At 39.5% G+C, this 238,880-nt stretch overlaps 3 protein-coding genes across 4 annotated transcripts; 1 reads left to right on the top strand and 2 right to left on the bottom strand.

Annotated features, from left to right (window-relative positions):
- The first annotated feature begins 3,382 nt into the window (after nucleotides 1-3,382).
- On the top strand, nucleotides 3,383-21,288 carry NPHS2 (NPHS2 stomatin family member, podocin). The gene is made up of 8 exons (XM_061161257.1): nucleotides 3,383-3,656; nucleotides 7,486-7,589; nucleotides 11,104-11,176; nucleotides 12,043-12,125; nucleotides 14,848-15,051; nucleotides 18,048-18,103; nucleotides 19,575-19,653; nucleotides 21,010-21,288. The coding sequence occupies exons 1-8, from the start codon at nucleotides 3,383-3,385 to the stop codon at nucleotides 21,286-21,288; spliced, it is 1,152 nt and encodes a 383-aa protein (XP_061017240.1).
- A 7,799-nt stretch (nucleotides 21,289-29,087) lies between these two features.
- AXDND1 (axonemal dynein light chain domain containing 1) lies at nucleotides 29,088-101,661 on the bottom strand. The gene is made up of 26 exons (XM_061160829.1): nucleotides 101,610-101,661; nucleotides 101,055-101,247; nucleotides 98,430-98,602; nucleotides 97,538-97,641; nucleotides 95,003-95,123; nucleotides 94,277-94,362; nucleotides 91,872-91,928; nucleotides 90,375-90,477; nucleotides 89,025-89,146; nucleotides 84,857-84,997; nucleotides 84,064-84,168; nucleotides 76,649-76,769; nucleotides 72,487-72,588; nucleotides 71,475-71,638; nucleotides 70,112-70,187; nucleotides 67,771-68,005; nucleotides 66,697-66,898; nucleotides 65,815-65,908; nucleotides 59,770-59,966; nucleotides 58,684-58,780; nucleotides 50,521-50,631; nucleotides 41,915-42,028; nucleotides 40,077-40,181; nucleotides 32,888-32,970; nucleotides 31,798-32,033; nucleotides 29,088-29,249 (listed from the first exon to the last, which is right to left on the bottom strand). Exons 2-26 carry the CDS (start codon nucleotides 101,131-101,133, stop codon nucleotides 29,185-29,187), a joined length of 3,093 nt encoding a protein of 1,030 aa, XP_061016812.1. The 5' UTR covers nucleotides 101,134-101,247; nucleotides 101,610-101,661; the 3' UTR covers nucleotides 29,088-29,184.
- An 8,281-nt stretch (nucleotides 101,662-109,942) lies between these two features.
- On the bottom strand, nucleotides 109,943-180,371 carry SOAT1 (sterol O-acyltransferase 1). 2 transcript variants are annotated; one of them, XM_061160826.1, is made up of 16 exons: nucleotides 180,212-180,371; nucleotides 168,669-168,797; nucleotides 153,579-153,637; nucleotides 127,882-128,030; nucleotides 126,464-126,523; nucleotides 125,352-125,459; nucleotides 124,247-124,529; nucleotides 122,544-122,622; nucleotides 120,062-120,143; nucleotides 119,735-119,780; nucleotides 118,559-118,688; nucleotides 117,189-117,286; nucleotides 115,819-115,917; nucleotides 115,061-115,196; nucleotides 114,305-114,450; nucleotides 109,943-112,168 (listed from the first exon to the last, which is right to left on the bottom strand). In XM_061160826.1, exons 2-16 carry the CDS (start codon nucleotides 168,769-168,771, stop codon nucleotides 112,112-112,114), a joined length of 1,635 nt encoding a protein of 544 aa, XP_061016809.1. In that variant the 5' UTR covers nucleotides 168,772-168,797; nucleotides 180,212-180,371; the 3' UTR covers nucleotides 109,943-112,111. The 2 variants fall into 2 exon arrangements, with proteins under 2 accessions (XP_061016809.1, XP_061016811.1); XM_061160828.1 differs by having other exon boundaries at nucleotides 168,669-168,793; nucleotides 180,212-180,351.
- Between the last annotated feature and the right edge of the window lie 58,509 nt (nucleotides 180,372-238,880).

The following is a 238,880-nucleotide window of genomic DNA, read 5'->3' as shown; positions in this document are numbered from 1 at the left end:
AAGCTTATCAAAAACCCTTGATTAGGAATTTCATGTAGTCGTTTGATCTGCTGAAAGGCCCAGTTCTTGAAGCCCTCTGAGAATCACCTGCCCACCTCTTAATATGGTTTAAACTAGGTTTTCTCTGACTTCACTCAGGATTACTTGTCCCCTCCTTTGGGTCCTCATGGTAACATATAGATATCTGTGGTTCTCAACCAGGAGCAATTTTGTCCCCATGGGACACTTGACAATGTCTGGGGGTTGGTACTACTGGCATCTCGTGGTGGGTAGAGGCCAGAGATGCTGCTAAACATCTTACACAGGAAAGTCCCCTGCAACAGAGAATTATCTAGTCCAAAAGGTCAACAGTGCTGAGGCAGAGAAAACCTGCTGTAGATCCTTCTGTCATAACATACACTATCACACCTATATGTTTACACATCTGTTTCTCCCTGTTAGACTCTCTTAAGTTCCTCAAGGACATGTCTTACCTTTACATTCTCAGAGGTGAGCAGTGCTAAACATACAGTAAGTGCTCACTATGTATCTGTGAAGTGAATTCATGAGAGAAAAGTCAAGGCAGTCTTACCTACACCCAACAAGTAGACAACTGCCTCTCCAGGCAAAGAAGGCCAGAACTTGAAACACTTGAGAGCAGTATAATTAGGGGAAGTAGGTCTGACAGAGATGCCTGCAGTTACTTACCAACTGCTCAACCTATAAAGGTCAAAATCTCTCAAGTCTTCTATCCCCTCACCCCCACCACCCCCTTCCTAACTCCATGCAATCACCAAATTCTGCTATTTCTCTACCTCAGAAATAAATTCCCTGAATCTAAGCCATCCCCACGGTCAAAGCCAGCTCTCATCAGCATCGCTTTCCTAGACCACTGCTGTGCCCTCCTGGTTGGTTTCTCTGCCACCTACAATTGAGAAAGTCAAATTTAAGTCCCTGTAGTTTCTTTCAGATTTAAAATAATAATTGCAATTTTATCTGGTGATAATGAATTCCAACTTTTCCATTAAATAAGATGTATAAATATTCACTCTTCATTGTAGATATAAAATTTCAAGCTGCTAAATGAGAATAAGTATATTAATTTAGAAAGCCTCGAAATCTTTCATGACCTTTGTCTTAGAAACAAACTCAAAGCCAGTGACTTTAATTGGTCCTCTCCCTCTCCTAGTAACTCCGTTCCCACAGAGGTCAGCCTCATAACAAACCCAAACAAGGGCTAATGTATTAAGAGTTTAAAGCTGTGCACATATAATATTTTCAGCAAAGGGATGACCAACACACTTTCAATTAAAAAGGAATCTAAAAGAAAACAGCATCATTATTTTAAGAAGAGATGAGGCCAGCCAGCTAGAGACTTGTGCTGCTACCTCAGCACTCACCATGTTGACTTTTTTTTAAACAGAGAATGTTACCCCCTTTCTCAGATATTGTCATTGTCATTCATAATCCAAAGAGCCTTGTGATACAAGCAGATGCTTGTGTTAGTTATAAATGAATATAGAAAATGAAGTAGTGATTATATAACAGCAGAGGAGACTGAGAACAAGTACCCAACATGGGCTGCAACAATCAAGTATGGCTTTTTCTCATCAATTTCTCTCCTACAAGAAATCTTATTGGTGGAAAAGGTACAGCTTTGAGAATGTAATTTGGCCAGATATCCTGCCAATTCTTGGTTCAAAAATTGAGGTACAATTTTAGTTTAAGAGTCTACAGCTAGGACTCTAGGTCAAATTAATCCATAACAGAATCAAAAGATAAGAAAAAATTAATAAATGCTACAGTTTCATGCTTTTCCAAACAGGAAAATTTTTAAAGATGATAAACTAGCTATGTTTAATAGCAACTATTAATTTTGAGTGAATACTAAATAATCATATTTTTCCCCCTTTGGGCCAAATGCAACTTCAAAAATTTTTCAGTATACTGTTACGGGGAAAAAATACTGAGTCAGGCACTTGAAAAGAAACATTTACCCTCCCTATGTAGTCCACACAATAATTAGGTTTAGACAGTAAAAAACAAATCTACTTAAATGACTTTATTACTAATCTTTTAATTATTATATTCCCAGTGACCTAACTCAGAATATATGGAAGAAAATAGTGGAATGGTTTTTCCATAGTCAATTTAAGCTACTTCAGAAACTGCAGTCCCTGCTTTGGAAACATGGAGTCTTACCCACTTACCAGGAAAGTCTCCCAGTCCTCATTCTTTAATAAAGTTTTTGAGAAAGAAAAAAATCTATCACTATGTGAACTCAATAAATATTGGAAAATTAAAACTAAGTGATCGTTATCTCTACCATACTGTAATGAGCTATTTGAGTAGGATCATAAATCTTGAGTTTGGTTATAAAGACCAACCTCCTATTTGGTGAGAAATTATTAATAGAGAATAAAAAAGAAATAGATCCATTCAATGTTTCAAATTCCTCAGATGCAGGTGGGGCAGCTACCCCAGTGTACTGCCGAGTGGAGATGGCCAGTAAGGCTTAAAAAAGCAAAACTCTTGCCTTCATGAAAGAAGCATGGGAACAGGGTTTAGCCAAGAACAAAAGTAGTCCTTTCCTAAGAAAAGTTAAATCAGACCCCTTCTCTTCTGATTCTTCAAGAAGCAACATCAGCAGGCTTAAGCATTAGTAAAATAATAATGAATTAGTAAAAAAAAAAAAAAGAAAGAAATATAAATAAGAGAGCATGTGTGTGTAAGTAGAGGTCTGGGAGAATTCCGCCCCCCCCCACACACACACACCCCCGCTTCGCCTCTTTTAAAATGTGAATCTTCCCAGGAGTAGTCAGCCAACACCTTTACCTGCGAAATCTTCGGCGGAAAGAGTAGGGCCAGGACATAAAGTAAATTAGGAGAGAGAGGAAAGGTAACCTTGAGAAGATCTTAAGGGAGAAGGCGGGGGGAGAGGTGGTGCTTGGAGAGAAGTTTCTCATTTTACCTTAAAGTTACCCTAACTGGACAACCTTTTCTGCCCCTTCATCTCTCTAGCCTTACGCGGGGACCACATATTCTAATTCATACAATATTAACAAATCGTAAAGCAAAGTGCCATCACACCTTCAGCAGTTTGCGGGCCTGCGTGGTATTTCAGCTCAAATGTTCGTCTCTAGAAACACATTTTAAAACGTTGTAACCTGGCACACGGGCTCTCACACCAACACTGCAGAAGGTGGCGCCGTCTCAAGGGCGCGCGCCCTGACCCCGGCTCCTCTGAGAAACAGCGGTCGGGTTTCACCTTGAGCAGAGCCCCGCCCGCACACCTCTGGGGTCCCGCCCCCGGCCACAGTCATTATATTCTCCCCCGGGGGCGCCTGCATCCCTGCCAAGCCACGCCGCAGGAACCGCACTCCCGGGCCGCGTCACTCTGAGGATGGAAAAGAGGGCTAGGAGCTCCTCCAGAGACGCCCACAGGAGAGGCAGCGGCTCCTCTCACAAGGAGAGCAAGAGGGCGAAGACAGACAGGGCCGGCCGGGGCCGCGGGCGCCGGAATGCCGAGCGGGAGCAGCCGGCCCTCGGGCGGGCAGGGAGCCCGGGCGAGCCCCGAGCGCCGGCAGCCACTGTGGTGGACGTGGATGAAGTCCGGGGCTCTGGCGAAGAGGGCACCGAAGTGGTGGCGCTGCTGGAGAGCGAGCGGCCCGAGGAAGGTACAGTGGGCAGGCTGAGGCCCCAGGAGGGGGTACGATCTTTCCAGGTGGTACCCAAGAAATGTCAGTTGGGATGCAACGAGTCACCGCCCTGAGAGCTACAGAGGTCAGAGCAGCCGGCTGGACCTGCTCAGATTCCCAGGAAATGAAAGACAGCGAGTTAGGACCCGCTGACCCACCAGCGGTGGAGATCAAAATGCATCAGAAGAAATACAAATAACATCCACTAAATACCATTGTTCCTAGGGGTCAGCCACGGTTGGGAGGTGGGAGGGAGTGTGGTCCAGGTTGGGGACCAATATGCCAAAGGAACCTTGCAGCTGCTTCTGTGGTTGGAAGAGTATGTGGGCCCTTAGTTTAAGAAATGCACGAGCTGATGATTCAGGGTAGTTTGTAGCTTATTCTCGGCTTTTCATCAGACTTAACCTAAAAGCATTTTACACTTTCCTTGCACTGATCATTCTCTCTAAAAAGTACAGACATAGAGCCAAGTAAAGAAAAGTCACGTCTCAGCTACCCATTTGATCATAGGCAGAGCCTTACTCATCTATCAAATGGGAACACCAACAGTACCCACCACAGAGGGTAATTGTGAGGCTAAAATGAGCTAACATAAACATTAAATTGAGCTCACATAAAATGAGCTAAGATAAACACTCAAAGTGCTTATCTTACACAAAACCTGGAAAGTATACATATAATATAAATGTTCAGAGCAAGAATCTTTGCAAGCTAAAAGAGGCAAATTAGACCAAAGGGAGGGAATCACAGGGAAAAGGATCTCTGGCTTCTGCAGGTGAAACAACTCTTAGGAACAACTTTATCTGCTTCCAGTCCTTTTTTTTTTGGGGGGGGGGGGGGCACATCTTGTGGCATGTGGAACCTTAGTTCCCTGACCAGGGACTGACCTCATGCCTCCTGAAGTGGAAGGTGGAATCTTAACTACTGGACCACCAGGGAAGTCCCTGATTCCAATCCATCTTATAATGAATGAAGAAAAACTCATTACCTTAATTACAGGATGAAGGAGGTTTAACTTTAAAGGAAGGTAAATAAGGAATAGTGTTACACTACTTTCTGCTGACTGCTAAATTTTAACATTTCCCAGCTAACAGCACCGCCCTATATGCTGTAGCATTGAAAGCTTTGACTTGAGAAAGATTCCAGCAGTTGGGCTGTGGTTTATGTTGACTATGTAAATGCTGTTTTGCCTACCTGATGCCTTTTCATGGATCAGAAATTTCTGATTATTAAAGCGTTATTGGATTCACTGCTACATTAATGCTGAGATTAGAGGTCTGGTAAATATTGTGCTTCAGATCATATGGGTGGGGTAGGAAAGGAAGGGAGCCCCATTTTTGGACCCCTCCTTTGTGCCAGGCGCAAGCTAGGTGCTTTACTGAGTAGTATCATTCCCATGGCACAGATAAGAAAAAATGCTGAGAAATTAAGTAACTTGCCCAATACCTACAGGTGGAAACTAGAGAAGCCAGAATCCCAGAATAAGTCTTACTGAAAAGCCCATCCTTGCCGGGTGCTGTGCCTGATTTCTGGTCATGGTTCCAGCACTGCCACCATCGAGCGGTGGCCTTGGGCTAGTAGCTTCACCCTGTGGGCCTCATTCAGTCTCTTCAGCTATAAAGTGACTACAGCTAGCAGCCCCCCAAGTAGTGGATGAGTCATCTTAAGGATGAGACCGGCTTGCTGAGTCCTTGACTGAGAGCTTTCTGTGGTTCCCAGAGGAAAGGGGAGCAGACACAGCAATACCCCCTCTCCTCCTCATGTAGCACCACATTTCTACCATTTCTACCAGGCTACCTAAGATTGGGAGAAACAAAAAGAAGCTTCACTTCATTGAAATGTTGGGGATTCTCGCACTATGGCATATCTAAAGGCTCTTCTGGCTTTAACTTGTAATGTTTCATTATTCATTTAAACCTAACAAACTGGATGTTCAAGGAACTCATTCTAAGAGAAAAATGTTAGTAAAACTTATAAGTTATATTTGGGTACAGATATTAGTTTTCTGTTCATATCCCTAACTATGATATGAAGGAATTTTGAGGACTTTCTTCACTTACAAAATGTAAATTTTGTCTGTATGTGCATTTATTTATTTTTACTTACCATGGTTATCACTGGCAAGTGAAATATTATTATAAACATGTTTAAACATGGCAAGAACACTACTATTGCTCTCAGGAAAGAATATTGTAAAAACCAGTGTGATGCTGATAGAGTCATCTCTCCCCAGACAGGTTGCATGAGAAATAAATTCCATGCAACATGAATTTGTTTGGAGAAAACATCACCTAGTCAAATTTTGGGAAATACTAGGTTAAAGTTTAGAAGGCTTCTTTGCTGAAGGGATTCTCCTAGCTTCAATATGCCCATGACTGTTGGGAGCTGCAGGAAGGGAACACCATAAACAGTATTTTTCTAAGCTCATTTATTCCGGGAACTCTTGATCTGTGGAGCACCCTGTGGGACTAGTGTTCTGTGGGACACCATTTGGGAACCACCACAGATTGGCATTTAGCACTGAGGTTAGTTTTGTGCTGGTGCATCTTGTTTATTTGCTCTCTTCAATTAATCTGCACATCAGTTTGGTGATGACCTTTCCAGTTATTTTCCCAGCATGGAAATAAAATTTTCAGGCCCGCTAATTAGTTATCCATTTCCATCCCTTCTCTTAAAAATAGACTTCTTATCATTTGTAATCTTTAGTCACATTCTAGTTCTCTATGAGACTTTTTAAAACTGACAAATAGTGTCCCTTTGGCCAATATTCTAGTACCTAAAGATTAAAATTCTTCAGATTTCTGTAACTATTGCATTTAAATCACTTTCAAGAATTATTTACTGAGTGTATGTTTCAGGCATTATTCTAGTCCTGAGACAAGGCCCTAAGAAGCTTGTGTTCTTGAGATGAACTTTCCCTGATATAAATACCATTTCATTTATCACTCAAGCAACCTGGATGGTCTGTAATCCAGTTCCTTATCACCTTTTGATAGGCACAGATGGGCTAATATTACCCCACAAAGGTGATTTTCAGAGATTGTCTAAAGATCCGCACCTTTACCCGAAGAAGGGGCTCCCAGGAATTCTCTGGTAGTCTAGTGGTTATGAGTTGGAACTTTCCCTGTGGGGGCCCTGGTTCTGTCCCTGGTCAAGGGGATCTAAGATCCCACACGCTGTGGGGGTGCAGCCAAAAAAACAAAAACAAAAAACAACTTAAAAAGAAAACAAGAAGGAGCTCTCATGGAGAAATTTCAGTTATTGGAGCAAGTGATAGATGGGGTTGTAATTTCAGGGAAGATAAGCCGCTGGACACATGTGTTTTGAATCACTTCAAATAACAATACCACACACACACAAAAGAAAACAGTTTAGTGCTTTTATGTGTATACATTATTTCATCCTTATGCCAGATATGAAATATCCCATGAGACAGTTATTATGAAATAGTCATACGATGAATAGCATTTCCTTGAATAGATGAGGAAACTGAGAGGTAGTATGCCTTGCTTAAGGCCATTTGAACAGAAAATAGTGGCACCAGAACTGGAGCCCAGACCACATGTCCAGATACTGTGCTTGTTCCGGGGTACCCACCGCTGCCTTTCCGGGAGCCTGGTCCACCTTCCATTGGCCCCCAAAGCCCATCACACTGACAGGCTCTGGGAAACAACCACACTGACGTCCAGCTCATTCTACTGTTTCCAGCAAAGTCTACAAACTGATCCGACCCTAATATCAAGGACTGAGCTACAGGTGCTAGTCAATAAATGTGTTCCAATATAATCATTCTTTTTCTTTTTCCAAGGTACCAAGTCTTCCAGTTTAGGGGCCTGTGAGTGGCTTCTTGTCCTCACATCCCTGCTCTTCATCATCGTGACCTTCCCTTTTTCTATCTGGTTCTGCATAAAGGTGAGATTCCATGAGGACCTAACAAGTAATTTTCTGGCGCCTCTCACTGGCTGCCCTATGTCCACTCTCATTTGTGTGTTTTGGTACTTCCTGTCTGCTCTGCATGGAATGCACTCATTTCCACTCATCTTGCAGAAGAGCTCTTACTCTTTTATACCTGCTCAAAGATAATGGAGAAACTTTCCTTGATACCTCCAGACTGTCATTCCCTTCCTTGTGCTCGCATCTCCCCTAACTTTCACATCCATTCTAGCAATTACCACAAGTATAATATTTGTGGATACCCAGTCCTCGCACCAGTATTCTTGGACTTCCCTGGTGGCTCAGCTGTTTAAGAATCCCCCTGCAATGAGGGAGACCTGGGTTTGATCTCTGAGTTGGGAAGAGCCCTTGGAGAAGGGAACAGCTACCCACTCCAGTATTCTGGCCTGGAGAATTCTGTGGACTATATAGGCCATGGAGTCCCAAAGAGTCAGGCATCACTGAGTGACTTTCACTCACTTAAATCTCTGCCATTAGACTGAGAGCCCCTTCAAACAGGACCTATATCCAGTTGATCTACACTCTATACTAACACAAAGACCGGCCCAGAATAGGACATGATGCCTGTTATTAACACATCCAGGAAACCTCAGGCAGCTTTAAGAGGTCACCAATGACAAACATCTTGGGCCCATAGGTGGTGCTAGTGGTAAAGACCCCTCCTGCCTGCCAATACAGGAGGCAAAAGAGGTGAAGGTTTGATCCCTGGGGCCAGAAGATCCCCTGGAGGAGGGCATGGCCACCCACTCCAGTATCATTGCCTGTAGAATCCCATGGACAGTGGAGCCTGGCAGGCAACAGTCATAGGATCACAATGAGACACAACTGAAGTGACTTGGCACGCACGCACATGTGGTTACGTGTGTCTGAAACTGCCCCTGAAGTAAATGAAGACTTGGGTCTGTTCGGGAAGAACATACCAAGATGAAATTAGAAGTGCAAGGGATGAAAGATTGAGAAGTAGGGAAGGGAAAGCCTTCAGAGAATGATGCAGATCTAACACCTGTGATCTGAGAAGGGGAAGGAAGGATTGGACAGAAGGAGCCTCAGACTGTGGGGCGCCTTCAGGAAAGTCTTGGCCCTACTGAAAGGGATCTCCTGAGCAAAGTTTGCCTCATAGATGAGTCTCACAATGGACAGAAATGGCCAGGCCCTGGTATCCCTGCCATTCTTAGTCACTGGCCGGAGCAGCCGGGAAGAGCATGTCTTTGGCGGGAATGCTGCAGATGCTGCTGAGGCTGTAGCCAATTTTATGCAAGCTTTCCTTCCTCCTCTTCTTCTCCTTCATCTTCATAAGACGGTGTCGGATTTTGTCAAATGCCTTTTCTTCACCCATTGAGACGATGACATATTTGCTCTTTATTCTCCTAGTGTGGTATATTATATTCATTGAATTTTGGGTGTTAAATCAACTATATATTCCTAGAATAAGTCCCGTTTGGCTAGGGTGTATAAACCTTTTAATATGTTATTGGTGTCAGATTGTTTGTTGTCTTGTTGAGGAGTTTTGCATTTATATTCATGAGAGATATTGGTCTATACTTTTCCTTTCATGTGATGTCTCTGTCTTTTTTTTGGTATCAGGGTAATCCTGGCCTCAGAGAATGAGGTGGGAAGATTTCCCTCCTCTTCAATTATTTGGGAGAATTTGTGAACTGCTGATAATTCCTTTTTCAATGTTTGGCAGAATTTACCAGTGAGGTCATCTGGCCCTGGACTTTTCTTTGTTGGAAATTTTTAAACTACTAATTCAATCTTTTAATTCTGGGCCTTTTTCACTTTTATTTTTCCTTCTTGAATCAGTTTTGGTAGTTTATGACTCTGTAGGAATTTGTTTATTTTTACTTGTTATCTAATTTGTTGGTGTATAGTTTTTCATAGTATTTTCATCTATAATCTTTTTTATTTCTATAAGGATAGTAGTGATGTCTCTGTCATTCCTCTTTGGCTCCTGATTTCAGCATTTAAATCTTCTTTTTTCTTGGTCAGTCCAGCCAAATATTTGTCAATTTTGTTGAACTTTTCAAAGAACCAGTTATGGTTCTTTGGGTTCAACTATGGGTTCAATTAATTTTCTCTAATGTTTTTCTATTTTCCATTGCATTTATTTCCACTATAATCTTTTTTCTTTCTGCTTACCTTGGGTTTAGTTTGTGCTTCTGTTTCTAACATCAAAAAATTATTGTATTATTTTCAGATATTTCTTCTCATTTATTATAGATATTTACAGCTATAAATTTTCCTCTAAGCATTGCTTTAGTTGCATCCCATTCATTTTGGTATCATGAGGTTTTGTTTTCATTCATCTCAAAGTGTTTTTCAATTTCTTTTGTGATAAATTCTTTGGCCTGTCAGTTAGAGTGTGTGATTTAATTTCCCAAATATCCTTTTGTTATTGATTTCTAATCTCATTTCATTGTTATAGGAGAATATACTTTGTGTGGTTTCAATCCTTTTAAATTTATTGAGGTTTTTTTAAATGGCCTAGCATATGGTTTATCCTGGAGATGTTCATGTTTTCACGAAAAGAATATGTACTCTTCTATTGTTGAGTGGAATTATGCATAGATATCTGTTAGATCTAGTTTACTTTTTTTTTTCTGTTAGCTCTAGTTTACTTATGGTGTTGTTGAAATCTTTTCTTTCTTAGTTAACCTTCTGTCTAGTTCTTTTACCCACAATTGAAAGTGGGATAGTAAAGTATCTAACTATTATTGTTGAACTGTCTATTTTTATCTTCTTTTGGTTTTTGACTTATATCTGCTGGAGCTCCATTTTTAGGTACATACATGTTTACTGTTGTTATACTTCCCTAATGCATTGACACTTTTACCATTTCACAATGTCACTTTTACCATTTCACAATGTCCCTCTTTATCACTAGTAACATTTTGGTGTGTTGGTTTTAAACTCCATTTTGTATATCAGTGTAGTCAGTCCTGCTATTTTTTGGTTACTCTGTGTGGTATAGTTTTTTCTATCCTTTTACTTTCAAGCTATTTGTACTTTTGACTAGAAAGTGTATCACCTACAGACAACATATAGTTGGCTGCAGGCTCTTCTTGAAGGGTGATCTGAGCATCTGCATGGCTGCCATAAGGTTTGTATGTAGCTAATAAGGGATTCATGTAAAAGCTATTAATGCATCAGTCACAGCAAAAATACAAGATTAAATATGCTGTGATTTCTTTGATTTGGTGGAAGCGATTATTTTTTAGACAATCATGAGTCCTTAATCAAAATTCTGTCCATAGCCTCAAAAATTAACATGGCCAATATACTTTTTCATTGGTTCCTGAAATTCTACATTTACAAAGTATGTATTTTGAAAATGTAAGTTTTAAGAGAAATTTTTTCTTGGTTCTCAAAACAAGAGATTTCTGATACTTATAATCATTGTCATACCAAGGTCTTTTGAAGACTTCATTTTTCTCTCTTAGAGTAATTCAAAAGTAATTACATTTCCCTTTAGGTTGTACAGGAGTATGAGAGAGTAATTATATTCCGACTGGGACATCTGCTTCCTGGAAGAGCCAAAGGCCCTGGTGAGAACAATCTTCTTTACACCCCACCTCCCGCAAGAGACTTGCCAATTTCATCAATTCATGTATATTTGTAATATGGCCCTCAGACTACATGAAGTAACTTGACTCATGATATCTTCATTTTTCAGTCTGTTATTTGTAACACCGGTTATTAAGAAATTCTTCAGAGAGCATTACTACCAGGTCACTAGCGACCAAAAGAGAGCCATAGGCCAGGGCCAGACTGGCAGAAGTAGGAAGTAGGTTAGGACCTATGGTCAGACACCCTATACATTATACTGGGTGGGTGAGGACTAACTAGCCAACCAGAGGCTGGTATCATGGTGCTGCTGTTCTGTTACCTCTGTGGCTCCCAGTATAAGAAAGACCACACAGAGGCTGCTGGCTCTAAAGTTTGTCACCTTGGTACACACATGGATTCAAAAACTAGTTTTTTATAGAGCACCTAAAAGGCACTAGTTAGGCACTAATGCTAACAATAATGCATAAGACACTCTTGTTAAGAGAGTTTAAATCTGGTGAAGGAGACAGATGTGTAACCTAAACTCTGGACAGGTCAGCACCATGACCAAGCTGACCATACAGCCCATTTTACTGGGTATAATCCCTGATTATGCCTGTTGTCTGGTGTAGTCCTTTTCTTTCACCCTTAAACATTTCCCATATGGAACAACAAATTATTTGGTAACCTTAGCAACAACAAACACAACACAGGGTGGAGGTGTGATGGCCCAATGGTCTATGCATAGACCATGGAGGCTAAGAAAAGTGATGGAGCATTCAACTTGACACCAAAAAAGTGAACCCCAAATAGCCTCCATGCCAGCTATTCACCTGTCACTTCCCTTGCCCCCACTCCCCTCTAGGCCTTTTCTTCTTTTTGCCCTGCCTGGATACCTACCACAAGGTTGACCTTCGTCTCCAAACCTTGGAGATACCCTTTCATGAGGTAAGCCAAGTGGGGGATTTTGCTTTCTGTCTACATTTTTCCTGGCTAAGCACTCTACCAATTCTGGCATAGAAGAAAATGACTATTCTTGCTCAAAAGCAGAAAAAAAGAGAGAGAGAGAGAGAGATTACCTCAAAATTTAAAACTCCTATACATCAAAGGACATAATCAGCAGAATGAAAAGGCAACTTATAGAATGGGGAAAAATTGCAAATATTCTCTCTTGTAAGAGGTTAATATCCAAAATATATTAAACCTTATAACTCAACAAGTCAGCAAACAATCCAAGTAAAATGGACAAAGGCCATAGTGATAGTTAATTTTATGTGTCAACCTGACTAAGGCATGGTACCCAATAATTTGGTCAAATACATCTGGATGTTGCTGTTATGGTATTCTTTAGATAAAATTAGTATTTAAATTGAATGACTGAGTAAAGAAGATTGCCCTCCACATATGATATATTGTATATACCTTGACTTGAATGGACATATTTCTCCAAAGAAGATATTCAAATAGCCAATGAACATGTGAAAAGATGCTCTGCGTCACTAAAATCATTAGAGAAATGCAAATAAAAAACACAATGAGATACCACCTCACATCTATTAGGATGGCAATTATTAAAAAAAAAACAAAATAATTTGTTGGCAAAGATGTAGAGAAATTGGAACCCTTGTATACTGTTGGTGGGAATGTAAAATGGTGCAGTTACTGTAGAAAACAGTTACTCAAAAATTAAAAATAGAATTACTGTATAATCTACCAATTCTACTTTTGGGTATATAGACTCCAAAGAATTGAAAGCAGGCTAATTGAAGAGCTGCTTGTATACCTGTGTGCATAACATCAGTTTTTCACAATGGCCACAAAGGTGGAAGCAATCCACGTGCCCATCAATGGCTGAATAAACAAAATGTAGCATATACTGACAATGGAATAATAATCAGCCTTAAAAATAGGAATGAAATTCTGGCACATACTACAACATGGATGAACCTTGGGTAAATTATGCTAAGTAAAATAAGCCAATCACAAAAAGACAAATACTGTCTGATTCCTTCTCTATGAGGAACCTGAAGTAGTGAAATTCAGAGCAACAGAAAGTGAAGGATGGTTGTAGGGACTGGGGGAGGAGAGAACTGAGAGGTGTTCAGCGGGTTTCAGTTTTGCAAGATGAAAAGAATCCTGGATGCTTGTTGTTCAACAGCGTGAATGTACTTAATTATACTGAATTGTGCATGTAAAAATGGTTAACATGGTGAATTTGATGTTCTGTTCATTTTACCACAATTAAAAGTTAAATGTTGAGTTAACATCTAGACTTTCCTGTTACTGATTCAGATTTATAAGCCTTTCCTAAATGGTCTCCTACTTTCAGTTTGAGGTTCTTTCTCATTCTTTCTTTTGGCAAACAGAAATGTGAATAAAAATGATATATGTTTAAAAGGCTTATTTTAGATAATAAAATGTAAAAAAGGAATAAAACATACACCTAATCCTGTTACCCATAGAGTTGTTATTTTGGAATGTATCCTTCAAACTTTTCTATATATGTGGTTATACTTTCAGACAAGTATATATATATATATATATATATATATATATATATATATATATATATCATATATACATCATATATATCAATTATACCATACATACTATTTGGTCACCTGTCCTTTTTCACTCAAAAATATACTGTTACCATCTTTTTATGTATTAGCTATGTTTCTACCTCTGTTTTAAATAGAAACACAGCATTTCATTGTGTGGATTTTACTCAATTAATTTACTTAACTAATTGAGTTTAGTACCTGGAATTTACTCAACTAATTCCCTATTGTTGATATTATTTCTAAACTTTTTTGGCTGCTGCACTGCATGGCATGGGCTTCCCTGATGGCTCAGCGGGTAAAGAATCCACCTGCAATGCAGGAGACACAGATGTGGGTTCGATCCCTGGGTCAGAAAGATCCCCTGGAGAAGGAAATGGCAACCTGCTCCAGTATTCTTGCCTGGAAAACCCCGTGGACACAGGAGCCTGGTGGGCTACAGTCCAAAGGGCTGCAAAGAGTCAGACATGACTGAGCACACAGGCACTCATGGGATATGGGATCGCAGTTCTCAGACCAGGAATTGAATCCAGACCTCCAGCAGTGAAAGCTCCAAGTCCTAACCACTGGACTGCCAGGGAATTCTCTAATTCTTTTGTACAATAAGCAATACTGTGAATCACATCTTTACAGTCAAATCCTTAAAATATATCCTTTTGTCTAAAAAAGGAAATGTTGTACACATACATCTCTTAGGGCTTTTGATATGTATCACAAACTGCCCTCTAAATATACACTCAATACACGTGAGTACTGGTTTCCCAGAATGTGTTGCTCTTTTAGCAGATTTTTTTGATGTCAGTTTAAAAAGACCTGATATACAATCAACTGGATGTTTTCATATAAGAAAATTATTCCTGATTTTTTTACAAAAGGATTTATAACAGGATTCCTTTAAATTGAGTTGTTTAGTATATTTAATACAAACTCCATAATTTTTTTCAATATCTATTTTGATTAAAGACTGAGCCAACTACTCTTCTTTTTTTTTCTTACTATTATCCTTCTCTGAGAAAATATCCTTTGAACATATTTAACCCCTCTATCCTTATGTAGGAAAGAAGCCCAAGAATCAGGCCTGTCATCCAAAAAATTTTTTTTCTGCCTAGATTGTAACCAAAGACATGTTTGTGATGGAGATAGATGCCATCTGCTACTACCGCATGGAAAATGCCTCTCTTCTCCTAAGCAGTCTTGCTCATGTGTCCAAAGCTATCCAATTCCTTGTGCAAACCACCATGAAGCGTCTCCTAGCACATCGATCCCTCACGGAAATTCTTCTTGAGAGGAAGAACATTGCTCAAGATGTAAAGGTACTTAGATGAATTTAATACCAAGTATGTTGAAATATCCCTTTACCTTTTATTCCTTTCTTCATTGACCATTGACTGAATCTTCCATGTGCCATGCATTCACTGTTAAAGGTACAGTCCCGAAAGGAGCTGACAGTTAAGAGGCTGCCAATCAGACCCTGAACCGGTCCTAGGGACCCATCTGTGTGATTAGTCAGTCATTGCCTCACTTTTTCTTCTCACCCTCTCCCAGTGGCTGGAAGGAGGGGTTGGTGGGATAAAAAGATGATAAGGAATGAATCTGGGGACCTTACAGTCTAGTTGGGGAAACAAGCAAAGTTAAATAATGATAAAGACTGAAAAACTTTATCAGGTTAAAAGAGGCAAAATATCACAGACCTTTAAGTGGTTGATTACCCAATCAATGATCCAGATTTGATTGAGTTGGGGTGAAAAGAGAGAAAAACAAGAACTGCCTCACAAGCAGCAGCATCTAGCCCTGCAGAGAGCAAGCTCAGCAGCTTCGCTCACAACCAGGGTGGGTGTCTGCGATTCTTACCAAGACAAGTTGGCAGAGGTGTTCAGAAGAGAGATGAGAACAGAGCAGCATTCTAGGTAGCCGGCCAGTCAAGTGGCAATTACCATCAGTGATGGAGGCTGTCATTGAGGCCAAGAGGCGGCCAGGCCCTGAACTGAGTTAGGAGGCTACGATCAAGTCTAGCTAAAGGAAGACCTCCAACAGAAGCAACAAAGGATCGAAGGCACTGATAATGATTATTCTTGATGAGGCCTAGGCAGACACAGCTGAGACAATGAGATGTCCGAATGTTTGTGGCTTGTCCAATTCATCACTGATAAAACTGCGATTAGCGTCCTAGTGAAAATGGAAGAATTCAGGAAATAAGAGAAGCTGAAAAGAGAGAGTTTGAACAAGAAGACACAGGGAAGTTGCTGCTCTGGAATTTAAAAACCACTCTTGTGTACTCCCCTCTATCCTCCCTTCAACCCTCTCTTTCTGTTCATCCCTCCTCAAGGGATAATGGATAAGGTCCAGACGCTTGACATTCAAGCTTGCCCTTGTTATGCTGAATTATAATTTACGTATTTACACATTTGTTTTCCCAGATCTTGGACTCCATTCTGTCAGGGGTCATATTTTATTCTTCTTTTTGTCCTTAATACTTTGTTCTGGGCTCTTACACAGAAGCCAGATACTGGGTTTATGGATGAGTGAATAAATGACCCAACTGTTGTAGCCTCACCTTTGCCATCTTGCCTCTGGTGTGTCTGATACTCTAGGCGAGTGTTTCTCCAGCGTTCAGTGTATCTGTGCTTCCATGCCTCCTCTCGGGCTGTTCCTCGCTGAGTCGGATGTGGCTGAGCGTCTATGCACAGCATAGCTGTGCAAATACTTCCCTTTTCCCCACAGGCAAGAGTGTATTGTTCTTTAAGATGCCACCTCCTCTGTGAAGTCTTTTTCAACATTTCTTCCTCTCAACCCCTAAAATTAGTCTTCTCAGGGTTCCCAGTGTACTAACTATCTAGTCCCCAAGAAATCATCAGAAAGAAGTTAAAAAGGAAAAAGAGTATGGCCCACCTGTTGCTCCATGCCTGCCCCTCCTTTCCAGAACCCACAGTTCATTTTCTTCCTACTCTTGGGATGGGGAGGTAGGGGAGACGGGTGCCACCAACAGGAAGTGAAAGCTCCTGTAAATGAATATTATATGGAAGAGAATTTCCTATGAGAGAGAGACTAAAAATACTGGTTCCCTAACAAATGCATTTTAGAACAAATTTAACAAACGTGCTGTGTGCTCAGTCGCTCAGTCGTGTCCAACTCTTTGCGACTCTATGGACTGTAGCCCGCCAGGCTCCTCTGTCCATGGGATTCTCCAGGCAAAAATACTAGAGTGGGTTGCCATTCCCTTCTCCAGGGGATCTTCCTGATGCAGGGATCGAACCTACATCTCTTACATCTCTGCATTGGCTGGCGAGTTCTTTACCACTAGCGCCACCTGGGAAGCCCCAATAATAAATGTATTTTAGAGCAAATTTAACAAATATACCATCTCTATTATTTCTTATAGCTTTTGTAACAAATTGCCACAAATCACCACCAAATTTATCTTATGGTTTCAAGGCCAGAAGTCCAAAACACATCTCACTGGGCCAGAGTCAAGGTGTTAGCAGGGCTGGTTCCTTCTGGAGGTTTGGAGAGGAGAATCCATTTCCTTGCCCTTTTCAGCTTTGGGTGGCCGCCTGCATTCTTTAGATCATGGCCCCTTCCTCTGTCTTCAAATCACAGCACTCCAACCTCTGCTTGCATCATCACATCACCTTCTCCTCTTCTGTAGCCAGATGTCCCCCACCCCAACCACACTTCTCTCTTATAAGGACCCTTGCAGTTGCTTTTTGGGCCCACTGGGAAGATCCAGGATAAGCCCTTCATTTTAAGAGCCTTGAACTTAAATTGCATCTGCAGAGTTTCTTTTAGGGTAACATTCACAGGTTCCAGGGATGTCTTTAGGAGCCATTAGTCAGCCTACCATACCATCTTTAATTCCACAAGTATTCGTTGAGTGGCACTGTGCAAACTAAACAGTTTTTTTGCAAGGCCTTATAATGTTAAGGACTGATGCTGAAGCTGGAACTCCAGTACTTTGGCCACCTCATGTGAAGAGTTGACTCATTGGAAAAGATCCTGATGCTGGGAGGGATTGGGGGCAGGAGGAGAAGGGGACGACAGAGGATGAGATGGCTGGATGGCATCACCGACTCAGTGGGCATGAGTTTGAGTAAACCCTGGGAGTTGGTGATGGACAGGGAGGCCTGGTGTGCTGCGATTCACAAGGTCGCAAAGAGTTGGACACGACTGAGCGACTGAACTAACTAACTGTAATGTTAAAATGAAAAAGGGAGGGACATAATGTACTTTCAGAAGAAATGTGCTTTCTCAGTGCCGTGGCCATCGGTGCACCCAGAGGTTCTCACTGATGTCTCAACTCTTCCCCCCACAGGTTGCCTTGGATGCAGTGACCTGTATTTGGGGAATCAAAGTGGAGAGAACAGAAATGTGGGTAGGAAATTAACCAGGAGGAACTATATGATAAAGGGAACTATTTTGATTTTATTTATTTTTTTTAATAAATATCAAGTATTTTTTTATTTTTTTATTTTTTTTAATTTGATTTTATTTTATTTAAAAACTTCTACTTGAAAAATTATTTTCATTGAATGAGTACTGTAGCCATATTAGCATAAATTTGGAAGAAAGGAAAATTTATGTATTGTCTCATAACTATAACACAACCACTATAAACATCTGGGTAAATAACTGTCATATTTTCTATGAATTTAAACATTTTTTAAGGTAAAATTCACATAACATAAAACTCATCATTTTTAACCATTTAAAATTGAAACTCAGTGGTTTTTAGTGTATTCACAGAGTGACACAACCACCACTCCCATTTAATTCCAGAATATTTTTATCATCTCCCAAAGGAAACCTGTATCCATTAAGCAGGAACTCTTCATTTCTGCCTCAACCCCCAGCCCCTGACAACCACTGACTCCTGTCTCTCTAGATTTGGCTATTCTAGGAATTTAATATAAACATAACCACACAATCTGTGGCCTTTTGTGTCTGGCTTCTTTCACTCACCATAATGCTTTCAGTGTCCCTCCGTGGTGTAGCATGAGTCAGCACTTCATTTCTTTTTACAGTTGAATAATATTCCATCATGTGACTGGCTACTCCACACTTTGTCGATCTGCTCTCAGTTGATGGACATTTCAGTTGTTTCCACTTTGGGGGCATTTATGAATCAGGCTGCAGTGAACATTCATGTGCAAGTTTATATGTGAACACGTTTTCACTTCTCTTGGGTATGTACGTAGGTGTGAAATTACTGGATCATCTGGTAACTCCATATTTAACTTTCTGAGGAACTGCCAAGTTGTTTTCTATGTACTTTTTATAGTTACAGTCAGGGGGAAAAAATCCAGTTTTGTATCTTTTATTCAGTACATTAAGTACTTGATCAGTTCTACCCTTTTCAATTCAGTTCTCTTTTGTCAACTTAGATGACTTCCCTCATTATTAACAGTATGGCTCTTCAAGGCTGTTGTTCATTATTCAAATTTAATAGCCGGAGTTCAGATTAAACTTTAAGTGGGAAAATTATCATAGTGTTATGTGGGCCAAAAAGTTCATTCACATTTTCTGTAAGATGCTATGGAAAAACCCAAACAAACTTCTGGGCCAATCCCAATACATCAACACAAAATCTTCTTTACTTGTAAAGAGAAAACCACAGCTCTACTACAGCATCAGTGATAATAAAAATCCACATTGGAGGCACTGATACTTAAGCCCCTCTTCTCTGCCCACTGTCTGTGCAGAGGTCTAGAGTGGTGCAGTCTGCTAAATCAGAATCCACTGTGTATCATGAACCGAGCGTAGAGAAGGTGGCAGGTCTGTCTGAAAGCTCCGGCTGCTAAAGCTGTGCTGAACACACCTGCCCACCTGCTTTCTCTTTCAGTAAGGACGTGCGCCTGCCGGCCGGGCTGCAACACTCATTGGCGGTGGAAGCTGAAGCCCAGAGGCAAGCCAAAGTGCGGGTGAGCCAGCCCTGAGCAGGCCGTCATCCCGCACAGCGGAGGACCATCAGAGGAGCTCCAGAGAACCCAAAAGAAAGCCTCCTCATGGAGAACATTGCCCCTTCACTCCTCACCTATCCATCCAGGCGCTGGGGGGATTCTGGCTTGTGCACACACCATGCTATTAAGATTATTCTCCTTGAGCATGCTCACAGCCTCCTAACTGACCAGTGCAACATCTCTTTCCCTGTTACACCCTCTCTCTGACGCTATTGCTAACAGTGACCTCCTCCTCCCTGAGTCTTGCCTTCACTCCCTCTCCCTCGATGCGTCTCCCCGAATTCCATCCCTCTTCTCTAGCACTGACATCTCTCCCTGGGTGATATCCGTCACCTGTCCCCTCTAGGTTAATGACAGCCAGGCCTATATCCTTAGCTCTGTGCAAGCTCTGGAGGAACAACCATGTCAGAGCACACTTCCCTCATCTCTAGAGCCCAGGGGAGGCTGTGCTACGCATGGCCTCTGCTCAGGCGTGCCAGTGAGAAGATGTGGCTACCAGAGGATTGGATGTGGGTGGGAAGGGGGTCAGGAAGAGGCAAATGAGGGCTGGAGGGGAGGCAGATTTCCCATTAAAGAACAGAAAGTAGCTAAGGAAAAACCCATAACTACCTAAGAGGAAGGATAACTTTGGAGCATTGGTGGACGAGGATGGGGAGGAAGGCAGTCCTCTGGGCAGAGCTGCTTCTAGATCTCTGAGTCTACTGCCCTTTGCCCACTTTAAGGGGACATTCGGGTGGTGACCTTTTTCATGCTTTTTCTTCTGAAATGCTAACCTGAGTTAGGAGTCATTCTTTCAGAATTGCATGTCTTTGCCTAAAATGCTGGCCAACCTTTCCTCTAAAATGGCAAAACCCTACTACTCTTCCAAGGTCCATCGGACATAGTAACTCCCCTAACACTTCATCTCTACTCGTCATGGCTCTTAACAAATTCTGCACCAAGTTACAATGGACTCTTTGTGACTCCATAGATGGTAGTCCACCAGGCTCCTCTGTCCATGGAAGTTTTCAGGCAAAAATAACTGGAGTAGGTTACCATTTCCTCCTCCAGGGGATTTGAACCTGAGCCTTATCTCCTGCACTTCCAGGGGGATCCTTTACCAAGCGCGATCTGGGAAGCCCATTACAATTAATAGTATATCTCTCTCCCTAGATCAAGATCTTAAGAAAAAAGGCAGTCTGCCCCCCTGTGCTTAGCAGCACCTGTCCCATAGTAGATACTAATGCCTGTTTGTTGAGTCACCCTAAGTAGGATTAAAACCTTCATGGAGCGAAGAAGAAAAATCACACATTGTTTTTCCTCGCATCCCTTGTCTAGATGATCGCTGCAGAAGGGGAGAAGGCCGCCTCCGAGTCCCTGAGGATGGCGGCCGAGATTCTATCAGGCACGCCAGCTGCTGCTCAGCTTCGGTACCTGCACACCCTTCAATCCTTGTCCACAGAGAAACCTTCCACAGTGGTTTTACCTTTGCCATTTGACTTGCTAAATTTCCTGTCTTCTCCAAGCAATAGAACTCAAGGAGGCATCCCCTTACCAAATCCTTCCAAACCTGTTGAGCCGCTGAATCCTAAAAAGAAAGACTCTCCCATGTTGTAGGAGGAAACAAGGATCATGTGACTGCAAAGAGGGCTCCATATAACAGCGACATCCCCGAGCAAGGCCCTCGGTCCTCAGTTCCCGCTCTTTCTTTTGTTGCCATGTGAAATGCCCTTGGAATGCATGAAGCCCCAGTGCGGCGACACACACAGGAAGACAGTGAAATCATGTAATGACAGAAGCCATGTATCATGTTTAGGTGGATCATCTGATCAGAGGAATTGTGGGGAAGAGCTTTAGCCAGCATTGTACTTTGGAAAGAATTTTGAGTCTACATCTGGCTGAATTTTGACTTCTGAAGATGTAGTTCAAATGTCCTTTTCCCTAGATGCCCTCTAGCCCCTTTGGGGAGGGTTCTGTTGCTCCCACAGCCCTTTCTACATGCCCCTATCATTATGCTTATCACACTCTGCTGTAATCTCATACTTATGATTCAGGCTTCTCTCCTACTATGAACTCCTCAAAGGCACGTCTTAATAATTCCCTGTCATTCCACACTTGAGCTTGTATGCTCCACCCAAGGTGTTTTGCACCTGACTCTGATAGCTGCACCACAGTGACACGTCTGTATTTCTGAGTGAAAGAGAGAGAGATACTTATGAGCACATATGCCAGTACTTGAGCTGGATATAAAATGTATACCTAATTAAAGAATTTCAAATGAATTACTTTTATAGAGACTCTTTTTTTTTTAAATAGAGAAATAAAAGGATAAAAACACATACCTGGTACATGTTGCTTATAATCTAAGGAAGCATTGTGATAAATACAGGGCTGATGTACTTTCAGTATAGAATTTACCAGTTGTTGGCTTGGCCAAAAAATTTGTTTTGGTTTTTCTGTAACATCTTATGGAAAAACCCAAATGAACTAGTTTGCCAACCCCATATTTATTCTTTAAATACTAGTAACATTATGTGATCTACCCATGCCCTAATTTAAGTCTTACTTTCCATTAACTTGTCCTATATAAGTAGAAGTATATAGCTACAGAAAAAAATTAGCCAAGTAAATAAGCATAGTGAGGTATATAGGAAATTCTCCAAAAACTTAAAAAAAGTAATAACATATAGAACATTACTAAATTTGCAAAACTATAGCAAATCATGTTAGTAAAATGCTACATATAATGGCAATTTCCATGCTGTTTGTACAGAGGGAAATGGTGGTAGCTATCATCAGTGGGTCACTATTTGGTGATTTTTTTGTCCTTCAATCTGCCTCTTTATTCCCCATGTTATTTGATGTCATTATTTTGTAATGAGTAATGATCAGCTACATGGTGACAGATGGAAACTAAACTTTTGATGGTGAATATGCTATAATACATAAAGAAGTCAAACATAATGTTGTACACACAAAACTTACATAATGTTATATACTAATGCTGCCTCAATTTTAAAAACTTCCTAATAGCACATTATAATAAAGCTGGACAAAATGATGCCAACCTTAGGGTCATCACTGTCATACATCTCTAGGCTGCCTCCTCATCTCCATTCACAGCTGGGAAAACTACACATTCTCACCCAATCTTACTAACTTAGGATTTCAGCCAAGCAATCCATCTTCCCAAGGTTACACTGGACGTATTAGATGACTTCAAAACCCATGTATTCCTACACCATGCCAAATTAATTGATATAACAATCTGCTTATACTAATTATTGAGACTATAACTTTCAATTTTGTTTCAAAAGACTCTTTCATCCAATTCTGAAAAATGCTTCCATATCTTATTAAAAGTCTTTCCAGTCCTTCCTCCCAAAGATCATACTAGTTAGCGGAGAAGTGGCAGTGCTGAAAGTCATGGATTGAGTCACCTCTGCTGGAGGAAATGCAGGATTCTAAAGCCAAAGGAGCAAGAAAAGTTCTAAACCATGCAGAACTGCCAAAATACAAAATGTGGAATCCAAATGGCTGTCAAATCCAAGTAAGTCAAAGGCAGCTGACAAAAATTGCCAGAACCAAGAATATGATGCTAGAGAGGAAACCAATCACTGATGAGGCAGTGATAGGATGAGAGTTGGGGTGGGGTTGGGGGGAAAAACTCCTGGGTGATTTCCTAGAATAGCTAATATATTAGGCTTGCAGCTTGCTTTTGTGGACCAGCTAGGGCACGGTCATAGATGGTCCACCCCATTTAAAGGACCAGTGGCAATTAGAGCCTCCTTGAAGCGGGAGGTATTTCTCATGACCACTGCCCATACCCATCCAAGTGTACTGGTTACTGGAGTTAAGGTGGCATCAAGGATAGCTGGTCACTTTTTGCCCCATACAGATGGTTCCTAATTTCAGGGTGGCAAATGCTGGCATGAGCAATGAAGGAAGTGGTAAGATCATGCTGGTTCAGGCATAACCAGAGACAGGAATAGAACAATAAGTGAATGCCAGGGTAATAATACAATGATGGCTTTTAGGACTCTTAATAATTCATTAGAGCATGGTTCTTTTTGTCAATGGCAGATTTGTCTATGTATCTGGGGAATGCCTATGGGTGATATCTGGGGTATCACCCATTGGTTGGTCTCCTCTGATGTCTGTCTCGAGTCAACATTTAAATTGTTCACTGCCTTGCAGAGGGTACCTTCCAGGTGTTCTTGAGTGATCTATGGCATCTTTAGGTATTAACCAACTTTTAGTTAGGGTAGGAGGGCTTGATGGGAAGGAATAATGGGGATAAGCTGCTATGTAACTGTTCTGGGTGAAAGGGCATAGTGAGTAGTCAAAGGCAAATTCTTCAGAGACTACTTAGTGAGCTGATAGTGTTGTCTACAAGGTCTCAGCAGGAGAAGTCTTATTTCTTGGAACAGTAACATTCCAACTGTTACTGATCTTGAAATGATAGTAGAGGACAAGCTGGACACTATAATCCAAAACTAGGATACATACTAGGGAACAGTTTTTCTCTGGAAATTTACTTTAATGTTAACAGAGTAGCAGTATCTTAGTTCAGGCTGTTACAACAGAATACCATATACTGGTGGCTTATAAACCACAGGAGTTTATTTCTTACAGTTCTGGAGTCTGGGAAGTACAAGATGGAGATAACAGCTTATACAAGTCAATATCAAAAACAGAGGACATCCTAAGGGGGCTTAGCAGGCCTTCCTTGGAACTTCAAGGGCAACCCCCACATCACCATTATCAGGGTAAGCCTGGAACTCTGCAGTTTGGACTCCCCTGTATCTGGGAGCCTGGTAGGTCATTCCGCCTATGTTTCTGCATTCCACATCCTTGGGGACCATTTCTGGGTGATAGAGTAAATATGTTCCTCCTCATCAGGTTGCTCCTGGTTGCTGCAATGCTCTTTGGCAGCGTCTATCAGGACTGGGAAGCTTCTGATGCCCTCTAGAATTTTGTGTGTCAGTGCATTTACTCTATTTGAGCTGAACAGTACGTGGAGAATGTAGAAATCAAATCCTTTTGAAGAGGGTTCATCAACAGCACTTCTAGTTTTTTCTGAGCTTGGAGGGAAAGTAGCACTGTTAACTGACAGCTTGGACTCTGCTGTCAGCTACACCAGATTTGATCCAGACTCTATAACTTACTAGATGTTTAACCTTGGACATGCAACTTATCCTGACATGAATGGGGATAACAGTGAAACCACCTCATGGAGTTGTTGTGACTAAATGCAGTAATTTGTGTGCAATGCTTAGCCCAGCACTTATAAACTAGGGAAGTGCTCAATAAATCATGACTATTATTATTTCCCTGATTTTAGCCCAGTAGATCTCAATGACAGTAGTTGGGTCCATCCAAACAGGAGCCTGGCCCCTAATACAGGTTGTCCCCATGCTTCAAAGTTAGCCCCCAACGGCCAGGAACTCATGTCCCCACAGTGGTTTTTCTTGGATAGAACCAGCTTAAGAATCTGTGCATGAGGTCTCCTGTATTAGAATCCCCCCACCCTGCAATATTTCAAGCATTTGTTTCAAAGGTGTAGAGCTCTTCTTTATGAAAATAACGCAAAAGCTAGACAGAAGAGAGGAGGTTCTCCTCTTGATCAGCAATAGTTCCAGCCATAAATCAGACATGCTCCTCTTTCTTACTTTGATTATTTGGGGGACCAGAGTAGAAAATGGGAGATGGATTACTAGCTGTATCTTATAAACTCTAGGATCTGCTGGACATCTGAGATGGAAATATATTGTCTTCCCAAAATCACTTTGCCCTGGTGAGACAGATGATGGGAACTGTTACTCTTACCTTTAGACTTTCAGAAGTTTTCTCACAGCCGGCCTAGAGGTAGCCTAAAGTATGCCTCTGTCAGATCAGGGGCTCATGGGATCCAACTCTGCAAGTACAGGAGGATGCTCTCCATACAGAAGCCACTGCAATCCAGAAAGATGTGTAGGAGCCCTTTCATCAGCCATTCCAGAACCACAGGAACACTGCCCAGGCCAATGGCACCGCTGGGTACTGGGATTATTTAGGAACCTCTGGAAGGCTGCCTTCATTGGTCTTGCTCTTAGATGCCCCATCTTGGACAAGTTGCACCATCCAGGAAGTCCTGCTTCTTGAAAACCTGTACACGGCAGAGCTCACTTTTGAGGCCGGGGGATTAGTGGGCTTGCTCAACAGTCCTGAACAGGAGACTGTCTTGAGGCTGTGGCAGACTTGGCTGGAATGAACTATCTGTGATCCAGAGTAGAAGTTCTGATGAACTCCAGACATTCAGCCTCAGGCTCAGAGAGCAAGCACCCCCGGTTTTGGAGGTAAGCAGGCCCTAGGCCACAAGACTACAACAGTTATGCTCCTAATTTCAGAGCAGCTCCTCTGCTTCCTGTGGGAAAATGCTTGCTCATAGGTGGCAGGCTTATTTGGAATTCCAGAAAGTGGGTACAAGGTGCTCTAGATTTGGGGCCCTCAAGCAGAATTCTCAGCAGTCTTTGAAAGTGAAGTGCAAAATGTAGGTTACCCAGGCAACATCTGAGTCATTGATCTCCGGCTGGGAAAGGCCAAAAACAAGAGGAAAGACTAGCCAATGTGTGCCAGAAAGTACCGACAAGTGACTTGACCACGGTCAAGTGGGTAGAACCTTAGTGTAGAACCAGAACTCTTAGGAGAGAGTTGCACGGTGCCCACATGTGTGGGGTAGGTCTGGGTGTGTGGTGAAGAGCCAGGCCTGGCAGATTTGGGACTTGCTCACCAAACTTCCTGAGGTCCCTAAGACACTACCACCTCGGCTCCCTAGGGATGTGGAACACGTCACCACTGAGATTGGGACACTGAGGAGTGTGATGAGGCCCATCCGGTCAGCACAGCTTTGTCTGAAGAGCTGAGCACAGAGTGGCTGGTCTCCTTTGGCACAAGCACAAGAGCCTCACTGCCAGAGAAATAGTAAGAGTTCCTCCCTCCATTCTGCTCAGGAGACCCCCTCAGGGTCATCTTGAGAAGGTACGGCAGTGTCTCAAGGACTACCTAAAATTTCTCACAAGTCAGCTACTTGGGAGAGTGAAGATGCCCAGGACAACTTTCGGAAAGTCGTACTGCAGAGGCCGTCTCTGTAGAATACTTTTTTTTCAAACCACCAAATGTTCATTACACCTTCCTACCACCAGCCTGATTTTATCTGGGTATTTCCTTTCCCTGTACTGTGTTCCGTCTCAATGAAACAGAAGAGCCAGCTGTCCTTCCTTCCCTTTTAAGAAGCTAGAGAGATCCCTGACGTCTTCTCACCATCCCTGGTACATCCATGGGTGGTTTGCGACTACAAGGTGGCCTTCCTCCCTCGTGGGACTTTAAGAATAACATAAGGATGGAAGAAATGACTGGAGTTCAATTGGTGATGGCAGCTGGGTGAGATGGTGAAGCAATCTGTGCTTCTGATCTAAACTACTTGATCCTATCTTATTCTTAGCCTGGTTCTTTAAGACTTTCCTTCAGTCCTTCAATTTGAGCTCCCCAACATGCTTTCAATAAATTATTCTTTCATTTGGGGTTTGCAAGAATGGGTTTTTGTGACTCACAACCAAGCCACCCCAACTAGGTACCCAACATCTCATTCTAATTGTAGCGGCATCCGTCATCACTCTGACCTTTAAGACAGACTTCCACCTAATGCAGTTGACACATTCTGAGGGGCCAGACTCTTGTGTTCAGGCACGGGGGCTGCTGATTTCTAGGAAAACGACCACTCATTCCTACAGAGCAGGGAATTAATTTTTTTCAAGTGTGCTGAAATTTCACCAAAAAGCCCCCAATTTGCTAGAATCGTTCAAGAATCTCTCTAGGAAAGTGAAAAGGTGGGGCTGGCTCTGCCCTACCAAGTGGTACCTGGAAGTGTGAGCCAGTAGCCTGATCTGTGGCTTTCAGGTAGACCATGAGCCTAGTCAATTGTCTGAAGAATTTCATGTTTTCTTTCCCCAGAATTAAGGAGTCATCCAGATTGACCCCAAGCAATTTTGAAACCCACCCCACAAACACTTTGGTATGTGTGGGTCAAGGCAGACATGACCAGGGGTTGGGCTTAAACAGGGCTGAGGACTCTGCAGTCAGAGGGTTTCTGAGGCGTAAGGAACAGACAAACCCCTACAATTCCAGGAGATAAATTCAAAGGAACAGCAAAAATGTAAAACCAAAGCAGGTCAAGAAATCTCATAGGTATCTGGAGCCAGGGAGAGATAAAACAAATGCAAGAGAGCCGGGAGCAGTGAGGTAGGAGGGACCCCTGGTTGAGTGACCACCCAGATGTCCATTTGTCATTTGCAACATACTTTTGCAGCTTGGTCCATTCTCTAATGCCAAGATGCATCCAGGGTCATGAACAGAGCAGACAAATGAGGGAATAAAAGTGAAAAATGGAGATTCTGGGTGAATCTTCAATAACTCTGACCCCTGTGAAGGAAGCCATCTGAGCAAAGGCCTGGTGGCCCATCACCATCATCGGACAATCCACATAGAGCCAGCAAGCTGGGGTCTCTGACAGCAATTAGCTCTGAGGCCTTGAGGAGTTTTTGCCCATTTGGGGCCTCAATTTCATCTTCTGAGAAATGGGGGTAAACAGTCTCTCTTCCACCTACTTTGCAGGGTTATTGTGAAGACCAGATAAATCTTAAGAATGCCTGGAGTAAGGGTCTTCCCTCCTGGCTCAGTGAAGAATCCACCTGCCAATGCAGGAGAGACGGATTTGATCCCTAGTCTGGGAAGATCCCACATGCTGAGGAGCAACTAAGCCTGTGTACCACAACTACTTGAGCCTGTGCTCAGGAGTCCGGGAACCGCCAACCACTGAGCCCACACGCTGCAGCTACTGAAGCCCCCGCACCCTACCCCTTGCTTCACAAGAGATGCCACAACAGTGAGAAACCCATGCAGCTCAAGAGTAGCTCCCACTCACCTCAAGTAGAGAATAGCCCACACAGCAACAAAGACCCAGCACAACCAAAAATAAATAAATAAAATTATTTAAAAGAAGAAAGAGAAGAAAATTATTCAAAAAGAAGAAAAAAATAATTTAAAAATTATTTTAAAAGAATTCTTTCTTATTTTCTGAAATAAGAAATCCGAAAATGCTATAGAAACCTGATACTGTTATCAGGATCCCCTCCTTTAAATTGAAAAAAAATAATGCTTTTTATTTGCTACTCTCCTCTGCAGAGTTCAGAGTCCTAAGAAAGCATAATTTTCTTGACAGAAGCTGACACTTCTCATAGACTTCCGCTGGGAAATCAACTGAAGAGGCTAGAAAACCTTTACACAAACCATTTTTAATTTTGGAAATAAGCTAACTGACTGATTGCCTAGAGCCATCACTGTGACTTTTAAAGAGAAGATGTTCCTGAGTAGTCTGCTGCAAAGAGAGTCCCTCAGTTGAGCCACATTGTCAGTTCCAAAGTGCAGAGATATCTGGGATGGGTGTGTTGTGTGTAGCCCAGCATCCTATGGTTGCTATTTAGGTTTCGTCTTGTATTTAGTCCGGAGTTTGGATTTAGAACCGTCCTTGCGCTGTATCTCTGAAAAGACCAAAACAATTATTGTAGTAATAATACCTTATATTTATTAAGGACTTTTGATTTTACAAAGCATTTTTAAAATTCTGTCTGCATGCATTAGTAAGCCCCAAGCTACAAACCATGTGCCCAAAATTCGACTCCACATTGGTTACGGGGATTGAGAATATATGTTCTCAAAGTTTATAGGTAATGAGGAGAGAAGAGAAAGAAGAACATTTCTTCCTTCCTTCCTTCCAGTACATACCCCAAACTCAGTAGGGAAAAAGTTTCAAATAGAGCTGGTATCCAGAACCCTCCATATCCATGGCTGTACCCCTGTTGTGTCTCTTGGTCTCTGTTCCCTCCAGTCTCCATGCACAGATCCCCCACAAGCCTGCTGTCTCTGATTGCTCCATGAAACGAAGCTTCTCAATTGTTTGGAATCCTTCTGACTGGCTGCGGCCATCTTCCTCCCACATTCAACGGTCCCCTTGTTCACACCCTATATTGTCCCCATTCCTCATCACAAGCCTCACTTTGATCAGAGACTAAGCCACATTCATCTTTGTAAACACCAAGCTCCATTCCTTTCTTCATCAATAACTCACAACACAGTGATTCACTAACTGTTAAAAATAATGACATAAAAATAAATATCTGCTGACTCCATCCAAATCTTCTCCTTACTCAGCATTCACAAGGCTCCTTCCTTCACTGTATGATTTTCCATTCCTTCACTGAACAACGATTAGGAGAGAAGAGATCTCCCTGCACTAACTCATAAAATATGACCCAGTATGTTTCATATGCATGTCAGATTGCTCCAAGGTATCTGCATGGTTTTTTTGGTTTTTTTTTTAAGGAGCTGCCTGCTAGAGAGAAGAGATCTCCCTGCACTAACTCATAAAATATGACCCAGTATGTTTCATATGCATGTCAGATTGCTCCAAGGTATCTGCATGGTTTTTTTGGTTTTTTTTTTAAGGAGCTGCCTGCTAACTCTAAGGAATGTCTAACTTGTGGATTTTTTGGAGAAATGTTTAGGTCACTTGCATGGTATAGGGATTGCCTTGCTTAGCAGCCTGTTCCCCTAAGCTTTGCAAGGCTTCTCATCCTCTACTTTTGAGTCCCTAGCAGTGACTCTGATTGGGGGGGGGAGGGTGTGGAAAGGAGGGAGAAGAGGGCTTGTATCCTTGTTGAAAGGATACAAGGATCCTTGTTGTATAGGTTATTGTTTGCAGGCTGGGACCTAACTGAATAGTCATCCTCCACCTAAAATTATTAAAATGTTTTATTTTTGTATTTAAACTAATCCTCAAAACTTTTATGGAAATGGATGAAACTAAAGTCACTCATCCATGTTGAGGTAACCTCTCCAGTTTAACATGAAGAACTTTTCTGTGATTTGCATATAGTAATTTACACCATGGACGGAGGAACCTGATGGGCTACAGTCCATGGGGTCGCAAAGAGTCGGACACAACTTAGCGACGACAATCTAGGGAAAGTCTAGTTTCTAGATTATTGGGATAAAATCACACCACAAGAAAAGATAAAATTTTTTTTTAATTTATGAGAACTACCTCACATACATTCAGACCTAGGCTAAAGGATCGTCACACCTGGAAGGATTAACATTTTACCAGTTCAGAGTTAACAGGAGGAGAGAAAATGGACTCAGATTCCTCCTACTCTAGTACTGACAGGATACACCACAGCTAGGCCAGAGACTGTGAGTGACTGGCCAACTTACTGCTTTTGCTGAAGGCAGAGGTAGAGTCAGGGGTGACAGAGAAAAATAGATAATAGATATCTGCCCAGTACAACCCCTGGCACCAGGACCTGTCCTGGGAATAGACTGCAGGTTGAAGATGAAAGCAAAAATCAAAAAATAGCCTCCAATATTGGCGATATTAAAAACTCTTTGAGGGAAGGTTACAGATTAATTAGAGATAAGAAAATGAATAGTAAAATTCCTTTTCTTGTTGAATAAAGATTATTTTCATCATAGACAATCCAGTAAGTACTAAAAACTAAAAACAAAATTCCCCATAAACCTTTAGCAACCAGAGACAATGTGTATCAATGTTTAGGCACATTTGTTCTGGTCTTTTTTCTAGCTTTAAAAAAATTGTGATTATTTCCTTTGACTAGATTCTCAAGAGTGAAATTATTAAGTCAAAATACATGTATATTTTTGAGGCCTACCCATACACACTCTCAAACTTCTTTCTGAAAGAGTTATACCTGTCTGCCCACCCACAAGTATTATTTGTAAAACTAACTACTTTGCCCACTCTGTCCAGCACTGTATTCTTTGTTTTTAAAAAGCTTTGCCAGTTTTAGAAGTTAAAATTATCTCTCATATTAGTTTATTAGTCACCATTGTTAGTCATTTGGATGTGTGTGTGTGTGTGTGTGTGTGTGTGTCTGCATTCCTAGGAGAAGTATGAACTAGTAGATCACCACTAAAAATATTAATGCTCTTCTGAAATATTTATGATCCAATCAAGTTTTCACTCATAAGTACTGCCCAAATTAAGCAAAAATGAGAAAGCAATTGGCTCACCTTTCTTTGGAGATTTTGAGGCTCTGTCTAATGGTCTGATTTCTTCTTCTTCTTTTTCTTCTTCTCTTTCTCCTTCATTTTCTTCTTCTTCTCCTTCAGACTCCTTCATTTTATACTTCATCAGTACTTCCTCTAATTCCTTCTCCAGTTCTTTGTTCCTTATAAGGGTGTAATGAAGCTTCTCATTCACATCGTCAAACCTCTCCTCAGCTTGCCTGGCTCTGCTTTCGACCTCTCTGACATTGACAAAGTCCAGAGAAACACAATAAAATGGAAAGATCTGAGAAAGTATCTTTCAGATCTAGAAACTCATTGTCTAAAAAAGGTAGTGGGATAAGAAGACTATATATGAACAGCACAAATAAGGAAAGCAGCAGCATCAATGTTTAGCCAAGAATTGAGGGTCTAGGAGCTACTCTGGAAGGTAATGTCAGAGTTGCAGTCACGGTGCGATTGAAGAATATGTTTATAATTTCTTAATGAAAACTGACTTTTGGATATTTGGAATTCTCCACCAATAGCCAAGGAACCCTTTTCAGTGGTTAAGCTTGGCTTCTCTATATTGATATTATCCAACAAGCAAATAAAATAGTGTCCCTTATTTTCCAGCACCTTTAAAACCAGATCTTACAATCACAAAAACCAGTTTGAAGTGTGCTTCTTAATAACTAGAACATGTATGTCTATATATCATCTTCTCATAGTTTCTTGGCCATCTTAACTCTATTGTCCTTCCTACCACTTGGGTTATGTAACCTTCTTTCTTGCACACAATAGCTTCTTCTAGTTCCATTTATTTCTCTAGTTCATCTCTTAAAACATACGGAGCTGGATCACTCCTCACACTCTGCTCCCACCCTATATATACACATACACACTGGACTTCCTCCATCTCCAATGTAGCTGAGGACAGCTGTCCCTATTGCAGCAGTTTAATTCATTGCCTCCAGATGATTTGATGGTACCCATCCTACTCGTAAGGAAAAAGGAAACAGGAGAACCAAAAATAAGCCAAGAAGTGTGCATTTCACAGCTAGATCTCCTGGACAACAATCTTTGTCTTCTTACCATTGTGGTGTCTCATACTTACATTAACTTCTCCTGTGTGTGATCAAGTATAGCCATTGCTTCAAGATACTTTGGGGCCAATGTACCTTCATTAGCTGATTCTCTCTGACAAGAAAAGTATGTACTATGAATGAACTGAGAGTCCCAACAGTAAATAGCCTCCTTCTTCAGGATGTTCTGAACCAAGCTATCTTTTTCTACCATTCATATTTATATAGTAGACGATTAAACACACTCTTAATATGAAAGAAGAACAGGGATTTACTGTGGCCAAATACCATACCAGATTGCCAATTATTCATACTCAGGTGGATATAAACTTTATTAAAGTTGTAAAGAAGAAGCAGGGAAGACAATATCAACAAAAAGAAGCAGGGAAAGAAGAGAAAGTTTTAAAAAATGAAGAGAAGGGCAAACATGTTTCTCTAATCAAGTTAAATATCAAGGAAATCAACTATACTTCTCTCATTAATAATTTACTTCACTAAACACATAACATTGCATAATCCAATCAGATCTCTCAGTTTCTTAGGAAACTTCATAAATATCAAAGTAGTGAAAATATATTTTTTAAAAAACCTCTTACTTATTTTGACTCTAAATATACTCCAGAAAATAAAATAAGAGGGAAACAAAAGAGAAAATTTAGAAGACAAAAACTATATGTTAAAATGAATATTATGAGGCATTTTTCCAGACCCGTGTACTTTAAAAAATCTCTTTTATCCACATTTCCCCAACAGAGACAAGTAAAAGGTAAACCCCACCTTCTAGATGGAAAGAGGGATCTAAGAGGATAGGCAGCCTGCCATAATCACAGAATGATCTAGTGGTTAAAGCAAAACCTTCATCTTGGCCTCTCCATCCTCAGCCACACATGGCACTGTACTATGCTCACTTTTTCTAAAAGCAAACCAGCAAAAATAAACTATCAAACAAGTTCACTTTTCCTCTAGCTCTTTTATTCTTTTGCTATTGATTCAGTAACATATTTTTCTTCTTTCTGTCTCGCCTCCCCTTTAGATAATAAATCTGTCCTTGTTCAGGCTGGACCAGCAATGTGTCACGTGGCCTTGCTTATACAGCACATGCTACTCATTTATTTGTTCTCTGAATCCAAAAGGAAGGTTTTTCACAGCAGAAGCTTTTGGAACTGGAATTCCACACATGATTTGTACAGCTACATGAAGCAGTTTTAACTACAGGTGGAAACCAAAGTAGATCAGGACTATACTCTGTGAACCATACCTTTCAGCCTTCTGACTGTCGCCTCATTCATTCAAAAGACAGATATTTAGCTACAACGTGCGAGGGAAACATTCCTCTGTTTTGAAACCACCAAGTACAGATTAATGTTTTGTGGCCCTTTTCAAATCCTTCAATAGGAAATTCCCATGGTCCAAAATGCTGGACGGTTAGGTTTCTAGAATTAGGGCCTCCTCTATGTATGCCAAGGGGCAAACTTCCCTGCATCAGCCATATATATGGACACAGACTGTTGCTGCTGTTTAGTTGCCAGGTCATGTCCAACTCTTCTGCAACCCCATGGATTATGGCCCGCCAGGCTCCTCTGTCCATGGGATTTCCCAGGCAAGAATACTGGAGTGGGTTCCCATTTCCTTCTCCCGGGGTCTTCCCAAACCAGAGATTGAATTCATACCTCATGCTTGGCAGGTGAACTGGGTTCTTTACCAATGAGCTTCCTGGATATAGATGCCTCAAGGGAAATCACAGAGACTCTGCCTTGAGCCCCTTTTTCATATTTTGAAGCTTCCTCTGGCTTTTATGCTCTTTCACCCACTGTATAATAGAGACAAACAAGGGCCACACGGCTCTTGGAAGCAACTGCATTGGACCATCCTTGTTTGTGCCAACCTGCTGTAGCTGTCAGCTAGTCTCTCTGTCAGACTTCAGTTATGCCTTTGGCCTTTTTGGCTTGGTTTTCCTGAGGTCTGACTCTACTAGTGGGCTTAATTTAAAAAACAATTTTTTTTAAATTTATTTTTGGCCGTGCTGGGTCTCGGTTGCTGTGCAGGCTTTCTCTTGTTGCGGCGAGCAGGGGCTACTCTCTAGTTACGGTGCATGGGCTTCTCATCGCGATGGCTTCATAGTTGTGGCTCCCGGGCTCTAGGGCACAGGCTCAATAGTTGTGGTGCACAGGCCTAGCTGCTTCGCAGCATGTGGGACCTTCCCTTACCAGGGATCAAACTTGCGTCTTCTGTATTGGCAGGAGGATTCTTTAACACTGAGTCACCAGGGAAACCTACTAAGGGGCTTTGGATTGGACTAACATCTTTAGCTTGAGACTATTTCAGGGAAGATCTGGCTTCAGACCCAGTTCCTTGGAATCCAGTGCTCAGTACTGAATGCCTAGCCAGCCACAGTGACCCTGTCAGCTTTGGACATATTTTCTGGACCCACTAATTCCAAGGACCCTTCCCTGCTGCCATTAAAAGATGGATAATTTGGTCACTGTCCTTAATACCTACGCCGGGGGTACATGATATTGTGGAAGGAAAACACAGGTTTCTAAGCGCTTCCTTTAGCTCAGCGAAAAAAATATGGCTGATGCTCCAAGTCTGGCCCCTACTCTTTCTTTCAAAGGAGTTTAGAGGTAATCAGCAAAAATATCCTATCTCCCTCATATTTACAACTCTTTACAAACAGCCAGAACCTGTGGTTTGAAGGCAGGCCTAAAAGAGATTGTTCCTAACATCGTGCTCTTTAGGGTAGCTGAGCCCAAGGCAACCCAGCTCTTGCAGCCAGGCGAAAGTGCCCGGGGTCAGCTGAACGCTGCAGGAGAGTTTGCTGAATTTAGTCTTCCCATACCTCCACCCTCAGCGAATTGTTACAGAGTTCAGGCTGCTTCTCCTCCAGGGACAACTTTGAAATGATTCCCATTCAGAGAGGGCCACAAGGGGTGCCCTGCAGCAAGTTCTCAGACATGATTAAATCAGGCGGCACCCCAGGACGTGCAGAGGCAGAGTGGGCCGCTTACTGGGGTCACCTGATTCACCAGTGAAATCAGGAAGTGCCAGACCGGATGGTGCCTGAAACAGGCACAGCAGGCCGAGTTTCGTGCTTAGTTCCTGCTTTGAGTACAGTCTTCAGGAAGTCCCACAACGTCCTAATTTCCAGCTAACTGAAGAGAGTTTTGAATAATTGATAGTCCATCCCTCTCCCTCTCCTAGTTACGGTGGATACTAGGGCATCAGGTAACAATATGAATAAGGCTCTGGTTGAAGGCCAAGCAATTAGCCTGTCCAAGCTGGTGGTGACTCACCACCACTACTCCTGTTGAGATATCAGTCATATCTCAGCCCCCAGAAAACCCTGTCCTGGAGTCATTTGAAGGAGGAGCTACGAGAAGTAACCAGAATTCTCCATGTTCAGGATCCTAGCCTCTCAGGAGTCTGGAACTGCTTCTCACTGGAAACCCAGGATGCAGTTATCTCTTTGTCCTCTCCTGCTCTATAACTCAGCTCCTAGGGACATGACAAGTTATACCTGCAAACCACAAGGTTTTTGCTTCTCTATCCCTCCCTTCCTTTTCTCTTTCCTTCCCCAGTGTCAATCAAACTGCCTCCTGGGAGCTGCGTTTGCAGACCAGAAAGAGAGAGAGCCACTGCCCAAAAGAACTAGTGCCTTGGATCTGTAGCCCTGCTAAATGGTTGCTACGTTCTTAGGGCCAGAGGTTAAGTCTTTGTCAAAAAGAAAAAAAGAAAGACAGAGGGAAAAAAACGGATAAAGGAAAAACAAGCAAACAAAGCAAAAGAAAATTTTGAAAGCTGTGGTACATATACACAATGGAATATTACTCAGCCATTAAAAAGAATACATTTGAATCAGTTCTGATGAGATGGATGAAACTGGAGCCCATTATACAGAGTGAAGTAAGCCAGAAAGATAAAGACCAATACAGTATACTAACACATATATATGGAATTTAGAAATACGGTAATGATAACCCTATATGCAAGACAGCAAAAGAGAGACAGATGTATAGAACAGACTTTTGGACTCTATGAGAGAAGGCAAGGGTGGGATGATCTGAGAGAACAGCATCAAAACATGTATATTATCAAGTGTGAAACAGATCACCAGTCCAGGTTGGATGCATGAGACATCCAGACCTCGGGGCTGGTGCACTGGGATGACCCAGAGGGATGGGATGGGGAGGGAGGTGGGAGGGGGGTTCAGGATGGGGAACACAAGTAAATCCATGGCTGATTCATGTCAATGTATGGCAAAAACCAAAAAAAAGAAATTTTTACAGTGAAAGTTTTTAAAATCTTAAACTGCCCTCAGGGAGCCCTGATGTCTTTATGAATGGAAAGAGCACAGAGCCAAGGCCCCTCCTGCCCCACCGAGTCCACAGCGCAGTCCACATCAAGACCGCACCCTTCCCCCAGGCTCCACCTCCCACCCCGAATCTCTGACCTCCTCCAGGTCAGGGATCTTCATTCTCTGGGTACCGACATCCCCAAAGATCTACTTTGCCTTCACTTGCCCAGCACACTTAGGGCCCCTCTGAGCACCTGGTGATCCCTTTCTACCCCCTAGGATGAATGTGATTCTTCTTTACTTCAAGGAACTTGCAAGTACATCTGGATGGCATTTTAGTCCATTTTAGGCCTCATGGTCAATGAGAACCTGGACAGTTGGGTTTTCAGGGATCTACAGTAGAACATTAGCAACTTTTCTGAGCCGAGAGAGAGACTTTCTGGACCACATCATCCTCAGGTGGGCTCGCCACACAGCCCCACACTGTATCAGATGGAACTGTGGCATCCTGGAGCAGGGGCCCCACGCTATCAAAGACAAGCACCACACCCTCCATTTTGCCCCAGGCTACAGGCTTCTATTTTCCTGACTGCTTCTCCCCACACTTTAGGCCAGAACCTGATGCCTTGCCAGGCTTCCCAGGTGGCACTAATGATAAAGAACCCGACTGCCAGTGCAGGAGACACAAGAGACGAGGGTTCGATCCCTGGGCCAGGAAGATCCCCGAGGGAAGGACACAGTAACCCACTCCAGTGTTCTTGCCTGAAGAATCCCATGGACAGAAGAGCCTGGCAGGCTACAGTCCATGGGGCTGAAAAGGGTCGGACATGACTGAAGAGACTTAGCACGCACTCTGATGTCTTGCCAGGATAGCAGAGCAGGGCTTTTACCTCAGGGGAGAAAATCTGGGGTAGGAAGGTTTTGGGTGGGACTGGTGGGGGGTTCTTATTATAGTGCTACCCTTTGTTTGCCTTTTTAGAAAATATGTCTTATGACATTGCATTTGCATTGCTTACCCTGACATCTTTGCCTCACAGTCTTATCACCTGACATGTGTCCATGCTCAGTTCAGTCGCATCAGACTCTTTGTGACCCCCATGGACTACAGCCCACCAGGCTCTTCTGTTCCTGGGATTTCTCCAGTGGGTTTCTCCTCCAGGGGATCTCCCTGACCAAGGGATCGAACCTGTGTCTCCTGCATTGGTAAGCAGATTCCTTACCACTGAGCCACCGAGGAAGCCTATCAACTGACATATTAACATATGATTTTAAAAAATTGTTAAAAAGGCATTACTTTGGGAGAGTGTGATTGCAACCCCCCAACCCCCATGCACCACTCTTTCTCCAATTTTGGCTGTTCCTGCCTAACTCTCCACATGGTTTCACCCAGTTCTTCCTCCCAGAGTTGGAGCCTATTTCCTACAATCTCCCTTCACATACATCCCTGCAATCTGCCTCTACTCTGGACCATGCAGCCACTTTACTGATCTAGCTGCCATCCACCAGTACCCTCACCATAGCTCCCCACGCCTGTACACACCAGTTCCTACTCAGACGGGTCAGACTCCTAGCAATGAAATGGTTCTTAACTTTGAGGTTGAAAAATTTGATGATGTCTATGGATTTCCAGCACATCCCCTTACTCCCCAAGAAAATGCACAGTATGACTATGCAGACAGAATGTTGCATACCATTTCAGGGGGTCAGTGGGATGAAGCCCACCCAGAGATTCCTAAAGTCATGGCATCCTGTACAGAGAGATACAAATCTAGAGCTAACTTAAGTTTAAATGATCCTAGAACTTTTTGTGAAGGAGTTTTAACTTTGTTTTCCTGCTGAGTTTCCATAGCTACTGTCTAAAGGTTTCTAGTTCCCCAGTAATTCTTGTGGTTGGTGGTATGTTCTTTTTTTCTTCATTTATTTTTATTCAGTTCAGTTCAGTTCAGTCGCTCAGTCGTGTCCGACTCTTTGTGACCCCATGAATCGCAGCACACCAGGCCTCCCTGTCCATCACAAACTCCCGGAGTTTACTCAAACTCATGCCCCTCGAGTCGGTGATGCCATCCAGCCATCTCATCCTCTGTCGTCCCCTTCTCCTCCTGCCCCCAATCCCTCCCAGCATCAGGGTCTTTTCCAACGAGTGAACTCTTCGCATGAGGTAGCCAAAGTATTGGAGTTTCAGCTTCAGCATCAGTCCTTCCAATGAACACCCAAGACTGATCTCCTTCAGGATGGACTGGTTGGATATCTTTGCAGTTCAAGGGACTCTCAAGAGTCTTCTCCAACACCATAGTTCAAAAGCATCAATTTTTCGGCGCTCAGCTTTCTTCACAGTCCAACTCTCACGTCCATACATGACCACTGGAAAAACCATAGCCTTGACCAGACAGATCTTTGTTGGCAAAGTAATGTCTCTGCTTTTTAATATGCTATCTAGGTTGTCATAACTTTCCTTCCAAGGAGTAAGCATCTTTTAATTTCATGGCTGCAGTCACCATTAGTTGGAGGCTAATTACTTTACAATATTGTAGTGGTTTTTGCCATACATTGACATGAATCAGCCATGGATTTACATGTGTTCCCCATCCCGATCCCCCCTCCTGGTGGTATGTTCTTATCACAGTTATCAACAGAGTCTGCTAAACAAATATATTTTTAAAATTGATCAAATATTGACCATAATATTGTTAAGTTAAGGAAAGAGATGAAATGCTGATTTTAAAATGAGTTTTAAGGAAGAGAATGAAAAGTTTTTGTGAACAAACAAGAGTTTTTCCAAGGATGATGCTGAGAGAAACATAAATCTGGAAAATATATTACTTAGGCGTCCTCTTAGGAATGCTAAAAGTTATGTTAGATCCATATAATTTTTACATACTGTTAAATTTTCTAGTTTTGAATTTCCTAGCTGAGTTGCAGATACACACCCAAGAAGACAATGCATCTGTTGCATAGAGAGGTTGGGAGTGAATATTTTCGTCTTCTCCAATGACTCGAATGATTTTTTCCTTCTCTGTAGATGTCGAAGGTTCCTAGGGCATAGAAATACCACAGACCTGTTAGTGAGCTGGTGTGTGTGACCCAGTGGCAGGGCAAGTTGCCTGGTATCATGTCTGAAGCTTTGGTTTTCCATTTGTTTTCATCATTTGGGAAGCATTTAAAAGACTTACAGGAAACACTGTGGGAAAAATGAGCGGGGACGGGGAAGTGGGGACAAAGGGAAGTAACTGTGAAACAAACAAAGAGGATTTCTTTCAGACCTCAGGACCTCATAGAACAGTAGGAGAGATAATCAATAAAATAATTATGGTCTGCATGATTACTGTGATCATAAAGGTGAGTTCCAAGAGCTATGTGTACCCAGAAAAGGGCCCTGCATTTTGTCTAGACACCCCAGGTTTTTGTTGTTGTTGTTGTTGTTTACAGTGAAATGATACTTGAAAGCTGAATAGGAGTTTGTAAAATAGGGAGGGAAGGGCCAGAACTCAGGCCTCAGAAGAAGGGAAGGAGGAGATTTAATAGGTATGACAGATTTAATGGCCAAAAAATAATGTATTCCATATATTTTGCCTTTTATATGCCAAGTACTATACCAGAAGAAAAGTAGAAAATGCTGATCAAAAGAGGCACGGGTGTTATACAATATTTTTATTCTTTTGTACAGCACGTAAAGTGAGTAAAGGATGTATGTTATGGTCTGGGGTCATACCAACATCTAAACTATTCAGAGCAAAGAAACACCCCAGGGAAGTAAATTAAGACAAAATGGAGAGTGATCATGAATTCTGAAAGCCAAAGAAAATAGTAGTCCACCCAGGAATTACAAGGGCTCTTATGCCAGACTAAACTAGGTTTGAATGTTGGTTCTGCCACTTAATAGCATATGGTTTTCAGTAAGTCAGTTAACCTTTTTGAGCTTCAGTTTTCTTATCTGTAAAATGGGGACAATAATATTTACCTTGAGGTTGTATTGTGTAAGTAAGAGATAACATGTGCAGGCCATGGTAGGCACTCAATTATTGGTAGTTATCATTGTATTTTCATTATTATTATTATCATCACAAATGCTCCAATAAGGGTTATTTTTATTATTAATGCCACAGCAGGGGTGGAGACAGGATAAGGAGAAGAGAAGTGTGGATGGCCTCAGGGAAGTGAGAAAAGGCAGTTCAGAGTGGGAGCTGAAGAGTGGAGACAGGAGTCTAAACAACTATTTGAAAAACATGGCAATGAAAGGATAAAGAAACAGCATCAGAGTAATAGGTAGATTGTGTAGTTATCAGTAGTATAGGTGAATGAGGCCAGTGGGAAATGGCTGAACTTAGAAAGGAAGAGGGACACCCTATCCTTGGAAAATAAAGACATAAATGTGTGTGCAAGTATGGTTAAATCTAAATGAGGAAAGGAAGGAAGTTGAAGCGTTCACTCCAGATGATCTATTTCTACTTTCAATTGTATATATACATATGTATATACACACACTGCATTTGTTGTTGTTTAGTCATGAAGTCGAGTCTGACTCCCATGGACTATATAGCCTGCCATTTCTTTCTCCAGGAGATCTTCCTGACTCAGGGATTGAACTCAGGGATTGAACTCATGTCTCTGGCACTGGCAGGTGGATTCTTTACCACTAGCCGTCTTGGAGGCTCAAATATATATATATTTTTTTTTTCATTATATATTCATTCTTTAAATATATATATTCATTATATATTTTCTTTAAAAATATAAAGGAAAAGGAACTAATACTAAATAATCTTACCTCGTCTGCATTCTCTTCTTTCTTTTCCTTCTCAAGTTTCTTGTCCTCCATGTCTTCTTCAATTTCTTTATGAATCTTTCCTGCTTCAAGCCCACTTAATTTTTTTAGAATATCCTATTAGACACAACAATATTATATTGTAGCTTAGTGGACATATATATTTTTGCAGAAGATTAGCAATATTTCCATTCAAAAATATTTAATGAGCATTAATTTTGTAATTGGGCACTATGCTAGTGATAAGGATACAAGGTTAATAAGAACAGTCCCTGCCTTAAGCAGCTTACAATTTAGTGGACAAGAAAATACTATGGTTACATATAGTCAAAGAGTAGGAGCACCTAAACCAGCTCTGGTATTGGGTAGGGGAGAAAGAGAGGGTTCATCAAGAAGGTTTCTTGGAGGACATAATGTCTGTGTTTCCTCTGGAAGGATGGGTCAGGAGAAAAAAGATGGCACAAGTGAGTTCCAGACAGATAATGTTATTTGCACATGACTGGCACTAAGAACAAAAGGAGGTCAATAGAACAAAAACTCAGAAGCAGATGGACAGGAGCACAGTCACAGAGGAAGGACTAGAATATTATGCCAGGGAGACTGGATTTTATCCTGAAGTACCAATAATTTCATTGACCTGTTTTGCATTTCAAAACAATCACTCTAGCAACATGCTGCTGTTGTTCAGTCACTCACTCATGTCTGACTCTTTGTGACCCCCATGGACTGCAGCACACCAGGCTTCCCTGTCCTTGACTATTTTTTGGAGTTTGCTCAAACCCATGTCTATCAAGTTGATGATGCCATCCAACCATCTCACCCTCTGCCACCCCCTTCTGCTTTTGAATTCTGTATTTCCCAGCATCAGGGTCTTTTCCAATGAGTTGGCTCTTCACATCAGATGCCCAAAGCATTGAAGTTTCAGCTTCAGCATCAGTCTTTCCAGTGAATATTCAGGATTGATTTCCTTTAGGAATGACTGGTTGATCTCCTTGCTGTCCAAAGGACTTTTAAGAGTCTTCTCCAGCACCACAAAACAAAAGCATCAGTCCTTCAGCGCTCAGCTTTCTTTATGGTCCAACTCACATCCTTACATAACTACTGGAAAAACTATGGCTTTGACTGTACAGCAAAGTGATGTCTCTGTGTCTGTTAATTTTGCGGCTGCAGTCACTGTTGGCAGTGATTTTGGAGCCCAAGAGAATATAATCTGTCACTGCTTCCACTTTATCCCCTTCTATTTGCCATGAAGTGATGGAATCATGATCTTAGTTTTTTGAACGCTGAATTTTAAGCCAGTTTTTTCACTCTTGTCTTTAACCCTCATCAAAAGGCTATTTAGTTCCTTTTCACTTTCGGCCATAAGAGTGTTACCATTTGCATATCTGAGGTTGTTGATATTTCTCCTGGCAATCTTGATTTCAGCTTGTCATTCATCTACCCTGGCATTTCGCATGATGTACTCTGCACAGAAGTTAAATAAGCAGGGTGACAATATACAGCCTTGTCATACTCCTTTCCCAACTTGGAAACAGTCAGTTGTTCCATGTCCAATTTTAACTGTTGCTTCTTGACCTTCATAACAGATTTCTCAAGAGACAGTTAGGTGGTCTGGTACGCCCATCTCTTAAAGAATTTTCCACACATTTGTTGTGATCCACACAGGCAAAGGCTTTAGCATAGTCAATGAAGCAGAAGTTTTTCTGGAACTTCCTTGCTTTCTCCATGATGCAACAGATGTTGGCAATTTGATCTCTGGTTCCTCTCTCTGCCTCTTTGAAACCCAGCATGTATATCTGGAAGTTCCCAGTTCATATACTGCTGAAACCTAGCTTAAAGGATTTTCAGCATAACCTTGCTAGCATGTGAAATGAATGCAATTGTATGATAGTTTGAACATTCTTTGGCGTTGTTCTTCTTTGGGATTGGAATGAAAACTGACTTTTCCAGTCCTGTGGCCACTGTTCAGGTTTTCAAATTTCCTGACATATTGAGTGCAGAACTTTCACAGCATTATCTTTTAGGATTTTAAACAGCTCAGCTGAAGTTCTGTCACCTCCAATAGCTTCATTCAGAGTAATGCTTCCTACTGCCCACTTGACTTTACACTCCAGGATGTCCAGCTCTAGTTGAGTGACCACATCATTGTAGCTATCTGGGTCATTATGACTGCTCTTACATAGTTCTGTGTATTCTTACCATCTCTTCTTAATCTCTTCTGCTTCTATTAGGTCCTTACTGTTTCTGTCCTCTATCATGCCCATCCTTGCATGAAACGTTCCCTTGATATCTCCAGTTTTCTTGACAAGATCTCTAGTATTTCTCATTCTAATATTTTCCTCTATTTCTTTGCATTGTTCATTTAAGAAGGCCTTTTTATCGCTCCTTGTTATTCTTTGGAACTCTGCATTCAGCTGGATACATCTTTCCCTTTCTCACTTGCTTTTCGCTTCTCTTCTTTCCTCAGCTATCTGTAAGTCTCCTCAGAGACTTACACGTCTCCTCAGACAACTACTTTGTCTTATTGCATTTCTTTTTCTTTGGGATGGTTTTGGTCACTGCCTCCTGTACAATTTTACAAACCTCCGTCCATACTTCTTTAAGCACTCTATCAAATCTAATCCTGTGAGTCTATTCATCATCTCCTCTGTATAATCATAAAGGATTTGATTTAGTTCATACCTGAATTACCTAGTGGTTTTCCCTACTTTCTTCAATTTAAGCCTGAATTTTGCTATAAGGAGTTCATGATCTGAGCCACAGTCAGCTCTCTAGGACTTGTTTTTGCTGACTGTATAGAGTTTCTCCATCTTTGGCTGCAACGAACATAATCAATCTGATTTCTGTATTGGCCATCTGGTGATGTCCATGTGTAGAATTGCCTCTTGGGTTGTTGGAAAAGGGTGTTTGCCATGACCAGTGCATCCTCTTGACAAAACTCTGTTACCCTTTGCCATGCTTCATTTTGTACTCCAAGGCCAAACTTGCCTATTATTCCTGGTGTCTCGTGACTTCCTAGTTTTGCATTTCAATCCTCTATGATGAAAAGGACATCTCTTTTTTGGTGTTAGCCCTAGATGGTGTTGTAGGTCTTCATAGAACTGGTCAACTTCAGCTTCTCCAGCATCAGCGGTTGGGACATAGACTTGGATTACTGTCATGTTGAATGGTTTGCCTTGGAAACAAACTGAGATCATTCTGTCGTTTACAAGGTTGCACCCAAGTACTGTATTTCAGACTCTTTTGTTGACTATTAGAGCTATTCCATTTCTTCTAAGGGATTCTTGCCCACAGTATTAGCTATAATGGTCATCTGAATTAAATTTGCCCCTTCCTGTCCATTTTCATTCACTGATTCCTAAGAGGTCAATGTTCACTCTTGCCATCTCCTGCTTGACCACATCCAGTTTACCTTGATTCACAGACCTAACATTCCAGTTCCTATGCAATATTGTTCTTTATAGCATCAGACTTTACTTTCACCAGCAGTCACATCCAGAACTGAGTGTCATTTCCGCTTTGGCCCAGCTGCTTCATTCTTTCTGGAGCTATTAGTAATTGCCCTTTGCTCTTCCCCCATAGAGCAATGAACACCTTCAGACCCAGGGGGTTCATCTTCCAGTGTCATATTTTTTTGCCTCTTCATACTGTTCATGGGGTTCTCAAGGCAAAAATGCTGAAGTGGTTTGAAGTGGTTTCCCTTCTCCAGTGGATCACACTTTGTCAGCACTCTCCACCATGACCTGTCCATCTTGGGTGGCCCTACAAAGCGTGGATCACAGCTTCACTGAGCTACACAAGGCTGTGACCCATAAGGGGCAAAATAAGTAAGTAGCTGAATTTGTGGATTTGGAGTTTAGATTGGAAGGCTATTGGTTGGTTACAGATAAATATTTAACAGTTATCTGCATTTATTTAAAGCCAAGAAAGTAAATTATATTGCCAAAGGAGAACTTGTGAAATGACCAGGGGACAAGGCCTTATTTGGACAGGAACCTAGTCACAAAAAGGGTCAGGGAAGAAAGAGGAGACTGGAAAGGAGGCTAAAAGTTGCCTCAGAAGTATGAAAGGGTCACAAGGAAAGCCAAAAGCGAAGAGAGAAGGAGTCAACAGTGTTGAATACCTCAGTGGACTCTGCACAAATATTGACTAAAGACTGTCCTTCAGAAGTTTATTGCAGCAATATTTATAAAACAAATTTATACTTAAGTTCAATGCCCACAATAGGAAAATGCAATTAAAAAGCATAATATAAACCATACAAGATATTTTATAGCAATTTTAAATTATGCTGTAGCATTATGCACATGGCATAGAAAAATAGTCACAGTATATTAGGATATTTTTCCAAAATGAAAATACTTTTCCTGATAACACACTATTGCTATAAAATATTTGAGCATTACAGAGAAATTAATCATCTCAACCCTCAGAAGTAACAACTTGAATCACTTTGTTGAATATGCTAGTCTGCTTTATCCACATATAAACACATTCATACAAATGAAATAATAAATGTATGTTCCTACATCTGCTTTTCTCAATAACATATCATGGGTGATTCTTATTTCACTATATAATCATCTATTTTATCTGTATGGAATTCTACTACTTGAACATACCATAATTTATGAAAGTAATTCTCTGTTGCTCAGTATTTATATTGTCTCTTATATTTTGTTATAAATAATACTGTAATTAAAATTCTTATATAGATATATGCTCAAATTATCAGATAGGCTACATAGTTATATTTAAACTTTAAAAGAAATAAGGGATTGAAACTATGAAAGATTACAAAAATAATCAGATTTGAAAAAGAACCGAATAGAACTTGAACAATTAAATTTCAAACAACAGAAAGCTTTAAGAGCAGATTAAACTCTGCTAAAGAGAAAATTAGTGAACTGGAAATTAAGTCAGAAGAAATCATCTAGGATTCAATGCAGGAAGGCAAAGAGATAGAAAATATGAAGAATTAAAAGACACTGGGGACAGATTCCAATATATATCCATTCAGAGTTACAGAAGGAAAGGAAAGAGAAAATACAGTAGAGACAACAATTGAAGAGATGATGACTGAGAATTTTCCAAATCCAGTGAAAGATACCCAGCCAAAGATTCAGAAAACCAAGAGAATCCCAAGTAGAATTTGAAAAGAAAAATTTCATCCACATTTATCAGAGTGAAACTGCAAAATGCCAAAGTAAAAAAGAATATCTTAAATGCAGCCAGAGAGAAGAGATTAACTTCAAAAGAATGGACAGCTGGATTTTTATTTATGCCTGTGCTGGGTCTTCCTTGCTACATAGGCTTTTCTCTAGTTGCAACGACTGGGGGCTACTCGTCGTTGCAGTGCACAGACTTATTGCTGTGGCTTCTCTTGTTGCAGAGCACGGGCTCTAGGGTGCGCAGAGCACAGGCTCAGCAGCTGTGGCACAAGGGCTGAGTTGCTCCGCAGCACGTGGGATCTTCCCATACCAGGGATCAAACCCATGTCTCCTGCATTGGCAGATGTATTATTTACCACTGAGCCACAAAGGAAGTCTGACAGCTGGATTTTCAATTGTCAGTTTGGTAACAATAAAACCTGGAAAACAGTGGAAACAGTATCTTCTATGTGCAGAGAGAAAATCATCCTAGAATTGTATACACAACAACAACAAAAAATTAAGAATGAGGGTGAAAAAAAGTCATTTTCAGACAACCAAAAATTAAGTTTGCCTTCAGTAGGTCCTCACTAATGAAAATTCTAAAGATTAAGGCAGAAGGAAAGAGAAGAATAATTCAATGCAATTAGACAAGAAAAAGCAATTAAAGGTATAATAATTGGGGGGGGGGGGAAGAGGTAACTATTTCTATGCATAGGTGGTTTAATTGAATATCTGGAGAACCCAAAAGAATTTATTGAAAAACTATTTAAATAATAAGATAATTTAGTAGAGTCACCATACAAAACATTAAAATACAGAAATCAGTATATATACACAGTTACCAATTAGAAGGTATAATGGAAAAGAAGTTTCCATTTAAAATATCAAAAAATAAAATATTCAAGCCTACCTTACAAGAAAAGTGCAAAATGAGAAAACGATAAAACATTATTAAAAGGCATACAGGTGGACATCCTATCAGCCATATTCTTCACAGGACTACTCAACAGCATAAATGTGTGTTCTAAGTTAGTATATAAATTTAATATCACTTGAGTTTTAAAGAATCATATATTTTCTAGAGGGAGATTATATAGAAGAATAAATAAACAAGAATAGCCATCAAACACCCCAAAAAGATTAGTGAAGAAGTGCTGGCCCTACCAAATATAAAAATGTATCATAAGGCCTCAATAATTAAAAGACTGTGGTGATGACTAAATGAATAGACAAATTAATATAAAATAATAGAAAACCTAGACACAGACTTAGGTTGAATATAGCTAGTTTCAAATGTTAGAAATACCATAATATTGAATAGTGGGAAATACTACAATGTGGAGGACATATCAGCCTTTTCATATAAACTCAAAGACTGAACTAGGACCAGAAGGTAGGGAAAAAGCTACAAGGAAATGTCTTATCATTTTGTTCAATAAAAGAATAATGTTCTAATAGTCACTGCTCACCAAAAACAAATGGACTAACTCTGAAAGTTCTCTATCACTTCAGGTACTCAAACATAGGCCTAATGATCAGCTGTGTAGGTGTTACACTAAGATTCATGCATTTGAAGGTTGGTTGAATTCAACGACCTTTAAAATCCTTTCTGTTCTTAAGTCTTTGTGATTCTGTTTAGGTCTTGAATTTTTTCCTAGATCAGAAGTGCAGCCAAGATCATATCTATGGTACTTCATTAAGTTTTTAAAACTGTATTTTAATTTAAGATGTATAATGTTAATGAAATCATTCAGTGGTTAATTCAAAATAATTCTGGCCAAGATCTGGGCAGCAAAGAAAAAATGAGAATTTGTTAAGGGTGTACAACTTAAAAAGGTAGTGTTTTTTTCAGTGTTTAAATGTAAAATAAGGAGTTCCCTGGTAGTCTAGTGGTTATGATTCAGAACTTTCATTGTTGTGGCCCAGGTTCAACCCCTGGTTGGGGAACTCCCACAAGCCACATAGTAGAGCCAAATTTTAAAAAAAAGAAAAAAAAAATTTAAATAAATGTAAAACAGAAGTCCTGCAAGTGTATAGACAGAAACTTCCTTCTTAGATCCAAGAGCATTGACACATACGCCATCAGATCACACCTGTATAGTTTATGGCTCCAATAGCAACAGGAGCTTCTTCAGGCTTTGCTGGAGACGAACTCCATCAAACGGACTGAAGTAAAAATAAACATTTGTGACTGCCATTGTGTGCTTAGTCACTCAGTTGTGTCTGACTCTTTGCAACCCGACAGATGGAGCCCGCCAGGCTCCTCTGTCCATGGGGATTCTCCAGACAAGAATACTGGAGTGGGTTGCCATGCCCTCCTCCAGAGGCTCTTCCCAACCCAGGGACTGAACCCAGGTCTTGTGCATTGCAGGATTCATTGCAGGATTCTTTCATTGCAGGATTCTTTACCATCTGAGCCACGAGGGAAGCCATTAGGTACATGATATTCATTGACTTGGGATCCTCAGTTAACAGGTGGTTAAAACTATAGGATTAACATAGCAATGTGGAGAGTGTTGAATGAGAGGGAAAATAAGCCAAGGAAAGAATATCAACATTTAAGAGGCAGGCAGAGGTGGAAGACTACAGGAAGGAGTATGAAAAGAAAGAAATAGGAGAAAGATGGAATTTTTGTCTTGCAAAGAGAGATGACCAAAAAAGTGAATGGTTAACAGGATCAAATACTACAGAGAAGTCAGGTTAAATATGGGCTTGGAGACACCTGGATCTGACAATAAGATCACTGGGGGACTTTACATAGTTTTAAGAAAAGTGATTGTAAAAAAAAAAAAGAAAAGAAAAGAAAAGTGATTGTGCTAGGAAGAAGGGAAATAAGTAGTAAAGGAGGAGAAAAAAAATCAAGGGACATATTTTTTCAGATGGGAGGGAGACCGTGATTATAGATTGCTAACACATTGATAAAATGGAATCATTAGAGAGGAAGGCATTAAAGATACTACAGAAAGAAGACAATGCACATGAGATTAAGTACCCAAAGGAAGACATAACCTTGGCTGGGAAGACAGAGACTCAGTGGAGAAGGAGGGGTGTGGGCAGAAGTAGAGAAGTCTGAGGATAGGCCGCAGGAAGTGGCGGGGCAGCTCCCCGCTGTAATACATTGTGCTGTGGTCAGTCGTGTCCCACTCTTCGTGACCCTATGGACTATAGTCTATCAGGCTCCTCAGTCCATGGGATTTTCCAGGCAACAATACTGGACTGGGTTGCCACATCCTAGGAGGCAAAATCACCCTCCAAGAAAGTGAAGAGAGATGTTTGGGTGAGGACTCTCTTCTTTAGAAGAGAGAAGAGCAGCCAGTGCTCTTGGTTAGAACCCAAATTCTCATAGAGTAAATGAATGAGGATTCAAAACATTGGTTGGAAAAAGTCAAGGCACTCTTATCTACTGAAATACAGGAAGAGTGTGAATGATGACCAGTGCTAATGCATGGCAAATACCTCTTCTCCAAGTAGCTGCCGTTTTTCTTCATGTGTCAGTAATTTTATTTTTCTGCCTTTGAGGCCAGAAAGGAGGTGAGAGGACGTGGTGATCCAATCATAACATTCTTTCTGAGAAGAGACAAAAGATAATCACTAAACAGAAAAAATCAGATTATACCAACTCATTTATTCACGTACTCCTACTGAGGAACTGCTAAGAGTAATTCCTTTAACATATAACTTTAAATTCCTTTAAATATAACTCCATTCAATTAACTTTGTATCAGCTCAGTTCAAAGATTTGTGCAGAAGTGATTTTCTATTAATATAGACCTAAATCATATCATCTCTTATCAACAGGGTTTGGGATCTGGGTTGAAATGGGACAAGTAGTAAAGTGTTATAAAACTAGAGGCAGAAAGGTTGTTGGATTTACTAAGGTCTAATGACTTGTCCCAATAAATGTTATGCAACTGACCAGGGTCAATTACAATTATATGACAATAACAGCAGCAAACACTTATGTAGCACTCTGCTCTACGCATTGTACATTACTAACTCATTTGATCCTCATTATGAGACTATTACTATCCTCATTTTTTAAGATGAGGAAACTGAGGAACAGAGCAGTTAAATATCTCGTTCAAGGTCACATATACATTTATGTACTGTGTTTAGATTCTAATCCAGGTGGCCAGGCTCTTAACCATTACAAAAATATTACTTTTCCTGCCCCCAATAAAGTGAGTGAATAGACTTGAAGCACTTTTTTAGAAAAGGAGCTCATCTCTTATCAAGATAACACGATTGGTCCCCAACAGGTCTTATTCCCTCAAAGGGAACAGAAAAACTACCTTTACTAAGATCACCTACCACTAAGCTTTGGACTCAGTGTTTAAAAGATGCATTATTCCTTATTAGTGAGAAAAAGCAGAGGGAACTAAGAAGCATTATTTTCTCTGGGGAAGGGGATTTGGTCATTCACACCATCAAAAAAAAAAAAACAAATATAGTACCATGTGGGGAAATAATCACCCACTTTAGGTCCTCGAAGCAAACCATAAAAAGCAGTAATATGTCTCATATTTTTCTCATGATTAAACTTTTATTGTGGAATTATTGTGAAAAATCAGAGCCAAAAAATTTTTAAAAATCTAGTCCAAACCCTGTGTTATAAATAAGGAATAGAAGCCTCTTCAGGTAAATAAGTTTACCACAGCTCTGTTACCATCACTGTTTAAATTTTGCATTCAAAGAGTTAGCTCAATGTCTTACTGCATATCAGAAAAGAGGATCAAACAAGGGAGATCAAAGTATTGGGTTCTAATCCTTAGTTCTTCTAATTGGTTGTGGCTTCTCAAGTAAACTCTTAACAGTCTTCATCTATTAAAAACAGATGAAGCTGTTGGTTTACTCTAGATGCCCCCTATGTACTGGGGAGCTGGTAAAACATTTATTGGTGGAGGGGGGGATGCCTAATTTGTAGCATTCATTGAATTCCAAAATATATACTCTCATAGGGCAATTTCAATGGTAGTCATCAATTTAGTATGTTATCACTGAATGTGGAGTTGGGAAGAAGTCTGCACAGTCAGCTCTTGTGAGCCAGCCTGAGCCTCCATCATACCACTGCCCCTAAAGATCCTTCCAGCCACAAAATTTGATGCATATTTTAACTTTATCATACCTAGAACAAAAACATTTGTCAACTTTGAAAACAGTAATGACATTTTAAAAGTTTTAGTTCTTCAGAGTTAGTTCACCATCCATGAGAAATAAACTATTTTCAGCTGAATTGCATTCTATAAAGCAGATCCTAGTCATTTTCTTACAAACTTCTGAGACATTGAAAATACTGCCATAGAACATCTGGTGGGAAAAATATCACTACGAGTCTTTAAAACAATTATTTACTTATTTGGCTGCACAGGGACTTAGTTGTGGCATGTGGGGTCTTTCAATTGTAGCATGTGGAATCTAGTTCCCTGACCAGTGATCAAACCCAGGCCCCAGCATTGGGAGTGTGGAGTCTTAGTCACTGGACCATCAGCGAAGTCCCAATAAGAATTTCTGATAAAAGCTTCATGGCTATCTATAGAATCAAGGAAGTTTTCCTAAAAAACCTTTAACATCACCTTTGATGAGCTAGACGGAGATAGCTCGGTTGCCAATCAATACACGTGAATCTCCTTCCATCAATACTCTGATTCTGATAACATCTGATTCAGGGCTGTTAATTAATGCTTCTGATGTGAAAAGACTAAAATTCTTGTCTGGGGAGAAGGAGAAGGTCCTAAATGTTAAGCCTATTGTAGAGGATCAAAAACAAGAGAACAAAAGGCTACAGGAGATAGTCTAATAAGTGGTGGGTCTACAGTAGTAATGTAGTTATTAAGAATCCATCATCTCCAGGTCCCCCCAAAAGGGTAGCAAAGCTGAGATCTCTGAGTTTACCTTCTGGAACACTGCAAGAGGCAGCTCTCCAGCACCACTCTTCAAAGTCATACTCTTTTCAGAGGCCCAAATCCTGAAACTGGCAGTAGTATCTTGGGCAACATAAAGGTTACTGTAACCCAAGGAGGATAGCAGGGTCTTGATAGATTACACAGGGCAAGACAAGAAAGAATGGCATCAATTTCAGCCAGAAGTCAGTTTGAAGGGCACCAGCCAGAAGTCTTCTCATTTCTATCATGGTAGGTATTTCTTTGGCATTGAAAGGATTGTTCCTTCCCACATGTTCTCAGAACTATCAGGTGCTGGTCAGTGTGTGTCTTTCACCAGTCTTGGCCTGCTGAAGTTTATCTCAGAAATCTTTTCAGGTAATCTGCTGATTGCTCAAATAATGAACAAACGCCAAGGCATCAGTGACTCTAACACATTATAGATGATCAACCTAACACACTTGAAAAAAGACATCTGGCTTATTCTAGGTTTTCAGCAGCTGCTTCAGCTGTAGTGGACCCAGTGTTGTACTCTGACTGGATGCCAGGACTCTTTGACATAGTGCTTCTAAACAGCGAATGAAAACATAAGCAAGTCTCATTTCCAAGTGAAGCAGCTGATATGCACTGAGATCATCTTTTTTTCAGAAATAGGCATAGGGGTAAGAATCCCAAGAACTGAGTCCTCTTGAAAGACGGCAACCCAGCTGGGTGAGGTCCAAATGAATACATCAGGATCACATTGGAGGTAAATAGGGTCATTAGTTACTACACTGCCTTGATGGTCTTGGGGAACTAGATCATCCCCAAGACTTTATGAAGACTTCTCTAGGGGATTATTATGGTAGAGTGAAGTATGAACCATCAGTAAGGGTGATCAAACTCCAGAAGATGCTGACTTAAGGGGCCTCCTGCTCCAGAAACCAGTCCAGCATCATGCAACTCTCACATTTATCAGGAAGGAGCCCAAGAAATATCAGATTGTGGGAAACCATCATTAAGGTCAAATATCAGTCCTTTGGGTTGCAAGATGTTCTTCTTCAGGTACTAGAATGTAGCTGGAGTGTGCTACAAGCCACACAGCATCATAGTATGCCCATACTAGAGAAAGCTTCTCTGGAGAACCATCTTCTACTCTTCACCTTGTAGGATATGCATAAGGCCATATAAGTTCCAGAGTCTGATGTCATAAAGATTCACATACCACACAGGTTGTCCAGGAGACAAGGGGAAGACAGTTGTAGTCAGGATGGGAATGAATTTGAAATGAAGATAACCCTAATGAGAGGGGTTTGTTGCTGTTACTAAGTCGCTTCAGTTGTGTCCAACTCTGCAACCCTGTAGATGGCAGCCCACCAGACTCCCCCACCTCTGGGATTCTGCAGGCAAGAACACTCGAGTGGGTTGCCATTTCCTTCTCCAATGCATGAAAGTGAAAAGTGAAAGTGAAGTCGCTCAGTTGTGTCTGACTTTTAGTGACCCCATGGACTGCAGCCTACCAGGCTCCTCTGTCCCTGGGATTTTCCAGGCAAGAGTACTGGAGTGGGTAGCCATTTCCTTCTCCAGAAATAATATATAATTCTATACAAATTGCTCTATAAAATAGAGGAGTAAAAAATACTTCCCAACTCATTTTAAGAGGCTAACATTACCCCTAATATCAAAACCAAAAATATTAGAAAACAAAGTAAACTATTAATATATAATCAGTATCTTCAAGAACATCAATGCAAAAATTCTACACAAAACTTCAACCAATTGAATTTAGTAATATATAAAAAGATAGTATACCATGATGAAGTGGGGTTTATCCCAGGAACATTAAGGTTCATTTAATACTCAATTCAAAAATCAATCAGGGACTTCTCTGGTGGCCCAGTGGTTAAGAATCTGCCTTCCAATGCAGGGAACATGAGTTTGATCTCTGGCCAGAGAACTAAGATCCCACATGCCCATGGGGCAACTAAACCCATGCACCACAACTAGAGAACCCAAGCACTGCAACTACTGACCCTGTATGTCCTAAAGCCTGTGCTTCACGAAAAAAGCCTGTGCCCTGCAACTAGAGAAAGTCTATGCATCACAATGAAGATCCAGCACAGTCATAAATAAATAAATAAATAAATGTTAGTTGTCATGTTAAAAGACTAAAAAAGACAACTCATCGACCGTCTCAGCAGAGGCAGAAAAGGGATTTGATAAAATCCAACATTCATTCCTGACTCTAAAAAGGTTTTTAACAAACAAGGAATAAAAATAAAGCTTCCTCAATATGATCAAGGACATATAGGAAAAGCCTACACCTTCCATTATACTTAAAGATGACAGAATAAATACTTTCCCCCTAAACTATAACAAGGATGTCTATTCTCACCACTTTTACTCAGTCTGGTACTGGAGACTCTAGTTAGTGCAAGAAGTCGAGAAAAAGAAATTAAAGGCATGAAGATTAGAAAAAAGAAATAAAACTGTCCTTATCTGCAGATGACATAATTATGTACATAGAAAATTCTAAGGAATCTGAAAAAAAAAAAACTTCTTAGCAGGGATAAGTGAGTTCAGTAAGGTCACAAGATATGAAATAAATATATTTAAGAAATCATGATACAATGCTCATTGTAGCACTGTGTTCAATAGCGTAGACATGGAAGCAACCTAAATGTCCATCAACAGAGGAATAAAGATGTGATACGTATATATATACATATAACGGAATAGTACTCAATCATAAAAAGAATGAATTACTGACATTTGCAACAACATGGATGGACACAGAGATTATCATACTAAGTGAAGTCAGACAGAGAATGATAAATGTCATATCACTCATATGTGGAATCTAATTTTAAAAAATTTTTAAATCATTTTTTTAAAATGATACAAATGAACTTTTACAAAACAGAAAGTCTTACAGATATCAAAAACAAGGTTATTAAAAAAAAAAAAAAACAAGCTTATGATTACCAAAGGGGAAAACATGGGGGGAAGGGATAAATCAAGAGCTTGGGATGAACATACCCAAACTATTATATACAAGATAGATAATGAACAAGGACATCCTATAGAGCACAGGGAACTCTACTCAATGTTCTGTGATCACCTATAAGAAAAAAGAATCTAAAAAGGAATGAATAGAGACTTCCTGGTGGTCCAGTGGATAAGAATCTGCCTGCTAATGCAGGGGACACGGGTTCAGTCCCTGATCTGGGAAGATCTCATGTGTCACGGAGCAACTAAGTCCATGGCGCCACAGCTACTGAATCCTGCGTGCCTCGTATCTGAGCTCTGCAACAAGAGAAGCCACCACAATGAGAAGCCTGTGCGCTACAAGAAAGAGTAGCTCTTGCTCTCCACGACTAGAGGAAGCTTGTTTGTGCAGCAACAAAGACCAAGCGCAGCCAAAAATAAATAAATACCTAAAAAGAATGAATACATGTATATGTATAACTGAATCATTGTGCGTACACCTGAAACTAACACAACACCGTAAATCAACTATATGTCAATAAAATTAAAATTATTAAAAACCAGTGATAATCCTGTTACCAAAGAATAATAACACATTGAAATTACAGAACAATATAATTTGCAACAGCACCAAAATATAAAATACATAGGAATAAACCTTACAAAGACCTATATATTGAAAACTACAAAACTTTGCTGAAAGAAATAAAGAACTTAAATGAAGAGATATACACTCTTCACAGGCCCAAAAAGACTCAATACTGTTAGGATATCATTTTTCCACAAATTAATCAATAGATAAAACGTAATCATAAGAAAAATCCCAACAGGTTTCTTTGGAAACATTGATAAGCTAATTCTAAAAACTTCACATATGGAAAGCAAAGGACCTAGAATAGCCTGGGCAATCTTGAAAAAGAACAAATTTGGAGGATTTACATTACTAATCTTAGAACATTATAAAACTATAGTAATCAAAACAGTTTGATAATGGTGACAATGTTGACACACAGATCAATAGAACATAGTAGAATATCCAGAATAATATCCACATATACGATCAATGTGCTGTGGTTAGTCTCTCAGTCGTGTCTGACTCTTTGGGACCCCATGGACTGTAGCCTGCCAGGCTCCTCTGTCCATGGGGATTCTCCAGGCAAGAATACTAGAGTGGGCTGCTGTGCCCTCCAGATTTTTAAAAAAGATGAAAAGGCTTCTGAATAGAGAGAGGGTAGTTTTTTCAACACATGGTGCTAAACAACTGGATATCCAAGTGCCAAAATGTGAACTTCAACCCATATCTGGCACCAGAAAAGAAAAAAATGGGTCACTCAAAATGGGTCACAGATCTGGAACCACAAAGCTTAAAACTATAAATCTTCAGATGTTACTATACAAAATTTTTCTTAGATAACAATACCAAAAGAAGACCCATAAAAGAAAAAAAAATGATAGATTGAACTTCATCAGTTAAGAAATTCCCCTTTTTGAAAGACATTGTTAAGAGAAGAAAAGGAAGTCACAGACTGAGAGCAAATACTTCTAAATCACACATCCGATAAAGGACTTTTATCTAGAATATACAAAGTACTTTCAAATTCAATGATAACAAAACAAACCAATAATAAAAGGCCAAAGATTTGAGCAGATATTTTGCCTTTTTTCCATGAACAGTTTTATTAATTTTATTTCACTTGTAATGACTTAAACATATCAAGTAACCAGTAACAATATTATAAAACAATTGTATTTCTTTTTTTAGCATTTTTCCAGTTTTACTGATATATAATTGATGTATAACACTGCATATGTTTCATATGTACAACATAATGATTTGATATATGTATGTATTGCAAAATGATTACCACAACAAATTCAGTTAATATCCATTACCTCACATAGTTACATTTTTTTTTTCTTGTGATAACTTTTAGGATCTACCCTCTTAGCAACTTTGTACCTTTCACCAAAGGAGATGTAATGCCAAATAATCCCATGAAAAGATGTTCAACGTCACTGATCATGAAGGAAATGCAAATTAAAACTACAATGGCATACCACAAGCCACTTACTGGAATGTCTAAAATTGAAATCACTGACCGAATCAAATTTTGGTGAGGGTGTGAAACAACTGGAACATTCATATACTGCTGGCAGGAACGTAGAAGACAGTTTCTCAAAAAGCTAAAAACACAAGCCATATGACCTAACCATCCCATTTCTAGATATTTATTTAAGACAAATGAAAGCAATACATATGTACATGCATATCCATTAAAGCTTTATTTGTAATAATAAAAAAATGGAAATAATTCAAACATTCATCAACAAAGAATGGTTGATAAATGGTGTATTTCCATTCAATGAGATACTGCTCAGCACTAAAAAGCAATTTTGATAAAAGCAACAGTATGTGTGAATCTAAAAATAATTCTGCTTCGTCAAAGAAGTCAGACAAAGAAATGTATATATTCTGTATGATTCAACTTATATAAATTCTAAAACTTGAAAACTAATCTTTGGTGTTAGAAGATGATCAGACGTTGCCTGGGACAGGACAAGGCTGTAAGGAGAGATTGATTATAAAGGGGTACAAGGAAACTTTGAGTTTGTTGGATATGCTCCTTTTTCAATCATAGTGATTATTTTACAAGTGTTATGTACATTTTAGAAACTATCAAATTGCACATTTAAATATGTGCAGTTTGTTGTAAAGCAATTATGCCTAAAAAGTCTACTTAAAACAAAAGTAAGTGGAATATAGAGTTATTACCTTCATCTTCTCCAGTTCATTAAGTTCCTTATCAGGATTTTTTTCTAAGTGACTTGCTTTATTCACAGCCATAGCTACTACCAGCTCTTTGCAACAACTGCAAAAAAAAAAACAAAAAACCACACACACACACATACAGAGCATCACCTTTTTATTACTGGTTTCTCCTATAAGTCCAATACAGTGGACGTTTACCATAATAATTAAGCTACTGATTGACCACATAATAATTTGTTTCTTGCTCAGTTTCTCAGTCCTATCCTCCCCCTCCCCTCCATTCAAGTCATGTTCAACCATTGGTAACACTGAATGGAAATGAAGGTGAAACTGACTAAATTGTTAAAGCAACTTCCCAAATCTGAAGTAATCATAGTGACAGTATGCTTCCTAGTTAATAAAGTACAGTTTTATAGACATCTTATTTGATGGGAATCTTCTAGTTTTTTAGATATAAGGCTTTTTTCCTCTTTTTAAAAAAATTTGTCTGCACTGGGTCTTAGTTGTGGCATGTGGGATTTAGTTTCCTGACAAGGGATCAAACCCAAGCCTCTGGCAATGAGAGCTCAGAGTCTTAGCCACTGGACCATCAGGAAAGTTCCTCACTTTTTGCTTTTTTAAAATATGTTTTGGTTGGTGTTTAGTGAAATATATAAAAGTATACATTCAATTTTCCATGGAATTACATATGCAAATTATACTTACTCCCCCCACAGTAGGTGCAAAACTGCAATTTATTTATGCAATTGGTTTGTTTTTTTTTGTTGTTGTTTTACTTCTCACTCCCTCATACATATACACTTCCTATCCTGCTTATGCTAACACTGTTTTCAAAGGAATTCTAAAGTAATTAAGAGAACACCAAAATTTCACATTCCAACAGGACAGTGTTGAAGATAGTTTAAAAACTGAACTAGTATTTCTTTCAGGGTTTTAAAACAATCCCTTATTGCTACCACTAACTGCCCTTCTCTCCTCTGCTTTTTTTTTAAATTTTTAATGGAGTAGAGTTGATTTACAATGTTTTTCCTCTGCTTTATGTCACGTTTAATTTTCAACAGAAATAATAAAATAACCAGATAGTTTCACCTGCTCAAATAGCTGGAATATTGGGACAACTTTTTTGCCAGGGCAATTGCATCTAGCTCTAACTTGGCAATTCCTAGGTCATGTTTTTCAACACTATTCTCCAAATTTATGAGAGTATCTGGATCAGGAAAGTCAGGTATCATTAAAATCAGCAAATTTACCATCCACCGGATCATGGGTATATGCAATTCATCCATCTGTTTAAAAAAAAAAAAAGATTATAATATAAATGACCCATTTAAAATAAATCAAACAGCAAAAACCATATAAAGTTTAAAATAGAACTGTTTTGTAACAAATCAATTATCACATCAATCCAGTCCAATCAATCCAATCCAATCAATTAAATCCTTAGTGAGATCAGGGTCAGGTCTTTGTGAGGAAGTGTCAGGCCTTAGTGAGGACCATAGGCTTTAGTGAGGAGCTGATATAAATTAAATCAGTCAAACCAAACTAATCAAACTAATCAATCTAATTTACTCAATCATTCCTTCAATCAAATCAAGCCCAGCAGGGATTTAGTGAGGACCAGAGTTAGGGGTGTTGTAGGTATTCGTAGAACTGTTCAACTTCAGCTTCTTAAGTGTTATGGTTGGGGCATAGGCTTGGATTACCGTGATATTGAATGGTTTGCCTTGGAAGTGAACAGAGATCAATCTGTTGTTTTTGAGATTACATCCAAGTACTGCATTTCGGACTCTTTTGATGACCATGATGGCTACTCCATTTCTTCTAAGGAGTATGGAATGAAGCAGGGCAAAGGCTAATAGAGTTTTGTCAAGAGAACGCACTGGTCATAGCAAACACACTCTTCCAACAACACAAGAGAAGACTCTACACATGGACATCACCAGATGGTCAACACCAAAATCAGATTGATTATATTCTTTGCAGCCAAAGATGGAGAAGCTCTATACAGTCAGCAAAAACAAGACTGGGAGCTGACTGTGGCTCAGATCATGAACTCCTTATTGCCAAATTCAGACTTAAACTGAAGAAAGTAGGGAAAACCACTAGACCATTCACGTATGACCTAAATCAAATCCCTTATGACTATGCTGTGAAAGTGAGAAATAGATATAAGGGACTAGATCTGATAGACAGAGAGCCTGATGAACTATGGACGGAGTTCATGACATTGTACAGGAGACAGGGATCAAGACCATCCCCATGGAAAAGAAATGCAAAAAGCCAAAATGGTTGCCTGAGGAGGCCTTACAAATAGCTGTGAAAAGAAGAGAAGCGAAAAGCAAAGGTGAAAAGGAAAGATATTCCCATTTGAATGCAGAGCTCCAAAGAATAGCCAGGAGAGATAGGAAAGCCTTCCTCGGTGATCAATGCAAAGAAATAGGGGAAAACAATAGAATGGGAAAGACCAGAGATGCCTTCAAGAAAATTAGAGATACCAAGGGAACATTTCATGCAAAGATGGGTTCGATAAAGGACAGAAATGGTATGGACTTAACAGAAGTAGAAGATATTAAGAAGAGGTGGCAAGAATACACAGAAGAACTGTACAAAAAAGATCTTCACGACCCAGATAATCACAATGGTGTGATCACTCACCTAGAGCCAGACATTCTGGAATGTGAAGTCAGGTGGGCCTTAGAAAGCATCACTATGAACAAAGCTAGTGGAGGTGATGGAATTCCAGTTGAGCTATTTCAAATCCTGAAAGATGATGCTGTGAAAGTGCTGTACTCAATATGCCAGCAAATTCAGAAAACTCGGCAGTGGCCACAGGACTAGAAAAGGTCAGTTTCCATTCCAATCCCAAAGAAAGGAAATGCCAAAGAATGCTCAAACTACTGCACAATTGCACTCATCTCACACGCTAGTAAAGTAATGCTCAAAATTCTCCAAGTCAGGCTTCAGCAAAACGTGAACCGTGAACTTCAAGATGTTCAAGTTGGTTTTAGAAAAGGCAGAGGAACCAGAGATCAAATTGCCAACATCCACTGGATCATCGAGAAAGCAAGAGAGTTCCAGAAAAACATCTATTTCTGCTTTATTGACTACGCCAAAGCCTTTGACTGTGTGGATCACAATAAACTGTGGAAAATTCTGAAAGACATGGAAATACCAGACCACCTGACCTGCCTCCTGAGAAACCTGTATGCAGGTCAGGAAGCAACAGTTATAACTGGACATGGAACAACAGACTGGTTCCAAATAGGAAAAGGAGTATGTCAAGGCTGTATATTGTCACCCTGCTTATTTAACTTATATGTAGAGTACATCATGAGAAACGCTGGGCTGGAAGAAGCAGAAGCTGGAATCAAGATTTCCGGGAGAAATATCAATAACCTCAGATATGCAGATGACACCACCCTTATGGCAGAGAGTGAAGAGGCCTCTTGATGAAAGTGAAAGAGGAGAGTGAAAAAGTTGGCTTAAAGCTGAACATTCAGAAAACTAAGATCATGGCATCTGGCCCCATCACTTCATGGGAAATAGATGGGGAGACAGTGGAAACAGTGTCAGACTTTATTTTGGGGGGCTCCAAAATCCATGCAGATGGTGATTGCAGCCATGAAATTAAAAGACGCTTACTCCTTGGAAAGAAAGTTATGACCAACCTAGATGGCATATTAAAAAGCAGAGACATTACTTTGCCAACAAAGGTACGTCTAGTCAAGGCTATGGTTTTTCCAGCGGTCATGTATGGATGTGAGAGTTGGACTGAAGAAAGCTGAGTGCTGAAGAATTGATGCTTTTGAACTGTGGTGTTGGAGAAGACTCTTGAGAGTCCCTTGGACTGCAAAGAGATCCAACCAGTCCATCCTAAAGGAGATCAGCCCTGGGTGTTCATTGGAAGGACTGATGCTGAAGCTGAAACTCCAATACTTTGGCCACCTCATGTGAAGAGTTAACTCATTGGAAAAGACCCTGATGCTGGGAGGGATTGGGGGCAGGAGGCGAAGGGGACGACAGAGGATGAGATGGCTGGATGGCATCACCGACTCAATGGGTATGAGTTTGAGTAAACTCCGAGAGTTGGTGATGGACAGGGGGGCCTAGCACGCGGCGATTCATGGGGTCGCAAAGAGTCGGACACGACTGAGCGAATGAACTGAACTGAACTGAACTGAGTTAGGGGAAGGGCAACTCTTCCTGAGAAAGAGTTAAAATGACTACTACCTTTCACAAGTCAAAGATATTTTCCCCACTAACTAAGACCCTGTTGCTTCTCTATTACACTAATTCTTCTTAGAGAATTAATTCTCTAAACTGTTCTTTCATACATCAATGGCCTGGATGATACTGTCATTGAAAGAACTCATTTTTGTTTACATAAAATATTAATAAATCCTTAGACCATGCTTATGAAATAAAGTCATATTTATTATCTTTGTTTCAAACCTATATTAAAGAGATTAAATGACAAAAACAAGGTCATGCAATACTTCACAGATGAATTTAAAATTAGAATCAAATTAAACACAGAAGAATATCTTTTACTTTCACAAAGATACGGAATCATTCTCTTTAATTAGATAAAGAGTGAAAATGATTTTTATAATAAATCAAAGATTTACTGTGATTCAGATACCAAATTCTTAGGAGAAATTTTAAGATGAAGTGTTTTGTAAAAAGGCAGGTTTGTTTCAAATTTATTGATCTTTTCAGGGATGACAAGTGGCAAAACAGCCGTCTCCTAGCTGATATTAAAAAAAAAAAATCACAATTCAAGCCTTCAAAATATAATTGATTTTGGGATTTCCCTGGTCCAGTGGCTGAGACTCTATTCTTCCAAAGCAAGGGGAACAGGTTTGATCCCTAGTTGGGGAACTAAAATTCCCCATGCTTGATGGCATGGTCAAAAAATTTTTTTTAATATATAATAATGATGTTAACAATGAGTGAAAGAAATTTGGGCTTCCCAGATGGCGCTAGTGGTAAAGAACCTGCCTGCCAATGTAGGAGGTGAGGGTTCAATCAATAGGTCAGGAAGATCCCCTGGAGGAGGGTATGGTAACCCACTCCAGTATTCTTGCCTAGAGAACCCCATGGACAAAGGAGCCTGGTGGGCTATAATCCATAGCATCACAAAGAATAGGACACAACTGAAGTGATTTAGCATGCAACCACACAAAAGAAATTTATGCTATAGAGCAGTCATTTTGGAAATGGACAGTTGGAAGGATTTCCTTCTTGGTTTGATTTTGCTGCTGAAAATGAAATATGGATCACTTTTAAAAACTCTCAAATTCATATACTTGAAAATCTGGAAATAAGTTTCTAATTGTTTTAAAATCTTACAAATAAAGTGTTTCAATTGATTGCCAATCTTTTGTTTAAAAAAAGAAATGCTGCATTGCCTAATGATTATAAAAACAACTGACTGACATTATGGCAAATGGAAAATTTTACTATAATGAATTTCTTCAATTTGGATTGCTTCTTTGCAAGCTCTTATTTTAGCAATGACAGTCCTTAAAAAAAAAGTAACAAAGTAAACTGAACTTAGCAGACCTTCAGATGGCTTTGTCACTAAGTATTAACCTGTGCTTATAAAAAAATTATGAAGCCTGTTCGATCAAATCAATTTTTTTAAAAATCATTACTAAAAATAATTTTAAAATATTATTCATCTCATCCCTTTTGACTAGTCATATATATTTTACAATGTAGAAAAAAAGTCAATAGATTAAGTCTCACATGTAAGTTAGAAATGAATTGTTCAATGATTTTTTGCTGGTAGAGATACACAATAAAGAGTCTTTGAAGATTGGTTTTACTGCCAAGCAGCACAAATTAGATGAAGGTATAAAGAAAAAAACAAAAAGATATCTGGAAGAAAGTGGATCAGAAAGAAAAATGAAAGGTGAGTGAAATGAGGATAAAATTTTCCATTTTAAAATACTTATACCAGTTAATATAGATTAATATGGATATATACAGTTCCTTGAGAAATATATAATCTTGCAAGCTTTATATTCAGTTTAACTACATTATAATCTTATAGCATCAAAATGGAGATGTATAGAGAAGTATATAAAGGTACTTTCTAAATAATCCTATATCATAAAAACTGAATTCCATAATATTAAAAATTGAGACTATAATTCCCCAGAGATAATCCCCAATAGTAAACTGAGTATCTTATCAAAGAAGGTGTTAATGTAGCAAGACCATAAAACATCAGCAATGCTGGAATATCCTTTCTTACTTCAAAGAAATATTTATTGAGTCTCACTATGTGACAGGCACTCTCCCACCCTTTTTCTTCTTACTTCTGGTTGTGTTCTAAATCAGAAATTTCTCATAGGTCTGGTGATCCCCTGTATCCATATTTCCAGTCTTAACATATTTGCTCCTCAACTCTTTGTGTTTCTATATTTACAACATGCTCACAGACTGATATAATGCTTCATAAGTAACATTCCCATATAACACACTGATCTCTGCCTTTCAAATTCCTAATTTAAGCAATATTAAAATTAGCTAAATTCTTTTTATCAATTTTGTAACATCGAATATTTGCATATTATATTTACTTATAATAAGAGACTCCTGTGTAAATTTAGATTATAATTAAGACTAGGAAGTGGGAGTAAATATAATAAACTAAGACATCCACTGGAAATTATTACTTCATGTTGTGATAGTTAAGAAGTCCACAGGTTCAGTTCCTCAGAATGGCAGGGCAATTCCCTATTCTAATAAATATAAACCAATTGTATTGTAGCATTTTGTCTTTCTTCCTAGAAACACGTTTCAGTCATCCCTTCAGCCAGTCAAGGGCACCAACATAAATCCTTAAAATGATTAACACTATTGAGGGAAAATTTTTTTCAGTATACTGAGTAAAGATAGTAACTGGATCTCAAAAACTTTTGATCATTGCTGAAACTTCATTCCAAATGCAGTAACATACCTCATTTAAAAATCCACTGAAAATCATTTGAGTAATTATGTCAGATCCCATTTTGCCCTCCCAATCACCTACTTCAGTTGGATAGCCATGACATGGTTTTTTTCCTTGAAGAAAACTCACAGCCAAGGCAAAAAACAATCTAATAAATTCCTGCAAGTACATACTTGGCGCTGAAGTTCCATGTTACCATTGTTAATCTCACTGCCTATCTTCAAAAGCCATTGTTGAATCATGTTAAATATATGTGTTTGTAGTTCCCTGAAGGGAAAAACAAGTAAAATAAAGGTAAGTGCCTTACTTAAGAGTATAAAAGTAAATATTAGATAAAAGAAAGGGTTTCATTTGACTGGGCCTAGTAAACTTTGGTGTGGACAATTGTTTGAGAACTCAGAGAAAGGTGAATCAAAGCCTTGAGATATTTGGTAGAATGGCTGCTCACTGACAACCTTCCTAACCTCACCTCACATAGGTAGCCAGTTGTGAATAATGTAGACCTTACCTTCAGTGTTAGCTCTCTACTGTAAAAACTCACACTCACACCCTTTACATTCACTTCTATACCTGTGAGAACACAGGTATAGAATTCACAGGTGTGAATTTTAAAATCCTCTCAAGAGATCAACTTTCAACATGACAGTGTGAAGAGAAAAGGTGACCCACTCTCTGGTGAAATTAGTAAAATTACTAAAACAAAACAAAACATTGAAAGCCTCTGGAAATGGTTTTAAGGACAGACAACAACTGAAGAAATACACATTCAAGACAATTTATGAAGAGTCAGTTGGAAAGGCAGGAGTCCAGGGTATTTGAACCAAAACTGCTCCTGTTCTTCCCCTTCTCAGCTCAGTGAGGCATGAACTGCGCTGTAGATCACTGTCGTTAAGAACCCAGGACTCACTCACCCTCCAGCCCCCAGTCAGATGGCTTTCTTCCTGAGAGGAACAGGATGTCAAGATTTCTCATTTGATCCCAAATACCCATTATTGAGGCTAAGTACTGAGAAGTGGGGACTCCTTTCTACCCAGCAGATAGCTATGAGAACCTACAGGCCGGAATCCAAATCTATGTACTGCGGAATAGTGCCAATAATGTATAATGATGAATCCAACTGAGACTTCATCTCATTAATTTTTTCATTAAGTCCCTCCCATTCTTCAAGAAGCAGGTCAGGAAACTCCAGGAGGCTTTCCAACTTGAAAGAACAGAATTCAAAAGAACTAATCAAACTTGGAAGAATTTTAGAGGTACCTGGAAAAATGAGAAAATCATTAACTTTTGGAAGTAGTTATAAGTCTACTATTTCAACAATAAATTATGAGATACTAATGGGTAGGGGCATATCTTCTTTTAGTTTCATATTACTCTACAGCTTGCCTAGCAGAGAATCTTGCAAAGAGTAGTTCCTAAACAAATATTTAGTGAATAAAAACTATCTAATCAGTGCTTTTCTAACTGATGGACTATTTTCATTGATGATAGTTTTTACTTTGTCTTATCTTCTTGGTGGACAATGAAATGCATTAAACACAGAAACCACAAACTACAGTTTCTGTTAAAGGCATTCACTGAGTTATCCTGTTAAGAAGACAATGATGAAAAACAGCTTCTTCATGATTACAGAATAGTTAAAACAGAAACAAGAACAGATAATAGTTCTTGAGTCATTTTTTAGGTCATTGTTCAGGTTTACATATAGTTTTGGTCTGCTGCTGCTGCTAAGTCGCTTCAGTCATGTCCAACTCTGTGCAACCCCACAGACGGCAGCCCACCAGGCTCCACCATCCCTGGGATTCTCCAGGCCAGAATACTGGAGTGGGTTGCCATTTCCTTCTCCAGGGGATCTTCCTGACCCAGGGAGCAAACCCGGGTCTCCTGCATTGCAGGTAGGTGCTTTACCGTCTGAGCCACATTAAACTCATCAAATGGTATATTTGAATAGATGCATTGTAACGAATTATATCTCAATAAAGTGATACTCAATGCTTTATTTTGCTTGATTTTTAAAACTAAATGTATTATTTTGATTTTCAATATTAATTGTATTGAAACTAATAATTAGTATTAAAATGCCTCATACTGTCAAACCATCTAATTATCTTGACCATTGTTTTTTTCCTTACCATTATCCCCATTTATTCTTATTTCAAATTCTTTGTAGAGTCTTGCTATATTTTTCAAAATTTCCTCCATGAGCTTCTGCTCTGGTGGTATATTTCCCTCCATACTTTTATGGCGACCAAATATCCCAAGCCCAATATCTGTCCAGTTTTCCTGTAACCGTTTAATAATCTTGAGAGAATCGTATTTTGACACTAGAAGATCCCCAGAAAATTTGTCTCTGTCTTCAGTCAACATCTGGAGAGTGAAAGGGGGATGAGGAAATTAGTACATTATTCACTAATGATTTCATCAAAGTCTACTCAGGTGACTCCCAAATATTTTGGAGTTATATATCTTATTTGTCATATCATTTCCTCATGTGACATACATTCTATTTTCAAAGTTAAAATGAATGTAAATTAATTTTGATACTCTATAAGATAACCCATAGTTTAACAGGATGAAATAATTATATTCAATTCTATGTAGGTAAAAATATTAGTGAGAAGCAATTAAGCCTCAGAGAGCTGAACATGTTTAATCATTATTTGCTTTGATAAGGATATAATATTTCTGTTTATATGATCCCCACTACACTGGGAAAGTTCCTAGAATGTATAAGTTTTCATTTGTTTGTTTAACCTGAAGTACAAGTGATATACCTGACATATCAATAAGTGTGGAAAAAATAAGTTACAATTTATATATAAAGCTTGCTATTATTTCAAGATTCAGATAATGTAAACAAATCACTCACACTTATTAGCAACCAGTATTGGAAAGCATTGTAGCAGAGCAATTAAGAGACAGACCCGGCCATTTACCATTTATAGGTAATTAAGGCAAGTTACTGAACATTTCTAATCTTCAATTTCCACATCTGGAAGATGGGGGATTACAGAACCTGCATCAGGTGGATACTATGAAGAAAAAGTATAATAACATATGGAAAGCACCTTCAGCCTGACAAGTTAATGAATGAAAATTACTACTATTCCTACTAAAAAAAAAAGCACGATTTTTTTCACTTTTATCTATGCAATGTCCAAGAGATAAACATTAAAAAAAAATAAGTCACTAAACTAACTAAATTGTATGTATGACAACAAACATTTTCAATTCTGCTCAAATCATTCCAAAATAAAAGAAAATGGTTTCTTGGGATTGGATGAGATTTCATTAGGTCATGAGTTTGATGTTAACATTTGGAGGAATTCTTTGGCCACCTGATGCGAAGAACTGACTCATTTGAAAAGACCTTGATGCTGGGAAAGATTGAGGGCAGGAGGAGAAGGGGACGACAGAGGATAAGATGGTTGGATGGCATCACTGACTCAATGGACATGGGTTTGGGTGGACTTCGGGAGTTGGTGATGGACAGGGAGGCCTGGCGTGCTGCGGTTCATGGGGTCACAAAGAGTTAGACACGACTGAGCGACTGAACTGAACTGAATATTGTATTTTCTCTTGCCAGACTACTGTAACAGGATAGCAATTTGACTAGCAAAATGAAACCTATTTTCAAAGTTTGAACCCTTTAAAAAGACGTTATTAATAAACAAAGTGTGTTCTATACATACAATGGAATATTATTCAACCTTAAGAAGGCAGCAAATTCTGATAAATGTTGCAATGTGGATAAACCTTGTGGGTATTAAGCTGGAGGGAATAAGTCAGTTACAGAAGGATTAATTCTGCATAATTTCATTTATATGAGGTGCCTGAGTAGTCAATTTATAAAGACAAAGTAGAATGGCAGTTGCCAGGGGCTGGAGGGAGGAGGAAATGGGAAGTTACTGTTTAATAGGAAGAATTTCAGTTCAGGTAGATGAGAAAGTTCTGGACATGGATGGCTGTGATGGTTGCACAATAATGGGAATGTACTTAAGGCTGCTGACCTGTACATAAAAATGATGTAAATGGTAACGTTATGTTATGTATATTTTACCACAATTTTTAAAAAGATATTTTTAAAAGATTTTAAAAGATATTTAAAAGATATTTTTAAAGTCCAATGTGTCCTTAAGACAAAAGCCAGGTACATGAGAGGCACAGATGTTGTTTATGTCTGACAGTTAGATGCGAAAATCAGAACTATCTTAATTGCCACCCAAGTGTGTTTTCCTAATCTTTTCACTGACAACCTAACTTTATTTGACCCAAAAATCTAAAAAATAGAACTGAGAACAGAATATTTAAGAGTGTTTTTAAAAGCCTCAGTAGTTTTAATGTTTTCCTTGCCATTCATAAAACCTAGTATAGCATTTTTAAAGGATGAGATATGATTCAGTTGTAGGTAAGGAGTGACAAGTTTGCAAATAGCATTTTGATTACCAAGTTGTTTGCTAGATAAAGTCTTACCATTAGCCACTGCTTGAAGTCTGGAACGAGTGATTCAAGTGTCTTTCGTCTATGGGGGAATAAAATGTCTCTTTCACTGAAAGAAGGAAAAAGAGCAAGAGTGTGGTCTCAGGACAAGATATAAACAAAGAAAATCATGAATCCACACATAATATAACAATTAATAATATACTTCTCTCTAATGGTTTTCCCAAATGCCTTCCAGGTTCAGCCTCTCCCTCACAGGCATTCATTTTTAAGTTTACAAATACAATAAAAATTCAGATCATAATCAGACCTGAGGAAGCAGGTTATAGGGTCAGAGGCCATGACAGTATTAAAAGGGTAGCCTCTGGGTCCTCAACATCCAAAATTAGGTCATCATAGGAATAATTCCTGCTGAACACAGTGGCCAAAGCAATATATAAAGAGAAAGGAAGCCTAAAGAATAATTAAGACTCAACATTTAGGTCAGGAGCCCCAACTTCTGGTAATAAAAAAAAAGGTGGGGGGGTTTCCTTTAGTATCTTTTGAAGCCTCACAAGAAGAGAGCTCTTGATAAAGTCGTCCCTGAGGAGAAAGGAGAAGAAAGCCGTTGCCACCTGTGCTCCTCTCCCAGCTGAGAGTCAACAAGTTATTAGAAGTTGCGCAAAGGCAGCAGCAACCAGCTTGAATATATGCCAGCTTCGGGGACCACTTCCCAGTCTACTAACCGGAACACCTCTTAGGGGATATGAAAAACTGAAACAACTCTTCTCAGTTTGACATGGAAATAGTACCTAAATGTGTTTCCTCAACAGACAAAGCATCTTAAAGTTAAAAAAAAAAAAAACAAAAAAAAACCAACTTTAGAAAACATTGAGTCCAGCCTGCATTTAAAGTATAGATTCCCACTAACCTCGGCTATGATTTAGTCAACCAGCCTCCACTTAACTACTTTAATAGGCAGCTTCTTCCATTGCCAAATTTCTGTTACAAAGTATGACAGCCAATCAAAACCAACCTCCTAATAACTGCCAGTCACTGATTCCACTTCTCTCCACAGGCACTATGCTACAGAATTTGCAGATGGATCCACATATGAAGTGCGCCAATAGACATTAAGTTGACTTGATTTTAAAAAGTGAGTAAAGAAAAGAAAGAGTTGGATCTCAATGGAAGCAGCAGCAGTTTGGTACAGGGATCAGTATGATCAATATGATGTAAGACCATTCAAGCTCCTAGCAGGATTGTGCCCTTGTAAGGGCAGCTGGTTACCTCACCAAAATCAATGTCAGAGTAGTTACAAGGTAAAAGAAATGAGATATAAAGAGAGAAAGATCTGGACTGAGTTATCAAACATGATGTCATATAATCAGGAAAAACAAGATTCTTGAAGACCCACGTATTATTTCTGAAGAACTGTTGCCATCTGACAAGGCCATCCTTAATACTTTGCAATCTCTCCCTTGTAGCCTCTTCATTTCGCTCCACTTCCTGTTGAAATTTATTCACTAAATTTCTCCATTTCTGTGTCAACTTCTGCAATAGTGCAAGGTCTGAAGTGTCCTAGATAAAATGCATGGAATTGAACCACTTATTCATTTATCCATGTAACAAATACTTACTAGCATGCACCAGGCCATTATTAATACTGTTAATACTAGAGACATTCATAGAAAACGGATCCAAAAATTGAACAGATAGTCCCCTTTCAAAATATCAGTGACACTATTATATAGTCCCTTTGGTGGTGAATTTTTCCACAGTAAAAAAAAAAAAGAAATTAGAATCAAGATTTTTTTCCTTTACAACATGAGCCCAGTTTCCTCACAGGACTTGGCAGGTTGGGCAGCACATTCGAAAGAACAGGAATTTCAAAGTTAAACAGAACCAAATGTAAATCCTATTCATTTATTGGCTTGGGGGATATTATTTAATTTCAGATTAATTTTTCTTTTCCAAAAAATAAAGACCCAAATATATATCTCACAGGATTGTTATAAGAATTAAACAAAATGACTAGTGTAAATGATTTGACTCTAGAAACATACTAAATGCCACTTCCTTTCTTTGCAACCTAATGCGCTCACTGAATTTGCCCATCAAATTGCATAGAATATATCGATAATCCAATTATTTCAATGAACATAGTTAAATTTTTGTTAAGCACTATAACTCTGTAAGTAACATCTGCAGTGTTGACATAAATAAATTGCTCAAATTGCTTGAATCAGAAGACAAATTAAAAGAAGAGCCTTTATTCACTTTTCCTTAGGTTTTTCATTCTGCCCCCAATAAAGCACAAATATAAACTATATTTCAAATTTAGTCTATAAACTAACAAAGGCTTATTGCAGTTTCACCCTCAATAGGTGAAGTCTCTTTTTCCATGACTCAAGTGAATTGAACTTTACCTTAGATGATAGCAGTACGATGAAATGCTTAGTATAATTATTCCAGCTTTTTTCATTGAGGTAAAGTCTTTTAGCCAAGAGGACTTTATTTCTTTCAATTACCTATTTTTAGAAATTACTAAAATTAGGAACCTAAAACATTAGCAAACCATTATAATTTATTAAACCCAAATCAGTTTCACATATCAATTTTTCATTGAATCATTAATTTGATCACAATTTTTTTTTTTAAATCATGAACTAATTTGAATCACAAATCCATGTTTTCTAAAACTATTGAACTGGAACCAAATTGAACATGGTATACAGCAGAGGTTTTCAAACAATTTTATCTCAAAACTCCTTTACACTTATAAAAATTATTGAGAACACCAAAGAACTTTTATTTACATGGATTATATATATTGCTATTTATTGCTTTGGAAATTAACTAAAATTATCTAAAATATACATTTGTTAATTCACATAAACATTAATAAACCCACTGTATTTTTAAGTTTTTTCTGAAAAATAACTATGTTTTCTAAAATAAAACTTGAAAAGAACATACAGTTTCACATTTTACAAATCTCTTTAATGTTTGCTTAATAGAATAGGGCTGTATTTTCATTTGTTTTTGAATTCAATCTGTTGTAATATCCCATACCATGTAGCTTCAAGAAAAATCCAATGTACATTCATATGAGAACGAGTAAAAAAGGCAAATATCAACAGTGTTACAATGAAACTCGTTTTGACCTCGTGAAGGGTCTTATGGACCCCCAAGGGGCTCTGTGGACCATACTTTGAGAACCACTGATATACTAAATCACTTATATAGTCATTCAGTGAATAACTGACTATTCAAGACACTGTGTGAACAAAAGAGACATAGTCCTTATTTTCAGGGAGTTGACATTATAGCTGTTATTTCCTATTGTTCTTGTTCAGTTGCTTAAGTTGTGTCCGACTTTGCAACCCCATGAACTGCAGCACACCAGGCTTCTCTGTCCATCACTATCTCCCTGAGTTTGCTCAAACTCATGCCCATTGAGTCAGTGATGCCATCCAACCATCTCATCCTGTGTCGCCCCCTGCTCTCCTTTTGCCCTCAGTTTTTCCCAGCATCAGGGTCTTTTCCAAAGAGTCAGTTTTTCACATCAGGTGGCCAAAGTATTGGAGCTTCAGTTTCAGCATCAGTCCTTCAGTGAACATTCAGGGTTGATTTCCTTTAGGATTCACTCTTTGGTTTGATCTCTTTGGTCTCTGCTGTTCAAGGAACTCTCAAGAGTCTTCTCCAGTAAGCACAGTTCAAAAGCATCAATTCTTCGGCCCTCAGGCTTCTTTATGGTCCAACTCTCACATCCACACATGACTACTGGAAAAACCATTGCTTTGACTAGACGGACCTTTGTTGGCAAAGAGATGTCTCTGTTTTTTAATACACTGTCTAGGTTTGTCATACCTATTCTTCCAAGGAGCAAGCATGATGATCTAACACAAAGCCCCACTAGTTCAAGGTATTCCTCTATAGAAATCTCTTACCAGTGGTCAGTTAGTTCTCTACTATTTAAATACTTCTAGATGAGGTAACTCCCTTGTTTTTTTTTTTTTCTCCTGCTGAACATACTAGTTCCCAGATTTGTTTAATTTTTCTTTTAAATTAAGGTATAATTGAGACCCTGATGCTGGGAAAGATTGAAGGCCGGAGGAGAAGGGGACGACAGGATGAGATGGTTGGATGGCGTCACCGACTCAATGGACACGAGTTTGAGTAAACTCCGGGAGTTGGTGATGGATAGGGAGGCCTGGCGTGCTGCAGTCCATGGGGTCACAAAGAGTCGGACACAGTTGAGCAACTGAACTGAACTGATGTATAATATTACATGTTTCAGGTGTACAACATAGTGACTGACAATTTTTAAAGGTTATATTCCATTTGTAGTTATTATAAAATATTGACAATATTCTTTGTGCTGTATAATATATCCTTATGGCTTATTTTTTTACACATAGTAGTTCATACTTCAATTCCCTTCCCCTACCTTGCCCCTCCCCCTTTCCCTCTCCTGACTGGTAACCACTAGTTTATTCTATCTGTGAGTCTGTTTCTTTTACAGGTTTGTTTCTTATATATTTACTGTCACAATTGTTTCTCTGGACATATCAATGTCTCTTTTAAAGTTCTGAATCAGAATAGAACTTTCATGTCATAGATGAGATCTGACTATTCTAGAGGAAAGTGGGACAGCATTTTGAATGTGTTTAGGGTCATAATTTTCTGTTAATATTGTAATTTCCAGATGTGACATTAGGCAATCAACCAGGAAACACTGAATACTGTATTGTGGGACATTGCTATAATACTTGCCTAAAGCATCTTGTCATTGTCTATAGGCTGCCATATTTCAATTCAGTTGTCATCTTGGGTACCAAAGTATTAAATAATAGAACCAAAGTGACTTATCCAGTGATTGTAATACAGTTACATCATTAAAAAAAAAAAAAAAAAAAGAACCACTTTCCCTAGTTTATTAATGTCTAATTAAAGTTGAAAGTTTTAACACATTCACAAACAACAGAAATAGAATACCTGCTCATACTCATAGGTTCTGGTGAAAAAAAGAGCCCTTGATTGGGCAACAGGCAGGTACCCAATAGAGGAGAAACAAGAGAAAAAAATATAACTTCTTCTTTTCAAGGCTTATAATAGAATAGTTGCATTATTCATCAATTAAACATATATCTTCATTTCTAAAGATTTTGTCTACATGAAAACAACCTAAATGTCCAATGACAGATGAATGGATAAAGAAGATGTGGTACAGACACACACACACAAACACACATACGTCCACTGGGATATTACTCAGCCATTAAAAAGAATGAAATGCCATTTGTAGCAACATGAATGGACCTAGAAATTGTCATACCAAGTGAAGCAAGTCAAACAAAGACAAGTATCTTATGACATTGTTCATATGTGGAATCTAAAAAAAAAATAATTGTACAAAAGAACCAATCTACAAATAGAAATAGAGTCACAGATATAGAAAATAAATATGGTTACCAAGGGGGAAAGAGGGGATGGGAGGGATAAATTGGGACATTGAGACTGGCATATACACACTAATATATATAAGACAGATAACTTGTAATGACCTGTATTGGAATAGGATTTTAAAAAGAGTGGATACATGTATACATATAGCTGATTCACTTTGCTGTACAGCAGAACTAACACAACATTCCAAATTAACTATATTCCAATACAAACTAATTTTTTAAAAATAAATAAAAATTTACAAAAATTTTTCTGAAGATGTGATGTGTATATATATACATAATGAAATATTACTTAGTCATTAAAAAGAATGAAATAATGCCATTTACAGCAACATGGATGGACCTAGAGATTATGAAAGGCTTCTCTGGTAGCTCAGCTGGTAAAGAATCCGCCTGCAATGCAGAGACCCCAGTTTGATTCCTGGGTTGGGAAGATTCCCTGGAGAAGGGACAGGCTACACACTCCAGTATTCTTGGGTTTCCCCTGTGGCTCAGCTGGTAAAGAATCAGCCTGCAATGCAGGAGACCTGGGTTGGATCCCTGGGTTGGGAAGATCCCCTGGAGAAGGGAATAGCTACCCACTCCAGTATTCTGGCCTGGAGAATTACAACTGAGCGACTTTCACTTTCCCTTTCAGAGATTATAGTACTAAGTGAGTCAGAAGCAAAGACAAGTAACATGATATCACTTACATGTGGAATTAAAATAAACACAAATAAACATATCTACAAAACAAAAATATACTCAGAGATATAGAAAAAAGATCTGTGGTTGCCAAGGAAGAGAGTCAGGCAGGGAAGGACTGGGAGTTTGGAATTAGCAAACATAAACTATTATATGTAGGATGGATAAACAATAATGTCCTATAGTGTATAGCATAGGGAGCTCTACTCAATATCCTGTGATAAACCATAATGGACAAGAAGATGAAAAAAGAATGTCTATATATGTATAGCTGAGTCACTTTGCTGTATAACAGAAATTAAATACAACATTGTAAATCAAGTACACTTCAATAAAAATTTTAAAATAAAACAAAATTTTTGTCTAGATTATTGAAAATTATAAAATGAAACCTTATCTAGCCAAAAAAGAAGTTGATTTCAGAGGAAACAACCTTTACAGATAATTCATATGTAGCTGAGCTCCAGATATCTCTTTCCACCATTAACTGTTTAATATCACTCTCCATCCTTTCTCTTTGTAATGTATATAGGTCATGATATTCTTCTACAATTCTAAAAGAAAAATTAAGAACAGATACATAAATACATATCTCAAAAAAATAACTGTTCTAAAGTAGGCAAATTGTTCCTTTAAAACTCATCATAAGGTAATTATGGCATAATTGCTGGATATATTAGTAACATTAATATACAGGGAAATAGAAGAAAAAATATTCAAATTTCATGTATAAATCTTACAGAGGTCTTAAGGAAAAATTTAATATATTGTTCTCTGCTCTAAACACTTTTCATCATATTCTTCTTTATTCTCTAGAATTTTCACACTGTGGTATTCCAGTGGTATAACAACATGACATTTAATGAAAAATTCTAAATACATGTAGTAGTAATACAGCTGCTTTTAGCTTTTTTTTCTCATTGAATTTAGCATTCTTTACTAAGAAGATACAAAGGCACAAAGCCCAATAATTGTGAGCTATATTTTAAAATTATATATAATTAGCATAAGATTTAAAGAAATTCTCTACCAATCAAAAGCTTAAGTTTAATTAAGTACCTTTATCTTAAATCTTTTTTCTTCATGTTTACGAAAATATATCTTTTCCTTCTAACTGAATTATAAGCCCTTCCAAGACTAAAAAGAAACACAGGAATTATAAAGTGATTGGTAGCTTTTCACAAACCTTTCGAAACACTTCCTCGTAAAGAATATTAGGACTTCCCTGGTGGCTCAGTGGTGAAGAATCTGCCTGCCAATGTAGGCGATGCAGATTCTATCCCTAGGTGGGGAAGATCCCCTAGAGAAGAAAATGGCAACCCACTCCAGGATTCTTGCCTGGAAAATTCCATGGATAGAGAAGCCTGGCGGGTTACAGTTCATGGGGCCTCAAAAGAGTTGGACACGACTTAGCGACTAAACAACAACAACAAAGACATTAACTTTTCTGAAAGAATAAAAAGCCACTGACATAAAATTCTTCTGATTTCATTGAAAGCCATTAACCACCACCATCAGTTCCTAAAGCCTCCTTCTATTTGGAGGCTTTGACTTGTTCAAACTGCAAAAAAATAAATCACCACAGATGTGATGCAGATGAATATACACAAAAAAATTCAACAAGCTATATAACCTTAACAGCTACACACTAAAATTAATGCACTAGCTATGCACTAAAATTAATGACCCTTGTTTATAACAACCAAAGAAAAAAATGCAGAAATAACCTTAATGTCCAACAAGGGACTGGCCAAATAAAATACATAATGTAGCTCTCTGATGAAAATACTCTGTTGCTAATTAAAGATCATGTTCTTAATACTGTACTACATAGGAAAAATTTTTGTGTAAAACATAAAACAAGAAAACCCAAATGATAATGGTCTATATTCAGCTTTATATGATTTTTAAAAAAATACATAGAAAAAAGAAAACCATATTGCAACAGTAAATAGTAGTTAACTCTAAAAGAATTGTGAATGTTCTTTATTTTCTTATTTATGTGTGTCTGTATCTTCCAAATTTCCAACAAAATAATCATTATAAAAATATTACCCATAATTTCTAATCACATGCAAAACATGAACCATCCTACTTCAGAACTATCAATGTTTAAAGAAGGTGAGCCCTTTTCCCTCTCTTTTCTTCCCCTTCTCTTTGATTTTAGATGTTTTGTTTTTATAATGGACATCAGCACAAAAGAAGGTCTAGCTTATTTTTTTAATTCATTCAACAAGTATCTGTTTAGTGCCTGCTATATCCCAAGTAATATTCAAAACTAAACAAAAACTAAAAATAAACTTTGCCCTTATAAAGTTTATTTAGAAGAGCTAATGAGTAAATTAAAGTAAAACATACTATATTAAGTAGTGATAGTGCTGTGGATAAAAATAAGTCAGATAAAGGGGATTAAGAATACGAAGTGTATTACAATTTTACATAGAGGGGTCAGGAAAGACCGTATTGATAAGACATTTGAGCAAAGGTCCAAAAGAAGGAGGGAGGAAACCATACCAGCTGTCTGGGGGAGAAGGAATCCAGGACCTAAAACAGGCCACCCTAGTGTGTTTAAAGAACAGCACAAAGACAAGCAGATTTAGAATAAAGTAGAAGTCAGAGAAATTCTGGTAGGATGAGTCCTGTGATTTTTTTAAAATGGTCTTTTACTGTAAGATAGAGGTACTGAAGAATTTCGAATGGAGAAATGACATCATGTGAGTCAAGTGTTAAGAGATCACACTGGCTGGTGTATGGAGAAGAGACTCACAAAGTGTAGAGGTAGAAGTAAAAGGCCATTTAGAAGTTTACTGTAATACCCTAGGCAAGAGATGAAGATGGTAGTAGTTAAAGTAGTGATAATTCTGTATATATAATGAAAGGAGAGCTGACAGAGTTTGCTAATGGAGACATGGAGATGTGAGAGAAAAAAGGGATCAAGGATAATGCCAGGACTCTTTGCTGGAGAAACTAGAAGGAGGGAGTTGCCATTAACTCAAAGGGGAAGAGCATGTGGGAAGAGCAGATTTGAGGGGGAAGAACAGGAATTCAGTTTGGGAATGTTAAGCATCTAAGCAAAAATGTTAAGGCTGTTGAATACATGTCTGGGATTCAAAGAGAAGACTGAAGCTAGAGATACAAATTTGTGGACATGGTTGAAGCTGGAGATAGAAATTTGTGAATTGAGCGTATATTGATGATGGCATTTAAAGCCAGGAAACTGAATAGATTCACTTAGGAAATAAGTATAGAAAGAAAAAGATCCAAGAATGAATACGACAACACTTAGAAAGGGTGAGATGCAGACAAAGAAAACAAACTTATGGTTAACCAAAGGGAAAAGGGAATGGAGTAAGGATAAACTGGGACTTTGGGATTAGCAGATACAAACTCCTATATATAAAACAGATAAACAAGATCCTACTGTATTATATAGGGAACTATGTTTAATATCCTATAATAAACCATAATGGAAAGGAATATGAAAAAGTACATATATATATATATTCTATCTCCAGCTTATATATATATATATATATATAAACACAAAGCTAGTGGAAGCGATAGAGTCCCAGTTGAGCTATTTCAAATCCTAAAAGATGATGCTGTGAAAGTGCTGCACTCAACATGTCAGCAAATTCGGAAAACTCAGCAGTGGCCACAGGACTAGAAAAGGTCAGTTTCCATTCCAATCCCAAAGAAAGGAAATGCCAAAGAATGCTCAAACTACCACACAATTGCACTCATCTCACACGCTAGTAAAGTAATGCTCAAAATTCTCCAAGCCAGGCTTCAGCAATACATGAACTGTGAACTTCCAGATGTTCAAGTTGGTTTTAGAAAAGGTAGAGCAACCAGAGATCAAATTGCCAACATCTGTTAGATCATCGAAAAAGCAAGAGAGTTCCAGAAAAACATCTATTTCTGCTTTAATGACTACGCCAAAGCCTTTGACTGTGTGGATCACAATGAACTGTGGAAAATTCTGAAAGAGATGGGAATACCAGACCAGCTGACCTGCCTCTTGAGAAACCTGTATGCAGGTCAGGAAGCAACAGTTAGAACTGGACACGGAACAACAGACTGCTTCCAAATAGGAAAAGGAGTATGTCAAGGCTGTATATTGTCACCCTGCTTATTTAACTTATATGTAGAGTGCATCATGAGAAACGCTGGGCTGGAAGAAGCACAAGCTGGAATCAAGATTTCTGGGAGAAATATCAATAACCTCAGATATGCAGATGACACCACCCTTATGGCAGAAAGTGAAGAGGAACTAAAGAGCCTCTTGATGAAAATAAAAGAGGAGAGTGAAAAAGTTGGCTTAAAGCTCAACATTCAGAAAACTAAGATCATGGCATCTGGTCCCATCACTTCATGGCAAATAGATGGAGAAACAGTGGAAACAGTGGCTGACTTTATTTTTTTGGGCTCCAAATACCTGCAGATGGTGATTGCAGCCATGAAATTAAAAGACACTTACTCCTTGGAAGGAAAGTTATGATCAACCTAGACAGCATATTAAAAAGCAGAGACATTACTTTGCCAACAAAGGTACGTCTAGTCAAGGCTATGGTTTTTCCAGTAGTCATGTATGGATGTGAGAGTTGGACTATAAAGAAAACTGAGTGCTGAAGAATTGATGCTTTTGAATTTTGGTGTTGGAGAAGACTCTTGAGAGTCCCCTGGACTGCAAGGAGATCCAACCAGTCCATCCTAAAGGAGATCAGTCCTGGGTGTTCACTGGAAGGACTGATGTTGAAGCTGAAACTCCAATACTTTGGCCACCTGATGCGAAGAGCTGACTCATTTGAAAAGACCTTGATGCTGGTAAAGATTAAGGGCAGGAGGAGAAGGGGACGACAGAGGATGGATGGTTGGATGGCATCACTGACTCGATGGACATGGGTTTGGGGAGACTCTGGGAGTTGGTGATGGACAGGGAGGCCTGGCATGCTGAGGTTCATGAGGTCACAAAGAGTCAGACACAACTGAGCAACTGAGCTTAACTGAACTGATACACACACACACACACACACACACACACACAAAACCGAATCACTTTGCTCTGCACCAGAAACTAACACAATACTGTAAATCAAGTATACTTCAATTCAGTTCAGTTCAGTCGCTCAGTCGTGTCCGACTCTTTGCGACCCCATGAACTGCAGCACACCAGGCCTCCCTGTCCATCACCAACTCCCAGAGCTTGCTCAAACTCATGTCCATCGAGTCAGTGATGCCATCCAACCATCTCATCCTCTGTCGTCCCCTTCTCCTCCTGCCCTTAATCTTTACCAGCATCAGGGTCTTTTCAAATGAGTCAGCTCTTTGTATCAGGTGGCCACTTCAATTAAATAAATAAATAAATAGAAATTGGCGAGATGAAAGGAACCTGTAAGGGATATCAATAAGAAGGAGCCAAGAGTAAAGTAGTAGGAAAACTAGGACAGCATAATATACTAAAAGACATTGTTTTAAGTAAAAGCAACTGGTCAGTTATGACAAATGCTGCTGGTGAGTCAAGCTAAATGAGAATTGAGAATGGGCTTTTGGATATAATAATATGGAAGTCACTGGTGACTCTAACAAGTACAATTGTCAGGTGGAATGGTACGGTTGAAAGCCTGATTGGTGTGGGTTCAAGTGATAATGGGAAGACAGAAAGTGGAGAAAAGAAGTATGACAACCTTTTGAGGAAGTCTGTTGTAAGGGGAACAGAGAAATGGAGCCACAGCTAGAAGGGGATTTGTCGTCTTTTGGGACTTGGAAGTTTTTAGGTATGGTTTTTGGGTCTGAGGAAGAGGGTTTTTCTTTTGTTATTATTGTTTTTAAGATAAGAGCAATTGCAGCATATTTGTATACTGGTGTGACTGATCAAGTAGAGGGAAATACTAATGATACAGGAGAAAGAGGGAATATTTGCTGAAAATATCAAGAGTAGGTAAGAGCGGATGTAACAGGACATAAATGGAGAGACTGACCTTAGAAAGGAGACAGTTTATCCACAGTGAGAGAAGGAATTATGAGCACAGATGTAGGGGGGTGGGGAGATGTAGAGAGAACTGAGTTCTCTCTTCAATTTGCTTCTATTTTTTAGAAAGCAAGGTCATCATCTCAGAAAGAGGATGGAGAGGTAATATCAGAGATAAGAGGATAAAAGACAGAGTATAAGGTAGTTATTTACTAAGATAACAAGGATGACTCAGCTACAGAAAACAGTAGTACATTCAGTGGACAAAAAATGATCAAGATACCCCTCTCATTCTAGCAAGTGATAAAACAGAATACAAGTCAGAAAGCTATTTTTAAATTTATATTTTGTATAAATTTGTGTTTTTCTTGACATTTAGAAAATATGGTCACTCTTTAACATGTTAAAAAAAAAGCAAAAGATAATGCTGGATTAAAAGGCACATAGAATAAGATACAATGGATGGTACTAGATTGGGTACTGGTTTGGACAACTCAATGTAAAATTCATTTTGGGAATAATTAGGAACATTCAAATAAGAATTGGGTTGGGACTTTTCTGGTGGTCCAGAGGTTAAGATTCATGCTTTAAATGCAGGAGTCCCAAGTTCAATCCCTACTCAGGGAACTAAGATCCCACATGCCACACAGTGCAGCCGAATAAATAAAGTTAAAAAAAAAAGAATTGGGCAATTTATGAGGTAAAAATTTGCTGAAACAGGCATGGATTATTGACTGAAAAAACAGGCTAACAGTATGTACAAAACAATTTTGGTTTAAAAAATGCACGTACACACATGTACATAGAAAAAAGATCCATAAGAATATACATTAAGGTATTTACGGTAATAATCTATAGGGAGTGAAATTGTGATTTTTTTAAAATTTATTTTTGATTGTATTTATTAATTTTCTTAAAAGGCACATGTACTGTTTCTATGATAATACAATAATATTTTAAATCAACTAAATAAAAAATTAAAATGCAATCAGATGTATCTTTTGATACATACCCAAGAGCTTCCTAGTAATCAGAACTCAAACAGAAAATGAAATAGAAGTTAGAAAACCACAGCCTGTGGGTCAAACCTGGCCCATTGCTGTTTTAGTATAGCCCATGAGTTAAGAACTTAACTTTTACATTTTTTTATGTATTTGATTTACTTTTTAATAGTTTTCAGTGGTTAAAAAACAATTGGAGAATAATATTCTGTAGTAAATGGAAATGTTATAAATTCAGATTTCAGTGTCAGTAAACAAAATTTTACTGGAACACTGTGATGTTCTGGTATTGTCCTTGGCTGCTTTTGCACTACAGTGGCACACATTCACAAAGCCAGAGTTGTATTAGAAACCGTATCTCCCCATCTGGCCCTTTATAGAAAAAGTCGGCTAAGTCCCTGAAATAGAGTAACATTAGGACCTCAGTAGAGTCACTAACATCTAAAAGAGAACTAGACTCACGTTTACTAACTACTAACTTGGAAAATGCAAACAAAAACCAGATACATTTTCATATTTGTAAGACTATAAAAGATATGGGCAAAAGGGAAATCTCATACACTGATTAGAGGATACATCGTTACAACTACTTTGGGGAGTATTTGGTAACATCTAGCAAGACAAGGCTAGAATATGCCATGACCCAGTAATTCCACTTCTAGGTTTTACACCCTTGGAAAACTTTCATACAAGGAGACACAAGATGTGTATTACAACAGTGTGTGGAAGAGTTAATATGTACAAAGAGCTTTATGTATATTAACTCCTTCAGGAACTGCTATAATTTACAAAAACTTCAAATTCTTCTAAAAATTTTATTTCTTGAAAGAAGATGTGAAGCAAATATGACATAATGGCTAACATTTGGTAACTCACCTGGAATTCTTTTCAGCATCTAAAACAGCTTGTGCCAAATCTCTATGGGCCTTCTCTGCTTCCTTTGTTAATTTTGTATCATGTGCCCGAACCAGACACAGTTCCCTGAAATAGAGCAAGCCAATTTTATAGTCATAGCTGAAGATTTTGAAAAAGTTTCTGCCTTGGAAATCAGATTTATACTCAGGAATCTTCTCAGTTATCATGCATATATCTCTGCCCAGTTTTTCTACCCTATAAACCCAGGCAAGAAATCTAGTGTTCATTCAGGTGAACTCTAACCAGGTTTAGCAATGGAATCAGACTGGCTAGAACAGGCAGAAAGAAGATGTGGAGAGCTCTCTAGAATGGAGTGAAGGCAGATGCTGGCAGCCAAGGCCTTAAGGCTGCTCTATCCTACCCTCTGGCATGTCTATTCTATTGTCTTCATTCCTGCCACTAACATCTTGCCACAAGGTTAGCCAATCACAAAATGTGATAGTTATTATACACACTGCTTATTCTCTTCGGGATTTGTACCTTAAATCCATAATCATGGCACTGCTCTGTAAACCAGATTAAGAAAAGCACCTCTATTTTGGAAGGAAGAACAAGAGTCTTTTCCCTATTAAATATACACAGAGCCCTAGTTTTGTGTTAACCTATGTAACTCATGTCTCTACATCTCTATCTAGGCCTTTCTGTTCTCTTGCAAAAAATGAAATGAGAATAAGAGAGTCCTTTAATCATTCTACTTTCCCTAAGTATCTTTTACTCTCTTTAGAGACAGGGCTTTGATAAGCACAGTTTTCACCTGGTCAGTTCCTCAATAACATTCTTAAAATTGTACAATTCTTCTAAAATGTGCTGGTCCATCACTCGCTGAGTTACCATGTCTTTGTAAAAGTCAATCATCTGCCGGGCAATTTGGTCAAGCATTTGTACATACCGCTCTCTATGAGAAAAAGGAAAACAAGACATCAGGCAGAAAGGAAAAGGAGCCAGAAAATACGTGAGAGAGAAAAGTAATTCTAAGGAAAGAAATAGTGAACAGACACTCATAAAAGCTATGCGCGAAGAACAAGCTAGAAAAAGACCTAGGCTGCGAATTCTTGCCATGCTCATGAATGAATTTTGAATGCCAGTGAATGAACTGTGGAGAATTTTAACCAGAGTCATAATTATTTGGAACGTAATGGCTAAGATGTAAAACAAAATAACAACTTCTTTTATTTCTTCTTTTAATTCAGAAACTCTATGAAGATAAAAACTATGTCTTACATATATATACAACATCTGACAGTATCTTGAATACAGTGGGACTTTATTTATAAATAGTTAAATTCATGAATAAAACCACTTTTCTCAAATTGACCGAAATGTTAAAGGACACCAACTGTAAATCCCTAAGTACAATAAGTAATTTCTCTTGCTTCTGAACAGCATCAAACAAAGTATTTGGAAATGATTCTAGATGATAAACTATGAATACCATAACTGAGAAGTCTTCATTTATTTTAAAAGTGATCTAGGTATTATATTCTAACAACTGAGACCCTAGGATTATAATATCTTTGAGTTGGAATAATCATTTAGCTGAATCTCTCACCCACTGACAAAAAGAATTATCCAGCCCTTGCTTAAACACTTAAAGGGACAGGGAGTTCATCAGCCCAGTGTGCAGCTCATTCATCAGGAAGCATCAATTTTTAAAACACTTTCTTTAGGGTTTTCCCTCATGGCAATATAGGAACAACATACTCTGAAGGGCTTTTCCATTAAAACACAACTATAGGATAAACCTAGAGCCTATTATACAGAGTGAAGTAAGTTGGAAAGAGAAAGACAAATACCATATATTAATATATACATATGGAATCTGAAAGACAGTACCAACAATCCTACGTGCAGGGCAGAAAAGGAGATGCAGACATAAAGAACAGACTTTTGGACACAGTAGGAGGAGGAGAGGATGGGATGATTTGAGAGAATAGCATTGAAACATATACATTACCATATGTAAAATAGACAGCCAGTGAGGGTTTGATGTATGACACAGGGGACCCAAAGCCGGTGCTCTGAGACAATCTGGAGGGACGGGGTGAGGAGGGAGGGGGAGAAGGGTTCAGGAAGGAGGGGTTACATGTGTGCCCGTGGCTGATTCATGCTGATGTACAGCAGAGGCCATCACAATATTGTAAAGTAATTAGCCTCCAATTAAAATAAATTAATTAGTTACAAAACACACACACAATTATATCCATGATAAAGCATACTTTCTGACGTATTACTTGGCTTGCAGAAAGAAACACAAGCCTCTAGAGGTGGGAAAAAAAACAACAACAGCAGCAACAAACTAAATACAGTAAGCGAACAATGGAGTGGGAAATGGTAACCAGTAAAAATTATTCACTAGGAAAACTCAAGATTAGAGGTGGCCCAGTAAAAGTGCTAATGTTGGGTCCCAGAGACTAAGCCTTGGGCTTTCTTCAAAGTGGGCAACCTGGGTGTAGGAAGAAGCCAGGATTCCAGAAGAGAAAAAATGCAAATCATTTCTTCAGGAAGCATCCATCATTTATACCCTGAGGATTTCATGGTTAAGATTAGCTAAATCATTAGTCACACAAGCAAAGACTGGAAAACACTCATGCAATTAAACCATCATGAATGAGACTCAGAAGAAACAAAATGGCAAATAAATAATGAACTGATTCATGATATACATGCTGAAGTATCTAAGGGAAGTACACTGATGTCTGCCTTTTACTTTTAAGTACACAAAATTGGTGGATAAATACCAGGATGGCTAGATAGACAGATAAGCGATAAAGCAAGAAAAGGAAATTAATGGCAGAATCTAGATGTATGTGTGCTCACAGTAAAATTCTTTCCATTTTTATGTGTTTTGAAAATTCCCATAAAATATTGGAAAAAATAACAACCAGAAAAAAAGTCAGGGGCCTGCATCCAAAGATAAACATAATGTCAACCAAAAATAATTACTGTGGTAGCCCTATTTCTGTGAGTCTTACTCAGCTTATAACCAATCTGTCAGTTATTCTTCCCCTTATAAAAAATAGCTATTATGAACCTCTGTTTCATATGACACCCTCCCTCTACAGCAACAGGCCTGGGAGACAGTTGCATGAAAAGCAGGCACACACACAAGCTGATCAGAAAGACATAAAGCAGAAAGCTAGTGACAAACAAACAGACAAGCAAACAGCTAGGGGCTGACAGAGAGTATTTCTGGGGCATTCGAAATACTGGTGTCACGATTTGCTGGGCTATCTATTGGATCCTTACAAAATCTTGTTGAAACAGGGAGGACTCTGTAAGATACCAGCCTGAGGACAACAGATGTCTTCCTCATCAAAGGTGAGCCCTAGCTCTGCAAAAAAACTCCTACCACAACAAAACAGTGGACAGTAGATTACACTGAATGGACAAATTGTTTCACTATTCCACAAACATATCATGAATGCTTCCAGCAATCATCCTGAAACCTCATTGTTTATCCCCACCTACTTTGTATTAACTCCAACTCTACCTTATTCTAAATTCTCTAGGCTTCAGCCCTGTGTGCTGTTTAGTCACTCAGCATGTCCAACTCTTTGCAACCCCAAGGACTGTTGCCCACCAGGCTCCTCTGTCCATGAGGATTCTCCAGGCAAGAATACTGGAGCGGGTTGCCATTCTCTTCTCCAGGGATTGTCCCAACCCAGGGACTGAACCCAGGTCTCCCACTGCAGGATTCTTTACCATCTGAGCCAGCAGGGAAGCCCATCTGAAGCCCTATTCTGATCCTGTTGCTAGCACTTTGAAGTTAGTATTTTTGTCTCCCTAGTGTCTGACTCAATTTTTGTTAAAGAATTCTGGCTTTGATTTCCCTATCTCTTTCTGTCTAGACTTTCTGGAACAGGGCCCCACCCTATTTTGGCCTGTAAAAGCTAACTCCGAAAATCAGCTGGAAGAGTTCCACTCATATCAATTTCTCACTAAAGGAAACTTTGGACACACAGTCATCTAGTTCCTCTCCAATTGATTCCTCATCTGTCCTTCCTGACTTTGTTCTTAGAGTGACAACTCAGCCTTTATTTTTCCCTATCCTCATTCTAATTTGGCATTCTGCAGCTCTTGATGGTGTTCCAACAACTTACTCCTTGGTATTCTAATCTTAATCAGTCTCCTATTAATGGCTTTGTTTCTAGTTAATGAGTACTGTCAGATAGGCACACTCTGTTTCCACAAATCAGACAGTGGACAAATAGGGCAAACGTATACTGTTAATTCCCATTCAGGAGATACAGATAATCAGAGAGATCTAATCATTTGCCTATGGTTCCATGGCAAGTAAGCTGCAGATATGTAATCAGAACCCAGTATTCTACTATTCCTTTCAGTTTTTGCAAAGTACCATAGTCATAAGAAGAAGAATTATAGTACTAATAGTATTTATAATCATAATCTATAATAATCATTCATTTTGAGCACCTACTTCTGTGCTCTTATTTAAACCTCACCACAATTCTATGAAGCATTTTAATGCTTGACCCATAGTAGACACTCAGTAAATATCATTTACAAGTGAATAAACAGACAAATGAAAATTTTCACATAGCTATTGTCTTCATTTACAGATAAGAAAACTAAGGTATAGATTTTTACCAAAGTCATACACCTAGATGATGATTTAAAACCAGACTGGTCTGTCTTCAGAATCTATCTTTTTCCACTTTTTCACACAGCATTTCAATTTATCATAAAAGAAGAGGGTGTCAAACATCCCAACAGAAATCAGCTTAAGGAAGTTCTCAGATGATATACTTTTACTATATAAAGTAGAATAGAAATACACTTGGGTCCCTTATTATCAATAGAATAGAGATGTATATTTTTGTGATTTTCTGAAAAACAGATATAAATATAATTCTAATACAAAATTCAAGAGGAAACTTGGATACTCCAGTAACAGCTCGAACCTGATTTTAGACAGTAGTTCTCCTCTATCTGCACAGTCCACACTGACTTGTCGAATCAGTTCATGAAATACTGTGTTATAAATGGTCTGTTCCTTCTTCAGTATATGAAGCAGTTTGTGCATCTGGCAAAAGATAAGTAAGATAATCAATATTTATTATAGTCTTGCCAGTAAAAGACATCTTAGGGGGTAAGCACTCTGAAGTTTTAGTGTAAGTTTTTGAAATACCTAGATTAATTTGTTCACTTACATTTTTCTTTATAAATATATATAAAAATGATACATTAATAAACTGTCTAATCATGTACCTCTTTATATGATGCACTGAGAAAGTCACAATATTACGACTATGTTATACCTGCCAAAAATACAAAGCCTGAATTGAATAGTTGCACATCAGACAAACCAAAATTGAGGAACATTCTGTAGATATCAAAGTTAAGAAAACCAAAGAACAGTTTCAGGAACATAACAACTAAAAGTACTGTGTGACCCGGGATTCTGAAATAGAAAGGGAAATAGCTATAAAAGCCATTACAGATATAGTTAATAAAATTTGAAACTTGAAAATGAACTATATTACATAATATTATCATATCAACATTAAATTTCCTGATTTTGATAACTATATTATAGATATGTAAGAGAATGTCCTTATTCATAGGAAACATACCCCAAAATGTTTGGTGATAAAGATTCATGAAATTGCCAGCCTACTCTAAAATGGTTCAGGAAAAAACCCATACACATAGAGGATGTATACAGAAAGAGAAAGAATGATAAAGCAAACAGGGCACAATGTAAACAATTAATGAATCTGGGTAAAGATTACATAGGAGTGCCTTATACAGAACTTGTCTATAAATTTCAAATTCTATAAAAATAAAACTTTACAAAAGAGAAACAGCCCCATAAAGAAAAAAAAAATCTCACTATGTAAGACTGAAAAAACTCTTTCATTAGGTGCAAAATAAAAAACTACAAGTGGTAAGAAAGCGTGGTTTAATTGGCAGTGTTTTTTAGTGGTACATAAAATAACAGTTTTATAATCAATGGTGCCTTATATTTGATTAAATACAATAACAATAATAAAAAATTATACAGTGTTTGCCACATGTCAAGCATTGTCCTAAGCACTTTACATGCATTATGTCTTTAATCTCCACAACAACCTTATGAGGTAAACAGTATTATCTGTAATACACAGATGAGGAAATCAAGGCACAAATACATTAAATGACCTGCTCAAGGTCACCAGCTAATAAACGGCAGGGTCAGGATTTCAACCCAGGCATCTTACCTCCACAGCACATACTCTTAACCACTAGTTTTCACTGATGTTTGCAGTTACCTTGGTTGGCCCTGTATACTCCTGATTTTCCACACCAGCCCTCTCCAGCATAGTGTCCATCACATCATTCAGCTGGACCACTTCTATTCTCTTATTAGGTTTCCTAAAAGATTAAGATGGCAGATTTTTATAATTAATGTTACAATAGGTCATGCTCAAAAGGAACATAATATGTATAAAGAAAATGTACGTACTATGGAACATTAATGGCATTTTAAAGCATTATACCTGTATGTACTAATCTTGTGAGATATCAATAATATAGTAAAACAAAACACAAAAACAAAATAAAAACCAAAAAAGTACAAATAGCATGATCTTCTTTTTCATAAAAGAAAATAATGTTCTGTTCTCCTCCCTCAAAAAAAATTTTATATACCTATTGTGTAAGACTGTTACACAGAAAAATGTGGAGTGATAAACATCCTGTTGTTAATATTGGCTAACAAGGTGTTAATACCAGATACTTCACAATCAAAAAGAAAATGGACAAAGGATAGATAAGGGAAAAAAGCCTATAACAAAATGGAGAAACGCTAATAGTTAAATGTAGAATATAAAGGTATTTTATATATATTCAGTAATCCCACTTAAAAGACTTGAAACCAGATCTCAAAGAGATGGACTTCCTGGTGGTCCAGTGAATCCACAGTTCCACTGCACAGGGCACAGGTTTGATTCCCAGTGAAGGAGCTCAGATCCTGCCTGCTGCATAGCGTGGACCCCGACCCCCAAAAAAAAGGATCTTGGAGAGGGATTAGCACTCCCGTGTGCACTGCAGCTCTATTCACAATAGCCAAGACGGGGAAACAACCTAAACATTCATCGATGAGTGAATGGATAAAGAAGTATGTACACTCACACAGAAATATTATTCAACCTTAAAAAAAAAAAGAGAATTCTGCACTATGCAGCAACATGAATGTACCAAGAGGATATTATGCTAAGTGAAATAAGCCAGTCACAGAAGAACAAGCACTGCTTGATTTCATTTACGTGAGGTACCTAAAATGGTCAAACTCATAGAATCAGAGAGTTTAATAGTGGTCTGCAAGGGCTGTGGGGAGAAGGAAATGAGAAGCTGCTAATCAAGGGCATAATATTTCAATAATGCAAGGTTCTAGAGTTTTGCTGTGTAACACTGTGCCTATAATTAACAACACTGTATTTCACCCTTATGATTTTATTAAGAGGGTAGATCTCATGTTAAATATTCTTCCCACAATAAAATTTAAAGACAATAAAAAAAAAAACATTTAAAATGGTAATTAAAAAAAAGTGTTTTCTAGCACTTTAATGTTATTGTAAATATGTAAAGAATCAATATGCAGTTGGACAAAGAAAGCATTGATTAAATGATAGAAATGTAGGCAAACATTGTCTTGGGTTTCTATGGTAATTTTATTATTTTTGTGTAATAAACTACCAGTAAAAAGGAAAAATATATATATATAGTTATTCTTTCTTAGAAACATTCTCAAAACAAACTGTACTTACATGGATGGGAAGAGCAATAGCCTATTTTCGCTGTCTGTGAGGAGAGTAGTATATTTGCTGCAATAAATAAGACAGGTAAACGCTATTGTAAGAAAACCATTTGGCCTATTTATCACATAACAAAACATGAAAAACTTAAGATCTCACAGAATTAAGAAGCCTGGAGACAATCAGAAAGGTCCATTGTTTTACACACAAGATCATACTTAAATGGCCCTAGACATCTACAGACACAGACATAATGATACTTAGATTTAAAACATTTAAGTAAAAGAGCTTTAATCACATTTTCCAATGTATCACAATACAAAAATTTCTTTGATTCATTAAAAAAAAATGATCTATCAAAGGTGGAAGAATGTTCAAAGAACACCAAAGTCAACAAAGTTAAGTGACTAAACAGGTTAAAAAATTAATAAGAAGCAGAGATGAAACCAAACCCAGTTTTCCTGATGCCCAACATACACATTTGTCGCCTGGAAGTATGTGCCTATACCTAAGTGGATATCACAATGAGAACCACATGGTAACTCTTCAAATTCATTACTATTTATGTATCCTTTTTCTTCCTCCAGTTGAAAAACATTTACTTTGTTTCTGCCCACAACTGGAACACAGTTGGCTAATAAGGTCCATTTTCAGAATTTAGATTCATGAAAAATATTCAGGGACTATAAAGGTTCAAAATAGTTTCAAAAGTGAGTGTGTGAGAGGGACTAGAAGCAATGATACCCTGGGAGCAATGAGTACACCTAGCTTCCAGATCTTGGTTTCTGAGAACTCTTCTCCACTAAAAGGAAAACAGTTCTTCTTGAAGAAGTGACTCATAGCTCATTTCAGAGTTGGAGTTGGGAAATCCAAGATGAACCTGAAAATCTTATTGAGCCTGAGAATAAGAGAACATTCAAAGAATGATGGGCACAGGCTTAAAGAACACAAGAGCCAGCTCAAAGGAGTTGGCATTAGCAAACCCAGGAAAAACTTGAACATCAATGATAACAAAGAAATATGACTCGCCAAAAAAATGGAGAAATCTATGAGTCTATATTGTAAAACAGCAACTAGTACATACAAGAATGATGGAGCTAAAAAAATTATCAACAGGATCTATAACTAGTGCGTTGTAAGCAAACACACACTGAAGTATTTGGTGGCAAATGGTCATGAGGGCCTCCACCTCACTCTTGAATAGTTTAAGAGAGTGTGTGTGTGTGTGTGTGTGTGTGTGTGTGTATTAAAGCAAATGAGGCAAAATGTAATTACTCAGTGAGTCAGGAGAGAGTACATGGGAGTTCCTTGTCTTATTTTTGTAACATTTTTATAACTTTAAAATTATATAAAAAATTAAAAGTCACCCCCCAAAATGAGTTGCATTTAGTTCCCTTTGGCAAAATACTGTTCTGAAACCCAACATTATAAGGAAACGCCATATAACATATGTACTGGATAAGGTGAAACGAATGACAGCTTCTGAATATTTTACTATAAAAACTAGTCCAAAGTTCTAGTTTTTCAAATTATGAAACATTCAAGTGTTGTTTCAGAAAATAAAACCATTTTCAACCTCATAAAGTGCGAATCAAAGAAAACTGGAAATGACTAGTCTGAAGTCTGGAGTTAAGCCCTAGAGCGTGCATTATGAGGTTTCAACTTATAGGGCTGCTTTCCTTTGTCATTGCTCAAAACCATTCCTAAAAAGGAAGCAAGCATTCAGAACAAAGATCTAATTTTTTTCATTCAAAATTAAACAACAGGAAAAAGACAGAGAACAATTTAATCACGAAAATCTCAAATTTTTAAAAATTGAAATATAACTGATTTACAATATTGTTAACTTTTAGGTGCAGAGCAAAGTGACTCAGTTATATATATTTTTTTCAGATTATTTTCCATTATAGGTTATTACAAGATATTGAAGATATTACAGGATATTGAATATTTTATAATCATACAGTTCCCTGCACCATACAGTAAATTCTTGTTGCTTCAAACTCTTTTAAGTAAGACGTTTTTCATTAGTTTTTGATACCTTCCTTAAATTTTATTAGCATGGTAAGCCAAACGTTTACTCATTTCATTGTAAATATTGACTAGGAAAAGGCTTCCCTGGGGTTCAGTGGTAGAGAATCTGCCCGCCAAATGCAGGAGACACAGGTTTGATCCCTGGGTTGAGAAGATCCCTTGGAGAAGAAAATGGCAACCCACTCCAGTACTCTTGCCTGGGAAATCCCATGGACAGAGGAGCCTGGCAGGCTACAGTTCATGGGGTCACAAAAGAGTAAGATACAACTTAGCGACCAAACAACCGCCTAGGAACATGAGTGAATTGCTCAGGTTCCTCTGTGTCTGGGAAGTAAGGAAGCAGCTCAACTTGTCAGATATTCAGTATATATCCCAGTACTTACTCATCAAAACACTCTAAACCTGAAACTCCTGTATTTGACACAATATGAAATTCTTCAGGAATCAATGTATCTGTTAGTTTCTTTGGCTTAAAAAAAAAGAACAAGAATAAAAACATTAGATGAGTCATATAAATCCTAATTCCTATCCCAAAAGGACACTATTTATTAAGAGATTTTGATTACAGAAATAACAACACTTAGTAATATGGGTCATGGCAAGGAATAATAAACTTTTAGCAGAAAACAGGTTAAAAAATTAACCATGAATTAAAGAACAATCTTGGTTTCAGTATTAGATAACAAAGAAATCTATTGACTTGAAAATTCAAGAGCTATTTAAAATTTTCCTTAGCAACCTGACAAAAATAAGAATTCGACAACTTTTTTTTTTCTGCTTTTTCTTAAATTGAAATATAGCTGATTTATGATGTTGTGTTACTTTCAAGTACTCTACAACTTTAAACTGTAGGTTTCTTAAAAAAAAAAAAAATCTAGGCTCCTATACCGTATTTTCAAGATTAAATAGCTGTAGTTTGGAAAACTGCTTAAATCTACTTGATCTTCTCCTAGTAAATTCCCTTTCCTAGAAAAAATTAGAAAGCTCCATGAAAAAATTAGAAAGCCTAAACAATGCAGGCCATTAGAGTTTGACATGGCTTTATATTCTGAGGATTTTTTTTTTTTAAGTAGAGAGAGGGAGAGGAAGTTGTCAAACACTTTATTTACCTTATGAGGTACAATGACTCCATCACGTGACTGCAGTGCGCGGTCCGCTAGTGGGGGACAAACTGCACTCTCCCTCGTCTCTCCTTTAACATATTTCACATCGTACAGAAAAGAAATATCCCTAAGATTAAAAAAATAAAAATTTACAAAATAAGTTTTTTGTTTGGCTATTGGATAAAAGTGGGTAATGCCCACATACCTCCTTCTAGTGGGTAAAAAGGGACACAAAACTGGTCTCCTTACCTCATACTTTACTTAGAAGGCTGAGGCATTAGGGTTTTCCCCCACATTGTTCCTTTTCTCCATCTCAAATTTCCTTCTCCTTTCCTTCAGCCTCAGGTTAAGATGTATTATATTCCCCAGGATTACTTCCTCCACTTCAGCCCTTCATTTCATGTTTGCCCACATTCTTGGGGATCTCATTCCATCAATTATAATTTCTGTGTATTTCCTTTTCTCCTGAAATATTCCCTCCGGCCTATAAGTCAGGTCATTTCCTCTTCTAAAAATCATCCTTTGACTGTGCATTGCCGTCAAGTTACCTTGATCTACCTCGTACTTTCTGCTCAACATTAGACTTCTTAAAATCTCCCTGCAAATCTGATTTCATTCCCATCTCTCTGCTGAAATCATTCTCCAGAAAGCTGAGGATGACTTTCTACAGTTAAGTCACCAGTTCTCATCTTCCACTGTTCTCCTGGGTATTTTCCAGGGTTGATCACCTCACATTCTAAAAACACTCTCCTCTCTCCTGCCCTCTGTGTGACTGGACTCCCTTGGTTCTTTCATCCAACCCACTCATTCTTGGACATCTCTGTGACCTCCTGCCTACCAAATGTAAATTTTCCACAACATCCTATCCACATTCCTCTGTGCTTTCCCTACACTTCCTCCCTTGGCTATGCTATCAGATCTCACCTTATCATACTTACGTCTAGATACAACTAAATAATTCTCCCCCATTCTAACTTTTCATCCTTCTGTAATCACTAGTTCTAACCACCACTCTACTCATCAAAAATCTCAGCATCCATAATTGATTCTGTCCCATCCTTTGTCCTCAATATCTGTCACTAACACATATTAATTTTATAGTCACTCTCCTCTTGTCTCTTGCCAATGCCAAATCAGGGCAACCTTTGCCATGTAAGGTATGTATCCACAGGGTACATACCTTTCACACAGGGTACAGACATTTCAGAGAGGCCACTATCCTGTCTTACCATACTACAGATCTCCACATTTCTAAAAATTCCTACTTAGATGTCATTTGACATTAAAAGTTTAATGTCAGATAATTGCTGCACTCAGAGATAATAATTTTTCAAAGTACTTCAAATATCTCATAACTACTTATTAAATGTTAATAATTAAAGTCATGGTCCACTGGCATAAAATAAAGTACCGATCCTTATGACACCAAAGTCCCAGAACACAGAAGTCCGTAGCCTAAATTTCTGCCACTTTTTCTAGCACTGAGCCATAACTGAGTAAAAACACCTTATATTTACACAGCAGTAAGAGCAGTGTTCAGTTTTACAAGTGCTCTTGCATTCATTATCTCATTTCTGCTTTCTATATCTCTGGGAGATACACAAAATGGAGTGAGTCTATTATTCCATTTTTACAAATAAGAAATTGAACTCAGAAAGACTAAATAATCTACCCAAGTAGTGTAAACTCACTATTAAATGGTATTTCAGTAAGGAGAATGGCAGGAGTAAGTGGTTTTTGGAGGGAGTAAGTTGATAAATGAACCCATACACAGAAAATTAGGAGATCACAATCTTACAGGGAAAATGTTGACCCTTTGGATATTTTTAGGAATGATATAAAAACAACAAATATAACTTGCTGATTTGATCACTTCCTTGATGGTGGTGCAGAGGTAGAGAATCTACCTTGCCAATGCAGGAGGCGCCAGAGACCTGGGTGCAATCCCTGGATCTGGAAAATCCCCTGGAGTAGGAAATGGCAACCCACTCCAGTATTCTTGCCTGGAAAATTCCATGGACAGAGGAGCCTGGTGCACTACAGTCCAAGGGGTGCAAAGAGTCAGACATGACTGAGCAACTGAGCACACACATGTGTAAAGTTTAAGGGTTTGCTCTGATGAAAACCAGGGTTTAAGAATTTATTTTTCAAGTTTTTGCATGTCATGAAACTATGTTACCTAGCTCTTCTCAGAAGTGCAAATAAAAGAGGCCCGAAGACATTCTGCCTGATATTGTCCCTCCTACTAGAGTACAAGGAATAGGAGAATAAGGGGACAAGTACACAAAGAGACACCAAAGCAAATTTAAATGAGTGAAATGTCAGAAGAGCAAGCTTCTATTGCTATCCTACTGATAATAATCATACACAAAAGGTAGACCCATGCCCTCTTCAGATTCTATGCTGGTTCATTAAAGATACTTCAAGATTTAAAACTATGATTCTGTGATTTTTTCCAGTTCTGCTCCTTCCAAGGAAATCATACAAAATGAGATAATGACTCCGTTCATCTGCATCTACCCCACTACCTTCCTTCTTTACCTTCCAGCTCCCGTTAGGGAAACTGGATGGTCAATCAGGTATTTGAACTTATTTCTTCGGATAGGGTTATGCCAGACGTGGTCAACAGGGCGAGGAAGAGTACCCTGGGAGAAAAAAAACAACCATGAATATCAGCAGAGGGCGCTCTAGTCAAATGAAATCTATTCTTAATCATTTTTGAGTGCATTAAAGGCATTTGGACACTGTTCAGAAAAAGTATAATTCTTATTCGATAACAAGAAGAAAGACTGAAACTAGAACAACTTAATAGTGAAATAAAAATATCAAGACTCCGGGCTTCCCGGGTGGTACAGTGGTTAAGAACCTGCCTCGCAATGCAGGGCACAAGGACCTCCCAGGCTGGGGAGGATCCCACAAGCCTCGGAGCAACCAAGTCCAGGCTCCACAACTACTGAGTCCAGGAACAACAACTAACGAGCCCACATCAGCAACCAGTGAAGCCTGGGCACCCTCGAGCAAGCACTCGGCCATAACCAAGGGGCCACGGCAATGAGAAGCCTGCGTGCTGCAAGTAGAGAGTAGGCCCCGCTCTCTGCAACTAGAGAAAGCCCACCTACAGCACCCAAGACCGAGTCAGCAAAATAAATAAATAACTTTTTTTAAAAAAAAGAAAACCATCAAGACTAAGAGTAGTAATGATCATTTAGGTAAATCACATAGAAACAGGTTAATGGATATATACTCAAGTACTTCCTTGAAAGTATTCATGCAACATATTTTAACTTTCAATCTAGGAAATTAATTTTAAAGTATCCTTAAGACAATCTGGAATATAAAACATATTAAATAAATACTTAATGAACTGGATGTCAAGATAAATGTTCCCAAGTACTTTATACACACGCATACACACACACACACACATACACACCTTTGGAGTTTTAATTTTCTTAGGAGGCAGTAAGTTTTCAGGACAAGGACCAGCATTGGCCGCATTGGTCAGAGAAAGCAGAACTTCCTCAGGGATGAACTCATTTTGAAGGGAAGTAGGAAGGGGTTTTGACCGATCCACCAAAATTTTTTTCTCCTTTAGTTCAGGAAGTCCTAAGAAAATAATGGGAAAGAAAAGCTTACTGTAGTTTTTTTTTTTTTTAGTTAGTTAGAGATTCCCAGGCTGTCTCATCAATCCTATATATATGTTGCTGACAGAGAGAACCATTGCTTCTGGTTGCCAAGAATAGCAACAATATTTAAAACACTGAATCATCTAGTCAAGAAAAAAACAAACTCATACTGTCTGCCCTACTCATGTTACCGAAATCACAAATCCGTGTGCCCTATGCACAGTGAGGCCTATCAATATCAAACGTTAATGTTTGGAACAGAGAAAGGTTTACTACAGATTCACATGAGGAGAGGGGTGGCTCATCCCCTAAGAACCTCAAAGTTACGGAAAGCTTTCAGCAAGTCCCTTTAAAAGCAAAAGGTGAGGGATGGGCGTGGTTAGTTGTTGCAGACTTCTCAGTGTCAGATTCTTTGTTCTTGAGGTCCGGTCATGGTCAGGTAATGATGTTCCTGTAAATCTCTACCAGATGAATGGTATTCTCTGTCCTGACAAGAAAGAGCAAGGTTCCAAGACACAACTTTCACCCTCCAAGGTCCCAGTCCCGGCTAAGAGGAGACAGAGCTCAGTTGGCAGCTCCCTCAGGCCCAGGTCCCACAGCCTGCCCAGCTGTCATGCCAGAGGGAGCCAGGTATCCAACCCAACCGGCCCTCCGTCTCCTCAGGCCGCCCCAAAGGGGGAGACCGGGTCTCACAGATTGCGACCCAGGCAGACAGCTATTGCTCTTAGGTCGCAGAGACAGGGATGAGGGAGAATTTCACTGCTGCCTCAAGGCCTGGACCAAGGCTACTGGAGGGCCTTAGTGAGGGCTCTGGAGCCCCACAGGATGTAGTTTCCAGGCTGTTCCCCGGGCCCTCCAGCTCACCCGCTGGCCCAAAACTGGGTAAGCTGGAGGGCCTCCAGGAGAAGACCTGTATCTGTCTCTTACCTCACTCTCCACCTGATGACCACCACACCACTGGTCCTTGACTGAATCACTCCCCCAATGATGCCTCATTGACAGTTGTCAGTGGGCCACTGCGGCGCTGACCAATGACTGACGACAGCTGACAATCCTTCATTAACAGCCGGTTGCTTGCAAGCAGTGTGCTCTAAGGCACCAAGCAATGGCTGAGCAAGGCCTGCTGCCTAGTAACAGGGTGCGGAGTCACGAGGCACAGTAATGGCTGGCTGCTAAGGGCAGTGCTCATTCTGCTCTGTTACACTCACATCAGACATGAGTTCAAAAACTCATGTACAATGAGAAACCTCCATTACTCCAAATTCAAAACTGAAAACAACTCACTTAATTTGATCAGTTAACCAGGATAGCATGAAGATGAGGGGAATGTCTATTTCCCCTTTGATGTGAAAATCACAAAAGAAATCTCTTCTCTTCAAAACTGTCAAATTACTTAGTAATTTTTTCTATCTAAGTTCAAAGGTGAAAATTCAATTGGAACATTTACAGAGTGGAAGGGATTCGAGTTGGATTTAACAGTAGAATTGCGATTGTTAGAAGTGGAAAGAGTAGAATCAGTTCAGTGCAGTCACCTAGTCGTGTCCAACTCTTTGCAAGCCCATGAACTGCAGCACGCCAGGCTTCTCTGTCCATCACCAACTCCCAGAGCTTGCTCAAAAACAGAGTAGAATAATCTGAGCAAATTAGTAACACTCAGTACAAAGAATGTTCTGCACAGTTCAATGAAGGCAGATGAGTTATAAAGAGAAGGTGAACACCTAATATATGAAAAGTCTCCTATGTAGTTAGTCAAGGAGGGCTGGACTGTCATTCTTCTTAAAGAACTCTTCACTAATCTGTGCTTCTCACATAGCATGGTTTATTTTAATTTTTGTAAGGATGTATCATGCTTTGATGACCACCAAAACACCTGAAGTTCACATTACCAAATCTCTATCTCTTGAGAGTTTGGGATGGAGTCAGAATATCAGAAGAAAAAAAAAAAAAAGGTAAGTGGATTTTAGCAGAGTCTCTCCTAAAAACAAGATGTAGGTGAGCTGGAGGAGCCTTTAACATAAGGAGGGGAGAAATGAGTCTGACAGATTCTTATTCTAGAACAGATCTGCACATCTACATATGAACAAAAATCTTATATAAGTACCTTCATTCAAAGTAATTACTAAAACCTGATACAAACTAGTTCCTTAACAAAAACCCCCAAAAGTACTGTTTCAAACCACCACTGGTACTTAAAATAGGTTGAATTTAGAACAATATAAAACTCATCAGCATTTGAAAAAAAAAAAACAAAAAACAATCCTTATGTGGAGTAGGGCTGCAAAATATTATAAAAGGCAAGGCTTTTGATGTTATTTAAACAAGTATATTGGTAAAACAAAACTAAAGTATCTGAAATCTCAGATTAAGGAAAAAAGTGAATGGTTGTGATTTCTGATTATGGTCATGATTACTTATGCCTTGAAGAACTTTACCTGTCTCTTCCTTGGATGCAGAGATTTTCAAGTTTTTGCCCTCAGGTGTTGACGTGGAGGGTGTTTTCGGGAGTGACATTATAAGCAATGCCTAGCACTCTCTGTAATCAGTTGAAATACCCCTCCGGAAAGCTAATCTACAAGCATATCAGCAGCATACAGTACTGGGATTTGGCAGGGCTGCAACACAGACCTGCAGGGAAAAAAGAGAGACACAGAAGGGAAGGGAGAGAGGGATACCCGTTTAGTGTTCACGTTAAATTTGGAGGTTACAATTCATCTACCTTGCGTCTTCTTTGGGGAGACTTCTGGGGTCTCCCAAGATATCTGATGCAACTAAAACACCTGGGCCCAGACCGGGAAGGACAAGCTGGACCCACCCCTCCGACCACCGGCACCACCTAAGGGCGCCCCTGGCTCGAGGCGAGTCGGCTGGATCCCGGCTTCCCCACAGGCCGCCCTCGCGCTCACAGCTTCACCGACTCGAGGTCGGGCAGAACTCAACCTCGTTTCTGCCGTCAGAAGTGATAGGAAACGGACACTTGCAACCCGTACCCGTAAATTGTCTTTCCCGCCAGACATCTTGTCGCCGCGCCTTTCCCCGGACGCCTTCGTGTCGTCATGGAAACCCAGGACCCCGCGCCTTGGCAACCCTTAATGGCGGCTGCCTTCGGCAGTGCCGGCGGACGACGGAGACGGCTAAGAAACAGTCTCTCGGGGATCGGATGTGTTTTAAATCATAACATACTTTCAGTTGAATGAAGAATAAAAACGTTTAATCGAACCGTTCTCACAGAGAAAGTGTCTGGATCCCGGGGCTTCCGAAGCAGGTGGCGGCAGTGCGCAGGCGCTAGCCGGTGTCGCTCCCCGCCACCCCTTCGACCTCCGCACTCTCCTCCGCCTTGGGACCAAAGGCGGGGTCCGACTTGAGCGAGTGTTTCGCATCCCTTCATTCCACTTTTTTGTTGTTTCCTGTGTTTTTCCACAAGCCAAATTCAGGGGGAAATGGGGTGATCAGCAAGTATTGATTTCCCATCAATCCCATCAACTGAGGCATCATTGCGGATGCTGCCTCTGTCCTTGGCATTTCCATCGAGTCTTCCTTGGATACTTAAGAGCCACTTGCGCCCGCGCCCCTCATACCCCAACCCCGACCCCGACCCCCACTTTCCCTGCGGGCGGAAGGCATTCCTTGGTACAGAATTTTTTAGCTGGAGGTCGGTGAGGAAATGGCACCTCAGGCAGAGACAACCCGATCAAATCGTTGGGTCTTACTGATTAAAAACCTGTTCAGAGGAAGTTATGTGATAAATACATTGGAACAGAGAAGCTGAAAACCCCCTCTCAACACCACCATGATCGGCTCTGCTCTACCCGACCCACAGCAAAGCCCATTGACTGACATTGATTATGATAAAGGAAAATACACTTTATCACAAGGCGCTAAGCAAGGAGAGCAGGGTCAAAAGACCAGAACTCCCTGAGGGCTCTCAGTGAGGCGTTTTAAAATGCAAGGTGAGAGACTGGCCACAGGCACCTGATCAGCTTGTAGACATTTTTCTGATTGATTGTGGATTAGTGATGAGTTAACCAGGTGGTATTTCAGGAGTCAACATCAACCTTACCGTTCCAAACGGTCTGGGGTCTGTGTGCTTTCATGAGCATTCAGTCAATGTCTTCCGTTTGGTGGTGGGGTTACTGTCTGTAAAACAACTGGAGGATATGGCTCAGAATATTTATCTATATAGCCTTTGAGTAGGAACTAGGCGTCCTTGACGTGCTTAAACTGTTATTTTATCTTACTTGTTTTGTTTCTAAGTGTTCTCACTTCTCTGAATTTGCTCTTTGGAACTTGGGGATGGCCTAGAAGGCTAAAGCTTTTCTGCAAACAGGAGGCAGGGGATGTGAGGTGGGATGTCTGTCCCCTGGAAGGCCTTGGAGTTTTGCTGCTCAGATTCAGGATCACTTTGTATTAAAACGGAATCTTAATGCCAAGTAGCGCTGGTGGAATCCCTGCATTTACATGAAGCCCTTAGGTGTCATTTCAGGGGCTCCGAAGAGGTGCAGTACCATAGTCCTTTATGTCTCAGTGCAGAAAAGAATTTAGCAAGAGGCAAAGTGTTGGAGAAGACTCTTGAGAGTCCCTTGGACTGCAAGGAGATCAAACCAGTCAATTCTAAAGGAAATCAGTCCTGAATATTCACTGGAAAGACTGATGCTGAAGCTGAAACTCTAATACTTTGGCCACCTAAATCAAAGAACTGACTCATTGGAAAAGACCCTGATGCTGAGAAAGACTGAAGGCAGGAGGAGAAGGGGATGACAGAGGATGAGACGGTTGGATGGCATCACCATCCAACTGGATGGACAGGAGTTTGGAAGTTGGTTATGGACAGGGAAGCCTGGCGTGCTGCAGTCCATAGGGTTACAGAGTCAGACACGACTGAAAGTGATAGATGTGGGACTTCACAGGTGGTCCAGTGGTAAAGAATCCACCTGCCAATGCAGGAGATACAAGGGACTCCAGTTCGATCTCTGTGTCAGGAAGATGCTCTGGAGTAAGAACTAGCACCCCACTCCAGTATTCTTGCCTGGAGAATTCCGTGGACAGACTAGTCCAGGGAGTTACAGAGTGGGACACAACTGTGCACACAAAGTGATAAATAGGAAATGATTTATTAGAATAGGATATTTGTGAGGTTTACAAGTCGGTGGGAAATTCCACACCAGGAAAACTTGCTGGGCTACCATTTTATAGCCAAAGGAAAACTAGGGAGGAGTACTTGTTTGACTTTCTTGAGTAGACATCATGCTTCCATCATCAGCTCCTCCTCCAGGTTGAGCAGGGGAGTTTTCTTGCCCCCACGTGGTCAGGCTAGGTCTGCAAGTTATTGTTTATGTGTGCAGAGACCATGTCCTAGGGATTATTAGCTTACTGAGCTCACTGGGCAGGGTGTGGGTCTCATACCACAATTAGTTTATTATTTGGGGCATGTCTCATGCTTTTGTTGCATGGTTTTGTTAAGCAAACCTGCTCTATTGCATAATCATTAATTTACAGGGGCCTCCCACATTTCTTCCATTTACAACCCCCTGGTGGGATTAATTTTCATCACCTATTGTTCTTTAGTTGCTCTTCTGCAACCCCATGGACTACATCCCAGCAGGCTCCAGGCAAGAATACTGGAGTGGGTTGCCATTTCCTTCTCCAGGAGATCGTCCCAACTCTAGGATCAAACCCACATCTTCTGCTTGACAGGTAGATTCTTTACCACTGAGCCATCTGGGAAGACCATGTCCCTTTACTCTGTCCCTATCACGCCCTCCTCCAGGTGTTTACCCTTTTATGCTTAAATGTGGGTAAAGGGCAATGATTGATCAGTGGTTACTTCCAGGTGAGAAGGGACATAGGCCTGCCTGGAGAAGGAGTAAAAACTTGGCTGAATGTCCATTCTCTATTGGGAGAACTGAAAGTTAATATCATTCTGGTTAGCATCATCCTTTTAGCCCTCTTAGATGTTAAGTACTGGAGGATGAGTCTACAAAAAATTTAAATTAAGAGAAATACAGCAGTAAGCATTAGAAACTCATTAAAAGAGGTTATGAACATGATTTTAAAGATTCAAACTGTTTTACCCCAAGCAGTTTCCAAATCTGGAAGAATCGTAAGGCCTCAATCTGTTTGTTTTTAGTTAGGTCTAGAATGTTTTATATTTGAGGGTCTATTGAGTCTTCTCAGTATAGATTTAATCTTTTTATTTTTTGTTAATATCCTTTGGTGATAAAAATGGCTTCCTTGCCCCTCGAGGGGCAGAACTGTTTTTTGGTGTTAGTTATATAGATGGCATCTCTAGGCAAAGCCACTTTTGGACTTGGACCCCAGTGGCCGTTCGATTGTGAAATCATCAAAGGCTGAGGGAGCCCCATCACTCCAGCGTCTGAGGCGTTTCCTCTTCCAGCGCCCTGTTAGTCGCTCAGTCGTTACCTGCTCTTTGCGGCCCCGTGGACTGCAGCCCACAGGGCTCCTGTCCACGGGACTCTCCAGGCAAGAATACTGGGAGTGGGTAGCCATTTCCTTCTCCAGGGGATCTTCCCGACCCAGGGATTAAACCTGGGTGTCCTGCACTGCGGGCGGGTTCTTTACCATCTGAGTCACCAGGGAAGCCCCTCCAATGCCCTGGCTGCTTGCAAGGGGCACATCGATCACACTCTTTCCTCCCGTGTCCCTTCTGTCCACATAGGGCACACTGATTTTGTCTGGGTACCCATGGGCCTTGTGGCCCACCATGGCCAGATTGGCACAGAAAGCCTGGTCTCCCTTTTGGTTGTCCTGAGTGGACAAAGCCACTGTCACCATTTGGGCCTTTTGTTTCTCTCTCTGGGTTCGTTCCACCTTTTTGGTCACATCTCTGTTACTGAAAAACCAAATAAACCAGTTGGACCAAATTGCTCATGGGGGTCTTGAGGACCAGCAATTGTTTTTTAAATTTTGTGTCTGATGTCTGGGGCAGACTGGGCTATGAAATGCATAGCCAGTAGGGCCTGTCCCTTGGGGATGGGGGATCCACATTTGTATACTTTTTAAAAGCTTTCACTAATCTACCTTGAAAAACGGCAGAATTTTCATCTGGTCCCCATTATACTTCTTCTACTTTTTTCATAATTAGCAGCTTTCACTAACTATTTTATACCTTCTATTAAAAACAATCATATGGTCCCATCTATCCCTATCAGTAAATTTCGTGATTTCATTGTGGATCTGCCTTGAGGACAGCTTTGTTCCCCACCTGGTGTACTGAATGGCCCTCTTGGGCTTGGGCTGTCATTTCATCAGAATGGACTCTGGCTACCAGTATCATATGCTGTTCTCTCTCAGGGGTGTAGCAGTGAGATAAAAATCTGTATATTACCCCTGGCGAAATCAAAAGATCTAATTAACCAGGTGAACTCCTGTGTGAAATATTCAGGGTCCTCAGAAAAATCCCCCAATTTATCTGCCAGACTTAGATCAGACACTGAAAAAAGCGCAGAACTTTGTTTCTTGATTTTTATCAGACATTTCTCTTGGAGGCAGAACCATAAGGGCAGTTAGTAACAACTTACATAGTTGCAGGTAATAGCTAGGCCGAAAATTACCCCCTTGGTTAACTTCATACAAAGGAGGTCTCTCCTCATCCATGGGTGTGTTCCCCCTGGGATAATAGCCTTGGTTGGAGCAGCCATTTCCATAAATATAGCAGCTTTCCCCAGAGCAATACTTAGCTACTGAAAAGTTTTCTTCTCATGTTAAAAGCCACCATGTAATTTAATTAAGAATTTAATGACTTTTCTAATGCTTATTGCTGTATTTCTTTTAAATCTTTTTGTAGACTCATCCTCCAGTGCTTAACATCTAAGAGGGCTAAAAAGGATGATGCTACCAGAATGACATTGACTTACAGTTCTCCCAACAGACAAGGGACAGCCAGATGTTACTCCTTCACTAGGCTGACCTACACCTCCCATCTCATCTCATCCAGAAGTAGCTAATGATCATCAATCGCCCTTTACCCACTTTTAAGCATAAAAGGTTAAACCACTGGAGGGGGGAAATAATAGGGACAGAGTAAAGGGACATGCAGGTGATTAAACAGTTAATCCCACTAGGGAGTTGTAAATAGAAAAAAAAGAAGCAGGGGGAGACCCCTTTAAGTTAGTGATTACTCAATAGAGCAGGTTTGCTTAACCACAAAACCATGTAACAGAAGCATGAGACATGCCCCCAAAATAATAAAACAATGGTGTCGAGAGACTCACACCCTGTCCAGTGAGCTCAGGAAGCTGATGGTCCCTAGGACATACTCTCTACACACATAAAAAACAGTAACTTGTAGATCTGGTTTGACCATGTAGGGACAAGAAAACTCCCCTGCTCAACCTGGAGGAGGAGCTGATGATGGAAGCATAATGTCTACTCAAGAAAGTAAAAAAAGTTCTTCTCCCCCTCCCCACTTTTCCTTTGACTATAAAACTATAGCCCCCGTAAGTTCTGGGATGCAGCCTTTCTCACCTGTCCACTTGTAAACCTCACAAGTGTCCTATTCTAATAAATCACTTATCTCTCACTTTGCCTCTTGCTAAATTCTTTTCTGTGTTGAGACATAAAGGACTATGGTACCAGAGCTCTTTGGAGCCCCCCAAAATGACACCTAACAGTTTTGTACATGCCTCTAGTCTGAAAAACAAATGTCAGAAGGGGAGAAAACTTCTATTTTCAGTCGGCATACTCCTCAGTACCAAGCATAGTGCCTGGCACAAACACCTTCAATACAATGTTTCAAAATCAACTGGACAGTTCTATTGCTTCTGTGTTTACATGCTTAGATCTCTAGGTTTTGGGCTAACAGCTGATAGAAATATGAGCAAAGGGTTGAAAATAAAAACATTATAATCTCTATGGCCCCTTTTAATTCTAAACACCTTGGGTGTTTAGGCTACCACTTCATTAAGATAAACTAAAAAGCACCACAAAGCATAGTGATGTATCTGCTAAAATAAAGGCTGGCCTTCTGCTGGGAGGGGCATATTCACTGCAGAAGTGTGAAATGTAATAATGTAGAAATAAGGAAGAAAGCATTTAGAAAAAATGGAGTACAGAGAGTATTAGATTTTTTTTAAAAAAACTATCACTTCTGAAATTAGGCCTCTATTTTTCTCAAATCTAAATTAGCTATTATTCTAAAAGTCTTTACAGGGAAGACAAAGAAACTTTATTAAGGATTTAATAGATTATATGGCTTGTACAGCTTTCCCACTAACCTAAAGCTTATGAATTTTAGCATCTATTGACTTTCACACTGGGCATTAAATTCAGGGTGGGAAAGAGCACCAGTGGACCAAGCAAGGATGACTCCCCTGTTTCAACCAGTGTAGCCGTATTCTACCTTCTTTAAAAACTGGGTTCCAGCACTCTGTGACCTGACAGAAGCTTCAGTGATGTTAGAAACTAATTCAATACTTACATAAGCTTCACTAATAATATTCATTTATTCTTCAAAACATTTATGTCCCAGTTCCTTCCATTTCTGAGCCATCAACATAAAAGCCCGGAGATGTGAAAGAATGTCCAAGACGAGCTTTTTGCATACACGCGCGCGCGCGCACACACACACACACACACACACACACACACACCCCTACTATATAAATCATATAAGTTACATGAAATTTTCCATTAGTAAATAAGTCACTTAAGCTTTATTAACAGAAGTATGAACTGTCTTCCATTTAGAGATTTATTCTACCTTGTAAGACTAGAAGTATTCTTACATTGGCACAAGTAAGGCCTTATTAGTCTCCTTTCTCTCCACAATTTCTAAGTATTATATATACTAGTTCTAAACACTTAATACTCAGGTAAAAGCAGAAATACTTATATAATTCCACAGAAAACAAAAATATTTTTTGCATAAAAGACCTCAACAATTCATAACTTGTATCTTTTTTAGGCTATGTAGCCCATGTGACCAACTTTTATGACAAAAAATGTTCCATTATATTTCCTATGAAGACTTCAGGATTCCATTTTTCAGGCAAGTAAAATTTCCTTTTAGAAGTTTGCCACCCTACCCTAAACAGATAAATCTGAAAGTAATTTTGGAGCTGGCAACAGGAATGCTTTAGCAATCTTGTTACCAATTCTATTACACGAGAGCCTATTATATCAAGGTGCAAAGCCAATGTAACATCATCCTGAGAGTCTATTTAAAAGAAAAGTATATATTCTTGGGAGTGTGCAGGAAACATTCTCCATGCCCAGGTCTTTTTTTTTTTTAAGGATTCCATCGAAATAATAGTAAGGATTTAGGTTTGAAATTTATGGAGAGTAAGAAAATAATGAGGCCCTATTTCCACCAGGGCTACTTGTTTGTAGCAACCCTGTGAGGTAGTTATTATCCCCATTTTACAGACAAGGAAAACTGTGGCTCTGATAAATTCAGCAACTTTGGGTCACACTGCTAGTAAGTATGAGGTTTTCTTAAATACAAGTCTGTACATGGACTTCTTTGTTTTTGCCACACTGGTGGTTCACAAGCTAGGTATTCTGGGTAGGAGGAAACGGGTATAATCAAACAAGAAGGGCTCCAGCCCTATATCCCTATCTGAACCAGAAGCAGCTTAGTTTATCTGTTTTATATGCTGGGCTTAAGTCTAACAATTTAATTTTTCTTAAAAGGTTTCAAAACTAACATATTTAAACTACTACACTGTATAATGTATTAGGCCACCTACTTATCACAGTTATGCTAGTTTATCTTCATCATTTTCCCCCAGAGAGAACAATGAACTTTATTCAAAATTACATAATTCTACACAAAACAAAAATATTTTTGCATAAAAGACTTCAATAATTCATAGCTTACATCTTTTTAGCCTATGTAGCCCATGTAACCAACTTTTACAACATAAAATGTTCCATTTGTTTCCTATAAAGAATTCAGGATTCAAATTTTCAGGCAAGTATAGCTTTTATATTATGATGAAAATTGCCCATACTAAATGAATTGCAGCCTTGGCTTTCTAATTAAGCTCTAACATGAGGAAGCAACTTTACCTAGGCAACTGCAGTAATTAATCCACCAAAAAACCAATAAAAGCACCCTCCACCAGAATTGAGAATAAAAGCATCTAACAAATGTATGACATTAGAGATCTTAGTTATTCTCTTAGATAACACACCCAAACTAATGATTATTAATTAATTAATACTTTATAGGAAAGAAATTTTAAACTCACTACTTTTCAAAAGGAAAAAAGTATCATTCCATAAGTGAAAATAATTTCCACCACTATTAGCAAGAGGGGAATGAAAAAAAAACTCAATAAATCTTTCTGAAACACATTAGTAAGAAGTTTTAGTTTAATTTATTTGTTTAAAGAGTGTAAGTAGTTCTTTAAAGGCAAGACTTTCGTTAAAAGCAGTCAGTAGTAAGACCATGGCTGTCAAACTAATGTCTTTCACAGAAAGTGGCTTTCCCTTTAAGTGTTTCTAAAAATACCTTAGGACAGTCTTATCATTCTAAAGAGTCTATCATTATATACATATTATTTGTTGTCACTTTAAAATTTGGGGCAGAAAAAAAAAGCACTAATAAACAAAGGGAGGATGAGAGTTTAAAAACAAACAAACAAAACCCAGGGTTGATCAGTCTAATAAATACAGTATTCAGAATGAGTACACAGCAACAAGTCCTCTCAATGAGAGTGTACATTCACAGTACTGAACAAAAAATACAGACCTAAGAATTCCATTCTCTCACTTCAATAGACTGGCTTATGCATAACCACATCTTAAACCAGTGTGCTTTTCTCAACTCCCCCTTTATATTTAAAATGTAGTTCTAAGTTCCAGTGATTGACTCATTTTAATTTTTTAAAAAATGCTGGAAATTGTGAGTTATATTAAAATGCCATTCCATTACAATTACAATACCACTGTACAGATAATTACTGCTTGGGAACATGTGGAGTACCTTTTAAAAATAACCTTCCTTGAGGTACGGTTTTGTCTGTTAAGGGTGGATTTGCCTAAGCTCAACTGGACCAAAGGTATGGGAAATAAAAGAGGGGACTTAGCTGGTTACTTGCCGTACACATAAAGTTATGACTATTAAGAAATTTTACTTACCTTTCTGTGAGATTCAAATTGACTTTAAATCAATTTGAAAAAGACTTCTCACAACTTTCTAACAGCAGTAGGGCTGCTAGAATACCAAGAGAATAGCTTCTCAAGTTGGCTCTTTGCCAGTTTTGAGTAATTAAGTCTCCCTTCTTTGGGGTGGACCTACATGGTCTCCAAAGTCCCTTCCAAAGCTCCATCTTTACAGACATAATCATACCTCATATAAACAACCAAAATAATTCCTACACACCACATTGTATTATTAGCCCTAGGCATCTTATAGCATGGGAACACTACACAACAGAGTACATTTTCTTGAAAATGATCACCTATTATTTACTGTACCTAAAGTATACTACCATTAAGAATAATTGAGCAAATGCAGAAGCCAGCTTCTCTGGATCTTTAGTATTCCCTTTAATATTAATGGTGGTGATTAACACTTATGATACAGACTCACTAGTCTGCAAAATAATGGAAGTCAATATTCATTAGATAAAACAACTATACCAACGGTTACTTCTAAATAACTTCAAAGAAATTATTATCTGAAAGTTTAAACAACAAAAAGAAATTTATCTTCCACATAAGTTCTACTATAAAATAGTTTAAACACATGACTGATTCTGCAAGTTCTTTTTCAAAACTGCTTCATACATTAGAAAATATTTTTCTTTGTCCAGTCTCACTTCTTTTTTTCTTCCTACTTCTGTCCCTCTCGATATATAATATTATGGATACAAACTCAAGAATTCAAGGTATAAGGGATAATTTTGCTTCACAGATATCATGACTACCCAGTACAACAAAAAACAAGATAAAAATTGAATAGACCTGAACTTAAAAAAAAAAAAAAAAATTAGGATATGTAATAAGATTATATTTGGAAAAATAGATATTTTCTCTACTAGAAACAGCAAAACATTCCACATTATTTTCTTTCCCAATTGCATGGTTAATTAGCATACATTCCAACAGTGTGCATGAAAAAATTTCTAAGTCACAGGTACTTAAGTGATTTCTTCATCAGTGTTCTGGCTAATTCAGTGGCCAAGAAAACATGATGTTTGGTCTCTAATTAGATGGAGTTAAGAAACAAAACCAAAGTTCTGAGAGTTAAGCTGATATGACTTAGCAAAAATCTGTCATTACATCAGCTACAAGTTTCCCTTCTCCCAAAAAGGAAAAAAATTGACTGCTTAAAAGTGTCCAAACTTCCAGTAAACGTCTAACAGCTCATTTTCAGGTGACCTAGGAATGGAGTGAGCAATCTGTAAAGCCTGAAATGGTCCAAGTAACACAGATTAACTTCATGATGGCTGGAAACAGATGCTGGTCCCAAGTCAGGTAGAATACCCAATCTTCAGTGTCAAGGAAGTAAACAAACTCCAAGCTTCTAAAACACGTAACGACAAGTCCAGGAACGTGGCCGGATATAATCCAGAAATGTGGGCTTCAAGGGGGAAAAAAAATGGAAGAATAGTTTATTTGTATGCTCTGTACATGAGGTATGGAGTAGATTAAGGGGGTGCTGTTACATATTGTACTGTCTTTTTTAAAATTTTATTATGTATTTATTTATTTAGTTTTGGTTATACTGGGTCTTCGATGCTGCTCGGGCTTTTCTCTAGTTGCGGCGAGTGGCGGCTACTCTCTAGTTAACGGCGTGCGGGCTTCTCATTGCGGTGGCTTCTCTTGTTGTGAAGCAGAGGCTCTAGGGTGCACGGGCTTCAGAAGCTGCAGCACATAAGCTCAGCAGTTGAGGCTCCCAGGCTCTAGGGCACCGGCTCAGCAGCTATGGCACACAGGCTTAGTTGCTCTGCAGCATGTGGGATCTTGCCAGATCAGGGATTGAACCCAAGTGTCTCCTGCCTTGGCAGGCAGACTCTACCACTGAGCCACCAGAGAAGCCCACATACTGTGCATGTCTTAAACGCCTTCCAGTAGTTAAGCTATATTCAAAGGGAGTTCATCATTTTTATCTACAGCACAGATTTACTTGATTTAGAAGGCTTTACACGAGGCTAAGTCCAGTAAAATTTACAAAACTGCATGGACTCCTGACGAAATTCCAAATAGGCATTACCCTTTTTCTGTATCTTGTGTTTTATTTTATAAGCACCACCCAAAATCTAAATGGCGGTGGGTTAAGGATGATATAGACAACTAGACAAATTACAAATTAGACAAATTATAGACAATATAGACAAATTACTATAATAATACAAAGTTTAAAATTACTGAAATTATCTAAATGAGGAAGAGGAGAAAGTTCAGAAATAGAGAGACTGGCACAGGAACTGGAAAAAAGCTTCATGGATGACACTGCACCCGAACTGGATTTTGATAAAATCTGACAGGTGAAATCTGAGTGCAAAGAGCAGAATGACGAGAGACAGAGTTCAGAGCAACTGGCTCAAATGCACAAAGGGGATTCACAGGAAATAAGAAGGGGGTTGAGAGCAGCACAGCAAAATCAGGGTTGACAGCAGAAGCTTTGGAAGGGAAACCGAATGATTTGATTTCAAGTATCTTTAGTTATGGGCTCCCCAGGTAGTGCAGTGGTAAAGAATCCACCTGCCAATACAGGAGACGCAAGAGACGCAGGTTCAATCCCTTGGTGGGGAAGATCCCCTGGAATAGGAAATGGCAACCCACTCCAGTATTCGTGCCTGGAAGACTGCATGGAGCCTGGTGGGCTACAGCCCATGGGGTCACAGAGAGTCGCACGCAACTGCACACACACACCTTCAGGTACAGGCGCCAGGGAGGAACGCCCGGCAGGTGCGTCAAGAAGCCCTGCCCACCCCAATACTTGGGAGTTAGTCTATAAGCAGCTAAAAGCTAAAGTTCTACGAATGAGACTCTCACATAATTACAAAAAAGGAAACAAAAACAAAATAACAGGATTGAGAAAGTAGCGCTGACATAAACACACTACCATGAGTAAAACAGATAGTGAGAAGCTGCTGGATAACATAAGGAACTCAGCCTGGTGCTTTAGGACAACCTAGAGGGGTGGAATGCCAGTGGTGGGAGGGAGGCTCAAGAGGAAGGGAATATATATATATATACACAGCTGATTAAAGTTGTATGGCAGAAACCAGCACAACACTGTAAAGCAATTATCTTCCAGTTAAAAAATAAAGGGAAATGGGCTCATAGGCATATGAGTCTAGCTGAAAACTGTTATGAAGAGTTTATTACTTCAGAAAGGAAGAGGTAAAAGATAAATATTTGTGGGTTGGAATGGATACACATGCCACCAAGAAAACCCTGGAGAAGACCTGCACTTTTCAGGACACAGGAAGAATATTAGAAGGAGCTAAAGAAAAATCAGATGAGGAGGGAAAAAAGAGAGACAGAACCAAGAACTAGGAGAATTCACAGGAAGAAAACAAAAGAAAAGAAAAAGTTCAAGGACAGTACAGTAAGATTAGATAAGTTACTGCTTTTATTCCACATTTCCCTCCCCTTAACATTAATTCATCGCCATCTCCACTACCCCCTTCCCCTTAATCCTGCCCACAACTCTCATAATCAGAGGACAAATAGGTTATTTTCTACTCCAGTCTGATTGAAGACTCACATTTTTCAGAGGGCAGTGTTGACGTGCATACCACTCTTGAGAATAAAAACACAGGAGGACTCCATTGCCCGCAAAAAGGGAAGTCCACATCAGAACATTCCAAATTGGTCTTTTCCGACTATCGTTGACAATAAAGTTGAAAGCCACTAAAGTTGTGAAAACAACAAAAGTTATATACAGTCATCAAAACAATCTACCAGGAGTTTAGGAGACTCAGATATTTGCTATAATCATTCAGTTATCATAAACAGCTTCAAGTGTGTATATACAGTTCTATTCTGGCCACTGGTCATATAAGTAAAAACAAAGCTTCATTGTTAAAACTTATTAATCAGTGATTATTTGGAAATAAGTCAGTATTTCAAATAGGTGAAAATATATATTCCATGAAAGCATTCATATTCTAACTTGTCCCTCTCCACCCCACCCAAAAAAAGGGTTAGTTCTTTTTCAGAGGATGAACACTGTTAACAGAGTTTAAGAATGGCAAGGTTTTTTATAGTTTTTATGAGCTACCAAAGCAGTGTTATCAATAGTCTTCAACAGGTTATTGAGCTCATTTCCCAACATCAAAGTGTAAACATCTTGCAATAGAATTGTGTATAATTACTCAAAATTAATGTTCTTACGATCTGACAAACACTGCCTTGATATGGTATGACTACTATCTAGTTTTCTACATCAATTTTCTATTTTCTTTTCTAAGTTTCTCTTTTAGCGTTATACTCAGTACTCATGAGATGCCAAGATACTCACTTCCAAAGAACATGAAGAGCACAAAGAGCACCGGATAGAAAAAGTTCAGGCAAACAGCCAGGGCATACTCGTGCACCACGGCGGACACAGCGAAGACGGCCAGCATGGCAGCTGTCTTGAACCTCTTTGTGAAAAACTGGAGTGAAAGGAAAATAGTAAAGGAGCTTTTCAAAAAGTGAGTGATCAAACGTGCACTGCATGAGACACGATGAAAACGTACTAAAGGCACCCATTTAATTATATCTGTATTTGATTTTCTAAGTTTACTCCTTGGAGTAATACAAATGTACTAAAATAATGACAAAAAACATCTAAGCTTAAAAATCCTTATTTCACTAAATGAGGCATTTCTAAAACTCATGTTGAAAGATTGAGCATATGTTCAAAAACATTAATAACTTATACCTGTAACTCACTATGCTTGACAAAACATACAAATGGAGAAAGTCAGGGGGAGATTGGAGATTATCTGTTGGCAATGAGACTCCTTAAAAAAAAAAAAATCAACCATTACCGGTGGATCATTTCAGCTTCTCCAAATGCCTCCATGCATTCTTACATTGTAGCCATGAAATCCAGAGCAAAGACATGGTCTTAATCCTAGTAACTGTACACACTGGTCCTCTAAGCAATACTACTCAAAGCAGAAAACTTCTGAGACCTTAAGGGCTCACAAGAAAATTGAAGACAACTAAGTGTAACTTTCTGGAAAAGAATCTCTGTTTCTTCAACAATTTCAACTAAACCTTGCTGCTCACCCAGAGAAAGTCCTTGTAAGCATAGTAATATAGCCAGTCATGGACCACCACATTCCAGGTCCTGTAATAGTTAGAGTACGATGTAGAGTTCCACCAATCCTGAGGAAGAAAGCAAAGGTGTAAACACATAAATAGAGCCAAAGCAAAACCTCCTGAATACTCCCAGAGAATATACGTGCATAATGAAACATTCAGAGAGTGTTATGATAAATTGTTAGTCCACACACTGATGCCAAAAAATCTTCAAAGGCATTTTGGTTGTTAGTGTTCAATGTGACATTAATCCTAATTCAATGGATGATTAGTTCCCAGGTTCATTGTGTCTCATCATCGTCAAACAAATTATGATGGAAGATACACAACATAATCATTCAAGATAAATAAATAATATATATAAGTAATCTAATGTTCATCTAAGTAACAATCACTTACCTTGCTAAAACACACTGAGAGAATTTGAAGGTCACACAGACTTAGATAGTATGATAACCCTCAAGATCAGTTTGCTGGTATCATAAATAGCAAAATGTAAGTTGTACAAGTGAGATGGTAGCCACCTCCAAGTCCCAGTGCTCCTTTAGATGTATCTTGTTCCTTAGTCTAAGATCAAACCAACGCAAGAAGACATCTAAAATTTACACCACACTCAGAGCTTTTTTGAGAGAAGAGTGGGGTAGGCTCAGAGTGTTGCCAAAACATCAACAAACAAAACTCTAGAGGGCTTCAGGTAGGATTACAGAACACCATTGGGGGAGGAAAAGGCAAGCCACTCAGGTAATCTTGCCTGGAGAATTCCAAGGACAGAGAAGCCTGGCAGGCTACAGTCCATGGGGTTGAAAAGAGTCGGACACGACTGAAGCGACTTAGGACAAAACACTATGAACCAATCTGCCTCCAGCCTACAACTTAATACCAACTTTGGAAGCCTAAGAATACTATGTGAAGCAGAATTAAAGCCTATCAAAACAAAGGAGCGAAATGTTACTTCCTTCATGGACTGTTGAACAATCTTACATAGAATAATTTGCTGAGATTGCTCCTACAGCACCAGACAGCCAAGTTCAAATGAATAAAAAGTTAGCAAAGTCTCAGAATGCCCTCTGGACACATGATCTTCCACTATAATCACCAGTATGGGATCCATTAGAAACCAAATGTGGATCTAAGGGAGCAGATGTTAGAGGCAGCAGAGAAGACAAGACTATGCCACTTTTATCAGCAACAAAATTTCTGACTTAATATTGGTAAAACCTGTGGGGGAAAATGACTTCACAACATTTATATTAAAAAGCTAGTAGCCAACAATATTCAAATACTTAACAATGAGGACACAAAACGTGAAAAGGAGAATGAGTCCAAGTACATGTTACCTTATAAAACATCCTGTCACCAAAGCGTAACATCTCAGCAAAGGCATTGAGCCAGCAGTGCAAAAAGGCAAAAAAAATAAGAAACAGTATCAGCACACCTAAAAATAAGATGAACAATATTAAGAGTCTTTCCAAATAGTTCATATACTAGTAAGTTAATTACATGTTGTCATTTGCTTAGCTAAATTACTTTGTAAAATTAAAGTAACTATTCCAGCTTATCCATTCCAGAAACAATATGGTGTTTTTTGAAAGCTAATTATTTCAACCCAATAAAGAAATGACTTTCTTCCAAGTGGGTTTTATAGACGAAAATGACCCAGTTTGTTTTTAATGGAAATACCTAAATGTACGGCTTAACTTGGTAGTAGACTTCTGTCATTCTAAAATATTCCATGCCTTTGAATCCATCCCACAACCTGGAAGCAACTTTCTAATACCTCTCTACGAGGCAAATGTCTGTTTATTTTTTTAATACCAAATACTAAATGTCTTCTCCACTATAAACAAAGTTCATCAGCACTTTATATAGATTACACAATATTTTAAAATATCCATTTACATGCCCATCCCTTTCAAAAATATTAGTCTACTATGTATAAGACTATGTAGGAATATGTAGGAGAGACTATGACTGGCTGACCTGACTGGAACACACAATCCTTGTGCTTATGGAATTTGCAGCCTACTGAGGAAGATATACGTTAAGTGACACGTATTCTATCAGAAGGACAGATAGATTTATTGGAGTATATCTTGAAGGGCAATCAGGGAGTGGTACTAGAAAATGTCTGGGGTGGAGGGAAAGGAAGAGAGAACATGATGACAGGAAACAATAACATTTAATGGGTAGAGAAAAGAGAATGAGTAAGGAAAGGAAACTGTAAGCTGTTCACTGCTATGTACAGCATGGCCAGAAAGACAGGAGAATAAGAGGGGCAAGAGAGACTTTAACTCGTGGTCAACAGCATTCAATGCTTCATGGAGATCAAACAGATTAAGGGCTAAACCAACTACTGGAGGAGATCAGCGATTTTAATAAAGGCCATTTCAATGGCCTGGTCCAATCAGGAGCAGGAGTACAGTGACTAATAGTGAATGAGAAGATAAAGCATAAATATGGGCTGTGTGCATTCACCACAGTCAGAGAAAGCAAAACTTGAGTGAAAATGAGATGACAAATGGAAAGAATAGCCAGAGATAGGAAGTATGCTTCATTTGTGGGACATATGGAAAGAGATCAAAGATGGGTACAGATGTGTAGATGAGTTTATAGTGAAAAGCAGGTCAATCAAAGGTGCTCATATGCAATAGCTTTCTGTTTTCCTTGCAACTTCATGAATGGCCATATTAACCAGTACCCACATTACCTGGCAAGATGGAGTTAAATATACATAAGATCAGAACACGAGCGCTAAAGGGCTCCTGTTTGATATTCCGAAACAAGGGGGTGCAGAGCCTTTCAAAGATGTAGTACACATAAAAAAAGCAACCAAAAACCTGGAACATAACAAAGATAATTACAATAATGGTGGCTTGATCAGGAAAGATAAAAAGTGATTTTTTTCCTTCAAAAGAAGATACATATGTAATCCATAAACTAATGTTTACACACACACACACACACACACACACACCATTTAACATGAGTGTATAAGATTGCTGAACTTTATAATCCTTCAGAAATAGTACTCAAGGCTAATATCTATCATACCCATTCTCAAGCCTTTACCAAATGGCATTTTTAAAAGATCAGATTTTGAAATCTGCTTTTCCTGTTACATGAAACCCATAACAAAAAAAACCTATTTCATAAATGGGTATTTGATTGACACAAAATTTTAAAATTTGTTCTTCTGGGATTTATGATACAGATAAGGGGTTGGGAGAGTGTCAGACCACATCTACACATATATATCAATAATAAAATAAAAAACAGAAATGGAGGGGGAAATTAGTGTAGATGCAAACTGAAGTAACCACATAAAATTACTTTGATTACAATTAAAAGTTTTATTATAGGAAACTACTTTTGATGTGTTGTCAAAGCAAATACCAGTTACTGTACTGGGAAGAGTTTCCACTTACACAAGACATCTAGAATAGTCAAATTCACAGAATCAGAAAGAACACTGGTAAATGCTAGGGGCTGGGGTAAGGAGGGGGGACGAGGAGTTACTGTTTAATGGGGACAGAGTTTCAATTTAGGAAGGTGAAAAATTTCAGGAGATGGATGATGGTGAGAGTTGCACAATAATGTGAATGTACTTGGTGCCACTGAACTGTCCAGTTAAACATGGTTAAAACAGTATGTTGTACACTCTGTGATTCTACCACAATATTAAAATATATATATATACACACACACACACTTATATATATATATATACACACACACACATTTATATACGTAAGACTTTAGTAAGGGTTTCAGAGCTCCTGGTAGACACGAATTTACCAACATTTTAAATATATTAAGTTATTATTGTATTCAAATCCCCGTCTCCCACCAACCAACAAACCTCAGGCACTTCAAAATAATTTACCTGTGCAAACTGCATAGTCACATAACCCCATCTTACAGTGGGAGTCCTAAAAGGGAAGAAACAAAACAACTTTCTCAATAAAGTAAATAACTGAACTTTAAAAAAGATCCTCACAGTATTTTCCCCCCACAGAATATAATTTTTGATGTAGGAAATACGTGTATAATTCTGTTAAGAATTACTGCAATCAAATCAGATTGCCAGAATCACCATTTGGGATTTCCCATGCCAGCAGTAGTCCTGCTCTGGCCATGAACTGGCCCACCTAACTGCCTCACTCCTGGCGCATTCTGGTGCTTTTCCATTTCTGCTTCCTAGTGCCATTACCTGGGATAGTTGTCACGGTAGATGAGGGTAGGAGCAAACAAGAAATACAAGTACTGGTTGACTGTAGGTACTGGAACAGTGCCTGGAAATAGGAAACTATGTTAGACTGGAGGCTCTTCATTTTCTTTCAGCAAAACTGAAAGGGGAATTTAAGCACAGAATAGGGAAGACAAAAAGCTACCTCTCCTTAGCTGATGATGTTTCCTCTCGCTCTGTCAAAATGATGACTTCTTATCCCTAAATTAACTGAATATTACCCATCCCTCTGTGGGCTTCCCTGGTGGTTCATAAGCTAAAGCGTCTGCCAGCAATGCAGGAGACCTGGTTTCAATCCCTGGGTTAGGAAGATTCTCTAGAGAAGTAAATAGCAACCCACTCCAGTACTCTTGCCCAGAAAATTACATGGACAGAGGAGACTGGTAGGCTATAGTCCATGGGGTCGCAGAGAGTCGGACACAACTGAGTGACTTCACTTTTAATCCTTTAAGTTAAGTTATTCCTGTGACTCCTTGATTTGGAAGGAAAAAGCACATGGGGCATAATGAATCTATTAACATTCTACATAGGCAGAACACTCTCTGACATAAATCACAGAAAAATCCTCTGTGACCCACCTCCCAGAGTAATGGAAATAGAAACAATAAACAAATGGGACCTAATTAAACTTAAAAGCTTTTGCACAATGAAGGAAACTATAAACAAGGTGAAAAGGCAGCCTTCCAAATGGGAGAAAATAATAGTAAATGAAACAACAGACAAAGAATTAATCTCCAAAATATATAAGCAGCTGCATGCTGCTCAATATCAGAAAAACAAACCACCCAACCAAAAAGTGAGCCAAAGAACTAAACAGACATTTCTCCAAAGAAGACATACAGATGGCTAACAAACACATGAAAAGAGGCTCAACATCACTCATTATCAGAGAAATGCAAATCAAAACCACAATGAGGTACCATCTCACAGCAGTCAGAAAAGCCACCATCAAAAAGTCTACAAACAATAAATGCTGGAGAGGGTGAGGAGAAAAGGGAACCCTCTTACATTGCTGGTGGGAATGCAAACTGATATAGCCACTATGGAGAACAGTGTGTAGATTCCTTAAAAAATTGGAAATAGAACTGCCATATGACCCAGCAATCCCTCTGCTGGACATACACACCGAGGAAACCAGAATTGAAAGGGATACATGTACCTTAATGTTCACTGCAGAACTGTTTACAATAGCTAGGACATGGAAGCAACCTAGATGTCCATTGCCAGATGAATGGATAAAGAAGTTGTGGTACACATACAATGGGATATTACTCATTTCCCACTGGAACGCATCTGAGTCAGTTCTAATGAGGTGGATGAACCTGGAGCCTATTATACAGAGTGAAGTAAGTCAGAAAGAGAAACACCAATACTGTATATTAAGGAATATGTATGAAATTTAGAAAGACAGTAACGATGACCCTATATGCAAGACAGCAGAAGAGACACAGATGTAAAGAACAGACTTTTGGACTCTGTGGGAGAAGGCGAGGGTGGCATGATTTGAAAGAATAGCATTGAAACAAGTATATTACCGTATGTAAAATAGATGACCAGGGCAAGTTTGATGCATGAAGCAGGGCACCCAAAGCCAGGGCTCTGAGATAACCCAGAGGGCTAGGGTGAGGAGGCAAGTGGGAGTGGGGTTCAGGATGCAGGGCACACTTGTATACCTGTGGCCAATTCATGCTGATGTATGGCAAAAATCATCACAATATTGTAAAGCAATTATCCTCCAATTAAAATAAATAAATTAAAAAAAAAAACATTCTGCACAAATAATGCAAAGTTGCAAGAGTCTAAAAATCAGTGTTTTTAAATTTGGGTTGCTACAAAGGTAAAGTGGAAACAATCAGGATATAGCAAGAAAGTCTTCCAAATCAATGCAGACCATATGTGTGTGTGTGTGTGTGTGTGTGTGTGTGTGTGTGTGTGTGTGTGTGTGTGTGTGTGTGTGTGTTGCTACAAAGGTAAAGTGGAAACAATCAGGATATAGCAAGAAAGTCTTCCAAATCAATGCAGACCATATGTGTGTGTGTGTGTGTGTGTGTGTGTGTGTGTTGCTACAAAGGTAAAGTGGAAACAATCAGGATATAGCAAGAAAGTCTTCCAAATCAATGCAGACCATATGTGTGTGTGTGTGTGTGTGTGTGTCTGTGTCTGTGTGTGTGTGTGTGTGTTGCTACAAAGGTAAAATGGAAACAATCAGGATATAGCAAGAAAGTCTTCCAAATCAATGCACACCATATATGTGTGTGTGTGTGTGTGTGTGTGTGTGTGTGTGTGTGTGTTTCTCCTTCCTAACAAGTTGGGTTTTTTGTTTTTTGGATCCTTGTATTTAAAACCAAACATAATGTCTACAGAATGTAATATACAATCAATCCTAATAAACACCCTAAGGTTGAAATACCCTATGAACATTCCTTTGACTTCTGGAATTACATACCTGATTTCTCCTTGGCTGAATTGAGTACCCGAGGCACATTCTCTCTGACAAATGAGTGGGCCTTCATTATAAAACGAATCTGCAAAGGAGAAGGAAGGAAAGATGACTTTTCTATCACTGTCTTGTCTCCTATAAGCAACCACTGAACAGCACAAGATTATGATCACATAAAGAGCTATTAATTTTGTATATGTCAACTCAAACTCACTTTAACAGACTAAACAGTGAAGAACTCTAAAGAGGGATATATTATTACTCAAATTACTTTGCATCTAACACCTCTATTACATGTATATTATGAATTGAGAAATTAAAAGCCTGTTCAAAGAAAGTCTCCTGAAATAGTCCTTTTCATCAAACAGAGCATTTCAGACAACCAAGCGGAGCATTGCTGTTATTGCTGATCAGTGGCGGTCATGACCAACTCTTTGCCACTCCATGGACTGCAGTACGCCAGGCTTCCCTGTCCTGTATCTCCTGAAGTTTGCTCAAACTCATGCCAATTGAATCGGTGATGCCAGACAACCATCTCAACCTCTGATGCCCTCTTCTCCTGCCCTCAATCTTTCCCAGCATCAGGGCCTTTCCCAGTGAGTTGGCTCTTCACATCAGGTGGACAAAGTATTGAAGCTTCAGCATCAGTCCTTCCCAATGAATATTCAGGACTGATTTCTGTTAGGATTGACTGGTTTCATCTCCTTGCAGTCCAAGGGACTCTCAAGTATCTTCTCCAGCACCACAGTTCAAAAGCATCAATTCTTTGGTGCTCAGCCTTCTTTACGGTCCAACTCTCACATCCACACATAACTACTGAAAAAACCATAGCTTTGACGTGATGGACCTTTGTCAGCAGTGATGTCTCTGCTTTTTAACATGCTGTCTAGGTTTGTCATAGCTTTCCTTCCAAGGAGCAAGCGCCTTTTAACTTCATGGCTGTACTCACCACCCACAGTGATTTTGGAGCTCAAGAAAAGAAAATCTGTCACTGCTTCCACTTTTCCCCTTTCTATTTGCTATGAAATGATGGGACCAGATGCCATGAACTTCGTTTTTTGAATGCTGAGTTTTAAGACAGCTTTTCACTTCCCTCTTTCACCCTCATCAAGAGGCTCTATAGTCCCTCCCTCTTCACTTTCTGCCATTAGAGTGGTATCATCTGCATATCTGAGGTTGTTGTTATTTTTCCCAGCAATTTGGATTTTAACTTGTGATTCACCCAGCCCGGCATTTTGCATAATATACTCTGCATATAAGTTAAACAAGCAGGGCGACAATATACAGCCTTTCTCCATTTTGAACCAATCCATTGTTACATTACAGATAGCCAATGTAAGTCAGAAAATTCTGAAGGGCGTACAAGCAAAATAAATCTTTTAGATGGTTATATGACAAAACAATCAATCTGACACTTTAAAAGTGGAGTTTTCAATGACAAAAATATTTTCTAATTTAGATGGTTTCTAAAAAAAATGTTCAAGAACTAAATTTGAATTCATCCAGAATAGTTCAATTTATTTAAATTATCAAGAATTAGACACTGAAGAGAGAACGAATTTTAAAAGATGATCTAGTTAATACTTTAATTTTATAATTAAGAGCCTAAAGAACCAGATATGAAAATTTATCCAACTAATAAACAAAAGCAACTGAATTATTATTACTAACTAAGCAAATCATTGCACTAGGCACACTCAAAATCTTACCTGTTCAAGTATAACGATGCACCGGGAAGCTGGTGGTAGTGTATATGCTAACACAACATAAAGTGGTCCTATACCTAGAACTCCAGTCTGGAAGACCACAAAAAGGAAGCAGTGTATGAAAGAATAGACCATTGGATGAGAAGTCCTGTGATAGCCTCTGGCCCAGCGTTGAAACAGGAAATAAGGAACTGTAAGTGTACATATGAACATGGTGAACCACGTCCACATAGCAACAGTAAGTTTCCCAAAAGCATAAGACATGAGATTGAACTCAAGCACCAGCCTGGGGAGAAAAAACACAAAGAAAGAACACAGAAGTGGATTTTTTAAATACACACTGATTCATAAAATTAAAAACTTTCAGACCCCAAACCCTCAACTTCAGGAAACAACACTAATAAACAGAAGACATGCATGTAACATTTGTGCTCCTAAGCCTCCACTTCACAATTTATTTATTTTCTAAAAGCCATAGGATAATATGGTCTTTGAACCTATGATATCTAAAATACTAAAATAAGACTCTGAATTTCCCAAAGAGTAGATTCTCACATTAATGTATTTTAAACTCTGAAATAGTCTATGGCAAAGTTAGTATCTGAAATGTTCAAACAGCAATCAGTTATGTACAAACGATGGTTTTTCAGAAAGAAATAATACAATCTGAAAATCTAATACACATCACATTATTATCTCAAATTTTAATTTACTAATAAAGCACATAATTCAATGTATGATTATCATTGTCATTTTTAGTTATTTGATTTTTACATTAAAATATCACATTTTTCAAACATTAAATTCCAATAAGCTACCCTATTTTTAGAAACAACCTATAATACATACCACAGTAGAAAAATTGATGTTATATATACAAAATTCTCTCCAAATTTTCCTAAAGGAAAATTACCTAGAAACAACTAATATGGTCTATTAAAACAGACTATTTAAAAAATTAAAAGTAATAAAACTTCTAATATTCTTTTTGGTTGTACTTTTCAAGAGAGAGGGATCTCACTCTTGAACCAGCTGTTCTGGGATTTTCTGAAGCGATTTAACTGAATTATTTACCCCATGCATCCACTAAACAGGTATGCTGTCTTACCTTCCTTCATCAATATAATCTACTGCAAGTGTGCTGAGAATGAAGAGAATGAGGAGGGCAATGAACATGTGATATATTGTTCTGATGTGGTCCACCTCAAACAGCTCACTGTAATTTCAGTTCAAATAAAATTAATCAATATTTTAAAACATCAAATATTAAAGACTTTACTTCAAAGTAGTTCAGAAGATGCTTAATCCATGCTCCAAAAACATCTCAACAGTAATCACGAAATATTACTAATGAGTATCAGTATTCTTATAAAGAAATGAATAATAATTACCTACTCACAGAGCATTTCAAAAGAAATGCTCATTACCTACTCAAAATGCACTTTCAATTTTCAGTTCACAAATGAGGTTGCCACAATTAGTCTACATAGCCTATTTTCCCCCCATAAAATCTACATAACTGCTATGACTGATCTATATTGATACACGACAGAAATTAACACAATATTGTAATTATCCTTCAATTAAAAATAAACAAAACAAGGAAGCTTCCCTGGTGGTCCAGTGGCTAAGACTCTAAGGTTCCAATGCAGGGGGCCTGGGTCTGATCCCTGGTCAGGGAACTAGATCCCACATGCCACAGCTGGGTTTGTACACTGCAACTAAAGATTCCATGTGTTCAACTGAGAGCCAGCAGAGCCAAATAAATAAATATTAATAATTAAGAAAAAAATCTACACAACTAGGGTTCTAAAATAAGTAAAGTTGAGAAACCTATCAAGTCTCAAAGCCTAGCCAAAGAGAGATGAAAAAAACTTATGTGTCAAGAAGGCAGCCATACTCTCTCAAAAGTGGTTTACTCAATTGGGAAAGTTTTGTTCCAGCTCTTTGGGTAACCAATTCTCTGAAGCACAACTTCAAGGAATTTATCAGAGGACCAATAACCACTCTTACGTACAACTTCCCTTTTGAAACCAGACGTAGAACCAAAAAAATCAAAGGAGGAGCAAGAGATGGCAAATGTACAAAAAGAAGTATCAAAACTAATGGATTACATAAACACAGAACAAACATTCATAGATTACACAGTGATTCTAACAATCAGAATAGCCTGATTTTTAAAAATTCAAACAAATAACCAAAACAACTAAAAATACTTACTCTAAGACAGATCGCCTTATAACAAAAATCTTTCCATGTTCTGGAGGTGCTCTCAGATCTCTGGGAAGACCAAAAATTAAAATAAAATATGAGTACTTCAAGTATTACATGAAATTTAAACCTATGGATAAAGAGAAGGAATAAATACTACCAACTATAGCTTGTAATATTAACTAACTGCCTTTTCACTATGATCCAGGTACTGTGTTAGGGTTTTATGCATGTTATCTCATTTGTTCCTTCTGAACAACGCTATGAGGTAGGTGCAGACACATCTGATTAGGAAGGAAGAGATGTTAGGCAAAACTAGCCAGAAGAGCACTTAAGCCTCCTGGAAATGCCTGGCCAGCCCCTATGGAGAGAGAGGCATTCCTGGAATGACAGGTTGACAACCACTCTTCCTTCTCCTAAATATTCCTAAGGACAAGACTCCAGCCATACTTTACTCAGTTCACATACTACTATTGATCTGTCCTCCAAAATGGCACTGATATTTATGATCCCTTGTGGCTCAGCTGGTAAAGAATCTGCCTGCAATGCAGAGACCAGGGTTCGATCCCTGGGTTGGGAAGATCCCCTGGTGAAGGGAAAGGTTACCCACTCCAGTATTCTGGCCTGGAGAATTCCATGGACTATATAGTCCATGGGGTCGCAAAGAGTCGGACACAACTGAGTGACTTTCACAACAACAACCCCTAAAGTCTTCCAACAATCACCAACAGCCTCATGATTTAAAAAGGTGCCTCCAGTTACTAAAACCTCCCATTTAACATCTATCTCTATCATCTTCTTCAGGGTTTCTTGTAGTACCACTACTACTTCTGGTGACTCTCCTGATCAAAACTGTTCTCCAGAACAGCAGACTGACAGAGACCAGAGAGGTATAAAACCAAGGAAAGCACAAAATGGTAAACTAGCACACACTGGCCTTTGACAGCCCTCCCTTCCCTCTATGGCTCTGCGTGACTGACCAGTAAGAATAACTACTTGCATTGTACTTTATTATGAGTACAACAGGGAGGCAGGATAATGATATAGGGAAGAGCACTGATGCTGGAGACAGACTCTGGGTTCAAATTCCCACTGTGTTATCTTGGACATTTAACTGCTCTGTGCTTCAGTTTCCCAAATTTGTAATATGCAGACAGTTATAGTATCTGCCTCATAGGGTCACTGTTTCATTTAAATGTAAAGAATTCAATAAGTGCTGGCCATGTTATGAGTCAGTATAGTCTTAAATGAGGTATGCGTGTTTGTTATAATCCACATAGTAAGATGAAGAAACCCACCTTTCAAGAGGTTAAAACAGCAATATACAGCCAATAAAAGGTGATGCTAGGGTGTGAACCCAGGCATTTTCCCATTGAGCTGTACTAGAATCTACGTGTGCATTAAAAGAAACTATTATTTGTACTTACTTAGCTCTGTGGTTGTTGTCTCCTTCAAAAATAGAAAAGGATGTGAGAGCACAACCACCATTGTCTAATGATGCAGATTTTTCAATGAGACTGGTCACAAAATCATCAAAGTGACTGCCAACTTCCTTCATAAAAAAGGGCTTCAATTCCTAGAATTTTAAGACAAAGAAAACCATTAAGAACTAACTAGTTTATGAGTTGTTAACATTTTTTAAAGGGTTCTCTGGTGGGTTTTTTTTTCTGGCTGTACGGGACAGGATGTGGGATCTTAGTTCTCCGACCCGGTTCCCTAAAGGGTACTCTTAAACAGAGCTGATGAAAAGAAATCCATGTTAAATGAATTCACAGGAGTAAAAACAGAAGAGTGACTTCTATATACATTTGAACTGTAGTTTCAGAAACCGCTACTGAAAAAGCAACATGCTGATTTATGTCTACTAAATGAACTCCTAAGGAAATGGCAACCCACTCCAGTACTCTTGCCTGGAAAATCCCATGAACCGAGGAGCCTGGTAGGCTACAGTCCATGGGGTCGCAGAGAGTCAGACATGACTAAATGAACTCCTCTGAATGACATATAAAACCAAAATGACAGAAATGCTAAAAATAACAGTATTTTCTTCTCTTCAAATTTTTATATGGAAAACAAAGTAAAAATTCAATATTATGTCACCATTATACAATTTTAAGTCCCCTTGCTTTTCAAGCAACCCCTTCAGTGCCAAGTACCCAGTGTTTATAAGTCATGTCATTACTGTATGATACCAACATTTATACAGTATTTATTCCTACCTCCATAGCTATATATTTATCTACTCTATAACACATACATTTATAACAGAATTGTTATACATTTTAACACCTCAAAACTTACAAATTCAGAGTTTTCGAAAAGTATTAGCCAAAAAAATTTCTTCAAATTACAATAGGCCACCTACTGTGGATGCTCAAATTGTAAATTGCGATATTTTTAAACTGGCAGGACTCATCTATACAAAGAAAAACAAAGTATTACTTACTAATTTCTCCAAGAAAAAAAAATGCTCTCTCTTCTAATTATATTAGTTAGGTTGAGCCTAAAATATCTGAAGTAGCCTTTTTTCTGGATTCTGTTTTTGCTTTCTGGATTGTTTTGTTTGATTTGGTTTTAATATTTATTTGGCTGCATAGGATCCCAGTTGTAGCACACAGGATCTTCTTCCTTGCATTGTGCAGGATCTTTCGTTGTGGTGCATGGACTATCTAGTTGTGGCATGCAGGCTCAGCAGCTGAGGAGCACTGGCTTAGTTGCTCCACGGCATGTGGGATCCTAGTTCCCCAACCAGGGATCAAACCCACGTCCGCTGCATTGAACCACTAGACCATCAGGAAAGTCCTGGACTCTTAATAGTTTGACCAAGTCCTTTAAAAGCAAAGCCTTAAAATATTAATGTATCTAATGGAACTATGTGAAAGCTTTTCAAACTACTTTCTCCCAGAGTTCTCAAATGTTTGGGGCGGGGGGTGGGGTGGGGAGAGGTCTTGGGCAGTGAGAATACACTGAAATCCCAGCCCTCAGGACAGTGAAACTGAGCAGGATCCTATGGGGCTCCTGAGTACAAAAGTCTTTCTGTTTCTTGTTTGCAGGAAACAGGTTTCATTCAGCCTCCTTGACCTTCCTTACAAAGGGTAGGTTCAAACAGTGGCTAATCAGGGAAGGAATGGAATGCAAAAACAAGGGAGGAGCACTGAAGAAACCACAGTGCAGGGACTTCCCTGGAGTCCAGTGGTTTACACTGCTTGCGCTTCAAGGGGCATGGGTTCAACTCCTGGTCATTCTTGGTCAGGGAGCTAAGATCCCACAAGCCATGAGAAAGTGAAGTTGCTCAGTCGTGTCCGACTCTTTGCAACCCCATGGATTGTAGCCTACCAGGCTCCTCCGGCCACGGAATTTTCCAGGCCAAGAGTACTGGAGTGGGTTGCCATTTCCTTCTCCAGGGGATCTTCCCCACCCAGGGATTGAAACCGGATCGCCTGCATTGCTGACAGTCACTTTACCATCTGAGCCATCAGGGAAACCAATCAGAAAGAAGCCATAATCTGTAGCCCTCACCCCAAATTCTGCCTGTGAAAACTTACCACAAACCATCACAAAGTTTGGGATTTTTGAGCACAAGCCACATGTTCTCCTTGTATGGCCCTGCAATAAATCTTTTTCTGCTTCAGACTCTAACATTTCAGTTTATCTGGCCTCACTGTGCATCAGGCACACAAACTTTGCTCAGTAATAATAGCTGATGGAGATGGAAAATATGAGATATACACATATGAATGATACACAGTAGACTACCCGTCACCTGAGCAACATAACCATTAGTGAAAAGACTCAAAGAACATCCAAAAATTTAGCAAAGAAAGCAGAGCAGAGATGACTGAAAATGCCTTTTCTAGCAGAATGTTAAACTAAAACCTTTAAAGACCCCAGTGAGTAGGACTTAAGATTGACTGGAAAGTGAGTGGAAGAGACAAGATGATGAAAAACAGAGAAAGAGGAAAGTATTAGACAAAACAGGAAATGTGAATGATGTTGGTTGGTTTTGTTAGGGGAAATACTGACTGAAACTGCCCACCTGGGCCAGGCAAGATAGCAGTCACTTGCATGAGTTATCTTAACAACAGGAGATCCTGGTAAGGAATGTGGAACTGACAAGCTATTGAACGTGAAGTCGCTCAGTCGTGTCTGACTCTTTGTGACCCCACGGACTGTAGCCTACCAAGCTTCTCTGTCCATGGGATTTTCCAGGCAAGAATACTGGAGTGGGTTGCCATTTCCTTCTCCAGTCAAGCTGTTAGGTTAGTGCAAAAGTAACTGTGGTTTCAGACCGTGACTTTTAAATCATTGTAACTAGGCTCAATCACATCTTTATTATCAAAATAGGAACCATTACAACCAACATATTTTTGCCAATGAGAAAAGTTTGTTGATTCCTGTAGCATAAAAATCTGTGCTTCGGGATTCGATGAACTCTTGGAAAGCATTTTCTGTCTCCTGCTGGATGTAGAAGTGTTTTCCCTGCAAAAAGTTGTCCAAATGCTTGAAGAAGTGGTAGTTGGTTGGTAAGAGGTCAGGTGAATACAGTGGATGAGACAAAACCTTGTAGCCCCATTAGTTCAACTTTTGAAGTGTTGGTTGTGTGACATGCAGTTGGGCATTGCCATGGAGAAGAATCGGGCCCTTTCTGTTGACCAACACTGGCAGGAGGCATTGCAGTTTTTGATGCATTTCATTGATGTGCTGAGCATACTTCTCAGATGTAATAGGTTTGCTGGAATTCAGAAAGCTGTAGTCGATTAGATCAGCAGCAGACCACAAAACAGTGACTATGACCTTTTCTGGTACAAGTTTGGCTTTGGGAATTGCTTGGAAGCTTCTTCTGGTCCAATCACTGAGCCATCACTGCTGGCCGTCATATAAAATTCACTTTTTGTCCCACATCACAATCCAATCAAGAAATGGTTTGTTGTTGCTGCACAGAATAAGAGAAAATGGAACGATATTTTTGATTTGTGGTCAGCTTATGAGGCAAAAACTTATTTTTTTCACATCTCTCCAATTTGCTTCAAATGCGGGATGACCAAAGAATGGTTGAGGATGACGTTGAGTTCTTTGGCAACTTCTTGTGTAGTTTTAAGACGAGCAGCTTCAATGACGGCTCTCAATTGGTCATTTTCAACTTCCGATGGCCAGCCACTGCAATCTTCATCTTCAAGGCTCTCATCTTCTTTGCAAAACTTCTTGAACCACCACCACACTGTACATTCATTACATGTACACTGTACATTCCTGGGCTACATGTGTTGTTGATGTTGTGAGTTCTCTCTGATTCTCATGACCCATCCTGAACTCGAGTAACAAAATCGCTCAAATTTGCTTTTTGTCTAACATCATTTCCTAGTCTAAAATAAATATAAAATACACAGCAACTAGTAAGTCATTAGTTTAAAAAAAAAAAAAGCAAGAAATGCACATTAAAATGATGTATAACACAGCTACATTTATTTAAGAATGTATTCCAGGGAGGAGCCAAGATGGCGGAGGAGTAGGACGGGGAGACCACTTTCTCTCCTACAAATTCATCAAAAAAATAACTGAATGCAGAGCAAACTTCACAAAACAACTTCTGATCGCTAGCTGAGGTCATCAGGCGCCCAGAAAAGCAGCCCACTGTCTTCGAAAGGAGGTAGGACAAAATATAAAAGATAAAAAGTGAGACAAAAGAGCTAAGGACGGAAATCCGTCCCGGGAAGGGAGTCTTAATAGAGAACGTTTCCAGACACCAGGAAACCCTCGCACTGGCGGGCCTGGGGGAAGTGTTTGAATCTCGGAGGGCAACCTGACTGGGAGGGAAACAATAAATAAAACCCACAGATTACGAGCCTAAAAGCAACTCCCAGCAAAAAAGTACCCCAGATGCCCGCATCCGCCACCAGCAAGTGGGGGCAGAACGGAGAGGAGCGGGCGGCATTGCTTGGGGTAGGGTCCGGGCCTGAGTGCCCTGAGGACAATCGGAGGGAGCTTTTGTGAGTTGCCAACTTGAACTGTGGGAGAGCAAAAGACAGAGAGAAAATTAACCGGCCCGAACACACTGCCGGCCGTTCGCAGAACAAAGGGACCGAGAAAGTCCAGAGAAGAGCTCGCAGGCTGCGGACCGGCCCAGCCCCATCGGAGGCAGGAGGCAGGGGGGAGGGGAAGGGGGCAGGCTCGGCCCCAAGGACCGCATGCCCTGCCGCACTACAAACAGGCCCCCAGTTTCTAATCAAAGACCTCCTGAGATTCTGGATGATCAACATCCGCCGGGAGGGTCGCGGCGAGACACAGGGCGCAGGCACCCGACCGGCGCGGGCTGGGGCTGGGGCCACGGAGGGCGGAAGGCGCGCGCACCCGACTGGCGCCGGCGGAAACTGAGACTAGGACCGCAGAAGGGAGTGGGAGCACCGCACCCGGGGAGAGTGCGCCCGTCAAGCCCCTGGCTGCCTGGGCCGCTCTGACGGGGAAGGCACAGAGAGCAGGCGCAGCTTTTCCTTCCGCGCTTTTGTGGAACACCCGAGGGCTGGAACCGCGCACAGCGCGCTCCATATAGAGCAGCTGGGAGCCTGAGCAGCGCAGACGGAGAAAGCAGCGCCAGCCTCTCCCGGCGGCGCCAGCCCCTCCCCACAGCGCGACGGAACTAGCTACCTGAATAAGAGTCCACCTCCGCCCGCCTGTGTCAGGGCGGAAATGAGGCTCTGAAGAGACCGGCAAACAGAAGCCAAATAAACAAAGGGAACCGCTTCAGAAGGGACCGGTGCAACAGATTAAAATCCCTCTAGAAAACACCGACTACACCGGAAGGGGCCTGTAGATATTGAGAAGTGTAAGCTGGAACGAGGAGCTATCTGAAACTGAGCCGAACCCACACTGACCGCAACAGCTCCGGAGAAATTCCTAGATATATTTTTACTTTTTTAAGTAAGGGAAAAAAAATTTTTTATTTTTTCTCTTTTATTTTCCTTTAAAATTCCCTATTACTCCCCCATTACTCCTTAACTTTCATTTTCATAGATTTTTACGATTTTTTTAATTAGGGAAAATTTTTTTTTCTTCTTTTTTTTTCCTTTTTCTCTTCTATTTTCTATTTTTCTTTTTCTCTTATTTCTTTTAAAGTCCTCTAGTACTCCTCTACTACTCCTTAATTTTCATTTTCAATACACTATAACCTTACAAAAAAAAAAAAAAAGGAGAAGCCCTATTTTTAAACCAAACTTAATATAAATTTCTAAAATTTTTTGTGTGTGTTTTGGTTTTTGTTTTTAATATAGTATTTTTAAGAGTCTAACCTCTACTCTAGATTTTTAATTTTTGTTTTTCAGTATATGATATAAATTGTGAACACTTAAGAATCCAATATTCAGTTCCCATTTTTATTCAGGAGTGTGTTGATTACTCTCTCCCAATCTTGACTCTCCGTTTTCTACCTCAGAACACCTCTATTTCCTCCTTTCCCCTTCTCTTCCCAGTCCAATTCTGTGAATCTTTGTGGGTGTCTGGGCTATGGAGAACACTCTGGGAACAGAGAACTGTGTAGATCTGTCTCTCTCCTCTTGAGTCCCCCTTTTTCTCCTCCTACTCATCTCTATCTCCCTCCCTCCTCTCCTCTTCTTCATGTAACTCTGTGAACCTCTCTGGGTGTCCCTAACGGGGGAGAATCTTTTCACCATTAACCTAGAAGTTTTATTATCAGTGCTGTATAGTTGGAGAAGTCCTGAGACTACAGGAAGAATAAAACTGAAATCCAGAGGCAGGAGACTTAAGCCCAAAACCTGAGAAAACCAGAAAACTCCTGACTACATGGAACTTTAAGTAATAAGTGACCGTCCAAAAGCCTCCATACCTACACTGGAACCAACCACCACCCAAGAGCCAAGAAGTTTTAGAGCAAGACATACCACGCAAATTCTCCAGCAACGCAGGAACATAGCCCTGAACGTCAACATACAGGCTGCCCAAGGTCACACCTAACACATAGACCCATCTCAAAACTCATTACTGGGCACTCCACTGCTCTCCAAAGAGAAGAAATCAAGTTCCACGCACCAGAACACCGACGCAAGCTTCCTTAACCAAGAAACCTTGACAAGCCAATCGTCTAACCCCACCCACTGGGTAAAACCTCCACAATAAAAAGGAACCACAGACCTTCAGAATACAGAAAGCCCACTCCAGACACAGCAATCTAAACAAGATGAGAAGGCAGAGAAATACCCAACAGGTAAAGGAACATGAAAAATGCCCACCAAGTCAAACAAAAGAGGAGGAGATAGGGAATCTACCTGAAAAAGAATTTAGAATAATGATAATAAAAATGATCCAAAATCTTGAAAACAAAATGGAGTTACAGATAAATAGCCTGGAGACAAAGATTGAAAAGATGCAAGAAATGTTTAATAAAGACCTAGAAGAAATAAAAAAGAGTCAATTAAAAATGAATAATGCAATGAATGAGATCAAAAACACTCTGGAGGGAACCAGAGTAGAATAACGGAGACAGAAGATAGGATAAGTGAGGTAGAAGATTAAATGGTGGAAATAAATGAAGCTGAGAGGAAAAAAGAAAAAAGGATCAAAAGAAATGAGGACAACCTAAGGGACCTCTGGGACAATGTGAAACGCCCCAACATTCAAATCATAGGAGTCCCAGAAGAAGAAAACAAAAAGAAAGGCCATGAGAAAATACTCGAGGAGATAATAGCTGAAAACTTCCCTAAAATGGGGAAAGAAATAGCCACCCAAGTCCAAGAAACACAGAGAGTCCCAAACAGGATAAACCCAAGGCGAAACACCCCAAGACACATATTAATCAAATTAGCAAAGATCAAACACAAAGAACAAATACTAAAAGCAGCAAGGGAGAAACAACAAATAACACACAAAGGGATTCCCATAAGGATAACAGCTGATCTATCAATAGAAACCCTCCAGGTCAGAAGGGAATGGCAGGACATACTGAAAGTAATGAAAGAGAATAACCTACAATCTAGATTACTGTACCCAGCAAGGATCTCATTCAGATATGAAGGAGAATTCAAAAGCTTTACAGACAAGCAAAAGCTGAGAGAATTCAGCACCACCAAACCAGCTCTTCAACAAATGCTAAAGGATCTTCTCTAGACAGGAAATGCAGAAAGGCTGTATAAACGTGAACCCAAAATAACAAAGTAAATGGCAACGGGACCACACCTATCAATAATTACCTTAAATGTAAATGGGTTGAATGCCCCAACCAAAAGACAAAGATTGGCTGAATGGATACAAAAACAAGACCCCTATATATGCTGTCTACAAGAGACCCACCTCAAAACAAGAGACACATACAGACTAAAAGTGAAGGGCTGGAAAAAAATATTTCACGCAAACGGAGACCAAAAGAAAGCAGGAGTCGCAATACTCATATCAGATAAAATAGACTTTCAAATAAAGGATGTGAAAAGAGACAAAGAAGGACACTACATAATGATCAAAGGATCAATCCAAGAAGAAGATATAACAATTACAAATATATATGCACCCAACATAGGAGCACCGCAATATGTACGGCAAACGCTAACGAGTGTGAAAGAGGAAATTAATAGTAACACAATAATAGTGGGAGACTTTAACACCCCACTCACAACTATGGATAGATCAACTAAACAGAAAATTAACAAGGAAACACAAACCTTAAATGACACAATGGACCAGCTAGACCTAATTGATATCTATAGGACATTTCACCCCAAAACAATCAACTTCACCTTTTTCTCAAGTGCACACGGAACATTCTCCAGAATAGATCACATCCTGGGCCATAAATCTGGTCTTGGAAAATTCAAAAAAATTGAAATCATTCCAGTCATCTTTTCTGACCACAGTGCAGTAAGATTAGATCTCAATTACAGGGAAAAAATTGTTAAAAATTCAAACATATGGAGGCTAAATAACACACTTCTGAATAACCAACAAATCATAGAAGAAATCAAAATATGTATAGAAATGAATGAAAATGAAAACACAACAACCCAAAACCTATGGGACACTGTAAAAGCAGTGCTAAGGGGAAGGTTCATAGCATTACAGGCTTACATCAAGAAACAAGAAAGAAGCCAAATAAATAACCTAACTCTATACCTAAAGCAATTAGAGAAGGAAGAAATGAAGAACCCCAGGGTTAGCAGAAGGAAAGAAATCTTAAAAATTAGGGCAGAAATAAATGCAAAAGAAACTAAAGAGACCATAGCAAAAATCAACAAAGCTAAAAGCTGGTTTTTTGAAAAAATAAACAAAATTGACAAACCATTAGCAAGACTCATTAAGAAACAAAGAGAGAAGAACCAAATTAACAAAATTAGAAATGAAAATGGAGAGATCACAACAGACAACTCTGAAATACAAAGGATCATAAGAGACTACTACCAGCAGCTCTATGCCAATAAAATGGACAACTTGGATGAAATGGACAAATTCTTAGAAAAGTATAACTTTCCAAAACTGAACCAGGAAGAAATAGAAGATCTTAACAGACCCATCACAAGCAAGGAAATCGAAACTGTAATCAAAAATCTTCCAGCAAACAAAAGCCCAGGACCAGATGGCTTCATAGCTGAATTCTACCAAAAATTTAGAGAAGAGCTAACACCTATCTTACTCAAACTCTTCCAGAAAATTGCAGAAGAAGGTAAGCTTCCAAACTCATTCTATGAGGCCACCATCACCCTAATTCCAAAACCAGACAAAGATGCCACAAAAAAAGAAAACTACAGGCCAATATCACTGATGAACATAGATGCAAAAATCCTTAACAAAATTCTAGCAAACAGAATCCAACAACATATTAAAAAAATCATACACCATGACCAAGTGGGCTTTATCCCAGGAATGCAAGGATTCTTTAATATTCGCAAATCAATCAATGTAATACACCACATTAACAAATTGAAAGATAAAAACCATATGATTATCTCAATAGATGCAGAGAAAGCTTTGACAAAATTCAACACTCATTTATGATTAAAACTCTCCAGAAAGCAGGAATAGAAGGAACATACCTCAACATAATAAAAGCTATATATGACAAACCCACAGCAAGCATCACCCTCAATGGTGAAAAATTGAAAGCATTTCTCCTGAAATCAGGAACAAGACAAGGGTGCCCACTCTCACCACTACTATTCAACATAGTGTTGGAAGTTTTGGCCACAGCAATCAGAGCAGAAAAAGAAGCAAAAGGAATCCAGATAGGAAAAGAAGAAGTGAAACTCTCACTGTTTGCAGATGACATGATCCTCTACATAGAAAACCCTAAAGACTCTTCCAGAAAATTACTAGAGCTAATCAATGAATATAGTAAAATTGCAGGATATAAAATTAACACACAGAAATCCCTTGCATTCCTATATACTAACAATGAAAAAACAGAAAGAGAAATTAAGGAAACAATACCATTCACCATTGCAACAAAAAGAATAAAATACTTAGGACTATATCTACCTAAAGAAACAAAAGACCTATACATAGAAAACTATAAAACACTGATGAAAGAAATCAAAGAGGACACAAAAAGATGGAGAAACATACCGTGTTCATGGATCGGAAGAATCAATATTGTCAAAATGGCTATTCTACCCAAAGCAATCTATAGATTCAATGCAATCCCTATCAAGCTACCAACGGTATTTTTCACAGAACTAGAACAAATAATTTCACAATTTGTATGGAAATACAAAAAACCTCGAATAGCCAAAGTAATCTTGAGAAAGAAGAATGGAACTGGAGGAATCAACCTGCCTGACTTCAGACTCTACTATAAAGCCACAGTCATCAAGACAGTATGGTACTGGCACAAAGACAGAAATATAGACCAAAGGAACAGAATAGAAAGCCTAGAGATAAATCCACGAACCTATGGACACCTTATCTTTGACAAAGGAGGCAAGGATATACAATGGAAAAAAGACAACCTCTTTAACAAGTGGTGCTGGGAAAGCTGGTCAACCACTTGTAAAAGAATGAAACTAGAACACTTTCTAACACCATACACAAAAATAAACTCAAAATGAATTAAAGATCTAAATGTAAGACCAGAAACTTTAAAACTCCTAGAGGAGAACATAGGCAAAACACTCTCCGACATAAATCACAGCAAGATCCTCTATGACCCACCTCCCAGAATACTGGAAATAAAAGCAAAACTAAACAAATGGGACCTAATGAAACTTAAAAGCTTTTGCACAACAAAGGAAACTACAAGTAAGGTGAAAAGACAGCCCTCAGATTGGGAGAAAATAATAGCAAATGAAGAAACAGACAAAGGATTAATCTCAAAAATATACAAGCAACTCCTGAAGCTCAATTCCAGAAAAATAAATGACCCAATAAAAAAAATGGGCCAAAAAACTAAACAGACATGTCTCCAAAGAAGACATACAGATGGCTAACAAACACATGAAAAGATGCTCAACATCACTCATTATTAGAGAAATGCAAATCAAAACCACAATGAGGTACCATTACACGCCAGTCAGGATGGCTGCTCTCCAAAAGTCTACAAGCAATAAATGCTGGAGAGGGTGTGGAGAAAAGGGAACCCTCTTACACTGTTGGTGGGAATGCAAACTAGTACAGCCGCTATGGAAAACAGTGTGGAGATTTCTTAAAAAACTGGAAATAGAACTGCCATATGACCCAGCAATACCACTTCTGGGTATACACACTGAGGAAACCAGATCTGAAAGAGACACGTGCACCCCACTGTTCATCGCAGCACTGTTTATAATAGCCAGGACATGGAAGCAACCTAGATGCCCATCAGCAGATGAATGGATAAGGAAGCTGTGGTACATATACACCATGGAATATTACTCAGCCGTTAAAAAGAATTCATTTGAATCAGTTCTGAGATGGATGAAACTGGAGCCCATTATACAGAGTGAAGTAAGCCAGAAAGATAAAGAACATTACAGCATACTAACACATATATATGGAATTTAGAAAGATGGTAACGCTAACCCTATATGCAAAAAAGCAAAAGAGACACAGAAGTACAGAACAGACTTTTGAACTCTGTGGGAGAAGGTGAGGGTGGGATGTTTCGAAAGAACAGCATGTATATTATCTATGGTGAAACAGATCACCAGCCCAGGTGGGATGCATGAGACAAGTGCTCGGGCCTGGTGCACTGGGAAGACCCAGGGGAATCGGGTGGAGAGGGAGGTGGGAGGGGGGGATCGGGATGGGGAATATGTGTAACTCTATGGCTGATTCATGTCAATGTATGACAAAACCCACTGAAATGTTGTGAAGTGATTAGCCTCCAACTAACAAAAAAAAAAAAAAAAAGAGAATGTATTCCAATATCAAATGGCAAAGTTCAACAATGCAAAACCGCAACTACTTTTGCACCAATCTAATACTACCAACCAGAAGAATTCAGGAAAGGTCACAAAGAGAAAGGAGATGCCAGTCCATATGTCCTACCAACCTCCCAGAATGCCCACTCGAATCCATCTTGGCTGAGTGTTACATGTACCACCAGGAAGGACCCTGAGTCATAGACATCCTGGAAACTAACCCCACCACCATAAAACCTGAGTCAGCGAGCCACACGGCAGGGCAGTTCTCCTGGGTTCCCTCACCCTCCTGCTCTCCACCTGGGTGCTCCTTCCCAATGAAGTCTCTTGCCTTCTCAGCACATGTGTCTTCTCAAACAATTCATCTCCCAGTGTCAGACAAGGGCCCATTCTCAGGCCCTAGAAAGGGTTCCCCTTCCTGCTACAGTTTTAAGGACAAAACATAGAGAACCTATGTCCCCTGGAAAAAATAAAGAGTTTTATAAAATTACTTGTTCACATTAAGGTTATTCAAATAGTATTTTTAGTTTCTTTTGCTTGTTTGATTTCAATTACATGCCCCTCTTCATTCTGAAATTTTTCAATAGGTATGATGCTTCCCCAACCAAAAACAAAACACTCAAAAAAGTGACACACACACACAAAAAAGGTTCTTTTCTCATTAAACCCTATTAATGCTTTTGCACTCGCACAGAGTCGGACACAACTGAAGCGACTGAGCAGCAGCAGCAGCAAAAAAAACTGAACTGCTTAATAAATGAAGGGTTTTTTCCAACTACTAAAATGTTGTCCAATGCAGAAATATACTGAAAGAGAGGAAAGGGAAGAATTCATTCATTCCACTGAGTGCTGGGTACAATTCTGGGCACTGTTGGGGCACTGCTTGTCGCACTGGTGAGAGATGGCAGTGAACAAATTCTAGTCCCTGTCCGCAGGGAACTTAAAATTCCAACGAGGGTAAACAGGACATACAGTATGCCAGACGGTGTTAAGGCAAGAAATAAAGAGGGACTCAGGGAAAGAGGGTTTTATTTTTCATAGAGAGGTCAGGGAAAGCCTCAAAGATTAAGATGACATTTGAGACGATCTGTTGAAGGAAAAAGTGCAAGTTAGTTGATTTATATGTGGGAAAAGTACCAGAAAGAAAAAGGCATACATGTAAAAAGGCCTGAGGCAGGAACACCCTTGACATGTTTGTGAAATAGCAAGGAAACAGGACATCATAGTTGAAGCAAAACAGTGATAAGAGTTGAAGTCAGAAAAGAAGGGGAGGGTGGCAGGAGAGGGGCTAAACCATTTCTGGTCTTAACACTTTACCCCCTACTCATTTCAGTTCACTCAAATCTTACTCAGCATTACAAAAAGAAGCCTGGGATCTTGAGATGTGGTAATGAGTAATTAAGACATTTCTTTTCACCATATTCATCATACCCTGGAATCAGGACCCTTCTCAATTAAGTACTGGGTTAAGTAAGTCCAGAAGCATGGGTGGGGGGTACATATCATGTGTGTTACAAAGGTATCAGTAAAAGCTGCTGAAATCAGGTCTTAATCTACCTAACTCAACTTAAAACATACTCAGTCAGCTTCTCAAGGCACGAACTCTGTACCTTAGTCACATCTTGCCCACAGATCAGCTGTTGCCACACATGCCAAAAAACTTGCAACTTCCAAAGACTATAGCAGTCTCCTTATCCTCACCCTCCTTGGCAATCAGACCATTCTCGTTCACATTCCTTTTCCCCTTATACTCCAAAACTTCTACTATAAACAAAGAATGCTGCCCACCATTCCAGTTCTATAAGGATCAAGCTACATACAGGCAGTGCAGTCACCCTGTCCACAGCCCCCCGCTGCCCCCGGGAGAATTCAGAATGGAGAAAAACTCTGTGCTTTGGATATGCAGACTCCTAAACAGTAAGCTGATTGGCAGTAATCTTTCTATGCCTGACTATATGTTTTTTCCAGGCAAAAATAACATACACATACACACACACACACACACACACACACACATCTCCTGATTTCTCTCCTGCTTCTTTTGAACAGTCCCCTAACAGTCACTGAGAGACTATTTCCTGGGCTTCAGGGTCCCTGAATAATGTTCCTGAAACAAACTTAACTCACTTTTACATTCTGAGTTACTCTTTCAGTGGAAGTGAAACAAAGCAGGACCCTGTGGGACCCTTCCAGGTATAAAAGCCTTTCTGTGTCCCCTATTTCTTAGCTGCAGGAAAAAGGTTTGAGCCTCCTAAACCTTCTCTGCATTCCAAAGAATGGATTCATACTAATTAGATGTTACTAATGCAGAAACACGCAAATTAAAAGATGCTTGCTCCTTGGAAGAAAAGCTATGATCCACCTAGACAGCATATTAAAAAGCAGAGACATTACTTTGCCAACAAAGGTCTGTACAGTCAAACTACGCTTTTTCCAGTAGTCATGTATGGATGTGAGAGTTGGACCACAGAGAAAGCTAAGCGTCGAAGAATTGATGCTTTTGAACTGTGGTGTTGGAGAAGACTCTTGAGAGTCCCTTGGACTGCAAGGAGATCAAACCAGTCAATTCTAAAGGAGATCAACCCTGAATATTCATCAGAAGGGCTGATGCTGAAACTTCAATACTTCGGCCACCTGATGCAAAGAGCCAACTCATTAGAAAAGACCTTGATGCTGGAAAAGACTGAAGGCAGAAGGAGAAGGGACGACAGAGGATGCGATGGTTGGATGGCATCACTGACTCAGTGAACATGAGTTTGAGTAAGCTCTCTGGGACATAGTGGAGGACAGGGAAGCCTGGTATGCTGCAATCCAAGGGGTCACAAAGAGTCAGACACAACTGAGCAACTGAACAACAACAATGCAGAAACAAAGAAAAAGCAGTCAAGATACATAGTTCAACAGTAAAAGAGTCCTGGTTCCTCCTCAAGGGATATAGTAAGGGGTAATATAATGGCTCAGATGGTAAACAATCTGCCTGCAATGTGGGAGACCTAGGTTTGATCCCTGGATCGGGGAGATCCCTCAGAGAAGGGAATGGCTCCTCACTCTAGTATTCTTGCCTGAAGAATTCCATGGACAGAGGAGCCTGGGGAGGCTACAGTCCGTGGGGTCACAAAGAGTCAGTCAGTCAACTACTTTTCAACACATAACTAACTGATACATTCTTCAAATTGTTCTTCAGGAACAATTCCAGGTGGAAGATGGTAACTTCAGGCTCACACCGCAGACTGGTCCAACCAGAAGGTTGCTGATTTGAGGTTCCTGGAATAGCACCCTGTTACCTCTTTACCAGTCAATCAGAAGAAAGTTACCACTCTATCGTTCTCTCCCCAAATGCTGCCCTGTCACCCCAAAAGTTGCCTTTAAACATTTTTCCCTGAAAACCACCAGGAGTTCAGGTCTTTTGAGCACAAACCATACATTCTCCTTGTGCAGGCAGGTAGGGTAGAGAGTCCCCAGAGAAAGAAAACTAGGCATGGTTTTCTTGACAAAAGAGAAGCCATTTTTGGCCTTAAGAAATTTTGTGATGTAAGTCTGGTCACAAAGCTTGCCCTTGAACAGGTCTCAGTAATTAAAGATCTTAAGGGAAGTAAGCGAATGTATGGAACAAAGGAAAAAGACTCAAAAAACAATAGTTCAGCGATTAATCAATTCTAGTTCCTCCTCAAGGGATATACAATAAAACTTCCAGTTCAGCAGGAACTAAGGTCCTCACCAAGGTGGAAGCTGGAATAATGCTGACCTCTAATCAACTAAAGCTTCTGTTGACCTCTGGCCCAATTTTATGCTGAATTTTCTTCAGCTCAAACCACTTCATGAGTATGTATGTACCCTTAGGTTAAGACTTTCCAAATTTCGCTGTTGGAGAGACACTATTTTGGGAAAACCCCCAGAGTTCTCCAAGTAATAAATCACTCTCCTGTTCTTTGCCCTGGTTGTGTCTTTTGGTTCAACAAACACTACCAAGGAGAGAACCCAGTTTTTTGAGTAACACTTGCTTGGTCCTTGCAATAAACCTTTCTCTGCTCTAAACTCTGACATTTCAGTTTGTTTGGTTTCATAGTGCACCAGGCACACAAACTTGGGTTTGATAAAGGCATTTCTTAATGCTGATGACATAAAATGTACATTTTATGGCAAGACAAGATGGATCAAAGAAACTTTTTCTCTGCCTCTCCAAACCTCCTTCCCGTTTAGCATGTATTATGCACCTCCATTAACCTGACCTCCTTAGGAGATAACATATCTTCCTAATCTCCTCAAGGGTCACAACTCCTTCAGAGATAACCTTCCCTCTTAATCTTGGAAAGGGCCCCCATGACCCATAGTTCCCATGGGGGTTGTGTAAACTGTCAATAATGTCATTTAATGTACAGCCTCTGACTCAAAATGTAACTATCTATGACCTCTCATAGGTGGAACAGTTCTTAGAACTTTCTGAGAAGCTGTTCCCAGGTTATAATCCTTAGTTTGGCTCGAATAAAAATGTTCATTTCTTTTTTAAAAGGACTTTCTAATTTTTTTCATCAACAATGCCTTTGTCCTCTTTCTCTGAGGAATTAAAGTTGATAGAAGCTGCTGCCACCCAGGACATAAGGAAGAACTCTATTGTGGACACTATCAAGTTTCTTTAGCCTCCTTCTTTCACATATCCAAGTACTGATGAAAAATAAAGAGTGACTTCTTATTACTGTCATTCCTTTTGTAAGAGGGAATACAGAAAAACATAGTACAAGGAGTGCTCCACTTCTGCCTTCTTCTGAGTTCTTCTATTAGATGAAATTGGTTTTAACGGGAACTTCAAGACGTGACCACAATAAATCTGCCTAAAATGTCTATCAATAGTCTGAAAAGGAGACTGAATGTTATAGGCTTTCTAATTTGTTTATCTTCTCAATCTCATCCCTATTGACACTCATTTCAGCCAGCCATGGACTATGATTGTCCCAGCACAACAGATGGACAGAAGGATGATGGAAGGAGGCAGACCATTAACTAGAAACTATCTAAGCACCCTGCTTTTCTAATTTACCAAAGTACTTTGTTTTTTATTTTTTATTTATTTATTTTTTTTTTTAGAACTTTTTTTTTTAAAACAAGCAGCTGATGAAGACAACCTCTAAGATCTTAAGAATCCAGAACCACCACCATGAAACAAAGATCCTATTGTCAGAACACAGTGAAGACGTGCACTAGTAGTGATAGAGATGAAGTTGGAGAAGCAAACACAGTCTCGTTCATGACCGACCTTTAAGCCATTTTAAGCTTTTATTTTTGGGCACACCACGAGGCTTGTAGTATCTTAGTTCCCCAACCAGGGATCAAACCAGCACCCTCAGCAGTGAAAGTGAGAGGTGCTAACCACTGGACTGCCAGAGAATTCACTCATTTTAAGGATTTTTTCATTTTATCCTAAGGACAACTAGAAACCATAATAAACCATAATGTGTTTTAATAAGCACAAGGTTTACAAACATATTCACATTTGCACTTTAGAAGGAGAATGCGTCTACAATAAAAAGCCTTCCAAACAGGGGTTACTTTGGACTGAATCTTAAAATGAGAAAAGAGTAGGGTTGTTTTTGGATAAAGTAACCCTTACAGAGGCATGAAAAAAAAAAAGTAGGCTGAGAGAAAGAAACACCAAGTAAAAATATATACTCTGAGCACAGAGCACAAAATATTATATTCTCGAGCTTCCGGGCTGGTGAACATATGACGATGCTGGGAGGATGGCACCGTCAGAGGGCATGGAAGCTCGGTGTCCTTTTCCCATAATTGCCCTGTGTGTCTCTCCCACCTGGCTGTTCCTGAATTATTATATCTTTTTCTAATAAAATGGTAACTTAGTAAGTAAAAAAGGAATTTAAAAATAAATTATACTCTAACTCCATAAGGTCATACCACTAGTTCATGAATTACTTGTTTCTCTGATTCACTGCCTGGCTTTGCACAGAGAATCTTTTAACCTCACAGTGGCATGGAACCAGAAACCTGACTTTCAGGCAAAGTCAGTAACACAACAGAATAGGTTAATACAGTGTTTAAATTGACTGTCCAAGAGAGGTCTCCCCTGACAATTCACTCTAAAATTACTGCATCTTATTCTTTTCCATCACTGCACTTAATACAATCTGAAATGCCATATAGTTCTTTTTTGATGTCTTAATGTCTACCTTCCCCACTTGGCTTTAAAGCTATATCTATTTGTTAACCACGGTACAGCCAGCTCTTAGCAAAGAGACTGCCAAGAAAATAGGTGATAAATACATTTCCTAACAGTTTTTGAAATCAACTCCTGCCACCAAAACTCCTACTCATACAACTGCTCACTTTATTCAATGTCTATTATTAATATAAAGCAGAAAGTAGATACTAAAAAAAAAAAAAAAAAAAAATACATAGCCCTGACTTCTTTGTGGAAACTATTAAGTGGAGGGGAGTAAAAATCAGCATGGTTATTATTGTCTGCAATGACTGTTATTAATTAAATGACTGCTTTATGCTAGATACTCTCTAAGGGGCTTTTATGTATCATTTCTAGTCTTAAAACAATCTCTGAAGTATGTAACAGAATGCCTATTTTACACATCAGAGATCTAAGCCTGAACAAGTCAAGTGATGTGACTTACCCAAGGTCACCACTTGTAGGCTACAGAACTAGGATCAGAACTCCAGTATATGACCTAAGTTCACATTACATTATATTGCTTTCCACCATACTTTATATAAAATATTCTCTATATGATTAACATTAAGTCAAAAAAGTAAAACCTAAAAAGTCAATGATGTACGTACATGTAGCCTGAAAATGGCAGGTAATATAGTAAAAAGGTGTTGTTTAGCAGAAGTTTACAGTCCTAAGTAGTGCACTGTAATAAATTCCTCCTCCAAAGGAAAAAAAAAAAGTCTTGAGTATAACTATTACCTAGTCCTATATAAGGAAGCCAAAGTTCAAGATAAGCCAAGAACTAATGAAATCAGAGCTCTGAATTTTAATCCCTTTTTGTTTAAAATAAAATTCATCCTGGGCTATCTCCCAACTTAAGTTAGACTCTAATATTCTTGATATCACATTGTTATCAGCCTAAACTGACCTGAAACACACTTTTTAACCTCAACCTACTTAGGTAGCTCTCTCATCTTAACTATCCTACTGGTATATTTTACTGCTTCTCATCATCATTGCCTACCTCCTTCACTTCATTAGCCATTATTAAATGCTAGAAAATAAAAAAGGAGTAAAACTACATTCCCAGTAGTTACCAAATGATGTATCCATATAAATGACTATCATGAAATCATTTTTTTTAATCACATTTTCAAAGAATATTTTAACACACACAAAAAAAGCCCACAAAATGATGTTAAGAAAAATACACAAACTGATTATATAAATTGATGCTGATTTTGCCAGTGTATCTATGACACAAATGCCTACATGTGTCTACCTGGATCTGCAGGTATGATACAAGAAGGAAAACAAATTATTTGGAGGAAATAAACCAAAATATTATTTCCAAGTGATGGGTATATGGGTTGTGTTTCCTTTTTATACTTTGTCTCATATAAATTTTCTACATTGAGCCTATACTACTTCTACAACCAGGAAAAAACCTACATTAAGAAAATATATTCCTCCTGTTCTTAAAACAATCCTCCTGTTGTGATATGGTATCACAACATTAAAATAAAATCTGTTAAAACCTTGTGGTTTTTTTTTTTGAAGAAAGTACTTAATCTAATACTCCACTGATTTTTATTTGGCACTAAAAAAGAAAACAAATATTCGAAAAGAAAGTACCTCAATCAGTGATATGTAGAACATTACTAATTTTGATATTTTGGATTCTCATTAATTATAAAACAGAGAGTAACCATCACCTGTAATTTTTTCAATAGAGCTCTAAAGTCACATAATTTCTTATCACAAATACCAACTAACAGTAACATCACTTTATAGCTTTCAGTGAACACTGCTGCTGCTGCGCTGCTAAGTCGCCTCAGTCGTGTCCGACCCTGTGTGACCCCATAGACGGCAGCCCACCAGGCTCCCCCGTCCCTGGGATTCTCCAGGTAAGAATATTGGAATGGGTTGCCATTTCCTTCTCCAATGCAAGAAAGTGAAAAATGAAAGTGAAGTTGTTAAGTCGTGTCTGACTCTTCGAGACCCCATGGACTGCAGCCTACCAAGCTCCTCCAACCATGGGATTTTCCAGGCAAGAGTACTGGAGTGGGTTGCCACTGCCTTCTCCAATGAACACTTTAAAGGTATCTAATTCAGTTGTTGCTCCTCTTGCTTATCCATTTTATATGTAGAATTATCAGCTAGCATGAAAAATGACTTCTCCAAAATCTAAGCTCCTAACGTAGTATCTGACAGACCAAGGGACCAAGTTAAGTGTTGTTCACAGAACTAAATTACTGAACACTCCCAAAGGCAGTATATGGGAGGGACATTTCTTCATTTTGTAAATAAGTGATGAAATCATAAAGAACAATGAACTTTCTCAAGGTTCCAAGTAGACTAGAGACTAACACATTTATGTATTTAAATAAGAAAAGGCAGAAAGGGAAATAGAAGAATGCAGTCACACTTACACAGCCAGAAGAAGGTAAGAAATGATTAGAAGACCAGAGGTAGTAAACTACAATAGACAGTTGTTGCAGTGACTGCTACCAGTCAACCTATCATTTCCCACCCCGTTCCTTAGTATCAGGACCCTTAATTTGCTACGTGGGCACTTAAATCCAGAATAAATAAATTTCCCAGTCTCCCTTTGCACCTTGCTATGGCCAGGAGACTAAGTTCTTACCAAAGAGATACAAGCAAAATTGGTTTGACCAAACCTCCAGAAAACTTCCTTAAAAGACAGCTGGTACCTGTTCCTTGCCCCCGTTTCTTTCCCTACATCAATTCTGTTCTTTGAATCTCAGATGAAATGGCTAGAGCCACTTGGACAATGAGAAAATGGGTCATGGCCTACAAATGGTGAGGCAGGGAGGAGGAAGAAACCAGAGTTACCACACCAGCTGTGGACCTCTCACCTCCAGATCATTCCCATGAGAGGAAAATGTACTTCTATCTTGTTTAAGTCACAATTATTTGGGTCCATTCTGTGTTACTCTTACAGCACAAGCTAACCTCAACTTATACAAATGATCAATGAATTTCTAGGCAGAAAACACTTAGACCTGTCTTTCTAGCAGTCTTCCAACAAATCAATAAACAGGGATTATCCAAAAACTTCTTTAGTTTACTCAAACAAATCAAAGTGTGAAGAGGAGTGCTCATCTGCAGACATTCCATTTCAGTCACATTCATTATGGATTGCTCCTTTAATGGTCAGGCAGCTGCATTAGATACTGATGTGAAAAACAAGACTAGAAATGGTATATAACAAACAAATAAAACATAAATGTATATTTTTAAGAAGTAGAAATGGAAAGTTTTCATCCCTTCCAATTTTCACATTAGACCTAACATTTCCCCTATAAAATCGTGTACATTGATAAAAGTTCTACAAATATCTATAGAAAAGCTATCCTCTTTCCTCTTCTCAATATACTCAATTTCCTCTGGAAATTGTCCTCAAACGTGAGAAGAGGCACCCCAAGTCTAGGTTAGGGTGGTGCCTAAGGCCCTGCCCTTCTGAACAAACTTCAATTCTCTCACTCATAGACCTGAAACTCTGAGCTTAGAAAGTTTGACTGGAAAATTTATTGACTGAAAAATTCAGAAGTAGCTGAACTCTTGCCATTAAAATAAACACCCTTTCCAAAGTCTGAGTGTTCAACTTCTCCTAGGATTCTATGACATACATTAATCTTTCAAATATACTTCCTTTTATACTTAAATAAGGCAAAGTAGGTTTCTGTTATTTGCAACCAAAAAAAAAAAAAAAACCCACAATGTTAAAGATAGCTAATTTCTCTACTACTGCAGAGAATGTAGTTCTAATCTAATCATTTGAATCTCCCTTGGACTGTTCCAACAAAGGTCTGTCTAGTCAAGGCTATGGTTTTTCCAATAGTCGTGTATGGATATGAGAGCTGGACTGTAAAAAGAACCGATGCTTTTGAACTGTGGTGTTGGAGAAGACTCTTGAGAGTCCCTTGGACTGCAAGGAGATCCAACCAGTCCATCCTAAAGGAGATCAGTCCTGGGTGTTCATTGGAAGGACTGATGTTGAAGCTGAAACTCCAATACCGTGGCACCTGATGCAAATAGCTAACTCACTGTAAAAGCCCCTGATGCTGGTAGATTGATGGTGGGAGCAGAAGGGGATGACAGAGGATGAGATGGTTGGAAGACATCACTGACTCAATGGACATGAGTTTGAGTAAACTCCGGGAGTTGGTGATGGAGAGGGAGGCCTGGCTTGCTGCAGGTCATGGGGTCACATAGAGTTGGACATGACTGAGTGACTGAACTGAACTGGACTGTTCCAAGATCTTTAAAGGCTTGTTACAACACAATTACGAGGCTTTTAAAAGGTCATGACTGAGAGTTACACAATGCCATATGATCCCCCTGGCACCAGATTTTTTTTAATTGAGTATTTCAAAGTTTTTTATGATGGCATTTATATCTAGAAGTGACTTCAAGAAATTCAATCAGTTCAACCCACTAATGCCATCATCTCTCTCATTTCTCTTCCCTTAGGTCTAAAGAGTTTGCTTGACAATCTTAACATCATTACAAGTTCAATTCCTGGGTTGGGAAGAGCCCCAAGGAAGGAAATAGCAATCCACTCCAGTATTCCTGCCTGGGAAATCTCACCAACAGAGGAGCCTGGCTACAGTCCTTGGGATTACAAAAGAGTCAGACACAATTTAGCAACTAAGCAACAAATTTGAATTTGATAAACAACTAACTTTGAGACTAGGTTATGTCTCATATCGCATGATGATTAACAAACTGTTGTTTGTCTGAAGTTCAAATTTAACTAGGTATACTGTATTTATATCTAACAACTCTAGTTACATAGAGTACAAAGAGTTGCCCAATACAATCTATAGATTATCTATTCTATTTACAATAGGAAGTAGAGAATTAGGAGCAAAAGTCTAAGTTAGCTACATACACAACAATGATACATACCATTAGAGCTCAAGGGGAGCTTGCAGATAACTAGTCCAGTGTTCTCACTTTAAACATTAAGGGAAAAGTGTGCCAACCAGATTGGAACATGACACCAAATAACAAATGACTAGAAAGATTGTTTATTTTCATTTGTCTTTAAAATTATTTCTAAGACCCACAAGGGAAAAGAACAAGTAAATTTCAAGACTCTGAAAAATATTCACATACCTGCCATCTCAATGGTCATTTCACATTAATGAGTGTAACCAATAAAAGAAAACAGCAAAAAAATATAACCAGTTAGACATTATTGTTATGAAAGGGAGAATTTAAGTAAATAATGTTACATATATAAAATACCTAGTTTAAGGCCTAGCACCTAACAGGGCTTCTTTTTTTTTTTTTACAACAGGACTTCTAAATGTGGTTCCCTTCTCCTCCTTGCCCCTGTTTAGTCACTAGACTATTAAAAATATTACAGGAGCTTCCAATGTGGTCTCATCTTCAAACTCGATAGTTTCTTCAACTTTGATATCAGTATAGCATTCCTAATACATCTCCCTCAGAAACATTCTAATTCATTAATAATGGCAAGATGTTCAATCTCATTTGATACCAAATTGCCAATCAAAACACTCCTAAGTTAAATTGTAAGTTCACCAGAGGAATTTTGGTGATTCATTCAGAACAAAGCAGTGTATAACAATTATAGAGTATATGCTAACGACATAAACTAAGAACTTAGACGTATACGGTAGGACGGTAACATTTCAAGCTGGGGTTTCCGAAAACTTCAGAAGCACCAGCATTTGAGTAAGAATTTGAAGAATATACAGGATTTTGATTGGTGAAAGTAGAAAGTTAAAGAAAATTTCACACAGAAAGAGCTACATGAATAAGGGCATGAAGGCAGAGGAAAAAAATGCCTTACAATCTAGCCCAAATTCTATTTTATCATACTCCACCAGGGGCACAGATGTCAATCAAGTGTCATTTCCAAGATACAGTTTAAGTTGCTTACCTCCATACCTCTGCTCAAGCTATGCCCTGCATATCTTACATATCTGTTTTTATCTTAGATATACTGTTTTACAAAATAAGATAAAAATCTAAATTTAAAGTATTCTATATAAATGCATGTAAGTGAAAAAAGTTAAAGTGTTAGTTGCTCAGTCGTGTCTGACTTGCGACCCTATGGACTATTGCCAGTCAGTCTCTGTCCATGGAATTTTCCAGGCGAGAATACTGGAGTGGGTAGCCATTTCCTTCTTCAGGGGATCTTCCCAATCCAGGGATCAAACCTACAGGCAGATTCTTTACTGTCTGAGCCACCAGGGAAGGCCAAATGCACGTAAGTTGACTTCAAATACAAGGCAGACCCCCCACCCCCACCCTGTACCTTGTAGGGGGCTTCCCTAATTGCTCAGTAGTAAAGAATCTACCTGCCAACGTAGGAAGTGCGAGTTTGATCCCTGGGTTGGGAAGATCCCCTGGAGTAGGGAATGGAAATTCACTCCAGTATTCCTGACTGGGAAACCCTATGGCCAGAGGAGGCGGCAGGCTATAGTTCACGGGATCGCAAAGATACAATTTAGTAACTAAACAACAATGTAAATGTGTATATGTGTGCATGCACATGTGACTAATTAATAAATGAAAACAGGGTTATTTCATCTACATCACTGGACATTTATATATTCAGGTTGGCTAATCAATTTGGAAGTAATTTTCTTACTGGGAGAAAGGGAGCCTGTCTGCCTTGCATTTGAAGCCAACTTACATTCAGGCACACACAGTAGTTGACTTTTTTTAATGAATTATTATTTTTGGCTGCACTGGGTTATTGTTGATATATGCAGGCTTTTTCTAGTCGCCACGAGCGGGGGCTACTCGTCATTGCAGAGCAGAGGCTCCAGGCTCACAGGCTTCAGTAGTTGCAACACATGAGCTCAACAGTTGTGGTGCATGGGCTGAGTTGCTCTGCAGCATGTGGAATCTTCCTGGACCAGGGACTGAACCATGTCCTCTGCACTGGCAGGCGGATTCTTCTCCACTGTACCACCACCCGTCCTTCATTTTTTTAAAGTGTTCTTTGTCCTCCAGATTTCCTGAGGGCTCTGGTGAAATCAAACTTGTAGAACTGTTTCCCTTGCCTGAAAGGTCTTTTGTTTGTTTACTTACTTATTTATTGGTTGTACTGAGCAGCTTGCAGAATCTTAGTTCCCTGATCAGGGATTGAACCCAGGCCACAGCAGCAAAAGCATTGAGTCCTAACCACTGGACCACTAAGGAATTCCCTGAAATCTCTTAATGTTGTTTGCAAATTGATATTTCTATTTGTTCTACATCCCTAACAGGGAATCTCTAGTTTCAGATTCAATGTTTATTGAAGGCCCATTATTTACTATGAACCATGATAGAGACTTTCATACAAGCATCAACTGTGCCATGTTCACTAAAACTGAGTTTTACTGGTAAAAGCCAGGAAATGTGACAGATGGATGATAGCAGAGGGAAAAAATGATAATCTGGTTCTTAGGCAGAATGACAAGATGGTAGATCTTATCTTCCTGTTCATCACAGGATAATGTCAACTGATAAGAAAAGTAAATAGTTCTTTAAACAGTTTAGCATTAAAAACTGCACTGAATAAAACCCTTTACTCTAGAACTCTACATTTTTGTTTCTGGAAGAGAGAATTACTTACCTCTGCCTCTGCTGTCAACTGTATCTTCTTTGATATCAACTGTTTTAAATCAACCCGACCTAAGGAAAGAAAAAATGTAGTTTTTTAGATGGGAGAGCTACCTATCAGCATTATTTAAATCATGAACTTAAAAAACAAGCAAAAAACGACAAGTACAAACTTTAGTAAAACCACAGAACATAATACAACTTTTAAAAAGGAAGCATGGGCAATATAAATAGAAGAAAATTTATACATAAAAATGGTAAGCTGAAAAAAAAACAAAAAACTACTATAGGTACACACCATGCTTACAACTGTATTAATCATAAGATGCTACAAGATCCAATTCTGACAATAACAGGAAATTAGATTGTCTGAATGGATCCTTTAACTATGACTAGTAAAATGTACAAGCAACAATAGAAAAATTAGATAAGTTGGATTTCACTAAAATTTTTTAAAAAATCTTTTCTGCTTCAAGTGATATTATCAAGAAAGTTAAAAGACACAAAATAGGGGAAATACATGCAAATCTGATCAGGAACCTGCATACAGAATACGTAAACAACTCTCACAATTCAATGGAAGAGACAAACAGTCCAATTTAAGTGTCTGAACAGACATGTCTCCAAAAAAGATACACAAACGGTTGATACCATCTGAAAAGGTGCTCAACATCACTGCCATCAAGAAAATGCAAATCAAAACCACAAACAAATATTCCTTTACACCCAGTAGGATGGCTGTAAGTGCTGGTCACTGTACACCTTAAGCTTATACAATGTTATGTGTCAATTATCTCAGTAAAGCTAGAAAGAGCTGTACCAGAACGAAATTTTGAGAAGACAGCTATTTCAGGGACTTGGATGTGACAACTGTTCCATCATACAATTAGAGAAGTGTTAATACATACTTGTAAAAATGAAGTTTGTAAGAGTGGAACTACTTGGTACAAATAAAACAGTTTAAGTGAGGAGGAAAAATTTTGACCAGGATATGGAGAAATTAAAACCCTCCCACACTGCTGTTGAGAATGTAAGTGCTTTTGAAAAACTCTGGAACGTCCTCAAAAAGTAAACACTGAGTTATTATCGTATGAGCCAGAAATTCCACCTCCTAGGTAATACACAAGAGAAATGAAAACAGACTCCCTGTTCCCATTTATAGAAAATTTTTAAAAATCCAAACCCCCCACCCCCCCAAAAAATCTAACAAAATCACCCACTACCCTATGGTGTTTAAGTAACTAATATTTTGGTAAATATCATCTGTTCTTTTACTTTGGTAAATATAAAATAATAATATTAAATATTATAAATATACATATCATAAAAATGGGGTCATTATGCATACTGTTTTCATTTGTTATATTGTTAATATTTGCATGTCATTACATAGTCTTCTACATCAATTTTACTGGTCTACTATTACTCTATTTTTATGGCTGAAATAAAACTTATTTAATCCTCTATTTATTTATATCTTTTCACAATAATCAACTTGGGGAAAAAGGCATGGAGAATGTGAAGGTCCAAAATATATCTAATAAAAGCCCTAAAATGAGAGAAAAAACTTGAAGCAATAATGGCTAAAAACTTTCCAGAAGTGTTAAAAAAATGCCAGAGCTCAAAGGAAGATCAAAGAATCCCAAGCTGGGTAAAGATTTATGATAGTAAAACTGTATAATACAGAGATTTTTTAAATTTATCTTTTACACAGAGGTTTATTTTAAAGCAAACTACAAAGGCTCTTGAAAGCAACAAGAAAGAAAATATCACCTTCAAGAGAACTGCAATTATGCTGAGTATTGACTCATCAATACCAACAACAGAAGAAGCCAGAAGACTGTGCAGTAATACATTTAATTGTTGAAAATGGTGGAATTTATGACTGGGAAGGAGGCTGGAGGTCATACTGTGAAGGGTCTGTATCACAACAGCTCTGAGGAAATTAAGAATTTTAAGCAAAAGAGTAACTGATCTGATACTAGAAAAGTCCACTCTCTGGCAGGAGAGAAAGAAAGAGTCACAAAAATGAAATGCAATAAATCCTGACAAGAAATAATACTGCCATAAGTCAAAACAATGGCGCTGGGAATGAACAGATGATAAATTTTGAAGATATTCTCAAACTGGTAACTGATTAGGTAAGAAATATGAAGGTAAAACAAATATCCACTTGATTTTCCTAGCAGTAGTAAAAAATACTTTTATTTAGCTCTCTACTATCTATGATCAGACATGGATTCCTAAATAAATGAATACAGAAGCTTCTTCCCTTCAACTAACGACCACAGGGAGATGGGGAAGAAGACAACAGAGACTAATTCTCACTACTTGCGCATCACTTCCAAAAGGAATATGTCTATCCATAAATAACATCACCACCATTTCAAATTGGTTTTGATGAGTCAGGGACTGGAAAGCTGGGAAAGTTTTTCCCAGTTAAACTAGAATCTCTGAAGGCCCCACTCCAAGTGACAATAAAGTTATATAAAGTCAGAGAAAAATACATTAACAATTCATTTTCTTTCACCTCAAATTAACCTCATATAACATTCAGAAGAAAATTGCTTTCCTGCTATCCACCAAAACTGAAATGTCATAAAAATCAAAATAATAATGCCATAAAAGCAAATATCCAATGATTTAAAGACCTATATATAGACAACCAACCACCTGAGTAAACTCAAGGCTTCTAAATTTCTAAAATGTTGACTCTGAAGTAGTGATAAACAAGGACTGAGTGTCTTGCAGTGTCTGAAATATCTAAATCATTAATATCGTTGTTAACTGATCATAAACTGTTAATATCTACTAGTAGACCCAAAGATAAATCCTTAAAGAAAGCTATTCTAGTTTTTTTCCCCTAACCTACTGATTTCTAAGAAATCAGGCTTGCAACATTTATCTTCATGAATACTACCCCACACTTGTAGAATCTACAACACTGAACTGAATATTTAAAAACGCACTCCCTAAAGTATCAAAAATCTAATTTGAACCAGTTTTGATGAAGCCCCTCCTAAAATTAGCACCTTTAAAAAGAGAAAAAGACTGTACTATACATAATCTTTATGTTTAAAAAAAGATCATTTATTGTGCCATGATATTATAATACTTTTATTGATATTAAAATGGAAATGAGAGCAATGGAGCCTACACTAAACAGCTCCAGAAAGTTCTGCTTTTCTACCTGGGTTGCTTCTTCACGACTTTTCACTAAATCTGACTCCTGTAAAATCCTATGCTTACATGACTAGGCCAAATTAATTGCCAGTGTTACCCAGAAGGAAAAGACAAATAACCAAGCTTATTAAATTAGCAACTCATTTATTCACTCAATTATATATTCACTCACTATGTAAAAATCCTCTAAGAACCCAATACATACAGTACTAGGCATGTATTTCAACCACCCCCTCCTTTAGGATCTCAGGAGAAATATGCAAACACAGATAATTACAATACACAGAAGGACTGTGGAATTGTCAGGGTGGAGTGAGCTTTTGCAGAGGAAGTCAATATTTGATATTTGAACTGAGTCTCAAATGATAAGGAAAAATCACAGTGAACAGGTACTAGGAAAGATTATCTCAGGCAATGGAAACAGCATGAAGACTTGTAAGGACTTGGGTCTTCTGGGACTTGACCGTGAGTCAAATGCCTCTAGGTGCCAAGCTCTCTCAGCTTTCCATACTATACTCACTGTACTTATGGCTCCCGCACTGGCAGGTGGGTTCTTTATCATTAGCATCACCTAGAAAGCCCTGTTGTACTTAACAGAGGCTTTTGCTAAAGGGCAGCTTTTAATTCCTCACTTTCTAGGTTACCAGTTACTTTCTAGATCAAAGCTGTCCAACAGATATATAAATGTGAACCACATATGTACTTTAAAATTTCCTAGGAGCCACATGAAAAAGTAAAAACAGGTGCAAGTGAGTCTTTGAAACGTGGTACGTATTTTACAACTATAGTATTATATCAGTTCGGACTAACAACGGTTCAAGTGTTCAACTGGACCATACTGAACAGTATAGTCCTCAATCAGGGATCAGCAATTTTTTTCTGTAATGGGTCAGAGAGAACTTTAGGCTGTGGGAGCCGTATAGTCCAGAAGCACTACAGGCATAAATGAATGAAAGTGGTTGTGTATAACAACTTCTGTTCTAGAGGGCTAAATTTACTGTGTCCAGCTAACAGATATGCAGTTACTTTTTATAATCGCATGTGACTATGGTGAACAAGGTTGGTGCTTCCCTCACAAGGGCATGTGTTTCAGTCCCCTTGCCAGAGACTGATTCAAGAATGGGCATGAGTACTCAGTTAGAGATGGCCCACTTACATTTACTGAGAAGAGTCTAGAAGGAACTTTTTTATAAATGTGTCAACAAATTTAAGAAAAACAATGAAAGATGGCATAGATTTTAGGGGCTAAGAACACACAACCAGAAAGCTGTTCAGTCAGTTCAGTTCAGTCGCTCATCCTGAAAAGCCAAGGAAAGCCAAAGAGAACACTTTGGAAAGAACTGAACAGAAGTGATGGTTACCCAGCCCAAAGGGAACTGATGTTATAAAAACACTTCTTACTCTCTGCCCTTGGATCTCCTATCAGTGCTGCCCAACCCAACCATACCAAACCCTACCAGGAACAAGAGAGCACAGGAGCCGCTGGATTGTGCCCTGGGAGGCTGATGCTATGGACTCTAAATAGGGTAGAAAAGAGTAAAGAGGCAAAGGGAAGACAGCATAATTTATAACCTAGTTCTGGCCAATGAGGCATGAGAAGTCTGTTGGACAATTTCTAGAAAAGATTCCATTGCTCTAAAGAGAAACATAAGGAGACAGATTTTCTTCTGATGGAAATTACTCTCTTGCTTTCCCAGTTTTCTTACCCAGCTGAGAGTTACTAATCCTCTGTCATTATTTCCATCCTTTCCTTATCACCACCACCAATTTCCTGGACCTGCCAAGCCATATCCCAATCCCAGATATTGTCTATCTGCTTCTTCTGATTTTGAATTGCCACACCTTGCAGAAATAATATAGAAAATAGGTCCACTATATAAACTGATGCTGTCAAGTCTTAACCAGGCCTGTAATAAAAAATGTAGTATCTGTCTTTGCCTCTTGATGAATTTCTGTAACATTCACCACAAGCATAGATCCAAACATTTTCCACCTTTTTCAAGTCCCAACCTTACCAGGCAGCCTTATCTTCAATTGATCATCTTAGGTACCAACTCCTGAAATGCCTTGTATTTTAACGTTCACTATCTTTAATCCTCTTCTCCACTACTCCTAAGTCAGAGAAAAGGGTAGCCCATCTCTTTTTCAAAACTAACCCTTCAAACTATTGCCTTGATCCTTTTTATGTCTTTTGAGAAACTGTTCAAATCATTCAACACATTGACTCATTTATATCACCCACATTACACTCAGAGCCAATGCAGTCTTTAAAAATTTGCTGAAATTACGATATGGATGTCATCAGTGGTACTCAAAATCAAATCTGTGAATTTTTGTCAAGTAGTACATGTTTACTTAACATTTTAGAAACAAATATGTAACTGAAACAAGCCTATGCCTTCACAGAATTTATTGCTTAGGAGGAGGACTTTTCAGTGAAATTTTCTAACAGTATATACAGTAGAGATAATGGCAAAATTAAAAATAACTGAAATTTTGGAAACAATGCCCTTTGGAAACAAATGGCAGCTCTTTCCAATGAACCTCATCTTTTGTGACCCAACCATGCTATTCTTTTCAATAAATGCCCTAGAAAAGTTATGTATGCTTTCTATCTTCACTTTCTCACTAGTAACTCATCCCCAACCTGTTTTTGTAACTCCTCCTTTTCTGGAGTCACTATGGTCTCCAAATTTCCAAATCCTCATCCTCGTTAAAACTTGCTGCCAGGAGTTCCCTGGAGGCCTAGTGGTTAGGATTCTGGATTTTCACTGACAAGCCCCGGGTTCAACCCCTGCTTGGGGAACAGATATCCTGCAAGTCACATGGTAGGGCCAAAAAAAAAAAAACTTGCTGCAAAATTTCAATATTTATAAAATATTGATCATACCTCATTACATTTATTCTTTATAACAGCCCAGTGAGATAAGAAGATAGTTGGGGCTTCCCTGGTGGCTCAGTGGTAAAGAATCCATCTGCCAATGCAGGAGGCATAGTTTGATCTCTGATCTGGGAAGATCCCACGTGCAGAGGCACACCTGAGCCCATGCGCCATGGCTGCTGAGTCTGTGCTCTGGAGCCCAGAAGCTGCAACAAGAGAAGCCACTGTATAGAGAGGCCCACGCACCGCAGCTGGAGAGTAGCCCCTGCTCACCGCAACTAGAGAAAAGCCCGTGCAGCCACAAAGACCCAGCACAGCCAAAAACAAATAAGTAAATAAAGGACAGTTGGTGTCATTTCTATTTTCAAAACAAAGAAATAAGATTCAAAGACTCTAACCATCTTGCCCACAGTCCCATGGCCAGTAAATAAATGAACTTGAAGTAAAACCCATCTTCTGATCTCTAGCCGTAGAGATCAGGAAAAAAAAAATTGATCAGTCATAAAAAAGAATGAAATTATTCCATTTGCAGCAACATGATTGGACCTAGAGCTTATCATACTAAGTCAGAAAGATAAATAGCCTATGATATCACTGGTATGTAGAATCTAAAACGTGATACAGATGAACTTACTTACAAAACAGAAACAGACTCACAAACTTATAGAGAACAAACTTTCGGTTGCCGGGGGAAATTTCGATCAGGGGAAGGGATAGTTTGGGAGTTTGGAATGGACATGTACACACTGCTATACTCAGAATGGATAACCAACAAGGACCTACTGTATGGCACTTGGAACTTGGCTCAATGTTATGTGGCAGCCTGGATGGGAGGAGTGCTTGGGGAAGAATGGATACATGTATGTATGTATGTATGTATGTATGTATGTGTGTGTGTGTGTATGTACGTGTGTGTGTGTGTGTATATATATATATATGGCTGAATCCCTTCTCTGTTCACCTGAAACTACCACAACAATGTTGATGGGCTATACCTCAATACAAAGTAAAAAGTTTTTAAAAATTAATTAGTTACAATTTTAAAAAATCAGGTGCTACTTATAGTGACTAAATTCTTAAAGATGACTAAGGAGTACAAGGTAGTGACTAATAACCATTTTTCAAGTTTCACTTCTTTTAGCTAGTGTTTTCTTTGTACCCTTGTGGCAAAGTACAGAATTAGCTAATGCGTAGGCACTGACTAGCAGGTTTTTACTTCTTAGAGAAGTTCAAACTCACTTTAAAATCCTGGTTATTTTCTAAAAACTTCTCATTGACTATACCACAGAAGACCTTCATCCCAACTTCACCTTGCTCTCCACAGAGAGATATATAATCTAAAACCATGATGGGAAAGCCATCTCTATGTGCACAGGATGGATGGGTTTAAGAACAGTCCTTGAAAGAATCAATCATTTATCAATCTCAGAAGCAAAGGGGGAGATTTTTTAAAAAATGTATAATTCATCTAAATCCTCTATTGTTCCACTGACCTCAAAAAACCTTTCAAAATTCTCTACTAGTTATATCTATACTACTGCAGAGAAATGGAAGCTGAACTAGAAATGAGGGTGATAGGTATTATACAGAAAAGGAAATTTAATAAATCATGTTCAAACAATTGGGTAGCCATTTCCAAAAACTGTAAAATTAGATCCCAGCTCACTTATTATTAAAAATAAATTCCAAATGGATCAAGTATTTGAATCTTAAAAAAAAAAAATCATCCATTTTCCTTTTTCATAATCTTGGATGATTTCTAAGTATGACAAGATATCTAAAAGCAATACAAGAATTATGTGATTACATAAAAACTAAACATGCACACTATCAGCAAAGTCGAATGATAAACAGTTAAAATACTCATAGTACATGATAGTCAAAGGGAGTAACTTCCTTAATATAGAAAGAACTCTTCACAAAAATAAAAGAAAAATAACAGTCATCTGATAGGGAATAAAAATGGGCAAAAAATAACGGACAGGGCTTTTGAAGAAAAAATATAATAAATATATGGAAAAAGTTTTCTGCCTCATAAGTCATAAGAACAAATTTATGCTATATATGATACTGTTTTTCACCCCTCAAATTATCAAGCTTAAAAAAAGATTAGCAAGATATATTAACAAGAGTACAGGGAAACAATATAGATGGCAGTATAAACTGGTATAACATTTTTAAGAAAGACAGTAATATCTAAATTTTAAAAGAAAAAAATCTTTGATCCTCCAATTTCACTTTAAAGACTGTATCCTACAAGTATAAGTAAGCAAGGGCATGGTTTCAAGAATGTTCTCTACAGCACTTTTTATAATCTAAATTCATGGAAGCAACCCAGATGTCCACCCAAAATGGACAAAGTCAAATTACTAAGCACTTGTGCAACAGGGCTCTTTGGTAGCTCAGACGGTAAAGAACCTGACAGCAAGGCAGGAGACCCCGTTCGATCCCTGGGTCAGGAAGATCCCCTGGAGAAGAGAACAGCAACCCATTCCAGTACTCTTGCCTGGAGAATTCCATGGACAGAGGAGCCTGGCAGGCCACAGTCCATGGGGCTGCAAAATGTCGGACTGAGAAATTTTTACTGTGCAACAGAAATGCTACACAGACACTTTTAAGACAATTTCACTTACATATATGGAATTAAAAAGACTAAGTTTAGAAAAAGCAAATTGCAGAAAAGATCCCAAATATGATCCCACAGTAGGAAAAAACAGAAAAGCAAAACATGATTACTTAAGGGAAGAATTATTACTTTATAACTTTCTATAATATTTGATTTTTTTAAAAAAGAGCATATATTACCTCAAATTTTAAAATTAATAAGCACAGTTCAGCAATTTGTTTCTTAATTAAATCAAACTGTCTTTTACTTCTTCAACAAGGACAACTGAAGAGGTAATAGCCCCAATCTATCATGAGGACAACAGACTGAAATCTTAAAGGTATATTATAGGTAAACTGCAAAGGCAATAAGTGGACGTACCAATCTCATCTGGTCTATAATTTTTAAGCTATAAACAGATTTCTATCCTATAACTGAAATAACCCTGAACTATACTACTCAACCAAAGCTAACTCTGGTTTATTTTTTGTCACCACACCTGTATCAACTGTATGGGCTGCCCATATACGCAATGAGAGAATTGATCCTATTACCATTAAACTTTTACAATATCATATAATGTTATTTTAAAATCAACAGAGATAACTTTTAATAGAAATGTTAGAAGGTTTGACATGGATTAAAAAATTCCCAGCTGATGTATTACATAGCAGGGACTTCCTAAATCTACTTTAAGATCTGCGACAGAAGAGCTGCCAGCACCATCAGCAAGAAGATAAACGAATACCTTCCTGAACTTAATGAAAGAATACTTTAACAGTTGCTCTCCTTGGTTCTGCCTAAGAAAAAAAAAATCTAAGTACGTCTGACGGCTGTAAGTCACCCACATAGGTACTGGGTTTACCAAGAAGTTTGTTCGGTTTTAAGTAAAAATAAGACATATTTTTCATTTTCACCAAGAACTTTACTGAACAACCTATTCACTAACCGAACCAACCCAGCCAGTCAGTCAATGACTGCATATACAGGTAGTCAGACTCCAACCGCCGTCCTCTGATTTCCTTCTGCCTTTCCAATTTTGTCCTCCTGTCCGTAAAAGAAAAATAAAAACACCACAAATCCATCTCTGAACTACCTTCTCACCCCACAATCCTCTCCAAAAGTGAACAAAACCCACACACATAACACTGTACAGTCTTAACTCTATACCTTTGAAACCCATTCCTTTCTACCTGGCTTTCTTAAAAGCCCCTTCCCAGTTTCCTCCTCAAAGATCAAACTGAAATTATACTTCCTCTGTGAGATACTCCCCTCCATTTGAAAGCAATGTTCCGCCTACTCCCACTGCAGGTGGTCTCCTATGCCATTTAGTCACTGTATTTATTTAATTCCTTTTTTTAACATAGGACTGTTAACTATTCTTTTGACCTTAAAAGCTATAAAAAGTACTAATTAATATTCAATAACTTTATTGCTGCTGTTAATTATGCCTCATTGTACAAAGCCTTTTTTCAGTAAAGTGGAATCTGTCATCTCTCAAATGCCACAGAGTTTATTCAAAAGGTTATAACATCCATGACTGAAGAAAGGCTGAAGCAATAAGCCTCTCATATTGCTACTGGGAGTGCAATACTTCCGGAGGGCGATTTAGCAATACTCAGCCCAAAAATCTTATGAGCATGTACTCCCACTGACCTAAAAACAATTTCTAGGGGCTTCTCTGGCATTGTAGTGGTTAAGACTCTGTGCTTTCACTGCAGAGGCAATAGGTTCAATCCCTAGTCAGGGGACTAGGACCCTGCATGCTGCCTGATGGGGCCAGTTCAGCCAAAATAAATAAATAAAAACAATTTCTAGGAATACAGCCAAGGAAAAAATCACAGACACTTGAACTTCTGTTCATCTGCACTTTCTAAAACAAACATGTTTTGGTTTTACCCTAAGGGGCGAAAATGTGTTCTCAATCTACTTAGTTGATCAAAGCTCTACCTAGACCAGTCAGTTTTATGATTAGATGCATAAACTGAATGAAGGTGCCAAATTACACAGTAACAATGATATTCATTTTTTTTCATATATTTTTGCCAAGAGACTCTCAATTTTTACATAAGGCAGGTTGTTCTCTCTGTTCCAACATTTATGAAGGTATCGCAAAGAACCCTAAAATCAAATGAAACTAGAAGTCTACTAACCAAGTTAATATTTGTTAAACACTTAAAATAGTGCCTGGTATATGATAAACTATTAGTAGCTATTATTATGTATGCTCAAGTCACTGAGTCATGTTCAACTCTTCAGGACTCCATGAACTGTAGCCTGCCAGGTTCCTCTGTCCATAGAATATTCCAGGCAAGAATACTGGAGTGGGTTGCCATTTCCTCCTCCAGGGGATCTTCCAGACCCAAGGACTGAACCTGCATTTCCTGCATTGGCAGGCAGATTCTTTACCAATGAGCCACCTTGGAAGCCCCAGTTATCATATTACCTTTACTCATTAATCAGCTATCAAATGAACAATGTAGCAAAATAAAAGGCAGTGAAGAATAGGTACTATCTATAAATTAATAGAAAGATAGAGAATGTTCTCAACCTGATAAAGGGTATCTGCAGGAACCCACAGCTAACGTTAAGTATCGGAAAAACTAAAAGCTTTCTTCCTGAGATCAGAAACAACCCAAGAATGCCCAATGTGCACTCCTGCCAAGTCTATTCAGCATTTTACTAGAAATTCTAGCAAGTGCATTTAGGTAAGAAAATGAAACAAAAGGCATGTAGATTGAAAATTAAGAAATAAAACTAACTCTTATGTCCAGATGTCATGATCTTGTATATAGAAAATAGCATAAAACACACACAAAAAAACTCACAGCTAATAAATGAGTTCAGTAAGGTTGAAGGATACAGTATCAATATACAAAAACAAGCTGTATTTTTACATTAGCAACAAATGATTGGAAAATGAAATTAAGAAAATTCCGCTTACAATAGCAGCAAAAGGAACAAAATATTCAGAAATAACTTAAAAGTGTAAAACTTCCAAACTGAAAACTATAAAACATTGTTGAAAAAGACATTAAAGAAGACCCAAATACAAATATACTTCATTTTACTGTGCTTTGCAGATATCGCAGGGTTTTGGTTTTGTTTTTATAAATTGAAGGTTTGCAGCTACTGTACCCTGAGCAAAGATATCAACACTATTTTTTCCAACAGCATCTGCTCACTTCATGCCTCTATCATATTCTGGCAACTCTCGCAATATTTCAAATTTTCCACTATTGTATTTGTTATGGTGCTCTGTGATCAGTGATCTTTCATGTTACCACTGGAAGAAGAAAACTTAAGAAAAACAGATGATGGTTAGCATTGTTTTTAAATAAGGTTTTTTTAAGATTCCTTTTGTCTTTGATGTGGACCATTTTTAAAGTCTTCATTGAATTTGTTACAATATTGCTTCTGTTTGGCTTTCTGGCCAACAGGCATGTGGGATCCTATCTCCCTGACCAGGGATAAAACATGCACCCACTGCATTGCAAGAAGTCTTCAGCACTATGCCTAGCGCTTTTTAAATTAAAGGCTTTTTAAATTAATGTTATGTACCCTGTCTTTTTTTTAAGACATAAGGCACATTTACTAGTTTACAGTGCAGTGTAGGTCCGGGAAGACTCCACATGCTATGCGGCAACCAAGCCTATGTGCCACAGCTACCAAGCCTGTGGGCTCTAAAGCTGCAACAAGAGAAGTCACCACAATGAGACGCCCATGTACTGTAATTAAAGAGTAGTCCCTGCTCGCTGCAACTAGAGAAAACTCACACACAGCAATGAACACCCAGCGTAGCCAAAAAAATAGACAACAAAAAAAAGTTTTAATGGCCAAAGGGTATGGACAGTTCTCCAAGGAAGATCCACACATGGCCAACAGATATATAAAAAAGTGCTCAATACTACTAAATGAGAAAAATGCATATCAAAACCACAGTGAGCTATCATCCTATACTTATTAGGATGGCTACTACTGAAAAGACAAACCAGGGCTTTACTGGGCACTCAGTGGTAAAAAATCTGCCTGCCAATGCAGGCAACATGAGTTTCATTCCTGGTCAGGAAGATCCCACATGCCACGGAGAAACTATTGAGCAACTACTGGCAACCAGGCGCCACAACTATTGAGTCTGTGCTCTAGAGCCCGGGAGCTGCAACTACTGAAGCCTGTGCACCCCAGAGCCTGTGTTCCACAACAACGGAAGCCACCGCAAAAAGAAGCCCAGACACAGCAACTAGAGAGTAGCCCCTGCTGGCCACAACTAGGGAAAAGCCCTTGCAGCGACGAAGACCCAGCACAGACAAACCAACCAAAAACAAAACAAGTAAGCACAGGTGGATGTGATGAAACTGGAACCCTTGTGTGCCACTGGAGAACTGTAAAATGTGCAGCTGCCAGGGGAAACAGCATGCCAGTTCCTCTAATATTAAAATAGAGCTACCACAGAATCCAGCAATCCTACGTCTGGGTATCACAGCCTCCATCTGAGCCAGTCTCTTCGTGTTTGTGTATATATCCTATTGATTCTGCTTCTCTGGAGAACTCTGACTAATAGCACATCCCAACTGAGAACTGCTACTCTTAAGAGCTGTCTCTCAGACTTTAACCTACACAGGAATCACCTGGGGATCTTAGTAAAACAAAATTTTTATTCAATTAAGTGTGCGATGGGGATTTCTAACAGGCTCCCAGGTGATGCAAATACCCCTGGTCCCAGCTGGCAGGCCACAGTGACAGGCGTGGCATGGTGTTCTTTAATCCCTCACTATTCACAAGCCACATTTTACCCATCTGCTTGCTCCCCAAAGTGAATCAATGTGAAAGTAAATGGAGAAAAACTATTTTCAAATCGGCATTACTTACATTAAAACAGGGAGGAGCTCAGACTTCTTGCTTCAGGCTAAATAATTCAATTTTCATTATCTGCACTAAAATCTGAACCAATTAAAACTTAATCGAACTAAGACAATAAAGTGTGCTGAAAACATGTAGAAGTTATACATGTTTAAACACGTTATTTTAAAAAAAAAAGGGGGGGGGGGAACACAGAGAGAAAATCATCTGATAGCAGAAAGTTTCAATAAAAACAAAGTGAGTTAGCACCCAGTCCCTAAATCATGAAAGGGGAAGGTTTCTATCCAATGTTGGCTTACCATTTTGCACAATTTTCACATTTTATAATTACACTAAAACTAGCTCATGTACCAATATAAGTATTTCATAAATAGCTAATTTAAATAAATAACTAATTAAGAGTCCAACAACCAATAAACTTCATTATGCAAACTTAAGCAACAACACTTATATTCCTGATCCAGTGACTGTATTTACAATTAAATTGGAACAGGAAAAGCAAAAGCTTTTCTTTATGAAAGAAGTCTCAGGATGCTAAAGATAACCCATCTCAAAAAGTTCCACACTTATTCATTAACCAAACAAGCTTCAAATTTCAAATCCTCATTGAAATCAAACCTATACAAACGTCACAGCAAAAATAAATAGCCTGATGCAATAGATGACATCAAGTGAAGCTGTGTTTACCAGTCTATCAGTCTTAAGCATAAACCTTGACCTTAACAAACAAGTACTGTGTCAGTCTTCTTTTTCATGCTAAGCAAACCTGGACATGAGAACTAACAAAATTCCCTCATCTGTCTCTCCCCCAAGATTTTTACCTAGGTTATGTACCCCGCTAACTATGCTCATTATGCTAATTACAACTATTAAAAGAGTAATTAGTAGCACTTATTTCTAATAATCTAATTATGTTAAACGGGGAGAGGGGTTCTCATTTACTTAACTTGGAGCTCCACAAGGGCAAACACATCTGTACCGATCACTGCTGTAGCTGCAACACTTAGCAGAACACCAGTAAATACTGATAGGAATTAGGGAGCTGAAGAAATGAATAAAATGAATGAATGCTGTCTAAAACATAATAGATACCCAAAAACTGTTCAATGAATCACTTTAAAAGGGCTTATTTTCTAGTTTCTTTGTTACCAAATAAATAAAACTAAATCATACACTGCAAACTCCACTTTTATCAGTAAAGCTCACCTCTATTATGAGAGGGGCAGCAATTCACACACCAGTGTCGCAAGCAGTATTGAAAGCAGCACTGACTGGCAACTAAGCCGAGATGTTCCTTTCTATTTCCTTAATTTCTTTCTCTCCTCTGCACTTAACAGTGCCCACCAGCACATCCATTTTTAAGAGCTTAAGAGGGACTTTCCTGGTGGTCCAGTGGTTAAGATTCCAAGCTTCTACTGCAGGAGATGCAGGTTTGATCCCTAGTTGGGGAACTAAGATCCCACATGCCTCACAGCACAGCCAGTTAAGAGCTAAGGAGATGGTAATCCTTGTTCGGGAACACTGAATTTGCTCCCTATTTCATGAATTCACTTCAGAAAAAGTAAAAGCCTCACCATTACTAGGTGTCTCTTGTGACTCCTCTGTACAGTCTCTCTGGCCTTCTTCCTCTTCCTCAGCATGGTTACTGGACTTCAACAGCCGTTTTCTTAGAGACATCTTCTCTTCACCCACTACCGTGCTATCTAGGAAAGAAGATATAAAAAGCTTTAAATTAAGGGTATGGCATAGGTAAATTTCATAATATCACCAAATTTAATGGGAGGTGACAAATAATATATTTTCTTCCTTTTGTTATACTTTTAATCACGTTTAAACATTTTCTGAGTACAAGATACTGTAACAAATATGAAGAAATCAGTCTTGATAAAATCATTGGCTGGTTTCAAAACAGAGCCCCCATTCTTAAAAAAAATAATTGAACAAACAAGGCATAAGTACATAAAAAATTAAGAATTAAGTAAAGGGTAAGTTAAAAGATGCCACAGGATAGAACACAATAAACAGTCAAGTCAGTGGTAAGAATGATACATACCTGAAGTGCAGAGACAGAAGAGATCATTAAGAGGTGCAAAGGTTTCATAGGAAAGAAGGTATGTGACCTGAGTCTTGAAGGAGGAGAATGGAGCACTCCACGGGTGAGAAAGGGTGAAAGCAAGGTCCTTGTAAGCCCTGCTCAGGGGCCCAGGACTGATCAGACTACTTTGCTAGAGGACAAGAAACAAGCTTCTGTTGAGTTTTACTAATTACCAGGACTCTGCTAGGTGCTTTAAGTTTTCTGTCTAATCTTCAAAATTCTGTCAAAGAAAAAAAAAAAAAAGACCCCATTATTACTCCTGGTTCACATATGAGAAAAAATAAGGTTCCAGGTAGTTATGGTCAATGCCTTCCACGCATACACTAAGAACATACCAACGGCTGGACGAGTTTATTAGGAATGTGTGTCATGGGAAACTGTGGGGCATCTCAGGGAGAGAATATTCAAAATGACTTATTTAGGGCTTGGGATCTGACTAAGTGATTTTGGGCAGAGTCCAAAGAAGCAGGAGTTCACTCTGGCTTGAGGGTTATCAGAAAGTTAGGACAGTTTGATGATTGGGTATACCAACAAATCTTCTCTACAAGGAGGCAGACTAGAGGGTGGCTAAAGCTGTGACTGGCAAAACAACAATCATTCCCAGCAGACTGGGGAGGGAGATGTTGGATTCTTTGTGACTTGGGCAACCATGATGATTACATGGTCTTATTCCTGTCTTGATCCATCATGTTGACAGAATGGTCTTGTCTAAAGCTGATGTTCAGTGAAACCATTTATGTTAAACAGATTACCCTGAAGACCTAGCTGTCAAGTGCCAGGCTTGCCCACAGAAACTCCAAAGCCTAGCCGACTGCACCAGAGCAGCTCCAGGACTATTTGCTTCTTCTCCTGACAGTAACTTGTCCAAGACCACAAAGCTACTGGCAGGATCAGATCTGAACCTGGATCAGATCCAAACTACAAACATCACCTGCTGCTTGGATTTTTTTTCCTTAACTTGATAATAGAAAAAGACTTGAAAAAAGAGCTGGAGTCAAACTGTAAAGACTTAACAAATTAGGACTTTTTTAAGGCAGTAGTGGGCCATTTTAAGCACTGACAAACATAATCAAAATCAAATTTTAGGCAGATCAATATCAAGACTATAATATGCTTACTCCAAAGCAGTGTTCATCTACATAGACGTTTTTGGCACTCTAAAGCAAAACATAATATTCACTACATTATTTTAAAATCATAAGATTATGGTCTTTTAAAACAGTTATATTAAAATGCCCTTTACATACAAAATGGAGTACACGTTGAATTTGACTGTTTTCTTAAATACCAATGCTTGGCAAAGCAAAAATCTGACAAATCTAGATCACTTCCCTTCTATTTTTTTTTTTGTGTGTGAAATCAAACAAATGAAGCAGAATTATGGAATAGTCCCAGGTAGCTCAGTGGTAAAGAATCCACCTGTCAAGGAGAAGATTCGATCCCTGGGTCGGGAAGATCCCCTGGAGAAGGAAATGGCGACCACTCCAGTCTTCTTGCCTGGAAAATCACATGGACAGAGGAGCCTGGTGGGCTACAGTCCAAGGGGTCATGGAAACAATCTGGAGACTAAACAACAACATACCAAGTAGAAATTTTAGGAGAACAATAGATCCAATTAAGAAGAGAAACCTAGGGAAGAGGTCAGGGTAACTGCTAAATTTAAAATCATTTGTGTAACAGTGACAGAGGAAGCCAGAAGAACATCTAATTCTCCAACGCGAAAGATTAGAGAACTGACAACTAAACTCTGAGGGATGCCTGCTAGTAAGACAAGAAGAAGTAGAAATCAGGGACAAAGAAGAGAGAAAGAAAAGATGCAAAAAGAACCAAGATGTTTCAAAAAGGAATTAATTATACAGGGGTTAACAATGTGGAATTAAAAATAGGGACTCTTACTTTTGAGTCCTTACATGTTTTACATGTATTATTATTTTAATTTCAATATAATATTTAAAGTAAATACAACTATTTTATTCCCACAGTATTGTCTTTGGTTACCATGTCTCCTATATATACTCTTTCCTGTCTCAAAATATAGTTTAGGGAGGTGATTGAGTTTAGCCCAAATCATACAGGGACTCAAAACTGCAGAATAGAGATTCAAAACCAGAATTACTGGATTCCCCAGCCTCTACTCTAGTCAGCAGGTGGCCTTGACTCATCTCTGCTAAGGTTTCTTTGATCACCTCACCTTCCTCTGTGGCCCAAATGCACCTTGTGTATCCTGTCACACGAAGATACTCAGCAATACTATCTGCCTCTTCCACTCAGCATAAGCTTCTTAAAGACAGGGACTAAATGGTATTTTCTCTTTGAATTCCCCAAATCTCATGGGAAGTATCTGGACTATGATAGGTATACATTATTACAGAAAGTGACGTATCAGTTAATACCACAACCAATTATTCTGAGTAATACGATACAGTTCTCTAAACTTCAAGAGAATCAAGAGGAAAACCTACAATGGAAGACCACCAATGAGCACCATCTTCACTGTTAACAGCTTTACACCTTCTACTCAACAATAAGATTGACAATTGCTCTTAACTGGGGGAGGGGGGCCCCCTAGACTAAGGGTCTGGGGAAGCTACTTTGGATATTTCAAATATAAACTGAAATAGACAATTACACATTTGTCACATAAAGCAAACAATACAGGCTAACTATGTCACTTTGCTTGTGGCTTGAGACTGTATCAACTCAGTGAGAAATCAGTAAGAGGTTTTTAAAAAAAAAACAAGTTTGACAAACAAATGCTGTTAAACAGATCAAAAGGGGAAAAATCTCTAAGTCTGAGTACCCTGTAGAATAGCAAAAACTTGAAAGGAGTCCTTGGTGATGAGACTGGGGACCATCAACCTAGAGAATAAAGCCTAACTTCACAAGCTAAATAAAGCACAAGTACTGAGTTTGCACAATTACACTGCCACAGATCAACGGAGTTAGCCAAAGGAGAAAACACTACCTCTTCATAAAGACCTTTATGTCATAGTCTATACTAGTATCTTTGCCCTCAATTTCCTCCATTAGCAGGAAAAGAGACCCATAAGACAGCAGGGAAAGCTCAAGATGTGGTATCACAATACAAAGAGGTAATCAATGTCTCTGCTCTATTGTACTGCATCTTCAACGTAAATCCTCCAACCCCTGAATCCTTCATCTAGAAAGTTAAATACTACTGCACACACACACAAAGATAATAAAATGTTGGCACTCTGCTGTGTATTAACAACCTAGTTTAAAAAATTAACTAAGTAAATTCAATCCCTACATATCTACGCCCTGCATGCTACATGACACAAATATAAAGTTGTATTGTCGGTCAAATTCTACATGTTTGCTCTTAATAGGTGCTAGATGAGGGCAGAGTTCCATAATTACACACTTTCTCAAATGCAGCTCAAGCATCATATGGCTTCCAAGAAAACATTAGTAAATTTTGCTACTGTCATTCACACAGAATTTAGGAAGGAAAACTATTACCTATGCTCCATCTCAATTTTGACCAAATCCAAGATTATGAGAAGATGTCTGAATTGAGTTCGTCCTGCCATGCGTGTCAGTAACAGTACATGACTGCTGCGGCAGAAAATGGAAGGAAATTACAGTAACACTCAGTTCAGCTGTTCCTTCACTACACAGATAGATCCCTTCAGCCTCTGTGTGCGGAGCAGACCACAGGAGGGCAAGAGTGTAAGCAAGGAAACTCCTTCTAACCAGGTGAGACGAAGGAGAGATGAATTTTTGACTATTCATTTCGATGGGACTGTGAATCCACTCTCTTACCAATCCAGACACAGGCAGACTACTTCAGCTACTGCAAAGTTAAAAATTCAAACTGTCATTAATTCTAAGTGGTTTCTAGGTGCTGGCATGAATCATTGCCCTTATATGTGAGATCACAGTCTTTTCTTGCCCTTCTATTATTAATAACACAGGAGAGGAAGTTATCCTCCTCATTTCCTGTTATTTCCAAGTCACTGTTCCTCCTTCCCTTTCTTAAAATCAGTCAGATTATCACACCTGATACTTCTCTTTGTTTATGTATTGTCTTCCTGATCACTCCCCTCGTTTATTAAGAATGTGAATACATCACTCACTCCTCCTGTCTCCCTTCTATTAACTCTTCCACACTTTTTTTACTTCAACATCCATGTTCCTAGACCCAAGCTCCTGGCCTCCAAGCTCCTAGACTTCCTTCTTTCTCCAAAAAGCTGTTCTTATGTCCCAGTCAAATCCTCCCCTAGAACTTACTGATACCAACAAGTGCACCATGTCCGTAATTCTAATTTCCAGTGGCCAACCCTCTGATCACCACCAGTTCACTCACTATGATACCCTTCTCTCCTCACCAGACCCAGACTTCCCTGAGCTCCAGACTCCTATCCAAAGGCCTACCGGACCCCTTTATGTAGGTAGATGTCTTATGGGCATCTCAAACTTTAACAGAACCAAAAGTGAACTACTGATGTTCCCACCAACTACATTTTTCTATCTTTCCTAATTCAGTTACTGGAACTAGCAGTCAGTCTTTGCCCAGATTAAAAACAAAAAATCCCAAATTATCCTTCTTTACTTTCCCTTAACCAAGCCAACAGCAGGGCCATTTTACTCTGCCTTCAAAATATATATCCCATTCTAACATCTTTTTATCCCATCCACCACCTTCAGCACAATCTAAACCACCACCACTTCTCACTGTAGTAGCCTAAACTAGTCTCTCTTCATCTTCTCCCTTCTGGTCACACAGGGCCCAGAGTAAACTTTTTAAAAGGTAAATCTGAGCAGATCATTGCCCTACCTCAAAATCCTTTAAGCGCCGAAACTGTTTCAAGTCCTCACCACGGTCAAGTAACTCCTCCGTCCATGATCCGCCATTCACCTCCCTAGCCTTCACCTCCCTACCCTCCACCTCCTACGACAGTTCTCACTTGCTCTCCTCCTGTCACTTTGGCCTTTTGCTGTTTCTTGGTCAAGCCAACCTCATTCCCACTTAAAGGTCTCTGCTGCTGCCTCTCTCTGGCTCATCTCCCTCAGAACCCTCAAAGATTCCTCCTTTACTTGGTGCAAGTTCTCAAATGTCCCCTCCCCAGGGTCTAGTATCTACCTCCAACTAAAATAAACACTCACACCCACCTTAGTCTTATCACTTCCCCTGCTTTACTTTTCTTCAGAGCATGTACGGGCTGATGCATTATAGTGTTAATTGCCTATCTACCCCATGAAAAGACTAATCCCCATGAAAAGCAGAATTTTATCCACTTTATCCAACTATCTAGAACTCTGCTTGAACAATCAGTACCTAATACATATTTGTTGAAAGAGTTAATAGCTATCAAGCATTTTCACACTATAAGAAAATAAAACTTCCTTTCACATGTTCATGAAACAGTCATCAAGAGGCTAGAATGAGAGCTGAGTGAAACTCATGTTCATTTCTAACTTTACATTTTAATACTAAAAGATAAATACAGAAACCAGCTTGGGGTTTAAGTTGCATGGATATACCTAAAAATGATCTGTTCTAGAGCTTAAGATTTTCATCAACATCTGCCATTCTGGACCCAAAAACAAACTTAGGCTATGAAAAACATTTGCTAACAAATGTTACAATTTTTACTTCACTGGAAAACCTCTCAAACTTGAAAGACCGTTCTCCTGAAATAACTCAAATAATTAGAATAAACATTACTTTCTGATAAGGCCTTTGTGTATTTTACCTCCTTTAAACTTAACAATAACCCTGAGGCAGGTAATTCTGTCACCATTTTCAAAAAGAAAAAAGTAGTGACATCCAGAAGCATAATTAGAGACAACAATAAAGAAAACTTTAGAAGCAGGAAGAAAGGAGAAAGCAAGCACAGGTTTTTCCTCTGAGGGTTAAACAGCTTACATTTCTTATGAGTCCCCCAACACATCACTGCATCAAAGCAGACCCTACTTCCCTGGCCACAGCAGTGAATTCGAACCACTAGGCCACCAGGGAACTCCCCTGAAATTTATACTTTAATGATGCTGGCACACCTTTTAGAAGGTGTGCCATTTAAACATAGAAGGCAAGGAAAAAAATCTTTTTTTTTTTTTAAATCTTAACACTGAAAAACAATTTTTTAAACTTCTGACACAAAACATAGGTATCAAGTATCTGAAAATTCAGGTATTTTAAGCATCTCTTTCTACAATGATGTGAGATTTACCGTAAATAATACAAAGGTCTACCCCATTAACTGTTCTCGCACGCGCACACGCGCACACACACACAGAGTCAAGAGGAAGCATAACCAACCACCTGGAGAAGTTGGGTAAGTCCTCATAAAGGTGACATTAGAGCCAAAGTTCAAAGAAGAAATGGAAGTTTGCCAGGCATCAAAACAGAACCAGATGAAAAGCACTCTGAAAACATGAACAAGTACAGACCTTGGTGATAGATCTATTTCTCCAAACATTTTATTGAAGTCTACTACACACCAGGCCCTGGGATACAAAGATGATTGCAACAGTCTGAACCCTCAAGGAATGAAAAATTAGTAGGAGAAAGACATAAAAACATAATTACAGGAGTATTACAGAATACTAATTGAGATGTACGTACATAATGAAGAGAATACAAGTCTCATGCCCAACAGAGTTTAGGGGCAATTAGGAAAGGTTTCCTGAAGTAGGTAAAATCTAGGTTAAATCTAAAATGAAGAAAAGGAAAAGGCTGGAACACAAGGGAAATGGTAGGGCAAGGACAAAAGTCAAGGGCCCTCAGAGGCAATTCTAAGGAGTCTGGAACTTAACACAAACAAGGAGTTGACAGAGGCTTTTAAACAAGAGAGTGACTGAGTATTTGTCTGAGGTAGTATCTGTCTTTTAGTAAGGATTCAGGCAGCAAGATGGAGGATGTGTTAAGAGAAAGGAGAGCTTGGCAGTGCTGGGGCCCAGGGCAGGCTGCCCCAAAATATGCCTCAACAGCACACTGACTGTATTGAAGAAAGAGCCGTGGTCAAGACAGACTTTGACCCTCCTCTCTGTCCTGCTTTCCTAAAAGCAGGAAATAAAATCTCCATGTAAAAGGTGCCCTCCCTGTATGGGGAAGTAGAAAGACATCCTTATCACCAGAGATGGGGAATGCAGGGCCCAGAGGCCTATACAAGGAAACACCTGGCACTTCTTTGCTAATTTACTACCCAAGCCCAAACTTTGCTTAAGATTCTTACTAATCAAGCACCCAAACCTAAGTTTCTTTGTCCAGTGAATTCCTAATTTATTGCTGGTCTAAAACATGTAACAGCTGCCACCTTCACTCACTTCTTAGGTCCTGTTTCTATGAGTAATCCATGCCCATGAATTAAAGATTCTTTTTCTCCTGTTAATCTACCTTGTATCAAGAACTCAAGAGGGGTTCAATCAACTATATACTCCAATATAAAATAAAGTTTTCATAAAAGGTTAATTTATGTATTATTTTATCAAAATAAAAAAGCAAATTCTAGGGGGGGAGAACTCAAGAAGGGTGAACGGGGAAATTTTGCCCTCCTGGACCACAGGGAGAACAATGAGCTCTCACAAAATGATAAAAGCCTAAAGTAAGGCTCAAATGACATGTGTTTCTTAAAAGAACAAATTTATTTTATGAAGAAGAGATAAGAAAGATCAGATTAAGTCACAAACATTAAGCTGAGGCATCTATGAGACACCCAAGTGCCTACATCCAGACTGCACGCATGCTCAACCACTAAGTTCTGACTCTGTGACTCCATGGGCTGTAGCCCACCAGGCTCCTCGGTTTATGGCATTTCCCAGGCAAGAACACTGGAGTGGGTTGCCATTCCCTTCTCCAGGGGATCTTCCAGACCCAAGGACAGAACCCACATCTCACATTTCCTGCATTGGCAGGCCGATTCTTTTAACACTGAGCCACCCAGAAGCTACTACATTCCAGAAGGCAGTTGGAAATACAGATCCCAAGTGAGTTTCTGAACTAAGCCTCCAGGTGTGACACTAAGCTAAGTAACTACAGGAGAAGTGAAATGAGTAGGTAAGTTCGTATGATATGCCTATGAGTCAGTCAAGTGATGACGGTCAACAGGCAGAAGAACATACAAACCTGGACTGAAAACAGATGTGGGATTCATTAGTATACAAGCAACAGCTAAGGCCGAGCACAGGCAGGAAGTCTCAGGAGAAACCATAAGTCAAGAAAAGAGATTACTTAGAAAATAATAAAGCTAACATTTGCCATAACTTTGTCTAATTTAAGCCTCACAACAATTTATGCAGCAGGCTTTTTTTTTTTTTTTTTTTTTTGGCGAGCTACACAGCTTGCAGGATCTTAGCCCCCTAACCAGGGATTGAACCTGGGCCACAGGCAGGGAAAAGGTCCTAACCACTGGACCACCAGGGAAGTCCTACTATTATCCCACTTTAAAAGTGGTTTATGATTTTCCCAATACTACAAGGCAATTAAAGAACTGCATAAAAGAAAGGCCCAGGAAAGATGAGAGGAAAACCAGGAGCAAGGAATGTTCCAAATCAAGTTAGAGTACTCAAGAGGTAACCTACAGTCAATATCATGGAAAATTCACATAAGACCTTAAAAAGAGAGAGAAATAAATGAAAAAAAGAGGGTGGGACATAGGCTATTTCACAATCTGGGGACATTAATAGCTACCATTTACTTGCAGTTGGCTTCAGGAAGGACAAAGAAATATATTGAATTGGGTTGCAAAATAAGCTGAGGAAGTAAAAATCATGATCATAAGACTAAACTCACCAGAGGTCCAGCAAGAAAGGAACCAGGCACTCACGTTTACCATGCCAGTAACATTTACAGAGCTGGGTGCCAGTGTCAGATCATACCTCACTTAACATTTCCTTTTAAAAGGTGCAAACGATTCGGAAATACTACTCAATTCAAAGTCACATGCCAGTAAGTGGCAATAGAAACATTTACACCCAAAGTGACAGAAAGCTGACTAAATAGCTATTTTAAAAATACAACACACTGAACAATTATTCCTTAAGAATCCAATCATTCATTGGTTTTGGTATGTTCAGTGCGGTAGTATCTAACTTGTCTTACACAAGCAAAACAGAAAAAATTGGACTGAACCACTGAAACGTATTGTGCTAGAAAGAAGAGTTCAAGTGTTCTCGGTTAGCCTGTCTGCAGTGTTCTTATTAATAAAGCTTTCAAAAGAACCGGTAAATCTATAAAACACTGAACACCTACTCTAGGTGAAGACTCTGCTACAACACTCCCAGATTGAGTAGTGGTAAAGAGAAACACTTTACAGATGACTGTAACAATTCAAAACATAAACTTGCTCTTCCTTCTAAAGGCTGGCCCTAGTACAACACTGTATTTAAATATCAAAGAACTAGGTCATTAAGTCAATCAGCAAAACTAAAGAACACAAATTCTCATTCAGATCTATCACAGCAGTATAAGCACTTACCCTCAGGGGTAAATTCGAAAAATAAATTTCTAGCCTTTTTTAAGGGGCGTCCCTGGTGGCTCAGATAGTAAAGTCTGCAGTGCGGGAGACCCGGGTTCCATCCCTGGGTCAGGAAGATCCCCTGGAGAAGGAAATGGCAACCCACTATGGTATTATTGCCTGGAAAATCCCATGGACAGACAAGCCTGGCAGGCTACAGTCCATGGGGTCGCAAAGAGTCTGACAGGGCTGAGAGACTTCACTTTGAACTTTGAGCCTTTGTTAAAAACCTTTTCCTTTTCCAAGGAAACAGACAACCTTCTCTAGTGAATATTTTTCATTCAAAAGTCCCCTCCCCTCTCCTCCAACTCTTTCATTGTGCAAGGTGCTGAGTCTTGAGAATTAAGACCTAAATAAGATGGACCAATCCAGCCTTCATGAAATGCTAGTAGAGGAAACAAGCGTCGAAGTAACTAATGCAGCTCATTACAGCTGATAATGAACTGAAGCAAAGGAAAACAGGACGCTGGGAGGGATTAACCAGGGCTCGGTGGGTTTCCAGAAGAGATATTTGGGCTGACACTAGAGGAAATTAGAGAATGAGAGGTGGAGTAAATCCTAAAGACCAGGAGATAGTAAAGAGAAACTTTCTAAGAACAAAAATAAAGCTGGTATGGCTTGAGCCCAGAGAGTCAGAATACCCGCTCAAACTGAACTGGAGATCAGAGTGGCAGTAATGTTTTGATCTTTATCCTAAGAATGTGAAATCTCTGCGAGCTCTCAGCACGTGATGCAGTGAGACACGTGCATTTTAAAATAATTAGGCATTAGAGCTCCTTGTAAAATCCGTTCTCATGCCTAGACAACCCACAGCTTCCCTAATAAGCCATTCATCGATACTGTCCAAGTTAAAACAAGGGGGAAAAAATGCTTCAAGTTGAATTCTACTCAACAGACTCTGAAAAAATAATAGCTTAAACAGCTAAGCATCCACTTTAATATTAAGTGACCAATACACTTAATCCATATACAAACGTGGAAAATAGAATGTACCGTTTTCTCGCTTACAAATAATTTCTGAATATACATATCACTTAAACTGCATGCCTATTAACATTTAAGAACGACAGAAACTTAATTACATCCTAATACGGCAAAATAAAATATGAGCTAGATTAAACTCTGGCACCCAGATTTACCACACTTTCTTCCCCCGAATCAATCATTAGCTGACTCTCTGAGTGCGTTTTTGGTATCGCTTTTTCAGGAATAAAATATCTTCTAATTCATAACTTTCTTTACCAATGGCTTGTTAAAAGCCACAGAATTTGAGGGTGGACACCAAACAAACTCTAAGGTTTAAAAGGCTGCCAGCCCTCCCTGCGCCCCAAGGTAACTTTCCCGCCTGCCCCAACCCCCAAAATGACCAGAACCCGCGGAGCCTCCCCCTCCCCCGCAGCCCCGGGGCAAGGCCAGGCCCGCGGGGCCGGAGTTGTAGCCGACACGTCTCTCCCCTTCCTCTTAGGCAGAGGTGGGCGGACCCAGGCGGAAAGTGAGGAGGGGAACAGGGGAGCATGGCCCGGGGGCCGGGGAACCTCACCACGGAGGGCAAAGCCGAGAAGCTGTCCCAGCCCCGCTGGCAGGAGGTCAGCTCCGGGCCGCTCGCTCTTCTGATGCTCCAGGCCGGCAATGCAGCCAGCCCAACCGCAGACGAAGATAAAGCTCCCGACCCCTCCGCCTCCAGCCTCTGAGCCCGCTACGCAGCGTCACGCGCACGGCCAGCGCCGGCTGAGGATTTCATTGGTGGTCCCGCCAGCCGCCAGGCTCCGCCCACCGCCCACGGCCTCCCCGCCCCTTCCCGGGCGCGCGCGTTCTACGGGCTAGAGCCCCGGGCTGGCCTTGGCCGGTTAACGTGGTTAGCTTCGCGCAAGCAGCTGGTGACTCCCGCGCCCGCCGCTGCTTTCCCCATCTGCCCCAGGGATCTCATGTGCTGCAGAAATGAGACCGAGCCAACTTGGGACCCGTCTGAAAAGGCAGCTTTTGCCTGGTAGCGCGGGACTGGCGAATTTGGTTGCCTCTTCTAGAGACTCGGCGGAATCCGCCTGTAGAACTGTGGACCATTGCAGTTTGAACGGACACACACCATCCCCACCGCCCGCGCTAGCCCGAAGCGTTTGTCATGGGATGATTTAATGCTTTGTAAACAGTTCTTAACTGTGTCTTTCAGGGAACTGGGTAAGGATACAGTAAGATAAATGAAATAACGAGGCAATTAAGAAATTTAAAAGGGAATTTCACAATTAAAAACTGGTGCAGAGTTTTGGGACATAGGTTAGGTTGTGTGTATTTAGATCGTTTAGGTTTTAGGAAGATAAAGGTATGTGTCAGTCGGTCAGAGGTCTCTGACTCTTTGTAGCCCGTCTGTCTCCTCTGCCCATGAAGTTCTCCAGGCAAGAAGACCGGAGTGGGTAGCCATTCCCTTCTCCAGGGGATCTTCCTGACCCAGGGATCGAACCTGCCTGTCTCCTGCATTGTGGGCGGCTTCTTTTATGGACTGAGTCACCAGGGAAGCCCTTTATGAAGACAGAAGTATAGGTAAACTTAGGGTGAGGATAGATGAGGAGGGAATGATGAGGGTAGCAGAGACTGAAGGGTCACACTGACAGCCTAAAACAAGCTAACCCAGCCCCTGTAATCACTGCAAGCAGGTTTGAGATGGCCGCCCATGACCTAATCAAGCAGCCCTGAACAAATGGATCAAGGTTACCCGAACTGGCTACTCTCCGTGGATCTTTTAACAAGATTTGTATAGTTCCCCTGGCCATCCAGTACAGCCAGTGTTGTTCACCCCAAAGCAGAACCTGACCTCAGCATTCATTCAGTTCAAGACTCCCAGTCGTTGGCAGACCCACCCTGTTTACCTATTCTGATAGGAACTGAGTAAAAGGAAAAAGTAGGGGATTAAACAGTTAATACCACTAGGGGATTGTAAGTATAAAAAATATGGGAGACCCCCTTTAAGTTAATGATTATTCAAGAGAGCAGATTTGCTTAGCAACAAAACCATGCAGCAGAAGAACAAGCTATGCCCCCAAAACAGTAAAACAGTGGTGGCCAAGACACACAGCCTGCCCAGTGCTAATTGTGTCAACTGGATGACAGGATCTGATAGATCCCAATGGCTTTTGTCCTTCACCTCTCTAAATCACTTCTTATCGATCATTTTTCCTCAAGCGGAATTCTTGCTAAGACATAAAGGACTATGGTACCAGAGCTCTTTGTTGGGTATGTGTTGCGTCACATCCGACTCTTTGCAACTGCGTGGACTAGATTCTGCCAGGCTCCTCTGCCCAAGGAATTTTTCTAGGCAAGAATACTGGAGCGAGTTGGCGTTTCCTGCTCCAACCAGCTCTTTGACGCCACTAGAACAATTCCCAAGCAGTTTCACTTCTACAGTTGCACAGTTGGGGTTGCTAATTGTGTCAACCAGATGACAGTAGGATCTGATAGATCCCAATAGCGTCTGTCCTTCACCTCTCCCCTCCTATCAGTTTAAGAGCAGTAGGAACGCAGTGACTCCTTTCTTTGAGACTCAGCTTGCCACTATATACACACTTGTTTGACTCGTTTATTTCCTCTGTTTCATTTACTCATTAAAAAAATACTGCATTTTGTTGTCAGCACTAGGGATACAGTAGTGATTATAACAGAAACCCAGCACTTAAGTGCCTAGTGGAAAATATAAATTTTTTAATAAAAGTAAATAGGATAATTGCAGGCAAAGATAAGTGTTAAGAAGAAAATAAAACAGGGAGTTCCTCTGTGGTCCAGTGGTTAGAACTGCAAGCTCTCACTGATGGGGACGTGGGTTCAATCCCTAGTCAGAGAACTAAAACGCCACAACCTGAGCAGTGTGGCCAAAAAAAGAAAAACAAAACAGAAGAGTCACTAAAGGACTTTTTGAGGAGACGATATGAACTGAGACTTAAATGAAAAGGAGCCAGCTATGCCAAGTATGGGGAAGAAGACCATTCTAGACAGAGGACATGGTGTGGAATGCAGATGTTGAGCAACTTTGGCTTATTTGAGGAACCAAAGACCAGGAGGCTTGAAACACTTGTGTGGAGGGTATGAGACTGAGGTTGTCAAGTGAAGCAGAAGCCTAATCATGTTGTTTGTATTTTGGGGCGTTAAGTTATGTCTTGGTTTTGTTTTGCTTTGTTTTTAATAATTTTATTTATTTACTTATTTTATTTTTGGCTGTGCTGGGTCTTCATTGCTTCAGACTTTCTCTAGTTGTGGTGAGCAGGGACTAACTCTCTAGTTGCGATGTCCAGGCTTCTCATTGCGATGGGTTCTCTTTAAAAAAAAAAAAAGTATTTATTTATTTGGCTGCCCTGGGTCTTAGTTTTGACATTCGAACTCTTAGTTGCGGCATGTGGGATCTAGTTCCTTGACCAGGGATTGAACCCAGGCCCCCTGTGTTGGGAGCATGGAGTCTTTAGCCACTGGACTACCAGGAAAGTCCCAAGATGGCTTCTCTTGTTGCAGAGCATAGGCACTAGAGCATGAGCTTCAGTAGTTGTGGCAAGTGGGCTTAGTTGCCCCACAGCACCTGGGATCTTCCCCGACCAGGGATCGAACGTGTGTCCCGTACATTGGCAGGTGAATTCTTAACCACTGGATCACCAGGGAAGTCCTTGTCTTATTTTTTAAGTCAACATCTTTCGGAGAGAATGACAGGCAGAGGGTGGAAATGGAAAAGGGAAAATCAGAGAATGATAGGGAGCTATTGGACAAGTCCATGGGATATAGGATGGCGACCTGGATTGGGTTGGTTGCTATAGAAATAGAAATTAAAGGATCTCAAGTTATTTTCCTGAAGTGCAGGTGTGAAGAAAAGTAGTAAACAAGGTAACTCCCAGGTGGTTTTCTTAAGCAAGTGGGATGATGCTGTTTAATACAAGGGGGAAGGTCATTTAATATGACTGAAGTGAAGTGAAGTGAAAGTCACTGAGTCCTGTCCGACTCTTTGTGACCCCATGGACTGCAGCCCGCCAGGCTCTTCCATCCAAGGAATTCTCCAGGCCAGAATACTGGAGTGGGTAGCGTTGCCTTCTCCAGGGGACCCTCCCAGACCAGGGATCAAACCCAGGTCTTCCTCATTGCATTCTTTGATATCTGAGCCACCAAGGAAGCCCAATATGATTAGAGGGCCCCTGAAAGCATCTGCCCAAACTCTCCTACCACTGGCCTGAAAATCTCGTATCCACTCACTCTTTGGGGTCAGTTCAGTTCAGTTTAGTTCAGTCTCTCAGTTGTGTCCGACTCTTTGTGACCCCATGAACTGCAGCACGCCAAGCCTCCCTGTCCATCACCAACTCCCAGAGTCTGCCCAAACCCATGTTCTTTGAGTCGGTGATGCCATCCAACCATCTCATCCTCTGTCGTCCCCTTCTCCTCCTGCCCTTAATCTTTCCCAGCATCAGGGTCTTTTCAAATGAGTCAGCTCTTTGCATCAGGCAGCCAAAGTATTGGAGTTTCAGCTTCAGCATCAGTCCTTCCAATGAATACCCAGGACTGGTCTCCTTTAGGATGGACTGGTTGGATCTCCTTGCAGTCCAAGGGACTCTCAAGAGTCTTCTCCAACACCAAAGTTCAAAAACATCAATTCTTCGGTACTCAGTTTTCTTTATAGTCCAACTCTCACATCCATACATGACCACTGGAAAAACCATAGCCTTGACTAGACGGACCTTTGTTGACAAAGTAATGTCTCTGCTTTTTAATATGCTATCTAGGTTGGTCATAACTTTCCTTCCAAGGAGTAAGCGTATTTAATTTCATGGCTGCAATCACCATCTGCAGGTATTTGGAGCCCCCAAAAATAAAGTCAGCCACTGTTTCCCCATCTATTTGCCATGAAGTGATGGGACTGGATACCATGATCTTGGTTTTCTGAATATTGAGCTGTAAGCCAACTGTTTCACTCTCCTCTTTCAATTTCATCAAGAGGCTCTTTAGTTCTTCTTCACTTTCTGCCATAAGGGTGATGTCATCTGCATATCTGAGGTTATTGATATTTCTCCTGTCAATCTTGATTCCATCTTGTGTTTCCTCCAGCCCAGCATTTCTCATGATGTACTCTGCATAAAAGTTAAATAAGCAGGGTGACAATATACAGCCTTGATGTAATCCTTGTCCTATTTGGAACCAGTCTGTTGTTCCATGTCCAGTTCTAACTGTTGCTTCCTGACCTGCATACAGGTTTCTCAAGAGGCAGGTTGGGGTCAACCAAGGGTTGAATGAATGTATGAATGTTGGCTTCATCACGTTCAAAAAAACCATGTGTACAGAACTTCTATTAGTTGCTAGGGATAAAAAGATGAACAAAAACAATTATATATTGGGGACATTTATAATAACTAAGCCATTTCAAGACAATAAGATAAGTATGTATTATAATAAAAAAAGGTAATAAAAATGCCTCCCTCACAGAGTCATCAAAATGAGTTAATGCCTATAAAGCTCCAAGCACTGACACTGGGTTATAGAAGTACTCAATAAATATTAATTTTTTAAATTCTTATCTACACTGAATTTTATCATTATTGTTGATGTTATTATCTTCTGGATTCAGTGGGAGCAGATGGAATAATGATGACAGCCTGCTACTTTAGGAGAGGGAAGGTCGAATAGAGGAAGTCTACTTGACTCTAGCCTTCTGAACCAGTAGGAAGAAAGAGGAGTTTAGTTGGCAAGCAAGGGAGAAGGGACATTCCAAGGAAAAGAAGGTCAAAAGTTAACAAGATGAGAGCAAGCCAGAACTGTCCAGGAGACAGGAAAGCTGCATATAGTTCAAGTATAGGGTGCTTACCAAGAAGAAGCAAGAGATAAAGTTGGTGTCAGAGCTTAAGAAATATATAGACCATACTGAGACATTTGAACGCAGACTCCCTTAGACAGTGGGGAGCCAGTGAAGGACATTAAGTAGGAAAGAGTCCTGATTTAGGAGACTGTGTGAGGCTTCCCAAGTGGCTCAGTGGTAAAGAACCCGCCTGCAAATGCAGGAAACGGGTTCGATCCCTGGGCCCAGAAGATCCCCTGGAGAAGTAAATAGTAACCCACTCCAGTATTCTTGCCTGGAGAATCCCTTGGACAGAGGAACCTGGCAGGCTACAGTACATGGGGTTGCAAAGAGTCGGACACAACTGAGCAACTGAACACACATACACAGAGAGGAAATGCAACTGGAAGTGGAGAGACCAACTGAAAGGGCCTCACAGTAACATAGGTGAGCGATGATAAGTGCCTAAACTGGGACAGTAGGAAGTGTAGTGGGAAAAAAGGGGCCATATTTGAGAGGTATTTAGAGAGACAACTGACAGAACTAGGGAATGTTTAGATGTGGTGGTTCAGTATGTAAACAGGATTTCCGACTTAGCAGACTGGGTGGCCGAAGTTAATGCTGACTGAAGTAGTAAAAGGCATCCTGGAGAAGGGGGAAGAATAAGCTTTACTCAGATTAATATTTAAGCTGAACGAGTTCATCTCCAGCTGAGACCTAAAGAAACTGAACAGGAAGTAGTCAAGTGTTGTTTAGTTTTACAATAAAATAGCTTTAAGTTTCTCTCTTCTGACTGTGCATGTGCGACCTTGGTTCCCTGATTGGGAATCGAACTTGTGCCCCCTGTAGGGGACACACAGAGTCCTAACCACTGGACTGCCATGGAATTCCCTAACTTTGATGTTTTTTGCTGATTATATCAACAATGTGTTCATGTTGCAGAAAATAAAATCAAATACAGAAAAATACAGAAAGACATGTAATATCCTACCACACAGGGATGCAGCTAAACTTTTTTTTTTTTACTGACCCTCCCCTTCCTCCATCCTCCCCGATCGCAGCTAAACTTTTTCATGCAGAGAAAGAAAAGGACAATTGGCCTGAGCCTGAGGACTGAGCCCTGTTACAGGAAGACATTGAGGTCTACAGGGAAATTTAAGCATGAATCAAATCAAGTTTTAAAACAAAAATATCTCAGTTCTTCAAAGGCTCACATCTCCCTTAATGATACCAAGCAAGCAGTAAATATTTATTCCATTGCAAATATGTGTAATTTCTCAACTGGCACTCAAGCATAGCAAAAACACAGACTCATCCAGAGTTAAGGTTTCATGACTAAGGTAAGAACAATGAGGGAAGAGTGTAAATCAGGACGACCTTGATTGGTATGTCCCTGAAAACTCTTGGACACCTGAATCCTCTCTTGTTTATGTATTCTGGAAGTACCCAGCACCATATGTAAAAGAGTACCTGATGAACATGTTGAATGAGTCTGTGAGGTCAACTTAAAGAAGTCAACTGAAGTATAGGATTGTGGGCAGATCCCAAACTAAAGAAAGGTCAGATACAACTTCATTCCTTCTGTTAGTGATTCAGTCATCTTGCATGCTGTCATCACTTGTTTATCTACTAACAGATTTCTTTAGATATAAGGGAGAGCACTACCTATCCCTGTTAAGTAGACTGCAGCTTTATAAATTGCCTCTAGCTCTAAATAGCACAGTACCTTTTAGGTACTGCCATAAAATAATAGAATAATAATATCAATAGTTCAAGCAATATACACACACGTAAGAAAACACCCTCAAGGGGATTCTTATGGCCCAGTGGTTAAGAATCTGCCTTGCAGTGCAGAGGACATGATCCCCTGTCTGGGAAGCTCTCACATGCCACAGGGCATCTAAGCCCGTGAGCCACAACTACTGAACCTCCACTCTGGAGCCACGAGCCCAACTGCTGAGCCCACGTGGGGCAGTTACTGAAGTCCTCCTGCCTAGAACCCAGGCTCCACAAGAGAAGCCACTGCAACGAGAAGTCCGTGCATCTCAACACAAAGTAGCCCTTGCTCTCTGCAATTAGAGAAAGGCTGTGAGCAGCAACGAAGAACCAGAGCAGCCAAAAATAAATAAATAAATGTTTTGTTTTCTTTTAGGAAAGAAAACGCCCTCAAAATTTCCTGAATCTCCAGATAGTTTTTTTTAATCTGACTTGAATTAAGTTGGTATAAATCTAAAGTAGATTCTGGTCTGTTAAGATGATATGGAAAGCCCTAGAGAAACCACTAAGAAAATAACTCCAAAAAAATATAGGGGAAAAATCGTTCAAGGAATTTAAATGTTACACTAGGAAATATTAAGTTAATGAAAAAAGAGTAAAGTAGAAAGAGATGAACAAAAAAGACATGAAACATAGAAAACAAAAATTTCAATCTCAGACACAAATTCAACTATATCAGTAATAATAACGTTGTGTGAATGGATTGAACAAACTACGTTAATAAACAAGATCCATCTATATGCTATCTATGGGGGCACAGTTTGAAATCAAAGATACACATAGGTTGAAATTTAAAGAATGGAAACAGATATACCATACAAAAAGCAATCATGAGAAAGCTGGAGTGGTGACAGTAATATTGGATAAAATAGACTTTATAGCAAAAATATTTAACTGGGTGCAACCACTTTGTAAAAAAGTAGCATTACTGCCATTGTGACCCAGGAATTCCACTCCTAGGTATATATCCAAGAGAAATGTCCACACAAATACTTGTACAAAAATGTTCATAGCAGCATTATTCATAATAACCGAAAAGTAGAAACAACCTAAATGTTTATCAACTTGTGAATCAATAAATAAAATATGGTATATCCATATAATGAAATATCATTCATCCACAAAAAGAAATTAAGTAGTAACATAAGTTTCAACATGGATGAAACTTGAATATATTATTCTAAGGGGAACTAAGATTGTCACAGAAAACCACAGACTGTAAAGATTCCATTCATATGGAATGTTCAGAATAGGTAAACCTGTAGTGACAAAAAGAACATTAGGGTTATGCTGAGCTGGGAGAACTGAATGGAAATTAGGGGTGACTGCAGAGATATACAGTTTCTTTTAGGGGTGATGAAAGGGTTCTGAAACTGATTGTAGTGACAGTTGCACAACTCTGTGACTACACTAAAAACCATTGAATTGTACGCTTTAAATGGGTGAATTTTATCCAAATTAAGTTATTTTTAAATACAGGTTAAACTAATACCTAATCCTGAATATTCATTGGAAGGACTGATGCTTAAGCTGAAGCTCCAATACTTTGAACACCTGATGCGAAGAGCTGACTCACTGGAAAAGACCCTGAAGCTGGGAAAGACTGAGGGCAAGAGGAAAAGGGGGCAACAGAGGATGAGTTGGTTGGATGGTATCACTGACTCAATGGACATTTCAAGCAAACTCAGGGAGATAGTGATGGACAGAGAAGCCTGGCATGTTTACGGGGTTACAAAGAGTCTAACACGACTTAGTGACTGAACAACAACAGAAACTAATATAGAGGTCTGAATGGTGGTTACCTTTTGCCAAGTTGTCAGTTGCGAGAAGGCATGAGGGAGACTGCTGGTGTGTTAGGAATGTTCAGTGTCTTGATCTGGGTGGTGATTACATGAATGTACACAAATGTAAAGTTCTTCAAACTATATACTGAAGAATTGCAAACTTTACTACATGTAATATATCAAACAAAAAGAAAAACATATTAAAATGTCATCTTTATTTAAATAGTTTGACTTAAAATATTAATATTCATTAACTATATTTTATTTTTCCCTTTAACTTTAATAGAATATTTTATAAATGAAATAACTTAAAACAAAATAATTTTTATTTTACATGTTTTACATGTATTTATTAATTAAAATATACTTAACACATTCAATTTTTGTGCATTTTAAATTCTACTACATTTTGTGTACTAATGCTTTGGATCATTACTGTAGATTTGTGTGTGTTTTTGTGTGTGTGTGTGTTTAGTCATTCAATCGTGTCTGACTCTTTACAGACCCATGAACTGTAGCCCACCAGGCTCTTCTGTCCGCAGAATTTTCCAGGCAAGAATACAGGAGTGGGTTGTTTTTTCCTATTCCAGGGGATCTTTTCGACTCAGGGATCAAACCTGTGTCTCTTACATATCTTGCTTTGGCAGGCGGGTTCTTTACCTCTAGTGCCACCTGGGAAGCCCATTACTGTAGAGAAGACCTAAAGAATGAAAATCTGAATGATAATAACATACTTAATGCTTTTGCTGATGGTGGCAAGATAAAGGTTATGAATAAATACATGATGATATATGAATTACATGTGTTTTAATTTTACTCCCATCCAAATATCATTGGATCATCAGTCCTTCAAATCTAGATACATGCAATAGCATTTAAATAGTAATATTTGACACTTGACTTCTCTTTCAGTCATATAAAAACTATAATTTTTTATAATTAAAATGCATTTACATATATTTTCCCATTTGTTGTACATATTTGTTTGATATATTAATAAGAAGTTATATTTTATTGAATAGTCTTGTATTAACTTGATAACTTTTAAAGACTTAAACATAGGCACGTGGGACTCAACTTATTCTTTCAGCCTCAATCCCATATATGTTATTGGTAGGGCTTCCCTGGTAGTTCAGTGGTAAAGAATCCATCTGCCAATGCAGGAGACACAGGTTCGATCTCTGATCCTCAAAGGTCCCACATGCCACCGATGAACTAAGCCCGCGGGCCATAACTACTGAGCCCCTGTACCCGAGAGACCATGCTCTGCAACAAGAGAATCCACAGCAGAGAAAAGACCATGTACCAACTCGAGAGTAGCTCCTGCTCACGCAACTAGAGAAAAATATGCGCAACAGTGAAGACCCAGCACAGCCATAAGTGAATAAATAAATAAAAATTTTAAAAAGAAAGTATAAAAAATGTATGGGTGGACCTACATATAGCATGTGTGACCTGCCTTGTTTGCAGTTATCTATATACTTTTTAACCACCTACTTCAATTTCCTGCTTACACACACAAACATAAGCATACACAAAAACACACACAAAATTCTCTATTGTTCCTGAAGAACAGAGATGGTCTTACCCATTCTTGATTTGCCATGTAGTGTGTATCACAGTGATTGTAGGCACCAATAAATAGGTTTTGAATTTAACCAAATCACATATGTAAGAAGTGGGAGGTACACTTCAAGAGATTTCTCGAGAAATCGTGGATTTAAGAAATCCAGAAATAAGCAGGAATGATAGGTATGAAGAGTCAAGATTTTTGCCTTCAGGACACCTGAAGTATAAGCAATAGAGAGCAAGTTAACCCAGTATGCTTCACTAATGTACATCCTTTGGCACGATGAACAATTTATATAGGTGAGAATTTCACTGACAAAGAGTTGGACTGGGAAATGTGTGGTAATGAGATATTAATCATCTTCTGGTATGTTGCTTCAGAAGGAGACGTAGGAGGACATTAAACTTCACACTCAAGGATAAAAAGCCATTCTCCAGAATCATGTAAGATCCTCTATGCAATGTTCTAACAGTCCACCTGAAATTTCCACTGGAATCTAACTCTGTAGAAATTACCACTAAAAATTCAAGCAATGATTATGATGGTTTTAGAAATACAATAAATAGCCATCTGTTGGAAATTTAAAATTCCCTGCATGAATTTTAAATTACAAAAGTAATATTAAGCAACAATGAATTTCACCAAACAGTTATTACCTGGAAACAATCGCCCTTATTGGCTGAGTTGGTACAGTTGCGGGATCAGCATCAAACAATGGATCCAGGTTTTAAAATTTGAGGTCAAAGGCAGACTTGCACAAATGTTAGAGGATTGCTTCCCTTCTGTAGGAACACAGAATGCAAATCCAAATTTTGGTGGTTCTGGGCAAGAACGAGTTGGCTTGTCACCTCTTCCATCTCACCAAGTGAATATTATGACCTGAAAGGTTTGGCAGAAGCAAAGCATATCAGAAGATACAATATCTGTTCAGGAAATGAAGTGTAATCAAGTTGGCCAGGAGACTCAGAGCTTCTGAAAACTTTCCTGCCAAATTAATCTACTTACAGAGAAAGAATAAACCTGATTGTCCCATTCATCAAAAAATTTAAGCATTTGTCCCCATGTCTTCTCTCAATGTCTTTGACATTTCATGTTTTATCTTCAAAATGAATGCAAATATTCCATACCAGGCTATCATGTGAATGATGTTTTAAAAATGTTTCAAAGATCTATCATCAGAGGAGAAACAAGTTTTCTGTTTCTAAACTTGGCTAATATACTTTCTTGGAAAAGAAGTTTCTTTATATGTGTGTCCTTTATATAAATGCATATTTTTTGAAATTTTGTGAGAAGTACTATGAATATATACATATATTTTAAATATTATTATTAAGCTATTTTGACATCTAATTCAAATTAAAAATCTAATATTCATAGTTTGTTACTAATCTGAACACTAAGTAACTACCACTCAGCTTAAGAAATAAAACAGCCCAGAACCTTAAAGTTCCAGTATACCCCTCCAAGATTATTCTCCTGCTTGTTTTCCCTCCAGGAAATTTCATGAATTTTATGTTACACATTCCTTTGTTTTTTTCTCTATAATTTATTAGTTTACCACAAATGTAGGTATTCCTAAACAGTATAGCATAAAGTAGCATAAATAAATGGCCTTAATATAAATGATATATGTTTGCCTTTTCTGTTTCAAGTTGTTGTTGTGATTCTTTCACATGCATGCATGGCGTTCATCCACTTTCACTTACAAAGAGTATCTTCGTATATTTATCCTTTCCAGCATTGCTGGACATTTTGATTGTTTTCAGTTTCTTTGTGATTACAAAGTGTTGTGTCTTCAGATGCATGTGGGAAGGAATTTTCATAAGGTAAATATCCAGAGGGGTGCTTCCCAGGTGGCTTAGCAGTAAAGAATCTGTCCCCAATGCACGAGACATGGGCTGGATCTCTGGGGTGGAAAGATTCCCTGGAGAAGGAAATAGCAACCCACTCCAGTATTTTTGCCTGGGAAATCCCATGGACAGAGGAGCTATACAGTCCATGGGATCACAAGAAAACAATTTGGCAACTAGAACAGCGACAACAAGTATCTGGAGTGAATTCAATTTTAGCAAATGGTGCCTATGGCACATAATATTTTCTAAAGACATCTTCCATCCAAATGCTCTTTTTACAATGTGAATTTGACATATCTCCCATTAGAGGTGGAATCTATATCCCCTTTCTTTGATAGTGGGTGAACTTTTGTGACTTTCAAATAGAGAATGGCAGAAGTTATTCTGTGTAACTTCCAAAGCTAGTTTATAAAGGGCCATACACCTTCTCAATTGTTAGCTAAAATACTTGCTCTTAAAAGACTTTAGCTTCTTTATGAGGACTGAGCACCCAGAGGCCTGAGGCCACCATGCTGTGAGCTCAATCTAGCCGACCAAGCGGAGATCCAGGGAAGGGTGCTGAGACAACATGAAGAGTGATTCCAGGGAATTCCCTGGCGGTCCACCAGTTAGGACTCTCTGCTTTCACTGCCATGGGCCCAGGTTCAATCCCTGGTCGAGGAACTAAGATACCACAAGCCATGCAAAACAAATAAATAAATGAGAGTAATTCCAGACAGTTCCCTTAACTCCAACCCCCAGATGACCGATTGTAATTGAAGGAATGATTTCAGTGCCGCCCAACCAAGCCCTTTCCAATTTTCTGAACCATAGGAACTATGGAATTTTCTCTATTTTTGGCCACACCACTCGGCATGTGAGATCTTTTTTTTCCCCCAATTAATTATTCTAATTGGAGGATAATTACTTTACAATATTGTGATGATTTTTGCCATATGTCAACATGAATCGGCCACAGGAATACATGTGTCACCCCTTGCACCTCCCTCCCAACTCCGTCCCTCTGAGTTGTCCCAGAGCACCAGCTTTGGGTGCCCTGCTTCAGGCATTGAATTTGCAATGGCCATCTATTTTACATATGGTTTTATATATGCACCCGACTCCAGTAGTCTTGCCTGGAAAACCCCATGGATGGAGGGGCCTGGTAGCCTGCAGTCCTTTGGGTGGAGAAGAGTCAGACATGACTGAGCAGCTTCACTTTCACTTTTCACTTTCATGCATTGCAGAAGGAAATGGCAACCCACTCCAGTATTCTTGCCTGGAAAATCCCAGGGATGGGGGAGCTTGGTGGGCTGCCATCTATGGGGTCGCACAGAGTCAGACACGACTGAAGCGACTTAGCAGCAGCATATACATGTTTCAGCGCAGTTCTCTTAAATCATCCCACCTTCGCCTTCTCCCATGGAGTCCAAAAGTCTGTTCTTTACATCTGTGTCTCCTTTGCTGCCCTGCATGTGAGATCATCGATACTGTCTTTCTAAACTCCTTATGTATGGCACTTGGGATCTTAATTCCCCAATCAGGTATCAAACCTGTACCCCCTGCATTGGAAGCATGCAGTCTTAACCACTGGACTGCCAGGGAAGTCTTGGAATGTTATTTTAACATTGAATTTAAATTTAATATTTAGATCACTAAATTCGGGGTGGCTTGTATGAAGCAACAGAAGACTAGAAAAATATCAAATTGTCTTCCAGAGTGATTGTGTCAACTTCCGCTGGTAGTGAATGCGAGTACCTGTCATTTGACACTTTCATCACTCTTTATGTTTTGCCTGAATGGTACATATGTTATGAAATATGATTACAATTTTGGACTGACTTTCTCTGATTGCTAAGGACTTTGAGCATTTTCATATATTTATGGCCCTTTGTGTTTCTTCTTTCATAACATCAAGACTTTTGCTTGTATTTCCACTAGATTTTCATTGTAGAATTTAAAAATAGTATGAGTACTAATATTTTGTCAGTTATATACATTACAAAGTCTTCTAGGTATTTTATTGAATTTTCTACTGATCCTAAGTATATTTTGATGGACAAAAAGTAGCAGTATTTTCTTTTATGGTTTCGGTTTTTTCAGGTCTAAGTTCTTTCGCCATGGTATCACAGAGAAGGTTTTCTGTAATTTATTTTAGGAATTTAAAAAGTTTTGTTTTTCACATTTAAGTCTTTAATCATCCACTTGGAATTTATTTTTGTTTGATATAAGGTGAATTTTTAAATAGGTCCAATTAAGCATCTTTTCTTATCTGAAAACTATTGTATATCAAGTTCCCAAAGCTTGTTCTATTTCTGGGCTTTCTTGTTAGTTTCATTGGCCTATTTGTTAATCCTTTTGTCAATAACACAATGTTTCAATAATTACAGCTGAATGGCAACTGTAATTTAAAACCTCCCAACAAACAAAAGTCCAGGACCAGATGGCTTCACAGAGCATGTGTTCCTATCTGTATGCAGAAGTTTATTTTTTAAAACTATTGACTAGACAAGGAAAATCGTTAAAATGTGAGATTAGGGAATAATTACAAGAACATCTTTTAATATTCTAGGTGCCTGCTAGGTACTCTTGCTAGGTGGAGAAGTAGCAATCCAAGTCCACTTTAAGCTATACTTGTAGTTGGAAGCTTTTGTTATTTTGTCTTTTGCATAGTTCAGAAATTTCACCAAAGTCAAGTTTTTCGTTCAACAAAACTTAAGTTGAGACAGACAAGCGTCACTGATACATCTTTCTCTGTGGTATTTTCTTCCCCTTGTTTACAAGCTGAAGTAAAGAATCTCCTTAGGATTCTCAGATGTAAATAGGGATTTCTATCCAATCTTTTACCATAAGGGGACAAATCTTAGTTTTCTCTTCTGCTCACTGCATCTGTTAGAACTCAAGTTTTTAGGCCATCCATGTAGATGATACCTCCAGAGTAAATACTAACATTTGACTGATACATACATATACATATATATATATATTTATATATACATATATATACATATATATATGTATATAAATACATTAATAATTTTAGGTGTTAAATACCAGGAGAATTTTTCTGGACATCTAATCCTCCATAATGCCTGAAATGAAAAATCTAACAAAGCACGTTTATGGAGAAGTTCACACTCCCCATTCCACTCCCACTTCCCCCCCAAAAGTATTTTAAGTCAACAATAGTCTCTGGGGAAATGCACTATATTCATTCTGTGACTTCTTTTTCCCTCTGGACATTCTCACATCAATCATTCTGTCAGCAACACAGTGGAGGAGGGAAGGAATAGATTGAAAAGTTAAGTTGGGGTCACATTTAAACAGTCTTAAATGCTGCAAGGAGATCCAACCAGTCCATCCTAAAGGAGATTATCCTGGGTGTTCATTGGAGCTGAAACTCCAATACTTGGGCCACCTGATGCGAAGAGCTGACTCATTTGAAAAGTCCCTGATGCTGGGAAAGATTAAGGGCAGGAGGAGAAGGGGATGACAGAGGATGAGATGGTTGGATGGCATCACCGACTCAGTGAACATGGGTTTGGGTGAACTCCGGGAGTTGGTAATGGACAAGGAGGCCTGGCGTGCTGCAGTTCATGGGGTTGCGAAGAGTTGGACATGACTGAGTGACTGAACTAAACTGAAATGCAAACATAGGAATAGTCAGATTTCTAAATTATCACATTTTGATACAATAGGTTGAAATTCCATGACAGGCATACTTTCAACTGAGAGTTGCTTTTTTTTTTTTTTTTTTACAAATATCTTCTTTCATTCAAACTATTGATGAAAGCAATTTTCACATGGGGTATGTGGTTAAAATGGGGAAGTCAATCTGGTTCATCCATGAGTTAACTTGAATTTTTTGTTAACTAAAACAGCCTGTTTATGGCCTATCAAACATACATTGTACATCTGCTTTAACTATTAAAGGAAAGGGTGCATTGACCAGAAGTAAAGACTGTGCATGTTAAAAGTAAACATCAAATGCTTCCCTTCCTGGGATGCCAGCGCTGGTATTCCTTTGATGATAAGACTCCCTCCCTAAATGCCAAGGCCATACTGACTGGTTGTATATATGGTGATCTTTTTAAACTTTGAAAGAATGTATCCCTTGTTTGATGTTCTTTGTTCTGACAAGATAGCAAGCTGCTGAAAATCATGCTGCTCTGGAGCAGTTCTTCAGAGTTATCTGAGAGGCTATCACCTGGGCTATAGCCCTTTGTTTGACTCAAATAAAACACTTTGCTTTTCTATTCCTATTACAGACTATATCGACATTGCTTGGCGTAGCTGGCAGGATATCAGGAAGCCCATCTGAGGTTACCTTGAGTCAACACTGGACCAGTGCTTGCTACCAAGCACGGGCCCTTGAGCACCCCCTGGCTTCACAGAACCCTTCAGGTGCTTTTGTGAGTTTTTCCTGATACCTAGATGTTCTTTTATTAAGTGACAGTCCAAGACTTTTTGGGGGGCTGTTTTCTTAAGACTTGGAGTCTTCAAGGGGTACTGGTACATTTCCTAGGTGGAGAGGACCTAGGGGAAAGATGCTAGACAGAAGGCGTAGGAGTATAAACTTTAAAAATTGTGAATCACTTTCCTGTACACCTGTAACATGTAGTGTATATCAACTATACTTCAATTAAAAAAAAGAATGATTATATATTATGGTCTGTCTACCAAAAAATAGTTTCTCCAATTTTTGCTAACTTGAAACTTTGTTGTTGTTTACTTGCTAAGTTGTGTCCAACTCTTTTTGTGACCCCATGAGCTGTCTGCCAAGCTCCTTTGTCCATGGGATTTCCCAGGCAAGAATACTGGAGTGGGTTACCATTTCCTTCTCCTGGGGATCTTCCTGATCCAGGGATGGAACCTGTGTCTCCTGCATTAGCAGGTGGATTCTTTACCACTGAGCCACTAGGGAAACTCTACTTTAAACTTAAGAGTTTTGCTAAGTTAAATGAAATAGTGAGAATTCATTGAATATCCAGATCACTTCCAATTAAGACAAAATACTGAAATATTCATTCCTAAGCAAGTCAAGTTTACCTACTTTTGTCTTCTTATTAAAAGAAAAACTAAAGATTAAAGAAAAACAAAAAGATGTTTGGATTTATTAGACCTATGTCTTATACCACATTGAAGGAAGAATGCTATGAGAAAATATACATTTCTAGAGGCTATAAAATATGTTCACAAATTTTCCAGTCAGGAAGTGCTGATATGACAGTTTGCATAGCTTGCTTCTCAAGGGGTTAAGGTTTCTTAAGAGTTAAAAATTATAAATGTAATTAAAACTACTAGAAACAATAAGGGAAACATTTCAGTATACAAGGAAAGTAAAATGTGTGTTTTCAGTACAAGGAGATACCAAGAATGGAAATGCATTTTGTTAAGGGAAAAGAAAGTGATCTTGTCCTGAAGCATCTCAAAGAGAGATATTAAATGAATTAGGCTTATTTTCTATATTAAATTACAAGGGGGGCATTGTCAAATAAAAGATAACATGAAGTCTTCTTTATGTTATGCTTATATATAAATATCATTATTTATTATGTATAATTATACAAAATTCATGGAAATTATATAAAATTCATGGAAATCTTATACATCTTGGCATAAAATGTAATCTGTCATCATAACGTAGGGTCACCTTGAAGGGACTGAACCTGAGTATTAGAGAAATGTCCCAGCTGACTTTCATACAAAGACAGCAACAACAGAATCTGTAAAGATTATGGCACATGTAGCTAAAGTCCATTCTATTTTTTCAAAAATTAACCCCTTGTCAGACTTTTGCCATCCTAATGTCCTTATAACATGGCAAAGTCTCCTTCTCAATTAGAGAAATTAAGATGGGTATTGGTAAACAATAGCTGTGAATTAAACAGTCAGGACTACAGAAAACCCAAATAGCTTGTCTCTTCTTGTCACCCTGGCAAACCCCATTTTTTTATTTGAAGGTTAAATCCTCCCCTTGTTGCAAGATTGATGCCCTCACAATGACAAAGAGACGTAGAAAATGTGTTTTCCACTTTGGGTATATGTCTATAGTCTCCAGTGATCAAGGCACCCACTTCACTGGGCAACTCATATGAGCCTCAACAAAAACCTCAGAAACTTCTTGAAATTGCCATTGTCAATACAATGACCCTCAGTCATCAGGCAGTATGGACAGAAATAATGGAAAGACTGAAAACTAAAAGCTCAAGTATTGCTAGAAAAAAACTTACATGGATTTCAATGAACTGATAAATATGGGAATTTTTAAATAATTTATTTTTTTGCGGAACTGGGTCTTCGTTGCCACGTGGACTACCCTCTAGTTTTGGTGAGTAGGGGCTCCTCTCCAGTTGTGATGCCTAGGCTTCTCACTGTGGTGGCTTCCCTTGTTGAGGAGCATGAGTTCTAGGCGGGAGGGCCTCAGAAGTTGTGGCTCCCAGGCTCTAGAGCACAGGCTCAGTGGTTGTGGTGCTAGGGCTTAGTTGCTCTGCTACATGTGGGATCCTCCCAGATCAGGGATTAAACCTGCATCTCCTGCATTGGCAGGTGGATTCTTTACCATTGAGCCACCAGAGAAGGCCTGATTATAATTTTTATGACTTTTTGTCTGAAGTTTTACTGTCTTTTCATCTTTCTTGTCCAAATGCTAGGGAAACTTTCTCTTTAAGCTAATTATGACATGGCGTTTTAGTAAATTATATCCTTGTAAAGAGAACTGATGGAGAAGGAAATGGCAAACCATCCAGTATTCTTGCCTGGAGAATTCCATGGACAGAGGAGCCTGGCAGGTTATAGTCCATGGGGTCGCCGAGAGTCAGACATGACCAAACGACTAACATGACAAAGACAGTTGAGACATTTATCTTTTCTCTCATTAGATCCCTCCAGAATTTGGAAACTCTTAGGTTCCCAGCAGGAAACTTTCAGGAAAGAAGGAAGGAAGGTCACTTTCTGGCAGTTGTAGGAACCTCAAGATATTTTGGATTTCAAGATGAGAGGAGAGGCAAATTAATGGTGAGGGTTCCAAGAGCTAAAGTTCAAAGCAGGGAGTAATACTTCCAACTTGGACTTGGGGGCGGTGACCAATGATCCTGGTTCACTGAGGACTGCAGGGCCTCCTGGAACATAGAACTTTCAGAGAGAAATCCAGGATAGTTCTGGCAAACAGGACAGCTGGTTATGTTAATAAAAGCAATGTTGTAGAGGAGTCAGAGAAGGCTTTGCAGAGGACAAGAAGCAGCAATCCCTGTAGAATTAGTTGGACTGGATCACCTGCCTTCATTAATACCTTTGACATAATTACAAACTCCCTTCAACACTCTTACAGACAGCAGTCCGAGCAACTGCACAGTGATTTCATTTACTGAGTACTTTCTTTTGATTGTCATGTGAGCTGAAATCTTTCATCAACCACAGGCTTCTGTTTTCATTATTGTACCTGTGTATCCTCCATAGTTTTCTAATTTCCAGGTGCTATACTTCCCTTCAACACTGTGTTAAAAGAGAACTCTTATAATGCCTCTTCCCCTCCAAATGTATTAAATTACAGTGGAGTCTCTACCGTTACTGTTGTTCAGTTGCTAAGTCTTGTTCAACTCCTTGCATCTCCATGGACTGCGGCACGCCAAGCTCCCCTGTCTTTTGCTATCTCCCGGAGTTTGCTCAGAATCATGTCCATTGAGTTAGATGGTATCTAACCATCTCATCCTCTGCCACCCTCTTCTCCTTTTGCCTCCAATCTCTCCCAGCATCAGGGTCTTTTCTAGTGAGTCGGCTCTTTGCATCTGGTGGCCAAAGTATTGGAGCTTCAGCTTCAGCATCAGTCCTTCCAATAAATACTCAGGGTTGATTTCTTTTAGGATTGACTGGTTTGACCTCCTTGCTATCCAAAGGACTCTCAAGGGTCTTCTCCAGCACCACAATATGAAAGCATCAATTCTTTATTGCCCAGCTTTTTTTACAGTCCAACTCTCACATTCAAACATGACTACTGGAAAAACCATAGCTTTGACTACACAGACTTTTGTCAGCAAAGTGATGTCTCTGCTTTTTAATATGCTATCTAGGTTTGTCATAGCTTTCCTTTCAAGAAATTTAAGGGTTGCAGTCACCATCTGCAGTGATTTTGGAGCCCAAGAAAGAAATCTGTCACTGCATCTACTTTTTCCGCTTCTATTGGCCATGAAGTGATGAGACCAGATGCCATCATCTTAGTTTTTTTAATGTTGACCTTTAAGCCAGCTTTTTCACTCTCCTCTTTTACCCTCATGAGGAGGCTCCTTAGTTCCTCTTCACTTTCTGTCATTAGAGTGATATCATCTGTATAACTGAGGTTGTTGATATTTATATCCAGCTTCTAATTCATCCAGCCCAATATTTCATATGATGTGGAGGCCTGGCGTGCTGCGGTTCATGGAGTTGCAGAGTCAGACATGACTGAGCAACTGAACTGAACTGAACTGAACTCTGCATGTAAGTTAAATAACCAAGGTGACAATATACAGCCTTGTCTTACTCATTTTCCATTTTTGAACCAGTCAGCTGTTCAATGTAAGGTTCTAATTGTTGCTTCTTGACCCATATACAGGTTTCTCAGGAGACAAGTAAGGTACTCTAGTATTCCCATCTCTTTAAGAATTTTCCACAGTTTGTTGTGATCCACATAGTCAATGAAGCAGAAGTAGTTGTTTTTCTGGAATTCTCTTGCTTTCTCCATGATCCAATGAAAGTTGGCAATTTATTCTCTGGTTCTTCTGTCTTTTCTAAATCCAACCTGTATGTCTGGAAGTTCTCGGTTTATTGTAATGCTGAAGCCTAGCTTGAAGGATTTTGAGCAGAGCCTTACTAGCATGTGAAATAAGTGAAACTGTATGGTAGTTTGAACATTCTTTGTCACTGCCCTTCTTTGGGATTAGAATTAAAAGTGACCTTTTCAAGGTCAGTATTGTAGGGAGTCTGTATTAGAGGTCAAAAATTAGAAGGAAGTCTGCTTAGAAGGATAAAATGGGTTTTCATTTGAATACAGATTCTCACAAGCAAGGGTTGGCTTACTTTAAACTAGAGAGGAAAAGTGTTCACCTATGTGAAATACTGTAAACCAATGCTTCTCAAACTGTAATGTGCAAAGAAACCACCATCTCCTCCTCCTATCTTGTAAAAATGGCAGATTCTGCCTAGTGGGGCTGGGAGGGCCTGAGATTCTTAATATTTAATAAACGTCCAGTCAGTTCCATTGCTGCTTATCCTCGTACCATACTTTGGGTCACAAAGGCTGTAAAGCAGAAAGATCCTCTCTGACATTGTTCCTTGCCCAAATTGCCCCCGATTCCCTAAAATTCTTGTATGTTGCTGGTGAGCCTGAAAGTCCACCAGTTATTCTAAGTTGCAGATATATTCACAATGTAATGTTAACTCTTGATCAGATAGTTTCCTCATCATATGAACTGAATTAGGAATAATCAACATCCATGTTGATTTCTGTGGGTCCATGGGATCTCAAAGAGCCGGACATGACTGAGCAACTGAGTACACACACATGCACAGAAAAGAATTTAGTAATGAGGAACTGTATAAAGGGGTGAACACAAAGACGGAGCATGAGGAGGTTAGGAAGAGCCGTGGGCGTTGGGCACCTGCAGAGTATTATGAAAGGAAGACTACTTGGGTTTATGCTAAAGGCTATATTAGCAAGTAGGAGGAGGTGAAGAAAGAGGTGAGAGGCTACTTATAATGAACCTCATAGTTTTAAAAGCCTTGCCTTGGGCCAGTCTGAGGAAACCCAACCCTAATAAAACTAGCAAGTCTATTCCTAATTTTGCATAGAAAGACAATATGATGCCTGTGTGTATCAGTAAAGATTCACTGTTTTTTCTCAGTTTGCTTACGCAGTTGTGAAGTGCAAGAAGTGAGCCTGTTAAATGCACATGCTAGTTGAAACTATAGGAAATGTCTTCTAATAAATATTGAAGATTCCAAGATAGGATTTAGAGCTAAAATTATGACCAGTGACTGACAGCACAGCATGATAGCACTTAAAAGAGTTGGAGATCACTGAACCTCTTTAATTCTATGGATGAAGAAACTGAAAACAAGCAGGTTTAAATGGATTTCTCAACTTCGTTCAGGTAGTTAATGAAACAGTCTGAACTTGAATAGCACAACTCTTGACTTTTAACCAAGGGCTTTCTATAATATGGTGTAAAGGTCTGAGAAACCAGGTTTAATTTTCCTGAAAGTTTTCACATTTTAATTTCAACAAGTTTTTTTTTTTTTTTAATGTCAAGAAGCATGTTTGTGCTTAATGATTTTATACTTAGTAGTTCAATTACTTTTGACAAATTTCCAATTTTTTGAAACTTTTTCTTTCTTTCTGTCAAGGGTTCCATTTTTTGGATAACCAACAAGGACCTTCTGTCTAGCACAGGGAGCTCTGCTCAATGTTATGTGGCAGGTTGGATAGGAGGTGAGTTAAGGGGAGAATGGAATCATATATATGTATGGCTGAGTCCCTTTGCTGTCTACCTGAAACTATCACAACATTGCTAATTGGCTATAATTCAATAAAAAAAAAAGTTTAATGAAAAAAGAAAATAAAGAGCTTTATATTTAAAGCAATTTCTAGAAGACCTATGCAATTTATTATATATAAGATCAAGACCAAGATAAATCCATTTGTTTTCTGAATATATTCCAGATGTCGCCAAGAGTCCTCCTTTTGATAAAACAATAAAATCTACTTTCCTATCCTGAACATAAGCCTGGTTTTCTTCTGAAATTCCTCTGTCTACTATACATGTTTTCCCATGTCTGGACACGGATAGCCAAAGGCAGAAGCAAAGTAGAAGTTCAAGTCAAATGAGATATACTTGTGAGGCCTGACCTCTGAGGCTACTCCACCTGTCAATGTAGTCTACTTAGCTTGGTTCTAGTAGTCTACTGGTCTAGTAGTCTACTTAGTCAACTTAGCCTTGTTCAGGACACACCTCAAAGAATTTGGAAGGTAACTAAACAAATAAAGGTTAGTATACAATGCAGATTGTAAAGCAGTGACATTTCTCACCAGGAACGACACAAACTAATATATTACTTTCCCAGTCTCCTTCCTCCCCCTTATCAAAAATGCACTACGAGGAACTTCCCTGGTTGTTCAGTGGTTAGGACTCTGCACTTGCACTGCTGAGGTTCAATCCCTGATCAGGGAATTAAGATCCCAGAAGCCATTCATCACTACCCATCCTCTAAATGCATTATATCAAACTTTCACACTCGAATGTGAGTTTTAACTCAACAGTATGGCATTTTCTGAGACAATTTCGATCTTATACCTCAGGGCTTCCCTGGTGACTCAGTCAGTAAAGAATCCATCTGCAATGCAGGAGATGTGGGTTCGATCAGTGGGTAGGAAAGATCCCCTGGAGAAGGAAATGGCCATCCACCTCAGTATTCTTGCCTGGAGAATCCCATGGACAGAGGAACCTGGTGGGCTACAGACCATGGGTCACAAAGGGTCAGATACTAAATCACTGCCACCTCAGCGCTACCCTAAGTAAGAGTGACAAAAAGGTGAGGTTTCCAATCTCACCTATCACTGACTTTGGTAGAGAACAAGAAAGAACAAGAAAGCATTGTGGAGAAGCTGTCTAGAACCCCTGAAATCTCACTTGGTAGAGAACAGGCTATTCTGGCATCACATTATAATCCACATGCCTGTGCCTGCAGGTTAACTCATTGGGTAATAAGAGTTCACCACAGTTCGCTGAAAAGGTGAATGCGAAACTTTGGACTCAACGTCTCTGAAAACAAGAGCACATCTTTTCAGAGGAGTTTTTTAAATATAAGTGAATTTATGTTATGCCAGCAGGACTTTCTTTTTAGTGCCCCATTCAGTGGAATTTTAATTGGAATACTTCTGGATGTCCATTTATATTGTCTTCAGGGTTTATGTTTAAACAACATGTTTTTAAATAGATTACCTTAGAGGCTGATGAATCAAAATAATAAAAATAAGAAATATATACATTCATCTCTCAGAGGAAAGGCAATAGATAAATCCACAGTAATGTCGTTATTGTTTTAAGACTACTCTTTCTTTTCGTAGCTCAGGAAAATCTGTTTAATAATTTTCTGAATGTCCCTAAAAGTCCAAATGTCATCTCTTTATGTTGAAATTTTGTCTGTTTTAATGAGATTTAATTTATAGCAAAACTCACCCTTCAGAGATAGTTAATTGTCCTGTAAATTGATTTGATAAGCTAATCCCTGCTAATGTTTTAACAAGTATGAACTTATCAGTGTGTTCTCTAGTAGAATTACACTTCTAGAAACTTTTTGAAATAGTGTCCTATCCAAAGTCAAGATTCTACTCTACATAATTCCAAGGACACTGGCAGATCTATAATCAGGGTACTTTGGAGCAGGCAGATCTCAAAGAAGTTTTACTGCACAGACCTTTGACTAACAGTCCAATTCCTTATACCATATTACTGGACTGCCCTATAAAACTTTCCGCTATAAATGCAGAGGTAAATGAGAATTCCCCTTTCTGACAGTATATGTAAAGCCTTTTTACAGGTCAAAGATGAAAGAGTAGAAAATAAATCCCTTCAGTGTAAGAGCCAGATCATAGCATGTTGATATCTGTGCTTTCCTTTTTCTTAAAAAAAAAACAAACAAACTAGCAAACATCCCTCTGATACTTTTTAACCAGAATATCTTCAAATATAATTATTTGGCAAATGAATAAACATTTACTGAACACCTGCTATGTGTTAAATACTGTGCTGTGTGGCATTAAACGTGCATGGGCACATTTCATTATTCTTACTTTTCTAAAGCCTTTTTATAAAGCCAATCCAGTGTTTATGATGTTTACAATCAAGGCTCTAAATTTCATATAAAAGTGAAAGTCACTCAGTTGTGTTCGACTCTTTGCGACCCCATGAATTACACAGTCCACGGAATTCTCCAGGCCAGGATACTGGAGTGGGTAGCCGTTCCCTTCTCCAGGGGCTCTTCCCAACCCAGGGATCAAAATCAGGTCTACCACATTGCAGGTGGATTTTTTACCAGCTGAACCACCAGGGAAGCCCCAAAAGTTCATATATGTAAACATAAATAAAATGGTTATATGGTTTATATATCCATTAGGCCACATTCCTTGAGGTAGAAGACTGCTTGTTTACTCTTCTGTCCCCTGAGCCTGAACCTAGTCCAATGCCTGGCATACACAGGCTCTCATTAAATCTTTTTGGAATAATTATTTTTAAAAATATTTATTTATTTATTTGATTGTGCTGGGTCTTTATTGCAACACTTTGAATCTTCAGTCTTTCTTGCAGCATGTGAAATCTTTAGTTGTAGCATTCAAACTCTTAGTTGCAGGATGTGGAATCTAGATCCCTGACCAGAGATTGAATGGGAATGCAGAGTCTTAGCCACTGGACCACCAGGGAAATCCCTGGAATAATTTCCCAAAGAAACTGTGGAACATTTTAGTGGACAGATCATTTTGATTAGTTCTTCATAAGTGTGTTACTGATAGTAACGGTGTTTTGAATAACTGGGGTAGAAAGAATTAATATGTGACCTTGATCTCCCCAACAGTGCTTTGTAATAATGAGCACCCAATTGATGCTTTTGAACTATAGTGTTGGTGAAGACTCTTGAGAGTTCCCTGGACTGCAAGGAGATCCAACTTGTCAGTCCTAAAGAAAATCAGTCTGGAATATTCATTGGAAGGACTGATGTTGAAGCTGAAGCTCCAATACTTTGGCCGCCTGATGCAGAGAACTGACTCATTGGAAAAGACCCTGATGCTGGGAAAGATTGAAGGCAGAAGGAGAAGGGGACGACAGAGGATGAGATGGTTAGATGGCATCACCAGTTCGATAGACGTGAGTTTGAGTAAACTCTGGGAGTTGGTGATGGACAGGGAAGCCTGGCGTGCTGCAGTTTATGGGGTCACAAAGAGTTGGACACAACTGAGTGACTGAACTGAACTGAATACAGATTTAATTGAATGAGAAGCTTTAAAAAAAAAAAAAGAGCATTGTGAGGGGTACAGAGCTGCATATGACATGGTTTTATAAAAAATTTTTAAATGTCATATACAGCTCTGTACCCCTTACAATGCTTAAAAAAAAATAAAAATAAAAAATAGGTCTTCTCTGGTGGCTCAGACAGTAAAGAATCTGCCTGCAATGTGGGAGACCCAGGTTCAATCCCTGGGTCAGGAAGATGCCCTAGAGAAGGAAATAGCAACCCGCTCCAGTATTCTTGCCTGGAAAATCCCATGGACAGAGGAGACTGGCAGGCTACGGTTGATGGGGTGGCAAAGAGTCGGACATGACTGAGAGACTAACTTTATAAAAATATATGTAACCAGAGACTCCACTTCCCTAGTCTCCAAGCTTGGGGTTTACTAGTGCCCTCATTTTTCCTCAGAGTGTGGATACTGGATTCTAGTAGTCTAGGATGCTTAGAGAATACAGGGTAATCAGTACACAGAATTTCTTGGTGCTATCACATGAAATGGAATGCTGACAGTAAATGGCAGCTGGCTTCTACAGAGTGCTGGCTGGTCCTCTATTCTGGCTTCTGCCAAGGCATTGGCAGGATGCTTGTTAGTAACAAGCTCCTCTAGCCACCTGCACTGCTGCCTTATGGGCCATAATCTGGCCCTTGACCCAGAATCAGGATGTGCTAAAGTGTTTGCCCCTTTATGGACCCAAGGCTCTGGCTAATTTTACTCTTTTCCTCTTTAGAAGCCTGGCAAGTTACTTCTAAATTTAGCTCCAAATAGAAAGAGACATTGTTTTTCTAGCCCGAAATTCCAGCCAAGCCTTCATCCTCAGAGTTATGACCACCTTCTAAGTCTCTGGGCCCCACAGGAGAGAAGAAATAGCTCTTTATTTATATTTATGGGCTCGCCTTCCTGTACTCTTCTTGGTTCCCTCCATAGGAGTCAAAGAGTGGACAGCAACTGCTTTTTGACAGACAAGTAGGAGGGAGTCTAGTTTGGATATGACTAGCCCCCAGACTGCTTTATTTCTATTGTTTCGTGAGCCTTCCAGCCTCTTTTCTCCATCTTGGGTCCTCTAAGACAGAGCTTCTATCAGCGTTGGGATACTCTTTTCTCTGGGCTCACCTTTGTTTCTTGAAAACTTCAAAATATGCCTTAGCTTTTATGGTTCATCCTTCTATAAATACCCACCTTTTCCAGAGCGAATAAAAGCACGGACATAGCTGGGCAATTCCTTCTGGCCTTAAAAGTCTTTGATGATTACTTCCAGACAAAGTTCAGAGCTGCTGACATTCCCAGTTGATTGCAGGCACCTTAGAGTGAGTCTTGATGGTGCTTTCAAAAGGATTATGTCTTCTTTCCCTCTTTCAGAAGTAGCGTCCTCAATTCTAGAAATCTTGGAGGCAATTTTCACAGCTTTAGCCTACATCTCTGCCCATCATTAAGAGCGGTGTCTCGTGACTTGATTTCTCCATGGCATCCATTGGAGATAAATTTTTGGGGCAAAGCCCCCAAATGTGTATGATATCTTAATAATTTTGAATCTGGAGACTCCTCTTCCTCTGAGTCTAGTCTTAAAAACTTTTTGAACAGAGAGATCTAATGAGTTTCTATATTCTGAAAAAGAATTTTTTTTTTGGTCTTAAAGTCCCAAATCCTGATACAAGCAACAAAGTGGATGGATTGCAAAAGCATTATTCGAAGTGAAACAAAGTTGCATGCTATATGATTGCATTTATATGTCATTCTAGAAAAGGCAGAGGTAGTAGGGACAGAAAACATGTCAGTGGATGCCAGAGACTGAGAAGGCTCAGGGGAGGGACTGATTACAAGAAGACAGGGCAGTTTTTTGGGAAATGGGAAGAAATGTTCTATATCTTGATTTTGGTGGTAGTTCAGTGACTCAGAACTCACAGAACTGTACTAGTGTACATTGTTAGTAAAGAATGTTTTTTCATATTTAATTATGATTTTTTTTAAATGGAGAAAACTGTTTTGCCCAGCTGCTTTTAAGAACCTACAAACACTTCACCACATTTATAAAGATATTTCCTACCTGGGGTCATCAATAATGTTTAGGGCACCATTGCTGAAACACTTTGTTGATATCTAGTCCCTTTCTAATATCTGCTTCTTTTGCAAAACTTTAGCAATTTGTTTAAAATTTTATTTCTTTCTTTCCTGGGAATGGAAAGGTCATTCCAGACAATACCCTCAAATTCTGGAAATCATTATTTCTATAACAGGCTAAATGGCCTTTCCCACAGGTTATTATAACATGGGCATATCTCTGATGGCTTGTCCAGGCTTGGGGTAATTTGAGTTTTCTTGTATACCAAGACTTGCCACAGTCCGTGCAAGAAGATAAAACCAGTCCATCCTAAAGGAAATCAGTTCTGAATATTTAATGGAAGGACTGATGCTGAAACTGAAGCTCCAATACTTTGGCCACCTGATGCAAAGGGTTGACTCATTAGAAAAGATCCTGATGCTGGGAAAGATTAAAGGCAGGAGGAGAAGGGGATGACAGAAGATGAGATGGTTGGATGGCATTACCGACTTGATGGACATGGGTTTGAGCAAGCTCTGGGAGATGGTGATGGACAGGGAAGCTTGGTGTGTTGCAGTCCATGGGGTCGCAAAGAATTGGACACGACTGAGTGACTGAACTGAACTGATATTTCAAGAAGAGTGCTGTTATTTTTTAGAAATCTCAGGGGTCTGAGTTAGAAACTTTAGAAACTACCTTCTGTACATTACACAAACTCTGGGATGGGGATCACAAAGAAGAAATTAATATTATGCCTTCTCTCCTGCATATTCTACCAAGCACTCTGTATTTGTCTGGTTTTGAAGACAAATAGCTTAGAATCCTCTCAAACTCAGACTAATCACAAACTCTAGTCTCTATCTACCATATTAGCAGGGACTTTAAGTATCTCACCCATCCATGTGTTCTAACCTATCTGCAGCATCATCAGTTCAGTTCAGTTCAGTTCAGTCCCTCAGTCGTGTATGACTCTTTGCGACCCCATGAATTGCAGCACGCCAGCCCTCCCTGTCCATCACCAACTCCCAGAATTTACTCAAACTCATTTCCATCAAGTCGGTGATGTCATCCAGCCATCTCATCCTCTGTCATCCCCTTCTCCTACTGCTCCCAATCCCTCCCAGCATCAGGGTCTTTTCCAGTGAGTCAAATCTTCACATGAGGGGGCCAAAGTACTGGAGTTTCAGTTTCAGCATCAGTCCTTCCAATGAACACCCAGGACTGATCTCCTTTAGGATGGACTGGTTGGATCTCCTTGCAGTCTAAGGGACTCTCAAGAGTCTTCTCCAACACCACAGTTCAAAAGCATCAGTTTTTTGGCGTTCAGATGTAGCATCATAGTCATTGTCTAAAAAACACTCAATACTCCCCAGTTTGGGAATTTCAGTTGGTCCATAGTACAAGTATATGCTAAATGGAAATTCATAAATATCCTGGGATAAGGCCACTGGTAATGTAATTTATTGTCTCCGTGAACACGTAATACAAAGATTGTCCTACTTTTTCATCTTCCAAAATAAATTACAGTAGTTCCAAACCTACTTACCAGGAAGTCTAGAATTGCTGTCTCTTCAGGCTTCTTCCTCCCTCTGAATTTTCAATTAACTCAAGGCCTTAAGCAGTTTAAAAGGTCAGTCTGACACCGTTCCTGTGACAAAGACTGTTAGCTGATCATCTAGGATTATTAGAAAACTAGGAAAACTAGGATTATTAGATTTGGCATGTAAAAAATACAAGATGCCCAAATATTAACATGGGACATACTTATAATAAAAAAAATTATTGTTATCTGAAATTTAAACTTAATTGTATTTTATCTGGCAACCTTACAATAACCATTTCTTCTCTCTGGGTATACAGTGCTACTATATTTCCCAGCTTCCCTTGCAGTTAGGTGGGGTCATGTGACTGAGTTCTAGCCATAAAAGCCACTTAAGCACAATCCTCCCTTTCTCTTTTTCTTTCTAGCTGGCTGGGGAATCTATCTGGTAAAGATGATGGAGCCATAGGATGGGAGGAATCTGGGTACCTATCACAACTTGGGTAGGAGCTGCCCAGGAGAATCACCAAGTACAGCCATATGCCATGAATCCTGAACACTGCATAAACTGTTGTTTTTATTGTTAAGCCACTGAAATCGAACATTTATTTATTACAGCAGTTTTACCGTAACCAACACAGAACTTCAGCATCTTGAAATGGATGAAATATCACTGTCGTCTGCTCAGCTGCTTTAACAGAGGACCATAGACTAAGTGGCTTATAAACAACAGAAATTTATTTCTCACAGTTTCAGAGACTGTGAAGTCCGAGAGCAGGGTGCTGGCAGATTCCGTGTCTGGTAAGGCTCTGTCTGCTTCCTGGTTCATAGAAGACCATCTTCTTGCTGTGTCTTCACATAGTAGAAAAGGGAAGGGATTTCTCTGGAGTCTCATTTAAAAGGGCCTATATCCCATTAATGAGCACTCTATAGCTGTCATAACAAAACCCTAAAATTTGTGACGAGCTTAGTGGATCAGCAGTGGGAAGTAAGAAAACAGATATTATAAACCTAGGAAAATAGAGATGCATATTATGCACTAACAAAAGATTTGATAAGGTGTCACTTGAAATAACTTAGAAGGATGACTGTGTGATTAAATGAATTTATAATTCTAGGGCAGAGAGGTTTAATCTTTTCATCTGTTTCTTTTTTTTGCTTTCTTCTTTCCGTCCTTCCTTCATTTTCTTTTTTCTTTTTGGTACCATGTACCCCTTTGGTAGTTTGGTGACACTGACAGACCCCTTTTCAGAGTAATATTTTAAAAGTTTATTTAGTTTTTTGGCTGTGCTGGATCTTCATTGATGTGCGGGTTTTTCTCTAATTGTGGTGACTGGGGGCTGCTCTCTAGTGGCAGTACATGGGCTTCTCATTACAGTGGTTTTTCTTGTTGCAGAGCACGGACTCTAAGGCTGGTGGGCTTCAGTAGTTGCAGTTCCTGGGCTCTAGAGCACAGGCTCAATAATTGTGGCTCACGGGCTTAGTTGCTCCATGGCATGTGGGATCTTCCCAGACCAGGGATTGAACCCATGTCTCCTGCATTGGCAGGTGAATGCTTTACTACTGAGCCCCCAGGGAAGCCCCAGAGTAATATTTTTAAATGTATAAAATAAAATGTGTATAATAATACCAAGTGTATTGATAAATGCTTATCAAAATACTTTCAAAAAACAAAGATATGACACAGTAACATATTCACATCTTTCTTAATCCATTAAGTATCTAGAAAGAGAAAGTGAGAAAGTAAAGTCACTCAGTCGTGTCCGACTCTTTGCGACCCCATGGACTGTCATCTACCAGGCTCCTCCATCCATGGAATTTTCCAGGCAAGAGTACTGGGGTGGGTTGCCATTTCCTTCTCCAGAGGGTCTTCCCGACCCAGGGATCGAATCTGGGTCTCCCGCATTGCAGGCAGTCGATTTACCATCTGAGCCACCAGTGAAGCCCATCAGCAGGCGCCCGAACAGGACTTGAACCCAGGACCCTCAGATTAAAAGTCTGATGCTCTACCGACTGAAGTATCTAGGTGCCCAGATATTTGATCAAACATTCTGGGTGTGTCTGTGAGGGTGTTTCTGGATGAGATTAGTATTGAATCAGTATTTGAATCTATTTGATTCAAATATTTGAATCAGTAGACAAGCAAAGCAGATGGACCTCCCAATGTAGGCAAGCCTCATTCAATCCAATGGAGGCCTGATTAGAACAAAAATGCTGAGTAAGAGAGAATTCATTTACTCTCTGCCTGACTGTCTTCACACTGGGATATTGGTCTTTTGTCTTGGGACTCATACTCAGGCTGGAACTTACATCCTTGCCTCTCCTGGATCTCAAGTCTCCAAATGCAGAATAGAACTATACCATTAGCTCTCCTGGGTCTCCATCCTGCCAACAGCATTTCTTGGGACTACTGTAATTTCAAAGTAGTGATAACTATAAACAATATCTAGAGCTATGTTACAACATGTATGCAAGAACTATAATATTATATGAAAATGTTGTTGTTGTTCAGTCGCTAAGCTGTATCCTACTTTTTGTCCTTCACTGTCTCATGGAGTTTGCTCAAACTCATATCTGTTGAGTCAGAGATGCCATCCAACTATCTCATCCTCTGTCATCTTCTTCTCCTGCCCTCAATCTTTCCCAGTATCAGGGTCTTTTCCAATAAGTTGGCTATTTGCATCGGGTGGCCAAAGTATTGGAGCTTTAGCTTCAGCATCAGTCCTTCCAATTCATAATCAGGGTCGATTTCCTTTTAAGATTGACAGATTTGATCTCCTTGCTGTCCAAGGGACTCTCAAAGTCTTCTCTAGCACCACAGTTCAAAAGGATGAATTCTTCGGCACTCAGTCTTCTTGGCCAGCTTTTTCACTCTCCTCTTTCACCCTCATCAAGAGACTCTAGTTCCTCTTCACTTTCTGCATTACAGTAGTATCATCTGCAGATATGAGGTTTCTGATATTTATCCTGGCGATCTTGATTCCAGGTGTGATTCATCCAGTCTGTCATTTCACATGATGCACTCTGCATATAAGTTAAATAAACAGTGTGACAATACACAGCCTTGACATACTCCTTTCCCAATTTTGAAACAGCCCGTATTATATGAACCAAGAGTTATATGAAAATATCTGGAACATAAGTCACAGGTGCTACTAATACTCCTGTGATTTGTTGCCTACATTCACAATGAATAAAGGAAATGCTAACTTTCAGTTGGGGGTTAGTGATACAGCCACTATGGAGAACAATATGGAGGTTCCTTCAAAAACTAAAAATAGAGCTACTGTATGACCATACAATCCAACTCCTGGGCATGTATCAGGAGAAAAACGTGGTCTGAAAGCATACATGCACCCCAATATTCACTGCAGCACTGTTTACAATAGCCAAGACATGGAAGCAACTTAAATGTACACCGGCAGAGGAATTGATAAAGGAGATGTGTACGTATATACAACAGAATATTAGTCATCCATTAAGAAGAATGAAATAACACTATTTGCAGCAAAATGGATGGGTCTAGAGATTGTCATACCAGTGACATAAGTCAGAGAAGGAGAAATATTGTATAACATCCCTTATACATGGAATCTAAAAAAAAAAAAAGATACAAATGGACTTATTTACAAAGCAGAAACAGACTCACAGACTTAGAGAATGAACTTATGGGGATGGGGGAAGGATGGGGAAAAGGGATAGTTAGGGAGATTGGGATCAACATGTACACACTGTTATATTTTAAATGGATAACCAGCAAGGACCTACTGTATAGCACAGGGAACTCTGGTCAATGTTATGTGGCATCCTGGATTTGAGGGGATTTGGGGGAGAATGGACACCTGTTTATGTATGACTGAGTTCCTTTGTTGTCCTACTTGAAACTATCCCAACACTGTTGATCAGCTATACTCTAATATAAAATAAAAACTTTAAAAAAAGATATAATTTGTTTCCCATGTTGGTGGACACTGTTGGTGCTCTGCCCAATCTCCCCAGATCCTTTTTAGGGGTTCCATCTGCTAATTCCAATTTCTATTACCTTTGCTTTACCAGTTTTCACCTGAGATTTATTTCAGAGCACTATCCTTGGGCTACTACAGCCCTTTGTCTTCAGATGTAGAAATTTGGGAATGCTTGAGTGTTTCAGTTCCCAAAGGGTGAATCATAGTCATTGACAGGTGAGGATGTATGACAGCCCAGTTTCTTTACTTTGAGAATGTAACATAGGCTCCAGTGGGATCAAGCTGAGGCTGGAACTTTGCCTAAAATTTCATTCTATTGTTATTCTGCTTTTCCCTCATTCCTGGTTACTCATTAGTAAATCACTTGCACATGAATCCTCATTTCAGGGTTTGCTTCCAGAGAACTTGACAATACACCATCCAAGTTACGAATCCCTGGGTCAAGAATCCCTGCTCTAGGGAGAGTGGTTGGAAAGAGTTTGTATGCTAGTGTATTTGAGTTTTAACTTTCTGCTCTCAGCAAGTTGTTATTCTTGAGAGAGATGGGCGTAGGTTAGAACTGAACTGATCTCAATTCGGGCAGAGGTCAAAGAGGATGAGGAAAACCCAGATATCATGAACTTTATTGGGCTGGGAAATCCTACTGCTTCTAGATTCCAAATAAAAGGATAAGATAGAAAAAGCCTTGAGCAAAAAAGGCTCAGTGAGACAGTTGGGTAAATAATGTGACAGCTGTGTGGCAACTAGGTAACTAAGGATGTCGTCTTCTCTGCCAACCCTTAAGGTGAAAGAGCAAATCATGAAGTAAAAAAGCAAAGAAGATGACCCTGAAAACTGCATCTAGATATGGTTGCCAAATTTAGCAAATAAAAACACCGGAAACCCACTATTTTATCTGGCAACCCTCAGTTCAGTACAGTTCAGTCACACAGTCGTGTATGACTCTTTGTGACCCCATGAATCACAGCACGCCAGGCCTCCCTGTCCATCACCAACTCCCAGAGTCTACTCAAACCCCTGTCCATCGAGTCAGTGATGCCATCCAACCATCTCATCCTCTGTTGTCCCCTTCTCCTCCTGCCCTCAATCCCTCCCAGCATCAGGGTCTTTTCCAGTGAGTCAACTCTTCGCATGAGGTGGCCAAAGTACTGGAGTTTCAGCTTCAACATCAGTCCTTCCAATGAACACCCAGGACTGATCTCCTTTAGGATGGACTAGTTGGATCTCCTTGCAGTCCAAGGGACTCTCAAGAGTCTTCTCCAACACCACAGTTCAAAAGCATCAATTTCTCGGCACTCAGCTTTCTTCACAGTCCAACTCTCACATCCATACATGACCACTGTAAAAACCATAGCCTTTGCCAGACGGACCTTTATTGGCAAAGTAATGTCTCTGCTTTTTAATATGCTATCTAGGTTGGTCATAACTTTCCTTCCAAGGAGTAAGTGTCTTTTAATTTCATAGCTGCAATCACAATCTGCAGTGATTATGGAGCCCACAGAAATTAAGTCTGACACTGTTTCCACTGTCTCCCCATCTATTTCCCATGAAGTGATGGGACCAGATGCCATGATCTTAGTTTTCTAAATATTAAGCTTTAAGCCATTTTTTTCACTCTCCTCTTTCTCTTTTATCAAGAGGCTTTTTAGTTCATCTTCACTTTCTGCCATAAGAGTGGTGTCATCTGCAACCCTAGGTCAGGTAAAAAACCTTTGGAAGTAGTTACTGGCACCTGAGTCTTTCTGAAAGCAAATAGATCAGAACATCCAAGTTTTTGAGGGGATTATATTGATAAAGAACCCACAAGTCTAGTCTATAAAGCGTTTGCCTATCCAGGAAATTTTATTTTTTTAATTAATTTCTATTGGAGTATAACTGCTTTTCTTCCCCAATGGCTCAGCGGTAAAGAATCTTCCTGCACTGTAGGAGACTCAGGAGATGCGGATTTGATCCCTAGGTTGGGAAGATCCCCTGGAAGAGATCTGCCAACTCACTATTCTTGCCTGAAAAATCTCATGGACAGAGGAGGCTGGCAGGCTACAGCCCAAAGTGTCGCAAAAAGTTGGACATGACTGAGCGACTGAGCAGAGAAGAATATTTGCTTTATAATGTTATGTTAGTTTCTACCGTACGGCAAGATGAATCAGCTATATGTTTACATGTATCCCCTCTTTTTTAGATTTTCTTCTCATTTAGGTCACCACAGAGACCTGAGTAGAGTTTCGTGAGCTAAGGTTCTCATTAGTTATCTACTTTATACGTAGCATTAATAGTGCGTATATGTCAATCCCAATCTTCCAGTTCATCCCACTATCCCCCTTTCCCCATTTGGTGTCCATATGTTTTTCTCTCTGTCTGTGTCTCTATCAGGAAATTTTAAAACAACCCTCAAGCCTCCTCGTTTGCATGGGCAGGGAGCACATGGTGAAAGAGCCTAAAGATGACACATTCTTCAACATCACCTTCAGATGTGACCGTGAAGGATAATGGAAAAGGGAGAGCCTCGCAGAAGATGGAACCAGTAATTATAGAGAAAAATGGTAACAGGAGTCCCACACAAAGAGCAGGACCATAGTCTAATCAAGGAAAATTTTTCCACCCCAAGGTAGGTATCTGCACAATGCCTGTCTAGCTGTTTTTCACAATTGCAAAAAAAAAATCAGCAACTGTATCTCCTATTTTTCCTTTTCCTGAATGGGGGTTTGTTTGTTTTACTGAGGGTAGTAATGTCCCTGCTCCACCACTGAATGTAGGGGAGGGAAAAGGACAATTTACAGAAAACTTGTTTTTCTAATTCAAAAATCCTCACGTCATGAGAATCTATGTCCAGACCCAGGGGAAAATACTGGTTCACCCAGAGATCCTGTATTTTGAGATTGATGTGATAACTGAAAGATTACGCTAAACCACAGAGATTCTGAGGACTCATCTAAGACTAAGGCTAAATGGCTCCCAAAGTATGGTTCCAGACCAGCAGCATCAGTGTCACCTGGCAACTTGTTAGAAATCCAAGGGAATTCCCTGGTGGTCCAGGGGTTAGGACTCTGAGCTCTCACTGCCAAGGGCACAGGTTCAATCCCTGTTTGGGGAACTAAAAATCCCACAAATAGTGCAGAAAAAAAATTAGAACTCTAAAGTTTCAGCCTCCACCCCAAATCAGAAGTCTGGAGGTGGGCCAGCAAGACCTTCCAGTACCCTGATGCACATTTACATTTGAGAACTATTGACTAAAGAAACAGCTAGTGTTAAGTGGACAAAACTAAGAATATTTACTGTCTAGAGCCTGTGGTTCACCCACTTTCTCCCTGGCTACCATAGGAGCTGTCCCTCCTTCAGAGGGCTTTAGAAGCCATGAAGATGTGACTTCTGCTGTCAAAGCTTCCCTGAGGGCCCAGGTCACTGGCAGGCGTAAGGTATACCCTGATTTCTCTGACTCTAAGGATACCACTGTATCAGGCCAACACCTTCATTCAGTCACTGGACAAAGGTTGATTGTGCTCTTATTATGTTCTAGGAATTGTGCTAAGCACAGAAAAAAACAAACAGCTAGTGTTAACTAATATAAGAAAAAAGCTGGTATTAACTAATAAAACATCTGAGTGGGCAATCCTTAAAGTGGATCCGTTTACTGTTCCTATTGTTTCACAGGAATATTATTGATCACTGGTCTAACTCTACATAGTCAAAGCTATGGTTTTTCTGGTAGTCATGTATAGAAGTGAGAGTTGGTCCATGAAGAAGGCTGAGTGCCAAATAATTGATTTTATATTATAAAATATTAAATATTTTATATTTTAATAGTTTATGTTAAACCTCTTAGGTAATTTTGATCTGTCTCTTTTCTTTTGGAAATCATCATTTTAGAGAAGGATTTCTCAACCTCAGCAATACTGATTTTCAGGCCTGATACTTTTTTGTTGTGGGAGGAGACTATCCTGTGTTTACAGAATCTTTAGCAGCATCCCTGGCCTCTACCCACTAGATTCTCATAGCACCACATCCTGGGTCATGTCTCCAGACAATGCAAAACCCAGAGGTAGGATTACCAGAAGAGCTACAATATGCAGGACATGTACATTTATGTGGGATATACTTATGCTAAAAAAATTCATTGTTTATCTGAAATCCAAATTTAACTGGACATCCTGTATTTTTAATTGCTAAACCTGGCAACCCTGCCTAGAGGTCAAAATTGCTCCCAGCTCAGAACCACCACCTGAGAACTAGGCTGGAAATGGTTACTAAAGTCATAGATAAAAATAAAGCCAAGTATAATTTAATATCCCTTTATTAGAGATACATTTTATTTATTAAAAAATATTTATTTATTTATTTGGCTGTGTCAGGCCTTAGTTGTGGCAAAAGAGCTTAGTACCCTGGCGATGTGTGGGATGTTAGTTCCCAGGTGGCACAGTGGTAAAGAATCCACCTGCCAATGTAGGAGATGCAGGAGATGTGGATTCAATCCCTGGGCCGGTCAGAAAGATCCCCTTAAGAAGGAAATGGCAATCCACTTCAGTATGCTTGCCTGGAAAATTCCATGGACAGAGAAGCCTGGCAGGCTACAGTCCATGGAGTTGCAAAGAGTCAGACACGACTGAGCACACACGCAGAGTTCTCTGACCAGGGATCGAACCCGAGCCCCCTGCATTGAAAGGTGGATTCTGGACAACCAGAGAAGTCCTAGAGATACATGCTTTAAAGAAAGGCACATTTTCCCATATATTCCTCAAATAAACAGCCAGACAAAAATGGCTTGAATGATAGGGCCTCAGAAACGTAACTGGAGCTCAGGAAACAGTATATAGTCTATGAAGGCAGGGATCCTTATTTTTGTTTACTGATACATCCCAGCTGCTTTGAACAGTGCCTGGCACATAGTAATCAAACAATAAATATTGCTGAATGAATGAACGAAAGCATTGGTAGTGTTGAGTATGGAATGAAAATGTTTGTAAGACTGTATGCATGTGCGTGTGCTAAGTCACTTTAGTTGTGTCCAACTCTGTGAGATCCTATGGACTGCAGCCCGCCAGGCTCCTCTCTCCATGGGATTCTCCAGACAAGAATACTGGAGTGGGTTGCCATGCTCTCTTGCAGGGGATCTTTCTGATCTAGGGACTAAACCCACAACTCCCAACTCCCATCTCCAACATTGGCAGGTGGATTCTTTATCACTAGTGCCACCTGGGAAGCCCAGAAAGACTGTATACTTCCTTGTAAATAATGTATACTAATATCCTTTCTCCAGGAAAAAGATAGTTCTATCTCTGCCATGTGCAGGACATTCCAGAAACAAGTTGAAAGGACTATAGTCTATGCGAGTTATATGTGGGAAAGGGGTGGGGAGAAGAATTGGAGTTGATCCAGTCCTTCAGTCTACCTAGCCTCTTTTCTTCTAAAAAAGAAATGGAGATCTAAACAAAGTATTTTGTTTTGACTTAAGTACAGCAAATTTTTTGAGACTTTAAAATATTTTTATCAATAAGGGAATGAATTCAGATGCATAAATGGCAGTTCAATCAACTCTACCTCATTCCAAGCCTCTTCTTTCCCATTTGCTTGGAGTCCTCCCCTTCAGTGAGGTGGTACAGAAGCGTTGATTGGCCCTTAGATTCTGTTTACTTCAAATTCATTAAAAACCTGGGGTTGGTTCCAGGACCAACTTCAGACTGGGGACCAATTCCATTTTAAATAAGAACCTTAATGTTCAAACTCATATACAGTGACATAAAGTTTTAGCAGCTTAGGAAAGGAAATTCTAAAATGCACTCAAATGGTTCAGATTGATCTAGAACATGAAGATTAAGTGATCTCTTGCACTATTTTAATCTTATATTATGACCTTGTTGTAGTAAGTATCTGTGAAGAAAAAGAATGATAGCAATTGAAGACGAACTCATTACTTTGTAATGGCTTGATAGCATTGTGAAAAGCAGAAGTTCATGGACTGTGAAGCCAAACTACCTGAATTGAACGTTAACTCTGCTACTTACTAGATATGTGACCTTTAGGCAAATAATTTCATTTCTCTATGCCTCCATTTCCTCATCTGCCCATTTAACTGAGGAATTATAATAAAAGGCACAATATTGAGCAATAAAAATACCCTTTTAAATAGGGATGGACCAGCACAACCAAACATGAATAAATAAATACACAATTTTTTTTTTTTAAAGGGATGGAAGCAGGGGAAACAAGTCTGGATATTTTCACTGACTTATTTTTGCCCTGTGACTTATTTATTATCCTCACATCTCCTAGTATGCAACCTAGTTCATGTGTGCCAGATGTTTGAGAACCATATAAACTGAGCTTTGCTTATGTTCTGTTTAGAATTCTGAGACATTATTACACTCTTTGATCTATGCTGACCAAAGAAAAATGTCTGTCTTCAAATAAGTGCTCTGGAAAAGTCCTCAGTAACAAATAGCTACAGATTTCTTCTATCCAAGGAGGACACCTAGAGGCTCCTTTTGTGATGTGGTTGCCAATCCTGAAATGCTTTCCAAATTTTGTTCTTCACAGATCCAATCATAAATCATTCATTGCAGATCCAGTAAGTCCAAGTAGAACAATGAATAACTAATCTTTAAGGAGAGGGAAAAGGCAAAAAGAAGTTACATTTATTTTCCAGGCACAGTAGAAGTACATTACAAGATACAGAAGAACTCTTAAATGTGATAGTTGGAGGGAAGAGTTATGAAGGACATTTGGTGAACACTTCGGAAAATTTGAGTGTTAACTAAATGTTGGGTGATGTGATTGAATTCATGATGATATTCTTAGGTGTAGTTAGGGCGTTGTGTTCTTGTAGGAGAATATTTCAGTTCTTAGGAAATTCAGACTGACATTTTCAAGGGTAATGTAGAATGCCTGAAACCTAGTTTCAGATGTTTTGGCTAAAGGGAAGAGTGAGTACACATATGGACAGAGATGAAACAGGTGTAGCAAGATGTCAACAGTTGGTGAATCTAGGTAGGGAGGAATATGGATCTTCATTATACTGTTCTTCCAATTTTTATGCACATTCATTTTCCCCCAAAAGTTTCAAATTATAATGTAGAAGCATTGAGCTAAGTCATTTAAAATAGTAACTGTAGGATGTGAAATTAATACACAGAAATTTCTTGCATTCCTATACCTAACAATGAAACATTAGAAAGATAAATCATGGAAATAATCCCATTTACCATCACTTTAAAAAAGAATAAAATATTTAGGAATAAAGCTACCTAAGGAGGCAAAAGACATATTCTCAGAAAACTATAAGATACTGATGTAAGAAATAAAAAGATGAAACAAACATATGTGGAGAGACATACCATGTTCTTGGATTGAAAGAATCAATATTGTGAAACTGACTATATTACCCCCAAAAATCTATAGACTCAATGCAATCTCTATCAAATTACTAATGGCATTTTTCACAGAATTTGAACAAAAAATTTAAAATTTGTATGGGCACATGCAAAAGAACATGAATAGCCAAAGCAGTCTTGAAAAAGAAAAACAGAACTGGAGGAACCAGTTTCCCTGACTTCAAGCTATACTACAAAACTAGTCATCAAAGCAATTTGGTACTGTAAGCACAAAAACAGATATATAGATCAATGGAATAGGATAGAAAACCATGAAATAAACTCATATACCTAATGGTCACCTAATCTATGAGAAAGAGGAAAGCATATAAAATGGAGAAAAGACAGTCTGTTCAGTAGTTGGTGCTGGGAAAACTGAACACTACATATAAAAGAATAAAATCAAAACACACCCTAACATCACATGTAAAAATAAACTCAAAAGGATTAAAGACTTAAATGTAAGGCTGGATACAATAAAATTCTTAGGGGAAAACATACACAGAACACTCTATGACATAAATTGCAGTAAAATCTTTTTTTGATCTACCTCCTAAAGTAATGAAAATAAAAGCAAAAATAGACAAATGGGACCTAATTAAAATTAAGAGCCTTTGTGAAGCAAAGAAAACCTTAAAAAAACAAAAAGACAACACTTATGATGGGAGAAAATATTTGCAAACCAAGCAACTGATAAGGGATTAATTTCCAAAATGTACAAAGAGCTCAATATCAAAAATACAAACAATCCAATAAGAAGGTGGGAAGAAGATCCAAACAGACATTTCTCCACATAAGACATGCAGATGGTTAAAAAGCACATGGAAAGATGCTCAGCAACACTATTAGAGAAATGCAAATTAAAACTATAATTAGGTATTATCTAACCAGTGGTCATGTATGGATGTGAGAGTTGGACTGTGAAGAAAAGCTGAGCACCGAAAAATTGATGCTTTTGAACTGTGGTGTTGGAGAAGACTCTTGAGAGTCCCTTGGACTGCAAGGAGATCCAACCAGTCCATCCTGAAGGAGATCAGTCCCGGGTGTTCATTAGAAGGACTGATGTTGAAGCTGAAACTCCAATACTTTGGCCACCTCATGCGAAGAGCTGACTCATTGGAAAAGACCCTGATGTTTGGAGGGATTGGGGACAGGAGGAGGAGGGGACGGCAGAGGATGAGACGGCTGGATGGCATCACCAACTCGATGGGCAGGAGTCTGAGTAAACTCCGGGAGTTAGTGATGGACAGGGAGGCCTGGCGTGCTGCGATTCATGGGGTTGCAAAAGTCGGACACGACTGAGCATTTGAACTGAACTGAACTGAGCACCAGTCAGAATGACCATGATCAAAAAATCTTCAAAGAGGGTCTTCCCTAGTGGTCCAGTGGTTAAGAATCTCCCTGCCTGGAAATAGAACTGCCATATGACCCAGCAATACCACTTCTGGGCATACACACAGAGGAAACCAGATCTGAAAGAGACACGTGTACCCCAATATTCATCGCAGCACTGTTTATAATAGCCAGGACATGGAAGCAACCTAGATGCCCATCAGCAGATGAATGGATAAGAAAGCTATGGTACATATACACAATGGAATATTACTCAGCCATTAAAAATAATACATTTGAAAAAAATAATAATAATACATTTGAATCAGTTCTAATGGGATGGATGAAACTGGAGCCCATTATACAGAGTGAAGTAAGCCAGAAAGATAAACACCAATACAGTATACTAATGCATATATGGAAAAGGCAATGGCACCCCACTCCAGTACTCTTGCCTGGAAAATCCCAGGGACAGAGGAGCCTGGTAGGCTGCAGTCCATGGGGTCGCTAAGCATTGCACACAACTGAGAGACTTCACTTTGACTTTTCACTTTCATGCACTGGAGAAGGAAATGGCAACCCACTCCACTGTTCTTGCCTGGAGAATCCCAGAGACGGGGGAGCCTGGTGGACTGCCGTCTATGGGGTCGCACAGAGTCAGACACCACTGAAGTGACTTAGCAGCAGCAGCAGTAACGCATATATATGGTATTTAAAAAGATGGTAACGATAACCCTATATGCAGGACAGAAAAAGAGACACAGATGTATAGAACAGACTTTTGGACTCTGTGGGAGAAGGTGAGAGTGGGATGATCTGAGAGAATAGCATTGAAACATGTATGTTATCAAGTGTGAAACGGATCGCCAGCCCAGATTGGATGCATGAGACAAGTGCTCGGGCTGGTGCACTGGGAAGACCCAGAGGGATGGGATGGGGAGGGAGGTGGGAGGGGGGATCAGGATGGGGAACACATGTAAATCTATGGCTGATTCATGTCAATGTATGGCAAAAACCACTACAATATTGTAAAGTAATTAGCCTCCAACTAATAAAAATAAATGGAAAAAAAAAAAAAAGAATCTGCCTGCCAATGCAGGGGAAGGTGGGTTTGATCCCTGGTCTGGGAAAATCCCACATGCTGCAGAGTAACTAAGCAGGTATGCTGCAACTACTTACCTGCACTGTAGAGCCCGCGAGGTGCAAATACTGAAGTCTGCGTGCCTAGAGCTTGTGCTCTGCAACAAAAGAAGCTACTGCAATGAGAAACCTGTACACTGAAACAAAGAGCAAGCCCCACTCCCCACAACTAGAGAAAGCCCTCACTCAGTAATGAAGACCCAGCTCAGCCAAAAAAAAAAAGCTTTAAATAAATAAAACATCTACAAACAATAAATGCTGGAGACGGTGTGGAGAATAGAGAACTCTCCTACACTCTTGGTGGGACTGTAAACTAGCACGGCCACTATGGAGGTTCCTTAAAGTACTAAAAATATATAGCCACCATATGATCCAGCAAGCCCTGGGCGTACATCCAGAGAAAACCGTAATTTGAAAAGACAGTGTTAGTGTCAGTCTGCCAGTTATATCTGACTCTTTATGACCCCATGAGCTGTAGCCCGCCAGGCTCCTCTGTCCACGAAATTCTCCAGGCAAGAATATTGGACTGAGTAGCCGTTCCCTTCTCCAGGGGATCTACCCAGGGATTGAAACTGGGTCTCCTGCATTGTAGGCAGATTCTTTACCATCTGATCCACCAAGAAGATCCCAACCTGAAAAGATACACGCACCCCAGTGTTCATTGCAGCACTGTTTACAATAGCCAGGACATGGACGCAACCTAAATGTCCCCAAAAGAGTGATGGATAAAGAAGATGTGGTACATGTGTACGATGGAATATTGTTCAGCCACAAAAAGAACGAAATGCTTTTTGCAGTAACATGGATAGACCTAGAGATTGTCATACTGAGAAAAATAAGTCAGATAGAGAAAGACAAATATCATATGTTATCATGTACATGTGGCATTTTTTAAAAAGGCTACAAATGAACTTATTTACAAAACAGAAATAGAGTTACAGATGTAGAAAATAGACTTATGGTTACCAGGGGATAAGGGAGATGAGGGATAAGTTGGTAGACTGGGACTGACATATACACTCTACTATATGTAAAATACATAACTAATAAGGACCTACTGTGGGCTTCTCAGGGGGCACTAGTGCCTGCCAGTGCATGAAACTTAAGAGACTCAAGTTCTATCCCTGTGTCAGGAAGATCCCCTGGAGGAAGGCATGGCAACCCACCCTAGTATCCTTGCCTGGAGAATCCCATGGACAGAGGAGCCTGGCAGGCTACAGTCCATAGGGTCACAAAGAGTCAGGGATGACTGAATGGACTTAGCATGCACGCATGCACACAAGGACCTACTGATAGTACGGGGAACACTACTCAGCACTCTGTAGTGGCCTATATGGGAAAAGAATCTTAAAAAAGAGTCGAGATATATATATGCGTGTGTGTGTGTATATATAAAACAGATTTACTTTGCTGAACACCTGAAACTAACACAGCATTGTAAATCAACGATACCTCAATAACAATAAAAAAAATAAAGACGAGGCCAGAAAAAAAGTTAACTGAATTGATACCTGTGTTGATATTTAACTTTTTATGTCTTAGATTCCCGCTGTATTGTAACCACTCACATAATTATCCACTGCTCTTTGTATCTCTCATAAGGGACACAGCAAATATGGATATTTGCTGATGCTAGAAAAAAATTTGATAGGAAACTTCATAGTTCCCTACTTGTGCTCCCTCTGACCTTATTTAGGGACTGGAGGATGCTTCTCTCTGCCCTTTCCCCAACCCCCAGCTTCCTCTGGCTGATTCATATTCATCTTCCAGATTTCCATTCTAGTGAAAGCCTTCCTTGCTCTGCTTCTGTGCTCTTAGGTCATTTCCTTTCTCTTAGCACTCATCACACAATATATTACAGTGTCTGTTATCTCAGCTGAATACCCCATTAGACTATAGTTTTCCTGAGAAGGGAAATTTGTGTGCCTTTTTACAGCTGTAAACTTAGACACTGACACAGTATCTGGCACATAGCAAAAATTTAGTAAATATTTAGTGAAAGAATGGCCAATGCTAGAGTGACTGACTAGAGTCTCCTGACCAATGCAGGAGACACAGGTTCAATCCCTGGGTTGGGAAGATCCCTTGGAGGAGGGCATGGCAACCCACTCTAGTATTCTTGCCTGGGAAATCCCATGGTCAGAGGAGCCTGGAGGGCTATGGTCCATTGGGTCACAAAGAATCAGACACAACTGTAGTGACTGAGCATGCATGCATGCGTGCTGTTGTTAGGTAGTTAGAGTAGGGAAAAGGAGCCCAAAATGGCGATGGCTAAAAGACAGGAAGGGAAAAGCCCGCGAAAATAGAACAGAGGAAGGTCAAAGGAAGGTCTGTGCGCACCGGTCAGATATCTAGTAAATTTTCCGGCAGGCTATGAAGGGGATTCCTTGGCACATTTTTCCCACTTCTTTTTCCTCCTGTCTTTCAGCTCTATCCCGGGACTCGAGCCCTGCCAAAAAGAGGATTTGTTAGGATTCAGAGAGAAGCACATGCTTCAGGGTGTGGGCCATTGCTGAGGGCAAGGGCACAGGCCATGGAATGCGGCCTAAGTTTTGCGAGCACGGGGTTAATTCATATGCTAATAAGTGGGAGGATCACCCCAGCCATTGGGGAACCACCCACTGCTCCCTCTGTTGACAGTGCCTTGGAGCTGTTCTGCCACCTCTGGGTGTGTCTTTTGGCTTACAGATTGGGGATTAAGGTTTACCTGAATTTGACTTGTTATCTTGGACCCAATTGATTTTAATCGGTATAGTTATGCCCTTGTGCTATGTCATTCTTTCAAAGGTTGTGCTCTGCCCCCTCCCTTCCCTCCTGTTTCATGCTCCTTTCCTCAGCCCCATCCAGGCCCACAATGTTGCCTCTACAATCTTCTAGAGGGATAACCAGAAAATAGCTGGCCTTGGGAGGGAAGTACTGTATAATATCCAACCACTTGATCCTACCTAGCACTGGTCACGCTGGAGACCTTGGGGACGCCCAAACTCCAGCCTAGGGGTCCCAGGAGGTCATCACGCCTTGACCTGCCTAGGGATCTGGTCCTCGAAAGGTTGTCACGCCTCAACCTGCTTGGGGATCTGCTAGTCCCAAGGGTCCCAGGAGGTCGTCACACCTCGACCTGCCCGGGGATTCAATCTCTAGGAGGCTGTCATGCCTCAGCCTGCCTGGGGATCTGCACCCTGAACCAGGGATGCCTGGCTCTCAGGTTGCGACAGTACTAGATAAGATGAGCTTACATCATGGTATCTATTCCCATCCATGGTGGGCAAACCAGCAATGAGTTAAGATTACAACCCCTTAATTCTACCCAGCACTGGTCACACTGGGGACCTTGGGGACGCCCAAACTCCAGTCCGGGGGTCCCAGGAGGTCATCACGCCTTGACCTGCCTAGGGATCTTGTCCTCGAAAGGTTGTCACGCCTCAACCTGCTCGGGGATCCGCTAGTCCCAGGGGTCCCAGGAGGTCGTCACGCCTCGACCTGCCCAGGGGCCCAATTCTTGGGAGGCCGTTACGTCTCAACCAGCCCGGGGATTCGATCTCTAGGAGGCTGTCATGCCTCAGCCTGCCTGGAGATCTGCACCCTGGCCCGGGGACGCCTGGCTCTCAGGTTGCTACAGTTCTGGGTAGGATAAGCTTCAGAAAGACTCACCCCTAAGGAAGTCCACCCATAGAAACAGAAGGAAGCCTATGACTTGTGGGACTGTACCCAGTCTCAGCAATAACTCAGGAGCCCAATGAAAACCCCATTGCCTTTCTGGAAAGGCTAAAAGAGGCCCTCCAAAAGTTTACCTGTTTGGACTTAGACTCTTACGAGGGACAGGTGATTTTAAAGGACAAATTCCTGTCCCAATGTGCATCAGATATCAGAATTAAGTTACAACAGCTACAGCAGCAGGACTCTGCTGCCTCTGTAGATGAGATGATCCAGACAGCCACCAATACCTTTTATAACAGAAAACAGGAGAAGGAGGCCAAGGCCCAGGAGAGGGAGAGAAAGAAAGAGACAAGACATGCCCAGATGCTGGCCACCCTCCAGGGAAGCCCTATGGCACACCCTGATTCCTTGAAGGACAAGGCACGAGTCAAATGCCTAATCTGTAGACAGGAGGGGCATTGGGCCAAAGAGTGTCCTAACCGTGACAAGTCTCCTACAATGGCTTGCCACAAATGCCATCAACTGGGACATTGGGCGGCACTCTGCCCTCAGGACCCAAGAGCCTCAAGGTCAAGCGCCAAGCCTTCCCTCACGATGGTTCAAGAGGACTGAAGCGGCCCGCTCCAGCCAGCCTGTCACAGATAACCATCACGAGGCTGGAGCCAAGGGTGCAACTGGATGTGGCAGGTAGGTCAGAATTTCTTGGTTGACACGGGTTACTTACTCTGTCTTGATCTCCTACTCTGGTGTCTTCTCCTCCCAAACCTGTACCATTTTGGGTGCTACAGGAAAAGCAACTACTAAAAGATTCACCCAAGCACTTCTTTGTTGCTGGGATGGACAGATATTCTCCTACCAGTTTCTGGTGGTCCCTGAGTGTCCTACTCCCTTAATGGGAAGAGACATACTCACTAAACTGGGGACCGCCCTTGTGATGGGAAGCTTTTCAGCCCCTAGGGCCCTACAGCTTCTGGTTACTACTGAGGAACCCTTTACACCTCCAATAGAGAGGGACCAAAAACTATGGGAGGATAAAATTAAGCCCCAGGTATGGGACCAGGGGACTCTTGGACGAGCCCACCAAGCTGAACTGGTCATCACTCTCCTCCGAGATCCCACTCAGTTTCCTAACCGGAAACAATATCCTCTCAAAAGAGAGGCTCGGGAGGGACTATAGCTTTTAATAAATAAATTCCTTGCCTGTGGGCTATTGGTCCCCACCAGTTCACCATGTAACACCCCAATCCTCTCAGTAAAGAAAAAGGACGGAACCTGGTGAATGGTTCAAGATCTCCGGGTCATAAATGAAGCTGTAGTCCCCCTCCATCCCACAGTACCCAATCCCTATGTAATCTTGGGAGAAATCCCACCTAGTGCCAAGTGGTTTACAGCCTTGGATCTCAAAGATGCATTTTTTTTGCATACCACTGGCTAAAGAATCCCAATATCTTTTTGCCTTTGAGTGGGAGACCCTAGGAGAAAAACACCAACAGATGACTTGGACAGTATTACCTCAGGGGTTCAGAGACAGCCCCCACTTGTTTGGACAGGCCCTTAGCTGGGATCTCCTAGATCTGGACCTGGGACCTAATTGGAAAATATTACAATATGTAGATAACCTACTAATCTGCTCTCCAGATGAGGAAAATGCCCAACAACATGCAATTCAGGTTCTAAACTTTTTGGCAGAAAGGGGACATAAAGTCTCCCGTGCTAAGGCACAGATGGTGTGACAAAGGTCACCTACCTGGGAGTTCAGATTACACATGGGTCCAGGAGGCTGTCCTCTGATCGGGTACAAGGAATCCTCCAGTTGCCCTCCCCCAAGATTTGAAAACAATTGCGAGCTTTCCTGGGGCTAACTGGGTATAGTAGAATCTGGATACCCAACTATGGTCTAATTGCCCAGCCCTTATATAAAAGCTTAAAGGGACGAGATTATTCAATCCCACTGATGTGGGGAACTCCTCAAAAGAAGGCAGAGGCTACACTAAAACAGGCCTTAACTCAGGCACCTGCCTTGAGGTTGCCAGATCCAAAAAAAGCATTCCAACTTTATGTCCATGAAAGAGAGGAAATAGCCTTGGGAGTGTTAACTCAAAGGTTGGGATCTGAGCCCCAGCCTGTAGCTTACTTATACAAGAGACTTGATCCAACCGCCCAAAGCTGGCCTCCCTGCCTTCGAAATCTTGCGGCTACTGCAATCATGATAGAAGATGCTTTAAAACTCTCCTTTGGGGGCAAATTAACTATTTTTTACCAGCCACCAAGTAAAACAACTCCTAAATGGGAGAGGCCATTTATGAATGTCTGACAAAGAATCCTCAGATATCAAGTAATACTGATGGAAAATCCAGGCCTCACTATATCCCCTTGGGAGGTTCTTAACCCAGCCACCCTCCTGCCTACCCCTGAGGGCTCTCTCCCCTTTCACTCCTGTCTAGAAACCTTGGACCACTGAACAAAACCCCGAGAGGGATTGTCGGAAGATCTTCTGACCAATCCTGAGGAAATCTGGTACACTGACAGAAGCAGCGTTGTCTTGGATGGAAAAAGAAGAGCCGGATATGCAGTACTCTCCAATTTTGAGACCATAGAGGCTAAGCCTCTGCCACCAGGTACTTCAGCCCAATTAGCTGAGCTCATAGCCCTGACTCAAGCTTTAGAGCTGGGAAAAGGAAAAAGAATAGCCATTTACACTGACTCCAAGTATGCCTTTCTGGTGCTACATGCACGTGCAGCTATTTGGAAAGAAAGGGGCCACTTGACCATCCGAGGGTCCCCAATCAAATATGGTGATCAAATCCTTAGGCTCCTGGAGGCAGTCCATCTGCCCACTGAGGTTTCAGTCTCCCACTGTAAAGGACACCAAAAAGGGAGCACAGAAGTGGCACGAGGGAACCAAGCAGCTGATCAGGTAGCAAAGAGCAGCATTACAGAACCATGACCTAATAGAGATTGCCACCTTAGTTCCACAGACTAACTTGCCAGAAACTCCTTCATATACTGAAGGTGAAACTCTTAAAGCTAAGAGTGAGGGCTTTCAAGAAGATCATACAGGGTGGTTGCAAAAGGAGGGGCTCCTTTTCCTGCCTGGGAACCTCCAATGGAAGTTGATTAACTCCTTATATGCCACCACTCATTTAGGAGAAAAGGCCCTCCAAAGATTATTAGAAAGGTCTTTCAGAGGAACAGGCTTCCAAACAACTATAAGACAAGTGGTCTCCTCTTGTCCCACTTGCCAATTAAACAACCCCCAAGGAGCTCGAAGACCCCAGCTGGCCCAGCCCGTCCAACGACGTGGGGCCTATCCAGGAGAGGACTGGCAGATGGACTTCACCCAGATGCCAGTTTCTCAAGGGTATAAATACCTATTAGTCATGATAGATGCATTCACAGGATGGATTGAAGGCTTTCCCACCTGAACTGAGAAGGCTGAGGAGGTGGTAAAAAAAAACTGCTCCATGAAATCATTGCAAGGTTTGGTCCGCCCAGGTCATTACAAAGTGAAAATGGGACATCATTTACTTCTAAGATCACCCAAGGAGTCTCTAAAGCATTGGGCATTACTTATTATCCCCATTGTGCCTGGAGGCCTCAGTCTTCAGGAAAAGTAGAAAGAGCCAACCAATTCTTAAAATCAGCGATAAAAAAGATAGCCCAAGAGACCTCCCTGGGATGGAAGGAGGCTTTACCAATAGCTCTCCTCTGTACCCGTATTGCCCCTAAGGAACAGGTTGGTTTTAGTCCTTATGAGATGCTATATGGGAGACCTTTTGTTTATGTCAATGACCTCTTCCTAGATCCAGAGGTTCAGACCCTCCAGTCTTATACTGTGGCCATTGGGCAATTCCAACAGGATATACACTTGTGGGGTATGAACCAGGACCCAAAAGACTCTAAGGAGTCACCACTATATGCTCCAGGGACTCAAGTCCTAATTAAAGTCTGGAAAAATGGGTCCCCAAAGGCTCAACTCCAGCCCACATGGAAGGGCCCCTACCCTGTAATACTTTCTACTCCCATAGCAGTCAAGGTGCCAGGACATGACTCCTGGATTCACTACTTATGACTCAAGCCATGGAAGAAAACAGAAGAGGACACTCAATACACCTGTGAGTCCCTGGGAGATCTCAGATACCTATTCAGAACTACAAATTAGTGCCATTCTAATAAACAACCCCAAAATCTGGTCTCTGGGGATAAGATTTCTCAAGACAGCTCTAAAGAGCCAACGCAGCTTGGCAGGGATAATACTCCAAAACAGACAGGAGATAGATCTTCTGATCTCTGAACAAGGAGAGACTTGAGCCATCCTGGCAATGTAAATTTAAAATTGGCTAATGCCCCTACTAGTCCTTGTCGTGCCATACTGATGCTGCTTATGATTGTTCCATGTACTGTCAATTGTGTAACCTGTCTTGTCTCTGCCCAGGTCAAGCTGCAACATGCAGTGCCAGTTCAACAAAGGTATAAAACTACAGCTGACCACGGAAAATATCACTCACCCTTAGATGGACACTGCTATGAGGACTCTGAGGCTTGAGACTAGCAAGAGGGGGAGGCCCAATGCCCCTCGCCATCCCAGTTCAGCAGGAAGTAGCCAGAGAGACCTCGACGCCCCTATTCCCAAAGAATTGGGCCTCCCATCTCTTGAGGGGGGAACGTTAGGTAGTTAGAGTAGGGAAAAGGAGTCCAAAATGGCGGTGGCTAAAAGACAGGAAGGGAAAAGCCCATGAAAATAGAGCAGAGGAAGGTCAAAGGAAGGTCTGAGGACCAGGGTGAGGACTTCAGGTAGAAGAGCGCTCCTGCCTAAGCCCAATTTGCATAGGACAGGCCCAGGGGGAAGGAAAAAACATATGAAAAAGAGGAGCCAAAGGGCTCTCTCTCTCCGCCTCGCGTACGTACGTTCTCTCTCTCTCTGCCCCCACCAACCCCGCACGATGGGGTGCTCTTCTCGTCACATCTTTGGATCGACGTGCCCTCACGCCTCAAAGATGGATTTTCCTGCTATCTTCTAAATAAAGTAGAGCTGTAACACTGATTTCTCTAAGAGCTATAACACAGGCCGTTCGAGACCTGAGAGCTATAACACGGTCTGTCCAAGACCCGAGAGCTGTTACCCGCCGAGGGGGCTTTGATATCCATCACTCCAAATCTTTGTTGTGATGAGACAAAGAACCGAGGAGCATACACTCACCTGACACTATAAACTATATTACATGCATGCATGTAAACTATACATGTGTTTTATTAATTTTATATAAAATATTTTAAAATAGATGTCTATTTTATATAAAAGGGTTTAGAAGAATATATGATAATCCATTTATTTATTATTGGAGCATAATTGCTTTACAAAGATGGGTTAGTTTCTGCTGTACCACGAAGTGATTTGGCTATATGTATACATATACTCCTCCCTCTAAGGCCTCCTTCCCACCCCAAATATTGCATGTTGATCCTTGTTAGTTTGTTTACTAAGGCTTAACTAACTCAGCTCAGTCTATTTTAGACTGAGTATTGATGTCTTTGGGAGAGAGGAGATGACTTTTGATGAATTTAGAAGTACTTGCCTTTCTCAATCTTGATTGGTGAGACTCTCAGAGTCAGACCTTTTACTTCCTCTTCACCGCGTTTAATCTCAAATTCTTTTCTGCAAATTGTGTAGTATGCTCTGTTTTTGTTATTTACTTTTTCAGTCCTGCTACATAGCTCCTTTTATCTATCTCTTATTAAAATAATCACAGTTGTTTAACTTTCTTTTTCAGTGATGTGGAGGTCATACTGGTGTAGGTATTGTCATTGTTCTTTCTCATTATCTGAATTCTTCAAACATATGGTCACAATATACACAATACTGAAAGTTAAACTATTACTATCTTGATATGAAGCATAATAGGCACAGCCAAAAGTGGATTGTTACAAGGATTTTAAATTGCCCACTTAAATTGCATCAGAGTAAGGCAACAATGCTTCTGGGCAGGAAAGCTATGACAAACATAGACAGTGTGTTGAAAAGCGCAGACATTACTCTGCCAACAAAGGTCCATATAGTCAAGGCTATGGTCATCCCAGTGGTGGTCATTATGGTTGTGAGAGCTGGACTGTAAAGAAGGCAGAATGCCAAGGAATTGATGCCTTCCAACTGTGGTGCTGGAGAAGATTGCTGAAAGTCCTTTGCACAGCAAGGAGATCAAACCAATCTGAAGGAAAATCAACCATGAATACTCATTGGAAGGACTAATGCTGAAGCTGAAGCTCCAGTATTTTGGTCATCTGATGTGAACAGCAGACTCATTGGAAAAGTCCCTGATGCTGGGAAAGATTGAGGGCAGGAGAAGAGGGTGTCAGAGGATGAGATGGCTGGATTGCATTACTGATACAATGGACATGAACTTGGACAAACTTCAGGAGATGGTGAGGGACAGGGAGGCCTGGTGTGCTGCAGTCCATGGCGTCACAAAGAGTTGGACACGACTGGGCGACTGAATGACTGAACAACAACAAGGCAAAATGGATGATCCTTACTGTGAACTGGTGATCAAGGTTGCAAACATCAGCCAAAGAATAAAAACAGCCATCAGTGAAGACATAAGTGGGGTAATTTCTGTTGGAGCCATTTGACACTAAAACAGTCTTCCTTTCAGTATCTGTTTCCGTCCTATGGAGGAGTTTCCCATTTAGTGGGATTTTTCTGTTTTACAACTCCAACAAACTAGAAAGGTTGATCTCTCTAGTACTGGCAGCAATCCCTAAAATGTCAAGAGAGACATAAGAGATTGGCAATGCTCAATTTTCAGAAATATATTCCTTTGAGATTATAATCAATTCCTAACCAATAGATGGGGCTTCTCTGCTGGCTCAGTGGAAGAGAATCCATCTGCCAATGCGGGACATGCAGGTTTGATCCCTGGGTTGGGAAGATTGCTGGAGTAGGAAATGGCAACCCACTCCAGTATTTTGCCTGGGAAATCCCACAGACAGAGAAGCCTGGTGGGTTACAGTCCATGGAGGGGCAAAAGAGACATGACTTAGCAATTAAACAACAATAACTGATGGATAGCTTGCCAGCATACATCCAAAAAAAGCAGTATTCACTGAAGACAGCCATTTTTCATTGTTTTTACAATTCTAATATACTGTTGTCCATTTTATTTTATTATCATTTTTTAAATATTTATTTATTTGGCTGTGCTGGGTGGGTCTTAGCACATAGGATTTTTCATCTTTGTTACTAACACAACATTGTAAATCAACTATACTCCAATAAAATTAAAATATAAGAAGGAAAAAATAAAGTACCCTTGCTTCTTTTCTTGATAAGGTTATTAGTCAATGAAGTTAACTTCATAGACCTATATATCTTGTTTTTTTGGTAAAGCGCTGAAACTTTTGACTGAAAAAAATTCACAGCCTAAAAACAGAATATGCTTCACTGGAGGACATTAATTGAGGACTCTAGCTCCGGAAATGGAGAAGGCAGTGGCAACCCACTCCAGTACTCTTGCCTGGAAAATCCCACGGATGGAGGAGCTTGGTAGGCTGCAGTCCATGGTGTCTCGAAGAGTCAGACACGACTTAACAACTTCACTTTCCCTTTTCACTTTCTGGCATTGGAGAAGGAAATGGCAATCCACTCCAGTGCTCTTGCCTGGAGAATCCCAGGGACGGGAGCCTGGTGGGCTGCCATCTATGGGGTCGCACAGTGTCGGACACGACTGAAGTGACTTAGCAGCAGCAGCAGCAGCAACTCGGGAAATCAGCCTCTCAAACAGCTTTGATGACTCTTCCAAAGAGGTAAGGGAGGAGCCAAGATATACAGGAAATTTTGCTGAAAACAACGTAGTCAAACATTAAAAGATTACTGCTAATCACATAGGAAAAACAGACATCTCAGGTTAATGAGTGTAGGGTTTTTCTATGTATGCAAGAGTCTTGGCTTGTTAAAATTATTCCTTTGATATGCATCTTAACAATCTAGGGCCAGTTTTCTGTATTTCCTCATCCAAAATACCCCTCAGGGTACACCTTTGGGTATGGTTGCAGTGACTGATGGCTTTATGGCCACAATATTCTCTTTGTTTACTGAAAAGGTAGGCAACATTCTCTGTCCATTGAACTATTTGAGAGTAAGTCGCTGATGCAATGTGCCATTTTTCCTTAGTCATTATACCCTAGTATATGCATATGTGCAAAACTGCTTCAGTCATGTCTGACTCTTTGCGACTCTATGGTCTGTAGCCCTCCGGGCTTTACTGTCCATGGGATTCTCCAGACAAGAATACTGGAGTGGGTTGCCATGCCCTCCTCCATGGGTCTTCCCAACCCAGGGATGGAACCCACATCTGCATTGGGAGACTGGTTCTTCACCATTAGCGCCACCTGGGAAGCCCATTCCTTAATATACTCATGTGCATTTCCTATAAACATTCTCCTATGTAATCACAATACAACCATTAAGATCAGAAAATTAACACTCATGCATAGGAATCTTCTATTTCAGAAGCTATTCAAGTTTTGCCAAATGTTCCTTAGAATAAACAAAGCAATCCAAGATGATGTTGTCTTTAGATTGTGATGCCTCTTTATTCTCTTATTCGGAAATAGTCTTCCCTTGACTTTCAAGATGCGTTTTTGCAGATTAAATAATGTAGAATTTCTCTCATTTTGGAGTTTCAATGTTTCCTCAGTCAAACTCATTTTTGGTAGGAATATCCATGTTCTCTACTTGTAACCTATCAGCGGGAGCAGGATTCTGATTAGTTATGGTGATGTTATTTTATTTTGATCACTTCATTAAGATGGTATCTGTTTTCTCCATTGTAGTGTGTCTTTATTAATAATTACTTATTAATAAGTGTTTTGAAGGGAGTTTCTTGAGAATGTATATAACTCATGACATCAAACTTCCAAATTATTTATATATTAATTCATGTAAATGTGGACTTATGGCTTCTTATTTTATTCAATAGTTTTCTCCCTTTCCTTATCTCTAACATCCTACTCAAATAGTGAGCAACCTGGTTCTCATTATCTTGGATATATTTACTTCTTTCATAATTATTTATTTTGATGCTCAGATTTTCCAGGTTTGTAAACGAGAGCCCATTCACACCAACCCTTGTGTTCTTTCAACATGCCTCATTTTCTCTGAGCATTGCCTTCTGGCATAGCTCTAGAGTCATCTATTTTCCTGCCCCAGGCTTGTTTCAGACCATTTTTCTAAGGAGCTCTGGCTCTTTTTAGTAGAGACTGGTGTTTAGAAGCCAAGATCTAGGTACTAGATGTGCTATTGCTATTGGGCTTTTTCTGATCTCAAATCTTTTCATGGTCAGAGTAGGGAGTATTATATATTTTAAATTATATATCATATTTCATAATTACTAGTAAATACAAAGTACATTTCAATCTATGTAGATAGAAAAACCATGAATACACCCAGGGCTGGCATCATGGGTATGAGACCTGTGTGGTTGCACTGAACCCCTTACTTAGAAACACAGCTGCAACTTGGTTTAAAACTCTGCTTTCACCATCTTGAATTTTTTTTTTAATTTTTAATTTTTATTAAAAATTTATTAAATTTTTAATTTTAAAAAATTTAATTTTTATTTTTTTTGAAATTTTTAATTTTGAACAAGGAACCCTCCATCTCCATTTTGCCCAGGGCCCTACAAATTAAGTAGTCAGTTCTGAATACACAAAAGTCTTCCAGTATAGTGTAACACCATAGGGTTCCTTTTAATTTTTCTCTTTCTGTATTTGTAACTCCTTCCTCTGGTAGTGAGAAACCTGGTTGATGTTCTGAATAAATTATAAATTTACTTATTTGATTATGCCCCTTGTATGTAACTAATCTCCCATGACTGCTGCTTCCTCCCTTATGTGGATACTCTCCTCATGGCATTTAGACTCTGACACCCCAGGCTGAGTTACCTCTTCCACATGGTTGCACTTCTCACAATATTCAGGTTCTGGCAGTTCATGCAAGACTGTTTCCCCATGGAGACACTCTGCTCAACCTACTTGGGCTCTGACACTCCCTCTCCCCACTGGCTGGCTGTCTTCCCAACATGAATTCTTCTTCACCCTCCTGGGGCTCTGACAGCTCATTCTGAGCTGCCCCTCTGGAGGTACAGTTTTCATGCAAACAAAGAAACAAATGAATATAGACTAGAGAATATGAGTATATCATAAAAGTATATATTGCTTCCCAAAATGTTTAAATTCTAGTCATATACCAATGTGTGAGTATGTGAACATACATCCATGTATGTGTGTGTATCACTGGATTGTAATGTAAAATATATGTTTTTGCTATGGAGCAGGGTAAAATAAAATTCAAAACCACTGATACATGCAGTATGATTCCAATTTCACTTTAAAAAAATGGAATCCACTCCCCACACACAAAATAACAACATGATAACACAGGGTGCCCACCCTAGGACACTCTGTGATGACCTAGAGGGGCAGGATGGGCAGAGAAGGAGGATGGGCAGGGGAGGGAGGCTTAAGAGGGAGGGAATACGTGTGTGTATATATATAGTATATATATAGTGTGTATATATAGTTATGACTGATTCTCAATATTTATGCAGAAGCCAATACAACACTGTAAAGTAATTATTCTTCAATTTTTAAAAAAAGTAACAATATGAGGTGATGGATGTGTTAACTTTATTGTGGTAATCATTTCACAGTATATACATATATCAAATCATATTGCATGCCTTAACCTTGTATAATGTTATATGTCAATTATATTTCAATAAAGCTGGAGGAAAAATGAACCAGCTTTTAGCAATTGAGGGGAGGCTTAAAGGACAACTTTGATTTTTAATCTATGTTCTGTATAACTCTAATTCTTAGGACTGAAGAAGTTGTTTATTATTTATTTTAAAGATAAAACTAACAAAAACATACGTGTATGTGTGTGTATCAATACACAAAAAATTGAAAAGAAAAACATCAAAATATTTATCTTTTTGGTGTTATAGACACAATATTATAGGCAATATTTAGTATTATAGACAACATGGTGATATTATAGATAACCTTTGTATTTTTCTGTATCATTTTCTACATTTTCTAAATCTCTTGAAATGAGAATTTATTACTCTGGTAGTTTTCCATTTACATTTTCAGAAGAAATGTACTTGATAAATTATTTGTAGGAAAGACAGAAAATAGAGATTTCTAATGTTTTATTTTACTTAAAGGCCACTTTGCATAATCCAGACATTGTACTAGAAACTGGGGATATGAGATATGGTAAATGAGACCAACCTCTGCCCTCATGGAGCTGAGAATCTAGTGAGGAAGACATTTTTATTAAACAAGTAATTACAATAATGGGGGATAAGTGTTGGTAGTGGGTAATGAATTG

Source organism: Dama dama, chromosome 14 (assembly GCF_033118175.1).
Source record: "Dama dama isolate Ldn47 chromosome 14, ASM3311817v1, whole genome shotgun sequence".
Classification (NCBI taxonomy): domain Eukaryota; kingdom Metazoa; phylum Chordata; class Mammalia; order Artiodactyla; family Cervidae; genus Dama; species Dama dama.
This window is presented reverse-complemented; position numbering and strand designations above follow the sequence as displayed.

What these genes read in the sequence shown, in the direction of transcription:
- NPHS2 (XM_061161257.1), top strand. Translation starts at nt 3,383, where the DNA reads ATGGAAAAGAGGGCTAGGAGCTCCTCCAGAGACGCCCACAGGAGAGGC. An exon ending in ACATTGCTCAAGATGTAAAG is followed by an intron (nt 15,052 to 18,047) that starts GTACTTAGATGA and finishes TTCCCCCCACAG; the next exon opens with GTTGCCTTGGATGCAGTGAC. An exon ending in AAAGTGGAGAGAACAGAAAT is followed by an intron (nt 18,104 to 19,574) that starts GTGGGTAGGAAA and finishes TTTCTCTTTCAG; the next exon opens with TAAGGACGTGCGCCTGCCGG.
- AXDND1 (XM_061160829.1), bottom strand. Translation starts at nt 101,133, where the DNA reads ATGTCACTCCCGAAAACACCCTCCACGTCAACACCTGAGGGCAAAAAC. An exon ending in GTTATTGAGGAACTGACCAG is followed by an intron (nt 84,169 to 84,856) that starts GTGAAAACTGTG and finishes GCTCTATTTCAG; the next exon opens with GGAACTGTGTCTGGTTCGGG. An exon ending in ATGAACTGGAGAAGATGAAG is followed by an intron (nt 50,632 to 58,683) that starts GTAATAACTCTA and finishes GTCTCTTCTCAG; the next exon opens with AAAGAATGTTATGATTGGAT.
- SOAT1 (XM_061160826.1), bottom strand. Translation starts at nt 168,771, where the DNA reads ATGTCTCTAAGAAAACGGCTGTTGAAGTCCAGTAACCATGCTGAGGAA. An exon ending in ATAAGGCGATCTGTCTTAGA is followed by an intron (nt 125,460 to 126,463) that starts GTAAGTATTTTT and finishes CTGAAATTACAG; the next exon opens with TGAGCTGTTTGAGGTGGACC. An exon ending in ATTTAACTCCATCTTGCCAG is followed by an intron (nt 117,287 to 118,558) that starts GTAATGTGGGTA and finishes TCTTATTTTTAG; the next exon opens with GTGTGCTGATACTGTTTCTT.